Below are 212,442 nucleotides of genomic sequence, written 5' to 3'. Positions count from 1 at the left end.
CCCCCTTGTCCTGTCACCAGGCACGTGGGAGAACAGGCCAACCCCCAGTTTCAGGAAATGTTTCAGGAAACAGAGCAGGTAACAGACAAATCCTCACACAGCTCAACTAAATCAATCCTAAATCAAGCCCAATGTGAAATACTTATTACCTCCATTACATAACAGAAGTCACATACGTTTTGAGATCCCCAAAGTGAATTTAAGCCCCACCTCTTGTTCAACTTCAGCACGCTCTGGTTATTGCACACGCACAAAACTCCCCCCAATAAGATTTTTGTTTTTATCCATCAGAATCCAGGTGAGACCACACACAGGTCAGCATACCTATACTAGTTTGATCATCACCAGCCCTCACCACAACCTAAAGTTTATTTCTCTTTACGTTTCCTGTTGTATTCAAAATTCTGATTTTTTAATTGGGTAGTGTCCTTTTTACTATCATTTCCAAACAAAAAGCCCTGATCTCACATTGACAGTATGCACCTTTATCATGATTTAAAAAAAAGAGATACATACTTTTTCATTCAAACAGTTTATCAAGTTTTCTACATATGTCTTCATGGCCCTGTAGAATTTGTAATTCAAAGCAGCTTCTGAAGACTTCTCTAATTCCTCAACAGTCATCTTTGAACTTTCAATGTCCTGCATATATTTTTCATACTCCCTCTGGTGGGCACAGTGCACATCCTGCAATGATGTTATCCTAAAAAAGAAACACACAGACAATTGAAAATATTGCTAAGTTAACAGTTAATGCATTCCAAAACATTTTTCCACTAAAATGAAGTGTAAAACATTTGCCTGTGCTAAGAATAGCACTTGTATTTGAGCTAAGAAGCATTGAAAGTTATACACGTGACAGCATTTGCAAGAGTACGGGGTGTGGGCATGCATCAGGCTTTGGAGAATCAATGGTCACTTATGTGATGCTAGTTTTGAAAGCACCACTGACGTTTTACCTAGATTCCTCAACACACCGTGCTTCTCAAAAACATGCAAAGGTGAGTGGTATCACATTAAATTGATGCTAGTCAACATAAATTTAGTAAAACTATAGCACAAGTCAGCACATCCGCAACTGCTTCTGGCTGAGCTGCCTCCGAAGGATGATGGGATGGCTTACCGTGGGATGCCTGACCCCAGCTGTCCTGCCCAGACACCCTTTTGGAGGTTCCCACCTCCACCCAGAGACATTTCAGCTCCCCACACAGCAGCTGCTGAACAGCTAAACAGAAGTCACAGCTTGCAAACTAAGTGGAAAATATCATAACATAGCTTGAAAGGGACCTGTAAAGATCATCTAGTCCCATCAAGACAGGTCCTAAACGGGCTGCATTGAATGTACTGCTGCTTTAGGAAATACTAAGCTATTTTCGCAGCTGGTGTATGAATCATTGTAAGAGGGATAGGATAGCCAGCTGCATCTGCCCTGGTTGAAGTTTTCCATGCTTGGCAAAGTTAATGGTGTACCTATACTCCTGTAAGAACTACTAGCAAGCATGAAGATCCACTGCTTTATTCTAGGCAATAAAATGCTACTGAAAAGCTGCTCTAACAAAGCACTGCTAAGTTAAAAGTTTGTAATACTGTGCTAGACATAACTGGCATGTTAATCCAAAAATCCTCCAATATTCAGGAGAAAGAATAAGAAGCTGTCATCTCTCATTCTGCAACAAAATGAGCACAGACATCTAAGAAGTTAATTTTAAAATCAGTTTTTACCTTTCAGTCAGTCGCTTTTTTACAATTTCCAAGCTCACAGGTGGTAAGGAAACAGAGGTATCAAACTTGGGTTTAGCTGGTTGAGATTTACACAGGGAAGCATCATTGTAAATTTCCTACAAGAATTGTAACTGTTAATTTTTAAGCCACAAATTTAATGGGTTTAATACGCAATTTATAAAAGTTTTGCCTCTGCAGCTTTAGAGATGAACAAGACAATTTGAATATACAAGGCATATGATAAAAACATACATATTTCAAAGATCAAATTAGGTAATTTTTGTAAAACAAAAGCAAGGGAAACTGAATATAAAAACTGTACATATGTTGCATGTGTACACATACATAAACAGCACAAAATTTCTGATTTGGGGTGCATTAAAGTTGCTCTCTTCTTGGTCTGAATATATTAATCACTCTAGTGATACATAATGACAGCTGAGACCTCACTAGTACTACAATCTTAAATATAAAACGTAGAAATCATGAACTACAGTCAAGCAGTGATAAGGACAGGATTTTCATTCTGATAACTTGACTGTAATTATAACTAAAAAAGGATTCCATCCATTTTAGCTTACAATTTACAGGACATACTACATTCTAAAACAGTAGAAGCTTGTAAATTAAAACATAACCAAAACACAATTAACTGAAGCAATCAAGTCCATGACTAACAAGGCTTGTAACAGTTTTTGCCATTTCCTGAACAGCAGAAATTAAGAGTTTTGCAGAAACAAGTGGGGCATGAGGACCAATCATACTGGATCTGAAACTCGAAAGATCGATGCAACTTTCCCCCAATCCTTTAACTACTCCCACTTAACAAGCAGCATTTTCTACAATTGTCCCTTTTGAAATAAAGACCTGGTTATTCAGATTTTCCTAGTCTGATCCAGAGTTGACTATTTAAGCCAGAATCAAGACTACCTCCTCAGAAAACACATTTTTGCCAGTTACTTAACAGAAAAAAATAAGACCATTCTGCATATCTGAAAAAAAAAAAAAACCTGCCACCCGACAGAAATTTAGCATTGATGAAATAAGCCAAATTGGCTTTGCATCTTTTTATACTGCAGTGTTTGAGAAATCTTGCTGTCAAGATCCCTGGGCTCATCTCTGCTTCTCCCAGGGTGTTCTTTCACAAATTGGTAACTCCTTGAGGCATTGCAATACCCTTCTTCGGAACAGCAATGCAGAGATCACAAGTTGTCATTATCACCTTTTCCTGGAATAATCACCACCTAACTTCCTAAAAAATCTCTTATGACTTGGTAGAAAGAAGATACAACTCCAGAACAAGCTCTCTTGCCTATGAGCAAAAAGCAACTTTTAGCGGTTAAGAAAGCACGTATCACCTGAGAGAGTTTGACAGCTTTCTTTATTTGCTGTTCTTCCCACTTCATTTGTGCTTCATCTTCACTTGACTCATCACTAACAGACACTGGAAGTTAAAACAATTATTAGTAATAACATCTTTACCTACCTCCCTCCTCCCTGCCCAATACTTCTCCTCCCTCAAAAACAACATCACATCACTTCCCACAGCCGTTACTGGGAAGTGATGTACACAAAAAAGAGCAGATGAGAAGTCTTCAAGTAAAGGACTTGGAAACTGGAAGATTTGGAAATGGCAATTGGAATTTGTAGAATTGATATCAATATTCATTTTCTCAACATGCTGTTTCTCAGATAACTACTACGGCAGTACCAGGAACAAAACACGCCTCTCTTACATTTCAAAGAAAAATTATATAAAACATAAGTATAGTTAGACTGTAACACGGGGACATTATACAGAGCAAATCCCTGAGTGATCCAAAACATATGCTCTACTACAGGTACAAAAGTATCTCATTAGCATTGACTGGAATTACAGAATTAGCTCACAGCTATGCAATCCTTATAACCATTATTCAAATAAGAAAAAGATTTGTCCGCAAGTCTGGGAAACCAATGCTTCATAAATGAAACCACAAACAGCTAGACAAGTTTAAAAAACAATGGAAAAGCCACATATGCTTTGTTTGCAATAGGTTTACTTCTGAAGGGCTGTGTTTTTTTTTCCCCTTTCCCTTTTCAAGAAGAGCCATAACATCACTGTGGGGAGACCACTGGGAGAAATGGAACCTAAGTAGGAGATAAGACTTAGAAAACTTACGTAGGACAATTTTTCTTACACCAGTTTTATACACTTTAAATGTTATGTAATGTTATGTCTAAAATAAGGCTTTTTTCCCCTCCAGTCAACAAGGTCAAGAATCATTGTAAAAGTTTTTCTCAAGGCATCCTGCACCCTTACAGTAGTGAAACCTAAAGCAGGTAAACATCTCATATAAAACTCAAGCATCAACTTTACAGCCTTTTACCAAGACCCCCCAGGAGCAAATTCTCTCGTTCTTCCAGACATCAGCAAAACAAGGACACAGCCAATGGGAAAAACAGCCCAAACTCACCCATCTGTTCAGTCATTCTCTGCCTAAGAGTTCTCATTTTCGGAGCAAAATTGAGATTCTTCATATCAGACTCATCTTCACTCTCTTCACTGCTTTCTCTTCTCTGAGAAACCTGACGACCATTTGAAACATCCAGTGGAAGATAATCAGCCTGTGTCCTGGCTAAGTGACGTTTCCTCCGAGCAGACTCGATACAAGCTGCACTGGGGATATTAACTGCATTGAAAAGAAAAAAAAAAAACCCTAACAGTGCTCTGTATTGCTCTTAATGTCAATAAACCACCACAATTCAAGTTCACTGTACAATTCTGAATACAGGACAAGATATTTTTCTTGGAACCTCACCATATAGTAAGTGAATATAAGCAGGTGGAAAGACAGCCTTAAAAAGCAGCTCCATGCAAAAAAACAAAACTCAGACTTTTACTTTCAAATAAACACTAGCCTGTTGTCCTTTTTTCCATCTCCTCAAAGGATCAAGGTTACTGAACTAACGCAGTTTACAAAGAAATCCAAACTTTACAAATAAGACAGCACAGATGAGGTTAAATTCTAATCTCAAAGTGAATTATGCATCATTAAACAGCAGTTTTTTCACTGCCTTTCTTCCAAAAGGAATGGTTACAATTTCTGATCCATTTCCTGAAATTAACACAGAACCACAAACATTTGCAGTCAAAAACATTGGGGAACTATCACTGTGCTTTCAGAAGGGTCAGCCTCAACTCAGCACAAACAAGATGCTTACATCTTACACGATTTCAGCTTAGTGGGATTCATCTCACCTGTCTTTTCATGTACTTTCAAATAAAAAAAAGTTGTAGTATTACTTCTAAAAAAAAAACATACATCTACCACTGACCTGGTGATAAATCCTTCCTCCTCCTTGGGGGAGTGGATTCATTTTCAGAGTCTGCGCTGTTGTTGTCCTCACTTTGTGGAGGATAATTTTCCTCCTCCTCCTCCTCTTCATGCGTGTCTTCATTGTTAGCAGTTCCAGGCACCGAATCACAGATTTCTGCTTTAAGTGAAAGAAGACAGACATGATTTCAGTTTTGGCTGCTGAAATGTGATGTGCCATTAACTGTTTTATTAAATTACTATTTAGTTGCTAGTAACTGTTTGGACCGTATGACCGAAGACTGGTCACACGTCTATTTCCACCCCTCCTTATCAAAACAGGCCAAACCTTCACACATTCCAATACAGCTATTTACAGCCCAAAACTCACCTGGAACTGAAGCATCTGTGGCAGCCCTGAACTAACACATTCTTCTGAGAGACAGAGCACGTTTGTACACACAAGAGCAACGCATGAGCTCCCAGCTGACATCTGATTTATGTCTTCATAGGTCACAGCTTCATTTCATAAACAGGGGGCAGTTTGATTGTTTTTAGCACTAACAGTGAGGGAGCCCATACTCGAGTTGTAAAGATTCATGCATGTCTTCTCTCTGATTTTATTAGAATTCTTTTAAAAACACTAATTTCTCTCCATCTGCCACTACATCTTCAGTAAGTCATCAGACTACTGAACAACAGAACGTGCTACCAGTTATAAGAGTAAGGCATACTTTTATAAGTTACTGAAGATTTATTTGAACCACAAAGGAAATTATATCTCAACCTAGTTTATTTTTATCCAGCAGCAGCATTAGAAGCATATCTGTGAAGTGCCACAAGTGTCAAAAAGATAAATAGAAGGGAAAAGAACATCTTAGACACACTTGTCAAAGAGACAAACCCCAAATCCCACTAAGAAACTTTACTATTATTGAATAAGACTTGGAATATTAACACAACAATCAAGGCTAGTGATGGTATCCAATTAAGAGATCCACATTTTAATAGCAAACAGTTTAATAACACAAAGTTTAAGGTTTACCTTAAGTTCCATCAAACAAAATTTTACTAAGCTCACATTTGATCTGAGTATTTGCACTAAGAGAAAATGCAAACTGACAGCAACCAGCAGTGAATAGTTGCCACAGTTTGAAAGATATGATGCTGATGTATGTGTTTGTCACATTTATAAGCAACTGATATTCTTCAGAGGTTTTGCATACTCAGCTCTTCTCAAGAGCAACCCCCAAAATGTAACCCTCTTTTAGCAAGGTCAGTAAGGAAAAAAAAATATCAGTGGAAACAGATTAAAATTATAAGCTTTTAAAGTAACATTGCAAATATTACCCAGATTCAAATAACAAACAGAAGACATCTAACAGTATTGACACAATACTCTTAATTTACTGATTTCATGTTTTCATAGAACTATTTTAGAAAATCTTTTAACAGTAAAGTACTTACTTTTGCTTTCCTTTACTTCTCTCTGTGCAGGCAGCAAGCTTTCCTTCTTTTGAATTCTAAAGGTTACTTCATTGAAGGACGGCTTTTTGATTTTGAAAAGTTCTTCATCACCTGTACAGATAAAACACGACGACTCAGAGACATATTGACAAAGTACTATATATATGTATATATATAAAGCACATATATACAAAGCAAATAACCGTTACACATGCACTCAACATATACTTTGAAGCTCTGACTGCATTAAGTCTCACTAATTCTATCACTTTATTGCTCAGGATCCATGACTTCTGAATCTACATCTGTGGAGCTTAGCCTCCTTGACACAGCAACACCTCCCCTAGCACAACCTGAGGCCATTTCCTCCTGCCCTGTCACTTGTCATCTGAGAAAAGAAACCAACACCCTGTTCACTGCAGCCTCTTCTCAGGTGTTGTACAGAGCAGTGAGATCTCCCCTCAGCCTCCTCTTCTCCATACGGCACAACCCCAGTTCCCTCAGCCGTCCCTCCTGTTTTCAAGTCCCTTCACCAGCTTCATTGCTCTTCTCTGAGCTCCAGCAACTCAATATCATTCTTGCAGCAAGCTACCTTTCTGTTTTCTCTAGCTTTCCACAGCTCTACAAAATTTCCAGTGCATACCACAAGCACATGAAGAAGAGTCAAAATGCTGTTACAAGCACGTGTCTCCTAAATCCCACATTTATAACGCAGGATCCCTACTCGTGTTCAGAGGAAGTTGCACAGAGGGGACCTGCAGCCCACCAAGCAACCAACACCTTCACTGTACTGGGTTTATGTGGCAAGGGTTTGGTAGCTGGGGGCTGCAGGGGTGACCTCTGTGAGAAGAGCCCAGCAGCTGCCCCATGTCAGTAAGAGCCAGCTCCAGCCGGCTCCAAAGGGCCCACCACTGAGCAGTTGAGCACTGCAGACTGGGGAGAGGCCCCTGGTGGAGCAGGCTGTCCCCCTGCAGCCTATGGGTCCCACATGGAGCAGATCTCCACGCTGCAGCCCGTGGAGGAGCCCCTGGTGGAGCAGGTGGATGTGGCCTGGAGGAGGCTGCAGCCCATGGAGAGCCCCATAGGAGCAGGCCCCGGGCTGGAGCTGCAGCCCGTGGAGAGGAGCCCACGCAGGAGCAGGGGGGCTGGGGGGAGCTGTCGCCCATGAGGGACCCGTGCTGGAGCAGTTTGCTCCTGGGGGATGGACCCCGTGGTACGGAGCCATGTGGGAGCAGTTCTTGAAGAGCTGCTGCTTGTGCAGCAGGATCAGTTCAGGAAGGACGGCATCCCGTGGGAGGGACCCCGCGTGGAGCAGGAGCAGAGAGGGGCCCTCAGGGAGCAGCAGAGACCAAGTACTATGGTCTGAATGCAACCTCCTATCATAGAATTACTGAGCTTGGAAAAGCCCTCCAAGATCATCTGGTCCAACCACCCCCCTACCACAAACGTCACCCACTGAACCATGTCCCCAAGCACCACGTCCAACCTTTCCTTTAACACCCCCAGGGATGGTGACTCCACCACCTCCCTGGGCAACCTGTCCCAATGCCTGACTGCTCTTTCTGAGAAGAAATGTCTCCTCATTTCCAACCTGAGCCTCCCCTGGCACAACTTGAGGCCATTCCCTCTAATCCTATCACTAGTTATCTGAGAAGAGGCCGACCCCCAGCTCCCCACAGCTTCCTTTCAGGTAGTTGTAGAGAGCAATAAGGTCTGCCCTGAGCCTCCTCTCTTTATATATTGTATCTGTTCCCCTGCACCACTCGAGGGGAGGCGGTGGAGGAGGGTGGACAGGGGGAAGGTGCTTTTAGTTTGATTTAGTTTCTCACTGTTTTAGCCTATTACTAATAGGCAATAAAATGTATTGATCTCCCTGTGCTGAGCCTGTTTTGCCCATGATAACCGATGAGCGATCTCCCTGCCCTTATCTCAACCCCGAGCCCTTTTTATCCCATTTTCTCCCCTTCCAGAAGGGGCAGCGACCGAGCAGTTCCGGCATACCCCAGCAGGACAAACTCCCCCACCACGAAGCCACCGCGGCGGTACCCAAAGAAACCGAGGACCCCCCGCTCCCCAGCCCCTCACCTTCCCGCTCCTCCTCGCTCCCGAAGCTCAGCACCCCAGCCCCGCTCCGCACCCCCGCCCCGCTCCGCACCGGCCGCTCTGCGGGCAGCGGCCCCTCCGTAGCGGCGGTGCCAGGGTCCTGCGGCGGGGCAGGGGCAGGAGCAGGAGCACGGCCAGGGTCAGGCTCAGCCCCCGGTTCCTCCTCGCTGCTGCTGCCGCTGGAGGCCGGGCGGCGCCGGGCGCGGAAGGTGCGCGGGGCCCTGCGGAACATGGCGCGGGGCGGGCCCGGCACCGGCTGCGTGCGGAGGGTGCGCGGCGGCCGCAGGCTCTGCCCCCTGCGAGGTGAGCCCCGCCTCCGGTCCCCGGAAGGGGAGGGGAAGGGTTGGGCTTTGCAGAGCTTGAGGGGAGCATGGACGTTGTCACCTATGTTCCAGCTGCAAGTTTTTCTTGGGGTGGTTAATCGCTCAGTCGCATGAAAATAAATTTATTTGAAGGGTTGTGTGTGTTCGTGGTGGAGGCGGCCTCACTGGGTCCTTCTCCTGCCCCGCAGCTTGGTGCCATGTAGTTGTCAAAAAACAATCACTTTTTTAAATTTGTTTCTCTGGATTTAGCTGGCTGAAGGAGGCAGGGAAAGTCCGGCCTTGTGAGGGGATGGGAACAGAAGGACGGTGGGGTTGTGGCAAAGCAAGGACTTAAATTTGGTTTGAGTGGTGAGGGGCTGTACAGTGGCATGTACCGTCCCTCCTCTCCCTGCTGAGTGAGTTCTGTGGAAAGAAAGCTTCAGGTCCAGCCCCTATGGTTACACCAGGAACAGGCCAAGTCCTTCAAGTAAGGCCTTTCTATCCCAAGAGAAGTATCCAAAAATAGTGGATATTTGTGAGGGGGAAAAAAAAAAAAAAAAAAGTGGACATTTGAAATGTTCTTGCTTAAATCACTCCACTTCTCTCTCCTTCATCTGTAGGATGAAGATACCAATATTAATTTGCCTCAGGAATCATATGCAGAAGAGAAGCTGTGTTTGTGAAGCACAACATGGTACAATATGATCAATATAAAAACCCAAGAGAAAATTAAAATATATTCCTATTTAGCGCAGGTTCTGAATGGTTCATATTAAATGAAACCCAAGGCTGTACAATGAATAATAAGGATTATAAAAACTTTACCAATTCAATAAGCACAATTCATCTTGCAAATATCATTCATCCTCTGCACTGAAAAAGTGTGTCTTGATAAAAAAGTGAAGTTGTGCAAGCAACAGAACTAAACCTTTTTATGGATTTGTGCCTTAAAAATGACTTACTATGAGCTCTGATGCAAAGCTGCATTATAGCTTTGCAATTTATATATGCTTCCCCTGTGTGTTTTCTCTTACTGAGGGGTAAAGGCAAGGATAGTCTGAGGATGCACAGGTACACCGAATTTATCCGCTGTATTCTGGACAGTGCAGAGTTTGCTGGCATAGATCAACCTCGAATAATGCCAATGAAGATACTTGCTTCTTATTTAATATTCCAGCACTGATGCTTCATGATGCTAAACAGATCTCAAGGGTTTTCCTATGGGCCTGTGTTTCCTCTGACATTTTTTTTAATAGTTGGAAAGCTCCTTTCCTTTTCTGTGACTCTGTGTTAAGTCTTGAGAGATTCTCTATCTGATTTTAAATTCTTTAATAGTGAAACAATTAGTAGAATAATAAAACTCTTCTAGTGCCTAGTCCAGGCATTCAGCATGGCAGAAACATGGAACAGATCTGTGGCACGGTTGGTATTAATAGCAGGGAGAAACTGCTGTGTTTGCAGTTGTCACTCCAGTTAATATGCTCACTAAGTGCCAATATATTAGTCTAAGTAGTAGCATCTAAACAAGATGATCCCAGTGCAGAAGAGGAAAAGCAAATTCAACTGCAGCAAAGCAGTATAGCATCTCTTTGGAAGGACTTCAGTGCAAATACCAATGGATTTATTTTGTTGGGCACTAAGAGCTCATTTGCCAGGGAAGTGGATTTTGCAAAGGGCTCTGTGGAGATCAGTGAAGCAGATCAGCAGATTTCTATTGGTTTCTCTTACCAAAGCAAGAAATAGCATGAAAGCAAGATGAGTCTTGCACAAAATTTCCAGTGAAGCATTAGTGACTGATAGTATCGTCTCTTTTCACACTCCATAGACTTCAGTTCTGGCTTGAACTCCATTAAACTTTAAATTCAAAGTTACAAAGTGACTTGCTCTGTAGGACTCACCTCTCATCAAAAACAAGTTTCAAGTGCAGAAGAACCCAACATCAAAGGCCAAATCAATTTTGCTTCAAGACTGTAAAACTAGATCCAACCTTCTGAATGCAACAACTTCTTTACCTCCCGTGGCTGGAGTTACTGCACAATGGTGTTTGCAGCAACTGAGGTGTTCGAGCACTTGGCACTTGCTTCTGTTCATGTCAGGAAAAGTCTGGCAGAATATGAGGCAAACAAAACAGAGGAGGGCAGTATCACCTCAGACTGTCAGTATTACGTGGGACAAGTAGGAGCCACAGTCATCAGCAATGTCTATGTGTCGTTAACACAGAGCTTTAGTGTAGACTTCCATAAACTGGCTTAAAACCAGTGATCTGTTTACTCTGTCAAATTATGTGTGATTGTGTTATGTTATTAATCATATGTTTACTTTGCTCTCTTACACTGTTTTGTCTATCTTTATCACAGTATTTTATTTTCTCTGTAGAATGCCTGCATCTTTCCAGAAATCTCTGAAAGAGGAAAACTTTCCTTTCCACAGCAACTCACAATACATACTAAAAGATCAAAGAACATTTATTTCAAAGTTGATTCTTATATCATTCATCCTTTAGAAGCAACTTATAACTATTGGATTTTATAAAATTCTGGTAAGAGGCATAGCATAACTTCCTAAGAGTGGATCTGGGTCCTGGTTTCTAGTCTCCCCATTTGCTGGCACCTGAACATTGGAGCCCCTGAAACAACAGCCCCTTTCCAGTTGCTGGTACAGACCATCTCGCTCACAGCTGCACGCAGAGGAGTTTGTAATTTGGGTCCTCACCTGCCGTTGTGCCGCTGTGTACCTTTGGGTTTCTGGAGGTGGGCCTTTGATGGGCTGATGGCTCCTGCAAGGGGCCTGGGAGCAGCCAGGCAGGGTGTTATTTGGACAGCCCCTACCCCCTCACACCACTTGTATCACATAACCTAGCAATATGAACCCAATGACATCTTTCTAGGACCTAAAACTGAAGGCTTGGGGAAAAAAATAATAAATAAATAAATCATAGCAAACAGATAAAGATACCAGCCTATTGGAATTAAATTGCATTCTTGGCTTGTTTTAAAACATATGAGAGTGGAGAAACAAATGCAACTGAAAAGAACTTGTAGCTCTGACTTACCAAAGTATTATTTACTAATTATAGCATAAGGATTACAAATTGCAACAAATAACCTTGCTTAATGCTATTAATGTGTTATTGCCAGCAGCTGAAACCTGAAATTCGTATCTACTTGCATGTTTCTCAATGCCTGTGCTGTAGCTAGGTTTTGCAAGTAAAACTCTGTGTCTGCTCAGCTGTTGACAACACTTTATTTGCCAAAATTCAGCCTGCATGAGTCAGTGCTGCCTTCACAACACATTCTGGCCTGCCTGGAAATCTGCTTTCTCTATGGTTACATAGATTTTCTTTAAATCTCAAACCAATTTCAGTATGATTAGCCGAAGGAGCCTTTGCTACTCTGAACAAATACAGTCCAGCTCTCCATCCCCTACAAAATAATATTTGTGCTCAGCAGGGAGCAAAGATGAGCCATTAGTGTTTTATTTTATATAACTATTAACTAGCAGAAAATCCTGCAAATTAATTCAGTAGGTTGAACCATTTGTTGTTTTAAGAACTGTGTGGGTTTCTGGTTCAGACTTCAAAACAGCATCATTGATGCAGCATGTGTTTTGTGCTTGTATAGCTTTTTGATAAATTATTACTCATAATCAACATCCAAAATGCACCGCCCCTGTAGTATTATGTGTGGAAAGTAAATATGAACTTGTCTCATTGTTTTTTGTGCCTCCAGGCTTAAATAAAGACCTAGGCTAAAGACAATATCTACCACTTGCTCAAAAGGCAGAAAGCAGTTGAATGCTGATGTAAAAATGAAACCTTGTAGGAGTATTAAAAGAGGGCTCATTGCTTTTGTGTTGCTGAGGGGAAAAGGAAAAGGCACAAAAGAAAATTCACCATGAATAATTGAGCTGAATTTAATACAAGGGTCAGAGGTGTCATTCATCACGTAGGTGTGGCTGTTTCAAAGTTTTGTGTAGCTGGGACACACCAAGCTGGACTTCCAGATGAGGAAATACCTCTAATTAGCAAGCAAAATGAAGTAGGATACCACAAGAGGAACCTGTGCAAATCACTGTGCTGCTATCATTGCTTTTTGACTATTCAGAAATAGTTGATCTGCTTGGCTTTCCCTGATGCCTGATCAGTAAGAGTTCATAAAATATGGCTTGGCAGTAGCTGATTTCTGGTGTTCATGTATATTCTTTGCTTAGTTTTAAATGTTTTAAACATATGCTTGCATAGACATGTCCATCAGCAAGCTTAGATGCTGCCTGGTCAGAGGGCTTGGACAGAGAGAACAAAGTATTCACTTCTGGGTTGCTTTCCTGCAGCAGAGCAGAGAAAATAAGCAATATTATGGAGAACACAGAGAGCAGGGAAGAAGATGTATTACTTAGTGCCACTCTGTTCATACTAAGCAACTTTACTCATGATTTCTTTTGCTACCAATGGAGCAATTGCCTTATTAAAGACAAATCATTAAATTAAAGGGAATTGAGGATAAGGTACAGATAATGATAAAAAAAGTAAAATATTAATGTGAAAATGTGAAAATTGAGTTGCTTTTCATATTTCTAGTTTATCCATCCTCATAATATCTTGGTAGCTTTTTTTTCTGTTTTTTTGTTTGGTTGGTTGGTTGTTTTTTTGTTTGTTTATTTTTATTTTTATTTTGTTTTGTTTTGAACCAGGTATGACAGGGACTTGCAGTATAGTAAATGATAACATAGTAATACTACAGGATGAGACATTGCTGATGGTGAATTCCACTTCTTTTTCTGCTTCTCCCACACATTTAATTTTAATTGGTCTCTTCTGCGTAGCTGTTATGCTGAAATCCTGGCCCAATGTCTGGAACAGGTCTCTATGCTATCGGATGTTTGGTTTCTTCTCCTTTCAGCTGTCTTTCCTATTAATCATCAGTAATTTGCTTAACCTCAGTGGCTTTCTGGAACAAACAAATTTAGTCCTGCGGTTTTAAGTTGCTTTCCCACTGTCTACTCCTTGCCTGCATAGTACTAACTACCACAAGAAGGGTCTTTTATTTCACCTAGTACTTGACATCAGTCCGCAAAACTTCATGTTGAAGCCTGAAAAAAGCATACTCTCCCTAAACACTGAGATGCCCAAAGGCAGCATCCGCAACAGACCTTTTAGAAACTCCACCTTCATTTCAGAAGAATGTCTTTCTTCTGAACCTACTTTAAGCAGTAGTCAAACTCTGAATTAAAACAAATTTAATTCTAGTAAGTCAGAGGACAAAATTATTCATTTTAAAGAAATGGTAATGCAGTTACTAAATCGGCACCAAATATATATATATTAACACAAAGCATATACAATACTAGTTCTTGCCTCGACTGTCACTAAAAAAAAAGAAAAAAAAAAAAGTTCTTTAAGAGTCTTCTAGGGTTAGGTAAGTAGGTTCAGCTTCATTTCAAGGATGCAGTTCTTATAGCTCACACTAAACTTTGGATGTCTACATGCTCCAATTACAAGGAAAATAATTGAGGTGCTGGTGTGTTCTAATGTGTCCTCACAGCAGCCTGTGAGTCCTGCTCCTCTTCCTGCTAACTAACTAATCTTACAAATATGTTTTGTTTTAATACCTCTGATTAGCTCTGGTTGATGGTGATAATGCAGACGAAACAGCATTCAGCTTGTCTAGAATAAGAATACATAAAGCTTTGATATGCTAATTCCTTACCCAAGGAATTTTACCCCAGGTTTTCTCTCTAGGGAGTCAGCTGAATTTTGCATTCTTTCTGACTCGATCCCATGCAACAAAGCTCACATTATTGCAGGTTTTTCTGTCTTAAATTTTGTGTCATAGGAGGCAACATCTGAAGTTATCTCGGAGTGAGCTACATTGCTGCTTTTCTATGGGGATCTCACATAGCATTAATAACAAAGACACGTCCTTCCCCATCTGTCATATTTACAGAATCCAGTATCCCAAAGTCCTTTATACACTTCCTGCTTTGTGCACTCTGTCATCGCAAAGGAAATTGTTGGGCACAGTGTTTGGTGGTCCTTTTTTATTGGGTTTAATAACTTATCTCCAGATGGTAGTATGTCTTCAGACAGAAGTAGAAAAACAACTGGGGATTTTTTGCAATATAGTACAAAGAGTCTCAATACCGGGCACTGAATGATACCAGGTACTCTCTTTCATATAGGTGGATTACCAAATTTAGATATATTAAAAACCAAAAAACAACAACGAACATTTGACTTTATTTAGCATATGAGTTATCTAGTATGGGGAGAGAGGAATGTTTAACAATAACACAAAACATGTAATTAAGAGTTGCATGCATTGTTAGGGTATAAAATTCACAGATGATGTTCGTAGGTGGTAGCCAAAGCCAAGATGTTACAGCTTTGTATCTCCCTTGGGTTCCACTGAAGTTTTTAGCAGGGATAATAATGGCACCAAAGCAGATACTGTGTCACTAAATTCATGTTCTAGCCTATCCATAGGTGTGTTTTCAGGACTCTGTATAAAATTAAAATCAACTAATATACATCAAAAATCGCCCTGCTGTGTGACTCATCTTCCCTTTGATCATGTGCACCAGAAGCATGCCCTACCACATACCATGGGTGCAGCTTCCCAGCCCTCCTCCCCCAGGTCTGTGCATGACCTTTGGTCAGCGGAACAAATGTCACACAGTACATGACCCCGGTCCCTCTGCGTCGGTGGACCCAGTCAGTAGCATTAATTACACAAGAAAAGAGCCATAAAGCTCCTCGAGGAAGACATCTAGTTCAATGTCCAAAGCAGGGTCACCTGTACTTGCATAACTCCTCACAGATCTCTGTCTAACCTGCTCTTAGAGGCTATTTTTGATAGATTTTCCACAGCCTTCCTCAGTACTTAACTACTATAATCACTAGCTTGATCTTTTTCTTCCTATGAGAAGAAACATGTTTATCTGGTTTATTGTTATTTTAATCTTCCCTACAATAGCCTTTATGAATCCGAACACTGTTACGTCCATTATAAGCATTTTTCTTAAATACAAAGCAGGACTTACGTGTTGCAAATGCAACAGTGATGTTTAGAACTAGACGATATCACTATAAAATGTTCTAAAGGGGTTAAAGGCTGCTTTTTAAAAGATATTAGTAAGTAATTTAAATGAAAAATTGCCACGAGAGGCTTTTAAACTTGTCTGCAGAGGAATCTCCCAGTGTTGCTCCTTTATCTCAGTCGATTATTTGGAATTAAATGAAGTACTGCTCATGAAATTTGTAGATTGCTTCAAAACAGCTGAAGGCCTAGATAATAGCATGGGCTGGTGACCACAGAGTGACATAAACCACAAAATAAGCAAGTGCCACTTGAACAACATGTGTTTTAATCCACCTACATGGCAAATATCTATGAATCAAAGACAAGGTTGCTGGCTGTGTACAGGCACAAAAATACAAAGTATACTTTGGGGCTAGGAGTAAAGAAGGAAAATACTATATTTTTGAATACATTAATTCAGAACATGGCTGAGGAGATCATGAGGGTAAGTATTTTAATGCAAGCTGCTGATGCAATGTGGCAGCTGTAACAGCAAATGCAAACATTAGATATCTAAGCTAAAATACCAAAGAATAACGTGCTAGTGTGTGACTATGACCATTATAGGGTACGATAACATGACTGTTCTGGGATCATGATGAATTATAGAAGGTGTAACAAACTTGAAAGTCTCAAGAACCTGAAAGAATGAGTCAGGAAAAATCTGTACTCAAAGGTGATATGTAATTATCTACACAGCAAAAATATAGTAGAAAGACACTGTAATCATTCACAGACAGCAAGGTCCACTTGCTGAAGAAGCTATAAAAGTCCTTGTAATATGAGTAATTCATAAAGATCTCTGCTAAATATTTGCTTAAATAGCTTTTTAGTGGAAAACTGGCTTCAGTGTTTAATGTTTAAAAATCAAGGCATTTTCCACCTCTCCTTTTTATAGAATTGACTAGTTTTTGAGAAAATAAATCCTTGAAACCTTCTGTATTTTGTCGTGCTGAGCAGTGCCTGACACTGGCTGAATGTCGTTCCACACGCGGGCAGGACTGCTGTCCCCACAGAACATGCTTCCCACCGATGAGCAGCACCAGGCACCCCAAAAGCACCCCAAAGGCGCTGCCCTGCTTCTCTACGAGGGAAATTGCCATACGGCTAGGGCATTTTTATTGCTATGCAGAGCAATGAAACCAGAGGCATTTGCTATTCAGCTTCCACAAGGAACTAATAACAGAGATAAGGCTGAGATTATTTATTATTGTTTTGTAAATAGCTAGAAAACTTAGGGAAGAAGTCACTTATGAGGCAGATGAGGAGTGTTTTGGGGAGCAGTTGGAACCAATGGTGAGGAAAAATCGGGAAGGATTAGGTAAGTTTTGTGTGAGTTAAGGTCTTTACATGTAACCTTTGCTTTTGCACAAGTTCTGCAAACGCTGATCCTGCTTGCGGCAGGGATCCCTGCAGCTGAACTACAAAGGTTGAGAGTGCGATGTCAGGAGCTCTGCCTTTCATATCGCTGTACCCCTGAGGTATTTCAGGCCGAGGAGGCAGCCCCCCAGGACAAGGTGACCCTCCAGGCTGCGGCCATCTCCTCCGGGGCCCACAGCCAAGCCCTCCGGCTGTGACAACCGAACCATACACCTGGAGCTGCCTCTAACCCACGACCTAACCCCCGAAGGAATTACCCTCACCCAGCCATCGAGGCCACCCCACAAAGCAACCCCCCAACCCTCAAGGCCAGCACCGAGCGGGCACCACCACAGCGGCGCCCTCAGCCCGCGCCCGCCGCCCTCCTCCCCGGGCGGCCCCCGCCTCCGCCGCCATGTTGTGGGGCTGACTCCGCCGCCACGGGAGGCGGTGGCGAAGGAGGAGGAGGAGGAGGAGAAGGAGGAGGAAGGCTGGCGGGCAGCACGGAGCGAGGAGCTCACGGACAAGGCAACAGGTACCAGCGGCGGGACTGAAACCTCCCCTCGAGGCGGCCTCGTCCCACCGGGAGCGGGGCTGAGGTGCGGGGAGCGCCTGCTGCAGGCAGCCCTTGGGGCCGGCTGCTTGGTAGGGGACGGGCGTGGGAAGGAGTGCTCGGGGTTTCTGTTAGGCCAAGCTTTATCTATTTATTTACTTTAAGGGCCTTGTTTTGGTTTGGTTTGTTTTCGTTTTGTTTCGCTCTCCGGCCAGCGGCTGGCAGGGCCGAGGGGCTGCCCCCCTGGGGCCGGCTCCAGCTTCGGGTGGTGAAGTTTGGCCGGGGTGTGTGTGTGTGTTTGCGTATGTTTTTGAAGGCAGGAATGGAAAACAGCGACCGTAGGTCCTGCTGCTGCTCGCCTGTGTTTTATTAATGCCCTCCCCGGGAAGAAATAGCAGTGTCGGTGCCCCACCGGTTGGTGTCTGCACTGGGGAGCCCGCTGGCAGAGCTGGGTGATGGGGCATGCTGAGAGTCCCTGGCGTCTTGTGGTGCTGATGGGTTTGTTTGGCGTTGTTTTTTGGAAAATTGGGAAAACCTAGAGCTTTTGAGGGTTAAATGTTGGTGATAAAGTCGTGCTCTTTGTAAATAGATTACTTTTCCTTGATCTGAACTGTATGCAACAGGAGGTAACAATCCGGAAAATAAAAGGAGGCTGAGAGGCTTGATGCGGTTCCCTGGGCGTTGAGGTAACAAGTTAGGCTTTCAGTGCCCCGAAATGGTTTGCACGGCACTTGACGCTTTGACATCTGTCACATTAGAAAACTTGAAAGTAGATTGTGCTTTAGATAGCTCCCGTCATGGTACGCATGCTCGTAGCAGGTCTCTCAAAGGCGAGTTGAAAATTTCCCATTTACAGCGCTGGAGTGAGAAGTTACAAGGTGTTGCACTTGCGTTTGGGCTGCTGTATCGCATGTGTTTCTTTTGGGAGCCCAGGGTTCTTTAAACGTGTTTTGTTCGTGCTTGCCTATGGTGGCAGCAGCTCCCACGTTCGTATATACACAGGAAAACACACAAGGCATGTTAAGAAGCGTTCACATATGGCTTTCCTGTGGCATTTTTATAAAATTTAGTGGTACATAAAATGCATTTTGCTTTGAAATTTAAAGACTTCAGCTGTGACAAACATCTAAATCCAGTGGTGCGACAGTGATGTTTAGAAATAACAAGCAGTAGGAACTAATTGGATAAATAGGTAGCTGGGCTTCATTCTTTTACTAAACTTCATTTTTGTTTTCATGCTTCCACTTTACTTCGCCATTTGGTTTGTCCTGTATTATTATTTCTAAGCTGGGGGATTGACACCACTTCATCTCTGGATCTTTAGAGAAATATTTACTCAGACTGTAGGCTCTGTATGACATTAGGAGAATTATATGCGTACCTACAAACATGGATTTGGACTGCTCCATGCTCTCTGCTACACAGAAAGTTTGCTCAGGTTAGTCTCCTAAATAAGTGCCTAAATTAGATCAAGTGAGTATGATTGATTCTCCTTTTAATTACTGTCCTGAGGGAGTTGCATTTATTATTTTCTCCTCCTTCTATGCAAGATCTAGGGTATGAGATATGTCCCAGACTGAGTTGTTAGTTGCTATTCTAATATAAAGAGAATGGTGCTGTAGCCCTGTCAATAACAAAAATGCTGTCTCTGGCTCATTTTTGCTTATGGGGTTGTCCATCACAAGTGATATTATGCTTCCAGTGCTTTATGGGCTGCTTATTCTTTTCCACAACTCTAATATTTACAAATATTTCTGTTTGTGATCTTTGATAATGAGAAGTGAATTAATTTTGTTCAGTAGCAAAGTAGCAGCTAACAAAAATGAAGTTACAATCTGTAGGTGATAGTAATTTTTCATTCAGCTACTGCTAGGGGAAGTGGCACTGGGTTTGAAAAGTGAAAGGTAGCTATGTGCTTGACTGGAGGCATTGTGAAGAAGCTTCAACCCCCTTGAAAACAGGTGTCTGTTAAGAAAACAGACCTTGTGATAAGGTCCTGAAGAGGAACACGTTCCTATTGCAAATTGACACGGATGTCTCTGGCCTGAGAGAGAACCTGCTAATTAAGTTTGCAAGTCTCCACAATAACCTCATGAAATGTGGTTTGATCAGTACATAAAATTGAGGAAGACAGCATTTCATGACATTTTATATGAAAGTCCTGAGTTGTTCTTTCTGCATTAAAAAAAAAAAAAAAAAAACTGGCTCAGAAGTTGGACGTGTTCATTTCTGGCCTATTTTCACTTGAAAGGAAATACCTCAAATATCTCAGTTTTTAAAATACCTCCTAACTGCTTCCCTTTGCTTTTATTTACCTAAAACGTAGGCACAGGATGATTTAGTTTGGAAGGGGCTTCTGGACCTTACGTGGTCCAACCCTCGCTAAAAGCAGAGCTGACTTAGGTTGCTCAGAGCCACGTCTGCTTGCGTTGGGAATGCCTCCAGGGGTGGTGATCCACAGCTTCTCCAGGCAGCCTGCTTCTGTCTGGCATCCTCTGCACTTTGCCGAGTGAGTGCTATCCCGTCGCCCACATTGTCAGCCAAGACATTAAGCAGTGTGAGCCCTGATGAGCATCGCTGGTGGCAGCCAGCTGGGTTTCATACTGCCCATCACAACGCTTTGAGTCCAGTTTCCACCCAGTTTACAGTCAGCCCGTTCAAACTGCGTTTCTCCAGTTTGGCTTCCAAGGTAAGGATGCTGTGGGAGACCTCTTGAAAGCTGCTGTGAAGTCCAAATAAGCAGTACCTGCTGCTCTCCCTTCATCTCAAAACAGAAAGCAGAAAGGAAAACATCGTTTTTTTTTTTCCAGTAACCATCTTGTTCTTTGAGCGTATGTACAAGCCTCCCAACAGGATTTGCTCCACAGTCTTTCAAAAGACTGAAGTGGGAATGAAAACTTTCATATTGCTAAATTGTCCCTCTTGCCATTCTGGAGGATGGGTGTGATATTTGCCTTCTTCCAGTCCCCAGGACCTTTCAGAAACCATCGAGAGCAGTCTCGCAATGACCTCAGCCAGTGTTCCTGGCAGCACTGGTCCCAGCTTTGTTCCGTGTTTAGCAACTGCTGTAATTTATTGTTTTCAAATGATTTTGAATTCCGAAAGCCACTTTCAGTTCATTGTGATGCCACATCTCTTGGCGAGGTGATTAGATGATGGATCATGCCGTATTTTTAGTTTTGAGGGGGAAGCTTGGCATAAACACAGTCCTTTTCTGAAAGCAGAGAGCAGTAACTTGCTGAATTTGTGAATTTCTCCTGTTGCCTTTAGATCAGAGCATTCATTTCACGTGGCTGAATGATGTGAGAAAGTCAGCGACCTTTCTTTATCTTTCTCCTTGTCTTAGGTGACCACTGGTGATTATAAAGATAACAAAGATAATGTAGAGTTAATTAGGGAATTCTCTTTTATGGCCTTGACTTATTTCAAGCACTATCACTTGTCAGTAAAAGACTTAACCCAAAGTGTACTGTGAGGTTCAGAGGTTGACCCTAGGCATGGGATAAGACTATGGCTCCTGTATCCTTTTTAGCTTTAGAAACTCATTGCCATCCTTTACCCTTTAAAATTGCATTTTCCTTTTGTACCCTGGTTGCTGATAGCTGGTGCAACAGGTGATATGGGAGAGAAGCACTCCTGTTAGAGTACAGTCAGATTTTCCCAAGTGCTAAGCAGCTGTTTTAAGTGATCTCACCATTTTCAAATGCTTATTTGCAAACATTTAACCATGAATACCACTGGAAACCTGTTTCTGAATCCTCATCACCTGTGGGGCTTATCTCTGATCATAAGTTCATTTTCCTTGGATTGACAGACTGATGTAAGCTGAAATCTTAAACCAGCTGTGTGTGAGCAGCACCACTGGCAAAGCGTTGTTTCCTGCGGCTTTGGCTGTTTGAATCTAATGAGATGCAAGCTTTAGGAGAAGTTTTCTCATGGTTTGTATGTTCCTAACAGCTTTCAGCCAGATGGATTCTCTGGTGTCTAATATTGGTACTCAGCATACACCCATAGCTGTCTTTTTCATAAACGGGGACGCTAAATTTGGCAGCATCTTCTCTGCCTGGCTGCCTATTTTCACAAATCTTGTAGGCAGGTAATATCTTTGCACCCTTCTGTCAGGTTTGGTTCGTGTTGATTGTGGGTTTCATCAAAGTACCTGTTAACCACTCAGCTCATACCCTTAAAAAGCCAGGCTAAAAACGTAAGCATGCTGCTTACTAGCACGTTGTTCCTTCTCTCACTGATTAGCCTTATTGGGACTTTTTTATTCTCAGATTCTTTAAAGGTAAGTCTTTCTGTAGAAAACAGGTTAGTTGGTTTTATTTCATCTTTGATTCTTTCTGTGTTCACACAGACTTTGCCATATTTTAAGATTACACGGGGGCTGTAGCAACTTGTTTTTCTGGTGCTGTTGTGCCATTAGCACCAAATGTTCAAAAGGTGCGGATTAACTCACAAACAGAAATGAATCATTAAATATACGTGGAACTGATGAAGCTTCATTTTTATTCATCTTCAGAAGGTTTAAGGCTCTTGCAGTGTAGGAATACAGTCAGGCAAAGTTGCTTTCTTGTGTCCTAGAGCCGAAGCAGAAGGTTGAGTGTTCATGTAGACAAGCCCGGTGTTGTGTAACCCTTATTCTCAGAAGCACATGAAATTCAAATGACGTAACCTGATGACAGCAGCAGCACACCACATTGGAATTACTTAATAGGGAACAATTACCTGAGAACTATTTATATATACACATATATTTTGCAGTTACAGCTAGTTGAAAAAAACATTGTTGGTTCAGGTAAGTCGCTGCTGCTTTGCAGTACCACGAGCAGCAGATTTGACTTGGAACGTGCTGATGTGGGATTTGGAAGTAGCAGATGATAACTCTGTGTTGGCTCTTTGTGGGAAAATTTTCGGTGCTGATGCAGGTGGAGCTTCTGAAGTGCTGCGGCATCAGTCATGGGCGATATCTGTAAGTGATTCAACAGCGAGCGTGAAGTAATGCTTGGGAAGAACAGGAAATGGGAGTTATTCTTTGTTTCTAAAAATAAGACAGCTGCAATGCAAACAAATCGCATTATGGCCATATTAATACATGCAGTAAGAATCAGAGGTGTTTTCCAATGAAATTACTTTTCATCTTCTCTTTCAAAGGTCAAGAATTTTACCAATACTCCCTTTTTTTCCACCACACTCTTAGTGGCCTCGTATTATTACGAGCTTATTAAGCTAGAACGACTGTCTTTCTAACTATGCTATACTTGAGCTCCTAGGGACTTCACACGACACTGAGATCTATGTCTAACTCCAGTGATAATGACTCCCTAAGTTCATGAAATTTAGTTGTAATGCCAAAATGTCACTGGTGTGCTGTAGAGCTCAGTATTAAAGATTAAGTGACCAAGTTTCAGTTGAATGTCCCTTCTTTTTTGTCCTTCGTGACTTTAAAAAAAAGTTTTTCTTTAGCTCGCAAAGCCAGACTTCCTCAAATAGCACTGGGGATCCTGAAAGCTGATTGTTACTTTTAAACTAATAGTCCTATAACCATAATACTGTAGGTTAGGTATTTTGTGCTTCCAAATGTGTCAGCCATGCCTTTTTTAAGGAGGAATGTGCTTTTACCCTTCTGTTGCCCATTTGAAATAATGCCGTGGAGTTGTTTTTTCTTACTTTGAGTGCATAAATGCTGATGTTTTGCTTTTTTCACCCATGTGGCTTACCCATTTCATCAAAGATAAACTACATTTCTCCACTTTACAGACCTCTTTTGGTCTGTCTCCTCTCTGCCTTCCATCTCAGTCGGTTTGGAGGAGTGAAGCCCGTGATGGGCTTGTGCACCTGTCCAGCGTGAAAGCAGATTCTGAAAATGTAAATCCAAGTGTGGCTGACTTTTTTTTGCCTTCTTTACTTTTACAAGTAGTGAAAGATTGTTCTCTGCTGGCTGTGATTGCCCTTGTTCTATACCTTTTACTTTACGCTTACCTTTAGCAGCCCATGAATGTTTTGTGTATATTTTGAACTGTTACCAGGGTCTGAATCCCAAGCAAAACGTTAAGTAGCAGCTCTTGTATCTAAAGCTGAAGATAATGTAAGAATTCTCCTCTTTCTACTTTTGTTTTGTTAGGAGGCAGATTTTACTTGTGCTTCTGATGGAAGGGTAGGAGGGGACTCAAAATTTACTTTGAGAAAGAGTGTATGACAAGATTTCAAAGAGATGAGCTCTTAAATAACCTGCCCTGAATGTTGCTCAACATGGTAGAAATGAGAAATAACAAAGAGAAAACTCACCAAAGATCTGTGTTTTGCCTAAGTCCATGCTGACACAAGTAAGAGTTGCAATGTGGAAGCTGAGAACTGCATTTTTTGAGGTGCGTGCGCCCCACAGAATGGCATCGTAGGGCTCTTGTGCAATGCTTGCGAAGTATTAGAGGAGAAAATTGTGTGTCTCAAAGCAGGATCTAGAAAAAGCAGCACATAGAGTGCAGAGTCATGCAAATTAGGAAGTAGGAAGCAAAGAAGGCAAGAGAGTATTTTAAGTTACCACCCATTCAGGAGCAGTTGTGTCTCACTCAGCTCCCCAGGAAGGTTACGATCTGCAGCCTGGAATTTGTTCTCAAAGGTAGAAACTCTTTTTGTTTCATCTTGGAAATAATCTACCCCCTGCCTTTTTGTTATTGTTTTTGCTTTTGCTTTTTATTTTATTTTTTTCCTCTTTTTAAACACAGCAAGTAGTGATGTTGATGTCTTTCCCTGTCTGGAATGAGGTTAGTGAATGCATTTTTTCGGGGTGTGGCAGAGCTGGGTTGAATTCCCATCTTTTCCTGAGGAAGTTCACGCACACATCTCCTAGGAGAGAGCCCTGGGATTTCAATAGTGAACTTCCCAAGGTGGGATTCCCATTCCCTCCTTCAAAATTTCTTCTTTGCGAGGAAGAATCAAAGCTGTGGTGGCAGGGACAGACAGGGACCTGCGTCTTTCCAGCTTGATGATGGAGATTTTCACATAGCAGGGTGAAGTCCTGAGTTTACATTGCCATTCCAAACACTGTGCGCGGGTTTCCTTAAATGGCTGTGCAATAAAATGTGGGAGTGCCTCCTCCTGAGAGGAGGGAAAGATGGAATTAGGTCTCCAGAGACAGAGAATTGAAACGGGTCTTGATGTTTTCAATGGGTACTGTCAAATTGAGCAGCTGTCTGTAAAGAACAAATAGTAAAGAAGTAAACCCATCAATATTGTCTACACAATTATGTTTGTTTGCTTGTTTGTTCGTTTTAACAGAAGCAGTGATTCTTTTATTTTGCAGGGCATCCAGTTGGCGTGGTCAGTATATTCAGAAAGTGAGTCGGGCAAGGTGGGCCGGAGGATTTATCTGTGAATTCCAGTGCGATTTAAACCCTTTTCGAGCTAGCAAAGGGAGTAATCCAAGTGTTAGGAAACTTTGAAAGTTGGAAACTAAATTACGTGGCAACAGAGGTTTTAGGCTCATAGGCTGGCATATACCAGCCAAACGCAAACCAAGTTCCTTAAAATGAATAGTCAAATGAATCTTACTGGTCTATGTGCTGTTCTTTTATTGGGAGAGGTGGTTTTTTTTTTGACTTCTTTTGTGTTTTGACTAACATCTGAGTCAGATTGACTTCAGTGGAATAAAGACTAAAACCTGGTTCATCTGTGACAAGTATGACATAGTGTCTCCTTCAAGCAGAAATTCCCAAATCGGTGCCTGGACCACTTTAAAGGTGTTATTGAGATGGTTCTGGATTAATTTTGTACCAGTTCTAAACTGAACTATGGGATAAAGTCCCAAAGAGGACAGTTGCTCTGATATTTTTTCTTGTTGACTTAGCAATCACCTGCATGGAGGTAGTCTTGTTTGGAAGAAAGCTTCTACCCCTCGGTGGTTGGCAATGATCATCTGATCAGGTTGGCTTGCTTTTACTGCATAATATCAGCAACTTGCCTGTACTGTCACAGCCTGTACTGTATCAGCAACTTGCCTGTACTGTAGGCAGCACGCTGCAAAGGTAAGAAGAAGGAACTGGGGTCTGGTTGGCAAGGGGCAGGGAGGGGCAGGTTGCAGCATGAATTTTGGGTCCCCTTAGGAGAGGAACGTGGTTAGGAGAGCGGAGAATAAAGGAGTACACTTTTATTTTTACACTAAAAGTGTAAAAATACACTTTTACTCCTGAACGTTGTCAGTCTGGTGTAGAGTGTCGTGGTACCCAGAGCAGTTGCTGCTGGCAGTTTCCCTAACTGCTACTGCTGGTAGTGCCAAACAGGGAAGCGTGGGAATTTCTTCCATTAAAACTAATTTAATTTATGTCTGGTCAATAGCTAGCAGCACTTCTGGATCTTGTTGTTCTTAATGCCCTTAAAGATCCGATTAGATCACTGCAGTTACCTAAAATCAAATTCAGTTGTGAGTCTTTGCAACCTCACATAAAGGCAGAATAGGAAGGATAACATAGCTTGGATGGCACTTCCTAGGGGGACAGAATTAACTAGCAGTGTCTCTGACTCAAGTCTGTAGGATTGCTACTTCTAAAACCTTCCTTTTAAAGCATCTTATGATTTCCAAATATGCTTAATTCATGAAAGGCCTCACCTGAATAACAAATGTGCTCTACTTTGAGCCTCCTGCTGCAGGGAGTGCATAAACCAGAAAGTACAAAACAGCAGGGAGGGAAAATGATACATAATTAGTTCAGTAGCAAATAACTGTAATTATGCTTTTTACAGCAAATAGTCATTGGAAGCAGTATTTTTTCTGTTCTGTCTTAATCACTGTTTGGAGGCAAGTCGCTGTATGACAGTGAGCAAAGAAGGGACCTAATTGCTTAGGGTTAAGTAAAGTATTTAATACTTCTATGTATATTTTTTTTCTTCTTGAAATGTCCAACTGTTAACTGAGGCTTGCAGTGCACTTATTCACAGTAGCAGAGGGGAGCAGGAAGAGCTAGTGATCTGCTAGCTTCCAAGATCCACTTACTCACTGTGTTCCTGGTGTGGATGGGTGTTGTGAAGCTGACTGCAGTCCGTGTTGAAGGGGCCAGGTCAGTGTGTCCAACTCCAAGAAGGAAATAAACTCAACTCTCTTGGCCTGCCAAGATGTTGTGTTATTCTTTTATATATTTAAAATCGGTAGACTTCTACATAAATGACTTGAACAAAGAGAAATACTGGGCTATGCTGGTTTATAATGCCTTACCAACACTTAACAAGGCAGAGAGCTACGTGAGCATCCCATTGACACAGTTTGCTTTGCCAATACCAGCAGTTTTTGTATCACCCAGTTCTACAGGTGCTGCAAAGGGAGAATCAGTCAGCTGCCACTGCAATGCCCATCCTTGCTAGTGGGCTCTTAGAGCAGAAATCCTCAACGTGACGCCTTGCAGTCTGTGAGGGAGGCAGAAGAGTAGGAGTGAGTCCAGCTGTGCTGCTTCTACAGCGCTTGCTCGCTTCCAGTCACAAGCGGTGTGCCAGAACCTGATGCACTGGACCTTCATTCCTACTGAAACTATGTGGCTGTGGTTTCTCTGAGAAATATTTTGGAAAAAAAAAAAGTTTAGGTATAAATATTAACAAAGGTTGTGGTGAGGCTGGTTTTCATAAAATGGCAAACAAAAAATAAGCCTACAGTGGAAAAAAAGTTATGTTTTCTTTTTATTATTTTTTTTTTCCTTTTTCCTGTGTTCTGTCCAGCTCTAATGCTTTCTTTAATACTTCAGCATGGTCTCAAGTTCCCCCCTCCTTCTTGTGGTCTCTTTATAGTTGAGTCAAGCTGAGAAATAATCAATACTGAGGGAGGGAGCAGAAGCTGCAGTTCGGCACATCTGACACAATTAGTGCTTTAAGCATTAGGAGCAGTCAGATCACTTGTTTACAAGAGCTTGTGGTCCTGCTATTTATACACAACATCCCAGTTTTCCTGTTTTCGCCCTAAATGGCAGCAGGACTCACTGTAGCCTACCCTGTTCAGTGGGACACTTGATACGGTTCTGTTACAGGGTGGATTTTGTGCTGTTCCTGACATTGCTTCTTACGGCTGAAGCTGCTAAGTGAGCTCACCAAGAGCTCACATGTTGCAGAAACAAATCTTTTCTGAGATGTTCTGGTTGTAATGGCCATTTTGTCACCTTTACAGTCGGGGATACTGTTCAGGATCTTTGTTGTGTAGAGATTTCTTCCTTAAACATTTTTATATGTCGTTAGATTTCCCTGTAGTGTAATAAGGTTATTTGGAAATTCAGAGCTTTCGCTGTCATTAATGATTAAAAGTTATCAGAGCTGTTTTAAAATTAGTAAGTTTTGCCTAAAGCCATGACATTTTCCTGAGATTTCGCCCTGTAAATAAACGGTGCACACCTGTGTCCTAAAGGTGCAAGATACTTTACAGGTGGTGAGAGCAATTTGATTCGGAATGTGTGGAAAGTAAACTCCTTTTAACTTTGATGTATGCATAATATCTAAGCCTTTGGGGCACGCTGTGGAAACTCAGAAGGCAGAATGCTTGTTGAAGGCAAGCAAATCCTTTGAAAAGGATTGTTTCTGCAGACCTGTGAAAAAATGTGTGAACTTGGAGTTTACTGGGCTGTTTCCTCCTTCCCTCCTCCCCTAAAAACAATTGATGTTGCACAGATGCTTTTATTTCCCTTTTTTAGCTTCAGTACGACTTCTGACTCAGTCCCCAGTGAAGCATGTGTGTTTGGTATAACCCTGGTGTCAGAAGGGAACAGACTTAGACAAAAATAAGGTTTCGTTTTGTTATTGTAAGTTATATATAGTATTTTAAATATGTATCTTGAGATTGAGGAGGTTTAAGAGTGAATCAGTGTGTATCAGACATTGTGCATTGTACCTTGCAATTACTAATTTAAAAACTCAAGAAGTGACCTGCAAAAAAGGAAAATAAAGTATGTTGGAGGAATGATCAGCCGTAATGACTGAAGGCCACACATCTATAAATCTGCAGCAAGGCACGGAGGGGTGGAGGTTTCTGTCGGCGTGGAGCTCTGCTGCCCTTTGCTCTGGGGGTGCTGGGGATGTTCTTCAGCATCCCGCTTCTCTCTCCTGGTTTCGCCTTCTCTTTTAGCACTCACTCCTCGACAGAACAGCTTTTGCAGAGAAACATGCTGTAGAAATGTTTAATAACATTGAAAGCATTTGTCGGGAAAGCTATTTATAGACTTCAAGTGTCTCTTGCTAGGTTGCTGGTAGGGCCTAAGAAGGGATGCTGGAAGCAACCTAAAAATACCCAAATTCATTTTAGAATTCCTCTCTTGGAATAGATCCATGCCTCCTTTCTGCATCGTTCTGCAGCTGATGTCAAATGACACCCCGGGAGATTATTTGGGCTCGTCAGTTGTTTCCATTTATATGTGAGTGTGTATTCTGTATATGCAGAATACATACACGTATATGTATAATATCTATATATGAATGCATAATGCATGTGTCTGGGTAAACATCAACAGTACCTGGGAATATCAGGTGTCTTTAATGATATTGCTCAGTAATGTGTTAGTTTAAAAAATATATACATAGATATAAATATACTTTTTTTTCTGTATTGGACAGTTATGTATAGCACCACAGAGCAAGGTAACTTCAGATAAAATACTGTTCTGCACTCATTCTGGGGGGGGAACCAAGTGCATGTGTCTGTGATGTTTACAGGTGATCCAGTGAGAATGAATGGCTGATGTCCTATTACAGTTTCCTGGTGTTAGATATTATTTATAGGATGAATAAATTTGTAAATATTTATTAAAATGAAATTATAAATAGTGCATAAACATATATAGAGAGGATTGCTGACAACTGACCCCAGCTTTTTTATTTATTTATTCATTATTTTTATTTCAAAAATGCACAACAGATGCAAAAAATGCTCTCCTGCCGTCAAGTAAAACTGGAGTGCTTTCCAGTTGTGTGTTTTTTGTGACACGATGCGCAGTAGTTTCTTTGGGGGTGGATGAACATGGGGTCATGATCTTTCTGTACTTAAAATCCATGGCTGTATTGAGAGGTACAGGATTTTTTTGGCATGTGAGAGAACAGATTGGTGTGTGAAGAGGGGTGACAGAGAGGTCTGCGATGTGGTGCACTTGCTGGAGTGGGATAACACCAATCAACTGCAGAACTTCATTTCTCTAGCTTCATCCTGAACAATAGTTTCTCCATGTAGCGTGCAGGATAATGATGTGTAAGCTTCAGTGTTTAACTAAAATTCTCTCACTCAAAGCAAGAGCTCTCTGTACTGTCTTAATTTGACATTTGTAAAGCAATGCTTGTGTGTATCCCTCAGATAAGTTTTAAGTATTAGTAGTTTGCAATGCCAGAAAGCTTAATAACCCCTACGGGTATTCTTGCAATTATATGTACTGGATAAACAAGACAAGTCTTAGTGCTCTGACATTTCTTGTTAGCAAAGCTAAAGTCTCATTATAATGAGACCCCCCTTAAATGCTGCTTTTGAGTCTTCCTGCAGTACCCCAAGAAAAGGACTAACTTCATGGTGTTGGTTATGGAAGACTGACTGCAAGTTTTTATTAGAACAAGTCCCTTTTTTTTCTCCTCCCAGAATACATCATATAGGAACATTTTTTTTTGTAAATTGCGTTGGAGTAGCTGAGTATGTGAATTTGCATAGTGATTGTTCTTCCAATTTTCTCAACAGAAGCATTCTCTTACAGAGCTGTACGCCGAACTTTTTAACAATATACATAAATATTTACCAGGGAGCGCTGGAAAAGATCTGTGAGGACACGGAGTCTGTCTCCTCACCAGGGGAGGATTGTTCCCCACGCCATATGTCCTGACATGTTGTCAACTGTTTGTGTACGTTATGCAGGAGCTGCTAAACAGTTGGTACTGTTTTCCTTTAAGAATGAGCCACTAGGTTCAAGACTGCACTGCACAGCCTATAAAAAATAAAAAAATAAAATAAAAAAAGTCCCCCGCCCCCCTCCCACATGTAAATTCAGCTTGTTCAGCAGCAGCCTGAAGCCCTGCATTGTTTGCTATCGGAAGTGGGAGCTAAAGGGGACAGACATTCCCCCTGCTCAGCGGGAGCGCGCAGCGACGTTTTGCCCTTGTTGCATTATTAATGGCACGGTGATTTTATGTTGCAGATGGCTAAGAGCTAGCGAGGCAGATTCAAGACCATGATGGCTCAGGTTCCCACAGCCATGAATGGTGAGTAGCTCGGTTCGGTTTTAGGGGTGGGGACGTTTGCCTTTATTTTTTGTTTAAATGCTGATATTAAAAATTGCTGATTTTAGTACCTGCAGCAGTATTACGGTCAGTCTGCTGCAGTTTGCTTCCTGTAGTCTAACTCGGACTGTAAGACATGGAGAAATTCAGTACGAGCCTTATTGTGGCATAATTTAGATACAGATATGCCTGGAACATCTAGAAATCTCAGATTATTTACAGGGTTGAGGAATGCGTGACTTGTATTACGAATACTAGTTCACCTCAAGTGGGGAATATGCAAAGTAATAGTTGATTAAACTTGCATACCTTTTGTGTTACGTAAATCAGCACAGAATGTGTTTCATTGCAATATGTTATGCTATTTACTTTAAGCCAAATATATGTGAACTTATTAAGCGATTTACTACTATTTACTAAAATAATCAGACTTTCTTCAAAAAAAGTTAAGATTTTTCCTCTTGATTCGGCACCCCAGGTACTACAGAAACTTTTGGATTTGTTTCTTGGTAATTTTATTGCAAAGATGTATGAGAGATGAAACTTTGAAATTGTGTGTGTTCATGTGTATATGTATATAGTGGAGCTTGTTATTTCTAAAGCAAGCTTATTTGTGAAGTCACAAGTTGCAAATATCTGCTAAGAAATTTAATGGTTATGTGCTGCTGTCTATAGAGCTGACCAAAATGAAAAGACAAATATAGCAATAATGCTTTGCACTTCAGGTATTCCAGATACTGAGTTGAATTTTCTTTAAAAAAAAAAAAAAAAGTATTTCTTATCTCATTTACTGTGAAGGTTACTGCAGGACTGAGAGGTCTTTATTTAACAAATCTAGTCATCACTGCTGAGTTAGGTAAATAAGGTAAAGTGCTTTTTAGCAAAAGAAGTGTGTTCAGATCTCAAATTTAAACTCTTACACATTCACATGTGCATAAAACATCTTGTGAAACAATTCGTGTGATCAACACCTTTTTTATGCAGTCAGCTGCAGTTTGATCTGGACTTTGTTTCACAGACTTAATAAAAAGAGAAGTAAAAGAGGTTGATATATCACATACAATAGTGAAAGTATCAAATTTCCTTGCACTTGGTCATAATGAAAAAACCTTTTTTAATTGTCACATACTCTTTGGTCCCCAATTTAAAACAAGCAAGCAAACAGAAACCACTGTTCAGGGAGGATACAGCTTTATGTTCTTGGCTGCCTTTGTGGTTGATCTATGCATAAAGTGTCTTTTTGGCTTGTCTCTTTACTCCTCGATGCTGCTGGAGGACAGCAGTGAGCAGGTACATGACTCCAACTCAGAAATCTGTTACAGTTTGGGAGAGCAGCCCTTGATCTGGAATCCCTCACACAGTACTCTTCATCAGCCTAAAAGGGAACTATGCCAAAAGACGCAGTTTTATTCTGTCAATAACAGAATTTTACTATGTTTAGTGAGAGAATATAATTAAGAGCAATACCAGGCAACAGTTAAACTATTCCCCTTCACAGAAATTTGAATGATTGTATGTAGCTTTGCAGTCATTTGTCAACCAGAATTTGATTAAATTTGAAGCAAGTCAGGTGGGTTAAAAAGAAGTTTTAATGTGATTTCTGAATAAATACTGAGCACTCTGCTACTGAAATCTTTCTTCCCTAATCTGTATTCCTCTTCTCTGCTACTTCCTACTACTGTTTTCATTCAAAGTAGATCACCTACGTTTACCACTCACTGCTCAGTGGAAACCTCTAATTATGGTATTAGACCTAGGTAGCGAGTGACTTCAAGCACTGGATGAAGAACAAGGTTATGCATGTGGCGAGTAAACCATTAGGCAGTGCTGCAGCCCAAGTGGAGGGCACTGGCTGCCTGCCACACCTTGGTAATGGCAGAGCATTGACCCTTTTGTTTTGTACTCTGCCAGGGAGAAATGGTGGTTTTCTTCTGGGAAGGAACCCCTGTCCTCAGCAAGGTACCTTGCTTTTAGATTGTCAGTTACGTAAGATGTGAAGTAGTTTCTGTTTCAGGGTTATTTTTGGCATTCACTATAAAAATTAAGTGGATATCGTGGAGCAGGTGTGTGCATGAGCGAGTGATTACAAGGTACAGGATTACACCGAGTTGGAGAACTGCAGGGTTCAAATGACTAAGCAAGATGCTCAGATCACCTCAAACAGCTACAAGCAGAAGATGCTACACCACCTTGTTTGCTAGTCTGAGCAGAGAAAGGGAAGTCTGTGCAGGATCTCAAGAAGAGTAGCTTAGTTGTGTGCTGGAGTTCCCGTCCAGAGACTCACCTTGAGCTGTTATTCAGAACCCACCTCTACCACAACAGTTTCTCAAGACTCTCCAGTCTCAGCATGTGGCTGATGGCCAAACTGCGCGTTAGGCTGAGAACTGGCATATTCTTTTTTAATTATGTGGCCACATGTAAACTTCAGCTTATTGAGGCATTGTGTGCTCCCAGGATACATGCTCTTGTTAAACCACTTAACTTACCTCTCTAAAGACATGAAAGTATGCAGTAAACATCGACAAACAAGTTGCCTTTGACCTTCCAGTTTTGTCCAAGGTGACCTTTTTGGATGTCTTCCTAGCAGGCTGGAATTTCAGAGGAGAAGCAGGACTTGAAGAGTGTATCTTGATTTTATACGGAACTCAGGGCGGACCCAGCATTTCTTAGAAATTTATCTCATGCAGAATGTAAAGGTTGTGATGACATTTCATGTGAACAGGCAAGGCTGAGTAATGCCTTTCTTCTTGTGTGGAAAGGCTCCCGATTACAAAGCATATATATAACACCAGATGGATCACAGACATTTGAGTATATCTCTGTGAAGTCCAAGCCTATCACATAGCTACTCCAGACATACCTGTCTCCCAGGTCTGCAAACCAGTATTCCCTGCTCAGCATTTTGTTTTATCCTGTAACTGTCTGAGTATTGATCATTTTGATCATCCCTGGGGAAAATGATAAATCCAGCTTCCCGTGGTTTATTCTCCTTACATGCAGTTAGTTTTCCCTCTAGACAAAGCTCTCCTAACATTTCATCCCAAGTCTTGTAAAAGTGGCATTTAGTTAAAGTAAATCATGAGCACATTCAAAATTATATTTTAAAGGAGTTAATACATTAATAGCAAGCAACAGTTAAAAGGATAGAGGCTGTAATAGATTAAAATGCATTTCCACTTAATTTAACTCTGTGATTGCTGTATTAATCACAAAGCAAGAAAAGGTGGTCTTCAGTGCCATGGGACGCCTTCTGCTACAGCCTGAGAGCAGTTGCAAGATGTTACTGTTCTCCTAACTCCCCTTACTCTTTAGGCTAGAATTTATCAGGGTTTAATATCCACGCCGATGCTGAATTTTGGTTTGGGGAAATTTAATCTTCACAGTCCAGCTGGAACAAGGAAGGCAGTATTTGCCGATCAGTATCTTTCACAATTTCCTTAAGTACCATTGGAATTTTTGAGCTGTGCTTTTTTTGTTTATGTTTTTATTTGTCCTTCCTCTTCCCTCCTACCACCTGTTTCCTTTGATATAATTTTTTGTAGTCCTGCAGGAAAATTCCTCTGATAAGCTGAGGTGCAAAAAGGAATGCTCAGAGCTCTCATTTCACCTTTTTTGCAAACTTTGTAAGGCAAGCTGGATTTTATGCTGCTGTGAATACAGTTCAGAGCAGATTGAATGGGGTCCCAGTTCCACTGATGCATTCTATAGGGAAATTCTATAGGGAATTCTATTTCCCTGGTCATCACAGCTCAATTTAAACCTTCATGAATGCAACGTGACTTTTAACCCAAGTCTACAGAAACTGTAGACTTGGATATCAGCAAGCGTAGGTAAAGGTACTAAACTGAATTAGAGCTTGCAAAGAAAATGTCAGAACTTGTTCTCCTACATCAAAGAAGGAGAAGGAAAGAAATTCAAAGACAAGGACAAAAATTTTCCATGGCCTCACTTATAAACTAATCCTTCCTCTCAGTTCTCAGTGAGGACACTGGTGTCAGCTGATACAGAGCAAAATTTGCATGCTCAGATCAGAAGGACATATATCTTCCACCACATCAGAATCTACAAAAAATTACATTTCCAATTGTATCAAGTTTTTCTTTAGTCCTAATATGTCAGAAATAGTGCTACATGATTGCAGAGTAGCAATTGTCCTGTTCATGTTTAATTATGAGGATAGTATGATTCACATGGAAGATGTAAGAGGAAATTTTGGAAGGACGAAATAATAAGGCATGGACGTAAATGTTAAATGCAATAAATGGGATTAGGTTTTAATGAAGGCTGCAGTTTACGCTTTCTTCAATAATTGAATTTTGTAGATGGAGTGTAACAAATCTCATATTTGGACTTTATTAGAGAAAGATCTGGCTAAAAGGGGGAGTATTAGACTAGGAGGTCCTAACCGTGAAATTCTCCATGGATTTTTATCTTGGGACCAGACTTTATTGTTTATTATTTATGGAAGCATCCATTAGTAAAAAGCAAGCGTAGGCTGGTTAAATTTGTTGATGATACAAACTTAGGAGTCATTTTCCAGACAGAATTATACAGGATCCACTGCATATCATTGGTTCAATTTCATCATATTTCTATTATGCTGTCCTCAAATAGCTTTTTAGTCATCCCATGATAGGCTGGAAGAATTTCTGCTGGATGCTCGCTGCTCAGGATTTGGCTATGACTAAGGAGAAAGGCAACAGGATGTATTAGATGATCGCGTAATAATTATGTGATTTGAGGGAAAGGAAATGCATCCTAAAATGTGATTGGTGAAATGAGAAATACTGTGTGCTGTTGCATAAGGCTGGGGAGAGACACGTTCTGGGCTACCAGGCAGAGCTTGGACTAGATGCTTAAGGAAAGACAAAAAAATAAATTAATTAATAGGTGCAGTTAGGCCTCAGTGTAATGCAAGTGAAATGAATTTAGTATTGAGAAAGACTAAAAAGTTTGCCTTTGTTAACCTACCAAAATAAAAGCTTACTGCTTTTTTTTTTTTAATTGTATTTACTTTACAGTAAGTAAATTCGATCTTTATTTTACTTACTAGGAAGGTAAATATTAAGGAGGGAAAATATTTTTCTTTCAGTATAGTGATAGCACAAGGTTAAATCGAGATGAATCGGCTGCTAGTGTGTTGGTGTGGAAATCACAGAATCACTTAGGTTGGAAAAGACCTCCAAGACCATCAAGCCCAGCCATTAACCTATAACCTAGCACTGCCAAGCCCCTAAGTGAACCCTGCCCCTAAGCACCACATCCACACAGCCTTCTAATACACCCAGGGATGGTGACTCAACTGCTTCCCTGGGCAGCCTGTTCTGATGCCTCACAACCATTTCTGTGAAGAAATGCTTCCTAATATCCAACCTGAACCTCCCCTGGCACAACTTGAGGCCATTCCCTCCAGTCCTATCACTAGGTACCTGTGAGAAGAGGCCAATCCCCAGCTCCCCACACCTTCCTTTCAGGTAGTTGCAGAGAGCAATGAGGTCTGCCCTGAGCCTCCTTTTCTCCAGGCTAAGTAACCCTGGTTCCCTCATAAGACTTGTTCTCTAGACCAAGAAAGAATCTCTCTCTTCCTCAATTTCCTCCTCTGGAATTATCTGGTGGCTGAGCTGTCACCCGCCCAAAACAATACACTGGGCTGGGGTCTTGCACACCTTAAGCGTGCCAAAGCTCCGCCAGCCTCAGCCACACTCAGACCATGATGGCAGCAGGGGACAAAGGGACCTCGTGGCTCTCAGCGCCAGCCCCTGAGTCCAGCATGGCTGCCCAAAACCTATCTGCCATGACTGACATCAGTCAAATCAGGACATTTCTGCCAGTAAGGACGTTCTGGAGCATGGTCAAGGAGAAAGTCTGGTCGCTGTAAGGTGGAGCTTGCATTGCATGAAGGAATTAATGCATATGGTTTCTTGGAGTAACAGCAGTCTGGATGTGATGACCTTGGAAGTCCCTTCCAATGTTACGCTCCTTCAATGTAAAATCAAACAACCCCCCCAAACAAATAAAATAAACCTAAATGTTAAATAATAACCTAGCAAAGATTTTAGATCTCCTGAGTTAATTTAGGCTTATAACTGCCCTGTCTTGCTAAGATTTTTCTTTTAGTATTGTGTTAGGTTTTATAAGGTATGATTGCATTAAGTGGGGAACTGAAGGTATTCTTTAACCTGTAATAATGCTGTATTGCAAGTTGCTGTATTAATTTGGGGTATCAGTGAGACTTCCATATTATTCTTCAAAGCACGTGAAAAACAAATAGGAAAACATAGGAAGATCTACAAATACTTCCCCAAAAGGAAGCCAGAGCCTGAAGGCTTCACTGGGGGGACTCAGAAACATAAATCTACCACATGGCAAAGCTGTTAAAAATTTAGTTTTCCTGAAAACTACATCTGCTTCATATAGTTGGTGCAATTTAGTTGGTTGGTTGGTTGGTTGTGGTTTTTTTTGTTTGTTTGTTTTTTTGGCATTGGGTAAAATGCTTCTTTTTAGCAGCTACTAACGACCATGTCTTCTGTGGTCATCATGGCCTATCCATGTGGAACAGGCCATAGATAAGACTAATTGGTATTGGCAGAATGAGTTCAGGTTTACCCTGCTAATTATAATGTCAAGAATAAACCATTTTTAGGCATTGTCCATTTTCTATCAAATGTATTTATACAACGCTGTGTCACTTTAATTAGGAATCTTGTAGGTTCAGGCTATGCTGGATCAGTTCTGGAGGACACCTGCTGCTTTTCTTATAATTGGACAATGACCTTAAATCATAACTGAGATAGATTTCCAGTGTTTCACCCCTTACAGTTTAAAAATAAAAAAAGAAAAGAAGAAAAAAGGTTCAATTGACTAATTTCTTATCAGTACACAATTAAAGTATTGAGTTTGAAGGAGGCAGAAAATGTGTGTTGTTGGTTTTTATTGTTCTATTTTTATTGTTTTTTTTTTTTTCTATCTAATGACCAACATAGTTTGGAACTCATTGTGTGAAGGTGCATTGGAACCCAAAGCTCCAAGTACACAGAACCAAAGCTTGTAGAGGAAAATCTATGCCTTGGTTATTAAATGCAGTTCTTCTGATGCCTCTTTTGGCTCAAGAAATCTTCCAGATTGCTGATTTCTGAAAGTTAAGGGAGTATAATACCCAGGGAAGGACTCTATTTCTAATTCTGTTTTCTTAGTGAGTACAAGCTACTGTGGAAGAAGGTTTAGAGACTATGGTATGACCCAATACTGAAAGTCTTACATTCTTAAATGAGTCTTACCGTCATTTATTATATTTAAGATCAACTCTTTTAGGGTGCTGGGAAAGTAATATTGTGTGTATACAACACCACTACACAACTAATACAACTGTAGTCAGTAGTGCATGTATAATGACTATAGTTGGAGATTCTGCTAATTAGTAATGTAACATTATAGCAGGTAGTCTTTAAGGAAACTCTTATTCCTGCTTTTGTTACCTATTTGTTTTTTCCAACTCTCTCTACATGTTTTCTGTTTATCAGGACTAGAAATTATAAAGAGAGGGCCAACAAGAATGATCAGAGCTACAGAACAGCTTCCATATGAGGAGTAACTACATTGACTGGGACCTTTCGGCTTGGAAAAGAAACAGTGGGAATGCTGGGTACAGTAAATGCCTATAAAGTCACCTTGAGAAGGTGACAAGGGAGTGGTAATTGATCTCTCATAATACAAGAACTAACCAGTATCAAGTGAAAATACTATTGGCAGGTGTCAAACAGAGCACTTCGCACAGTGTCAAGTAAACAGTGAAAGCCGTAGGAAGCTGGATGCCAACTGGTTACTTGGATTCTGTAGGTGATTAGATATAGATGGATTTTGCTCCCATTAATGAGGTATCACGTCTGGAGCAGGAGCTACACTGGAGGCTGAGAAAATACGATGAGGAAATAAACGCTACTTGCTTACTTCATTCTCTACTTCTGTGCCAGGTGTTCAGCTTGGGAGCCAGGTACTTAGCTGGATGAATATTCGTGTACTTAGCTAGGTGAATGTTCAGTCTGAACTGGCAGGGTCTTTACAGTGGTTTGTTTCCTAAATTATCTCCAAATTTATTTTATTCCACAGATTACTCAGGAAATGCCTCTTCATTTTCCTTCTGTCTCACCCTTCCTGTCTGACTTTTTATTTGGTGGTTCTTTTCTTTTCCTCTTGGTCCCAGACTTCCTCTTCAAGTCTGAGAACCTGGGAATGTCGTTTTTACTCTAATAGCCTGAGAATGAAGATAACTACAAAAGTTACTATAAAGGATATAACATTCTTTGAACAGAAATCTGCTCTGATTTTGTCAGCTTATGTTTTTGTAGGTGGATCATTTCCTTTACTCAACCTAATTTCAAGGTTCATTTTGCATCCTCTTCCTTGGTGTTTTTAATGCCAGCATTTCTCCCAGCGCTAAAAGATTTATTACTTGCTGCAGATGGCAACTGACCTGAATCTTATTAGTTTTGCTGCATTCCACAGAGATTTGCTAGACAATAATTAAACAAGTTATCCTTTTGTAACTTTTTAATTAATTAGGAGGGGTTTTGTGAATGCTGGTGATCAGCAGCATGAAAGAAATCAGTCTTCAGAAATAGAAGATTTTAGTCTAAACACTGAAAGTTTTATCCTCAACAATGATGAGTAAAACCTTTTAATTTTCCTTATTGAAGGCTTCGATACAGGTTGACAGGAATTCACCCAGAAGAGCTGCTGACGTGCCCTAAACTGAAGGATAAGCATGTCTTCCAACTTCTGTCTCCTGTTGACAAGGAAGGCTGCAGTCTGCCAGCTGGAAGCGTGCTTATGCTAACAACAGATGGAGGCAGGTCTTGCAGCTTGGTGTGCAAGAACGTGGCAAAGTACCCCCCATTTTATTTATTTATTAGCATGACAGTACTGCTTCCTTCAAACTTTACATAGCTGCCATTGAAAAGTTTCTTGGTGGTGTGATTTTATTGCTTTTTTTTCCCCTTTTCCATCTCTAAAATCCATCAGGAAGTATTAATATTGGGCAAATACACAGCAATATCGGTAGATGGAAAAATGGGCTCATTTCATGTGCATCTGCTGGTAGCTCAGCAATTTCAAGTAATTTCTTGGTTTGGCATTAGTGTTCCAGAACGGGACAGAAAATATATTTATTGGAAGTATTGAATCTAGGTATGGGGAAGGCTTAGGTTAAGACAAGTCTGTGTGCCAATTTCTCCTGTAAGAAAATAGAAAATTAACTTAGGTTTTGGGAATAAAGTACAAGTTTCCAAACTTTGTAGGTTACAGTGATTGCACGTTTTGATGATAAAGGGAAATCTTGTTACTTCATAAAATTAATTATTTTTAACTGGCTTACTGGCCATTTATTAATATTTAAAAAACACATAAAACACTATTGAATAGATTGTCACAACTACTATAAGAAACAAGTGTAAAAGCATGATAATGTGCAGTAGAGAATACTGTCACGTCAGGGTACATATTTCCTAAGTTTTCTATTAGAGCTCTTAAAGATCTCTAAAAAAGGATTTTTATTTACACATTTTAAAATGAAATTTCTGTAATTTGCTACCTCTGTGTTTTTTCTTTTTTTTATATTTACTTAGTACATTGCATTATGTTTCAGTGGAACTTGGTGATAACAATTAAAAAGGAGCTTCTAAAAATGGATGGCCATAATGAGCTAGATGATATTGTGATTTTTCTGAAGTATAGCAATGTATCCCATTGTTATAACCTGAGAGTTTAAGTGCTTTGGAATCATCAGGTTGCACTGTGAAATGGAGAAAATGAGTGGCTCTTTACCTTCAGCATGGGCAGACTATTCTGTATCTTACACCAGGCTATTATGCATCTTTACATTGCTTTAGGGATTATATTCATTCTAAAAGGATTATGTTTCCACATTGAGATCATTGCATGGCAAAGCAAGTCAAATGGTCTTACTTTACAGATAGATTTTGTGTATTGAAGTGGAGCTTCCGTTACAATTACCGTATCATCTGAGAAAATACTGCATCGTATGCAGTTCTGCTCCTGTTTCACAGGGCGCATGGTTAGTTCAAACAATCCCAGTGTTTGATTTTAGTGAACTACTGAACATGAGGAGGGAAGTGGTGGCGTCACCGTCCCTGGGGTGTTTAAGGAGAAGTTGGACGCGGTGCTTAGGTTTAGTGGGTGACTTTGGTGGTAGGGGGTGGTTGGACCAGATGGTCTTGAAGGGCTTTACCAGCCCTAATGGTTCTGTGATTCTATGAAAATACCTATTGTCCTATACATAATGGAGGGAATATGAACTGTACCCTAAAATACAGTGTTTTCTGCTTCTTTGTTCACATTTCTGTCAGCAAGCTCTTGAATTAAGCAGGCATTTCATGGCCAGATCTGTGTAGCCCTGCACTTGTCAGACAGACACTGTTTAACAGCCTCCCTGTGTAGAACAGCTATTTTTGGAAAGCACATCAGAGAAATTAAAAAATCTTTAAAAATACTCTTGGCTTTCGAGGGCACGATTCTTCTAATTTTAGTGAAAATACAAAACTGAAGGAGAAACACAGGAGCCTTTCCCCACTGTTGAGTGAGCTTTAGCTCTTGTTGTTTCCTCTCAACATTGTATACATTAAAGAAACTGCAGAAGTTTTCCTTAAGCATAGACGTACCCTTATCCCCTGGCAGTTGTTGCAGTGTTGCCTAACGTGCTGCGAGCCTCTGCGATGGATTTCTGGCAGGACCAGAAGTAGTGGGATTAATGCACACATTGCAGGTTGTGTGGCTCCTGCTGTGGTCTGAGAGTAGGGGAGCTGGGACTCAGAGGGGCATTTGCCAAGGATGGGCAGGTGGGGGCTTGGGATGAACAAAGAACAAAAATAAATGTAAAAAATCAACATAAATGGAGGAAAACAGTTATTGCAAATAGTAGAAACGCTGATAAGAAATATGGAAATTCATAATAATGGAGAAATACTCCGTGTACTTTAGTTTCCTAGTGTGTTTACCCAATACTAAGGAAAAATCAAAAGTACAATTCCACACTTCAGTTACCTCATTTGGGCTCATTAAATCTTATCTATAACAAATAATCCTGTGGTAAAATTAATTCCTGTCTGTATTTGTAGATATTAGATTTATCCCAATATTTCTTACACCGAACAATTCTCTCGAGTCTACTGATGGGAGACAGTAAAGCACTTGGTGGTTGAATTATGGAAAGCCCCTTGTTGTGCAGCTACAAACAAGCTGCTGCATGACATTTCCCCCTCCCTAAAGACAGGGATAAATATTTACTTAGGGTCATTATGGAATTTAATACTATTTTTGGGATATCTAAGAAGGTGGTGTTTAATCACTCGTCCTCGTGACTTACGTGTACAGGGAGTTCTGTTTCAATTTGGTTTTATTACCTCCATGGAGTTAATTAACTTTGTAGCTCGTAGGAGCATAGTTTCCAAAGAATAACAAGCAAGCAACACCAATCAGTGAAAACCAAACACAATTCTCTGAAGAATGTGAGAAATGTCTCATGATGTTCCACAAGTGAGAAGTTGTCTGTATCCCTTTCACTGATACCACCGGTCTGCACACCTCCCTTTTGCCTACAGGTAATATTAACATGTGGCAGAAGTTTCACAGCAGCATTTTCAAGGCTTTTTGCTACTCTCCTATGACTGCGCTTTCTTTTCTCCCCTCATTTTCATTTGCAGTTTACCTTTTTAAGGAAAGAAACGTGTTTGTTTTTGTTTCATGTTGGCAGCCCATCAAAGCAAGTCCTTTATTTTCTTTAGAAGATTATCAGTCAGATGCAGAGTTGTGATGGCATTTCTAGAGCTGTTCCTACCAAGATCTATGATCCTGTCATAAACAGACCCTAATGTACTCTCTTACAAAGATGTCTTATGTGTAGAATGAACTTAAAGGCACAGAAAATGTTGTTTAATCCCAGCAGAGTTGCTTATTTCCAACACTACAAACCTCGGAGTGCCACCACACTGAATTACATAGCAATACCCATTACATGAAGGTGAGGTCAGATACGTTTTGTCTTCTTTAGAGAAGTCTTGAAGGCACGTTAAATTAGCAGTGTGTAGTACTGGGTTTGTTTGTGTGTGTCTTTGTAGTTCTGAGGATCCCTTAAATGTAGGCAGAATCCACACATGACTTGGAATTCTTGAATGTATCACTGAGCTGTGGAGTAGGAGGAAAGAAACCAACTCTGTTGGTTTCTCCCAGGCTTTCTGGTCTGGTGTAAGGAAGCAGCTGAGATGTTTCTGGACCTTGAGTCTGGATTTCCTGTGTTTAATCTTGAGACCACTTGTCAGTCTTGATGTTTATCTAGTCTTCTCTGAAGTACTAGCCACTGCGAGAAGAGATTGGAGATCTGTCTTCTAAAAATGAAACTCTATGGAATTGTGGTGGTTTGCTGTTCTTTTTTTTTTTTTTTTTTTTTCACAGACAGAAAAAGAAAGTGAAGGCAATAATTACTTTATTTAGGGAGAATCTTTGTGAGGTAAGTCTCTAAGTTCAGCCTTTCTTGAGTTTTGATTCCTAAAAGAGCAGAGCAGTCAAATATAGTGTTAGCTTCGTTCAGGCAGATATGTGTCAAGTATGAGGTCATGAGATTGCAAGGGAACCTCTTTGGAAGAAAAAAGAAGTGGTTTTAGGATATACCTTGTTGCCAGAGAGACTGCATTTTTTCCATCCCAAACTATACCATGTATAGCTGGGAAAAATATTTCTCTCATTAAAATTTCCAAGAAATTTAAGTTAGAGAAGTAGTAACTTACTATTAATTGGCCCCAGCAAAGCCTGTCATGAGAGCCTACAGTGGCAATGGTATTTTGATCTCTGGTGCTGAATTTGTTTTAAATATTGTAGTTCTCTACTACTTGATGCCAGCTCAAAATTTCTGGAGTGCCAAAAGTTCACCACGGCTCCATCAAGGAGATAAGTGCCTCTTCCCCCATCCTGTGATCGGAGAGGTGTCTCACCCAGCAAGGTCTGAGCTGAGGAGATGGCTGCAGTTCGGTTTTGTGATTCATCATGACTTGTCGTGAGTAAGGCTTAGGGCTGTGAGGAAGGAAGAGCAGGGGAGGCTTTGGGCAGAATTGGTTGTTCCCTTTGGTCAGATCAGGCTTACTGGCAAGAGGTTTCTCAGCCCTGGGGTTGAAATGTTCATGCAAAGACCATTGAGCTGGGCCAGATCTGTTTAGGCAATGTGGCTTGGATGGCAGGTTTCTGTTTGATTCTTCCCGCAGCCTTGTCCTTCTAAGAAAAGGAGTGTTCTTCCTATTGTTGCACGCTTTGACGTGCCCATGACACTTAAGACTTGCTGGAGTTGTACTCTTCTTTTCCACTTACCTGTCCCAGCTGTGAGTCCCAAGACGCAGTGGCCAAGAAAACTTGGTAGTTTGTGTATCAGGCAGTGTTACTGTTCTCGAGAGTAGTACCGACTGGTCAGTTTTGCCACAGGTGGTTAGTTTGGGAGATAACCACAGCATTCACAAGGTTTATAGCGTGTTTTGATGGTGACTGCACAGGAGAACAGAGTTTCAAACTAATTTTATCATCTGTGGTAAGTCTTTATTGTGATGGGCTCAGTCGTACTGTAAGTAAACACAGTAAGCACTTTGAAGAATGGTGTCATGAGGCACTTCGTGGAATTGCCAAGAGCTTGTGATCCCTGTTGTTCGGCATGTTGATTGCACATAGATTGATGTGGTATTTTTGCTTGGTACTTTGTGGAATGTTAATTTTAATGACACTTTCAGTACAGACAATTTTTTTCTTATTCTTGTCTCCAAATAGTAACATCAAAAGAGTGATGAGCACCTGGTTAAGCTGAAAATAAGCCCTCACAACACTTTCACCTTCCCTCAGTGCTATGCTCTTTTTTTTTTTTTTTTTTTTTTTTTCTTAGCGTCTGAAGAATCACAGCTCTGGAAGGATTTTGGGTACTGTCTTGCACCCAAATCTCATTTCTGTTTGAAATTTAGTACGTTTTCATTCAACCTTCTAAATTAAAAGGTGCTTTAATAATCTCCCTTTAAACGTCTTACCTTTCAAGGTATTGAATGTTGACAGATCGTGTGAGATGTTACTAAAACGGTCTGAACTGAACATGTTTTCTTTGAATTTCTGTTTACAAAGTATGCATATTTTATACACTTACTTAAAAGGAGAATATTCCAATTACGTGGGAGGAGTTCTGCTTTGAGTTTTAAGGTCTGTTACATTATTTTCTTCTATGTCTACAAACCCCTCAGGAGATGAGAGCATATGGAGTTATATAACTCTTTATGGAGTTATAAAAAGATTTTCTGTCTGTCATCAAGGACAAGGAAAATCTGAAATTCTTTTGACCTTTGAAAATAAATTATTAGGAAGTTGGTCTTTTCTGGATACGTAATCAGTTTCCTGAAACATTCACACGGTGCACTTCTCATAACACATGGCTCTGTGGTTAGCGCTTGGACATGCCAGTACCTGCTTGCAGTGTCTCACTAGGATTATGCCATAAACACTTCGTGCTGTAATAGTTGCAGCCAGAGCTTTTATGAATGATATTTATGCTTGGAAGAAACCTGACATGGAGATGGGTGCTGAAGAAATGCTTCTGGATGCTTAATTTGGGAACTAAGGGGGAAAAAAGATGGGGGGTTGGGAAAGAAAAGTTATTTTATGCAGAGGTGTTTTGCTGAAGTATATCAGAAGTGTTTCAAGGTTGATTGCCATCTTCATGCATACTTTGTGATACACTTATATGAAACTGTGAATTTCAGCACGTTTAAACAGACATATGTAATATATAATATAAATGATATTAGATAAACTACAGTGGTGCCAGTAACAGCAGTCAATGAATTCTTACAGTGTTTTTAGCACTTTGCAGCTGTTGACCACATGAATATATTGTGGCAGTCTTAATCCTTCTGACTGATTATCTAAAGGTGAGGAGTGCTGTAGCTACCTGCTTCAAAGGATGATTAAAATTTGCTCTTGTATGTAACAAAATTGCATTGTTGTTATGATTTTATTTTCCATATATTAAAAAAAATGGTCAGGTTTTCCGAGGTTGCAGTTGAGCAGTGGTTCCTCTTGTTCAGATCAATTCCTTAAAGATTAACCACAGTATGCACTTTCCATCTGTATCTCAGAACTAACATTTGAAAAGATTTAAGTGCCATTTTTGCCAAAGATTTTTTTGCCATAGGCTGGAAGTTGTCCTCATTTGTGTGTTATGGCAATACAGTGCCCATCAATAGACATCTGATAGATTTATTTAGATTTATTGTCAGAATCTAATCTAGATTTATTTAGATGCCTTTAATCAGAAGAGACAAGAAGGCTCCTGTCATCTAACCATCATTCAAGGTGGGGTTCTTGAAGTGCAGTTCTGCATGTAGCCTGCAAAAAGACTCTTTCTAAGCCTTTCCCTTACTTGGAAAGACTCTGGAAAGTCCTTTGAGGTATGTTTTCTCTGGGAGCGAAGCATCTTTAATTTCAGCAGTGGTAAGACTCTGGACAGATGGGCCAGCATCTAAGTGTGGAGAGCCAGAAGGAGGTCTGCGAGCGTTGAGCTGACAGTGCTCTTTTTCGCATCCCATCTTCATTCTCCTCACTCTGAAGCGAGATGTCTCGTACATTAAACAGCTGTTTCACTGTAGACCTTGGGTAACTGCTGCTGGTGTGGAAACAAAACTCCAAAGTCAGGTGTTTAAAGGTTATATCCAAATGTCCTCCCATCTATTTTGCAATTCATATCTCCAGTGAGTTTTTGTTTTTCGTTTGTTTGGTTTTTAACCATGTGTCTTTCCCTGCGAATCAGCAGCGTAAAGAATCTGAAAATATGGGTAATCTTTACAGGATCTTGTAAAGCAGAGGCAGTAGTATTTTTGGAAAACGTGTTTGCATATACGAATAAACAGAGAAGCGATTTAACGTTGCCAATATGTGTGTGTTGGCATGTATGTTAGCTTGCCATCTGCTAGCTTTGTTACTGCTTTGGGGAAAGCAGTGAAAAAAGCTCTTGAAATTTCATCGGTTCAAAGCCTTGAAGTGAGATGTATGTCAGAAAACAGGAAGCATTTCGTAGTAACTTTCTTTCGAAGTGCTGTGCATTTTAAAACAGCTCGTTAATATCTTCTTTAAAGAATTATTTATTTCCATGGCCATTTTTTCACCGAACAATATGAATCTTTGAAGAACCCCGTAACAGTTCTTTGAAAGTGTTAATGTTCAATAGAATTGGTTAGAGATTTTTTTTAGATAACCTTTTAATGTTATTTTGGGGGCTTGCATTCAGAATTTTGGCTAATTCTTGCACTCATTGATTTAAAAATGAGATTTTGTCAAAAGCTTCCCAATTAAAACTTCCTACTTGAAACCCAAACCAGTTGTTACTGCAAACTGCATTTCCTGCAAGGGTGAACACGCTGACCTTTATACAGCACCTTTGAGCATTTCTGAAAGTCACTCCTGGTTCTGTCTGGTGTATCAGCACAGCTTTGTAAACAAGATTGTTCCCTGCAATTTCTCCTGGTTACCTTGAGGCTGTAATATTTTATTCTTTTCCCTTTCAAGCACTGAAAAATGCTAAGTTGAAATCATACACTGTTTAAAAACAAATCTCAGCTGTTACTCCTTTGTCATACAAAACCAGCATGTTTTTATTAGCAGTCCCAATCTTGGTTTTAGAACATCAGCAAGATGAAGCATGAGTCTTTTTGGTAGCTGTAGGAACAGCTTCAGTATGAGAACCTGTAAGTGACATTGAATCCTATTTGTTTACCGGTGAAACAGGGCAGTATTTGGTTCACACAAAGTACTGTGAGCAACATGCTTCCTGCCCTGACTGCAAACAATCAGCAGCAACAGGAAACTACTTTGCACCAGCCTTGAAAGCCAAGACAGCTTGTTTGAAAGCAGAGCATAAAGCAATCTGGCTGAGGAGTTGTCTCAGCTAACTCTTGCACATCTGGGAAGCAGGTTTTTGTGTTTCATAATGTCCTTGCCAAACTGGTAGGAGCTGGGTGTGTCTAGATCTAATTTTGTCTCAAGAAACCAAGCTTTGATTTTACAAATGATGTGCTTTATTTGTAAAAATCTTCAAAATCTTCAGTCTTTTTTTGTTGGCTTTTTTTTTTTTTTAGGAGGTCCAAACATATGGGCCATCACCTTGGAAGAGCGGACCAAGCATGACAAGCAGTTTGATAGCCTTAAACCCACAGGAGGCTACATTACAGGTTGGTCTGGGATTCTGCATTACACATTAACTGCTGTGTACACAAAGTATCTTTGTGAAACTGTTTGAAAACTACATCCTATTCCAGCCCTTTGTTGTGTGACTAATAACCATACTCTTCAGGCAAACAGCCACAGGTTATTACTAAACTTCTATGAGCTTTGGACTAAAGTCTGGCACAGAAACACTTATTAACCCCATCACTTCTGCAGCCAGCAATTGTGTGCTGTCATTCTGTCTAGTTTCAAAAACCAGAGTATCAGGCTAAATCTGTGCTCAGATGGGAAGCTGCCAAGAAACACTTCTAGTAGCTATTGTGACAAGTGATACCAGAAACACAAGTGGCTCTCTTCTGTCTGAATAGTGCTAGAGAACACTGTGCTGTTAGATATCTTTGTTATGGGGGGGAGGCAGGGAGAGTTACTGACAACTCTTCCTTGTTAAGGACTGCTTGAAATATTTTAACCCTTGGGCCTTCAGCAAATTCTGGACAGGCTCATGGCATTTTACAGTTGCCTGCTGTCAGTTACAGTTGAATTGAACTTTTTCTTCTCTGGAACAATTGTGTCATGTTGCTGTGCCCTTCAGAATCTGCACTTTGTAACATCAAGAAAAGCCTTGAGTTCAGTGGTACAGATGACTTAAATTAGGAATGCATTGTTCTTTGTGTGTGCAGGGGTACTGAAGATGAGCCCTGATCACCTCCGCCTGCCTAACTATCTGCTGACTAACGCTAGTGCCCCTGTTTTTCCTCTGTTTGGTCTGAAAAAGACAGAGGAAAGAGAGAGAAGTTGTCTGTTGGGAACATGCCCATCTTCTGGCTAAGATAATCCCCTGCTCTGACCAAACAGCACTGGGAGATTGGTGTTCATTTTACCACCAGCTGGAAAAGTATGCAGTCCTGGGGACTACCTTTAGGCCACACCATGTCTGCAGGCTTTATTATTTGTTTGGCGAGTGTTTGAAATGAAAGACTATATGTGAATAGAAGGGATGAAAGTTCTGAAAGAATACCCTGAAGTCTTGGCTTTAAGAGTCTATCATTCACTCATAGATAAGCATAAACACCACTGTCTGTGGTTTATCATATCTGTACCAATTAATGTGAAATTCAGTATGGATGTGCACAACAGTTCCTGTTCCTTTCCTGAAATACTGAATTACTGGATGCTTCTGTGATGGAACAGAATTTACTTAGAACATGATATTTTCCAATTTTTTTTCTAGAGTGGCAGTACTGGCTCAGGTTAGATTGGATAAAGGAGAACGAAAGAAATAGCGTGCTCATCCTTTCCTGTAAAAGTAATTGGGTCAGGATTAAATTTTTGGTCATTTATACTGTATGATATTTCTTTACATCTTGCATTTGTTAAACTGTTGGCAGCTGTTTTTTTTTTTTTTTTTTTGACCTGTTAAAGTTTTTTGTAGCTATTTGAATCCGCTTCGCAGAGCAAAGATTCAAGATTACAGAAGGACGTTTGATAATTGCTGTCACCAAGGAAGGAGTTGGGTGGTAGGAACCTGGAAAGTTTAGCATCTGCTGTGGTGGTTTGTTCGGAAGATCTGGTCCCACATGGGGGTGCTGAGGTCATATGAAAGTTCTGATATTCATAAGGTCCACTCCACATCTCTAGTGTAAAAGTCCCTTTCTTTCTTGTTTGTCATAGGTGATCAAGCACGTACCTTTTTTTTGCAATCGGGTCTACCAGCTTCAGTCCTTGCTGACATATGGTAAAGTATTCTTTACTTTTTATAAGAGCTAATAGCTTCCAATAGTTGGGAAGTTAATAGCTTCCAAATGCCATCTCTGGCATGTTGTATTTTCTAAAATGTGCTTTCAACAGTCAAAGAAGGAGTGTTGTCTTAATCATTGTTTTAATTTCATTAAATTTAGAGGAAGGATTGAACTCGTGTACCAACACTTAATTAAAAAGCAGTATCTTTCTAAATCTTTCTTACAATGTTAATTCAAATCCGCCCATCTTGAACACCGCCTTTTTAAACTGTAGAAGCGCTTGAAGCTAAAGGTGCTGCAAAATTGCAAGGCACTAACAGGGGAAAGCACCTGTTGGACTGCCGCAAAAGTCAAACCATGTTTTAATGTTATAAATAATAATATGGAATAAAGAGTTTAACAAATTTCTGGAGATGACGAAAAGAATGGTGTCTAAACCACCAGTAAACACTAAAAAATGTCAATAAGATTAACTGTGGGAAAAATTAGACGCTACTCAGCTAGGAGTGGAAACTATACTGAAACTAGAAAACAGATAAAAATCTGAAGCTACAGAATAGGTCAGTTATAATACACTGTAAGATATCAACCCAGTACTACAACATGGGAACTGGAAAAAGTGCTGCTCTTAGCAGCATGTAGTTACAAGACTTAAAACAGAAATTTTCTTTGTAACTTCTCATTCTTCACCAGAATGCTGCGTTTGCTTCAGAGTACTTCATTGTTAGCAGTACACACACATGCTAAAAGTCACAGAGTGGAGGACCATAATAATTAAGAGGAATTCACCTATGGAAAATGTTAAAGAAAACATGTATTTTGAAATAATGCTAAGTTAGTTTCTTTGTCAGAAACTTAATGTGCATGAAAAAAGTGACAAGGAAGTTTTTGCATTGATCTTGCTAGTAGCATAGAAAGGAGCATAGCTGAGGTGTATCTGTAGCAACAAGTGAACAGAGGACTCCAGGCAGAAGACTGCTGCTTTTCCAAATATCTTTCTGCTTTCTCAGGTGCTAAGTATTTAATACACAGTAACTTTAAAACTGAACTTGGTAGAAGTCATTTAATATAGTAAGACAAACATTATGCTTTGAAATTATGCGGACTTTTGAGGGTTTCAGTGTAAACAAAAGCAGAAAATACAGAAAAGGTTGCAGCATGTTTGTTGTTTTCTTGGATATAAACAGTAAATAAAATGGATGGAAAAGCTTCTCATCAAGTGAAGAACTTTAATTTACATTTCTCCCTTGTGGGCTTTTTTTTTTCCAAAGGGCACTGTCAGATCTGAACAAGGATGGAAAAATGGATCAACAGGAGTTCTCCATAGCCATGAAACTCATCAAGCTGAAATTACAAGGACAGCACTTGCCTATGGTTCTCCCTCCTGTCATGAAACAATCTCCAGTACTTTCACCGCTAATGTCAGCTCGCTTTGGTACTTATTAATATGTTATTACTTAGGGTTCAGAGAGAAAAAACACAGTTGATCTGCAGTCAAGTATAAGTATCATTAATCTGACCAGTTGTTGAAGCAATCGGTTAAAACAAACCAAAAAACAACAACAAACCAACCACCATGACTATGCTGATGTAGGAAATTCACAAAGCCTTTCTTGAGACAGAGCAAATTGTATATATTTTTGATAATTTCAAAGATATTTAATAAAAGCTTTTAGTGAATTTTGACATGAGGTTTAAGAAGGCCATTCACATCTCCCATCTGACTTGTGGAGTGTCCTCTTATACTGAAGGCCTTTTTTTGTCTCCCTCCTACTCATTCACCAAATTATATTTATTATTTTTTTTTCCCTTTTTAAGTTAAATTTAGCAGAAGTCAAAGTTTTGGTACAACAGTTATTTTAAATATTTTTTTCAAAAGGAATCTGATTGTTCACTAACTATATGATCAGTTCAATATAATTACTTTTAACTTTTTTTTTCCTCTTCTGTGTTTTGGGTTTCAATGTGTGTGTCAGTTGAGGTATTGTTGTTTTGTATAAATAAATACACACCGTGACTTCAGCTAGGTTACAAAATGCAGCATATGCTTCTGTATATACACACTGAAATTAAATGTTTGTATATGTTAATTACACAGGTGATGTAAAATGGCTGACCAACTCTAAATCTTGTGTGTTTGCGTACAAGTGCCTGCATTTATATATAGCTGTGGTTGGCATACGATTACTTAATATTAACCTTTCATCATTTCATCTGCATTCAGTCCTCTTCAACAAGAGTTAGCCAGTAATTCAGGTGTCTTAATGAGCTTCAGACAACTGATTTAAGAAATCCTTTGTTGGGCATGTGACCCTCAGAATGTACTTCTCACCCATACAGATACTCCTAGGGCTGAGATTTGGGAGAAACTTAGTTCAGCATGAGCTGATCTTTGTAGAGGATTCCCCCAGCTTTTTAGTTCTATTTCTGTCTCAGGGACCAGGTGCAGATGTGCTTGCTGAAGAACAGTAATTCTGTAAATACCTGTAATTACAGAACATTGGATCTTAAACCTTTTGTCAAATACTAGCTACCTTGAGAATGTTTTTTTAAAAATAATAATAATAATGTTCTTCAATATATTTTCCGTTATTTTCCTCTGTGTTGCCTAACTTTAGAGAAAAAGTAAATATTCTTTGTGAGCATCTATTTTAGCTTATTGTGTCTCTGGATGCAGGTTGCTTTGTGTAGTTTCTGCCTAGTGTAGTGGAGTCAGTTTTTTGCTGGAGTCTCTGCAGTATTAAATCATTAATTGTTTGATTTTACTCTAGGAATGGGTAGCATGCCAAATCTGTCCATGCCAACGTCTATGTCTGCAGTCACACCATTAGCTCCCATGTCTCTGACCTCAATGAGTTCCATTCCTCCTTTGGTAATTTCTGCTCCCCTGGTGCCTTCTGTCAGTACCTCATCATTGCCAAATGGAACATCCAGCCTTCTGCAGCCTTTGTCCATACCTTTCTCTTCAAGTAAGTATAGTATAGTCCACTACTCAGTTTGACTGAAATAATAATAATAAAAAATATTTTTCCCAAAGTTCGCATTCATCATATCAGTTCTAACTAATTAACCTTTAAAACAAGACACTGATTAACTTTTCTTGTTTGTCTCAAAGCCTTAAAGAAACATATACCTGTTTGCCTTACAGCTTTGGTTTTGTTTGTTTGTTTCAGCGCTTCCTCATACTGGTTCTTTAGGTCCCCTGGCAGGAGGGTTTGGTGGTACTAATATGCAGAAGGCACAATCACTAATCGATTTAGGATCTAGCAGGTATGAAAGTTAAGTTTAAAATGGTTATGTATTAAACTTGAGTGTGCCTTCTAAAAATTATGGAACACTTGTATATTCAAAGTCTCATTCATTAATAATGGTCTACCAAGTCTGAAAGCAGATTGTTTTCGTATATGCAATAAATAGTATTTTCAGTAAGTGTAACCAAACTCTCTGAAGTAGGTGAGGAGCTCAAATGAGAGAAAGTGGTGACTAAAAGAAGGGAATGTACAACGTTAGTAAGTAGAATAAAGCTTGCAAGTGGTTGTAAAAGAAATGTTTATGGATTGATGTGCTCATTCATTATAGATGGCACCAAATAATTAGCAGACATGTAAGAATTGTATTTGTTATAAATATTTATCTGTGAATTTATTTTATGAATAATAGAAGGTTATAAATCTTCGTCATCAGCTGCTCTATTTCACTGATTTTAGAGCTTTGTCAGAGACTAAGTGAGGGTCCAGATTTATCTCTGCAATTGGACTTTGAAAGAGCAGTCTTCCAAAAGACTACACAGAGAGCATTTCAGCCCCAGCTCTATTCCATAAAGTGACTCAGAAGTGCTTGCACCTTTTTGCTGCTAATACACAGCATGTACGATGAATAAGAGGATTACCTTAAGTAAACCAGACTGGTTTTGTCTGGTCTTCAAAGATGGCACAGTGCAAAAATGCTGGGATTTAAAGGTAGAAGCATTACAGACATAACGAAACACTTTTTGCTATTCTGCAAAAACTGCATGAACCAGAAAATCTCCATTCAGCCTGTTATTGTCACTAATGGCAAAACAGGGGGAGAGGTGGAATATAGTGGCTTTAGCAGCTTTATCAGATAGATTTTTTTGGTGTTTCAGGTTATCCATTTGCATACATCTTCAAAGTACTGTAGACATCTACCAAATGCTTCAGAGTTCTTTTAAACATTCTTATGAAGGTTGAGATGTTTCCCTGTGATTTTCTGTAGTAGTATTATCACAATGATCCTCTGGTGAAACATGGCATAATAAAATATTAAAAATATAAATAATAATAATTAATAATAATAATATGTGATACCAAGGGAATGGGATCTTGAGCTCAAGAGTTTCCCTTTAGGTATGGGTTTCACAGTAGGATTTCATGTTACCCATGAAAATATTTATAGCAAGTTAGCAGAGACAGTTTTGTAGAAGTTATTTCTTGTTACCAGAAGATGCTATATACCTTTTGTACCAATGCCTGCTTTTTAAGCCAAGTAACTTAGAGGTCTTCTCTCTTTCTTTTTTGAAACATTATTACAGTTCAAATTCTTCCTCTAGTGCTTCACTAGTTGGGAATTCACCAAAGATTACATCCTCAGACTGGGCAGTTCCTCAGGCCTCCAGGTTAAAATACAGACAGAAATTTAACAGCCTGGATAAAAGTATGAGTGGATATTTATCAGGTGAGTGTGGTATTTGATACAGATGGGGAAAAGGCAGTGGAGCAGTGTTTTTTGTTTTCTGCCTCTGGAACGTTGCAGGCTTAGGGATGAAATCCTGGCTTGCTGAAATCATGGAAACCATTTGACTTCTAAATGAAATGAAAGCTGAAATTGTTAATATTCAGGCCTGTGCAGGAGAGAATGAGGTTTGGCTTCTGCTTCTGGTCAGCCAGGAAATAGAAATGGGCGTCAGCTTATTGGCTCAGGGTCTGTGTTAGACCTGGAGAGGACTGAGGAGGCATCAGTCTTCCCCTGTGCACTAGGGAAGCAACAGTAGGAGTCAATGGGAAGAAGAGAAGAGTGCCAGCAGTGAGAACTAGAAGAGCCTGAGAGCTGTGAGGCAGGGGAAGTTAACTCCTTAAAATCAGCAGTTGTTTTTTCAAGTGTCAGTCTTTGAGCAGATCCTGTTTCTTATGACTTTGTGAAATGAGAGACATCGACACAGTCGTTTTTTTGTGTCATGTGCTCCTATGCTATGTGTATGTATAACTGCTTAGATATTTGAGCTTTGTCATCTTTTCAAAGAAAGCAGTTCAAGGAAGACACTGCAGTACTACAGACATGATTGTAAAGTCTCAGAAGTCATTTAAGAGAGTAATTCCTTGCTGAGTTTCAGTGACGTGTGCTGTGCCACTACATTATGGTGATTTTGAAAGATTTCACACAGTTAGTACAGGAGTAGAGTTTCCTGAAAGTACTTGTAAAACTGGATTACTAGCTGTACTCCAGTGAGTAGAGTGCTGGGCAAGCAGTTAGTAGGTGTAAAGTCAGTATGTATGCTTATAGCTGACCAGACTTCTCATTCAGAATGAGTACTTACCAAGGCTCTGCTTCAGTTTTCTACTCCACAAAAAAGGAGGCCAATTCCACATTTTTGAAGTGGACTTAATGCTTTTTATCTTGCTCAGTTGATTTTTGAGCTGAAGGTTTCATTGACCCACCTAGAAGGGTGTATGGTCCTTTGTTAACTAAGGAAAACTGGCAGTTTTCCAGTTGACTAGCCCCAACTTTCAGTAGACAATCAGCTGTGCTCTTGTAACAGCTGTGGGGATTACCCTAAGCATCCATTTTTCATGTCAGTTTTTTTCTGGTTTGAATTTTGAGTGGAAAAAGGTACCCAAAAATAGTTAAATCTTTGTTGTGTTCAGATTGTAATACCTCTTGTTAAGCCTGGGAGTCATGCCAACTGTCAGCCATTAATGAAAAGGGATTAGATTAATATTAAAAATAAACCTGCCCCAGTTCATGACCCATTTTTGCTACATGTGAATCTTTGTAGGAAGTATTTATTTTTATTAATATCTTTCACACTTTCTCTAAGGATTTCAAGCAAGAAATGCCCTTCTGCAATCAAACCTTTCACAGACTCAGCTGGCTACTATTTGGTAAGCTTAGTTACTGATTATGCATTCAATGCATTTGTGTTGTTAAAGAGAGGAATTGTACTTTATTTAATAGTAAATGACGAAGGGATGCCAGAGATCTAATATAGTAAATGAAAAGTAAGCTACTTAATAAACTGGCTTGGTGATGAGTACATTTTTCAAAAGATACCTCAACTTAATATAATAAGCTTTCTACTCTTTGCGTTTCTTTGTTAGACTTCCTGTGATAGTGTAGATATTAATTTCAATTTCCATTTCAGTGATGTGCTACTTAAGCTGAGCTTTATTAATATCAAATGTAGAATTGTGAAACAAAAGACTGCCCTTGTTAGTTTTAATATATGGAGAGAGATTAAAAAAGAAGTAGACCATCAGATTTTTAGAGACTCACTGTAGTTCCCATAGAGATAACTGCTTATTACACTTTTTTTTTTTTTAATATTTGTCTTTACTGTGGTGATGGAAATAGTTACAGTTGTCTGAAGGTTTGAATAATCTGCCTTTAACCTGCTGGATATGGTAGCGTGGGTTTTGCTTTCAGACATGCCTTCGATGTTGTGCATTAAGTCTCATTGTCACAGAGGAATTCACAATGGTTTTGTGCTTTACAGCTCCTTCTGAGGCAGGCTGCTTTCTTCTTCCTCTTTATCTCAGGAGTCATTTGTTTGTCTTTACCAGCAGCAAGCTGAAGCATTCCTCTTATTAGTTCAGCTGATTTGGTTGCGCACTGTGAGGGTAAAAATGGAGTTTCAGGTTATATTCATCCACACAGGAGTATGGGGAAATAAAGCAGGTACTGTTTTTCTCCTGGGTGCCCAGCCTAAAGCTATCGGCAGCCAGTGCAGGGATGTCTCCACACATGTAGAGGATTAACATCCAAGCCCACGTTACAGTTTTGCCCAAAGTAAGGAATTATAAAATATTTCTACCAGAGTATGATCTAACTACTATGGTAACTACTGTAATAATAGTACTGTTATGTGTGAACGGTGCTGGTCGGTCAACGTAAAAAAAAAAAATCTCATTTAATCACCTCCTTTCATTTTTCACTATGGATGTGTGGTGGATTTTGTTGTCTGTTTCCTTTTTGATTTTTTCTAAACTGCTCAATATTTTTTATCCAAGGCAGTGTGTGTAAAAAAATAGCACAAACATTTTATTTTATGAAGCATTTCACCTAAGTCCAGTCGAAGGACACATTCCTGCAACTACATCTATATAGACAGTTCCCTGAGAAAGATTCCTGTTTTTTTTTTTTTGTCTGTATCTCTGGAAACATTTCATTGTTGTTGTTTTTTTTCCTGAATGTGTGGGAAGCATTTTGAGTACAAGTAGGCTGATGGTATGATTGTGTGATTTGCCTTTTTTCTTACCCATTTTAAGGAGCTCTGGGGCAGTTAATATCTTCCCTTCAATACCAAGGAAACACAAGGGAAAAAAAAGAATTCTATGCCAAGGTTCCCATTGCAGCATTTGGTTCATTTTATATAACATTTTATTTTGTATTAAAGTAAGAAGTGGCTTTTATCTTGTTGAACTGCTTAAGAACAGGCATGAAATCTCTTCCCAGCTCTTCTCTTGAGGTTTAAGAAGTCTCTTAAGCTTTCCTATCCTTTTTTTGTATTTTAAAATGACATCTGTGATCTGTATAGCAGCACGTTATAAACAAAAGAATACTTTATTTCGTCCACTATTCATGTTTTTGACAGATAATTTCAAAGAAATTCTGTATTTTCAAAATTATTTCACTGTTTCAGTTGTGAAAATTTTCAGCTATCACAAGTGATTGTGATATTCAGTTCTAATTATTATTGCTATTAAAACTCTGCAGGTCACTAGCTGATATTGATGGAGATGGACAACTGAAAGCTGACGAGTTTGTGTTAGCCATGCACCTAACTGATATGGCCAAAGCTGGACAACCTCTGCCACTAACTCTGCCTCTTGAACTGGTACCACCTTCTTTCAGGTAAATTGCTAAGAGCAATGAAACATATTTTTAGTGGAAAATATTTCTTTATATTTCTTTATGCAAAGAAATTATCTGTGTTATTTGTCTAATGTTGTTTTTTTTTTTTTTTGTATCTTTTTTTTCCCTCCAGGAGTGGAAAATATACTGAAAATATAAATGGAACTCTGCCATCTTACCAGCCAGTGCAAGAGGAGGAGCCACAGAAAAAACAGCCAGGTAAAACGGGCTTCATGTTCTCATTCTTAATATATAGGGCTGTCTTTGAAGGACACCAAAACATTTAGGAAGTGGAAGACGTAACAAGTCCCTATGGGGATTCTTTTCAGAAGCTAGATCCATTTTAACTTGATGGTAGGAAGGTTGTTAAGGGGATGTAGTCAGCCTATTACATCTAATAAAATTGAGAAGGCAGAGAAAGGGACTATTATTAGCTGTAGGAATGGGAAAGTGTGCTGATTAATAATGTATTTTGGAAAAGAAATATTTCATGGCCAAATACTGCAATGCTATTGCAATTTTTTTTGAGGTTGAATGTTACTGGCATTACTTTGTTCTGGGTATTTTGGAAACAAGAGATCCCAATGTTGCTTATTTTTCTGAAAACAAGGTGCAGTGTGCACACAAAGTAAATCATGCTGTTGGCTCCATGATCCTTCCAGCAAAGGTCTGTTATGTGGGGAGTGTGAGACACAACTTGTCTGTCTTATTTGGAAAGATGGTTGCTGAGAGCCAAAACCATTCCTTTTTCTTTTTGTCCTGTACTGCAGTAACTGAGCTCAATCCTATTTTGTTGTCTGCTGATTTTAACTCCAAGAGATCTTACAGGGAATACCCCTTAAGACTAAGCTCTTTCTTTCTGTGTTTAATTTTTCTTGCACAGTGGAAAACCTTTTTAACAGAAGATTGTCTTCTGTTAGCTTTTAAAAACTGTTCCGTTATATTTCCACTAAAAGCAAAGCCATTTTCTTGGTCAGGTTTAAATTGCAACGTTTTCTCAGTTGGAATAGACATAGGAAAATTTAGAGGTATTTTTGAAAAGCAAAATAATACTAGAAAAATGCAAGATGCTTACATTATCCATGACCTAACTAACTGAACTTGCCAAAAAGAAAACATCTAACTTTAGTGGCGCAACTGAGGTACTTGTTTAAGAGCAATGTTTTGCACAGGGCAGAAATAACTGCTTTTGCTTTTTCTAGTTACATTTGAGGACAAAAGGAAAGCAAACTATGAGAGGGGAAATATGGAGCTGGAAAAACGCCGCCAGGTCCTGTTAGAGCAGCAGCAAAGAGAGGCAGAACGTAAGGCTCAGAAAGAACGAGAAGAACAAGAACGAAGAGAGAGGGAACGTCAGGAACAGGAACGGAAGAAACAACTTGAAATGGAAAGGCAGCTGGAGAGACAACGAGAATTGGAAAGACAAAGGGAAGAAGAAAGGAGGAAAGAAATAGAAAGGCGGGAGGTTGTTTTCTTGAAATTATTTTTTAATGCTGTAAGGAATATAAACATGCACACAGTATTCACTTAATAGAACATTCAGGATATGAACACTGACTTTGACTCGTTCTCCTTGCATGGGAAAGCTCTCTTATAGAGAGAATGTCATTTCTGTCTGAGAACATTGTGTCTGCTACAAGTGAATGCAATACTGGTGTAAGTCAAAGACGTTCAGCTACTTCAAAGGACAAAAGAGATTTCTGGAATAGATTTCTTAGATTTATACAAAAATTTCTATTCCAAACAAGATTTTACTGAATTTATATTGATAATGTTTTGCTGTTTGAACTTAAGACAAATCTCCTTCTAGGTGGTATCACACCGCATGCATAAGACTTCCATATTTTATGTAGTTCTGTGAAATAATCAGAGAAGTTATGTGTAATATTTCTCAACGAGCTCATTTATGGTCTCTATTCTAAGCTAAATGAATTTTCTCTCTGAATTATGCAACTTTTTTCAAACAGCTTTTTTCCTTTGGAGTTAGGAGTGTGGCATGAAGAATCTTAAAGAGTCACTTCCTCCATTCTTCAGTGCTGAAGTATACAAGATCACTTTGAAAAAGACAATACATTATGTTCCTATTACACTATTTACAAGTAGAGCACATTATATTAAAGTATGGTCTCTGGGTTCTGTATCTACATTGTAATTTAAAGTAATGTAACTTCTACTTAGGCAGCAAAGCAAGAACTTGAGCGCCAGAGACGATTGGAATGGGAGAGAATTCGTCGCCAAGAACTTCTTAATCAACGTAACAGGGAACAAGAAGAAATTGTCAGGTTGACCTCTAAAAAGAAGAGCCTTAATCTTGAATTAGAAGCCCTGGTAAGACATAAATTTTACTGCCCATCTTGAAAGGAAATGCAGTATTTTAAAGTATGCAAATCTTAGAAAACACATTGATAGCCTGCTAGGAGTCCCACTCTGCTTTGGATGAGCAGTCTAAAGCAGATATTTCTGGGTTCTTTTAAAGTAATGATTGTGAACTAATCTGCCTAAAGGCATCGTGAAGAAATGATTTTTTTTTTTTTTTTTTGATGCAGGTGATATAATTTGTCCCTCATTTTTTTTCTAGACGGACAAACATCAGCAAATCTCAGGCAGACTGCAAGATATTCGAAACAAGAAGCAGATTCGGAAAACTGAGCTGGAGGCTTTAGATAAGAAATGTGATCAAGGAATTATGGAAGTCAAGCAATTACAACAACAGCTGCAGGTACATAACTTTCTGTTATGTTTGTAGTTCTCCTTTACTTCCTATTCGGTGTTTCAGTAATGTTGATAATCAGCTCTGATAGGGAGGAATAGTGAATCAGTTTGATTATAGTGCAGAGAGGAGATTGGTGATGCCATCAACATGGCAGAGGTTTTTAGTTTTTTTTTTTTGTGGTGTTAAAGAAATGATTACATGTACTACAACAAGCTGATAGTTGAATGAGGACACTAGCCAAAATTTAAGCTTTATTTTTGTGAACTGATAGTAGTGATTTCTTTTTAATTGTGAGGTTTTTTTAAAGCTACAAAGTCAGATTTTTATGAAGGAATGCTTTTCTGTAGGCAGACCAAGTTGGTCTTCGGGCTGAGTTACCTTGTAGGTCTTTTTTTCTTTTTTTGTCTTTTTTTCTGTATTTGAATAGCAAGACAAATTATTTCAGAAGAGCTGACTACAATAAATCATCCTCTACCTTATATTTTATGTAATGGAAAGGGAAACTTCTCAGGGAAACTTCAGGGAAGCTTATTTTCATCTTCCTGTGTGTCACAGAAAGTTACTGTTTTATATTAGATTTGAGGTAGTCAAATGTTCTCATGATAACTGTATAAATAGTAACTTTTTTTTTTGACTGTGTTAATGCTTTTTTGGTTAAAAAGTATTTAGTTATAATAGTGTTTATGTTGGGAGTGCAGAAGTCATTTTTCCTCTACTCTATAACGATAACTTGCATCCTACGTTTCATTAATGTGAGTTGAGGTTATGTTTGGAAATTCACCCACTTTTACTTATGTATAAACAATATTAAAAAATTGATATGTTTTCTTTAATATCTACAGGAGTATCAGAATAAACTAATCTATTTAGTTCCTGAAAAGCAATTGTTAAGTGAAAGAATTAAAAATGTTCAACTTGACAACACTCAGAGTAAGTACTTGCAAATGAATTCTCTTCTGTTTGCATCGCTTGCTTTTCATCACTTGTAGTGTAAAAACAAAAAAATAGAAAAAAGCAACACCAAAAAAGCTGTAGGATACAGGGGTGTTAATCACACCTTCACTTTATCTTTTCAGTGAGTGCCACCTTAGAATCTCTGCATCTGCATTCCATTATTTGTGTTCTAAAAAGGGGCAAACAAACACATTTGTGACAAAACAAGTTTTGTTTGAAACTTTACTTAGGCAGATTATACGGACCATAGATAATACGATCCTTATTACACCATGTCTTATTTTTGTAGTGTAGACTCAAGGAAGTTAGTTAATGTAAAATTTACACTGGCTCTTACATCACACTAGAAGTTCCTCTCAAATCACACTAGATTTTCCTGCTTTCAGAAGCTTGCTATGAATTGGTCTAATATGATATTAAAAACAGTTTTCAATGTATTCTATATGTATTACATGTGATGTCTCTCTGTCTCAGGTAAGTAGGTGTTGGCCTATTTCTTTGTGCTGAATGCAAATAGGAAGATAAATCAAGGGATATTTGTGAGGAAAGACATTGGGAATGCATTTATATTAGAAAAAAAAAAAAAAAAAAGAAAACAAAAGTCCTTGTAAAATTGCTTGTCTTTTTTTATCCTGGCTTGCATCAGGAACAGTGTAGCCAGCAGGACCGGGCAAGTGATTGTCCCCCTTCACTCAGCCCTGATGAGGCCGCACCTTGAGTACTGTGTTAGATTTTGGGCCCCTCATTACAAGAAGGACATCAAGGCCCTGCAACATGTCCAGAGCAGGGCTACAAAGCTGGTGAAGGGCCTGGAACGCAAGTTCTGTGAGGAGTGGCCGAAGGCACAGGGTTTGTTTAGTCTGGAGAAGAGGAGGCTCAGAGGAGGTCTTATTGCTCTCCACAACTACCTGAAAGGAAGCTGTGGGGAGCTGGGGGTTAGCCTCTTCTCACAGGTAACCAGCAGCAAAAGTAGAGGAAATGGCCTCAAGTTGCACCAGGGGAGGTTTAGGTTAGAAATGAGGAGACATTTCTTCTCAGAAAGAGCAGTCAGGCACTGGGATGGGTTGCCCAGGGCGGTAGTGGAGTCTCCATCCCTGGGGGTGTTCAAGGAGAAGTTGGACATGGTGCTTAGGGACATGGTTCAGTGGGTGACTGGTGGTAGGGGAACGGTTGGACCAGGTGATCTTGGAGGTCTTTTCCAACCGTAGTGATTCTATGATTCTGTGCAGGTGCAGGAATTAGTTCAGTGCACAAGAAGTCCTTAGAAAAGGAAGAATTATGCCAAAGACTTAAGGAACAACTAGATGCCCTTGAGAAAGAAACTGCTTCTAAACTTGCTGAAATGGATGCATTTAACAGTCAGCTTAAGGTAAGTGTATTTTCCAAAATACATAGTTTTACACTGGTAAGCAGTGTCTTTATTTCTCCATCCAATCATAAAGATTGGTGGCACTTCCACCAGACTTCCAAAAAGCTCTTCCCAACTTCTAGTGTTGCATAAGAATTTCCAGAACTCTTGGAGTACAATAAAAATGTGTTTAAAACTATCGCTAATGTACTAAAATATCAACATCCCACTCATCATTGCTTTGCATGAATCACTGGTTGCTCACTGTAAACTTTTGCCTTCTAGAATTAATTTGGTTTGAGAAACAAACTTTAATTCATTTCTTAGGCTCTTGTAGATTCTGCTCTTATGGGGTTGTATTGGCTACAATTCTTGAATTGTGGACAACGCTTTAATCAAGAGGAAAAGAGGGTTTCATAGTATATTGCACAAGATCTGGTAACAGGCTTAGGTATTGTTCTGTAAATAAGCACAGGGCACTTAACTGGAGAGTAAGTTAATAAATGTTGACTGTTGGACCTAAAAGCATTTTTGTTTTAGAGGCGAATCTTGACTTACCTTAAAATGCATGCAGCTCTCAGGCAGGTTAGCAAGTATCCACTTACCAGCTTACTCCTAGTGGCGCTGATGAGAACTTTATTCCTAAATAACTCATTTACACTGGGCCAATGTGAGGGCTCTGTTAAAAAGGACACAAAAATTAAAATTTGGAAACATTTTAAGAGTTTCTTTTATTGTGAAAAAAAATGGCTACATGTAACATTGGTTACATGCCTTTTTAGTTACTTGTTCACTTGCATGGCTTGCTGTGTTCAGTGGCTGCATCCACAGTTTAGTCTTCCCTAAAATATGTTTTTCAAAATACAGTGCAAAGATTAATTAGCCTTTTATCTGCCTTATCTTACAGTGTGAGAATATGGATGATTCTGTTCTTCAGTGCCTTTTGTCTCTGCTAAGCTGTCTCAACAACCTCTTCCTCTTACTTAAGGTTAATTTCTAATCTTTGGCTCTTTTGCTTTTTAATTATTTCGCAATTTTCCTCTGCTTACCCTTTCTGTTTGGATATATGACTTCTATTAAATATATTTTCCTAAAGGAAAATCAGTAGGCTCTTTTTCTTTCTGCTAACTTCTAAATCCTTGTAAAAATTTGCAATTTTGTTATGTGCTTAAGAAAGCCAAACTGCAAAAAATGCTGATAGCCATTTTACTTCTTAATAAACTGTGTTCACCCAGATATTTTTCTTTTAATTAAGGTAACATCAACAAAAAGAATACTGTCTTAAATGGAAACAGTGTCTTTTCCCACTTTTCCATCTGTTGCTCTCTAATTGTCTCACCATTCCTATATCCATACATCTTTAGCTGTGAGTCAAGTATGCAAATTCTCTGAGTTTGAGACTAGAAATAGCATCAATGCCCAGAATATGACACATGGCCCAGCAAATGCAATGCTTCTAAACCTCCATATTAACCCCGTACTAAAGATTGCTTACTGTTTTTCCTCAATGCTGCTTTTGTCCTCTGCTGTCAGAAACCTGGCTTTTTTTTTCCCCTCATAAATTATTCTCAGAACTACTTCACTGACCTTCCAATTTTGCATGAGTTGTTCTCTCTTCAAATCGAAGATTTCTGTGTAGAATTAGAAGTATTTTCAGCTGAATATGTTTGGGGAAAAATAGTAGTAAATTGATCAGTTTAATTAGTTGTTGCAGAGACTTTCACTGACAGAGAAATCTTGTTACCTTGCCCTTTCTGTATAAAATGCACAGTTATTTTTAGGCAATGTGATTATTGGTAGTGGTGCATATTGTAGTGGGAATAGAGCATTCTTAATTGCTTTATTTGCATTTATGATACCAGATTTAAAATGTCAGGGTATACCTGTTGCTCAATGTGTATATCAGTAGGATTCCTAATAAAAAATAAGGTTGTATGTTACAAATCTTTTGTAATGTGATGAAAACATGCTGAGGTGTTTGTGTTATTGGGCTTTTCTGCTTTTTTTTTTTCTTTTTTTCTTTTTTTTATTCTGTAAACTTAATTATCCCAAAGATTCAGGCTGATGTTTTATGAAACTGTTCTAAATCAGAGGGAGATGGAGTAGGAATTGAAGGATATGTTCAAAAGAAAAGTTCACGAATACAGCAAAACTCTAGTCTGAGTCAGTGACCTTAGGCTATAGCTTCCTGCAGTGGTAAGCCTGCTCTGTCAGAGTTATTTCAATCTTCCATTTGGTGGTACCAAATTGTAGTTGTAATTTAGAATGATGAATGAAGCAGAAAAAAAGAAAGCACGGTGAAGGTGAACACCCTTTTTAAGGGATATATTCTCAGCTTTATGGCATTGTGTTGGCTTTCAGTTGAAGTCTGCCTCCTCAAGAAATGCATTTTGTGATTATTTATAATATGCTTCATTGTCTTCTTTGTTCTTAAATAATGTTGCACTTGGACATTAAGTTTTATATTTTCCTGTTTCCTCTGTCACATTTGCCATTTCCAGCAGGTGTGTGACTGAAGGGCTCATTGAAAACCTAAGTTACATAAAAGGCTTTGCAAACCTGGCAGCTATTTTTATACTTTGTTTGACTTTCTTTACAGTGACCTTCAAGGGCTGTTACAACTTAATATTACTTTGTTCATTTGTGTGGACAAAGTAATACTTTAATTCACAAAACGTTAAAACGCCTTGCTGCTTTTCTCAAAAGATTGGTCTTATTTCTTTTGATGGACTTTATTGTGTTTATTTACTAGGACCTGAGAGAAAGTTACAGCACACAGCAATTAGCCTTGGAGCAGCTCCACAAGATCAAGCAGGACAAAATAAGAGAGGTAGAAAAAAGAAGAGCTGAACTTGCACAGAAAAAGCGACTGGAAGATGAAGCTGCAAGGTACCATGTCTGAAATCTGTCAGCATTGCAGTTTTTAAAGCAAAAGAATGCCATGGTGACTTTAAGACAGTGATTGTAATAAACAGGAAGTGTAATTGGTAAAAATACATCCTGGTTAGTCGCCTTAGAGAAAACTTTTTATATGGAGTGCCACTGAAACAAGGTGTTTTGAATTTCCTCTTTCCAATCTGTTTTTATCTTCATTTGCATAGAATTTGTAAACTCAGGTTTGGTAGGTAAATAAACCGAGTAATTACTCTTGCTGTTAAGATTTTAGCTCCTTTAATAAATAATACTCGCGCATCTAAAATTCCTCATATTTTCTACCATGTTTTGTTGGCCTTGCAAAGGCCTCACTTATCTCCCTACAAGCACTCCTGACTAATTCCTAGTTTTTTTTGTCATGTTATTCAGACAACTGTGAGATTGATAATTAAGATAATAGGAAGTGCATTGACTTCCTAAATCCTATTTAATCTCGAAAGGTGGATGAGTAAGGAAATCTTAAATTTTGTTTCTTTTTCGGAGGACAAGAAAATTCAAATATGTTTTTACAATAGTCTACTTCTTATTGCCCAAAGAAAAAAGTCATCAATATCATAGACACAGTTTTACTTACAAGTGCAGTTGATTATTCTTGAACACAATTATTTTAATTTTTATGAAAAACAAAAATTCATTCTTGCCCTCTCATTCCCCATTTTTTAAGGAAAGCAAAACGTGAGAAGGAGAACCGATGGCAGGAAAATATCCGAAGGGAAGAGGAAGAGAAAAAGAAGCGATTAGAGGAAGAAAGAATGCAAGAAAAAGTTCAAGAAAAGCTGAAAGCTGAAGAAGCAGTTGCGCTGATGAGAGACAGGGAAAACAAACAACAGCTTCGTGAAGAGGAGGACAAAAATAGGCAAGCTGCAATCTTGAGAGAAACGGAACAAAGGCAGAGGCAACTGGAAGAAGATAAAAGAAAGCAAGAGCAAATTGCAAAAGAAGCTGAGGAGAGGCGTAAGAAGAACGAAGAAATAAAGAAGATAAAAGAAGTGACAAACTCTCAAGAGACAGAGAAACGCACTTCTAAATTAAACATACACGAAAAGTTTGCAGATCTGTTGAAACCAACAGAGGGTAAAAGTCTTAAGCCACCCTGGAAAAATGAAGGTAATCTTAGTCTGTTAGATTATTGCTTTAATGATTCCTATTTTCCTGAGTATCATTTCATTCTTTAGATGTATTAGTGTTAATGTGACACTGGCAGACTTATTGTCTAAAATATCGTAATAATTAAAAAAGCAAACACGCAGCGTTCTATGTCTTTAGTTAGGTATAAATCTTCCTATTAATTTAGGTTGTCTTTTACCAGTTGTCACCACCTGTGGCTCCAGATGACAAATCTTCCAGTGATCATGGCTAACAAATTGTGGATGTTGGAAACAGTAATATTTTAGCTTTTTCATAAGGCCTGAACTTTCTGTGATTAAAGCAGAATGCTAACGTGGGTGAGTTTTGTCAGGTGATGAGTGGATGGACTCAGTGACTTATTCATATTGAAATCCACTTTATTTCTGCCTTAATCAATGCCTATTATTAACAAAAAAACTAAAGTCAACCTAACTTTAATTGTAGGACTTGGAAAAATACTGGTTTAACAATGTTTTCACTAAAAGTAGTTTTGCTTAATCCATCATTCATTAGTTCTGGTAAGTTTTCATTAGCTGTTTTTATCAGTGAATTAAAAAGGAACCAAGTTAGGACAGCACTGAAAGATATTTGCACAATTTATCTAGCCTTTATAAAACATTCATTGTTAGCAGCATCACTCACAGACTTTGAGAATGCAGAAGCAAAGAAAACAGAAATTATGGTATTTTGCTTTGTAAGATTTTTAAGTAAAATCTTCACAATGCTGCTGAACACATGTTGTTGGAGCAGTGGACTCCCAAGGATCAACGACTTTTTGACTTGGAAAATTATATTTGTGTTAGACAAGACTGTTTTAAAGCACTGGCCTAGTCAGAGCTGTTTGATGAGAAGATAAAGATGTCATTTTTTCACTTGAGAGTAAAATGCATTTTATTTTCTGCATTACACTTAGTGATTAGCGTATTAAACTCTTGCATTGTATGCATCCCGTCAGCATGTTACCTGGTGATCTTCTCCGATACTTGCTTAGTGTCTTCAAGGCAAGAACTGTTCTCTGCTTATATTCCTACATGTTGCTTAGAATGGTAGAGCTCCAAGTGCTTTCAGCTGTATCAAAACAGTAACCAGTTTTCTTATCCTTTCAGGCAATGCAATTAGTACCTCAGAGTCTAGGAATTCGGTTGCCTTCGTAAATTACAGAGCTTTATATCCATTTGAAGCTAGGAATCACGATGAGATGAGCTTTAATACTGGGGATATAATTCAGGTAAGATTTGCCATTAAATTTAACTTGTGAAAAAACAACCCCTTCCTCTGATCCTAAGATACATAAAGTCCAAGGTGGCAGAAGCATTATGTTGATACATTTTACACTTACTTACAATTTAAACTTTATTTTTTTTAACAGGTGAAATTAGGATTATATCAGATAAAATCTTTATTTGGATTTTAGAAGTGTCAAGAGTTTGTTTGGAATAACAGTAGTGAACTCTAAACGTAAACTTCCTAAAATTGCATTAGGAATGATGCTGTTGCAGCAGTTTTTTGTACATTTAGATGATGGCCTCGAAGTGTCTGCTTGAAATATGAGTGTAGTAAATAGAGGCATGAATGGCTACATAAGAAGACAAGATTATAAATGGCATATGAAACAGGCCAGATATTTAACAAGTTGATGTGAAAGGTTCTTCTGAATCTACGTACCATTTTCTAATGGATGATTAACATAATCCGTGTCTTGTTGGCATTTTCTTTATAAGTGCGCTCTCAGGCAGACGTCCGTAGCAGAGTATGCTGTGTCCATTCTGTGTAGTATTTTTCTGGATTCATTGAATATGCTAGCTATAATGCTTCAGAGGGATCGTAAGACTAGATATGTTTTCTGGCTTCTCAGTTGAAATCTGTGTTATTTCATTTGATTATATTATTTGTTAGCATAAACAATTTTGAAAACCTGGGCGGTCAGGTGGACTTGGGAAAACTGATTTCCAACGGTGGTGATGTTGTTAATATGTATGTGTCTACTGTGTAAGTACATATGGATCTCCTTCACTCAGATGATAAGTGATACGGATAGTTGATAGGGAGAATTCAGAAAGCAGTGAATTACAGAATATCAAAACCTTTAGGTATTAACCTTCAGTTTGATAGAGTTAAATAATTTATTTGCATTTTCACGCCAATCAAGTACAGACAAGGAAATAAAAGTTGTTGTTTTGGCTTCCTTTTCAGATAAAATTAACTGTCTCATCTAACTGCTGATATCCTGTTTTAGAAATATGCCAGCAGCCACCTCCTCCTCTCCTACCCTCAAGCTCAACTAAGCTCACTAGCTGTTAGTGTTTGATTCGCTGCTAATTTTAGCTTGCTTTTTCTTTCTATAGCTTTGACTATATGCAGCGTAATGGAGGCTTCAGTACTGATAGGAATGTGTAAAACAAATGTTCTACTCTTACTCATTACAGTAAATAACGTAATTTTTGGGTGTGTTTTGTCTGCAATTAACTGCAGGTCCAGCACGTCCTTCCTCCAGTCTTTTACACAAAACCACTGAAAAATGTGTTTGCACTTCCCCGTACTTCCCCTGTACCAGGTTTTTGTGCTGCTGGGCCAGCCAGCCACTGCTTCTTGGTCTTGTGTTCAATGAAATGCAACACAGTGCATCACAGATGCACAGATGCAAGCCAGAATTGCTCCAGGTATCATATGTTGTCCCCAGTGTCATGTTGTCTGGGGCCTGTTTGAAGGAATATGACATCTTTGAGGCCTCTCTCCACGTGTCTCTGCAACTGGCTGGCAGGTTTAGTATGTTACCTTGGAAGGAGCTGCTGGAGACACAGTGCCATTGCATCACCCTCTTTTTTGAACGGGGCAAAATCAGCTCAATTCTGAAAAGGGAAGAGAGTGAAAATGCTGACATGTGAGATATCCTCTTGTTTCAGAGAGCTAATAGTATTTTCTTTGTATTTATCCACCTGTCCATAGGTTGATGAAAAAAATGTTGGAGAACCTGGTTGGCTTTACGGAAGTTTTCAAGGACGTATTGGTTGGTTTCCATGCAACTATGTAGAAAAAATACCAGAAGGAGAAAAACCTTTATCTCCTAAGAAGGCCTTACTTCCTCCTACAGTATCTTTATCTACTACCTCAGCTGCTTCAGAGTGAGTTTTTGTTACATTTGTGTTCAAATTGCTTTTTCAAAGTTAAGGTAACATGTAATTTGCAATACAGTACCATTTGGCAATATAGAAAATGTAAATGCAGAAAACTTACTGGTGAATCTACCTGAAAGTGTTAGCTTGCATATTTTAAATATTTGATAGTCTGCTTCGCATTGCGTAGAATGATCTGTTTTATATTAATTAAAAACAAACAAACACTGATTCCGCTGAGGTATTTTAAAATAAAAATTGTCACATGTTAAATATGTCTGTGTTCAATTTGCAGACCACTTTCACCAAGTAAATCTGCGGAAGAATCTGATTACCAAAACTTACATTTTTCTAGCCTGAACGTTAATACAGCATGGCAACAGAAATCAGCTTTCACTCGCACTGTGTCCCCTGGATCTGTTTCACCCATTCACGGACAGGTATATTGTGTGAGAGTGGAGAACTTGCTGTTCACGTAATGACACTTTTTAAAGAAAAAAAAAAAACACAAACACACTTTTCTAATTTTTGTAGTACTGTGTGCACTGAACAGGCTGGGGATAAATAAACTAGACTGAATTCTCCACTGCTGTCTATAGACATAATTCCATACATTTCAGTGACTGGTGACCAAGAATGTTCAGGCAATGTTTCATAATTCTGTGATTGTTTACACCTGTAATTAGACAGACAAGATATTTGTAACAAGTAAGAAACAGAATGGAGAGAGTGTTCCTGAGTCAATCACTTATATACGAGAATGTAAAGCATTGTCCAGGCAAAAAAAAATATTCAGCCAACACTTAGGAATGAACTTGCTTAGACTTCATCAGCATATGTTTATTTTTAACACTTGCACCAGTTAGGGGTAGTATGGTCAACCAACATCTCCACTTCTGTCTTAACAGGGGCAACCTGTCGAGAACTTAAAAGCACAAGCACTTTGCTCTTGGACTGCAAAAAAAGATAACCACTTGAATTTTTCGAAAAATGATATCATCACTGTCCTGGAGCAGCAGGAAAACTGGTGGTTTGGGGAGGTACATGGAGGAAGGGGTTGGTTTCCAAAATCTTATGTCAAGCTCTTACCTGGAAGCGAAATCAAGAAAGAGGAGTAAGTGTGCCTTCTTGTTTTGTTCTAAAGTTTACAAAAAGAGGTGTTTTAGAGTGCAAAATCCTTGCAGTGCTTTAAAATGCAGATTCTAAATAATGTTTATAATAGACACTATGCCGTTTTTGGCCTTCATTATTTCATTCTTGCAAGCCAAGTAATGCTGGGCTCACTACTGAGTAAACAGACAGTCTTCCAAGCTGAGTGCTGTGAAAAGTCCATGGTGTTTGGTCATTCATGAAGTGCCAGCTTTCTTTTGGTTCATTACCAAGTCAGATCTCCTGCAGTGGATTTGCTTTGTGCCTCTGAAGGGTGCCAACTTCTAAGTGACCTACAAGGAATTCCTTAACGCTCAGCATTAAAAGCTTGAAAGGCACATCTTACAGAAACAGTGCTGTTTTTCTTTCTTGGAAAGATCATTATGTCTATTCTAATGCCATCGGTAACTGCTCAGGTAGTAATTCAAAGCCTGGTTACTGCTGTAGCAGCTGCACCATTGTGTGTGAATTGTTTTTGTCATGTGTTACGATGAAATTTCTTAGAAATACTCCAGTATGAGAATTTAGACAAATTTGTTTTGTACTTCTTTCAGATAGCGTCATTTGTGGAGATACCTTCTTGTTCTATAATGCCTTTTTTTTTTTTTTTTTTGAAGTGTGCTGTGCTCTTGGATGCTACCCCCATCTTAAATACCCGTAATATCTGTCACTGTTTGACAGTCAAGGAAGCCTTTGCTAATAATTTAGAGGAAATACCAGCTATAAGACAGCTAAAGTGAGCTTAGTCTCATCCTAATAAAGAGATTTTTTTCTTGGTCAGACTTTTTAGTTACTCAAACTTTTTTTTTCTTTCTGCAGGCCAGAAGCTATTTATGCAGCTGTAAAGAAAAAACCTAATACACAGTCTTACACAGTAGGAGAGGGTAAGACTGCATGAAATGTATTACTTAATGATACACCATTTCTGCTTAACTGCATGTGTCTAAGCTTAAATATACGAAAAATTTCTGAGCAAGTCCTTTAATGTTTGTCCAAAAGATCCACTGCAAATATTGAGCTATTATTATGAGAATCCTAAAATAAGAACTTGAGTAAAATTTGTAACTAATTAAGGTTGAGCATAGGCATACTGTTCTTGTTTGTTGGGTTGTGTGTGATTGCTTGTTTGTGTAGGGCTTATGCTCCAGTAGTTTATTTCTGAAAATTAAAATGTCTCGTACCCATAAGCTGCCCTCTCTTCCTGCTGTTCTTTACTGTACTATTCTGTGCTGTAGAGATATGAGAAGGAACTTTAGTCTCCAGAATGTGGATTATTCTCTTTTAATCAGTAGGGTGTAGAGAAAGTAAGTATTACTGCAGCAGAATTTGTCAGAAACACTTTCTAAGCCTTTTAATACAGTATATTTCCGTTTCCCCAGTTATTTTTTTGTTCCAATTGTGTTTTTCACTTCTGCTGTATTAGATAAGAATGGATTTAATCAGATGTAGGTGTGGCATATACACGCCTGCTACGAAACATGGAGGTAGGGTGGAGTACTTCTTACAAGAGATGTAAGTTCTCTAGCTGTGGCCTACAGGCTTATCCACAGTCTGTTCAAAGGGTAGTAACTCTCACTCTGCCAAATAATTTGTCTGTAAAATGTTGTGTACGCTTGATTCAGAGTTGTAAGCATGAGGCCAGCTGTGATTACAATCAGGCAGGTAGGCTGATGTGCAGGCTTGCTAAGACGTGATCCACGCTATGAACAAACTGATGAACTTTGATATCAAAGGTACTTTTGCTTGTGTCTGATGTACTTTTATCCTCTTACCTATTCTCTCCTCCTGTATATGTACTGTTTGCACAGAGTATGTTGCGCTGTATTCGTATTCAAGCTCCGAACCTGGTGACTTGACTTTTATGGAAGGAGAGGAAATTCTCGTGACCCAGAAAGAAGGGGAATGGTGGACAGGGAGCATTGATGACAGAACTGGAATCTTCCCCTCCAATTACGTCAGACCAAAGGATCAAGAAGTGAGTTCTTATTTTGAGTCTTACTTAATGCATGATGCTTTCTCTCAATTCTAGTATATTTCTGTTATCAATACCTACCTATTAAATGCTGATTTTAATCAGAGATTAACGTCCTTCACAGAAAAGAAGACCGTAAAGCTTGAGTCCTGAATCAGAGCTCTAGCCACAGTGTCACATTGACTGTCTCAGCACAGGAGCATGGTATTTTGTTAAATGTGGCCTCAGAGTTAAAACCTCTATTTTGTTTTCACATGCTTAAAGATGGTGCAAACTCTGCAAGTTTTATTGCATATTAAAAGAAGCTTGTTTTGTCTTTCTTGTAGGGTTCTAGTAATGCTGGCAAAACTGGAACAATAAATAAGAAACCTGGTAAGTGTGTTATAATTTCAACGTTTTGGACTGTTTTTAAAGTGATGATGAGTGGTTAGGTTCGTAGCAGTGTTTTAATGGCAGCTAGTGTGCTTACCTACAAGATATGTACCAGTGTATTTCTGTGGAAATAACTCTCATTGTAACAAAAAAGATAACAAATGCAATTAATATACTATCTTTTCAGAAATTGCTCAGGTTACCACTGCCTATGCTGCCTCAGGAACTGAACAGCTTAGTCTCGCTCCAGGACAGCTAATACTTATTCTGAAGAAAAATGCTAGTGGATGGTGGCAAGGAGAGCTGCAGGTAATTAATTGGAGGAGACATAATTCTGATTCAATGAACAGCAATGAGGCGATCTTTGGTTTCATTTGAAAAAACAAGTATAGTGTTCTGAAAGCTGGTTAGAAAGTTGTGGTATCTCATTAGAGACTCTTCATTTGATACATAAGTGCAATTTTCATAGAGGCCTACTTTGGAATTGTGCACTGAAATCTTAACTGCACTCGAAAACCTTGAATGTACACATGTGCCAGAGCATATCACAATGCAGTTTTATTTGAATTCGGCTGGTTTATCCTCTAGCTAGAATTTACCTTTTGAGATGTTTAGTGTTTAACTGGTGTTGGAAGACCAACTTTCTCTATTCAGTAGGCAATGTTGTGTGATGTATTTGTTGCATTTTTCCAGTCTGTAGACTGTTGGGTTTCTTGTGTAATAACCATTTAAATGTTTACAGGCAAGAGGAAAAAAGAGACAGAAAGGATGGTTCCCTGCCAGCCATGTGAAATTACTGGGTCCAAGCAGTGAACGAACCACATCTGCTGCTCCCACAGGTGACAAAAAAATAAAAAGATTTTATTTATATTTCATTTAAAGTATTTCATGTAACTGCTTTGGTTGTTCAAATACTAATCTGAATTACATCACTAGCTTCCTGTGCAGCACTGCAGAAGGCAAAGTCCTAGTCAGAATCTGGGTCTTTTGACAGACATGTCCATTCAGATACTATCTCTGACCAAGAAAGGCAAAATCTGATGGCTTCTTAATCAAAACAGTTCTTTATGAGGTCCCTGCCTTGGCTGGTACTTAGCTACCTACCCTACAACAGAAAATCTCAGTCATACAATGATGTTTATATCCAGAAATCTATGAGGATCAGCACTCCATCTTTTAGAGAAAAGCTTTTTAATTTTTCTGAACACCCTGAAGAGCGACACTCTCCTTGTTTGGAAACTCCTTTTTGCCAAATGCCAGCAACAATCTTACAGAAAATCAGCAATCATTAGCAAACACCTTAGGATTATACGTACCCTTCTTCCTAAAAAGGGAGACTGAGCTGCAATTTCCACTAGTTTTTTTCATTTGGATGGCTGGCTACAAATGAGATTATTTCACAGAAAAGTATTTTTTATGGCTCTGCATGCTTAAATTGTGCTGTTCTCTGCAGCTATGACTTGCTTATACAACAGCTTCCTGGGTATTACTGGACAAAACTTCCCTTTGACTGCATTTGTAATTCATGATCTGCTAATGTGTGTTTCCTCTTCCTTTGCTGCATTTTGCTACAAGTATCAGCTGTAAGATAATCAAAATCACCTTCCCTGCCGAGCCGGTGGAGGAGAGAGAAGTATACCTGATTATATTTTAAATGTTTAGAAGGTTGGTAGATCCTAGTGCTAATGGGAATAATTTGCTACGTAAGTGCATAGATGGATATATAAAATGAACATAAATATCTCTGCCTGGCCCAGTTCAAAATCTGAGTAAAAGAAAAGGGAGAAGAGTTCCGCATCAAGATAAGATCATCTCTGGTATTTTTCTTATGTAACAGTTCATGTGACATTGTTGTTTCTTTCCTGTGACCATGTAAAATACTGAAAAAGTAATACTTGTGTAACAGCATTCTGCTTTGTTTTTTCTTAATAGTGTGTCAAGTGATAGCAATGTATGACTACATGGCAAACAATGAAGACGAGCTCAGTTTCTCCAAAGGGCAGCTAATTAACGTGCTGAGCAAAGACGATGCTGACTGGTGGCAAGGAGAAATCAGTGGTGTGACAGGTCTCTTCCCTTCAAACTACGTGAAGATGACCACAGATTCTGATCCAAGTCAGCAGTGTAAGCAACATTTTTCTTAAAAAAAGCGTTTTGTTACTTGATTTCAAAAGTGCATTACTATTCTTTTGCTTTGTGTTTGAAATTTAGAGTTCCATGCATCAACTGAATTTGTTGGTATTTTAGTCTTTCTTTAAATACCTTACTATAGTACTAAGTGCTTTAAATACTTTTCTATTTAACCTACGAACAACCATCACGCTACCAACCAGCCAGTGTGTAATAGTAAGGGTGCAAGGGTGAGCTAAAATATTTGATTTGATAGGTGATCTCCTTCCATTACAGATGCTGATGTTTGATAACTTACACTGACTGGGGGTCAGTGCAGGTATATTACACTTGGTTGTAGAACTTCATCGAGTTTTATAAAATATGAAAAAAGTGTCTCTTGTAGTCAACTTTACCTTACATTTAAACTATTTATTGAATCAGTAGAAATAACCACAGAATGGATTAAAAAAAAAACAAACACAAACACAGTCAATTTTGCACACAAACATAGTAAATGTTTCTGGTCTCCCACCCACCCCTCTGTTGTTTTTTGTTGTTGTTGTTTTGTCCCCTCTCCACGGAGAAAATTACTGCTGTTCTTGCTCAGCCAGCTTTCCATCCTGGGGCACTGTGATTAAATCAACTTTTAATCAGCCTATAACATTAGGTGTTTGGTCTGAAAGTTGATCCTTTCACATACCAAGCCTCCTCCCTTCACTTGCTGTTTTTCCCTAAGCATCATTTGTATTTTTCACGGTATAAAGACGTGCATCTGGAAGTCTGCTTGAGTCTGGTTAAAAGCTAGTCTGTAGGACCAGTTTACACTTAAGATTTTATTAACTTAGCTGTATCGTTAGAGAAGAATTCACAAACTTTGATTGGGAAGATGAAACATTTTCCCTCTGTAGCTTGCTATGGTACCAGGTCAAAATAAAACATGCACCATTCTTGAGGTTTTTGGTTAAATTACATCTGTGCTAACATTTTTGGTAACACATTGATGTGTTGTTTTTTTATTATTATTATTTTAAATGCTTCTGACTGGCGTGGCTGTGATGTCAAAAACTTCTGCATTTAGATTGAACCTAAAGTACATTTGATTAGACATATCTAAATGACTGAAATATTCCTCTAATTTTTTTCTCTTTACATAGAGACAAAATCTCAATTTGGAAGAAATAGTATAGACTAAATCTAGACAGGCCATGAAATTAAGGTTAATGGGAACATTTGATGTCGTAATCTTTCTCATTATTTAAGTCATTAGATTCTTTCTGAGACTTCAGTGTTGAGGATTAAAAATATTTCCAGCCACATACATTGTGGCTGTGTGAAGAGAGTTGTCCTTTGAAAGCATATGGACAAGGCCAGCCAGTGGCAGTCAGCAAAAAGCAGATCTCATCTGTACTTGGCTGTTACAGTTCTGTTTCTCTGAGAAGTTGTTGTCTTCTTGTCTATGAAGCAGATCTGCTGATGCTTAGTTAAGAAAACTTGCCTATTGATGAATTAAGAATGTGTTGAAAATCTAAACAAAAAATTCTCTGAGTATTTCAAATAAGCCAACTCGTGTATCAGTTTTGTGCTAGAATTTGTCAGTCTTGTGTAGTGTTAAAACAAGTGCATCTGGAAATGTCAGGAAAAAACAGCAGTATTCTATCTAAACCCCTCTCAAAACCAGCATGGCTTAAGTGCAGCATCACGCAAACACCATTACACAGATTTCTGTGATGGCTCACGTCAGCTGGGCTGCTTCCACACAGGGTGAAGTCTGAGCTAGTAAGTTGTGGTAGCAGTAAGCTAGCGCTACCGTTCTATAACCATAGAAATAACTAAATATGTACTGACCGAACTTCCACTTCCTTGGATATTTTAAAAAATATTTTTTGCTTATACTGAATTGTAGTGCAGAAGCTATTACTGGTATTCTTGACAAATTGGTAAGGAATTATCCCACAGAAGTGTTTCTGTGGTCTTCTAGGGACCAGTTTAGACATATGATAAAAATCAGTATAAATTTTAAAATGTATTCTCATATTTTGAAGAATTCTTAACCTAAGTATTGTAATGCTTTTGTTGACAAATACCCATTTCTCTTACTGTCTCTTCTAGCCAGTCAAATGTAATCATATTTGAATGGGAACAGGCAGATAGGATTTACTCAGATAGGTTTGTAGCTTATGAAAATTCTACTTTTCCCTCTCAACTCTGTTATATGGGCCACCTTTGTACCCAGAGTCTTACCTGGATTTTTTTACTTAAAACTGTAATGGCAAACTTCCCTAGCAAAGCAGTAACTTAGCTCAGTTCTTCTCTTCATTTGCTTAAATAGCTCTCTGAGCAGAATAAGCTATGCTGACAGGATGACCTGTCTTGGAGGTGTAGCTGTACACTCTGGCATGGGGTCTCTGCAAGAAGAAGAAGAAAAAAAAAAAAAGGGTATCACAATTCTGTAAGCAGGTCTCTTTGAAGCCCAGGTCTTGGTAATTGCAGAACAGGGAGCACTGAGAGTCCTGCTCTCAGTGACCTTGGTGATGGTTAGAGCTACTCAGGTTTTAATGACATTTTAATAGCTCTTATTCTAATGTTTGCCCCCCAAATCATCCTGATGCAGATAAAGACATGCAGGAAGTTTAAAACATAAATAGCTATAGGTTTACTTACAGGAATGTAAGTAATTTCTTTTCTTTGAGTGCTCACCCATCCATTGAGGGTCAGGTCTTACGTGTATTGCCAGTGTCTGTGTGGTGCATCTCTACCAGGCTTTCCTCCTGCTCTTCCCAGGGGATGCAGGTGGGTCAGTGGGGTGCACTGACCACTTGACAGGTCTTTCTGATGGCCTGGCCTGATCTGGAGATAATTCTGTCATTTCAGACAAACTTCATCTGCTTTAAACAGTTTAAACAGTTGGTCTTAGGAACTTGTTCCCTCCCTTATATGTTGGCTTTTTCAGTTTGTTGTCTTGTCCATGGGACCAGCCTGAGCCTTTTCCTTGTATTTTCTTTAGCTGCGACTTTCTCCCCTCATCCACCTCAGGCAGGACAAGTGGTCCAGCTACATTGGCATACTTGGCTGCTGGATGTCTTTTATATCAGAGATCTGCTTGTTTCCTCAGACATATTCTTGCTGAGAGCTGGCCAGCTCAGCCAGGTAGCCCTGCCTGTGCTCAGCGTGCAGGGCATACACAGAGCTCCTCTTACCTGAGGTGTCTGAGATTTGTCTTTCATCAAACTGAAATACACGAGTTCTTTCTGCTTTAATGTATGCATAGTTCTTGTTTCTGTCTGTTCTTTTTCCTTTTCATAAACAGAAGTTCCTCAGGCATCTAAATTATTCCTTCTGGTGCTTAGACGTGAGCTCCAGGTAGTCCCCCGCTGCTTGATGAGCACCACCTTCCCTCCCCAAAATCTCACTGCTGTACCTTCTGTCAGTGCAGTGGCTTTGGGTGAAGATGGTTAGACTGGAAGCACTGCAACAACAGATCCTTTCTCCCTAGACTGCTCTTGACACGTATATGACAACAGTGTGAATTTCCTTAGCAACACACTTCGTGGTTTTAGTAATACCAGTGGATCTAATTTTTTCCCTCCCCAAGCCTTACTTGTATGTGAGACACATTAGAGAGTTAGAGACACGAGGCAAGTCTTGTCCTTTCAACAACTTCTTTCCAGAAGCTTATTTCTATGCATGAAAGATCATAATTCCTGTTCACCATTGTCTAATTAGTGAAGCTGACTCATTTTCACGGGTGTTCACACTGAAAAACCAACTTGTGCACCGACATACTTGGGACAGGTGTGTTTCTGTGCCTGCATGTGGACAATGCTCTGGAAGGACTCAGTGTTCCTCTTACTGGCTATAAAGTAAGGGGTCGTGATATCACTGGCTTTGAAGTGTTGCATGTCGCAGGTCTACATTCACTTTTTAACACATGAAGGCTAAGAAGATATTCTAAGATTTTGTTCAACAGCTCCAGAACATTTCTTACCAGGGACCAAATATGAAATCAGCCTCTTCATTTATAGTCATGTTGTCGTTTTGTGTTTCAGAAAAGAATTGGTAAATCAGTCAGGTTTGTTAAAGCTTCCAGGTTGAACGCCTGAGGTCTGCACCACTCCTCCCACAGGATGTGCCCTACGTCTGCCTTTACCCTGATGTAGCAGTGCCTCTTGTAGAGCCCTTGGTTTCTGACGGGAATGTTAAGTGGTGGGGGACCTCCTGGGCAAATACTTGCTAGAGACAAGGTTTTAGGTCATTTCAGGATTTGAGCAGAGCTGAACAGGTTCATTCTTATGTACCGATATGAATAACACTTAAGCTTTTCTTTACAAATTGACTTTCAATCTGCTTTTCTAATGCCTTATTACAAGTTTTTCAGGAGAAATCCTGGCTTTGTTGAAATCTCAGGGAATTTTGCCATTGCCTCTTAAAAACAGCCCAGGGGTTGACCTTGTGTGTTAAGTCTATGTAACAGAAGTCTTCCTTGAGAAGAAAAGTGAGTCAACTGCAGTGGTTTTGAGTCAGTGATGGCTGGTCGCAAGTACTTAATGCTGGGTGTGTTTATAAATACCAAACTGCAAGAGTAGAAGCCGTTACGTCTGTTTCAGAAAGCTGAGTGTTAGCCATTCCTTTCTGACCTTTGTGGTGTTGTTCTGTCTGTCCATAGAACTCATATGTTTCACTCTTCAAATTTATGTTCATTTTATCCTTCATTTTTTTTTGTTTTTTTTAGGACCCAATGTTGTCTTCCAGTGTGAAAGCACCTCAGAGACCCACTATCCAACTTTGACTGTAGCGTGGAGGCAGGGTGGCCAGCCCTGCTCAAAAATCCCTGAAACAATCCTTTTGCTTCGTTTGAATGTTAGATCCAGTCAAGAAATTAGGTTTCTGTGGGTTTTCTTATAACATTTACCGTTGATTTGTAAAAGGAGAAAGGATAGTGGGTCTTTGTGTGGCTTTCACTGCTGTTCATTCTTGTTTCCTTTAGCATTTTTCTTTGGCATTGATAATCCTAGATCATTAGCATGCATATCAAGTTATCGTTTGCATGGTGGGATTGCAGACACACAAAGACCCACTATTTGCACAGTTTATCTGAGCTGTTTTGAATGGGCAGTTGTGTTCTTTTAATGTTGTAATGTACATACTTTGCAGAATTAAAATGTTCACTGATTACTGTTCTAATGGATTTGATTTAATCTTCTACATATTGAGCTTTTAAAATGACAGCCCGTAAGGCTCATCCAGAAACTAAACCCTACCTGTCTGTACTGCTGGTGGTCACTGTGATTACAAACATGCTACACGATCTAAGATTTAGATCTGCCGCAGTCCAGCCTTTAAATACCCTTTTGACTGGGGAAAGAAATACTAAGCATAAAGTGGAAGATACTTTTTATTTTCTTCCTTCACTGTAGTCCTATAGCAGGAATTCAGGTTGTTTTGGCTTGATAAGGTGTAGCCCCAAACAACCTCCTTCCTTGATTCAGTTTTAGCAGATAGTGAATGTGTGCTAGCTAGTGCAGTAAGTACTCGTACTGCCTCTGTGCTACTAGACCGTTGCCCTGCTCCTTTTTTTCACTAAATAGTCACGGTACTGAGTGGTGGTTTTATCTCGCTACAGTCTTCAGTGACTTAAAGTACCAGCTGAAAGCTGCTGCTCTTCTATTTGGTAAATAAATAGCAGCCTAATACATAGGCAGCCTTGGTAAAGAGATGTCAGAAGAGAAACACTAAGAGACACCTGGAGCTGAAGGCAGAGAATTTTGGTTTAAAAATGGACCTATATTCCTCATCTACAAAGGGGTCCTTGAAGGTACAGTTACGGCACGCTAGCGATACAATGCAGTAAAGGTGCCCATATTTTTTAGGATGGGGAGAGAGAGGGAAAGGGACTTCAGGACTATAACCCTGATATTCCTTTAAATAAAAGGATTAATCAGTAGCAGACTACTCATCTGACGAAATAGTTCTTTGATACTGTAACAACAGGATCTAGTCACACACAGTATTTAATTTAGTTGGTTTCCTGAACTTGGTAACAAATCAGAAAAGGTCACTTATGCAATCAGAAATGTTTACAAACCACTGTATGTTTACTATATTTATATATATATGAATGTCGTGAAGGTACTATCAGGAAAAGGTTAGTCAAATTGCAGAGATTTAAAAGCCTTTCTCCGAAATTTCTATAGAAAAAGTGGAATGTTACATATTTAATATACTTTATCAAATGATGTATATGTGCCCTTTAGGTCAGAGGTATATCTTTTGTGCAATACAGACTACAGCAATGTGCCTACAGAAAACTACAAATGGATTTTTATTCTGGTTGTATTTTGTCTAAACCAGTATTTTGTCATAGAATGAAATGTTACTGTAGGCGAATAATGTGCTAGATAATTTCTCCAGTATTCTAGCTGACTTGTTTTCCTTTTGAAACTACATTTTTAAACATTTCTGCTAAAATATGCTAATCACTCTGAATTGCCTTCTCTTAATTTCTGGTTTTGAAGGTCTGTTAAATGCAGACTGAACTTTGTTGTGCTACACCAGTGGCATCAAGCAGTCAGATTCTCACGTTAGTTTGAGAATTAGGTGATCTTACGAATTATCCCACTTCCAAGAGGCACTGTGAACCTGTGGGATTTAAGCTAAACTGACTTCCCAATGTTCAGGGTCAGTTTTCCTGGAATGCCAAATTGCTACTCACTGATTCTGGAAGAAGAAAAACAACTTCACAACCTATCTGGGATGATCTGGAAAATAGTATCATGGCATTTTCCACAAATGACTGTTGTTCTACCCATTTTTAATGATACAGTAGGAGATTAGGGTAGTATCAAGTACAGTTTCACACAAGTAGCCCTGTCGTTGGGTACGTAGATATGAGCATTATTAATTATTGGAACAGCTGCCCCTCAGTTTGAATTGATGAGTATTGCGATATAACTTCTGATGTTTCAGTGTTACTTGACTATGCTCTAAATTCTCTAATAACAGTAATAATAATAGTAATAGACTTGATTATAATGCTGATTGAAAGAGACAATGTCCCTGCCATTGGTATTTCTCTTTTCAGAAGTCTGCCTAATACAGGTCAAGCACAATCACCTGAGAGCTCTGCTCTCCTGTCACGTGCTGGTGCAGAAGGAATCGCGCAGCTATATCAGGCTGTCAGTAGGAAAGGCTATGCTGAGGATGTGCGTACTGCGGGATTTTAAAGTAATATTCTCTATCAGCAAAGAGGTGCAGCTAATAGAAGCTGTATTTAAATCAGATTTTCTGATTTTAAGATGTCAAATCTTTGCTGATTGTGTGTAACCCACTATCTCCTTGATAAATGACTCTCGAGTGTGGTTCAAGGATTGTCCCAGCCAGCCAAGTAAAACTGGTGTTGAAGTGCTCATCCTGGATTTGGGTGAAGACAGTTCAGCTAAGGACAGGGTGAAAGCTAGGGATAGTTCTTGAATTGACAGATGTCTCTGAAGGCCTGAGAGTCTAAGTGTTGCTCAGAGCCACAAGATGTTAAAACTGAAGCAAAATAGGACATTGCCTGCAGCATAGCACTGGCTTAATGCTGTTTCCTACGGGCCAGCAGAGAATGGGGGCCGTTGTTTAACTGGGTGTGAGAATGCATATGATGCTCTAAGTGCACAAGAACAAGGACTGAAGCGCTTCCTAATTTCGTAATTGTCTGGTTTGCATCAAAACCTACAAAAGCTTAGTTTTGCAAAAGCTTGATTTCCAAAGCTGAGTTCCTGCTCAGCGATTAGATCTGTGCAGGAAAGTCTTGTGCGGCCACCAAGACCCGGTGTGGGTCTGGGTGTGCGAGTAGTCAGTGTGAAAGCAGAGCGCTGCGCTTACGTCGTCCTTACTAGTGTTGTAGTTAGGAGCACAGGAGGCATAGAGCTCCACCACAAAGTTACATGCTAACACTCAAAACACCTCCTACCAGCCGATGACCACGTATCCCACCTCAGTGCTTTGTCAGATCGTATCCCCGTGCAATGCTTTGGGGTCGGGGTAAAACACCTGTACATAAGTCTGCTCGTAGGAACGCTGGCGAACCTTGGCCTGTAGTCGTGTTGGGAGCTGCTGCAGGGTAACGCTACTTTGATGTAATGAACTAATAAACTGCTACTTAATGGTGTGTGCTGCCTTAAAATTACCTTTTGTTGTTCTCTTCAAGCTAGAGTATTAACGTGTGGGGATGGTTGTTCAGACATGCAAACGCAGGCTGTGCTTAGCATGAGGCAATTGTTCATCTTTGTTTTCAAACAGAGTTGTAAGATAACTATGCAAATGTACTTTATTAAAGGGACGCATAAAAGGATCTAGTTTGTCTGTTGTGGTTTTTTTGTTCATCGGAGGAGGTTTTTTTTCCTGTCTCAGTAGTTGGCATTATGTTACCTGGGTCTGTGACACAGCAGCTTAGTTTTGCTTTTTACCTCTTGCAAATTGAATCATTAACTTATTCGTTTGTAGTGGAGAGAGTAAATGCACATAGTGATTAGGGGAAGTTGGATACAACTAAGATTATGTTTCCTGGGGCCTGATGGAAACCGACCTTTTCAAATTCGCTGGATTAGTTTCTTTCACAGGTTCCAGGAGGCACAGAGGCTACTGAGAGCTACAGGCAGTGACAGGAGTACGCTGCAAGTCGAGTAGCCTCTCGGTGTGCCAGCAGAGCTGGGAGAGCAAGAGATGTTCCCCGACACCATCGGTCTGTTGGCTGTAGTGAAGGGGCTCCTTCAGTGCTGCTCCATGCTGAGATGTGCTCTTGCTACGGTAGCCTGGGAAAACAGAGGCAGGTTAATACAAAAAACAAAAGCCTTATCTGCTTTTTCCAACCATATCAACTGGTTTGAGCTAAAAACAACCCCCCAAAATCAAAAAATCCACAAATCTTAATCCAAGCTATCTCCTTACAAAGGGAGTTTACTAAAGTAGGCCACATCTGCCCCTAAATAGTCCTCACTAAATGACCTGGCTGTGATGCCTCTCAGCTTGCTTAGATACAGACAGATCCTTCAGGGAAGGTGCTTGAGCTCATGTCTGAGGCTCAAGATGTCTTTCCAAAGCTGTCATTTTTTTAAATGTGTTTTTTCATTGTTCATTGAGTGGGCAGGTTTGTCAGGGAAGCAGGCAAAGCCCGTGGTGCCTAAGCAAATCTGGGCATCTTTGAGAGCTTTGTGACCGTCTGGTTTTTACCTCAATTCTTTGGAACTGGCTTTAAGTAAAGAATTTAAATTCACTTCCCCTTTTTGAACAAAGGAAAAAATGATACATTTTTTTGAAATGGTGATAGATTTTGTTCATCTGTCTTTTACAGAAGGGTTTCTTCAGAAAGTGTCATTCTTCCCCTAGAACTTACCTCAAGTCCAGAATATGTCGGTAATTTGAAAGGTCCCCTCTGCCCCTGGTTTTCAAGTGTTTGAATCTTACTCAGCATAGAACATCTCTTGACTACGAAACTTTAGCTTTCCAAGCAGGGTTAACTAAGTTAGTAGCAAGAAAGTATTTCTTGTTCAGGTAGATTTGGAGAGGGAAGTGTAGTTTTAAGCATAAGTTTAGAGACTGGGATTTCCTGTTTATAAACTCTCCAGCTCATTCTCCCCCACCGCTGCGAGACAGCTGCTTCCTCATCTTGGAGAGCAGAATTTAACACAAAAGGTACCACAGCCGTGGTAGGCATTGCTCTGGGTACGCCCCAAGTTCCAAAGGTACCAGAATGGCACCACTGGCTTCACTAGACGTCGTTCTCAGGAGGGAGCTAGGCTTCTTTGGACAGCCTGGGGCTGCTCTCGGTGGACGAGGCAGGCTGGATCGCCCTCCAAAGGTAACGTAAACTTCTTATCCAGTCAGCAGAGCGAGGTCAGCCCGCAGCGTGGGCAGCTGTGTTCCCCTCCGCAGGCTCTCTGAAAATCCTGCTGCTTTTACGAGCTGTATGGGGAGCTTGGGACGAAGCTTCACAAGGCAGAAGCCAAGGCAACAGCTTTCTGCTGCCAAAAGAAGGGCGGTCCTCTTGCTTCCACGCACATTCCTGGCTACTAGACTAGCAGAAAACTACTGTTTTCCTTTTCTCCCTCGGGATTCCTTTTCTGCCAGGGTGTGAGCTGGGCGGCAGCTAAGTGCCAGCAGCGATGCAGGGAAAGGAGGAACAGGAACGTGGGAGTAGAGCGGGTAGAGCTGCAGGCCCACCTGTGCTGCACCAGCGAGCCAACGGGTTGCTGTGGCCACTTTGGAGAAAGGTTGGTGAGCGTGTCAGGCACATCGCTGTATTCCTTCATTCACCTGTCTTCCCTTCAGATCCAAAGGCCTAAATTTGCCTTCTAAAATCAGATGTATGGATACCAAGCTATGTTTTTATGCCACTACCAACAGAGCCATCAAAACCCAGAGCTTTTTGGCTGATCTAAATGTAAAAGAACATTCATTCCCTCATCCCGAAAGCTGACAGTCGAAATGCAAGGTTAGGACAGGGGCCAATTAAGTGAACTGTGATTTTGTACCTGACAACGAGCTTTATAGATCAGATTATTTTAGGTGCGTATAAAAGGTGCGTTTGCCTCCCAGAGTTTGCTTCAACTTGACTTAGCAGGAGACAGACACAAATCCAAGAGTGTGGGTGGTTCAGACAGTTGTGGTACAAGCAAACAGCACCGGGAGCTTCAGTCCTTTGCTGCCCTGGTTGTGGGACTGTACCTCGCAGTAGAAGAAAGAACCACGTGGTCTTGCTGGGATCTAAGGTCTAAGTCTGGGCAAATAAAGTCTGGCTACCGTGCAAGGACGTGACAGGCCTAAAATTAGGACTTGTCAGTCATAGGAACATTCAGGACCGCTTAGCTGGGCTTAAATTCGGTTCTGTACATGCTAAAGAATGACACTGGAATCCAGAAGTAGCTCGTGTTGACCAAAGTAAAAACTGATGGATGATGAGATCATAGGAATCAGTTTGATCTATAACTGTACTCCCTTTTCTCTTCTAATTTTGGCTTGATTTTAACTTTGGAAAAAATTAAGTCTAGAAGCAGTGTTCTCCACAGTTAGAAGAGCTGCAGTCCCAGATCCCTTCATAAAAGGTACTATTTTTAGTCTTGTTTGAAAGCTTAAGATTCGTGATCCTTCTGGAGGGTACAGAGGAGAAGTGAAAATCCCTCATTTTAAATCTAGCCGTTGTCTTTACTGTTGTACTCCTTTGTGTTGCCCCAAGGGTTTCCCCATTAAAATACTTTGAGTGGTTTCCTAAAACTTCATCTGACAAGTGTTTCTCCAGTGTAGCTGCCTCTTTTGCTCAAGGATGCTGCTGCTTCCAAGCAGCTTGGTGCCAACCCAACAGGAAGGACACAAATCTGGGAAGTTCACATTCAGCCCCTGTCACATCAAGTTTAGCAAAATGTTCCCTGTTATTTGGCTTTTTTTTTTTTTCCTTTTTCTTTTTTACAAATGTATTACTTATTCATTTTCATGTCATTGTTTAGAGGGCTCTTCCCACAGACAAGTCTATAAATCAGCAGCAAACGGAACGAAGCCTCATTCTAATGCCCTGGGGGCGTTAGGGGAGGTGCGACCCTTGGGGCTGTAGGTCGTGCTGCCTTTCTCTACACCTGTAAACTGTCAAAGAGTCGTCATTCCTCTAGAAACACTTGGTCTCAAAGAGTTGCTGCAACGTTCTTTCTGTTATCCTACATAATCCGGTTTAGATTTGATCCAAATCTGATGCAGCCACATCAAATGAGAGATGTACGTCCTTAAATACTCTGTAAATGGTTCTTTTTTTCGCCCGTTATTTTGCAGTACTCTGCTGGCATACGATGGCCAACTGATGGATCAGAGTTTGACTTCCCGTACTCTCCTTTACCTGTCTAAATACATTCACTACTTTGACTTTGTTTTTACCAGTTTTCATTTCAGTCACTAAATTTCAAGCACTGCGGTCGTGTTGACTAACGTGTAATGAAGAGAGAAATAGTGAAGCTGTGGGCTCTGCATGTTAGCATAGAAAACTTGGGGTTTGTGTCACTGGATGTCTGTGTGTTCCTCTGCATGATTTGGATTATTTATTATTTATTAGTGCATAAAAATAATTCAGCGTATCCCTGGCTCATTTGGTTTCTAAACTAGAAAAAAGTTGTGCAACTCTGAGGTTTGCGCAACTATGAATTTTGCGTTATGCATTTACAAACTCATGCTGGTGGTTTGTGGAGTCAATTAATAATCAAGGCAGAGTGTTTTAGAAATGGGGTGGAGATTAAAGGTGCAATGTCACGAATCAATACCAGACACGTTCTGGATGACTTCGTCTCACAACAGGCATTGTGTAAGGTAAGAGAAAATCACAGTTTTGAAAACAGCATTGCAGAAAAGGAGAGGGGGAAAACAAACATAAGATCGATGGAGTTACATGAAGTCAGGAATTCTTATTTGCATCACAGTACGACATAAAGGGATGCTCAAAGAAATAAAAAGGTGACAGACTGAAAACTGGGACAAAGGGGGGAGGGGGCCAATCACTACACCGTGGTTTCCTAGCTATTGAAACCCAAAAAGGAAGAGCTGTGTGTACAGTCTGAGTCATGGGCTGGTGTATGTTGATGCAACTTTGTTGGTTCATCAGATCCGATGGCAGCAGTGGGATCTAAACTCCTGGCTTGCTTCTTGTAGGGTGTGCTGATCTCCAAAGCCTTGATACTATGCAACCCATGGAGAGGAAAAGACAGGGCTACATTCACGAACTCATCCAGACGGAAGAAAGGTATATGGACGACCTCCAGCTTGTCTTAGAGGTGAGATGTCTTGCACGTGAAAACGCGTTTGGAAAAACACCGCCTGACTTTATTTCTAGAAGCAGGACTGCCCTGCTAGGTGGGACAGTAACTGGCCGGCATTAGAAGGTCTTAGGAGTCTAACTTGGTCTCTACATAAAGTAACTGGTGAAGTGTTAAACCTTAAAACAGAGCGAGTTGTTCTGGTACCTGGAGATGTTGCACAGAGAGTCCCTGGCGGAAGGGGTAGCTCTACGTGCTAGTTGACTGTGACCGCTCAGGGCACGGGACAGGTGCGATGTGTGAGTGCAGTTTGTGACTCTGGAATCGCAGGAATGCTCTTCGGCTGTATGCTCAGCCCACGGGTCCCAGCGCTTGTCCCTGCCTCACAAGTGGTGATGCCACTGTCAGAACGAGGTCACACGTAGGAAAAACAGGCACGGCTGTCACAAGAGCGGGAGAGGAATTGCTTTTAACGTCCATGAAGATGTTGGACCCTGAGCATTCATAAAAAAGCAAAATCGCTGCTAATCTAAATGAGAGGAGACTGGGTGGTTTTGTCTCTGCAGAATTGCTCACCTTTATGATTTTGTTTTTGACCACAGGTTTTCCAGAAACCAATGGCTGATTCAGGCTGTCTCACAGAAGGGGAAATGGGGCTTATCTTTGTTAACTGGAAGGAACTCATCATGTCAAATACAAAGTTACTGAAGTGAGTACTTACATTTTTGTCTTGTAAAGTAAGAGTTCACTTAACCTTTTATGTTTTCTTCTTCCCCTTTATCCTCTTGTTCCTTGCCTCAAGATGTTTCTGGTTTTACAGTAAATATTTCTGTCCTTGCTGATAATTTGCTGGGTCTTATGTGCATTCAGAACAGCTAAAGGCATTCAGAGCATCTCAGAAAGAAGGAACTGTTACAAGAGAGAGGCAGGAATAAACAGCAAGAACCGATGCACATTTACTGTAGTATCTTGGAAACAGAACCCTGCAGAAAACAACGAGCAGGCGAGGTATTCTTCCCAGCTCTCTGCAAAGCCACCTTCTGTTCTCTAAAAATAAACTTTAGCCCAAGTGGCTAACAGTGTATTGTAGTGGGATGGTGCTTGAACACAGCGACTGATAGCAGTTGTCCCAGAAGCCTCAAAGGAGCGTCTCGATCACACAGACCCTGGCGGGCATCTTTCAGGCCATGCTGAACTTCCTGCAGCCTGAACTTCTGAGGCTCGCATCCTTTCGTGGCTGCGTGTTGTAAGAATTTTGATTTAGGTCTTGCAGCAATGCTGGATGGTGATTTCTTTTCTCTTCAGAGCCTTGCGAGTGCGTAAGAAAACAGGAGGAGAAAAAATGCCCGTGCAGATGATTGGGGACATCCTGGCAGCAGAACTGTCCCACATGCAGGCCTACATTCGGTTCTGCAGCTGCCAGCTTAACGGGGCTTCGTTGCTGCAGCAGAAAACTGATGAAGATGCTGATTTCAAAGACTACTTAAAGGTATCTTGTTCAGCAGCTTTCGTACCTTCTTCTTTCCTCAACGACAGGAGCCTGTCTAACCAGCAGTGACCAGATTGAAATAACCCAGAGAAGCAAAATCGTGCAAAAATAGGCAAGAACCTTCCATGGATAACACTGTGTGTGCTTTTTATATGTCTTTAATGAGTGCATTACTCCGTTTCCCTTTCTGCCACTCATTCCTTCAGTGTACTGGTTAACCTTATGAAGTGCCAGTGCCTGTACCTTCCCAAAATATATGTGGTCGAAGGAGTCTGTAGAGTTAAAACAAGAAAGCTGCTGTCCCAAACACGTCATGCAACCTGCAAACCAGTGGGGTGTGCGCAGGGTGCCTGAATGGTGGGGCTGCAGCATAAAAAATCAATGCAGAAATAAATTGCTGCCATGTTGCAGCTGATGCCAGGGCTTTGAAGAGAGAAAAAGGAGGTTTTAAAGGAGAAATGCCAGAACCTTTGACATCAGGCTTTTGGTTCTTTCATTGCTTTGTGGTTTGTTTTTTCAACCTGAGCAAGGCATGTTATGTCAAAATAAAAGCTAGAATGGTTTTGAATGTCAGGACTCCACGTGAACAATGATGCTACAGCTTATTCTGGCAAAGCACCTGAGCACAATGACAGTGCTGGCTTTCCTGTTTGTTCTAGATGCAAGTGAACTGTGTTGTTTGCTGACCTAAAAGCCTAAGATTTCTTGGAATGCCTGAAAAAAGTAAATCTGATCAGACTCTTTTCAGTGCAGTGAAGCAACTGTTCCTTGATGAGTAATGCAATGTAATTAATTCTCTGGATTGCACCATAGAAACTCGCCCTGGACCCTCGCTGCAAAGGAATGCCCCTCTCCAGTTTCCTCCTGAAGCCGATGCAAAGAATAACGCGCTATCCTCTGCTTATAAAGAGTGTGAGTACCCGAAGTGAAGGCTTGGAGGAGAATGCTTTTGATTTTGGTCTGTAAAGCAAAAGTAAAAAAGCATTAGCCCTTTACAGGGACTTCTCTGAGAGCGTGGAGAAATAGTTCCTTCGCTTTATCTCTTTTTGTCTTGGTTTCTCCCATTTTTTCTGCTCCAGATTCTAGAGAATACTCCAGAAAATCACCCAGACCACAGTAACCTCAAGCTTGCCTTGGAGCGTGCAGAGGAGCTGTGTTCTCAGGTTAACGAAGGGGTGCGTGAGAAGGAGAACTCGGACAGGCTGGAATGGATCCAGTCCCACGTCCAGTGTGAAGGTCTTGCTGAGGTAGCTGCACCGCTGCGCTGTACGGGAGGGGCTTCTGCTGTTCATTTTGGAAAGGCCACAGGGGGGAAATGGGATTGCTTGCTCACATCGTTATTGGAACATGATCCACTGCTGATCCCTTGGCAGAGAAGCTTTGATTCTGCCCACAGCCATAATACGACGAGCGCCTGTTGTTTGTGCCTGATTTTGGCAGTGGAGGAACCTCCGTTTACCAGTGTAAAACTAATGCTGTTTGGACAGCTAAATGAACAGAACAACTCGTGACTCTGTGGGCTCTTCTTAAGTCTACCTCAATTAAGCAAAAGAAGAGGAGTTTGAGCAGTTTGAGCAGTCTTCACTGTGAGGAGGAGCAGGGACTGATGCCTGTGTTAATTTGCTGCTGCTAACAGGTTTTTGTCTCTCGTAGCAACCGGTTTTCAATTCCCTCACGAACTGCTTGGGACCACGGAAGCTCCTGCACAGTGGCAAGCTCTACAAGGCGAAGAGCAGCAAGGAGCTGTACGGCTTCCTTTTCAACGACTTCCTGCTGCTTACCTACATGGTGAAACAATTTGTCTCTTCCGGCTCCGATAAACTGTTCAGCCCCAAATCCAACTCCCAGTTCAAGATGTACAAAATGGTGAGTGAGATAAGATGCCCCGTGGTCATGTTGGTACGGTGGGACCTGGCTGCTCCTGAGGAATGCTGTTTTGTCTGCTGGGATTCGCTGTCTGGCGCTGTCTGTCTGCTCTTTTGCTGTCATACAGGCATGTACTGGCAGACAGAACATGAAAATGTCATTTGGTTTAGTCCCCTGAAAAGGATGGGCTTCTTTGTCTCGGTTGAATGAACGCTTCCTTCCACTTTGTGCTGAAGGAGCAGAAATAGCATCACGTCTACACAGCTGCTGCTGAGAAGCTGAGCGCCATGTTCAGAAACAGGAGCCTTAACTTAAGTTTGGGAAAGTTCTTGCACCCACAAGAAAATACTTCACCTTCTGAAAAAAGTAGGAGGTGCAGCATGCTCATGCCTTTTTAAAGTGTGCCTGATTGTTTAGGTCTCCAGTGGCTTGAGCTGTTTTTAAAGTATGCACGTTTGTTTAGGACTTCAAACAGTGGCATGAGCCACGATTTTTAGAACTTCAGTCTCTGTGTCCACACAGCACACGCTCACTGGTCAGTGTGCTCAGTATTTTGGAGCTGGGGAGATAAAGTTCAGCAATGGGGCTGTTTTCAGACGGAGAACCTGGAAAATTGCTCCACACAGGCAGGATTTCCAGCTCCACGCTACAGCTCTGCTTACAGTCTTGCCCCTTTCACAGAGCTCTAAAGCTAGGAGGACAACATGGGGCTTATTGACAGAGTAGATTTTTCTCAGTCCGTTGTTGCAACCTTTTATGGTGATTGCAATCTGGTTGTTCTTCCTGTGTCAACTTCAGCTTTCCCTACAGAAAAACCTTGTATTTAAATATCCTTGTCAAGTTTCTGGTGACACTGCTACAGTGACGTTTGCTTTCCTTTCAGCCTGTCTTCCTTAATGAAGTCCTCGTGAAATTGCCCACAGACCCTTCAAGCGATGAGCCGGTTTTCCACATATCGCACATCGACAGAGTTTACACACTTAAAACCGACAACATTAACGAGCGGTGAGTAGTGCAAATGCAGGTGTGAGATGAACCTTTTTTGAACGTGGCTGAGGCTGTTTCCAGTGAGCAGGCAGGAGGCTCCGAGCTTACGGAACAGGGTTCAGCCTCCCAGTCAGGACATGAAATTCCTGACTCTCGTTTGAATTAAAGTTTTCTTTCACTTTGTTCCGCTTGTGTGGCAGCTCTTGCAGTGGAATCCAGGTTCACACCTACTGCTCCTGGCTGTAGACAATAGCTTATGACTGCGAAGTCCTGCATCCCCTAAAATTCTTCCCCAGTCCTGGTTAGTCTTTGATGTGACCCAGCAAACTTTAACAAAGCAGCAGTTCCAATTTCATTTATTTAGGCTGATACGGAAATGTGGCGTAAGATTGAATCCAAAACCTCTGTAGCTTTAGTCCTTGAATTAACTTGACCTGTGATGCCTCTGAAATCCAGTGTTGAAAAAATGGCAAAAGAGGTTGGGGTAAAGTCACCAATAATGAGGAGTTCCCTGCCTGTGGTACAACCCTCACCGTAGGGATTGCTCTTTGCAGTACTGCCTGGGTCCAGAAAATCAAAGCAGCATCAGAGCAGTACATCGAGACCGAGAAGAAGAAACGCGAAAAGGCTTATCAAGGTACTGAGTTCCTATCCCCCTCTCACCTCCCCTCAGCACAAAGCCTGTTCTGGAGGATGCCCCAGTGCCTGTGTGGGATCTCGCAGATCCCCAGATCAATTGCCAGTTTTTCTGGTTACAACCAATCCGTTTATTTCTGACTTGTCGTTCCCAGCTCGCTCACAGAAGACCTCAGGAATAGGACGCTTGATGGTGCACGTGATTGAAGCAACGGAGTTAAAGGCCTGTAAGCCCAACGGTGAGTGTAGGCAGTAACCTCAGAGTCCTGCAATGCCTGGCAAGGCTCGCTGAGAGCAACCTGGTGGTTTGAGAAGCATTGTGCAGGTTTCAGCTGCAGCTTCAGAACAAACTAGTCATTATTTAGCTTCAGAGAACCGAATGAAGAAAGAGCTCTGTGCTGCTCTCCGATTTAGGGATTGGGTAACCCCACATCTTCTGGACAGTGACATAGATGTGTGTCAAAGCTGCCTCCAGACCAGGAGGGAGGTTTCTGCACTGCTATTTCATTGCTGCCTCTGTATTTAGGGAAGAGCAACCCCTACTGTGAAATCAGCATGGGCTCTCAGAGCTACACGACGAGGACCATGCAGGACACCTTGAACCCCAAGTGGAACTTCAACTGCCAGTTCTTCATTAAGGACCTGTATCAGGATGTCCTGTGCATCACCATGTTTGACAGGGATCAATTCTCACCCGATGGTAAGTGTGTGAACGTTTGTTTTAGTAAAAGTGTGCGTTTTTGTGACTTGTGCTGCACAGTTCCTCACCCGTGGTTCCAAGAGCCTGTAGGTACACTTGCTTTCTGAGAAATGTTGTGTAAAGATTAATTACTGAAGAGGTTGAATAGCCCCAACAGTCAAGATTTGATCCCACTCTGGCTTTTGTTTCAGAAACAGAAGTATTTTTTGTCAAGCTGGAGAGACACAGAAACTGAAAGCAGAAATTTTTCTCTGTCATTGTAGGCAGTGCCTAAAAATAACGTGTTAGGTTATATTTGCACTGCAATAGCTTGATAAGCTTGCTTTTGTTTTCTTGGAAACTAAACACATTTTTGGCAGTCCATAGCCTCTCGTCTTCTATAAAACGTTAAGTGCTTCTTCAAAGCTCGGACACAGGGTTAATTACTGCTGGTAATTAACTGGTACTAGGTACTGCCTTGAGCCAAGCTGACGTATAGCTTCGTCTTTTCTCCTTCGAGGTAATGTGTTTGCCCTCTGCAAACACACTTTCTGTGGCTCAGCTGACGTGTGGCTGCTGGTAGGCTTCTTCTCCCAGCTGGGGAGCTGATTTCCTGTTAAACACACCTTGCAACAACACTCTCTCATGCTTATATATGAAATGGCCATGAAAGAGCGCGTATCATTTCTGAATCGGACCCTATACCCCCTAGCGGCATTATTTGTTCAAGGTTGTTGTTCTTGTAAAAAGAATGACATACAAGCCTAATTACCAGTTGGCTGAACCCAAATATTTCATTTTTTATGGTCCGTGTAGCACTGCAGCTGACTTGTAAATCGGTTCCATCACTTAATTCTGACATGGAAAACATTGGAAGTTGCGTTACTGACAGGGATCTGTATTTTTAAAGCCCTTGGATCAAACTGTAACATAAAGGCATATTTTCCATTCTAATACCATAGCACTTTTGTCTTCTACAAAACCCTTTTTTGTCACTGCTGGCTGATATACAAAGAGCTGGGGGCCACTCAGACAGGAAGCCTGGGAGCAGTGCTCTAGAACTGAATTCCTTTGCCTATGAGCTTGCTCTCTCTGTCGAGATTGTCACTTGTCATAAATTTTAATTGTTGCAGAAAGGAAAGTTCAAGTGTGATAGTACAGAGACCTTAATGATAGTAGTACAAGATGACTGACCAAAGCTACAGGGTGAAATCAAAGCCTGAGCTGTAAGGAATGTGCACGTGACATGGAGAAACAGTCCATCAGATCACACTGTCACGTTGTGCTGGTCTCCATACTACGTAACCCTGCTGATTAACCTCATGCTTTCAGATTTTCTAAGCTTTGTGCCTTTGCTTAATGACATCTTTACTTGTTTGCCCAACAGATTTTTTGGGTCGCACTGAAGTTCCAGTAGCAAAAATCCGAACGGAACAAGAGAGCAAAGGCCCCACGACTAAACACTTACTGCTGCATGAAGTCCCAACTGGCGAAGTCTGGGTCCGTTTTGACCTGCAGCTTTTTGAGCAGAAAACACTCCTCTAAGAACACTTTTTTAATTTATGAAGGACAAGTGAAGCTGACAGATTGAACTTTTTCTTTGCAGAAGATTCTTTGCCCTAAGCTGGTTATTAAGCAAGAATTCCTGCTGCTTCCATGTTCCCTCTCAGTTACTGTTTCCCTTGCTGCGTTCAAAGTTGTTGTTGATCTATGCAAACACAGATGTTACTGTATGTACAGTACTATAGCTCAGTGCCTTTTTATTATGTTGGAATATGTTGTTTTTGGATGCCAATGTTTCCTTTTTCAGGGCCATAAGAAGTATTAAGTAGAAATTTGGCATCAAAATGTGTGTATATTTTACCACTTGGTCTAACATATAGACTGAGGAATGGTTTAGTTTAGCACTAGAATCATTCCGTTTAAAACCTGAAAAGTGATATCCACTGGAATCTTCCTGCCTCAGGACGATAGTTGTAAGGACTAAATGCTGAAGAAGCCTTAGCACTGGAGAGGTCTCCAATATATTGTATATTCTGTAAGAATCAAGTGTAGTTCTTTACTTGACTTAGTTCTGCACTGAAATCAGTAACTGCAACTTGATTTTTCTTTCTGCTTCTGTTTGGTTAATCATTCTCTGCTGAGACAATGTGGTTGTAGAGAGTAACTAGAAAAAAAGTATTTTAAATACTGTGACCCACAATGATGTGGAAAAATATGCCTCCGGCTTTTGGTTTTCCTAAATGTAAGTTATTTGTGTACATTTCCTTGGTTTTGCAGACCTCCATGTGAATTTTGAAGCTTTGACATTGCCAACATGTATATAGAGAGTAAAATATAAGTTTAATGTAATTTGTCTACAGATGTTTATTGATGCATAGTGATTTTTAAGAAGTATATTTTATTGTACAAGGGAATGTGAAATAATGAGAAAAAGTTCTAGGATTAAATTCAATAAAAGTTTATTAAAAGTTTAAAAGGTTTGGTTAGGGGAACTGTTAGCCCAACGTGAGTCTGTAAAATGAGACAGCCTGAAAGCAAAAACTTTCTCTGGGCATCAAAACCTGAGCTGATTGGAAAAAAAGGTTTGTAAAGGATTTGATACTTTGTAACCATTTTACTGCCTCCTTTAACTGCTTTGTTGAAAAAGCACAGCATGCAGTTCTGGATAGCGCATGCCCTTGTTTTCCATGGGTGCTGCAGTACCTCCCGCTGTCAACAGATACACACTTGACTGCCATCTGTGTACCCTCCTGTTACAGGGCTGAGTAAACCTCTGTTACTTTTAACAGTTTTCTGTGGTTCAGTATTTCTAATCCTAAATAAAACTAAATCTTGGCAACTTGATGGAGTGTGTCTATACAGTCAGTGGGAGACTGGAGCTGCTTCTGTGCTCAGGCTTTGATATCAGAGCTCCTGTGCATCCACAGCAGCAGGGAGACAAACACCACAGTGGACCCCAAACTACGCTGTAGGGCCCGTAGCAGCGTAGTGTCTTTTGGGCACTCCAGCACCCTGTTGCTCAGTGCTGGCTGCCATTTTGTTCAAGGACACGTACCGTCTCCTCTAATTATTTCCTGCCGTCTCTGAACAATGTGTGTATATGTTAGTCTGACTTCAAGCTTGTGTGCTACAGTAGTACCCTAGCACTATGTCACAAACAACATTTTGCAGTGCATTCACTGTGGGCATTAAGATTTGCACAAACAAACCTTTATTTCTGCATCGGTGCTTTCTAAGCAGCTCTGTTGCACACTTGTGCAAACCATGCACATTGGCAGGAGCACCTCCTTCTCATTCACGTGGGGATAACAGCAAGGGCTGGAACTGGAAATGATGGGAGCAGCGTCTCCTACCTTTCTTTGGCTGCTGGTAACAGTATTTCAGAAGCAGATGTTCAAACAATGAGTTTATTGCAGGTTTTTGGGAGACGTGTCCTATTACCACTTGCTTTGGCAGCTCCAACAAACATTTTGCACAAGGTACCTTCTGATGGCCCTGCTTGCTGCGGCAGTCAGCTGGAGGACCGGTGCCATCAGCTCTTGTCTTTGTGGTGCTCCGTGACTCGCTGCCTGTGAACACAAACACAAACCATTGGCAGCCCGCTCAGGGCCAAGGCTGCAGAGTGCGGCACAGCTTCCCGCACTAGATCTTTCCCACACTGAGTCACTCCAGGAAATGTTTGTCTTTGTGATCGGTTTTCCTTTCTGGAACTTGCCATTAGCCCATAATTGCTCCAAGCATTACACCGGAGAAGGCCTTGGGCATAAAACTCCGGGGCGGGGCAGAGAGGAGAGAGTGGGCCTGGCTCTGGGAGGGCATCCAGTCCCCAGTGAGCTCGGCTCTTCTTGTCACCAGGGAGCAAACTTCCATGAAGTGTTGCACTGCAATAGCAGAGCCAGAGGGATTCAAAAAGGAGTGAATCAGAGCACTGGGACATGGGGAAAAAAAGCCAGCAACTAAAATTAGAAAAAAAAATCACTCTTCCCTGATCCCAAATGTTTTTCTCTCTCTCATTGCTTCTTCAGCTCAGAGCTTCAAAAGCTGAGACCTGCTGCAACCCCATTTTCTAAACAGCCATCAGCTGTATCTAGAATACCCCACGGAAGCCAGGTGACAAATGAGTGCTCTAGCACAGGTGCATACCCGGGGACTGTTTGGCAATTCATTTTCTGTCTTGTATCACATCCCCAAAGCATAAGAGCGTTCAGAGGTCCCTTCCAACCTCAGCCGCTCTGTGACAGAAGTATGACCCAGCTCTGCTCCCAAAATCTAGAAGGTAATAGTTAAACAAAATCCACCCAAGAACATTAAATCCTTTCAGATCTTCCAGTGAAGCATCCAGAAGGTGTTCCATGGCTTGAACTCTAGGGCTGGCTCCAGGCTGCACACAGACACACAAGAAATCCTCCCCAAAAGCCACTTTATTTCAAGGCTCAGCTTGACCAGCAGTGCTCTGTGTTAATATACCCTGCTGTCCATTCCACACCTGAGGGCTTTCCCTCCACCAATGCTCCTTTCTCATGAGAAATACAGAATAAAGCAGAATTCACCATAAAATTTCAGTTTTAGCCAAACAGGAGAGCTCTTATCCATTGTAACTGTCGTGCTGCCTCTCAAAACACACATTAGCTCTCACCTCCTGGTCCGGTGGGCCTCGCTTGCAATGTAGAGTGGTGGGATCTTCAGCCACTCCACAGCATCCATGCGCTGCCGGCTCAAAGGAAGCAGCGGCAGCTCTGCCTTACTGAGCTCGTTCACCTCTCTGGCCGAGCACAGCCTTCCTGAAGGATAGAAATGCTTTGTGTGAGCACCTGCTGCCACGAGGAAGGCACCACGAAGCGCTTCTGAGGGACACTGATCATTTAAAGTACCTGTCTCGCACTGCTTGACAATGCCTGTCTCAACGAACTTTCGCTGAACGGCTTTTAACAGAGGGTCCTGTAAGGCTGGTACTGAAACCTGCGAGGGAGGCAAGGATTAAGCACTAACACAAGCATTTTATTGGGGAGTCTCGAAGTCAGACAAATGTGAGCTTCAAGGCCAGCAGGGAGGAGCGTCAACCTCATTTTTGATGGGTAAGTAGTGTGGATTCATAGGTAAGCAGTGTGGATTCACACCATGTTCCCAATGAAAATCGTTTTCAAGCACTCTTGGATTTAAATACAGTAGGAGCCAGTACCATAAAATTCAAGTTCTAGCAAATACTTTACTAGGTAGCCAAATACGAGAGACCTTATGCACTGTAACTGTTGTGCTGCCTCTCAAGTTACACATTTGTTAACCAGCCTCAGAGCAGCAAGTTAAAAACATGCTGCCTCCTCTGTAACATTAACTTCCTGCGGTCACAGGGTGCAGCTAAACCCAGGGCGTAACCAAGCATGGCACCTTCCAGCACTCTGTACTCCTCTGCAGGAGGAAGGGGTCGTACTCCAACGGGTCGTAAGTTTCCAAAGCCACATAGCCCTGCAGGAGAAGCAGGTAGAGGGTCAGGTCTCAGAAGCTTTTGGGGATAACACAGAGCATAGCATGAACGCAGCACACTGGAGGCAGTAAAAAGAAATAAAATGGGTTTCCTAATTGTCACATACTGCACCTCAGAAGGAAGGTGACTGAAGCGTAGCAGGAAAATACCTACATCAAATTTAATTTATCACAGGCATAAATACATTAGAAGTGCTTTCACGAAGTATACAGAAATAATTACAGTCTAAAATGAAAGTTGCTACTAGGGCAGGCTAGGTAATGGAAATTCTGTTCCAGGAGAAAGGTTTTGATAAGAGAACAGATCTTAAAAAGAAGAAGAAAAAAAAAAGTGACCAAGCCCCCACCAGCATAATTTTTCCTTCAGATGAACATTTCCATCTTTCCTGTGGACACAGTTCTCCAGGGGTCTGAGCAAGAAGGGAGCACCCAGCCCATGGCCCTCAAGGTAGTGGCCTGATACAGTTTTCTGGAGGCTGGTGGATGTGATTTCAAGCTCAGAGTTGGAAACCACACGCTCAGAACAGTTTGGGAGTGCTGCAGCACACATCCAGAACCCAAAAATGTGAGGTACAGTGAGTTGAGGAGATGCGTGAATTAGGACCCAAAGGCCTGTGATGCTCCCAGACCCTCAGCAAGCACCTGGGCAGCGCCACAGGGCTTGAGCTCCCTGGAGCCTGGCAGTTCCCCTGGAGCACACAGCTGCCACTCTCACCTTTTTGTTTCTGCTCCTGTAAAACTTGGAGCAGTTTCAAGCAGCCAGTCACTGCTTCTGAAGTAGGGAGGCATTAGAGATGGCACCCACTGGCAGCCTGGCACAGCGGAGCAGACTGCCATCAGCTAACAGCAACCCTGAAGAAAAGCTTCGACCAACCAGACATGGCCATGGGGTACGGAGGAGGTGAGACTGGAGTCAAAAGGCGGCAAGCTTAAAGCCACAAAAGAATCTGAGCAAGTCATTGGAACAAAGGAGAGGCAAGGAGAGGAAGAAAGACGAGAGGCATGAAAAAGGAGGCAGAAAAGTGAGCAGAGAGAGGCTGAGATGGAGGAACTTGGAAGGACAGCAGAGGGAAAGAGTGTTATAGGGCAGGAGGAGAATGGAGGAAAGGGTGGGAAAGCAGCTTTGGAAAACAAGGGACAGCGGAGAGCTTGGAAGAATCATCAGAAGGAACAAGGAGAGAGAGACACTGCTCTGGGGAGTCTGACCTAAGCAAGGCAAAACAGTGGGAGACTTGGGGGAGGGAGCAAAAGGAGAAAGAGGGAAGAGAGAAAAAAGAGACTAGAGGTTTATCACTGGTGCTGTACTTGTTTGGGGAGAAGAGCACGTCCCAGTGCACCAGCAACGGCTTTGGAGGGCACCCTGACCGGGCACAGGAGCATTGGGATGGGCTGACGTAGACCAAGATAAGGACAGTGCACACCCAACGTGTCCTAAACGCCAGGACCTCGGGAGCAGGACTGATCCTGCCCTTGGTCATTAAGTGCAGTTTAAATGCATGGGGCTTTCACATCAGGCTTTTGAAGAATATACCATCTGCTGTCATTAAAATACCACAGCTCCCCTAGGGTTTTCGTTTCTGGACTGTAAAAGCTTGTTTACAGCCACATAAATCCACTGTGCAGCGGTTTCCATTGACAACAAAAGCATGCCCTATATATAAACCTGTTCTATCCCTGGGAGATGATCTAACTGCTCGTATTGCTCTGGGCATGCAATCCCGAGATGCAGACAGTTGAGCCATGGAATCTGGTAAACAGGGATAAGAGCGAAACCAACAAGTATTTCATACAGCGGCTGCCATGTTTGTGAGCACTGAACACAGTGCGACAGCACCCACGCCTTGGGTCTGTTCACCTGCATGCACGTGGAAGGAAATTGCTGGTGTCTGCTCCCAGCTTTCTTTCTTTTGACCAGTAGCACCCAAAGGCATAAACATGTTTCACAGCCCTCTACAACCAACTGCCTCCATGACAGAAATTTAATGCTCAATACCTTCTTTTTACAGTAGTTTAAGTAGAGGGAGAGCTGTTCTTCCTTCCGTTTCTCTATTTCGTCACTCGACTGGCTGTCCATCTTGTCCTCAATTTTCTGCAGCAGCGGCTCTGAAACATCCTCAAGCCATTTCTTGTAGAGGATCTCCTTCTTTCTCAGATTTAAGAAATCGTTGTGCGTCAAATACCTGTCCACCTCCTAAGTGAAAGATGGGAAATAAAACCCACACAGCATGTTGGCCAACACGTTAATGAGTCCATGGGTGCAGCTGCACAGTGCGGCTAACCCGATCTCACTGGGCACTGCTGCCCTGCTCTCCGTTCTGCTCCTCCCTCTCTCCTCATCCCACCAAGCTCTTTGCATCCTTTTTCTTTTTTTAAGCTGTAGTGCAACACTGAAAACTATTCACTTTTCCCATCACGTTAGTGAGCTGATATTTGTTCAGCGTGGAGGGCTGATAAGCACCAGACAGCGTTAAGAGAGGCAGCAGGAGAAGGAGCTTCTCCTCCAGCAGGGGCAATCTGCTAGATCAGATCAGCCCTCCTGGCCTTTACTCACAGGTCCACCCCTGAAACAAAAGCTAAGTCACTGAAGTGAAAGGATTCTCAAACTCATATTTCGGGTGGTACCACTTCAGCCCTATCCTGAGGAGGTCAGAAGCCCGTACGTCTAAATTTAACTTTCCAAGAATACAGACAATCGACATTTTATCGCAGTTCACTGATGGAGAGAAAAATTTGGACATGCAGGAAAGCACAAAGCTAATGAGAAAAGAGAGATCACTTCTTACCCTCACAAAATAATTTTCTCTGTCCAGGATAGCCTGCACAGAAGTGATGATGCCTTGACTTTCACCAGGGACTGCCTGATAAAACACCAACAAAACACATGAAATAAAAGCAGGCGTCAGAAATTCAAAATAACTACTTGTGCTGTGATGGAAGGCATATTATACCAAGGCAGGCAGCAGAAACACAGCCAGTGAGCCTTGCTCTGAGGAGCTGGATTCAGTGTGGCAGCAGCAATGTTTCGGAAGAGCAGGAATGCAGTGGGAGCAGACCACACGTTCCTTGGCTGCTCCTCAGCGTGACCGCCCCGCCACTGGCTCCTTGCCCCTGGCTCAGGTGTACACCATGAAGGCATCAAGGGACACCTCTCCCCATGGGGGAAAACAGGTGGAAGAGAAAAGGAAACAAGAAAAATGCTTCCAAAGCAGGAGAACGTCTTGTTTCTGTCTTGCTCGTGAATTTCTTTCTTCTGCTTCCCAATGACAGAGGTATCTCAGACTTACAGAACCTTACAAACAACCCTTTTCCATTCCTCCCATCATACATTCTATTCTTATTCCTCCACTCGTACCTTCACATGACTCAAGTTCTTCTGTGTCAGCCAATATTTGGTGGCATTTTTCTTCCCAAAGAGTCTGCTGCAGTCAGAAGTAGTTGCTGTGTTGCTCCTTGCTGGGGCTGAGGGGAACCTCTGGATAAAGGTAAAAGAAGGGAAAAAGGTCTGCATAAAAAGTCAACCCGCTTTATAGAGATCATGTTCTTATCCAGGTTCCACAATCAAGCTACAAATTGGAATATAACCAGAAGTTCACCTATGGTCTACAAACCATGCTGCCCTGCAAACAGCATTATTCCTCTGCAGGAACTACAGCAAAGCATCCTGCAGCCATTCGCAGGAAGCTTCAGGACAGGGGAAGAACATTACACACGTGAAACAAGCAATGGAGATTGGGATATCCTGATTTAGAACAATAATTTTAACGGTTTGGGCACTCTTTTTCAAATAAACATAGCTCTAGGTTCCATTCTGCAGTCAATTTAAGCAGTTCTTGTAATATCAGACTGCCACTTAGCAGCAGCCTAGTCACGCGTACCTAAGACAGGCTGCAGTAGCATTTCTGAATTTAGTGCTGCTGACTGACACGAAATTTGGGGATTTCTCTGGAAGGTTCACACTGGACTTGGATGCTAGATAGCCTTACCTTCCAACGAAGTGTCTGAAAGGACAGAGCACATGCATCTTCCTGTGAGACATGTTTCTGAGCATGCCTAGGAGGGTGAGACAAAAGCACAGGAATGTTCCTGCCAAGTGGAACTCTAACGGATTCAGGCAGATGCCAGTGCTAGCCCTGGCAAGCAGGACAGGCAAGGTGGCAGGCTAGAACTTCAGTGGGTATCGGGTGCTGTTTCCAAGACTCAGTTACACCCAAATGTCCTGAGTTCTCAATTACAGATCCTTGTTTCACGTGTCCTGAACTTTGGTTCTTCACAGCCAAATTTCCAGCTGAAGGAAGGCAGAAAAGTCACTCACCTGCCACAGCTTCTGCTGCTCATGTTCTGCTACAGGTCTGGGGCACTTCAGTCTTCGCTGCCAGGGAGTCTCTGGACTATTCACAGCACACGTTGTCGGATGAGTCTGGGAAAAGCATGAAAACATTCAGAAACTTATAAAACTACCACATAAACACAAAGCTGAATTAGAATTCCAGACAAACAATGTTATAAATCTCAAAAGGAATTCTAAGGGTTGCCAGCCCATTCCAAGAGTGTTTTTGTATCACAGTAAGTTAAATGGAGGGAGACAAAGTATCAAGTTTATGGTCAGATACTCCCTCTGATAGTAACTATCTCTTCTCATCTCCATGATAAATGGGCAGTAAATTTTGTTTCAAGAAACAAAGTGTTTCACAAATTACTCCAGAATGCTTGCCAGCTTTGAAAACATTTCAGTCATCAAATTCCACCTCCTTTTACTTCTTTCCTTTGTGCTTTTTTCAATTATGTAAAAGTGATTTTCAATAACCACGACATTCCACCAGAGATAGCTGTATTTTAGTGGTTTTTCAAGTTCTAACAGATGAACCTTATGCTGAAGTACTAACTGATACCAAGCCAGGAAATTCCATCTCCTCTATTATACGTGTACCAATACGTTTGGATTGATTTATATCAGGGAGACAGTAGAAACATGGAGATAAAATGGCCTTTACGGGAATTTCTATTTAAATGCTAGTTACTTCAGATTCACCGGAGAGACAGCGTTTCCAGGAAATGATGCCTTTGCAGAATTATTTAGGTAAAAAGTGGCCCAAAATAAAAGCTTGTTCTATTATGATCAGACCTGGGAATATCTCTGAGTAACTAAAATGATTGCTGCATACACCTGCATCGCAGCTTGCTGTCAGCAGGATTAAAAGCCATTTTTTTTAAAGGTCTCTCTTGCTTCGTGAGTTCTGTTCAGCAGCGCAGAATGTTCTCCCATCTGCTCAAATCCACACATAGGCTCTGCCTAAACACAAGTTTTTGCAGAAACTTTTGTAAGATAATCACTTCTGTGAGAAAAGGTAAGTGTCCTTACACACATGCCTCAGTCCTCTCAAAAGCCCTTGTTCTGACAAAAGCCCTTAAGAGAAGCTGCCCTGCAGGCTCAGTCATAGAACCACAGAATCTTCTAGGTTGGAAAGGACCTTCGAGATCAAGTCCAACCATACTTAACTTATTAAATAATACTACTTATTAAATAATACTTTAACTTATTAAATAATACTACTTCAACTTATTACCTAGTGTGTAATTACCATGTCTAACAGGAATAAAAAGCAAAGCAAGATTACTTTTGTTGTTTGTGTGTACAGATAAAATCCTTACAGGCAGAAGAATTAATAAAATTGCTAAGTAAAAATCCACCATGCTCGTGTAATTTTTTTCTCTCATACCAGAAATGCTATTTAAATTAAAGAAACTTATGTATCAGAACATAGTGGTGTGAGGACTCTGCTATATTTAATGCATAGAGAATTTTCCCAAAAGGGTTTCCTTCAAAATCTTCATAAGGCCTCCAGCAATCTTAATAAAGATTTATACCACTGGAATTTTTAGTTATTTCTAAAGTGATGTAACGAGCATGCTAGTACTTCTCGTTTTTTTAAGACCAAGTCATGCTGTTGAGCTGTAAAGTACAAAAAGAAAGGGAATGCTCGTCTCCCAGGGAAAGAGCTGTCCCACTTCCCAAATCTATATGCAAATAACGGGGGGGGGGGGGGGGGGTGGGAAGTACATAGTACTTGGAGCAAAACCAGCTCATTACGTGTCCAACATCCACAAAATGCTCAGCTCTTATTTCTTAAGAGATTTTTACACCTATCCTCGTCCTCATCTCCTTGTCACACAGGGGTGTCACCCTTTGTGAGCACAGCTGGGCACCTCTCCTGGTGGTTCTGTCCCCTCTTATTCCTTCAGACACCTGGAGGTGGGGAGCAGCAGGGGAACATCAGCCTCTGGGGCAAACAGGACACAAGCCTACAAACAGGACTTGGTAGACCATGAATGAGATTTACTGCATCTGGCATTTCAACATGATTTGAAACCTTGCCAGTTTCAGGCAGACAACCCGGACTGCTGGTTTGTGACAGAAGGAAAAACATTAAAAGAGACACTGTGCAGGCATCTGGAGGGCCCACAAGCACCTCCACCACCTGGTCCCTCCACTAGCTGGGGACATCAGTGACTGAGAACACCAGGATCTCCTCAGGGCCACAAGGGCAGAACTGGGTCCCAGCACACCGTTGCCCCACGGCCTCTAGGGCCCTGCGGCAAAACCCAAGGCCTGAGACGAAGTCAGGGCAGGACAGCCCCCCTCACTGGGACATCCCAGAGTGGGGGACCACTTACTGGCAATGGTGTTGGAATCCCCTCACTGGCCCCGGGGAGACTCTAGGCAGCCGCCATATGAGGCGAGGACGGCAGGCATGGCCACACCCGCCCCCGCGGCAAATGGCGGCTCCTTTCGCACCTCAGGGCAGCATCACACATACACCCCCTCCGAGTCCTTCCGCCTGAGAAAATAGTCCCTCCCCACTACCTCCAGCCTCTCGGAAGAGGTGGGACCCCCCGCACGGGCAGCGGCCCGGCTCGCCGGCCGCGGGGCAGGCACCCACCGGCGGCATCCCCGGCTGGAGCGAGGCGAGGTGGGGCCGAGGAGCAACCGGATCCCTCCGCGCCCACCGCCCTCACAGCCCTGGGCGACGCCAACCCGGGCCCCGCTGACACGGGGTGGCCGCTCTCAACCAATCAGAAAGGGAGCGCCCCGCCTGCTGAGCCAATCAGGAGCCGGGTAGGCTACAGTCGGGAAGCGGGGGGCCGTGGTTGCCATGGCAACACCTCAGCAGGGCCGGCGGGCGGGGGCCGCTGCCTCCTGTCAGCCAAGGCCCAAGGGGAAGCTTTTGGTGGGGTGCCCAGCCCCCCGAGCCACGTTCCCCTCATGTATTGTCGGTTTTAAGTCAAATGCGTCCTCAGTGCTCAGGAATTAATAATAACGATGTCCCTATGGCAGGCTGTTGGCTACGCTAACTGATAAGCCCGACAGTTGCTTAATTGTGATACTAATGTGATTTCCACCACCCTCACATTAAAAATTAAATAAATCTAGATTAAGTAACAATAAAGCTGTCAAGCTGAAACAGAGTCAATGTTTACAAATTTGTAGGATTTCATACATTATCACGAGAAGCTGAGAGAGCTGGGGCTGTTCAGCCTGGAGAGGGGGAAGTTCAGGGGCATCTCGTCGGTGTGTACAGGAGGTGCAAGGAACATGGAGCCAGGCTCTTTTCTGTGGTGCCCAGTGCCAGGACAGGAGGCAACGGGCACAAACTGGAGCACAGGAGGCTCCCCTGACCACCAGGCAGCACTTCTGTGCTGGGCAGGTGCTGGAGCCCTGGCACAGGCTGCCCTGATGGTTGTGGGGTCTCCTCGTTGGGGATCTTCACAAGGCATCTTCCCATTCTGTGATTCTGGCCTCGTGAAACTAAAGGGAAAAGCTGGAACTGAAATCTGATTTATGCCATGTCTGTACTCTAGTGCTATCAAAATGCTAGTTTTCTACTGATTCATTATGATTCGAGCACAATGCCAGGGATAAAATTTTATTATTATTTTCTGAAGCATCTTGTGCAGCCTGGAGAAGAGAAGGGTCCCGGGAGACCTTATTATATTAGCCTTCCAGTACCTAAAGGGGGCCTACAGCAAAACTGGGGAGGGACTCGTCAGGGAGTGTAGTGAAAGGACAAGGGGGAATGGCTTTAAGCTAAAAAATGGTAGGTTTAGACTAGATATAAGGAGGACGTTCTTTATTCTGAGGGTGGTGAGGCACTGGAACAGGCTGCCCAGAGAAGCTGTGGCTGCCCCATCCCTGGAGGTGTTCAAGGCCAGGCTGGATGGGGCTTTGAGCAAGCCTGGGCTGGTGGGAGGTGTCCCTGCCCATGGCAGGGGGGTGGAATTAGATGATCTTTAAGGTCCCTTCCAACCCAAACCATTCTGTGATTCAATGATTCTGAGATAGTTGCTGCTTATGCAGACAGCCAGAGATATACTATCATGATATAAATGTAGAGTTTACTTCCAAGAAGCATCCTCATGGAGCTGCACAGGTCTAAGAATAGCCATGCTAGTGCTGAAAAGTTTTATCTCATTCCTTAGTGTTCTGCTGTTCTCTGTTTTTTAGGATTTTTAAATTTTCTTATTTTTCTTATCTGAGGCTTAGCATTGCTTCTGCTTAAATTCCTAAATTCTCCATGGAGAAAGATCTGGTTTCCAATATAAGAGGAGAATATAGGAGGAGAATATGGGAGGAGATATAGGAGGAGAATGAACATTTATACATCTCTTTCTTTTCACAGAACAGATGGAAAATGAACCAACTTCAGGCTTTGTTGAATGACAGTCTTATCAGAACAAAGCATGTGGAAAATGCAGCTATTATCAACATAAATGAAAGAAAAGTCTGTGCATCAACCTCTGGCTTTTATGTAAGAGATGAAAGAGTGTCCTGGGAAGTGAGAGCAGCGGTAGAAACTCTGGGAATCTAGAGCACAAAGTAGTGATCATGTCAGGGAGTTCTGCACTATACTAAAGGGACCGGCAGCTTCTTTCAGACTAAGAGCTTGAGTTAAATGGGTACAGCCTAGCTGCTGCTCTGGGAGCTATCTTCTGAAATTGATTCCTAATTTCACATCTTTGATCTTTGGAAGAAGGATGCCATTTAACTGGCATTTTCAAGGAGTTGTTTTTAAGCACTTGCACTTGATGACCCCCCCCTGTGCTTGTAAAGTAGATGTCCTTAAGTCCATCTGCTGGCCCTGAGATGTGCTGCTGTGGCACGGCCCTGTCCATACTACGACCTCAAAACAGAGAGGCTCTACCAAGTTGCTTCTGGGGAGCAGTCCTGACCCATTCTCATTTTCCAGACTGTGCCTGAGAATTGTTTTGAAAAGTGCTTGCTGGCCCAAGCCAAATCTGTAGCTGGACTGTTACAAGAGTACCCAGAAGTTCTCCTTGACACTTTTAGTTTTCTGGTATAGATGTGGTTTATCTATTTTCACTGTCTATCAGCTGATAAACAGAGCAGAATAACAGCACTTCTGCTCGTATTGTATTACATGATGAGGCTGAGTCCTGCCCTGCATGGCCTTTTAACGGAGAACTCCAGTCACCACTGGGTGTATTAATTCTCTAGGGAAGTGTTGGTGAGTAGTGGGACTGCACAGATAGTACCCAGAGATTAAGCAGATGGTTTCAAATGGGATGTTGGAAATACAGTGGGCTCTATAGAAACTAGGCTCAGTTTTGATTTTTTTTTTTTCCACTCAAAAATATCTCAATTTTAAGTGAACTATCAAAGAAAGTGAGAGGGTGGAGAGCTGTTCATCATTGCAAAGACGTACCATTTCAGTCCATAACGCTGTGTTGTATGAACATAGGTGCCACCAGAGAATGCCATAAACCTGATCTACACTTTCTACAATAACTTAATGCAAGTTAGAAGGGAAGGACTCTACTTCAAGCAGAAGCACTATAAATGTGTCCGAGCAGATGAGTATTCCATCTATCTTAAAAATGTACGTTGACAAGAGCTATGGCTGTCCTGAAAATTTTGGAAATGTCATTTTCCTTTCACTGCCTAGTTACAAGAATACCTTAATACAAGCTGAAAGCTGTCACATGCTTCTTTCCTTCTGTCTCTTAATATCACCTTCCCAGCAGTGGAATTAAATGGCCAACACCATTCACTTCAAGCTAATCAAATTATTATTTATCATCAAAGAAGGTTTTACATCAAAGAAGGTTTTACCCATGCTTTTCCTGGCACAACTATGTGCCTTTAGAGCAAGCAAGGCATTAAGCTGTATCAGTATGAGCTCTCTTTTCTGCTGTGGGCAAATGGAGATGTAAAACTTAGGCAGGATGCTTTGAGGGTGCAAGTTTGGTGACACTGGTGGCCATATTTCAGTGGGAGGACTTTGTCCCTCAATACTTGCATTAAAATTAGAAATGTAGCCCTCATGTTTAGTCTATAAACTAGCTGCCTTTCACTTTCAGTTAAATGTTCCTCCTTTAAACTGTTCTGGTATTTCCTTGGCGCTAAATGGTGTTTGCATGCATGCATATATTGTGAACATATACATCCCTGCATGTCCACCACACATCCCTAACACCAGCTGCAGGGCCTGTTCGACAGAGCTGTTCGATCAGCTCACCTCGTGGGATGCCAGCCTCAGTGATTCACCTCTGCCATACAGAAACAGAAGCTGCATGCTCAGGATGGCAGTATTTTGTTATTACCGCTAAATCACACAACCTGAAGTAGATACAGGCAGTGAGTGTTACTGGGGTCTTCTTAACTCTTTCCCTCCCCAGAAAAGCCATCCTTGAAACGAGCTGAGTAATCTGCAGAAAAGGCTGAGCTGCTTTTAAGTTTGGACCCCGGTTCAGCAAACATGCAGTACTTCTCAATGTCTTTTTCCAGTCATTGTTACAAATCAGTGACGTGGAGTTGGGGAGGTAGGGTTCATAAACACTTACCTAATATCATATAAATACCTATTTTACTTGCAGGTATTACTGCTTTTGCATATGACTGAGCACTATGGTAAAACTTCTTCAAAATGCTGTGCAGTAATACCTCAATCATCGGGAGTGAGAATAGGCAATACAATAAAGCATGTGAGTGCCTGACTTTCTTTAATAGCCAACAATCTTCAAAATATGCATGGACGTGTGTTGTCTGCATCATGGCTTAGGCTTTGAGAGAGTATTTGAGCAAAGAAAAGCTCTGTAATTAGCTCAAATTGTAAGGCAATACATATGCATGTGTATTTTTTCAGAACCTTCTGCCATTTTTCTGTATTATCTAGCCAGATGGGGGCCTGATAGCTGTGAAGACCAATGCTTTCATCCTGATTGCTACTTACAAAGTGGGCATGTATCCTAGCGTGTGCGTGGAAGCTGTGGAGAAACTCGGTAAGAGAAATGAATGCATCTCTGTGCCTCCATGTCAGTGCTTCAGTGACTAGCTCTGCCCTTGCAAACAGCTTCAAAAATGAACCTGACCAACTACCAAATCCTGAAAACCTTGGGAACTGAATGCAGTCTTGGGTTATTCCTGCTTGGCTAAACCCTCTCCAGTCATCACATCCCACATGTTCCAAAGCCTGCATCGGTGTGAACAGGTTGCAGAATGCTCTCTTGCCTTGGCCTTTGTGGTACAAGTTTTCTGTTAGTTTCACTTGAAGACAGTGGGACCTGACAGTCACATCTCATTGAGCTCATACAACTAATCCTGACCCAGTGTCTTCTGCACACATCCTCTGGGCATTATCTTTGATATTCTGATTCACAGCCCACTTCTTCCAAGACAGATTTGCTCTCTAAGGGTTTCAAACTTTCTTTCTCTGCCTAGTCACCTTTCCTACACATGAATCTTAAGACATCATGAAGTTTTGTTTCCTCTCTCATGCTTTGTGCCACATTTGCAAAGTACCTCTTCTCTAACAAAAGCACCCATTTCCTTCCCTCTTCTGCCATAGTTTCCTTTGTGTGCCCTCTCAAGTTTCTCTCTCTTGGGTTGTTTTAAAGACTGAGTGTTAACATCTTTGTGTTCTCCATTTGAGAATATTGCAAAACTTTGCAGACAGGCTGCAGATTCCTGATAGCATCTCAAATGTAGTTTTCTCTTTGGGTGGAGGCAAGCATTAAACCAGGGAGATAAATAGCAGTTACACATCTTATTGCTGTAGTATATGGTTGTCTATATCAAGTATGCAATCATTGTGTCACATCATCCAGATGGATAAAATGCATGAGAGCAGATAGTCCTGCTGATATAGCCTCAGCCTCAGTAGCCCTGGTATTTCTAAGGAATATTTTTTAGACAAACAAGCTCCATCTTAACCTTTGGATATGCCCCTCTCATTTCACTGAATAGGAATGAAATTCCAGACCCATTTTTCTCCTAGCATTTGTTCCTCACTTAGGTTTCTACAATTAAGTGGAAATAATTTGTGTTTTGACTAAGCTTTTTTAGTCTGGAATGAGCTATAAGACTGTCAGTAATAATTTCTTCATCTAATCTTTTTTTTTTTTTTTTTTTTTTTTTTTAATATAATTTGTAAGCTATGATCAAGAGCAGTTATCCTGAGTAAAGTCTAAACTCTACTCAACATGTTTCCAGTGCCAGATTTCCAATGGTTTTGACAATGCATATTTTTTGGAGTTCTTGCTGTTCTGAATTTCTCTGCAAAGAGAAAACAAAATGGCATTAGCTTTTCTTTGCACCTTAAAATAGATTTCTGCAAATGATTTGGGTTTAAAGTGGTCAGTATTTGGTCAGAACAGGTAATACCTCATGAACATATCTACCAGTATTTTTAATGTGCAGCTATAAATGCTGATAGTTGTTTTTCTCCTTACAGGCTGAGGTGGACCTGAGCTTGAAAAAAATATCTCAATTATAGCAAGTCTGTGTATGATTTTAATCATTTTTTATTTTATTATTTTATTATTATGATTTTATTTCCCTGTGTTCTTATAGCAGACTACTTCAGAGACAAGGGTAGTTAAATCAGCAGAAACCTTGAACTTCATCAAGCTCAGAAGGACTGTTCACCAGGAAAACAGACGTTCGATGCGTTATCCAACCCCAGCAAGCACCTGCTGTTTTACCACACTCCAACAGAAGAGCAAAGGCTGTTCCCCCCCCCTTTTTTTTTTTCCAAAAACTCTTGAAGGTTCAGTGCTCCCAAGAGGACTACCTTATGCATGTATCACCCAAGTTTTAAAATAGAATTGAGCGATGTCCTCAAGATTTGATTTAAGATGCTTTCCTTAATCTTTTGAATGTTGTCTTTTAGCCTGTTTCTAGATAAGAAAATTATTCATCTCCCTGAGCAAAGTAACTTCACTCAGAGCATTTCTCTCAGCTGTGTAGCATCCCAGAGCCACAGGACTAAGGAAATTGTTACATTAACAGATTTTCAGTTTGCCCTGCATGCCCTTGAATATTACAAATAAAATACATTTTTCACATCATTTTTCTCTGTCACTGACTGTTAGAGAAAGTTATTTTAATCTGCAGTGGACTGCAAAGTTCTGTGAGGACTGGGGAGGAGGGACAACATTCCTACCAGGCTATAATCAGACGGTGTATGCTGTAAGACATCAACTAATTCACATTTGTGTGAACCCCTTACTGTTCAGACAACAACTGAACTATTTCACCAGATTCAAGACCAGGTTCAAGAAGACCAGGCCCCATGATCTTCTCATTTGCAGAAACAAATTAGCTACTAGCTCTTTGGGGCCGTGTGAGAACAAAATATATATATATTTTTTTTTGCTGTATTTGTTTCTAAATTAATTTAGTTTCAAATAAAAGTTTAAATGTCTGAATCCCAAAATATCCAAATCAATAAGAAAATAAATCCCCAGAAGAATCCCACACATGGACAGCCAAATGAAAAATGATACCATTTTTAAATGCTTTGAAATGCCAGTTTTATTCCCTGACAACTCCCAAGTACTCAAGAGCTGGCAGCTAGGATATGGAGAAAGGCATAACCCGATGGGAAGTGGCAAAACTCAGCACAGAGGTGAGATCGGGCAGCCGAAATAGCAGGTAGAAATGCTGCAGGCTGACAGACATGAGCCAGCAAACTTGAATGCTGCGGTCTCAGAGGAATGAGAGCATACTAAAAGCCTCCTCAGATGGAGTAATGCAAACTAGGTAAATCCAGCCTGAGCTATCCAGAGCCCAGAAATCCAAGCAGAGGTTCAATGCTTTGCCCGGGAAGCTACAAACACGCACCCTGCAGATCCGTGCTCTGCCAGCAGTAGGGTAAAAGCACCAGACCAAACGTCCCCGCGTGCTGGGGGGGTGTGGGCGATCTCCACCTCGATGCCAAAGGGAAAAGCTGATTTCTGCCCCGACCTGTGGAATCAGCCAGGTCCGTGGGGAGAAATTCTGGTGAAATGTTTCAGCATTTCTGACTTTGCTCACGTCTTTCCCTCCAAGGAAAACACAACCTCTTCCCATTCCACCCCGTGACTTGCTGGGGAATAGCAGATGGCAGAGCCTGGAGAGGAGGAAGCGGGGCCAGACTCTGCTCCCAAGGACAGCCAGGGCTGCTGCCAGTGCAGAAGAGCTCTTCCCTTCTTTAGAGGAAAAAGGTGGGTCACAAACCGTGGTCAGGAACCACGGATCTCCTTAAAACTGTTCTTTCGGACCTCTGCTGGCAGATCTGACAGCTTGAAGGAGTCGTGCTTGGAAACCTGGTTCTCAACCTGTGCATTTCTCCGTGCATTTGAAGGCAACGTCGGTGTTCGTATCTTCACTACACATTATTATTTTTTTGGTCTTTTGGCGGGCCTGCTTCTGACAACAAATCATTCAGACAAATGCAGTTTAGTGGAAGAGGGACAAAAATGTCTTTAGTGTGGGCTTTTTAATTGACTACATTTGAACATATTAAGAGGGGGGAAGACCTGTTACAGGGCGGTATCCAGCGGATTTCCCATTAAATTTTTGTCCTAATACAGACAAATGTTTTGGGACTGGATTGAGCTGTTTAGTTGAAAACAACAAATCGCCAACCAGCCGAAGAATAAAACTCCTTAGAGTTGTATTTTATGCAGGCAGTTGGAAGCAGTTGTTTATTCACCATACAACAGCCACAGAGCTCCACCCTGTGGGGATTTACATTCTTGGGGTTTCGAGGAGTTTATCATTCCACAAGCCCAGCCTTACAACAATGATTAAGTAAGCACTAAAGTCATCATGCAAGTGATTTTACAGGTCAGTCACACATTCCACTTCCTCGAAGAGGGCCTGGTTTGCATGCACACATCTTTGGGCAGCAGACCTATATGGTGTTCATGTACTGCCAAGTATAGGAACAGACTTTCCCATCCTGATTCTCTCTTCTTCTTTTATGCTTCTACCCAGGGAAGATTGCTCCAGGTTTGATTTTGCCAGGTGGAAAAGGGATTGACATCCCAGCCTTATCTCAGCAGCTGCTGGTGGCAAAACCAAGGAGGCCAGAAAGTCTGAGGAGAATTTCAGAGAAAATGTTGGCAGCCCATTTTGATTGCCCAGGGGGGGCAGAAAATCTCTATGTGAAAGAAGTGATGAAACCACATCCAGGAGAAGGAGAAGTGCTTGTGAAGGTCTCTGCGAGCGCTCTGAATAGGGCTGATTTACTCCAGGTATGTGTAAGTTAAGCAGCTTTATGTATCTGAAAATTACACCAACTTTTCAAGTCCCCATTTGAAGTCTTTACAAATCAGAAGAGGTACAAGAGATCGGGCCTGGTCAGCATCTGTGCCTGAGACTTCAAAGGAGATGTTCATAGGGTTAAAAGAAGAGATGTCTCTTGATTCAGTAGGTAAATGCTTTTATTTATTTTTTTAAGAATAAAACATACTTAGTAACGAAACAAGAAGCATTGCCAAAGGATAGAAGATTCTTAAGTTGCTGAAACATGTACATAGTCCAAAATCAGGATGAAATAAAAAGGCAATTAGGTAGGAGGCATGCAAATAAAATATTGCAGGTCATTACACTCATTGATGTGTGGCTTTTCCTTCCCTACCCTCTCTTTTGTTTTGTTTTAGAGGAGAGGGAAGTATCCTCCCCCCAAAGGAGCAAGTGATATTTTAGGCTTAGAAGCAGCTGGAAGTGTGGCTGGGCTTGGACCTGGCTGCAAGGGCCAGTGGAAGATTGGCGATGCAGTGATGGCTCTGCTCTCCGGAGGTGGCCAGGCAGAATACGTTACGGTACCCGAAGGCTACCTGATGCCAATTCCAAACGATATGACTTTTATTCAGGCTGCAGCCATTCCTGAAGCCTGGTTAACAGCCTTTCAGCTGCTGCATTTTGTAGGTGAGAGGTGCATTTGCAAATCTCCCCCATCAAAACAGCTCATCTTCATTTCTGTTATTAAATCCTCTTTGTTGCCCCCATCTGAATGCTGTTTGCCTTTGAAAACCCTTTTCTCTGTCATCCTATTCACATGGGCCTTTTACTTATCTGGCCAGACCCAAATTCTGATATCTTGACCACAACATCCTCTGCTGACTGCGTATTTACAAGGAAGGATGTGAAAAGATGGCCAGTTTTTTCTTGTCATCTATGTTTCTCAGCTTGAATCATGATTTCCAGTAAGCCTAAACTTTTAAATAACTTACATGTTCTGCAAACAACTGAATACAAATCCTACTTGTAAAGATTTGTCTTCACCACAAGCATGACCATATCATGAATTTTCCTCATTAATTGCCTGTGGAATTATAGTTGACAACATCTTCTGGTACCTTGCTTCACAGAGATGTGAACTGTAGGTAACATTCCCCCTGAGATGATTTAAAAAAAGGCATAAGCTTACACTCCTCGTTTTTAAAATGTACTACAGAGGCACTACTAATAGCACTTTCCAGGGCTTTCCTCAGTTGAGAGATACCCTTCTATCGTTTTCAGCAGTAGTACTTAAAAGCTATAATAAAGAACATGAGTTACAAAGAAGTGTCTTCCCTCACTACCACAAATTCAGACTTGATTCAAGCAGTGTTGCTTCCTGGAGGTCTGTACTCAATTAGGATAATGTCTCCAGGACTATTAGAGGTCCCATTTCAGTAGCAATCAGTAGGAAACAAACAAATGCATTAGGTCAAGGTGTAGATGGTAAGATGATAGGTAGAACTGGTCCTTAACGTTACCCAGCAATTCTGGCATTTCTCCACTGTTAAGTGCCTGGCACTAACTCAGCAAATACTAACATTCTACTGGCAGCAGCAGATGGTCCCAGTATAAAAAGGCTGGCTGCTCTCACCCTGGCAGCTTCGTCATGGATGCTCACTACTGCACAGGACCCAGCTAAAGTCATTCCACCAAAGTCAGTAAAATGGAGCCCTGTTTGTACACTGTGGGTTCTTTTCATTCTGGATTAGTTTACATTATTAAGTATATGAAGATATAAATAGCACCCACTTGACAAAGGCATCTCTTTCAGCTTTCAGTATCTTCATCTATTCAGTGTTTGCCACCTTGATCATGTTTTACTCCACTGATAAAGCCAACAGGGTAATCATCAACCTTATGTCCTTGTTCAGGTAAAATACAGACGGGGGAGAGAGTGTTGATCCATGCCGGAGCTAGCGGTGTTGGTATGGCAGCCATTCAGCTGGCAAAACTGGCAAAAGCTATTCCCATCGTGACAGCAGGAACTCAGGAGAAACTCAAAGCAACAGCACATGCTGGAGCAGCTGCAGGGTTCAACTACAAAAATGAAGATTTTAGTGAAAAGGTCTTGGCGTTCACCCAAGGTAAGAACCTCTGAGTGAAAGACAGAGTTGAGGAAGAGTGTGTACCTCGTAAAGCATATGCACATCACTCACTTTCAACTGGGACTTTCCATCATCTTTTCAAGGAGACCAATTCTGCAGAGAGGCATGAATCACTTCAAATTTTTCATGTTCCTTTTGGTGCTGAACAGGATGGGAATCCAGTGGTATCAGATCTGCTTTATTATGAATAGGGCCTAAAACAGATTTTGACAAGAGAGTGCAAAAAATCTTACCTCTTCCTTTTCCCCAAAATAAGCTCCTGGCCAATTTCCATACTGAGTTACTAAATCCTGCTCTATTTCAATTCTATGCAACGTTCTCCTTTTCCTATCCTAAACTCACTTTTCAGTACTGTAGACTACATTTTATCTTGGAAGTGATTTATTTCAGCTGGACTTGCAAAAATCACCTCCCAGGTTAGAATAGGAGTTCTCTGATCAGTGGTCAATTTAGCAAGGAGGAAAGATGTCACCTTCATGAAGGAATAGACGGTAAGGATCCTGTTATCCTGATCAGCCCAAGAATGTAACTTTCCTTAGTTTAACTGGGCTCTGTTTTTTGCATGGTCTCCCTTTGGCTTTATGGTTATTTGGGGCATAAAAATTGTGCCAATATTATTGTTGCCTCTACAAGGAAGTGTAGCACTTGTATTTGTGTCTGATTATGGCAAAAAACTCTTACAGTCCTCTTACAGCTAGAAAAAAAATATAAAAATAAAAGCTTTTCTAACCATTTGAGACAATTTGTGACAGGGTTTGTATCTGCTATCTATAATGATTCATTTTTTGTGCCTCATGCTAGGATTCTCTACAAGTCATTGTGCCAATTCCTAATTTCTGCAGAAGAATTTAAATAAGAATTGCAAAATTGAACCTATACCTACAGAGAATAAGGTTTTAGTTTCACCTGAAATTACCCTACACTTAGTGCAACTCAACTATAATTGCTGTTTTTTTTTTCTATTTCTACTTGAGGTTCTGGAGTAGACATTATTTTAGATTGTGTTGGTGGCTCTTACTGGGAGAAGAACCTCAACTGTTTGAGTACTGATGGGCGGTGGATTATTTATGGACTACTGAGTGGAGGTGATGTAAATGGAGATTTGCTTGCAAGGCTGCTTTCCAAAAGAGGGAGCATTCATACAAGTCTATTAAGATCACGAGACAAGGAGGCAAGTAATAATTATCAACAGTGTATATAGTTTGATCTTAAAATCTGTGGTAGTTTTGAGATCTTTCTTTTGATATTGCCACTAATACAGAACCTAATGCATTATTACTAAAAAAGCACCACCTTGAACTATCTCTACATACTTTAGAAAACATTGCAAAATTAAGTTATATTTTCCCTTTTTTACTTATCTGAGATGGTTTTGTAATTACTGCCACAGAGGTATGATACCCAAGACTTTTTAATATACTTCATAAGTACCATAATTTAAAGGTTTGTTCTAAGAAACAAAAAGTGATCAGATGATTTGATCAAGTCTAGGGGAGGGACAGAGAAAAACCTCTATTAGGTCATCTACAGACAAACTTTTCAAAGTCAAGACCAACTTTGATTCTGTGTTATGTGGAAATTTCTCAGTTATTATAGTAAAAAACACCAACACAGAGCTCTAGGATAGACTTTGTCCATAATCCAATACATAGTATTTTCAAGGACCTTACCAGTTTGAGTTTTAAATGGTTCTGCACTGAGCTTTGGCCACTTGTTCTGGAAGAGAAGCTCATTCCCTTAAAATATAGTTCATCTATAAGTTTTCTTTTCACCAGCAGTTTATACCTTTCAGATGTTTACATGTCTGTCTCGTTATGAAATGTCTGAGAATTGTGTACCTTTTGCATGCTGCGTTTAGATACTTCTGGGAATGAAATGACTAGAAATAATCCTCAAAATACTTTTATTTTTCCTTCAGTATAAGGAACAGCTGGTGAAAGCCTTCACAGAAAACGTGCTGCCGTATTTTGCCCGAGGAGCCTCCCCTCACCTCCAGCCATTTGTCGACAGCGTTTACCCTCTGCATGAGATTGCGGAGGCACACAGGGCAATGGAAGAAAACAAGAATATTGGCAAAATTGTCATTGAAATGCCTGTTTCAACTTAAAAAAAAAAATTAAAAAAGATGAAACTACTGTTGTAGTTACTCGATGGGTACGAGCACTATGGATGTTGTAAAAGCAGAGATTCTGTAATGTCTGTTTCCCAGTCTGGGATGACTTACTGTGGAAGCACTGTTAAAATGAGGCATAATGCAAAGCTTTACAGACACATTTAATAAAAAAGACTCATGTTTCTGCGGAAAGACTCAAATGCTTTATTGTGGAAGGACTCAAAAGAACGAGGCATAAAGCAAAGCCTTGCAGGACGCATTTAATAAGAAGAATCATATTGCAGCTCCAGCGTTATGCCTTGAACCCGTAAGAAAAAAGCGAAAAAAAAACAGCTTTGACCCTTTTTTGCTCCCCTGCTCCCCAAACCCCGCTCCTGCCGCACCAGGCGGGCTGCGCTAACATGGTCGCACCTCCCTCAGGCGGCGGGGGGCGGGGCCTCGCGCTCCGCAACGCGCGGCTCCTAGCGCCGATGGCGTAGCGGTACGCCCCTTGCGTTACGTCTCTCGCGTCGCATCGCTTGCGCTACGCCCCTTGCGTGACGTCCTTTGCGGTGCGCCGCTCGCGTTACGTCGTTTGCGGCACGCCCCTTACGTTACGCAGTTTGCGGTGCGCTGCGCGCTGTGTGCCGGGATAGCATCCGGGTATCGCGCTGAGGTAAACGGCGGGGCTGGAGGACCGCTGATCGTCGCCATTTCGTTCCCAGGCCCGAGGCCCCCCATCCACCCGGAGCCATGGCGATGCAAGCGGCCAAACGAGCTAACGTGAGTGCTCGCCCCTGCCCCTCGGCCCTCGGGAGGGGTGTGAGGCAAAGGGCGGTCCTGAGAGAAGGGGTCGGCCCTCCGGGCTGCTCTCTCGTTAGGCAAAACCACAGCCGCTGAGGGGAAAAAAGGGCGGCAGAGTCTCTCAGCTGTCGTCGGCACGAGATTTAGTACTTAAATTGTAACGTGAGGTTTGAAGTGAGCGTTCTGTGTGTTTTACCGCATGTGTTGTTTCCCCACCAGATCCGGCTGCCGCCAGAAGTCAATCGGATCCTGTATATCAGGAACTTGCCGTACAAAATCACCGCGGAGGAGATGTACGATATTTTTGGGAAATACGGGCCTATTCGGCAAATCCGAGTGTGAGTCTGCTTAGCTCTATTTTAGAATTTAAGGGTTTTGTGGGCTTTGGGATATATGTTCAGAGTCATTGGTGCTACTACAATATGTAACAACTGGGTTTTACTGCTAAAAAGTTGAATCTACTTTAGCGGCATCCCTGTGCCACAGGGGAGGGTGATGATGTTTATTTTCTGTGTGAATTCTGTAGGAAATAATGCTGGTAGATAGGCTGGAAAAGTTTAAACCTGGTGTGAACATAGATACAGGGGATAAATAAGGATTTTTATATAAATAAACCTTAAATACTCTAGCCTTTTATTATAAGTAAATGCAAAAACGGGAGAAGCAAGGGTGGGAAGCAACCACTTCTCCTGCTTAATGAGCATTAGGTACTGAACTAATGGAAAAATCAAGATGTTGCTATTGGTGCTGGAAACGTCTACCAAAAACTAGTACACCGCTGTCAGATACAGCTGTCCTCACGCTTTGATCAGAGAGGTCTGACTGAAACTTCGTTCTAAATGCACCAAGGTTATATTTCTCTACAGAACACTTAAGTTTCTTCCTTTTAGTTCCTTTGAATAGTGAAGACGTAGGCTCTGATGTTCCTTGTTATCCTGAGCACTAATTGCTGTGGATTTACTTATAATTTCTCCTGGTTAATATCATGTTCTGCTAAGTTACAGGCAAAAAGAGTCGGGTTGAGCCTGCAATTTAGGATTAGCTATTGAGAACTGCAGTAAGATTGGCTGCAATATTGCCACTCAGACATTTTTTTTTCCCTCTAACTATTTGGAAAGAGTGGGGAAGTGACAACACTTCGTGCTCATCTTTAGTACTTAAAAAGGAAACATTGTCAGTCATGCTGACAATGATGAACAAAGAGAAAGGAAACAATTTATGGTTGATTCGTACTGCTCTTGTTCAGATGTTGACAAAATAACTTGGGGCATCTCTGAGTTTTAAAGTAGGTTGTTAGTTGCATCAGAGCAGAACACGGCCTTGTTTATGTTGCTGTCTGTTTCCTATGCTCTGAGAGTGGGGAGGGTAATGACTCCACAGTGAGTTTCACTGGTTTGATTATGTGGGATGTAAAGATGGTAACAGCTGAACAGACCGAACTTTACCCCAGATCCAAGTGCTTATTTAAATCAGAGCCATAGTGATGAAAAATGGTTGTTCAGTAGAAGGAACTGCATTGGGCTTATGTGGCAAGAGTTTGGTTGCAGGGGGGGCTCTGTGAGCATAGCCCAGCAGCTGCCCCATGTCAGATCAGAGCCAGCTCCAGCCAGCTCCAAAAGGGACCCGCTGCTGGCCAGAGCAGAGCCAGTGAGCGATGTTTGCACCTGTGAGAGCAGATTTAAAAAGGGGGAAAAAATTTGCTGTGCTATAGCAGCTGGGAGAGAGGGTGAGAAATGGGTCCCACATGGAGCAGATCTCCACGCTGCAGCCCATGGAGGAGCCCCTGGTGGAGCAGGTGGATGTGGCCTGGAGGAGGCTGCGGCCCATGGAGAGCCCCATAGGAGCAGGCCCCGGGCTGGAGCTGCAGCCCGTGGAGAGGAGCCCACGCAGGAGCAGGGGGGCTGGGGGGAGCTGCCGCCCGTGAGGGACCCGTGCTGGAGCAGTTTGCTCCTGGGGGATGGACCCCATGGTACGGAGCCGTGTGGGAGCAGTTCTTGAAGAGCTGCTGCCTGTGGGCAGCCCCCACAGGCTCAGCTGGGGAAGGATGGCATCCCATGGGAGGGACCCCACGTGGAGCAGGGGCGGAGAGGGACCGTGAGGGGGTGGCGGAGATGAAGTGTCAGGGACTGACTGCAGCCCCTCGTTCAGTTCCCCTGCACCACTTGGGGGGAGGAGGTGGAAGAGGGTGGATGGGGGGAAGGTGGTTTTGTTTTGTTTTAGTTTCTTGCTGCTCTAGCTTGTTAGTAATAAGTAATAAATTGCATTACCTTTCCTATGCTGAATTTATTTTGCCCATGACAATAACTTTTGATTGATCTCCCTGTCCTTATTTCAACCCCTGAGCCCTTCCCATCACATTTTCTTCCCCTTTCCCTTTGAGTTGTTTTGGAGCTCAGCTGTCCAGCTGTGTAAAACCAGCACAGGAACAGAGTGATGTTATGCCTAGAATTGCCTTCAGTAATCAGACAGGAATAGAGGGGAATATGGAGGTGTCCTCACAAATGCTGGGTTGGAACGTGTTGCTGGTGTGATCCTTCTGATACAGAGTTGAGCAACAAAATTACTGGGGAAGTGGTTAAAGGAGCAAGGGATTGTGTAAATTTGTTACTTGGCTAAATAGGTGGAATTGGTTGCTAATGGTCATTAGTTGGTAAAGGAGAGCTAAGGTTTCTTCTGTAAAGGGTTGGTAGAGTAGTGTGATAGTGGCACATGAATTCAGGTGTGTCAGGAGATGTGCTGAAGTGTTTCTGACAGGAGCTGCTAGCAGTGTGCCTGCTGATTGTTCAGCACTGCTGGTTCGTGTTGTGTTCTGCAGAAATCCTGACATTGTTGTGAGACAGGAAGCACCATGGAGCTCCCTTTGTAACGACTTAGCCCTTTTGTGCAGTTTTTAACCTGTTCACCTCTTCATTTGTGTACATGTCCTGGAGCAGACATGCGTGATGACGTCTAGTGGAGTTCTCTGACAAGTCAGTGCCTTAGGAAGGGTTCTGCTGATAAAGGTCACTCTAGCTGTTTTCCAGCCAGGATCCTTGGGATCTGTGAGCTCTGTCTTCTCTCTGAGCTAGTTAGCATCATGGACCCAGACGGCTCTCCTGTCCTTCAGGCAAAGGAAATTGGATCAGTGGCCTGATAGGTGGTGGCTGTGTGTCTAAAGTGGTCTTGGAGCAGCACAGCTGGTTTGTGATGTGCTAAGGATAGCATCCCATACTAGCGGGACATCGCGTCTGAGCAGCTGCTAGCTGACAGCCCAGTCTCGTAACCTTCAATAGAACAAGTAATTGCTGTTCAAAACCTTTGCAGAAACGTGAGAGCCCCTCACAGCACCAGCTCCTGATACTTGGTGTGCATTGCCCGCAGAGCACGGCACCACGTCTCTGTTACGTTGTCATGTCACTTCTGACTCTGAACTCTTAAGTGGAGATGAGCGTAGGAAGCAGGGATATATTTCAGTGCCTAGCAAAACCAATGATCGTTCTGTGGTGAAGCTGCATGAGCTAATCCAATCTCAGTCACTGCTAAATGCAAGTAGAATAATTTCCTGTTCAGGTAGTTTAACATTCACCCTGATCTTGCTGTGCAGTGGGAACACTCCTGAAACGAGAGGAACAGCCTACGTAGTCTACGAAGACATCTTTGACGCTAAAAACGCTTGTGATCATCTGTCAGGGTTCAACGTGTGCAACAGATACCTCGTTGTTTTGTACTACAATGCAAACAGGGTGAGTGCTTGGGGCTCTTTAAGTTACCTGAGACCGATGTCACCCGTGGTGGTAACTGGTGGCCATTTCTGGCAACTAACACGTCCTAAGGCTCAATTTATCTTCTTACGCTTTTTATTTTTATTTTCCTAACCACAGGCATTCCAGAAGATGGACACAAAGAAGAAAGAGGAACAGCTTAAGCTTCTCAAGGAAAAATACGGAATTAATACAGACCCACCAAAATAAACTGATTTTTTTTTTGGAAAACTGTTTTCAAGACCTACCATTGTGTTTTTGAACTACGTAAGGATTCTCCCTGATGTATATATTCTTAAAATTTAATAAGCTGTAATTTCAATCCTTAGATCTTCGTATTAGGATTAAATGTAAAACATCAGAAGATCTGCTTTAAGACTAAACGCCCTAAATAGACACAGCTTCGTCATGTTGCAAGGCTGAGCTGTAAGCGCTGTGTAACCACCGTCCTCTCTCTGGCAGGCCCTTGTAGGACAGGTCCGAGTACAGGCCTGCTGAAATCCCGCCTAGGCTGCAGGGCTGATTTTAAAGGGGGCAGCCCGTTAGTACAAAGAGCTCAAGGGGCTTTGTATCAGCTGTCTGCGTGGTGAATTTCAACTGCCACTTCTAAAAACAGAATAATGCAAGTAAGCAAGAGTGTCCCTGCCAGAGGGATTCTCGTGCTATTTGTTTTTTAATTAAAAAAACAAGTATGGTTTGCTTCTTGTTCACACCTGTGTGTTTTACACAATTCACTGCACCTTTCTCCTCAGAATGTTTGTTACTAGGAACTAACAGAGCCTGACTCCATGTTTATAATGAAGTTTCTTCTATGAACTAGGAATTGAGTGGCCTGTTAAAATAATCCAACTGCTTTGGTGACTTCGGTCAAAATGCCTTGTTTGCAGCAATGAGGACAGACCAGGTGAGCTGCTGTGAGATGATCTTGCCCTAATGACAAATCGCTGTATGTCTGAGAGAGATTTTTAAGTGTACCAGGTTAAAACTGAACTTAGTAGGAGCAGCAGGAATAAACTTAGTGCTTTTAATGTTATTAGGGAACACCGGAGCAAAGCAAGGCCACAGATAACGTGGTGATTTGAGATACCTGTGCTGCAATTGTTTCCTGTTTGTACGTTTGAACTTTTATACCTGTATGTGTAATATCTGGTGGAGGAAAAAGGAAACCCAATTTAAATTTTGGGACTCTTCATGTCTAAAAGTATATGCACTCAGGTCTCGTGGATTAAAATCAGTTTGTTGGTTTGCATGACCAGTCTATTTGATAAATGGATTGGATTGAGCTCTGCCTCTGTTCTTACCAGCTGCAAGTTGTGATTGCAGGTAGTCATCCTGCCTCCGAGGAGGATTTATGCGCTTGGATTTCTAGCCAGTGCAGAACATGGGCAGATGTAAACATATTTTGCCTGAGGATTTTTAATTCAGGTTAAAAATTGTTGTTTATTATGTTGTCATAAAGGACTGTTTTCTTTTTTTTTTTTTTTTTTTTACTGAAATCTGACTCTTAAAACATGTAGTTCTGTCCATTTAGTAAAAAAAAAAAAAAAAGTATAAATAAATGTGTACATAATTTTGTACATAGGCTTGCTTTATTCTGTGCTTGTAATCTTTTTAAAAAGGAATCAGTCATTACAGGAACATGTGATACAGGTAATACTTGTCGAGTACCCCTCACTGTAACTGGTGTGTGCATAAATGTCCCTGTGCGTTCAGCAGGTGGGTGAGGGGGGGAGGTTGCGTGGTGCTGGGTGCCAAGCCCAGCTCTCGAACAGAGGCTGTCCCCTGTATTTGCCATGTGCGGTGCCTGTTGTTTCTCAGCTGGGAGCACACACACAGGGTGCTGGTGCTGCCTTGAGCCGTAGGGAGGGGGCTGCAGAAAGGCTCTCCTGCCATTTCAGGGGGTTCCAGCCCAACTCTACAGGCAGCTTTCTCCTTTCTCTTTGCAGACAGGCCTTCGTGGTGCTGCGTGTGAGAGCTACGACTAGCATATTGAGTGCAAAGCCTTCTCCTTACTCCGCAGCTCTTCTATAAGCATGGTGTTCCCTTAAAACTGAAACCTCTTTTTGCAGAAAGAAGTCTTGCGGGGGCAGTAAGCCATCTCTGAGGTCAGGGACAGCAAAAGCAGCCTGGACTGCATCCACGGGAGACAGGCAGGTGCCTGGGAGGTGGGCGGCGTTGAGCCAGGCAGCTGCAGCACTCACCATCCCTTCTCTGAGCTGCCTTTAAATCCCTGCTGCCTCATGGCCAGCTTTCTGACCCGCTCAGCCCGCTGCTTCTTCCCCTGTTGGGTACAGCTGTGCTGTGCAAACATCAAGTGTGGAGTAACTGATCTGCCTGGTCTGCTGTCATCTGCACATGGTTGTTAACTTGTCCTGCGCCACGTTGGTTGCAAGGCCTCGCCTACCAGATTAACACAAATCTTAAGTTTTTCAGGCAAAACCAGCTTGCCTCAGGAACGGTTCAATGAGTGAAATTTCCCTGAGGCCTGACTGCTGCGTGAACAGCCGTAGCTGTAGAGCAGTGACAGAACACATACACACCACTTACACGAGTTGGTGGGCCCCTGGCTGTAACAGAAAACGGAGGTGCTTGTTACCGCACCGGATTTATGCTTCTAATAAATAAATGCTGCTAATAAAACACTGATGCACCAGAAATGGAGCCACGTTCTGTCAGCCTTGTCCAAAATCATGTACAAATAGTGCGTTCCGTCTGTCAATAGCACAGAGTGCATTGTGTGCACCGTAGTGTCTGTTTGGGTGAGGATTTGATGCTGTTTGAAATATATATATATAAAGCAATTCTTTAGGGTAATAAGATTAATAAAAATTCCTTCAATGAATCCTCAAGATCAGCAGCTTTTGATTTCTCGGAGAGCTCAGCTGCTGCCTTTCATTAAATATTCCATTTCATACTTTTTCTTCTAGTGCCTGTTCAGGGCTTTCAGTGTCCCTGTACATGTAAAATGAAATAATAATTTGTACCTGCAAGACAGAGGGAATGGAAATCGAATGCCCGGAGGATTGTTTTGATGAGGTCTGCTCAAGATTTTGTTTGAAATGTAATATCAGAGGACGGGGAAATGAGTTCAGTTATATGAATGGCAGGGAGGGCAACAAATAAGGCAGATGTTACCAGCCTTGCAGTCTACATCTGTGCTGGTTTTTGTGTGTGCTAGCTTTCCATTTAATTTTTCAGGAAGTAGGGCATGAAATTAAGCCTGGAAGGTCATTTTTTTCCATCTCTACTGTTTAGAAATTAGTAACAAGAGCATATCTGATTACCCAGGCAGCGACAGTAAATTTTTTCCAATCCATTATATAGTGGTAATAATTATATGTACTGTGTTGATCGATGATACAATTAAATAAATTAACACATTTGCAGTCAAATAAAGAGCTGCAGATTACATTTCCTTGAAGACTTAATTTCCCTAAGTTTCACAAAGCACAATTAGTTTTCCTTTCAGATTTTTTTTTTTGTAATGAAATTGGCATGAAAAATGTAATAATCTCCGCTTCCAACAAAGGTCTCTGAAGAGAGAGGGGCGATGAGGGAGAGAGCGTCATCAAGCAGCTGTAACGAGGATTTACAGGCTGGTTAATTGCGGGGTTGTACGGCTGAGGGCACTGGAAAGGTGCCTAGTTGTTGGTTTTTTTGTTTGTTTGTTTTTTGTTTGTTTTTTTGTTTGTTTTTTGTTTTTATCTTTCTCCCTGGTAAGAAACCCTGTGAAGAGGAAAAGGAGAGCGATGTCCCAGCTCTTGTGTACACAGCAGCAGGGTGGAGAGGTGATGGAGGCGTACCGGGAGCATGCAGTTTTTCCAGGTGCACTGAATCGATTCTTCCCAGCACTGTTTGCTTTTGAGGCATTTGGGAAAGGTCCTCACTGAGAACTCCTGGTGAGATGTGTGCATCCTAGCTGCTGCAGCCATCCTACGTTTCCACCAAAAAAGGGTCCCAAAAGTTTTAAGGAAGACAAGTGTTTACTCTGCCAACCTCCACTGAACTACAGGCTGCAGGAGAAGGGGTTTGTTTGCTTATGAATCAACAAGCTAAAATGCAGCTTTGTGGCTAAAATGAACATCAAGAGGAAGATGAGAGAGATCTGTGGTCACTGGCGATCAGATTGGTAGTCCTGGTGTTCTGTGCCCCTTTCCTCTCTTGCCTCCGGGCGGTACGGCCTCACTACGTGGCTTTGCAGCCTGGCTCCTTGCACTGGTTGTGTTTTCCTTGCAGAGACTCGCACGGGAACTAGCACAGCAACGGTTCCAAAAACCCAGTAGTTGAAAAATTACACAAATAGCTTAAAGTCAGGCTAAATAAAGCTAACATCACGCCCCAGTGATGTACATTTTTCCACCGCAGAGGGGGAAAGCAAACCAAAATGTGAGAAACCAAGTTTAGGCAAAGCAAAATATCAGTACAGAGGCAGCTCTCCTTATCTGCTAAAAGTAGGTAAGTGAGGAGGAATCACTGCTTTGTGCATTCATATAACTGTAGAAAGAAATATTGCTGCCTCGAGTGCCATGAGCACGGTGCGGGAAGTACGACTGCAGGTAACGTGACCAGCACCTCAAAGTGCAGCCCAAAAATAAGATAGGTTCAGTGGCCACATCATTCCATGATTCAGGTTGGTTTTGTGAGATGTGCGCATGTAATTTTGCTCATTTTCAGCCTATTTCAGTTCCAGCAGGAATTGTTACACCAGTTTTACCGTTGTAAAGGCAGAGAATTGAGCCTGTGCTGTAGGAACATCCCCTTTCCTCTCTTCAGCAGCCAAATTTTGGCCATAGCTGAGGGGTCACCAGCAGTGCAGGGGAGATGGAGAGCCAGAAAACCTCCCTGTCCCAGCAGCCCCTACTTGGACGCTCCTTGGTACTGCTGGTCCCACAGAGACCTTCAGCTGTGCAGTCTGTAACAGAAGCACATGGAATTACATGTCCTCATGTATGGAGGGAAATAATTAACAAGGAAATCAGTGGATGAGTGTGTGAAGGACATCTTATGCACCAAAAATAATTCCAGTGGCCAGCGGAAAGAAAAAAAAAAAGGAAAACAGAAATTGTAAAGTATCAATATTTTATTGTTTTATATATATATATTTAATTCTTAAATGAGACAGTACTTTTTAAAACAGCAGCAAGCAGAACGTACAAGTTGAGAAAAGTGGCAGCGCAGGTAACTCTGTTTGGCTAATGCCCGTTCATGTACAAGGCGTACATTGGATTTTTTTTGAGCACCTTTAGTGTTTTTATTTTTTTTCTTGGTTTAAGTGTACAGTAAGGCAGTGGTTTTTCTATAAGGAATATATATATATATTTATATTTATATATATTTGCAATCGTCGCCGGTACTGTTTATTACATGCAAGTTAAATAAAATGTACAACTTGAAAATGTTACAGTGGTAGACATTTTTCGCAAAGCTTCCGATAAAAGGCAACTACGGACACCACAAAGTTAAAAAACCAGAGAGAAGGAAGGCTTCAGAAACCTAACAGCAGGCGCTACTGACATGACAGCTTGAGCAGGGAAGGTGAGGATTCCAGTGAAGATTTCTCCCCCTGCGGGTAAGGGGAGAAGGAACGGATGGTTATCGACAGGTGCCTCCCTCGGGAAGACTCACTCCAACCTGAGCAGCTCCACGTCGAAGAGGAGGGTGGCGTTGGGAGGGATGACCCCGGGGTGCCCCGTGGCCCCGTAGGCCATCTCAGGTGTGCAGGTCAGCTTTGCTCTTTGTCCTAAGCTCATCTGGTTTTTGGGTGTGGGAGAGGAAAAAAAAGATAAAACACAATATTAGGAGGAAAAGAACAATCGCTACATGGCAGAGTTACAGAATCGAGGCCAGTTAGGACCATGGGATTCATTTTTCAGCTCCTGTAGAAAGCTCAAGCTGCCACAGCTCAGAGGCCTAATTCATCCGGCTTCTCACTGCTGTTATTTAAATCGCCAGAGCCAGACTGAGAGTAACAGGAAGGCTTTTCAAGGCACACTTTGCTCCACACAGCTTACCCCGGAGGCAGCTGCATGAGGTGTGAGTTCTGCTGAGGGGTGCGGGATCCCTGTAACACCGGCAGCAGGCATTATGGAAAAGGCTCCCAGTGACAGGTACAGTCAGAGCTTTGTAGTCATGAGAAATCAGTGCAGGAACACAGGTGGGAAGCAACAATCATTGCTTCATTTGGAAGCAGTGAAGAAGCAACATTTTTCCTTCTTCAGCCACCAGCAAGGATGACTTTACCGAAAGGGTTGTTAGTCACTGGAATGGGCTGCCCAGGGAAGTGGCTGAGTCACCATCCCTGGAGGTCTTTAAAAGACGTTTAGATGTAGAACTTAGGGATATGGCTTAGTGGAGGACTTGTTAGTGTTAGGTCAGAGGTTGGACTCGGTGACCTTGGAGGTCTCTTCCAACTGAGATGATTCTGTGACTTACACTGCAGCCCAAACGCTAATGCTGTAAACGTCCAACTTCCTACTGCTGGGCAGATGCAGTGGGTAGACTGATGCAATCCTACTCAAAAGAGGTTTCCCTAGGCTCAAATCCAAGGTAGACACCTCATCTCAGGTGCTGCTTATTCCACGAGAGTCCTTGTCCCTGGGACAGAGAGAAATGCCCATTTCTCTCACCCCAGATTAGTTCTAGAGGTAAAAGTACTCACCAGTATTTGGGGTATGAAGAGTCAAAACCCTCTTCTTCCAACAAACTATTCGAGGGTAGAGGGCTCTTGAAGTAGGACTCGTGCACCCTACACTGGTGACTGAATATTCAGTGACCAAGAAATGATCCCTGATTCGATGCAGTGATTTTAAATCAGCCTTCTCTCCTGAGACTGGACCGGACTATGGGTTATGCAATTTCTCCCGTTGAATTTCTTTTCAGTTTCTCTAAAATACGCCAAAGCTGGAGGTTTGATCACTCTGGTTAGAAGAAAAATGTGAATGTGACTCCCTCACATCCAGGGAGCACTCATAGCACAGGACTGGCTGTAAGAGCAGATCCCTAAATCCAAATCTAAATGCTAGACATGGTGAGCGGCCTTTCCCAAGTGCCTTGTGTCAGTCACACCCCCAAACCCTTCAGAAGACAGCCACGGGCTTAACCTCGGTCAGGGATCCGCTAGGAGGAGCAGGAGGGCGGTGTGTGGCGATCCCAACTGCTGGCCTGGATTCAGGCCACCCTAATGAAGGGCCACAAGGCGGTGAGAGTGTTAAGGGAGGGATAAAACCGATTCACCCAGACCTTTTTGCCAGAGCTTTATCTGCGCGGCTTCTGACTGGGATAAAACTAACCCCTCTGAACCTAAGTTTCTCATTTTGCATTCTTTCCTTCTCTTTAGTTAAGCATAAAAAATAATTCCTGTTAATAATACCTGAGCAATTTCCTCCTATTTTGAGCTCCAGGACCCAGAAATAGGGAATAACAAGGAATTTTGCACCCTGATCTCATTCACTCTTGCACTTGAGAGCCCTGATTGCACTCCTCACAGTGGGACCTCACAGCACTGCAGACAAAACGCCGCAGAGATGGCAACGAACTGCCCTGTGTGGCTCCTGCCAGGTTTTACCATGTCGGCACTCAAGCTGTAATTAACGGAGGGCAGTTTTCTTTTTCCTGGCTGAGGGCTGCTCACTGAATGTGAAGTTCTGTAGCTGGGAGCCTGAGGTCATAAAAGCTTAACGGGGTTTGGTACCCTGTTCAGTAAGGGTCAAAGTGGTGGTGGTGGAGGTCATCAAAATGGCAGCTTGGGCCATTTCTAGAGCCCTGAAGAGAAACCACTCCATAAAATGCTGCCACCTGGAACATTTTAGAGCCTGTTGGGGTTTATCTGTGCTAGCTAGCCCTGGGGAAGAAGCAAGGGTTACATGGCACGTTGACACATGGCAAGCGGATTTAATCTCTTCCCTCCCAAACACCACAAGGGAAGCCTCATGAGTCGGGGGTATCCCTGGCCAGCCAGGGGAGGACTATAGGAAATATTGTGCTTGAATGGACCATACCTCCATGGAACAGAATCATCTAGGTTGGAAAGGACCTTCAACATCACCAAGTCCAACCATCAGCCTGACCTCCTGAGTCCCATCATCACACCACATCCCTCAGTGCCACGTTACAACGATAACGGTGTGCGGCCTCACCTCGAGTGCTGTGTGCAGTTCTGGGCACCACAGTACAAAAAGGACATTCAACTGTTGGAGAGTGTCCAGAGGAGGGCGACAAAGATGGTGAAGGGTCTAGAGGGGAAGACATATGAGGAGCGGCTGAGGTCACTGGGCCTGTTCAGAAGAGGAGGCTGAGGGGGGGACCTCATTGCAGTCTACAGCTTCCTCGCAAGGGGGAGTGGAGAGGCGGGTGACCTTTTCTCCATAAATACCAGTGATAGGACCTGCGGGAACGGGGTGAAGCTGAGGCAGGGGAAGTTTAGACTAGACATCGGGAGGAGGTTCTTCACCGAGAGGGTGGTTGCACACTGGAAGAGGCTCCCCAGTGAAGTAGTCACTGCACCAAGCCTGTATGAATTTAAGAAGAGACTGAACTGTGCACTTAGTCACGATCTAAATTTTTGGGTAGACCTGTGCGGTGCCAGGAGTTGGACTCAATGATCCTTATGGGTCCCTTCCGACCCAGGATATTCTATGATTCTATGATATCCAGGGATGGGGACCCCACCACTTCCCTGCACAGCCTGTTCCAACACTCAGCCACCCTTTCTATGACTAAATTCACCCCAGTATCCAATCTAAACCTCCCTGGCACAACTTAAAACCACTAAGAAAACCATGTAGGATTCTACATTGTGATTTCCACTTGGTCTTTTCAACATTGCACTGAACACTACTGTCCTTACACACCCTTCACATGGTTTGAAATTCAGGTAGAATAATTTCTATGTACCTGTGTAACACCTTCTTCAAATCCCTTAATGACTTCTTGCCTGCCGATCTTGAACCTGAAGGGCTTGTTTCTGTCTCTGGAGGAATCAAACTTCTTCCCATTCTGCAGCATTCCTGCCAAAACAAGACAAACAGTTTCAATCTGAGCTACACCTAAACTGAAGTGCTGAGAGGTGGAGAGGAAAGAAGTTAAAAATGAGTGTCTTGGACACATCAGCTGTTCATTTCAATTTTTACTTTGAAACTTCATCAGAAATGGGTATGGCAGGTCCAAACAGTCCTTGTGGAGAACATGGGTGACCCCAGCCTATTGCCAAGTGTGGTCCAAAGCTCATGGCAGTCAACGGGAGCTTTCCTCTGACTTTGAAGGCTGGGGATGTAGATTCAGGTTTGGAAACTCCGAGCCAATTTGCTGCCAGTTAAACATACACATGCCTAGAGCAGTTCCTTTGCCTCATTCCTGCAAATTTACACCAGAATTCCTAAAAGCAGTGTTTGGTACCATGGCTGTTAAACTTCTCTACTGGATTTACTCAACAGTGCTAGAATAAAGTACGTTACACAAATGTGGCCATTTCACATGGTGCAAGTGAAACTTCTTCACCCCATTACAGCTGTGTGTGTTTCCTCCTTGCACATTAAGAACTGAAAAAGATTCTGCATTCAAAAAAGGGAGAGGGAAGGGAAGGGAAGGGAAGGGAAGGGAAGGGAAGGGAAGGGAAGGGAAGGGAAGGGAAGGGAAGGGAAGGGAATAGGTAGGACATTTATATGAATACTCCCTTAGCTCATTCCTTATATTGCCATACAGCCCCAAGACAGTCACAGTAACACCTTACTTATTTGGACGGACACAACACTGTTTCAACCTGTATATTAGGAACATACACAAGGATTCTACAGCAAATGGACAAGCTTTAGAGGGCTCTACATCATTAGGTCTCCTCATTCTTTTTGAAACTGGTATTTATGATAGCTTTAAACTTACGAGTAGTCAAGAATTGCTCTTTCCAAATGTCACACTCTGAATATTGCAAGGTTGTGCTGATATTGATGTATTAGAGTAAGTACTTTCTTTGTAATGCTGCAATGCCAGGGTGCTCTGGGCATATACAATGACCCTACAGTACAGGTGCTGTAAAAAGAAACACCCATGAATAAGCAAGTATTTGGGAAAGTTTCTGATTGAAAACAATTTTATCAAGCACAGCTTTGACAGGAAATGCTGAGAAATACTATATATGTGATTCAATATGAGAAAGACAGTCCTTCTGGTTTCCTTTCATTAAGGCAGTTATATTAATAGGCCGGTTCGATGCATGATTTTTTTTTTCCTAGTGAAAAAATCATTAGTTATTGTTCAGACAACAAAAACCGGCACATTTGGCTTACTTAAAAAGTGCATCTTATGAATCAATAATAAATGTAAAGAGATATGCCAGAATGAAAAGCAAGGACTAAAAAGGTCGGATTCACCTTATCTATATTTATGTTTCCTGGTATTTTTGAGCTAATTACTCTGTTTCCCACTACAAACAAGTCAGAAAAAAAAAACAAAACACTTTCACGGGGCAATTCATCTGACCAAATCTAGAGATGTGCATTAGGACATAAAGAGTTGCATCTCAGCAGTGCCTATTTCTTTGCAGTGAATTGAAAGGAAGTCCAGACAGCCAGCTCACACGCAGGTGCCTCCAGACTCATTAGCAGTTATATCAGTAGTGATGGCGTTCTAGACTTGCAGTAATGAGTACAAAATATCGATTGTTCAAGTGGCGTTCTGTGTCCAGCTGTTTCACAGCAGTACGAAAACCAAGTGACGTACTAAGGCAGTTTAGCTGTTGACCAAGTCCAAGACTTGTCTAAGCTGATGTTTCAGAGAAAAGGGTGTGTGTAGACGACCTTAGGAGGGCAGTTATGGAGTAACCTGCCCATAATTATGTTTCACAGCCTTCACCAGTAGTGTTTATCATATTCCTGATTATTTTTGTTTTTACAGTAGAATAGTGAGGCATTTTCTGTATGCTCTGCTGTTGGTACATACACATTATGCAATGTATCTGCTCGGTGATCTCCTGAAGCGCCCTCCATGCAGGCTGGGATGCCAGGACAGCTGTCTGCTCAAGGCCTTCTGGATACAAACAAACACGGATTCGTCTGGGTGGTAGAAAGCATGCATATGCAGGAGGGCAGGCGGGGAGAAGCAGCTCAGGGGGAACTCTCAGGCATATCATATAATCCTTTTTAAAGTATTTGATCTGAAATTTAAATAGCAGAACTTTCTTACACAAATTTTGTTTTTAAACAAATCATAAAACCTTTTGTTTCTATGAAATGGAAGGAGACTATTAGAGAATCCCAATATTTAGTGGTTTTAATATTAAGTCTTTGTTCTGCCATTAGATTCTGCATGTTCTAAGTAGTGTGCAAACATTAATTGTTCTGCACAGCAGCCCAAGGAGGTAGAAAGAGATGTTTATTGTTAAATAGCCTCACTCTGGAAGTTCAGGTTCCGAGGCAAAGTTCCACGACACTTTAGCATGTTTTCACTTTGTTTTGTAACTACAGCCCGTTAAAATACTTAGCTTAAAGGTCTGATGGTTTTACCAGATACCACAGAACAAACTGGTGACAGAACCAGAACTAAATCTTTGGAGAGCTTGCTAGTCAAATATATTTCATATCAAAACTGATCTCATTTCACCATCAAAAGTCTACAGAAGACAGGCTTGTGGAAGAAAACAGGCTTCTGTTTTCTCCTGTGTTTACAGGAACATCCTATTTTCAGCTAGGGATGAAAAGTCACCACGTGATGAATTCGGAAATGTCATCTCCTCTGCCACTGCCCCACCTCATTGCTTTCAGAGGACAAATTGTGATGCAAAGAGTCAGATGCTGTGTATCTGCTGAAGCTCTGGCAAGAGGGTCAGTTTTTATATGACTGCCCTTTAAATGGACTTTGAGTATAGAAGTGAGTCAGAGTCCCCATGCGCCTTGGAGAAGATCCGATCCGGATTTAGACCTGAACTTTGAAGCCCATCTTTTTTATCTCTCTATTTCTGAAAGTCAGAGTCAACTCCTCAGCTTCCTGGGAGCTAAAAGAGCATAATGTTTTATTTTCTCTCTTGCTAATGCATCAATTGATTTTCTTTTTGTGAAAAAATTGATTTGGTTAATATTGTTCAACAAGGATGGATGCCCATCTTCAGCCTGCAAGCACCTTTATTTATCTGGCTAACAACAGGGAGAAAAAAAACCCACACAATTGGGAACTGATCAATGACATTGTTTTGCAAAGTCAAAACTCCCCTGGCAATCAATAGGAGGTTTGACTGAGCAAGGACAACTAGATGCCTACATGCTCACTTCTTGTAATAACCTCACATTTGATTCTGAAAGGTAGCAAACATTGCATCAAAATTATTAAGTGTACAAACTCATTCACCAGAATATCACGTGGATTGGAAAACAATCTGATATATGAGGTGTCCTCATCAACGACTGGGTGTTAAAAAAGTCAGGTGGATGTAGAAAAGCTTATTGGAGCTGAGAAAGTTTAAAGAATAGACAAAAACTTTTGTTAAGGAACACAGCCAGGGACAGGCGTGCCTGCATTACCCTTTTAACATGAATCACCTGAGATCAGCCTCAGCTAAGACCACACCCTTTAAGTTTATTCCCAGGGGAAAGGGCTAATGACACTGTCTGTGCTTAATTCGTAAATTTGGAATCTTTCAGCCAGTTTCAACAAAGTCTGGCAGAGGAGTAGGGTTCATAATGACATAAAGATCCTATGCATGTAACGAAAATAAATCTGAGCAGGAAACAGATCCTCTAAGAGCTTCTACCATGAGAAAGGCTCAATTATTTGCTTTCAGACAACCTATGCTATGGAGGAGATGCTAGGAACAGTAGGAATGTCGTAGCCAGCCCACAGTCTGTTTCTTTTTACTGGGGGTTCCTTAAGCTGAGAATAATTCACCTGGGAATTCAACCAGCCACATAACACAAATCCATAGAGCCAGCCCAGCTATTGTGGCACCTAATTTATACCTTAGGTTCCAACAAAACCATGCCCAAAACCATGCTCAGACCATTAGCTGTGCATTACATGGATGGGGAGAGGTAACACTGAAGGCCCTCCATAAATATCCAGTCAAATTTAGGTGCCTGAATCCAGTTAATGCATGTGGAAACGAGGTGAGATGAATTCTGCTACTAACGTTAGCCATCGTTAGGTAGAAACTGAGTCTCCATCTGTCATCTGGGCTACGTCTACAGTCAGTGGTGAAAGAACAGTATCTCCAAGAATGATTCGCGCCATCCAGATATATATCTTAGGACGACAATAGCCTCCTGGAACTGTTGTATATTCTCAGACAACTAACTTAGAAAAGTTAAAAAGTTAACACCATTAATTTAAAAAGCCAGGCAGCTAGCTCCTCAGAGGGCCCAAGTGAGGAGACACTAACTCATCCATCCATCTACCTGAAGTAGACCGAATTGCATCCCGGGCTTCACTGGCTCCAACGTTTACTGAATTAATTTATTTTTGCAGTGTTGACACATTCTGGGAATCAGAAGACATAGGGTCTAATCCAGGACAAATCCCTTGATTTCGCTAGTTGCTCTTTCATCCTCGACACTGGGATTCGCTTACTTGACAAGAGCATTAAGGGGATGAACTGAACAGGTGATGTTCAAAAAACAGTTGCAGGATGTTCCCTTATTTTTCAAACTGTAGTTACCTACAGAAAGTAAACATAATTCATGTACTTGAAGACAGTTATTTTCTGTACATTTGTTGGCAGGAGAAAGAGGGGCAGATATTCAGAAGATGTTTCTAGGACGCTATCCTGTTTTGTTTTATGGAGGCCAGGGGTTCTTCGGGACAGGGCCTATATTTTGATGGCCTTTAATGCAATCACCTTTCCAATTATGCCTTGTAATAAATCTGAGCTGTTATAAACTTGTCATTTGATTTGGTTACCATGACTTAAGTGGCTTGGACTCTCAGAGGCAACATTTCCTGTAGTCAGCATTGCTGTGAGCTAAGAATTTTTGATCTCGAGTGCTTCTTTTTCCCTAAAATACATTGTTTCTAATGTCAAAATATGTCAATATTCTGTCAGAAGAATTTCACACAGGCTGGAAATTCTCAATTTTCCCATTTATAGTCTATAACTATCACTAATATATACTTTTAGTCTGAAAAATCCATTATTTATTGGGAAGTTTCTAGAAGCTGCACAAAAACCTTTATCTCAACATCGATGCCTTCATAGTGTATAGAGGAAGACAGAGTTCAGAGATGAAGAGTTCAGCACAATCCTATAGGAGCAGTGGGAAAAACACACCCATAAAGTCACAAATCTTATCCCAGGTTGGACTACACCAGCAGAACTCCACTGATTTTACTGGTTACTCACAGCTGACATGGAAGTGGACCAAGTTTCTTTAGGATTCAGTTCTGACATACTGTGGTAAAGCAGGACAACTCTCCCATACATTCGGTGGCTTGCCCCCTAGCCTGTGGTTGGATCTCATGTCTGATATCCCAGCAAATCTTGCTGTTTCCCATCAGGAACAAGAACAGTTTTACGTCTGTGCTAGTGTTAAAGATCTGGGCAGTGATTTTCTAGGTCAATGAGGCCGGTGCCCTGGGCTTTTCGTTCCCAGGGAAATGCCTGGAGGACCTGACATGCCTCTCGCTCCTCAGGGCATTCCAGCAGAATTCAGATCTGCGCAAGGCGGATATCTCGCACCTCTTACATCTTCATTTGTCATATCGTCATTACCTCAAAACACAGCACACTGGCTTACAACTTTTCATCATAATAACAGCTTCCAGTGACCTGTAGCTTCTCCTGGCCACCTGCCTCCTTCCAAACAGCCACCAGTAAGTAGCCGATTCCTCTTTCATTTCCGTTATTTGACTCCCAAAGTCAGCTCCTTTCTGGGAAAAATTGGCTGTCCTGTCAACTTTAATGATGAAAATTGTTTTCATCAGCAATTCTTGAAATGGAACTAGAGAAAACGTGTTGAATGTGAGCTGGAGGAAGCTTTTGTTCCCTACACTCTGTTTTTACATAGCGGTACTGTGTCCTGTACAGGGACATGGATTAGGAAGGGAAGCATGGCTTTGCAAGGGAAAGGAAGGTTCAACAACAGAGGTTTAGTACCACTGTAAATACACATTTTTCCCTGTTAACTTTTCCTCTATGTAATAAAAACATAGCCTTAAGAGGAAAAAGGATTTGCTTAGACTGTATTTTTTTCTGACAGTTTGTAGCCACTCAAGAAAAAATGATTCGCCTTTCTAAGGGATATTTCTGTCTAGAGGGATAATAATTGGCGAGACTTGGGGGTGCATCTCTGCGGCATATCAGATCTTTATCACATTTTTTTTTTATGTTTAAAAAGCAACAGCAACGGTTTGTACATGCCATTTGTTGCCATGACAAGCAATCACTGCCTCGAAGTACAGAAGTGGGAAATAGTGGCGGTGGTCACTTGGTAGTTCCTGTTACCGCAGAGCACTTCAGAACGGTTGATCTTTCCCAGACGGGCTGCCTTGCTGCTGCTCTTTCGTCGTGTATTATATACTCATATATCTTTAATGCGGAGTAAGAGCAACGCAATCAATTATTTATTACACAGCTGACACCATGTGATGAAGACACAAAAGACAACTACTCAATAATGCATTACTGCGTGCTATATATCAGCGCTGCGTACAACTACAAGACAATATGACTGAGCCTTGCACTTAGCCTGACTTCACAGCCAAGCAAAATTACATGCAATTGCCTAGCTCGCTCTCCTGAAAGGCATCACTCTGTCCTAACGGCTTTATAGATTTGCATACTTCTAAAAGAGAAGAGAAAGTAGGCTTACCCTCAAGGCAGTTGTAAGGTTCAATAAGCATCTTCTACATGAACTGTAAGGAGACCAAAACAATTCCTCTGGTATCCTGTTGCCTTAACACAGTTATTTCATTTTAGGCTCTGATTCTGTTACCATTACAAAGTTGAGCTGTAAAATATACAAGCTCTGCAGCATAAGGCAAATTTCGTTTGAATAAGCATGGCAGATTCAGGTCAGTCTGGCTATGCTGGGACAATAGATGTCTAAAGCAACATTTTAGAGAGAACATGTTACTAAAGAAATATTTCACATCTCTTGTGTTTCTACCAGCTTCCCTACCAATCAATTCCGCCTCTGTGCTGGGAAAGGGGATGCAGATTGATCTGCCAGAAGAACACCATCACCCATTCCCAACGCAACAACAAAACCCCATCAGCAGTTAGGTGGGCTTTAATGACCACCTATTCCCAGACTGGCCATCCTTTGATTTTCAACTATCTAGACTTCCAGCACGTACCCCCATTTCCTTCTGAATAAAATCTGTGCTGAAATCTTAACTTATCAGTGCAACACCTCAGATCCCCTTGGCTAGAACTAGCAACAGCCTAGTGACAAATCTACCCATCGCTGGTAGGGCACCGTGTTAAGAAGCTGTGCATAACCTGAAATAATAAATTTGAACACACACAAAAAAGTCTATTCCTAATGGGTTACCACTTGGTGTTACCACCAAGATGCTGGCCTTTGGGGCCTTTGGAGCTGAAAAATAACATTTCTCGTCACATCCCTCATGAATGAATGGTCTTTCTCTCCTGCAGGGCTCTGTTTACCAGTCCTTTTGTGACGTCCAACTTTCTTCACACATAGCATGGTTTTATCTCATTCACAGAGGAGTTTTCTAATGAAACTTACCTTGAAAAACAGAGTAATCATCTAACATCTTGCAAAGGACTCAGCCACTAGTGTGCTCTTAAATAAGAAGGAAAAAGGAAAAGCATTCTTGGAAAAAGAGACATACAAGATGCAAACAGAGAAGAAAACACAGCTTATAAAAATGGGTATTGACTAAGGCATGCAAGAAGGGACAGTCAATACACCAGGATGACATATAAGCTAAATAAGTCAGAGGCAGACAGTGTTGATCCATCCCCAGCTCATGTGTACACAAAACATACATAACACGGAAAGTCAAATGCTTTTTATCCAGGGCATGCAACTTTTTGATCCCGACTTGTCAGGCATTTCTGCAACGTGCCTTGTTTTAGAGATGTGGGATGCTATTCCTAGCTGGCATTATGTAATAGCCACAAGTGTTCGGAGAGCTCCTGAGGAATCGTCTCCTCCTGGGTGCGATTCCACGTGGGCAAGTGAGACATGACTTCAGCCACATCGGTCTGATAACAGCAGACAGGGCTCTGTGGGGCCTCACTTCTGTACAGCACAGACATTTTCCAGGGCAGTCAGGAGAACTCAGCACTGTTTCTCTTGGGGAACAAATACCCTGCTCTAGAGTGGACAAGGAGAGGTTTCTAGATGCTGCTCTCCCTCCACTGACATGGCCAAACCCTAAGGGTAGTTGACATGAATTCCACCCAAAATGACGTGATCAACACAGGCAGAAAACACTGCTTGAACCCAAATTGGTTTGATTTGCATACCACACTCCTTTCCAAGGATTGTGCTGCCCACAGTCTTTAAGACTGGTGACTGCAGATTTACTTACAAGTCACTTTCTGTATAGTAATGCATACAGTAAACAAGCTGTGCAACAATTAGAAGATAAAAGTCACTTCTGGCCTTCGAGTGAGCACTGAAAAGGGTTTATTAGCAAGTTATGCAGTGAATAGCCCTCATTACGTTGTCAAAGTCCAGCCTACAATTAAGACCAGATAAAAACAGCATCTTGCCAAGCAGCCTTTATCATGTGCTGCAACACTTCAATGAGAGCGTCTTATTCAGATAGCAGTATTTTTCTAGGCTGTCTGCTCAAAAGGTATGGGAGATACGCTCATCAAAGGAACAAATCTTTCTGTAGATGTGTAGCTTGCTCTTCCCACCTCCTAGGAATGCACCTGCTTTCACAAAACGTTTTTGCATATTGTTTTCAGTGTAAACAGTTTTACATGCTCCAAGGCAGACCCTAGCAGCATCATAAATATCTCTCTGCCTGTGAACTCTGAGGTTATGTTCTGCAGTAATATTAGGGCTTCTTTTTCCACATTTGTTTCCTGGGTTTGTTCATCCTTCCTGATGTTGCCAATCCTCGTTGGTGTAAATTGGCACGGTTGCCCAGCTATTAATGGAAGTACAAAAAAATACATAGCAGGTTAAGACCCAAATCACGGTAATTTAAAACGAAGTTGAATGATGCACTTGGAATCGCTCCCCGGAGCAGAATCCTGCATGAATACAGAACAGCACAGATTTGTGATCCGAGCAAAAGGCTGTATGTCAGAAAGAATGGGTTCTGCTACCAGACAGCTAGGTATAACTTACCTTCTTTTTATTCCCTGCAAAACAGTGACTGTGGTTTCCTAGAGGTCAGAAAGAGAGTCGCTAGCCTAACCAGGAATTATATTATTAATTAATGTACTTAGCCTTAGGAATCTTGAAAGGCTTCATTCAGTAAGCCTTTAAAGTATCTTCAGAGCCACAGTGGAAAGGAGCTATTAACAGCGCAGGTTGTTATTATAAATAGGTGTTTTCCATCTCTCAGTTTTGATCTCTGTGATCTTATAAAGGAACTATGGAAAAAGTGGCAGCTGTTATCTTGACAGATGGGTCTCAGGCACTGCTCTGCTGGACATTAGGCAGTCATCTCTGCGGAGAACAATAGGAATTTCCAAGTGCCTGTATCTATTTTCATCTACTTAACAAGCCACTCATGTCTTGGACTAGTGAAGGGAAGAAGCAAGGAGAATGCAAAATAAATGTTTTAGGGGAAACACCTCAGAGGACCCACGTCCTTCACCTTTTCCAATGGTATTCTCATCACTGGACAACCAAACACTCAACAGGAGCACTCCCTGTGCCTCCACTTCAACCTGTATGGTAGCTGGGCGTGGAGAATGATGAAGTTAGGAGAAGACTAAGGATGTAGTAAGTAGGGGGGTCAGCAGGATAGGAAAAGACCTGCATCCTTGCTCCTTGGTCTTCTTAGATCAACCGTGTCTGACGTTGTGTAGGGTTCGTCCCTGCAATTTTTAGACAAAGTTCCCCTTGATTTCAGCAGAAGCCTGAGAATGGACTGCACAGGCTATGATGTTTTTCCAGAAGCAAAAACGTTTTCACACTCAGGGCTACAGCAAACAACAGACATTGTAAATTAAGTCAGCATAGACACCACAAACAGAAATAGCAGTCAGTGCACAGACAAACAACAAGGATAAACATTGCTAAAAATACCTCAACAGGACAACAGAGTGGAAAACAAAACAAACAAACTGAGAGAGGGCCTAACTGTGAAGCATTACGTACACAGAAGTATTATTACACCAGCAATGAAAACTCGGAAGATTTCGGACTCTATAGTGAAAGGTGTAATGTAATAATCTGTAAAAGCAAAGGCAGAGATGGTAAATGCCTTGCACAACTCACGGGAATTGTTATAGACCAGACACCTTTCTATCACAGGGCACACTATCTTTCATCATCTCAGTAAATGTAACTGGAAAAAGAGCATAGAAAAAAATCTGTTCCTAGCAATTAAGTAGCCAAAACCACACAAATCATGAGCACAGAAACAAAAGGTGTTTTTCTACAGAAAAATAAGGGATTTTCCTGCTCAATTTTAGCAAAAACTCTGAAGAAAATACAATTCATGCTTGAATGGAATGAAAATGAGATGCTTTCCTTTCAAAAATGAAAAAAAAAATCCCTTCTGTTCATCTGAAATGTTTCATTCCACTGAGAATACGTTGCTTTGTTTTCAGATTACTAATATGAACTCATTAATTTCAGCTTCTGTGAGGTCTAGGGAGTTCTTGAACTACACCACCTCTCCAATTATTTAACACCAGATATTGTTTAGCTACATCCAATCTACGAGATAACAGAGCTGTTAAGCAGAAAACATTAAAGAGAAAAGTTAAAACTGATGAAGAGTGCGCTGAAAGGGAAGCATATCAGATAAAATTCAGGTATAATCCATACTATGTAACGCTATGGAACGTAGCAAAGCTCCATTAATTCAGGCTGCTGTTCCATTTTCCTGCTTTGCGGAGACAAGAACAAGGTTTGTGGGAGTTTATCTGTCTCAGCTTTGTGTATCATTTTAAAGCTTAAAGACGTAGCTCCAGATTTACTGGCTGCCTGCACAGGGAGTTCAAGTCATCCAGCTCCCAGGGGCAGCAATCACCCAGGCTGCTGAGTCTTTGGAAATCATTCATCAGAACCCTAAGTATTTTTGGTTGCTCATGTTATCAAATAGTTGCCAGGAAAGAAAGGAAATAAAATGGAAAATTACATAAAACCAGTGAACTTAAGTCATCTAATTATAAAAAAAATTAAAAGCACTCCTGATTTGACCCCAACCTGACATGGTTACAAACCCCTCTCCTGGAAAAAAAATAAACAGTTTATTTGTGGCTTTTTCAAGAAAAAAAAAGGTGCAGAAGGTGCAGAGAATTTAAATTTCTCAGTATATGTAATCCGTGTTCTCTAACACAGCCAAATACCTACGGGCTTCTGCCTGCTCACGTGCCCAAGGATCGCTCAGGACAGAGCCAGGCACGCTGAAGCCATAACTCTCTTCTAACAGGAACAAACCACACGAAAGCATGCTCTGCATCTCATTTTGCATCTCACGTGCTCTGCAGTCTGTGGGCTCAGGCAGTATCCTAGAGACACGGCGCACCATATATCACATTCGGCTATTATAAGCATCCACCTAGCAGAATAAATATCACTGTGTAGTAAAACGACCATTTTCACCAAACCCACCGCTGTTTTTGGCATCGTTTTCATGCTTACAAATTAACAATCTGCCCAGAAGACAAGGCACTTTGATTCAGGTGAACCAGCTTGCCATCAGCACTCGGTCTTTACCGGCCCATAATTCTGATGAGGACATCTGTACGCCCATGACTTTTGCTAATGCTCCAAATAAACCTGTGCTTTATAGCCTATGATGTGCTTCCCAATTATTGCTATCATTTTTTTTGAAGCCTTTCTTTGATACAGGAGTTCCTGCCCAGACCACCAGCTGTATTTTCTTGTTGGTAAACTGAAAGGTTTACCTGAATTTGGGGTTTGCTCTGTTTTGCACCGCTGGTTCCTCTGTCTTGTATGCATCGCAGCACGACGAGGGCGCTCAGGCAGTTCCTGTGGCTTCTCCTGCCTGCTGGCTTTGCAGCAATGCCATGCAAGCTCTCCCTCTGCTGCTTATGCTGCTGTTGCACTCCTCCATCAGCCCGTATGTTGGGGAAAGCTCAATTTCTGCTAAGAACAAATTCTTCAGTTCTGAAAATGCTCCACTGAGAGCTTTGTGTCGTGCAGGCTGTGGCATGTGAGCACGGCTTCTGTTTCTGAACAACTTCTGCACCACCATACAGGCTTCATGGACGGAGTGCCAGACAGCTATTCTCCACCAGCCTGCAACGTTAACCTCTCCTCTGCCTTCAGAAAAAATATGATGTGCTGGATCAAGAGGTCTCCAGCAGCCAGAATAACAATTCTGGTAGCTGAATTCTTGATCTACGCGTATTTTGATAATTTTTGTGTGCTCTGCCTTTTTAAGTCAACACATCACTGTGTACCCCAGTGTTTACCTTCTAGCAGAGGGGTTACATACTGCCTTCTGTCCATATGGAACTCTTACTTTTTCACTCGTTATTCATGGCCTTTTTAGAGATGGTCACATGCTTCGAAGACCAATCTGGTTGGTATTTAGTTGCCAATTCTCCAGGCAAAAACCACACAGAAATTTTTGCACAGCCTGCAAATGAATCAGCAAGCCCTCCTGTGAGCTGTACTTAGCACCGAGGTGGCTTCCTTAACATAAAGAGCCTTTTCTGCAAAAACCTGAACACCTGACTCTGGAGGTTACCACACCAGACTCCTAGATAGCAAACCTGAAATTAGCATTTGGATGAACAATTTCAGAAATATCTCCTTCACCGGGGCTTTACGAGAAAGTAGTGTCAAGTGATTTACAGACCAGCTTTATTTGGATTTGCAACATTGCACTAGGCAGAGAAGTCGTTTTTCGAGCAAGTATCACAGCCTGCTTCTGTCTCATTGTAATATTTTTTCCTACTTCTGTTACACCGAATTATGAGCATAATGCAGGCACAGCGCGTCCTGCAAGAAGGCAGAGCACGACCAGTGCTTAGTTGCATCTGTTTGAATTAAACTGCTTTACGGGACCACGAAACCGAAATATTGGTGCATTGCAGATTGCCATTTTTAGCTGCTGCAATACCAAGCCTTGTTTTGGTGCCTGCTGCCAGATGATGTCATCTTGTAGCAACTTTTTCAGCCGAGCAGCCGGAGCTGCTTCTCCCAAGGTATTGTTGATTAGAAATCCAACGACCCCGGTGTTAAGTCTTGCTGCTGCAAGTAAGACTGGAAGAACGGGAAGGAAGGGAAAATCATCGAATTGTATCAGCAAGGAAGCTCAGACGTGGCCCTGGGCCCAGCCATGCGGACACTGCTGCAGTGCAGCCTAACGGTGAATCCTATCTCCAGTAAGCACGTAAGCGATATCAGTTCTTCTGAGCTGGTGCGCGCACAGATACACACAATTGTATTTTCTTGCATTAGCTTGAGCTCAGTGCCAGGTTCCTTATCTAATCACCTGATAATGGCTGCAGATGAAGCCCTAGAAGTGAAAAAAACCAACAGAAAGCCCCTGTTTGTGGTGCTGCAAGGCTGATTTCTGTTCCAAATGCTACGCGACAAACGCTTCACAGGCTAAGAGCATGACATCAGGCCGTCATGTCACACAGACTGCAGGTCCAGGCTGCCTGCCTGAATATATCTGTCTGGCTTCCACGTCGAGCTTGAATTTCAGAGCTGCACTGTGCATGTTCAAATACCAAACTTCCTCTGGGTGAGCTCCAAGACCTGTGCTGACTCTTGCTATTGCCTAACAAAGAGGGGACGCCAACTCAAACTACAGATTTCTGACATATTTTTCAGATGACCTAATGCTTTGCTCAGCACACGGATTTTCACACATGGCAAGAAGTTCACAGAAAGCCTTTCCAGCTATGGCATAATGCATGTTTTTACTCTGAAGCAGACAGGCTTTGTCCCAGCGCCCAGCAGAACATGATATCTGTTCCCTAATTCGTTTAGCAGCCTTTTAGGCTGGTGATCTGATATGATCTTTATTTCTGTCTTTGTGCTAACGGTGCTACCCAACTAAGGGCATCGGGCCACGGCTCGGTTTGGTTGCTTAGCAGGAATCAGCGTCACCTGCATTTTTAGTGTGACAAGAATTTCCTTGTTCTGACCTCATTCAGAGCACCTTCAACATCCCGTTCGCTCTGCTGAAGTGTTAAAGAATGCAAAGCAGGATTGTTACCTTTTTATCTGCTTCAGAAGCCTCCAGGGAGATTAGGAAGTGTTGCTCTGATCTCTTCCAGTTCTACGCCACCTTGCTATCTGGACACAGAAGGTCAGATTTGAAGCTGGGGTAAATCAGTTGGACCTCAAGAAGGTCAAAGGAGCACTGCTGGCACGCCCTGGCTGAGGAGAAATTCCCACTGGGCCATTCCAGAGATACAAGTTTTTGGATACGGGTATTTTCCCACCACACACATTCCTACAACCATTTTATACTCTCCCAAATACAGATTCCTCAGCTTTCCAGTTCGTTTGATTGTTTGTTTTTCTATTTTTTTCCCTCACTTGCTGTATTTAAAGATAATTTGCCTCCCTGGGAGCAAGACAATTGACACGCTCCAACCCTGGTACCAGTCACTTTTTCTAACATGGAGCCTCGCATAATTCTGCTGGACTCAGGCCTTAAACCTTGGAAGCCTCACAAAAGACACGGTGTGTACCCACAGCTTCTTATTATTAACTGTACTAAACAGCACACCTGGATCCAAACTCTTTCTTCGCTTGTCCTTGCATCAAGAGCCCTCCGAGAGGAAAGAGAAATGATTTAACCTCGCTCAGTATCCTCGCATAAACACTTTTAAGGGAACAGAGTTCAATAGAGATTTCATTTGTGTGAACAACGACAACAAAACAGACCTGTGTGTGAGGCACTACAATAGTCAGGTTTCAACACCTGTCACTGCAAATCAGTGCAGCTGATGGTCACATCAGTCAGGGGCTGCAAGGAGAAAAGAGGACTTTGTACAAAATTCCCCGCCACAGACAGAAAGGTTAGTGTGTGGGCTGAGCACAGAATAAAATAAATGAATCTTTCATTATCCTGAGATAATTGCTGGCATTTTTGGTTTTTCTTTCTTGGTTCACCCAAATTCAAAGCTAACTGCAGCTATGTAATTTGGCTGGGATTGCTGCATCGGTGTGACTTTGCTAAAAATAGGCAAATCACACCAGAGCTCCCTTCTCACGTTTGACCCTATATTAATAGAAATGTATACGGCCCTGAGACACCCCCACATTAGACAGTCTGAGTCAGAGCAGTCTCCCTGACTCATCCAAATTTATTTTCTCATTTTTGGGTAACTTGCAAATAGCGGTGGCAGAGATGTTGCAGCAGGGGCAGTAAGGGATGCTTTTATTAACCTTCATTTTTGGAAATGTGGTCTGCCTGCTACAGACAGCTAGAGGAAGGAAGGAAAAAGAAAATCCAACCGTGGCTTGTAGAGAGAGACAGCCATCCTTCCCTGGGAGTGGTGAAAGTGCCAAGGAACAAATTGGATGGTGTGTACAAAGGGAAGAAAAAACTTCTATCCTGCTGTTTACTTGCACTGGCACATGCTATTAAATGAGTATGCCTTGGGGGAGTGCCAGCCTACCCTCAGGAAATGCCAGCCTATCTCGAAGAGAGCCATCATTTACTCCTGAAAAAAAAATAAATAGCAGGGGCAGCAAGAGGCTAAGATGCTTGGATTTAACTCATGCTGGCCTGGAGCCAAATATGCAAGCAAAGGCTTAGGAGAACTTTCTTCTGATGCCTCTGTGCCAACAATAGATGTGGACAGCACAAATATTTACAGACCTAAAGTGGAGGGAGACTAAATGAGGGGGGAGCCAGACTGTGCCTTAAGTGCTTCTAATAATGATTAGCCCGTGGCGGCTTTACAGCGCTGAAGTGACTGCTCCCTGGGACGGGATGACTCAAGGGCGATGCCGCCAGCAGCGTAGGATGTCTTTGCATGCACAGAGTAGCATGCAGCCCTCCCTTTCCCCAGGAAAAAAAATATATCCTGTATTAATAGCCATGTGTTCATACTGTACACGCAGCAGCACAACCATCTCTCTCTGAAGGTAGAATAGGAAGGGCTGCCAGGGGGTTTAAACGCTTCCAAAATAAACAAAATGATCTCGGAGACCTGCGGAGGTGTTGACTCCTGGGATGCATACCCCGAATGCTCTCTTTCTCTCTGAGCATCTCCCTGAGGCCACCTCTCTCTGAGCATCTCTCAGCACCCAAGCGTGTCCTAACATTAAAGAGAAATGCGTTAGTGACGGGATGACTTGGCTGAGGGTTGCCTCTTACTTTATTTACCTTTGAAATAGAAAGTAAATATAATAGCAAGATATATATAACAGTAAGATACATATATAATAGCAAGATATGTCTCTGACTGCATGCTTTCTTTCTCTGTTCCTTGTTGTCAACCTCCCTGAGCTGTCTGGGGATAACAGTTTCTCTTCATCTGTTTGTGCAGAGTTAAGCACACGGAGCTCTTGAATGATGCTAGGATACAAATATAATCACATTCTCTTTTCTCTGTTCCTGAAACAATGACAACACTATGAAAAAAAGAAGAAAAAAAAAAAGGTGGGTACATCTATAGGGTGGGGGGTGTTTGGGAGCAGAACTTTGCCTTAGAAGCACCTGCAGTGACAGCAAACAAAGGATCTTTAAAGCTGTTGTTTAGTTGTGATGACAACCAGAAACAGCGAGCTCGTTCCTTACTTTTTGAGCACTGATCTTGTCACTCCACCCATAAAACTGCAGTGGATAAAGTCAGCCTGAAGATCTCCCCAGCTGTGCCTTCCTTAACGTCAATGTCTAAAGCCCAAGAGCTGCTACCATCAGAGGAGAAGGACACGTCTCCTGAAAAAAGGACCCTGAAAGGAATGGCCACGTCCCGTAGCATTTAAGTACAGGGGGTTAATTGCATTATTTTTAACTATTTAAAGAGCAGTTTTGCTCCTTCTTCCTACACGCTCATGCTTACAGAACTGGAACTTGAATTAGACATGTATAGAAGAGGACAGAAATTTCCAGATAAAGCAGTTACATAAAAAAAAAAATAAAAGAGGTTTCATCACTGGGAGGTTAAATAATGAAGTATCTTCTGTGTCTCAGTCACCTTTAGCTTTAATAACGAGTCCTGAAGCCCAAATTATGGCAGGGTGTGCAAGTGAATAATTTGCTATTAACCTTTTCTCCTAAAAAAACAATTCAATTCAATAGCAAAACGCCATGAACCTCAAACTGCAGCAACATTCAGCCTTCAAGAGGGACATAAATACTCTTCCTTTGTAGCTCTAAAGAGACCCATAAAGCAAACGCAACCCCGTGTCCCCACAGATAAAAGAACACTTGCCTTGCGTGGCTCTCACATTTATGCTGCAGGGCACCAGGAGGGTGCTCCTTGCAACTGCTCTGCAGCGCCCATCAGATTCCTTGCTTTCATTCCCTTTGGCACCTCCATGCAAGGAATGAGCCTGGCACGTCCTGACCATCTGCAGAAGCTAAATCATGCACTGGATCTTCTTGTCAGCAGGCTCTCACTCTGCCCAACAGACGAGTACTCTGGCTGGTGAGGCTGGTAGCAAGACCTGTGGTCGGCTCTAGAGCCACCCATAAATTTGTAAATTGAGCAAACACTTTGATAACACAGCCTGGATTCTGCTGCATGAACAACGTGGTGTGGTCAGGAAGCTGTTCCCAAACTCGGCTTGTGTTTGTGGCCAAGCCACACAAAACCTTTCTCAGACTAACTCTAAAGCTTTTCATTCGTTTCCTTGTGTTCAGAGCTGTTTCTGCTCCCCCGTCAGAAGTCTCAAAGCAGGAGCTGACCTGTCTGATCCCAGCTGGGGGCTGAGCCAACATGGATTATCACCAGTGGAGAGCCACAAAATCATAGTTGGGGCACGTAGAGGTCATGGATGTTTCCTCAGCTGAAATCTCTCTCTCTCTCTCTCTCTCTCATTCGTAGCAGTGTATCTGCGACCTAACTTTCCAGCTCAGAGAGCCGTCTGTGCTCTGAGACTTACGGGTATTTCCACATCGCATTCCGGGGTCACCCAAAGGCTGCCCTCTGGATCAGACTTACTCTATATTCAGACGGTGAAGCCACAAGTGCAGCCCCAGGCGCGGCCCAGGGGACTCTCTGTCTAAGTCTGTCTGGCCGTTTAATATTCCGCCAGGCACCTTAGCGCACCCGAACGGGCAGGCTGCAGACTGCCTGCAGGGCAAGGCTGTGATCAGGAGCTGTGGCTCATATGGCTCCTGCTCCCAGCCCCTCTTACTGTGCTGAAATGTAGACGTGGCCTGGGGTGCTGTTCAAGAGCTACAACGTGCTTGTCTCCAGCGTGGGATCCTCTTGAGCTGGAGGCTGAACGTGCCGTATCTGCTAAGCCTGTGAATCACATGCATATACATAATAAAGGCCAGTCAAAAATCTTTATTAAATAAACTATTAAGTACTTAAAGTTGCAAGCCAAATGGGACCAACGTTCATTTAATCTAGCCAGAAATGTTTAATACTCCCCTGTCTCCATGACTCATAGCACTGAACGCCCAGTAAAAGCTCAGAAACGCTCTGTGCCTGCTACAGAGCAGCACACAATCTTCTAAACACCAACATATACAAGATGCAGTATGCATTAACCAGATTAAAAATGTAACATCTACCAGGATAGAAGAACGCAGTATCTAGTCTCACACACACTTCCTACCATACAGAAATGTCGGTTGAAGATACAAGTTTCTCTCAGTGCTTCCACATCAGCATGCTCATGACAGAAAACACTACACTAGCTACAAAAAGCATAGTTTTTGCATGTGAACACAACATAAAATGCATGTGTTTGAAGATATTTGGGTGTCTAAAGATGCAGTAGTCCTTCTGTGGGAATTTCAGATGTATCTGGGCATCTGATTTCTTTGATCTCAACTAAATTATTTTTAAAACCTGTCATCTCTTAAGTATTTTCTTAAACTTTCCCCAGATAGCACAACTACAACTATGTTACAGTAATTACCATCACTCCCAAATCCACACAGGTCATTTAAGAAGTTCGACATCCTAAACTGCAACAGTGTGTGAAAACCTGCCTGACATTTATCACTTAAAACCCAGCTGACAAAACGACGAAATGGACAGGCAAGAACATTGCAAACCTTACCACGTCCTCGTTGTACAAAACACGTATTTTTATTATCCTGGATGAAGAACACACTGAATGACAAGAGGCAGCCATAATTCTGCTCCAGTGACATTTCCAGGATTGTTCTTTTCAACTCCAGGGTGTAGATATTTTAAGAAATACCAGTAAGTGGAAAATATCGGTTAATATGTGTATTAGTAAGACATCTATCATTCTTTATGCTTACATTTTGATAGAGCATTCATAAATACTAATTCTGAGTCAGCTTTGACCTAGCAATGCCCACTGAACAGATGGAGGTCCTCCTCAGCTGAACTTGCTCACAAGGCCCATCGGTCATCCTAAACTTAAATTTATTTCTGCCCTTGTCAACCAGCTATCTCATTATCTCACTAGTCACTGACAAAGGAAATGATGGATCATGAGCACTGGGGTACAGGGAACCAAAGACCCTAAATACAACGAAGCTCATTATGTCAGCTGCGCGTGGCGTGACGAACCCTCCAGTGGGACCTCTAGGGGTTACTGTAACACAAGCAAAGGATGGTTGCCTTGTGTTCAAATAATGATCCACATATACCTCATGAATAAAATTCAAAATGGGACCGGTGCACCGTAAAAGCAAGGCTACAGGTGGATTTGCATTAGGGAGTTAGCACTGTGTGACGTGACAGGTAAGAGAACTTTAATCTCTCACAGAGGTTTTGTTGCACATTTGGTTTGATCACTAGACAATTCCTTCTAGAATACACACAAAGTAGGTCTCATTTTCTACTTAAAACTAAAATATTACAGAATCAACTGAAAAATCCGAGACCCAAACCATTTATGGGATGAGGCTCTATTTTACGACTGGACTTAAGGATATTTATGCTCAACCCAAACTAAAACTTAGTATTTTAATGGTTGTAAACTAAAAAAGGGTAGGTTTAGACCAGATATAAGATAGAAATTCCACACTGTGTGGGTGGTGAGGCACTGGAACAGGCTGCCCAGAGAAGCTGTGGATGCCCCACTCCTGGAAGTGCTCAAGGCCAGGTTGGATGAGGCTTTGAGCAGCCTGGTCTGAGCACAGCAGGGAGGTGGACTAGGTGGCCTTTCAGGTCCCTTCCAACCCAAACCATTCTGTGATTCTATGATTTGTGGCACTGAAACCACAAGCATCAGCTGTGAGGCTACCTGTTGGGTCCTCTGGAGGCCCAGATGAGCCTCCAGTGTCCACAGGACTTGAAAATCAAGGTGAACTTCTGTGTTGGGTACCATCGTATTTTTAGGTGTGATCATTTTATTTTATAGTCACTCTGAGGAGAATTTTTCCATGTTCTTTCCAGCGGGGCTATTTTTATTTTTCCCATACACAGATGTCCTTGAGGTATGTTTAACAGCATAAACTGTGAAAGCCGTGTGCCAAGGCAGGGTTTTCTTGTAAGGCGATACAGCCCCGATGTGCCTGCGACACACCGAGGCATACAGCCGCGCGCCTGTCCCGTGGGTGGGAGCGCGGTGGCAGGGCTGAAGGCAGGACAATGCTTCCCGGGGTTAAAATTAGCTCCCGAAAATAACAGCAACGTGAGAGCTTGCCTTGCTCCTGCAGAATTGGTAACGCAGGGTTTTCCAGAAAACTCAGCCAAATGAAGTTTTTGAGGAAAAAAAAAAAAAACCAAAAAAAGACGCAAGCTGGTGGGATGTCAATTAAATGAGACACGATCGCTGCAAGGGGATTTATACAAACAGCTTTCGTTACCCTGAACAGCACACGCTGGCTTGTCAATCTTCCCGAGCTGCAAATATTTCTGCACTTCACAGATTGTGACAGAAAGCTCCCGTCTCGTGGATGCCGCTGTCTTCTGCCGGGGATTTCTAACTCTCACCTATTTTTACAGAGAGAACTATCTGGTCAGATTCAGAGCACAGATCAAAGGTTTCTTCCGAGTAATTCCCGCACTGCAGAAATATCCTGAAGCTGAATAATCTGTTTTAATGCAGCTTTTTTTTTTTTTTTTTTTTCCATGCACATTACGAACTATCTAAAAAGAAAAATCATATCAACCAAAGCGGTGTAAAAGCTTAATTAAACCCTCTGGGTATGTATGGGGAATGACTTTGAGGGAGACGGAATATTACCTTCTAGAATTGATTAGTCATTTTGTGAATCACTTTTTAATATGCTCCAAGTACTTTTTAGGGAAGTGACCGATTCTAAGGATGCCCAGTGCAAGCTGGCAACCAGACTACACATGAATTACAAATGGTTTTAGAGCTCTGCACCAGCTCATTTGTCATGATACGGAGCATCTCCTGCAAAGTGCTGACTGTCCTCTGGTGCCAGTAAATTTCACATGGGGAACAGCCTTTATATGACCATTACAAAGCCAGGGAGAAGTGGAAATAACAGATAATATTTTTTATCAACTCAATTTTTTGATTTTCATCCATAGCTATACAGAAAAGCACAATGAAACCCTGAAGAAGCAAAAAGTGAAATGCACACACAAAAAAAGGAAAAATAATTGACATGATTAAGCCTAGGGAAGCAAATGAGTTCAAGCTCAAATACTGGTATTACTGGGAGAGTTAGACTAATTGTCAGCCCAGCCCTAATATCTATGACCCTAGGAATGGTCTGAAGCCTCTAGGACTGACCTACCTGAGGAAGATCATTAAAACAAAATGCAAACAATGCTTCCAAAATACATGACAGAACTATCAATTAATGCATTCTTATGTTAGAAGTGATTCTTGCAATCTCTTCATCTGACTTCCTCCTTTAATGTAGGCTGCAGGATTTTCACTAAATAATTCCTGTTTGAACTAGTGCTGATTTAAAGATGTCTCAGGGCGACGAATTGACTGCAATTATTGACCGGTGTTCAATAATAAATCAGTATTTCCAGCTCAAATGAATGCCTTATTTTAAGGTGAACTTGTAAAATTTCACTTTCCAGACATGATACCTTAATGTATCTTCACGAACTAATGGAACAATTTAGTTGTCCTGTCAATTTCTTGTTCCCCATGCTCCCAAAACCACCCCTTAACATTTTCTGAACAAAACGAGCTTTTTGAGTTCAGGCAGGTTTCCCAACCACTACCATCCTCGCGTCTCTTTCCTGAATTGTGGACTACAAAGCTGAGAGAGCAGCTTTGAAACAGTTTTTGAAACACTATTTTTGAAACAGTCATATGAGTGGGAGGCCTCTGAAGCTCCCCCTTTTCCTCAGTGCTCCTGTTTGTATATTTATGGATTGTAGCCTGCTTTTTGGCAAAAGAACTGCTCTGGAGCTTGCATTCAGTCAATAATCAGCCACCACGCCCCAGGATTTTTTTTCCCGTGTTGCTGCTTCTTTGTCAAAAGTCCTCTTATCTGTAAGCACAGACTTCATTCTTTATAATGTCCTGCATGGAAGAACAAAGGGTTTTATAGAAATCTAAATGTAGTATTTGCTTGTGACCATTTTATGTAGTGATCCCTTCTACGCTGCATCAATGACCTACTGGATGAGACCCCTTATTTAAGAACTATTTCTTTTTATCATCTGCAGTCTTTTTTTTACATCATTTCCCACTGGTAACAACATCACTTACAGCAGTGCTAACACCAGTCCACCTTAACACCAACATAAAGCAAAAGCCCCCTGTTCAAAAAGCCAATGTTGTATCCCCTGGCATGTTTATTTTGATTCTTTTCAGTTTCTTACTCAAGGCATCATGAGTTCCTTGCAGACCTTACCAGAAAACCCTACCATCCTCTGCAAATATTGTTCATCCATACAGCTATTCATGGAAAGGCCAAGTGCTGGGTGCTGCACGTGGGGCACAACAACCCTGTGCAATGCTGCAAGCTGGGGGAAGAGTGGCTGGAAGCTGCTCCTGTGGGTGCTGGTCGACAGCCGGCTGAATAGGAGCCAGCAGTGTGCTTAGGTGGTCAAGAAGACCTACAGCATCCTGGCTTGTATCAGGAACAGCGTGGCCAGCAGGGCTAGGGAAGTGATTGTCGTTCTGTACTTGGCTCTGATGAGGCCGCACCTCGAGCACTGTGTCAGCTTTGGGCCTCTCAGTGAAAGGACATCGAGGCCCTGGAACGTGTCTAGAAAAGGGCAATGAAGCTGGTGAAGGGTCTAGAAAACAAGGCTTACGAGAAGCACCTGAGGGAGCCGGGGTTGTTTAGCTTGGAGAAAAGAAGGCTCAGGGGAAGCTTTATTGTACTTTACAATCACCTTAAAGGAGGTTGCAGCAAGGTGGAAATCAGGCTCTTCTCCCAAGCACCAAGTGATAAGACAAGGGGAAACAACCTCAAGCTGCACCAGGGGAGGTTTAGGTTGGATATTAGGAGGAAATTCTTTAATGAAAAAGTTGTGTGGCATTGGAACAGGCTGCCCAGGGGGGTGATTGAGTCCCCATCCCTGGAGGTCTTCAAGAAATGCGTAGGTGTAGAGCTTAGTAGCATGGTTCAGTGGTAGGCTTCAGTACTAGGTTAGAGGTTGGACTGGATGATCTTAGAGGCCTTTTCCATCCTGAATGACTCTGATTCTGTAATAACATAACACATTTCAGAACCCCCATACTGAATAAAAACAAGGAATAAGGATTCATTTTAAAAAATTTTGAATACTAAGAAAAAAAAGTTGCAATTTGACCTGAGGTTTTTAACATTGTGATCTAAGATCTTCACACTCAAGAACATACACACACGTACACCTCTACTGCAGATGGCTTACTTGTGTAAATCCAAGAGCAAGAGAACAAATTACCAAAACTCAGCACTAGTTGACCTTGAATATTTTAAATGCTGATCCCATATTTTAGTCAGTACAACATTCTGTTGTCTATGACATACCACAATTTCCAAAACCTTTGGTATGTTAATTTCATTTTGTTCTAAGTTGCCTCCCCAGCAAGCAGAAGATCACACAGGAGCTGTGACCTCTCAGACTAAAAGGGTCCTAAGTACTCTCCTCATATGCAGAGGCAGCTACGGAGTCCATCCTTAGCTCAGCCAGAAGAAGCATTTCTAAATTAGAAAACACTGCTTTGTAAGGAGCAGTAAAAGAATGGTTCAGCAAAACAGCGTTTCTTGACTTTTAAATCCAAAAGCCATGAATCTTCTCTGGGGAGGGGGAAAAAAAAAAAAACAAACATGGATCATCCAGTGCAGCATTGCCACAAAGTTTTAATTTTGTAACCCAAATACAAGTTAGAAGATTTTTGAAACGTTGCGTTTTTCTTTGCATCTTTATTTGCATCACCCTGCCCCAGACCCACATCCTGCTTTCGATGGCTTTCACTTCTGGGACTGCTCCACCACAGGTCACTTTTGGGAAGGAGAACGGGAGAACCAGCGGGGTTTATTTTGCAAATATTTCTCAGCAAACCTGCTGACAACTGACCTCGCTAACAGCTCCCAGGCTGTAAGATCATCGTTTCAGGGTAAGGTGGTAGTCTTTAAATACTTCACCTTGGTAGGACTTGTCATCTCTAAGTTATTACCGTTCCTTGATCGGGAACAAATGCAGCTCGGATGAATCCTGCTCAGCGACAGGTTTATGCAAGTCATGCTCAGAAGTTACCTCGGCTAGTGACATTGATTTATGTTCTGATAAGAAGTTAATTATAAAGGCTTGAAATTTGCAATCACTCAGCAGAAGGACAGTGATGTGTCCTCTAACCAAAGTAATGCACACTGTATTAATAAACATATTAGCAACAATAATTCTGTCCCAGAGTACAGACTGCTTGTCTGCCTGTTCAAGGTAAAATTCTCTCATTGTGAATCATAATCCTGGCCCAGAAACTATGGTGCACCTAACCACAAAACAACCAAAAATTTTCTTTAGTCCAGAGATTTGAATAGATTTTTTGTCTTCTTTCGGGTGTTGGGGGGGAAATGTCAAGACAATTACTCCGAGATCAGCGATATGAACAAATAAGAACACCACCAGCTAGTGCCCGCCACAGCAACATTAAATATACAAACCATGCTAAAAAGAGAAAATCGTCCCAGTGCATTATCACAACAGAGAGACTGAGAACGCCCTATGGGAAGGTCCCTAAACTGCACACTGCAAGTTTTACAGGTCAGAAATGCAAAAAGGAACCACAAATTGATATCCCAGACTCCAGTGACAACAGAAGAACAGACTTCTCCCTGGTTTGACATTTACCCTGATATTACCTAAAATTAGGTCTCAGATTCTGTTGGAAGAGCTAAAGACAAGTGAATTAAGGAAGAAACATGGTACCACATACCGTCAGACTCCCCTGCTTTGGTTTGCTGTGAATTCAAGCAGGTCAGTTCCACACCAAAGTCAAAACAGCCTGACATGACCAAGGTGCATGAGTTCAGGAATGCAGAGGGTAGAAAGTGGGCTGTTTATAAATCACTAGATCAGTGATTCTTCTTCTAAGCTTTGCTCTTACTGAGCTACCTAATTCAACATTACAGCTTCATGATGGTTTTTTTTTTGTTGTTGCCCCAAGCCTTGCAAAGTTTACGTGGTTTTTAATTTCTTAACACAAAATATACGTGAAACTGGTAGCCCTTCCTTTAATCCATAACGAATGCAACCTCTTCCTCCTGTGTTAAGCTCCTGTTTACCCCAAAATGAGAAGACAAACTCTTTGCATTTGCTGTAATAATCAAAAATACATTAATACACATATGTAAATAAAAGCACATATACATACTTCATGTCCTTACTTTAAAAGAAAAGGATAAAAGTGGGCATTTCTCTTAGGTTTTTGTTTCTCCTTCCTGATTGTTCTTTTTCATATAATCCTTTATAATACTTAAATGCTTTCCACCCTGACACTAGAAAGCACTACAAATATTAAGCTTATTTTGCAAACACCCACTTCTGTGAGGTCTCCGGGTGTTCTTATAACCATTTTATGAATGAGGAAATACAGCCAGGTGATTTACTTGAGGGGAAACAGCAATGAGGTCAGGGACAGAAGCCAAGAGTCCACTCAGTCCCAGAACCCTGCTTGAGACACCCTCTTGTTTTTCCCAGTCTGTTTCCCCCCACTTTACTTCATTTTTGGCTAGTTACAAATAAGCTACAGAACTGAGACGTAGATAAGAACTTCTTGGAAATACAGGGCTGTTAAGGTTTTAAGAATGAGGTTTGGTCTGCTGTAAGGAGCCCAGTCTGGAATTCAGGTTAACAGTTTGGATGGTATAAAACACTTCACAGCACAGGCTTCTCACTCTGAGGACACATCTAGAAAACAAGCAGCAGCACTATTGTTTAAGGTACTGCTATGATGGGTTTAGAAGCTACAGGATGAAGAATCCTCAAAACTGTATTAAAACCTGCATAACTGAACAAACCACGAGGGGCCACAAGGATCATCAGAGGGCTGGAGCACCTCTACTGTGAAGAGGAGCTGAGAAAGTTGGGGTTGTTCAGCCTGAAGAAGAGAAGGCTCCAGGGAGACCTTACAGCGGCCTTCCAGTACCTAAAGGGGCCTACAGAAGAGCTGGGGAGGGACTCTTTGTAAGGGGGTGGAGTGATAGGACAAGGGGGAATGGCTTTAAACTAAAAAAGGGGAGATTTAGACTAGATATATGGAAGAAATTCTTTACCGTGAGGGTGGTGAGGCACTAGAACGGGTTGCCTGGAGAAGCTGTGGATGCCCCACTCCTAGAAGTGCTCAAGGCCAGCTCTGATGGACTTGGAACAACCTGATCTAGTGGAGGTTTCCCTACCCATGGCAGGGGGGTGGAACTGGATGGTCTTTAAGGTCCCTTCCTAACCCAAACCATTCTGTGATTCTATGAGGTGCAAAATTCCGTGGAAGGGCACACTGGGGATATCAATTCATTCACTCACTCACTCATTCATTCCTTGTGCTTCCAGACTCCGTCCGGTTCCTCACAGCCAGCAGGCTCCTGGACATCAAATCCAGAGAACACCTCACATCTGCCTGGCTTTCATCAGCCAACACCCTCTTGGGCTGTACTGTACATCATTTTCTCAGGGGAAAAAGAAGAGCTAAGATAACTATTGCCCTTGTACCTCCACTTTTTTCAACACAGCTACTTGTCCACAAAACGTGCAGAGGTGTCCGAAACCTAAAATAAATGTGGGAAGCACTGAAGACTGGTAGCTATTCTTATCTCCCTGCTCTCTATCAACACAGGGGACTAACCATGTCCGTTACTCCCTAATACAACTGTCATCATTTAAACGCTTTGTAGTCTACAAATGGGCCAGTCGCAGTGACTGACTGAATCACAGAAAGATTACAGGTCGTATGACTCCATTACCATACGGAGGAATTTTGCAGCCAAAGTTTCTTCCCACACTACTGCAGGGAAAAATCCCAGTCCAACATTTCATTGTATTCTTTTCTGCAACACAAGCCATCTCTCAGCTCTCTGGCACCCGTGTTTCCAGCCACAAGCTCCCTAAGGTCCAGCCTGCTTTGTCTGATACTGTTTTCCCAATCACTTCAGGAACTTTTGCACCTGAAGAGGAGCTCTGAATGTGCTACAACAGCGAGTCTTATGAAAGCACTTCAGAAATGGCTCTGCAGTTTTAGCGAATCGATGTACAGCAAGCTTTAGTTCCTTTATTGAAAAAAAAAGAATCGTTACCATCAAGTCCCCTGTTATTCTTTACAGCAAGGAAGGACTGAGCTCTTTATCTGTTTACAGTGCTTACACAACCAGTGAAATCAGGATTGGTTAGAGAAAGACAGAAAACCTAATAAAAACCCAAGTACTTTTTGATTTTCTACCTTTTATGTCAATTCAAATAGTTTGTTCTCAAAAGTTAAAATCTTTTTAAGTCCGGGGAGAAAGAAACAGCTCTTCCAGAGTTGGTACAGCCTGGTGGAAAATATAATAGATAAGAAATTTAAATAAATGTACTTCCCCAGCTTTATCAGAGGTTTGCTGTGTTCTCCGGACAAATCATTTCCCTTCTGTTTACTCTTCTGTCAAAGACAGGGAAATTCAATCCTTTTCCATTTCCAAGGGGATTTATGAATGAAGGGTGTAGCGTTTTGATCAGATTCAACTTTAGAAGTGTCCACAGGGGATTAAGAACAGCAGTTATTTATTATGGTATCAAGCGTGAATTTGCATGACTCACAGGAGTTTAAAACTCCTGCACTCCCAGCCAGGAATCTGAATCAATGTTGAAAACGAGGTAAGCTATATAAATGGCCTCACACAGAACAAGTTTTAATGGCACAGGTAAAGATATTTTTTTTAATGAGGCTTTTCCATTCCGATCCAATGCCCTTTCAACACCTCTTCTTATAGTTACAGCCTCTGAAGTCCCCAGAGTTCACATATAATGTCACGACTCCTGAGTTCCAGCCAGGAAAACGTAGGATGTTACAAAATGGGCTCAGCCCAAGTTAGATGATAGCTCTCAGCTGTGCTGTGCAGAAGCACTGCTGACTGACTTGAGGAACAGAGCAGGAGCTGTGAACCTGCCCCTGCTATTTATTTTACTGAAGACAAGGTGCAAATGACAGCAGAAGAAAATTGAAAGCAAAGCATAAAAAGAAAGCTATTGATGGGGCCTCTGGGCACTCCAGAATTTCTCCTGGCAGGGTGGGACAGATGCAGCCATCGCTTTTCCAGCGTTGTTGCTAGCTGGCCACTGTGGGACATGAAGGGGCTGGGAAAGCAATCACACAGGCAGTGTGACAGAGGAGCATCTCCTGCCCTTGTCAGTGGAGAGACACTTCCAGGGGGGGATCTCAAGCCCAAGCCAAGGCCAGGTTGTGAAGTACTGCAGAGAAGGATTTTCCTCTCCACCAACAACAGGCATCCTGCAGGAAGAATTCTTTCCTGTGGTTAAAGTCATTCTTTGTGATCACCATTCTACCTTCTTTCAGAAAAAGGGAGAACAGTTTCAGAATGAAAGAAGATCACGTATAATTCTGCTTTTCCTCTGTGATTAAAGCATGTGTGGATAGTGGTCAGTTACTCTACCTGCAGAAAGTATGTCTTGATGCTCCTAACATAGCTGTGTATGCATGGCAGGGTGACCATCGTGTAGTACAACTTTCAAGCAAGAAAGACAGGAAGGGTTTACAGCAGGGTCAGACAGAATAATCCCCTAATAAGAAAAAAATAATTTTGCCTTACAGTGAATATAGGCAGAATCCATTCAGACCAATTCAGATCACAACTGAAGATAAGCCTGAGCTGTAAAATTCAGATTCATAGCTATAAATATTGCAACATACTTCTGTTAATATCACAGAATAGTCTAGATTGGAAGAGACCTCCAAGATCACCGAGTTCAACCTCCGACCTAACACTAACAAGTCCTCCACTAAACCATATCCCTAAGTTCTACATCTGAACGTCTTTTAAAGACCTCCAGGGATGGTGACTCAACCACTTCCCTGGGCAGCCTATTCCAGTGACTAACAACCCGTTCATAAAGAAGTTCTTCCTAATATCCAACCTAAAACTCCCCTGGCGCAACTTTAGCCCATTCCCCCTCGTCCTGTCACCAGGCACATGGGAGAATAGACCAACCGCCACCTCGCTACAGCCTCCCTTCAGGTACCTGTAGAGTGCAATAAGGTCACCCCTGAGCCTCCTCTTCTCCAGGCTAAACAGTCCCAGCTCCCTCAGCCGCTCCTCATAAGACTTGTTCTCCAGACCCTTCACCAGCTTCGTAGCCCTTCTCTGGACTCGCTCGAGCACCTCCATGTCCTTCTTGTAGTGAGGGGCCCAAAACTGAACACAGTACTCGAGGTGCGGCCTCACCAGAGCCGAGTACAGGGGGACAATCACCTCCCTGGACCTGCTGGCCACGCTGTTTCTTATACAAGCCAGGATGCTGCTGGCCTTCTTGGCCACCTGAGCACACTGCTGGCTCATATTCAGCCGACTGTCAACCACTACTCCCAGGTCCTTCTCTGCCAGGCAGCTTTCTAACCACACATCTCCCAGCCTGTAGCACTGCTTGGGGTTGTTGTGCCCCAGGTACAGGACCCGGCACTTGGCCTTGTTGAACTTCATACCGTTGGCCTCGGCCCATCGGTCCAGCCCATCCAGATCCTCCTGCAGAGCCTTCCTACCCTTGAGCAGATTGACACAGGCACCTAACTTGGTGTCATCTCCAAACTTACTGAGGGTGCACTCAATCCCCTCATCCAGATCATAGATAAAGATGTTAAAGAGGACTGGCCTCAGTCCTCTTTATATACAACGCTTTAGCTCAGACCAACATAGACTTGGCAGTTAGCCTATGAATTTCAGTCTCAGATCCTCAACCTTCAAAATAAAACATGCAGGAGAAGCTTTTCAACAAAAATTACAGCTTTCACAACAACAAAAAAAATGACTTCAGTTTCTTTAGGGTGGAAATTGTGCATTCCAGTCTGAAAACAGCAACGCTTCATGGTGATGCCTCAGGAACTTGTCCACTGTGTGACTCATCTTCTATTTTATGTGCCCTAGATATCACTAGATTTCACCTCCTAAAGTACCAAATCCTCCTCTTCTACTGGAAATCCCAGTAGGAGCACAACAGAAACTTATCCATGGAGAAGAACCAAAAACCTAAATTACTGTAACTATAATCGCTTATAGTATTATAGCCTGATTTCCATCATGTTGTTGTTTTTGTTTTGTGTACCTTTCCCTCCCCTTTTGTGTACCTGACGCTCCCCTGTCCCAGCTCCACGCCATTCCTTCGGGTCCTGTCGCTGTCCCCAGAGAGCAGAGCTCAGCGCCTGCCCCTCCGCTCCCCTCGTGAGGGAGCTGCAGGCCGCCATGAGGCCTCCCCTCAGCCTGCTGTGCTCTGGGCTGAACAAACCAAGGGACCTCAGCCACTCCTCATACATCTTGCCCTCTACACCCTTCACCATATTCACAGCCCTCCTTTGGACACTGTAACAGTTTTATGTCCTGATATTGTGGCACCCAAACCTGTACGCAATACTCAAGGAGAGGCCGCAGCAGCACAGAACAGAGGACAATCCCTTCCCTCGACCAGCTGGCAATGACATGCTTGATGCACCCCCAAAGTGTTAGGTCTTTTCCTCTGCCCAGCCAGAAACCACCCTTACCAAACCAAAACTCTTCAATTTCTCACTGAGAACAAAACAAAAGATGTCAATCCTGCTAAACCAAGGTAGTTGCATCAGTAAATGTGCAAAGGAAAGAGATTTAGAGCAGCGAGAGACCAAAGAGAAGCAGTAACTATGCCAGATTAATTCAAAAGGTCTGGGAGAGGAAACCATACTTGAAAATACGATGAACAGAGACAGAGGGAGAATTACGAATCAAACGGGCCTTACAACCACTGCCGTAACACTGAGTTTTGGGAGACCTGAGATGCTGGATGGGAACTAAAGGACTATGTTGATTGCATGGACTAGCTGCTGCCTCACAATGATCCGCCACGGCCACATCATATACAATCCTTCATGCTGAGCGATGTGCAAGGGAGTACGGACTTCTGCAGCCAGCAGCCTCTCAAAAAAAAATTAAGATTTACAATGCCCTGAAGTAACCAAAGTGAAGTAATACATCTCAATTGCGAGATGTCGCTTTGAATACAGAGCCCCTTCAGAAGGCCCCTGGCACTGGTTCAGCGAGGCTCAGCACAGCTCATGCCAATGCTGCATCATTGCTTCCCACAGCAGGGTGGGTTTCCTCCAAGGCCAGTCAGTTGCTTACCAGTGCCAAAAGACGGGGACCATATGAGCTCCTCATCAATGGTCTTCCCTGGGAGCTCCAACCTGAGGAGGTCAGGAGAGCACCGGCCTGCAGAGATCCCTGGCCACACAGCAGCTGCTCGGGTGATACACCTGAAATGTGGGTGCCGTACATCCTCCACAAAGAGATGACGCTGCACGCTGTCTAATTAAAAAATATCACCCCTTCCACAAGCTCTGCCTGGCTGAGCTACTTGGCTTAGGAACCTGATTAAGCTCTTTATCTGATCAATAGAGAGAGAGGCACGTCCACATGCTAACTATTTAGGTAGCCTAAGGTAACTAAGCTCTCAGTTTAGACTTCTTAATTAGGTAAATATGGTGATGTCAGTTCTATTTTGTCAATAAAAGGAGACAAGCCTATCACTGTTGCCTGCTGATAGAGTTTCTCATTTAGATGATGTTGTAACCACTCACACATTGCACTAACAAACACTATTTACTGCACCAGGCAGCCCCAATTCCAATAGCTGTTTGTTTTCTAATAAATTATGAAAAAAAAAAAAATCAAAGTATTGCTCAATCTTGTGAGGACCTGGAGTTCTAATTATTAAGAACTGATGCAACCCTACCAGATCCTGGTTATTAAATATATACATGAGCTGTAAGTATGCAAAGTAGAACGTTAGGATCATTGAAAATAAGTCTGATGGGGATACAGCAAAAATATTTTGTTTGAAAATAGCAATTTAATTTTCTAAAAGAACCATTTGGATCAGTTCCTTGCTTTTAAAATAAATGATGCACAGGGGTTACTGGTTCCTTGTTACATTACATAATCTAATTACAACTTCTTTAACACTTAAACAACTTTTTTAAACCTGAAATCAATGTCTTTCAGGTTTTTGTAAGGTAGGCGTATGAGGTTTAATTATTTGCTAGTAATTTCATTTCTATGCACAATAGGAACAGAGCATGATGCTACAGCACCTACATGAAAGAAAGTCCTATAGAGTTTAGTACGTGCTCCACAACAGAAGCTAGCAGTCACCAAATTATTCAGCATGTCTCATACTGGCAGGGAAGTGTCTGTCTGGGGGGAAAAAAAAGTGCTTGTGTATGTTCTCTTGAAGAAATCTATAATCTCCTTAACTCTACAAGAAAAAAAATCTCATCCTGTCTTTTTCCTAAATGAACATAACACAGTGTTTGCAGGCAATCCTAAAGCCTTCCCTTTCTTTGCACAAAAAGCATTAGCAGCTGTCCAAATAACACCTCAGTGGCAAAGGGATCACCTTTGAGGGTAGAGATGCCCAATACTTAGTCAAATCATACCTTTGCAGCAGAAGTTGCCTGTAAAAATGCTGTTGGATAATTTCAATCTCCTTTTCCATTTCACTAACCCACATTAAATAGCATCTAATACCTGAATTAATTTCACTGAAACCAATGGGTATAGCACACGGTAACAGAGCGTTCAGTGCAGAGGAGGAACTGGGAAACTTGAGGCTATGGTTTATTACCCTGATCCCTTCCCATCAGGCAACAATCTGATATGTTCAATTTAAAACTCACTAATTTAGCTGCTGAAGCTACTACATTTCTCCTTACAAATGGCTGCACCCTTTTTATTCATCAAATCATTTTTTCACGTCAATAGTCTCTTCTTATCGGAGTCTCATGGAACATGCAAGCATTAATTTCAAGACAATTCTGTGAGGCACAGTCCTCTTCCTTGTCAGATTTCAAAACTGAAGGCACAAGTAATATGCCTGAAATCAGTCACTAAGCTGGCAGCAAAATGCCTAAAAGAAATCTCTCCTCCTCAAACTTTTGCTTCAGGACTCCACCATCACTAGGCTGAATATGCCACTGAAATATTTCTAAAGGTAACCATTCTGCATCAAACAAGCAAAGATGAAAATTTTACTGCTTTTATCGAGAGTTTTAAGATTCACAAATTGCGTCTGCAGGGCATCAAAGGAACATGTTCTTCACTGAAGAGTCAAAACTACTTTTTGCAGTTATGACTCACTGACAAAAAAGGATGTTTGTAAGTGCTTTGCTGCCTCAAATATCTTTTCAGAGTGAAGTAAAAGGCTTTCATCTTTTAAGCCAGGACAATCTGAAGAGATTATTTCAAGTAAAAGAAGTATGGGAATTGGCAGGTTCCAAAAGACAGACATCACACTCTCCTGGTATATCTTGTGAACATGCTCGATAAAACAATTAAGTTCTTTCTAGGTAAGCAAAATTCATCTGGCTCTTTTTCAAGGCTCAATTATAATGTCTGTTACAATACAATTCTTATTAACGTTAGCTCTAATTGCATTGTTCACTATTCTCTTCCAAAACCATCTAGACAGCTTCCTGGAGACAAATAACTTTGATTAAATTCCCTCCTTAGTTTCCTCGCAGACACACATGCACAGCTCTCACTGAAGTTGTGCAGATGTTTCAGAAAATGAGACCAGAGAAATAGCATGCTCCTGTAGTCACCTGGTACAAAATACTTTCATACTAAGCTGGTGCATATCCAGTTATGCAGATACTCAGGTTCGTATATGAGTATATGATACTCTGCAAAGTTATTCTGGACTTACCTTGGTCTTTTAAGATTGTGCCTATTTAGAGAAATCTCTGGTTATCACTGTATACGCTTTAAACTGGGTTGATATTGATCTGAGAAAAATAGGCAGATCTCTTTTCTTCTTGTGCAAGTGTTATTTCAAGGGAACTTGTATTGTGTTAAATGGAAAATGCTTTTTAAAATCACAGTGAATCAGCCACATTCCATAAATTGTTAATGTGCATCTATGCAGTCTGCTTTTTTATTAAAAAGGTTTTGTTTTTTTTAAAAAAAAGACTTTCAACTACAGAGGTACAAGCATAACTCTAACATTACACCACTTCCAAAGGTAAAGAAACAAAAAACAATATAGTGCAATTTTGGTAACATATGGAAAAAGAAGATGATCCGAGTTTGTCCCCAGGTTGTTATGAAAAGAACGATTAAACTTTTGTTCTGCTTTAAGTATAGACCTGATTCCTAAAACAGAATGAATACATACAGAATATCCGAAATAAATGGAGTAGTATTCATCTACTCCAACAGGGAATTTCACTTTAAGCATTTACAGAAAATAAAAAATTATCAGTATTTGGTGCAATTTTGTGGCCATTGTCTAAGCCAAACATGTCCATGGAAGATGATCTCTGTAAGAAGCTCACTTTAGTAAGTAATTAATGCTTTAATATGCCTTCATGGTCTTACTCCTAGAAGTCTGTTCCAGCACACTACAACTACTGAACATCTAGTTTCTTCTTAAAAAGCGTAATTGTATTATTATCACAGCTTTACAGGTGGGCAAGGAGAAAGACAAGGAGGTTAAGAATTAATTCACCTTTGCTACAGGCTACATAGGATGGCACAAGAGAATGTCAGCTCTGAATAACTTGAAAAAACAAACAAACAAACAAACAAACACCCTGCCCTCCTACTGTTAAAAGCTGATTGGGGACCTATGTACGAAAACCTTATCTGCAGGCACACCGTCAACTAGCACGAGGGCCAGAAACAGGAATCAGCATCCCAGAATGCTGGTTTTACCGTATAGCCAAGCATTCACAAACTCAGCAAAGGTTTTGTTGTGTTGAGGAGCATTTCTCGCTGAAAGTCATGTTTTTCCATCATCTTCATAAATCTTTGAATATTCTGCGCTGCTAATTCCTGCTGCCAGAGTAAACAAATTTAAATCGCGGGAAAGAAAACTGCAGAAAATGCCTCAGTTCTGTTGGTACACTCCAGGACTAATGATAGTGTAATTTGTTTACCGGTACTACTATCAGGGCTGCAACGTAACCTGAAGACCCGATCACGATTAGGACGCTATTACATTAGGCATGAAGAAGGAGGCAGTTCATATCCCAAATTGCTTGCGATCTATCAATGTACGAGGCACACAAAGTACAACTATCATTTTGCAGACAGAAAACAGAAGGAGGGAGCAGATTGCCAAAAGCTTTCAGAAGCTTGCTTAAAGAAATCTATGACACAAACTTGACATAAACCACTGCTGCTGGAAATGCGTTTCGATGCCAGCTCACTACCATATCTACTAATCCCATTACTTTGCTGGGTCAGGTAGCTTTTGAGACACAGCATAGATGCCGGATGATAAGAAGAAATTATATTTCACAGAATCATCTAGGTTGGAAGAGACCTCTAAGATTATCTAGTCCAACCTCTCACCTAACACTAACAAGTCCTCCAAATCACTAAGCTCTACAATTTGTTGAGAAAGATAAAACATAGGGGAATTTGATCCCTTTTTTAGTCATATATTAAGGCTCAGCTTCATAATCTATCACAGTCTTCCTACGTAATCACCAAAAAAAGAGAGAGAGAAAAAAAAAAAAAAAAGAAATTTGATTAAATGAGAGGTTCCTTCTAAACCGTTCCCTAGTGAGGTTGCACCTTAAGTCCTGATGCCACTGGAACTTAGGTTTATCCACTAAGGCATCAAAATGCATTTGCGAGTCAGACCACAAAGTCTGCTCCTGAGGTTATGCATCTAATTGAATGAGGAGAGAAAAGAGGCAGAGCTGCCACATTTAACAGTGTAATAGCTGCAGCGCTGACGGAAGTGTAAAGCTCAGTCACAGTTCTCCCTTAACTTGAGGAGATTCCAGTTCTCACTTCCCACTTCTCAGGAACACATAGGGTTGTCAGACTAGAAACCACCCTGGTGAATCCCTACCTTGAAGATGCATGAATCGGAAGGTGCACAGGATGACCAGACAGGACTCAGAAGTTCTGCCAAATACCTCGGGTAGCAGCCTGTGGTCCTCTCTGGGTATTTTCTGCGTTAGGCTGGGATGCTCAACCTCTAACCTGTTGCAGATGGACTGTCAGGACAACTCATAACAGACAGCTTGCTCCTAAAAAACTTTCCCAAATATGCTTCAGAAGCGAGCTGCAGGCCTTTTTCTCCTGTAGTGGTAGCAGCCGGCTCCCGCCTGTGCTCTCTCTGCCATCACTCCTCATCCTATGGCAAAAACACCTCTATGAGGCTGTTGGCAAGGGAAGGGAAGATGGGAAAGGAAGGCAAAATAGAGCCCTTGAAAAATAAAAAATAAAAAAAAAAGAGCCCTTGAAAATTCGTAACTTGCTCTGGCAGAAGCAAGCCCCTTCTGGTCTCTTCCTCCTTACCGGAAACTCTCAAGACATAAATACCTTGTGAAAAAGGGTTTTCCCTAAACCTGTTCCAAAAACCTAGCCCTCCAGGGAAGCAAGCAACCAACTGTGCTAAGGACATTACCACCACACAGTGTGTGCACTGGTATGAGAGCGGGTGGGCCACTGCAAGAAATTACACTGCCAAGCAAGTTGTCAAGATGATGACAGTGGGAAAAATCACTGGATAAAAAAAAAGTACGGAACTAATCCTGAAGACAGGAACTGCAGTACAACTCTTCCAGCACTCTCACATGAGTGCCTGAACCAATTACTCTCTTGCTTGCTCCTTTTCTTGCCCATGGCTCTTGTACCTTTTCACGTCAGCTTTCGTCTCCCAGGAATGTGATGGCTGCAAGTTAAGGTTGTGGCAAATACAGCTATGACTCCTGTCCGTTGGAAAAGGGAACTGAACACAGGTTTGCCTGGTCTGAAGCAACTGTTCAGCCAGTCTACAAAAAGCTGGCTCCTCAAGGTAGTGTTTTTGACTGAAAACAGCTGTTACTGCTGTGCTTCATGCTCACAGCACTCCGATGAGGTTGGGTTCCTCTGGGGAACCAAATGCCTTTTCCCAGGGCCTTGGTGGCACCTGATCAGTGCACGGTTCCCTCACTTCTCATGCTGCAAAACCTCCCAACAGGCATTTGTGCTAGCTTCAGAGTACCATATAAGCTCAACACCAAGACAACTTGTGGGCTTTACGTGCTTCCAAGTATTAAGCAGCTCAGGAAAGCAGAATTTCTGGATCACGTCCTTGCACCTAGGTGTCTCCATTCTTCCTAACTTCCAGTTTGGGTGAAAAAACAGCTGTTCTGGATATCTCTCCAGATATGTCTGTAACTTTGGTACCCACCTGCTAAAAAAACAGGGCTCCTGCAAGTGTGGGGAGAATAAACATTAAGTAATGTGTGGCCTAGTAAGGTCATATAAATAGGACAGATCATTTCAAGATGAATCCCAGACATATCTGGAACAACATCAGTATAGAAAGAATTTACACTGTATTCAGATAAAATAATCTCAGTCAAAAATTTGACATTTACATTTCAACTTTCCCCATGGGAATAAAACACCTGATCCACTAACCATGGGCTCCCTTTTAAAAATATTACCACCAAAGACTGCTTAAACATTGCAGCAGCATTGAAAGTGAGATCATGAGCTTTTTTGATATCTGTTCTAATCTGGGAGTTAGAGAGGTTGTGCAGCACCACTAGCAAGGTATACAGAGAAAGCAGTTTAGGCTGGAGATTGATTTCATGAGTTTTCATGAAGTCTTTTATATGAAAAGCCAGCTTGTGATAGCCTCATCTAAGGTGTTATCCATTATCAATAAGAGTATGCAACATCTTGTTATCTTTCCGTATTCATCATCTGTGGTGGTTTTACCGTGCTAGGCAGTTGAACACCACAACCACTCTCTCACTCCCCCTCCTCAGATGAGGAGGGGAAGAAGTAAAGGAAAGAACAACTCACGGGTTGAGATAAGGATGATTTAATTAAAAAGGGGAAATATATATATATATATATATAATTAAGGAAATATTATTATTAATTAAACAATTCAACTAAAGGGAAAAAAGGGAAAGGGGAAAAGGGAGGGGGAAAGGGAATAACTAAACAAAACAAGTAAAGGCTATGTGGAAGTGCAGAGGAAAGAAATTACTCTCTACTTCCCACCAATGAGCGATGCTTGACCACGTCCTTGAAGCAGGGCCTCAACGCACGTAGCCGGTGTTCGGGAGGAGGACAGACGTTTTCGCAACGAGAGCCCACCCCTCCCCTCTTCTTCCTTTTTCCACCTTTTATTGCTGAGTGTGACATCATATGGTATGGAATATCCCTTTGGTTGGTTTAGGTCAGCTGCCCTGCTGATGTTTCTTTCTCACTTTTTGCCCACCCCCTAGGAGGGTCAGAGAGAGTCCTGATGCTGTGCCAGCACTTCTCAGCAGCAGACACAACACTGGTGTGATACCACTGCTGTTCTAGCTCCACGTGCAGAGCGCAGCACTGTATGGGCTGCTGCAGGGAAAGTTAACATCCCAGCCAGACCCAGTACATCATCCACACCCTCTTCAAAGTTACCCAGCAGAACTGTACTTGGTGGCAGCCACAAGACCACAGCTACATTGTCACCTCTAAGTTTCTTGCCTACCTCAGTTCTGACATTTAAATTTATCTAGAACTAACGGGAGGTGGGAGGTGACAATTTTGTTTCGTGAAAACTTCTGAAGTTTGGGCTGGAACAGAAACATATCTTTCAGCATCTTCACAAAAATAGTTTCAAAACATCTATTTTCAGATCCAAGTTACAGAGGAATGTCTGTAAGAGCTGAGACTGGCACGGAGACCCGTGTGTTTAACTTGCCCACTATTCCAATTCAAACTAGAAATCCTTGTATCACAATACTCTGAATATATAAAAGTAAAGGAGCTTAAACCCTGATACCCTATATCCCAAGCCGGTGTGCTAACTCCCACATAACCTTCTGGGGAGAGATATTATTGAAAGTATGGCAAAAAGATTCCTGAAAATATAAATAGGCTTACTTCATTAGTAATGATGAGTAATTAGTTATAAGCTGCAGAACCGAGTACAAAACTGAAGGAAAGCAGCAGTTAGCAATGATTATATTCCTATAATATGGAAACCTAGAGGAAAACATGACCTCATGGATCCATGCCCAGAACAATAGCTGTCAATCCCCACATCACTTTTATCTTACATAATTAAGGAAAAGACTGCTTAAAATGGCAGTTCTTGATGTGAACTTCACAGCTCCGGACTCAGGCTGCAGAAGTCCGTACTCTTTTAACAATTTATCTAACTACAAACAAAGCACAGCGCTATAAACTGATTTAAAGGACATTTTCCCTCTGTGTAAAGGTGTGGTATAAACAGCTCCATTAGCCAACTCACCACTTAAGATTCATGCAAGTCCATAAAGCAAATGTTAAATAGACCTTGTATTGATCTCTTCAAACTGGAATGAATTTTACTGCCAATACATAGACACATGCTCTTAAGACATAAACAATCATTAATTGTCTGTATCAAGATCAGAGGCTGGAAAAATACGAACCTAGCATTTTCACTGCTTCATGCTCAATTTCATTTGCTAGTGTAATGACTTAGAGAATCAGGTCCATGGTTTCATCTGTCAACTGCTCACCATTAAACACCACACATGGCAAATCTACAAGCAGGCACATCTAGATCCTGTAGCCTGAACTGCTCAGCTAGAAGTCAAATATTCAGGAAACCCATCACGACACAAGCAAATTGATTATGAATGGCAGACCAAACAAAAAGCACAACCACATTAGAACTGACAAAACACTTTTAAGCATAAGGCAGCTGGTACTGAGAGAACATTCAGAAGACACCTTACCTGTGTAGTGCACCACACACGTCTGACCCTTCTTTGGAAATGTCCGTCCTGTTAAAATTGTAAAAGGTTATTCTTTTATCTTCTCTGATTGGGCTAGGCAGGTTTAGCTTGTAGGAGGAAAATGCTAGACTGAGATTTGTATTGACTACGCCTTATCAAATCAGTTATATGCAGGGCAGGAATGGGTAGAGCTTAGGGTAGAAGATTCCAGCTTGGCTCCTATTTAGCTGTTAGACCAAATAGTATTTTCATCCCAGTAATGTAATTTTCCCTGTATGTGTGTACATTACGTTTACACTTACATTCTGTAAGTGCAACAGGACTGTCAAAACTTCATGAAATACAACCTTAAAATTCTCAGTATGTTTTTGGTATGATTTTTCCAAGTAATGTCTTAGTTTGACATTTAAAAAAAAAACAAATCCATTTATATTCACATTTCTAACGCCTTTCACTTGAGACAGTTCTAGCAAGGGCATCTCTAATTAGCAGGGAAGGGTTTTACAAAAAAAAATCATATACAAAGGCAGTTTAGTTCTGTAATATCAAGCAACAGTAAAGCAATGATACACTGAGCACTTGTAAAAACCTGGTACCTACCCCTCAGATGTTCATACTGAAAGGAAAAGAACGCTTAAATTTTAGTCTTACCACTGAAAAATGGAATTACTATTTCCATGTTACCTCCTATAGGTACTGCCAAAGGCATCAAAGGACAGGAGAAGACCTTCCAGGCTCACATAGGTGCTAGTTGCATAACGAAGCAGCTAACCTTGATTTCTAAAGCAATGTTGGCCAGGGCTGAGCCCAGGCTCAGAAGCATGAATGAGACTGATCATTAATGATCATTTCTTGTCAGAAAGTTAGAAAATGGGGATGCAGATAGAAGCAAAGGCTCATATCTAATTTGGTTCTCTGGCCTCCTTGGTCTGAATTAACATGGTAGCAATTTATTCGTGACAGGGTATAAAACACCTAATAAGACATCAGCTATGTACTTAGGACTTAGATGCCAGAAACACCATGAGCAGGAGAGCAAGGCTATGATGAACCCTGATCTGTAACACGAAATGGAGAAGATGATGCTTCCAAGTGAAGATCCTCTATTGACAACGGAGAAATCACAGTGCCTTAAGAGAAACCCAGCCTACCCTGGGAGAGACGAGATGACTACAGAAGGAAAAACAAAACAAAAAAAAAACACCCCCACAAAAAAATAATAATAATAATAATAAAATTGGAAGACTGCTTTAGACTAGACACCTAACCTGAGGAAAGTTATGCAAGACAAACCCTATACTTCGTAAAATAGGTGTTATTCAAAGGATGCACTGTTAAATATAGAACAGAAAGGGGGAGTATCAGACCTCACTGCCACATATCGCACCGTGTGAGCAAAGTCAACGAAGCTACATAAATTCACATCAAAGCTGAATTAGAAGCAGAGATTCCCAAGAGCAGTGATGAGCTGTGGTTTTTACGACAGCATTTTAAAGTCAGCTGATCTTGATTAAGACTTGCAACCAAGAGAAATAACCCATAGACCTTTCTGTGGAAGAGCATATTGCTGACAAAGACAGCCTTGATGCATTTCACAGCTACCAAGTACTGTTACGAGGTTGACTTCCACCCTTTATGCTCCCTGCACCACCGCTCATCCCCTTGCAAGGGCTCCGATTTTACAACCAGGAGCCGGATCTGATCCCTAGAGCCAAAGATCATGGAGGGAGAAGCCAAAACAAAATCCCAAGCCGAAAAAGATAAGAGAGGGGGCCACGAAAGTTAAGCTGCAGGTGGACTTGGGCAAATTATTTATCAGCCTAGGGTGAACCTGGGCTATTGGTGGGATGCTCACAGCTGTATGCTAGAAATCACGTTCTCCTCTGATAAATAAAGGAATAAAATTAATAAATTTTAAAAGAACAGCGGCAAAACAGACCTTTGGGTGTATTCCAGCCCGGTGGCACAGCACGGGGACCCGACCTGGCTCCGCCAAGGGGACCCCAGCGCCCAGCCGGGGGCAAGGAACCGGGCAAAGTTTTGGGGCAGGACTGCCCCCAGCTCCCCCTTTCCTTCAGCTCCAGCGGCTGAATGTTGAAAAAAACATAAATCCACCCCCCTTTTCTCCGCTTGCAGCCGGGAGCCTGGCGGCTGCTGCTGCTCCCCACCCCCGGCCTCGGAGCTCCTCCGGCAGCCGCAGGGCTGCCCCCCGCTCCCCGGCAGGTCCCGTACCGTCTCCGGGAGAGATGGTCTCGATCTCCACCCCCATCTCAGCGCTCAGGAGCGGCTCCGGCGGCCCCTTTTTGGCTCGGCACCGCTCAGCGCGGCTCGGCACGGACCCCCGGTGCAGGCATGCCCCTCCGCGGCCGGCTGCCAGCGGCCTCCCCGGCTGCCCGTCAGCCGCCCGCAGCCAATGCAGGGCAGGGGCGGGGAGGCAGGGGAGGGAGGGAGCCCGGAGCCCCAAACCCCAGCGAGGAGTCGCTGAGGTGTCGCCGCCGGTTCCCTTGGGGTTGTGGCTGAGGGGGAGGTGAGGACATGTGTGGGGGCTGTGGGGGAGGCAGCGGGGCCATGCCCGGCTCCCTGACAGGGCCCGGCCGCGGGACGGGCAGCGCCATCCGAAAACCTCCCGGCGCGGGTGGCTCCGGGGCTCGGCGTTTGTCCAGTCACACATAGCCAAGGAGGGAGTCATTCACACTAATTTTTTGCATTTTGAAGTAAATTTATACCCTTTTTTTCTTCTCCACAGCACCACTGTGGGTAATGGATGGTGGCAGTGGGGGCAGCCACCCTGCAGGCCGCTCTGAGGGCACCCCGAGTTTCACCAACCCTTCCTGCCCAAATCTATGTTTTAAATAAGAAAAAAAGACATCTATGTACCTACTACATACATGCTCCCATGATGTGAGGCTACACATTTAAAGCCTGTGCACTTTCAGTTGGAGAACTGGTGATTTTGATATTTTTTTCTGTATTTTGACGCAGAACACACAGGTCTGTAAACAGAACTATTGCTTTGTGCTTGTGTCCAGAACTATTGTACACAACAGTTTATGAGGAAAAATTTGGGTAAATGCTTCTATGATTCCAAGTGAGATTACAAATTCAAAAGCCTGTGCAAGAGCTACAGCTGCTTCTAGCGAGTGTACCTGAAATAGATGGAAAATACTTTTTCCTCACAAACTATTGGGTACACAAGTCTTGCCGTTCCCAATGACTCTGAGGAAATAGTTCTGTTTACAGTTCTGTGTGTTCTGAGTCAAAATGTGAAAAACAAATTCAAAATCACCAGTTCTCCAACTGAAAGAACTGTATCCATCTAATTCCAGCCCACACTTCTCTGACACTGCTCTTTCAGGATTTTTACGTGTTGTAAACTGGACTTCGTTCAGGGAAAAGGATCTTCATCTGCACAGGGCAGTTGTCAGGATGATTTAACTGGGAAATTATTGTATTGTTTTGTAACAGCAATAACGTGGTACTTGCATGTGTGCTCTGAACTGCACTGACCACCTCCACACTGTTTTTCACACTATTATCCAATTGTTCACCCACATGCTTTATGTATGGTTTATTTTGTCTCAGACACTCTGAAATTACTGGGGCTGGATGAAGCTCCCTGAAAAGTGAGTGAGGAAAAGGCATGAGTGTACATGAGTTCAGAAGTAACGTGGACTGGATTCCCTTTGCCTGCCTCCCATCCCAGTTAATTCAGCATCTGTATATGGTAGATATAGATTCAACAATCAGTTATTTCATTTGATTGTAACAGGTCTGTAATGGTGCAAATTCTGAAAAGGGATTTTTTTTTTTTCAGTTCAAATCTCAGAATGTCATTTTATTTCTAATCAGTAAAAATGCAAAATGTATTTGAGAAATACGAAAATGCCAGGCAGGAGGTAAATGGCACAGAAGTGTTAAGAAGATGTGAACATTCCTAATTCCAGATGTGCCTCAGAGTCATTACAGAGCAATGCTGATGGCTCAGAAAATGCTGAGCCTATAAGCACAAAGTGAAATTCTAGATACACTGTGTCCTACCAGGGCCCTTGACTTTACAGGAAAGGGCTGCTTTCATCCAGGCTCCAGGTGGATGTCTATGCCTTCTTAGACAATCAGAACATCAGAAGACATAACACTGATGAGTAAAAGCAATTTATACTTGCTGGGCTCGTTTTAGACTTTATAAGTACATGGTTCCTTTGGTCAAGGATACGTATCTTTCCATGATGGTGGAAGAATAGCTAGCTGTTCCTGAGTCACTTCTTGTGACGGGAAGAGACTGGACTCAATCACATAAATGGCAGAGTTCAAAAGGGACCACTGTATCGACTCCAAATGTCATCACAGACAATAGGCCTTAAACAGAGATCCCAACATCCTCAGACAGACCTACAACCATCATAAAAAAGCAGAGCCCACCTACCGTAAAAGGCACAAGCCATAGGAAGGGATTAGGAGAGACCAAGGCTGTGACCTAGGTCTAAACCTACTGCATTTGTAAGTATCTTAACCCCTGGTCTCTTGTCCTTGCTGGGTCCTTAAGTGCAGACAGAGCTTATTCTGGAATGAGCTAGTTAGATCCCCTACACTGTTATTCCCAAGCTGATGGGAGGAAACGTGAGATTCAATTCCAAGCTGGAAAAAAGGATCTGTAGAGGGTGTCTCAAAATTGTTGAGTAAATACATATTTCTAAATATTTGTTGCCATAGGCATCAAGCAACAGATAGCATAGTTATGTCATCTTATTGTACTCACCAGTGGTACTGAGATCCTCAGAGACACTGATGTTAGCAACTGTACAGCATATGAAGATCTTGGAAAAGAAGATTAAACACATATCTTCAGAAAAGCCTTTGAAATACAGAAAAAAGTGGTTTAGGATTGGCAGAGAATTGTAGGAGGGTCAAAACGAACAAAAGGGCCAAGAGGGAAAGTAATCTCATGACCAAGGGAATCACTGGAACCAAGTTATAGAAATAGGAAACCAATGTTTTAAAGAATGTTCTTTTAAAGCTGTTGCATGATGTCCACCTCCTCCCACGCTGGGATCTAGTGTATCTTTATCAAGGAGAAAGTTAATTAGTCTCAGCTTTCAAGGCTCTGCAGAGCTCACCTTCCTGGGCAGTGGCTCACCACAAGACCTTCCCACAACACGTCTTTCCATCCTTTTCCAGCCTGGAAAAGCGGGGGAACTCTTCTTCCCGAACATTACGTTGGAACCGCATGACTCTGACTTTTAAAATTCCTCAGTGCTCATAAAAACAGACAAATTGGTCACAGTCATTATGAGGTCTTGCAGAAATCCCAGACCTCAAAGTTTAGCAGCTGAATATCTCATTTTCTTTAGCTAAAACCAATACAGCCTGCACTGCTTACAAACTGTGCACTGCCATTTTTAGGAAGACAGTTTTCAAATTTTCAGGGTGTTTTAGTTTAGTTGATGGTTCCTATACTGTGAAATCCCATTCTTCACTGCTTTTAAAATCTACAAAGGCTCTACAAATCATGTGTAATAAATTCCATATGTGTGCAGAGAACTCCCCTTGAAGGCCAAAACACTAAATTGCTCATGAACGGAAAGCACGAATTCTGCAAACATGTAAATTAATGGATGCCATAGACAACAACAACAAACAGAAAACACACATTTCCCACACCAGCATCTTTGGAGAAGGATTCAGTTTTACTTTGAAACCCAACCACTTTTCTATGAACAAATAATGAGAGCAAACTAAGGATATTTTACAAATGCTGACCTTTCCCCTCACTGAACCAACAAGCACTGACAAGTAATTTTAATCCAGAAGTGTGCAGAACATGCAAAACCAACAGCACACTGGAAAAAAACAACGAAAATAAACAGCAGCCTGCACAGCTCAGCACGTCATGTCACAGCAAATGCTCCTGTGCATCGCTGGCCATGACAAGCAAAGTAGAGGGGAGGTGTACATGGGGAAGAGCTCCAGCTCATCAGGATACACACCATGAACTGCTAGAGAATTAGATGGAAGGGTGAGGAAAGTGGTAGCTTATGCTCAGAAATGGAGGCAAAAAGTCCACAACACCAGGACCTAAGGGGGGATGATTTCTAGAACACGATTTACCACCTCCAAAAAATGTTGATTTTCAATTAATATCTTAATATCTATGGATTAATATCTTCCCTCACAGGTTTCTGTCTCCCCAGTGCAAAAGACATTGATGTGCTAAAGCAAGTTCAATGAAGGGCCAGCATGGTTGGGGCTGAGGATGAGAGATCTGGGATCGTTCAGCCTGTAGAAGATGAAGCTAAGGAAGGATCTCAATCGCTGTCTACAGCTGCCTAATGAGGGTGGAGATGCCCAGCAAAAGGACAAGAAGCAGTGGACACAAATCACAAGGGAAGTTCTGACTAAATTTAGGGGAAAAGTCTTCACAAGATGATTTTTCATATGAAGCCTTGGGGAATCTGACTGAACTTTGAAGCTGGCTGGTTCAAGCAAGCAGTTGGACCGTATGGCCTCTAAAGATCCCTTCCCCTAAACTGCTCTATCAGTAACATTTTTCCTACCAAACTCAGAAGAGAAGGAAATAAAGCAGTGGCAGTGAGGTTGACCACACAGTGCTAGTCGTAGATTCAGGACATGCAATGCGTAATACCCCAAGCTGGCTAATGCTGGGCACTGCACAATGATGTGTGTAAGAACTAGTTAGCATCTCAGATGCCATATAAACATGAAACTGCAGCATCCATCCTGGCTAATTAGCACGCATGTAGATTGCTGCACTGGTAATGCTTCACTGCCTACCATTTCGAAGCCAGCTTCTGAAGTTAGACTGAATCGCTCTGTGCCTCCATATTCCACCTTTGTAATGAGGATGATAATTCTGCCTTGTCTATTTAGATTGCAAACAGTTCAAGAGCAGAGGTCCTCTTTTATTATAAATAAATGTAACAGCTTGGGGCCCAAAGCCTAAACTCGGGGTCATGCGGGGTGGTCTCACCACTAACATTTCTCATAATAACAGTATCACAAGCAGACAGCCCAAGAGGATTAAAATTTCTCTTTCATCCAATCTTTCATAAGAACATCAACAACAACAACAAAAAAAAGGATAAAAAAATAGTATGCAAGTCTGTCTTTCAAACTGAACAAAACAGAACCAGCATCCTACCTATAAACAGTAAACTAATTATTCCAGCTCTGCCGTTTCCTTGCCGTGGAAGTGACAGAGGGATCACTCTGAGAAACTTTGTATTTACAGTGCAATACATTTGCTGCTCTCTCCAGCAAAACTCTTTATAGTTTTGGTATTTATTCTGTGTTGTGAAGAAATGTCACTGGCTAGACATATTGGAAGCAGTTCAAACAACAGGAGAAAACCAAACAAACCGCAAATATTAGCTACAAGCTTCTGATTACTCTTTCGATGATTTTGGAAAATGTAACTATGGAAAAGAAATTAACTGGCGTTCTCAATCCTCCAGATAAATGAATCAAGGGAGCTGGGTAATGGATTCAGAAAATTAAGGCTATATTTGTTTTCCTTCAGTCTGCATGTGGAATGATAATGCTGTGTAATGAGTTCCTAGAAGCTCTAGACCAAAATGATTTGAAGCTACAAATAAAAGATCTGCAAGCAGAGAGGTAGGTTGTAGACCTCGCAGGACAGCTATGAGCAGGACAGTACAAACAGATGGTCAAACTTTTGTTTTGTTTTAATTTGATTTTGTGTGATACTCCAGGGACGGCTTTAGCTCTAGGTAAGCGCCAACAGATCTACGATAGCCACTAAAAATCTCAGGCTTTTCAGTTTCATCTCTAAGACAAACACAAACACTAATCCTTCTGGTATTCAGCTCCCCATCAGGGCTGACCCAGCATTTGGCCTTTGGCGCTCTTACAGTAAGGGAAGGCTGAGTCAGCCTTTCTGGGTCTTGCACCTGTGGAGTCAAGGTGGCTGAATCCTGGGAAACAGACATTTAATCTTAAACCGACCCTCAAGTATAAAAATTTCTAACCCTTCCTACTGGTGAAGTAGGAGAGTGTTTTATTCTTTTGCTTCTAAATTAAGGCTGTATATGAGCCAAAACAGAACCTCTGCAGCCTTTCTGTAAAAATTTGGACACCACAGGATGTTCAATACTACCTTCAATGCTTCAATTCTACCTAGCACTTCAGCTAGCTCAAGGATTATGGACTACAATCGTCATCCAAGGTAGTTCTGTTTCAGTTTGCACACAAAGTTTAAAAGTGAACTATTTAAAAAATAGGTGGATAGCAGCAGGATATTAGCACTACTTTTAATTATTAGGTTTGTATTAGAAAACATTCACCAAGGTATTTGTCTATGTTGGGGGGAAGAAATAAGGAGATCCTGTTAAGCCTAACCAGCAGGAACATTTCAAGGGAAGACCAAGCCAAAGCTGATCTGCTGCAAGAGTTTCGAAAGAGAACTGGGAGGCATCTCTGTTCAGATACTTCTGAAGTCGCCCCTACATCATCCCTGAAGCAGAATAGCTCTACCAGTGAAAGCAACAGTGAAAATATTTGTGTAACCTGGCCATCAGATGTGTTCTCATCATACACCCCCCATACTTGAAGCAAAATTAGCTGCAGAGAGACCTGACAGTCCTTCTCAATCAATATTCTCAACCATGGTTTAACTGCCTGAATAGATACTAGAATCCACTTGACTCAGAAGCAACCAATTTTGATATACTTTATGAAATTTGCTTTCTAGTGCTCTTTCCAAAACAGATGCTGCTAAGGGTTTGACTCTTTGTAATGTCAACCAACCAGTTTCGATACAGGGTTATATCAGGGTCATACCGACCCGAATCCCATTACAATAATAAGTTATTTTCCCAGTGTAGACAGAGTCTAAGTGACCTTTACAAATTATCAAGCTGGGATAAATACGTATCTGCAAAAATATTCTTATCCTTTGGTCTTGTTCAAGTTACAACGGGCTTTCAAATGAGTGGTCTAACTGAACGTGCGCACTACAGTGAAGAGCATGTAGCCGTGCAAGAATTTCCCAAGTTATTTGATGCTTTTGGTGTAGATGATAAAAATATTGCTCCAAATGTATAAATCTACTTCATCATGTGAAACAGAAGATGCTATAAGAGATTTCTTTAAAAGCAAACAAATGTAATGCCTGTGGAAGAAAGAGACTGGCACTTTGGAAGCTGAATGCTGACTTACAGATGGAAAGACCTATTAGATCATTCGTTTCCTCTCTTTGCCAAGAAAGGAACGGTTCCTAAAGAACATTTCCTACTCTTCTGCCTAGTCTAATTTTAATAACGTAAGTACTGGAGTTTCTATCACTTTTCTTAAGATTCTCTTCCACACAAACACAGCTTAAGCTCAGCAAATACTTCTTTTTAAGAACAGTGTGGAAAACTTGTTTGATTGCTTTGTAAAGCAAGCACAAGAGACTGGCATATACAGATGGGGTATTAAGCCACAAAACTGGATTGAGACAGGGCGTTCAGTGCTGGGAGGGATGTGGGTAGCTCAAGAAAGAGCTGCCCGTGGGCTGATCATTGATCAACGTGCGAGCTCTACCAGGCACGCGTGTGATGCCTACGCAACCACTCCTTGGCATTCATCTGCCCATAACCACAGCCTATCTGGGTACATCAGCTAGACTCATAAAGCAAGATTCATTGTTCTATTTTAGGTGCCTTGGGATGGGATGAATCATGCCTTGAAAGTGTCTGTTCCTCACTGACAACTTTGGAGCGAATCAGTGGGCAGGGTCGGATGTAGACAACCGCGGTGTGTATGCCTAGGGGTGTGTTACAGACCTGAGGCTCAACTCGGCTGTCCCCTGTGAGCTTGGGTGCTGCTTTCATGTAGGCAGCCAACTGTGTGTACCTCAACCGAGGCGTGTTTATTTGGGAGATGAATGCCACCCCTACAATTAAAAGTCGGATGAATCTCATTCTCTGCGTTCATGTTTGCATAACCACCCTCTGCGTGCTTGCCTTCCTTATTCCTCTCCTGTCTTGCTTTAGCATTGTGAAAGCCAGAAAAGGTTGAGCCCAATGGACTTGCTGGGAGCAAGAGTAAAAGTGACCTTACACAAAAGTCTGGTTCTGTTCCTCCGCCGCAGTGAACCACAAGTCTCATTCTAAACCACGAAAGGGAAAGATTAACAAATCCTTCACCAGCTCTGCTCTCCCTGACTTGCTGGACTGCTGTGTTAGAACTGAATGAGATTTGACTTTATACTACACAAGAGAAGGAGTTGCAAGAACCACGAAGACCAAAAGAGCCGTCAACAACACTCCTGTGAGCTCTGTGGATAGCATCTCTGCCCAGCTTGGAACAGCACGATGGAAAAGAGCATCCCTGGTGGTTGCCCTGAGATGCAGGGGGATTTGCAGGCCGTGTGTCAGAGGAGTGGCTGCCGTCACACACTTACTGCCTTTGGAGAGCTGTTTTCTAGCAGCACAGCACCAAGTGTGGAATCGAACTCACCGAGAGTTTGTGAACTTCTACAGGAAGCTGCAAAACGTCTGTCTGTTCTGCAGCAATCTCCTCCACCCCATACTGGATGCTTGTGTTTATCCGGTGCTAGATCAAGCCAGCCAGCCACATTTGGCCCTGGCAGGCACTCCAGAAAGGTAAGACTGTGACACTTAAATGTAGAAGAAATAGTCACAGAAAGAAGCTGTGAACTTGCCTGCCTGAAGTCTTCTCAGTTAGAATACAGCCTGCCTAGAAAGCCTTGGGGCTTTCCTTTACATAATAAATAACGTAATTTACTTTTTTTTTTTTTTTAAAAAAAAAAAAAGCTTCTAAACAGTTTACTTGAACATATTTATTTAAACAATACATTTATTTTGATCTTTACCTGACACATACCTACAAAAGCTTGCCAGCAGAAGAGCGGGTTAAATCCCCTTCAGAGAGCAGCAACAGCACGCAGACACATCGCTGTCAAAAGGCTGCTGATTTACATAGCGTGATCCGTAGATCTGCTCTGACAGATTATGTATTTTGTATCTTTATTAACTGTGCATCATTTTCACATTCTGTTCCAGCAGATAACTATTTTTTAACATCAGATCTCAAGGAAAAGAAACGTCAATGTGGAGAAATAAATACGTTACTCAAGCTTCTTGAAAGTATTGAGCTAAACGATACGTCAACTTAAATTGGTGAAATCATGGTGGGGAGCTTTAAATAGAAATGTTTTTGAAGTAGAAATATCACAAAGCATTAGACATTTTATAAATCTGAGTTAAATTAGTATTAGAAAAATTATTACTGTTATGTTTTCATTACATATGGAGCTGAATCTGTCTTCCTTTGAAGTCACCAGGAATATTAACATCAATTTAATTAACTTGAAGCGAGATTTAGCCCAGAAGGAGATATTTTACCATGGATAAAGGAGAAAATGAAGTCTGAATCTCAGCTTTTCCAGCAAGGCACTCAACTCAGATCCACAGAGATACTGCGATACCTATCTCCCACTAGACAGGAAGTAGGCAAGTAAATATATTTAAGAGTCTGGATCTCATTATCCTTGATTCATATTGAGCACAAAAATATGCACCATTTCCCAAGACAGGTGAATAGTAGGTATACCAATGGGAGAAAACAGCAATATAAAAAGAGTATTATAAAAAGGGGTAGCTCAACCTCTGCTAAGTCTGAGGGTTGGATTTGGTTTTTCAAGGTTCATTGAGAACTGTGGGAACTTACTGCCACTATTTAATGGCTATGTTCTATCAGCATAACTACGTGCTAGCTATTAACATACCGTCACAGGATGGTTTGTGGTTCTGGACTTTGCTTGGTGCTTCCAACAACCACCTCCTCTGAAGCAACACAGACTGACTGGTTGGGATCACTCTGCAAGACAAGGCCAGCAAAGGTGCCACCAGCCGAAACACCCGATTTAAACCGTGGGTGACATTCTGATCTTAGTTATGCCAAAGTTAATCAGAGGCACAGTGGTGCTAATAGGATCAGAATCTAGCTCAGTATCCCTGTAAAGACTGCGGTCACTCACTGAACTGTCTCAGATTACTAGCAGATTACTCTGGGTCTCAAAGAAAAACTATAGCATTGCCAGGACAGCTTTCAATTGCCAGACTTTATTTTGGGCATTACATAGATCTATACCTGCCAAGGTGACACAGAAACATTTCTGAAATGTTTTACCAAATTCCAGAAAATGACACTAAGTGAATGAAAGGAATACCCCTGGCCCCAAACTGGATCCTCTTTTTCAAAAATGAGACTGTGCCAAAGAAAAGCTCATTGCCTTTCATTCACACTTTGTCTGTACGTGGAACTTGATTTGATCCAGATATTATTTAAATTCTGTAATCACAGCATAGCTCTAGTTTTTTTCATTAGTATATTTCACAAGTCTTCCGTTATTCAGAAAGTTTTGGATAGCATTTCATCCTCAAGTGTTGCCTCAATGGAGCCTGAGGTTCAAACTCAATTGCTACAGAACAAGCTTTGTAGTGTGTCCAAGCCCTGCAGATTTCAACGAACCCTGACTCTTAGAGATTCAAAACAAGGCCACAGCAAACTCTTCAGAGGTTTGGGGTCTCTTCATGACTCTGTCTCCTTGGTGGGCATCATCTTGAATTCACCGAAGCTGTATTACAAAGGTTCTTTGTAGTCAGGGATCTCAGATTCTCATTTGCTTTAAATGAACCCTGTAACTCCATAGTTACTAAGGCTTTTTACTGATTTGCTTCAAACTTTCTAGAAAAATTCCACCACAGGACGTAGAGATTTTATGTGATAAGAAACAGGAGAAGCATTATCTTGGTGTACTAAAGTTGCTACAATTTGGGGAAAAAGAAGACCTTAACACTGGACAAAGCAGAAACACTTCTTGATGAAATCAGCTGTGAGTACATCATGCTTCACTACATCACTACCATATGTCAATGAACCTGTGGCTGTTGCCATTTTTATATTTGAGTATCTTGGAGAATCAACTAGAAATAGCCATAAGTCTATCAGACAAAGTCCTCTGTCCTTTCAGAGCTAGCTCAAAATGTCACCATGGCTCTGCTGCAAATATTTTTCAAGACCTCAGTGTTTGTGGGATATCACACAATGACAGAAAGGTGGAGCTTGGAAGTCCACAATATATATAAATGTCATGTGGTCCAGCCCCTGCTCCAGCAGGGACACCCAGGGCAGGGTGCCCTGGACCATGTCCCGGTGGCTTTTGAAGATCTCCAAGGAGGGGACCCCACAATCTCTTGGGGCAGCCTGTGCCAGGGCTCCAGAACCCACCCAGCACAGAAGTGTCGCCTGGTGGTCAGGGGGAGCCACCTGTACTCCAGTTTGTGCCCGTTGCCTCCTGGCCTGGCCCGGGCAGCACAGAAAAGAGCCTGGCTCCATGTTCCTGCAGGTATTGATAGACACTGATAAGACCCCCCTGAGCCTTTTCTTCTCCAGGCTGACCAGTGTCAGGTCTCTCAGCCTTTTCTCATAAGACAGGTGCTCCAGTCCCGTAACCATCTTGGTGGCCCTGTGTTCAACTGGACAGCATCTCCAGGTCTCTCTTGTACTGGGGAGCCCAGAGCTGGACCCACTCCTCCAGGTATGGCCTCACCAGTGCTGGGTGGAGGGGAAGGATCACCTCTCTCGACCTGCTGGCGATACTTGGCCTCATGCAGCCAAGAACTACGTTTGTGTTCTTTGCAGCAAGGGCACACTGCTGGCTCACGTCCAGGTTGGTGTCCAGCAGGAACCCCAGTTCCTTTTTTGCCACGCTGCTTTCCAGCTGGGTGCCCCCAGCATGTCCTGGGAGTGGGAGAGTCTGCTGGAGAGCAGACACATGCTGTAAGAGATGATGAAATTAAACAAACAAACAAAACCAAACAAACAAAACAACAACAACAACAACAGAAAAGAAAATACAATATTCCATGTGAGTAGTCCATGATCTCAAGATGTCTGCTTAGCTGGCAGAACACACTTCCTCCTTAGTGAAACATTTTCTGAGCATTTCAGTCATACCGAAGCATAAGTGTCTATCAAATCCACATTTTAGGTTACTAGAATCCAGCTGCAACACAGTATTGTTGTGTTTTGTTGTTGTTGGTTGTTTTTTAATGATACTGTAAGCACCATTCGGAATGTAGATGAGGTGGCTGTGCTAAAAAAAAAAAAATAATAGCTTTATCTGTAAAATAGTTCCAGAAGACAGCAAAGCAGCTAAGTGGCCTTATTTTAAAGCAAAACAAAAATATCTTATACAGACTCTGCAATTTTGTGGAGCTGCTGGGATTGTTTTTTAATGTAATCTGTTTCTTACAACTACTATGGGTAAAAAGCCACCACTATATGAGAAAGAATAATCCTGCAGCCACTTTAAGGAAGTGCCTGGTCAGAGTTCCTAGTGAGACGGGCAGCGTGGCTTCTTAAGGACAGCCTGGGCATTGGTGTCAGCAATCAGTAAGGTAAAAGCATTTAAAAACATGTTTTCACTGCAAGCATAGACAAAGACCAAAAACGCAGGAGTCTTCCATAAAAAAGGATCTTCTAACCTCTGTATTTAGCTTTTTTGCCTTTTTTTTTTTTTAATTTTGATTTTTACCTATTTGAGTCATCACTGCTGGTTTGTCCTTGATGAAGATAAAATATTTCAATTCTGAATGCAGTCGTCATGAAATAAGCTACAAAAAGCAAGTGGCTGTGAATGAGACTACAGCATGATTACTTTACAAAATCTGGGAGTTCTTTAGTGGTACTCACCATCCCCACTGAACACACCCGGGAAAAGGACATTAAGAAAATTCTTGCAGCAGTGATCCAACAAGAGGTCACCTTTTGCCAGGTGGAATATCAAAATAGATAAATTGTAAATCAGCCAAAGGTGCAGAATGTGTATGGTTACCTTCAACCTTTAACTGTAGTTATGACATCAATCACTTGAAAACCTTCTTTGCCTAGGTGTCATTTATTCACATCATTTGGTCATGAAAATCACAAAAGACAAGCGTTGCATCAAAGCAGAAAGGAGTTGGCAGCAAACCCAGAACCACATAAAGACGCTGAGGGTGGGATCCATTGCCTGTAAGCCTCTAACACCATTTCTGATGGTCTCGGGACTACCTAGGGATAGCCAATTTGCTGCCTACTGCTGCTTGGGGTGGCACTACTCTTCTGTAAGCCCTGTGCCCTACCTGCCAGTCCCCCTTGGCTGTCCCAGGCATCACAGGGCATTTGTAACAGCAATGGTTGCTTATCTCCAAGTATGGGATCTCACCCTGAACATTTTATTTTCAGCAGTACATTTTGGCTGCATGTTGAGGGAAGAGTCCTCACATATGGGTGGCTGGGAGGACCAAGAAAGAAATCAAGACATGATTGCAGCTAGGAAATCCAACCCAGAAAAATGAACACTAACCAGCTGTCCTTGCTTCTAGAATACATATATATATATTTAATTTCACCTTCCTTCATCTTCCTGTAATTACTAACAGAAGAGAACAGGATTTCTTTTTTCTCCTTTCCTTTCACAGCCACTTAGGGCCTTGTATCCCTGAAAGGTGCTGTCCATCAGAGATTGCAATCCGCCTTGTGCAGTTCTCAGATATATTTAAATCTTCTTTTACCCTTCAAAGGCTAGTTGGAAGAAGTGTTAGGTCATTATTTCAGGCTGTAGCTTAATGCTTAGGTTTAATGGCATATGATCTCTCTCCCGCGTTCACCAAGGACCTTCATTCACTGAAGGTCAAGGTATTAAATGCTATTTTTAAACACACACCCAGCAGTGAAGAGTTAAAAATAGACTTCTACGAAAACGTCCAGTAATTGGTTAAACCTTGTTAGCCATCACATGAAGATGATAACTCCTCCCAGGAAAAGCCATAGCAAAAGCAGCTTTGACATGGATTTATACTTAGAAGAGCAGCTGCAGGCTTACTGGGAAGGCGTTCACAATATAGGCTCATGGACAACTAGCAGAAAAAAACACAACCACCTTGATTCTGCAAAGGAAGGGAAGGAAAAAAAATATTATTTATTTATTTATTTATTTATTTATTTCTCATGATGGTCTGCAAATGAATTCCATGGATTTCCTACTTTGGAACAATCACCAGTAGACAGAAAACCTAAAAGGATGGAGCTGGGAAAGGCAAAGCTGCTGAGGACTGGTCTCAATGCTTTATATCAAGCCATCCACCCCGTGCATGGAATCGCCTGGACAGATGGGAAGCAAGTGGTACTGACTGCTTTGTACTACCAGAACGGAGAGCTGAAGTTTGGAGACTCAAGTGTTGTTGGTCAATTTGAACATGTGCATGGGCTTTACTGGGGCCCGTGTTGCTCTACAGAGACCCCAGCTCTTCTTGCTGTTCAGCACAAAAAGCACGTCAGCGTTTGGCAGCTGGGCTGCAGCACTGCCGAGAAGAACAAACCCTTGGTTTCTCAGACCTGTGAAATAGGTGAGCCGTTTCCACTGCTTTCCCAGGGCTGCGTGTGGCATCCAAAACAGGAGGTCTTGGCTGTGCTTACGAAGAGAGATGCTTCAGTCTTGCACGCTGTTCGTACGGACAGTAGCAGAGTCAAGGCAGACATCAAAAGCAGTGGGCTTATTCACTGCGCTTGCTGGACTAAGGATGGCAATCGTTTGGTAGTTGCTATAGGCAGTGCCCTGCATTCCTATATTTGGGATGATGCTCAGAAAGCTCTAAATGTCTGCTCCTTTTGCCCAGTCTTCGACGTGGGAGGTTATATCTGCGCTATGGAAGCCACATTGGATTTCCAAATTGCTGTAGCTACTGAGCTTCCTTTAGATAACATCTGCGGTTTGAACGCGGGCATTACGTTTGATACGCCATCTGGCACCAAAACTGGTTCTTTAATCTCACAGTCTATGGTGTTTGGTGATGAGGAATACTCCATGGACCTGCGACGAAGGTCCACAGATTCAGACAGGTCAGGCACTGTCGATTCAATAGCTTCTTCTTCATCGGGTCCTGGGGATTTAACCCGCATCCTTGCAAACCACCGGCGGTCTGATCCTGGTCCTCTCATTACTCTGAAACGCAAAGACTCTGCAACAATTAATGGTCAAGATTCTTCTTACCTGATCTTGGTGACTTTTGAGAGGAAGGTAACCACCACCAGAAAAGTCAACATCCCAGGTATTCTGGTTCCTGACATAATGGCTTTTGACCTTCGAGCTCAGATTGTGGCAGTAGCTTCTAATACATCTAACATTGTTTTGGTGTATTCAGTGACCTCTTCCTGCATGCCCCATATTCAACAAATCCAGCTGGAAAAAAATGAAAGACCAAAGGGCCTGTGCTTTTTGACCGATAAGCTCCTGTTGATTCTCATCGGGAAGCAAAAGTTCCCTGAGCCTAACTTCATTCCCTCTTCAAGTTCAGACAGGTACGTAATGCGTCTGATGACCAAAGAACTGATGCTGGAAGAAGATTCTTCAGCTCTGCCAGACACTAAGCAGCATATGCTTTATAGCTTTGTATCCTCGGTGAACATACCTGGAAAAAGAAAGTTCTTTGAAAATCTTGCCACGGAAGACCAAGCTCCAAGCAGGGAGCTGTTAATACCAAGAAACACAGTTATTCAGTCTCCTAGCGGCAGGAGAAGACTCATTGAAGAAGTGAAGAGTGCTAGTTATGAGCAGAGCTCTTCCTCAAGTATTAGTGACCTGGATGAGAAAAAGCTCCCAGGTGACGCCTCTGTTGCCTTGGAAAATTTGGATGCTGAACCTATCAATCGTTCAATGGCTCTGCTTGGTTTTGGAACACCTGCCAGGCCTTCCAGTAGACCAGCTTCCCCTAAAGTGCAGCTCAATGTGATCCAAGAAACATCAAGCTCTAAAAATAACAATTTGCCAAGTGAAAGAGGAATGAGTCACATATCTAGAAATTTAGAGAGACTTTGTGGCAGCTTCAACGAGTTACAACTGAGTATTTCTGAAATAACAGACCTTGCTAAAAATGGGAGAAGGGTATCTTTAGCCTATCCGTGTTCACAGGAACCGCCGGTTGTTCATATCACGTATCAGGTAATTTTTTTCATCAACTTACAAATACTGTGATAAGCCACTGAACTTTAAAACAATATTTTATTTACACAGCTTTAGATCAAGAGGCTGCAGTTTAATTCTTACCAGTCCATAAGAAATGTAACCTGAGGTTGGCATCAAGCTTAATTTAAAATGGTATTTTGTCAGTGAAGCAATAACTAAGGATAAGGTGCATTTAGAGGATACTTCACATGGGAGATCTGTGTACATTCTTTGCAAAACTTCTAAGCAAAAGTGTTTTGGATAGCAGCTGAATTTGTGTGCATCTATCAAATAAGGACAAAGCCATGTGGTTAAATGTACAAAAAGGTTTGTGTGTTAGTTTAGTGTAGAGGTGAGCCTATGAGTAGCCATCAGTAAGCATCCCCACCTTATTCAAACCTGAGAAAATTCAGGTGGGATTGATACAAAGCTGACTTATTTCTACTTTAATGTCTCACTCTTAATCTTTATACAACCGGACATAATCCATTTGCAAAAAGTATTATCACTACAAATTTTCAGGAAAAAAAAATATCTGTCAGTATGTAATTATCATTTCGTTAAATAAATAGATGAATGTCAAATACCCATGTTCTTATCCCACCCTTATTTTAGCAAAATTCCTGCTGGCTTCAATGAGAATTTCAACTGAGGAACAAAGGCTGTGCAATTATTTCTTGTGTTTATTCTTAGTGTCATTACCAGTAATACCGATATTATTCTGATAATACTTTTGTCATCCTGATTCTATTGGCGTCGCTGCTAGAACTGGGGTTCCTTTCAGGATGTTGATGCCAGTTGCAAATGCATTATCTGTTGCGAGATAAGCAGAATCGAGTCAAGTAATACAGTAATTTTATAATGCTGCTGCTGCAGTATGTATTGCTTAGACAAGTCTGACTCGTGGCTGTACAATAACAACCTCCTTTTATTTGAAAGGGATCCATACAGACATCTAAGCACCCCTCCTTAAACACTCACTAAGGGAATAGTGACTTGATTTAAACATTTTCATTAATTGGTAGCAATTGTTTACTTGGCATTTTAGCAGATTATGGAATGCTAGGTACGCTGGATAAAAGCAAAGCTTTTGAGCTGAATTAGTCAATAATTTAACTTGAATATATTATACAAATTCTGGTTAAAAAATGTATATTTTAAATATTTTAGGATTTTATTTACCAAGACGAAAGATCTTCTGTTCCCCAGCATGTTTGAATTAATTCTCGTTTCTTAATATAAATCAACTTCTGTATTTAACAAGTAGTCCCATCTCTTGGATTCAATTGGATTAACCTTTCCGAAGAGAAGTTCTGATTGTGACACCTAACATTAATCTAAGATCTGAAGCCACCGTGCACATGTTGGCTTACTCAAGCAGTAAGAATTAATTTTCCTGACTTCCTCTTTGTGAATAAATAAATAATAGTAACAATAATTAAGTAATAAAACTAGTGTGTCTAAAATATTGCCAAAGTAACTAGATTTAAAAAGGAAGTCTCCTATTTACCTAAACAGGTTAATTTCACACTGAGTCAGCAGAAAGCCCCTCTAGTACTACACTATAATGACTCAGAAAATGCCACTTGATGTCTTCCCAACACATAGATCTTCTGGGCAAGTCTCACATGTAATGTCTCGAGTAGTTCAGCCCCTCTTGTGAAATCTAGCAGCATCACATAATGATGCCAAAAAATAATGAAAAATAGACTGATGGCAAAAAGGCCTCCAGACAGACAGGGATACATTTGCTTTGCAGGCAGCTATTAATTTTCTCAGAAAATAGTCCTTTTGATTAGTTTGGATTCAGACATCTGAACCTTGCTCCTTCTGCAGGAGCTGAGGAGCGCCCCGCGAGCTCGGGGACCAGCTGGGCTATGGGTTCCTGCCAGGCTCTGTGTTCACCGTGCAGAAAGTCAGGAAATAGCTTTATTGCCGTATGAAATAAATATCAGCCTGTGGAAAACACTCTAAACTTACAGGGCTGCAGTCCAGTCGATAACATGGCCATTATCTGGCAACTTTTTGGGTCAGGTGTTTGTGCAACCCCCAGCACAGCAGGGGCTCGATCTTGATTGAGACATTTTACTGGAAAGTAGAATGGGCAGAATGAGTTCTACATAGCCATACACATTAAAAACATAAAATGAAAGTTTAAACCATTATAGATGAAAATAAAGCAATAATTAACAGGCAATGACGAACACTGCTCTGCAGCAGCATTATTGACGTACATAAAGACTCCAGTTGTGCTTAGAAAGCCATAATATAAACCAGAATGTATATTGCTTAATAATTCAGAATATCTGCTTACTAAATAGTCTTCAAAACCTTTATTCTGGTAGTGCTGGCCTGCCCACAATGTCTCTGAAGTCATGTCCATGCAGCACTACCAGAATTTATATTCTGTGTAGCCCACAGCCATAAAAGAAAAACATGATCACTCACACTTCGGAAATGTCACTGCACTATCTCTTGTGTAATAGCATCCAGCCACCAGAGGTGATTTGATCATTCAACCCTGCAAAGCAAATATTATTGCTTATCACACACAGCCTTGTGATTCAGGCTAGTGTGGGAGGGCAGACAGACAGACACAGTAAGAAGGTATTATTTAACAAGGGGGGGGGGGAAAGAGAGAGAGATGAAGACCTGCCACAGATTTGTTTCTGTTTCATCTTGCAAAAAGATGCTTTTATCATCCATTTCCCCCAGAAAAGAAACAGCTGCAGAATATTTAAACTAGCCTCATTCAAAAGCTAATTAGAGTGGAAATAAAGGCAATCTGGATTTGGAAATAATAGCATTTAGGGGAACCTCTCCAGGAGGAATAAGATTCATCTTAATCTGAAGAATATCTTAAAAACTCCTACGTTTTGCTCACAAGCAGTATTATGTCAAAAGCCTACATCCCTGAAAGCATGTATTGCCTGATTAAACAGGAAATAAATATCTTTTCAGCAATTAGTCAACAGGATTTCCTTATTTCCTTTCCTTAACATTCAGCAATAATTAGATACAAGACAATTTGTACTTTTATAGTATCTTCCTGCAGTTCACTATGGGAAACTTTATTGCCCAGGTCAGCTACAAAATAAAGAACTTTTCCAGAGAGCTGAGAAGTGAACTGAAGGGATCCAAACATGTGGCAATAAATTTGCTGATCCAAATAGATGCAGTAGAGATAAAGAAGGGCGGTGACGGTAAAATGAGCAGAGAGATAAGGAGAAAGGCTGCACTGATCAGCTGTGATAAGACCACGGACCTTCTGGAAATCCAAAGGGTAATTTTGACTCAAGTCGAGCAATAGAAAGAAAGCCATGAAAATGATGGAAGGGGAAGGCGTTATGACTGCTCCCTGGAGTAAGAAACTAGTCAGCCAGCCTGAAGTTTAGAAGGAAGAGATTTAGGATGACCATAAAAGACCTGCAGTAGTCAAGGCAAGGGGTGATTAATGCGCGGATAACATTTTGAGCAAAGGTTGAGGAATCTGTTAAGAACAGATTCTGACGACAGCGCTGTGAAGGTGATCAGCAGTGGGCAAGCAGGGTTTGTAGTGGAGATGTGGTAATGTAGTGGACCTTTCATTAGACCAGATCATTTGGGTGTCAGCTACATAGAGACAAATGTGATGCCAAAAAGGAAGCCAAGCTTTTGCACTGTGCAAAGTAAAGGCTTGAGGAAGCAAACCAACAAACAAAAATCCCAAACAAAGAGCATGGAAGATGACAAAGGGCATGCCATAGACAACCAGACACCTGCAACATTAGTTGCAGAACTATTAACAGGGAGCCAAGAGCAGAGAAATGCTAGCATCACATCACACATGTCCTTCTGCGTGCTATAAATGCAAACTGAGCTGGGATTTAAGCACCCCTGAGCACCTCAAATCTCTTCTAATTCAAACATTTTACAGGCTTACTCTTCTCTGACAGGTTAATTAGGGTTGCAGCTGGAACATCCCACATAAGGGCATGTGAAGATGCTGAGCTGTTGAGAGCTCCACCAAAATAAAATCAGGATCCAGCAGAAATCAAACCGGGATCCCAGCAGCAGAAGTCAGGGGAGGAGAGGGAAGCAGCAGTCTGCCAAACCTTACTGGCAGTACCTGTGGCGATGCTGCACAAGGCTGTGCCTCAGAGTGCTCTGAGTGTCGGAAATCATAGTTCTCCTTCCTCTTCAGTGCTCCTCCTTAGCCACCAAGCTCTATTTTCATTGTCTTCTTGGTCAGATCCCCCACGTCTATATAATTCACCAGTTTTCTGGCATCCCACACAATGAATGTGGGGGGAAGGCAAAAGCGAGCTGACTGATTGGTACCGGGGTTTCGGAACTGAAATTATCACTGAAGAACAACTCAAAGAGCTGAAATTGAGGGTTTAAGAAAAGAAAGCACAGATCTAGGCAACTGGAGCCGTTATTCGTCTTGCAGTGCACAGATGTGACTGACTAACCCGATACCTTTCCTTTATAACGAAGAGATTATTAACACAAAGGATAGGAAGAGTATAATACCTGTAGGAAGAGTTAAAATACCTGTAGTTCAGTACAGCACTCAAAATCGTGCCGCTGGGGAAATTACTTGTTCAACAGCAAGATTAATATTGGGATTGGGATTAATAGAAGACATATAAAATGGTTAAAAAATCAGCTGGAAGGAGGATAGCAAACAGTTGTTAATATATATATATATATTTTTTAAAAAAGATATTTTCTAGCGGATTTCACAATTGGTCTTCAGGCCAATCTTAAAGTTTCATTAATAACCTGATGAGATATGCCAATAAAATCTGCTTATGGCATAAAGTCCATAGTATTTTCAACTGGTGATCAGGATATCACACCTGTAATTTAATGACCATGCCATCTAGAATAAGAAAAACGGATTGAAATGAACTCATATGAAGTGCATAGTGGAAATTGCAGGATAAAAACCAGGATTTTCTGCTATGAACAATATTCATTAGCTGGAAACAACTGAGGAAGACAAAGGCTTGCGTTGTGTTAAGTGACTGCAAGATGACAACGAATTAGGAATACGACACATTTATGGAAAGACCAAAGCTATGGATGCATCGGTGAGGTGCATGCAGTAAGAAACGCAGTCGGGGGCAACACAGTTGTGAGGCCTCATCTGGGACAGTTTCCATTCCTAGACATCCACGTGCAGGAAAGACACATTCAAACTGCAATCAGTTACTAACCCAGGGGTAGTAAAAGTGTTGCTGACTGGAGTATATCCTGATTTACGTCACTGTTTCATCAGTCGTTGAATTGAAGCTCACGAGGACGATCTCAGCATCCAGGTAGCTGTAGGCAGCGTATTCGGAAATAAAAGACAGGAAGTGAAAAGGATCGGGGGGCAGAACTGTCTGACTGCTCAGTGGGAATCAAAAAAATTAGAAAGGACATGCTTGTTTATTGTCTGGTTTTACGGTGTGTAGCACCTAATCCAGGAGCCTTTTTTGCCTCAGTCAATGATTTTCTTTGTGCTCCAAACCACAAGTTTTGAAAGACAAATTGGCAACAGGGTGACTGGCTGGCTGCAGGCCAGGAGATCCTTTGTAGGCTATTAAATGGTCAAGGGGCAGGCTGACACAGCTGAAGGGAAGCAATTCTTGAATCGATGGTTTGTTTCTGTTGGATTTTTGTTGAGGGAGGGCTGGACCTGACAGACTACAGGAGTTTGGCTACAGAAACTTTGTCTGAAAATATCCACTCAAGTATGTGAAAATCCAGTTGTTTATTCTGCGATTAATGAGTTCTTAGTCCACCAATAAACTTCGGTTTAAAATAAAACAACCCGCAGAAAGAGTTTTTTTAATATGAAAATTAATATGAAGTCTCTAGCTTCAGCTGGAGATAAACAGCAACACAGCAAAACCAGAGGTACATATTTTAGGAAGTGGTGGATTAAATTAAAATTTGACTAGAAAATGGTCTTTTGTTCAACACATGAAAATGGCAAGTACTAAGCTGAGTGAACCTCTCAAGGTCAATCTCTGTGTAATGGTTTGATCTATAAAAAGGGAATAAGAAGAGTTACCTACCTCTCAAAAAAGCATGAAGTTAATTCAGTTAATATATGTGATGTGAGTGAACATATTCCACAAAGAGGAACATTACCATTACTTAAACCCACCATTAAACAGTAAGAGGCTAAATAATCAGAAGATTGAAACTGAACGATGCTGGACCTGACTGAAGTTGTCAGCAGAAAAAAAATAAAATGTGTATGTAAAGTAAATGTGATCAAGTTTATTATTATAAACAGAAGCATACAACAAAGAGAGAATAGCTAATGCGAATGCTCACAGGTGATGAAAGACAACCAGCTCCGAAACTTAAACTTTGAGGTCTGTACTTGAAAAACTGTAAAACCATGGGTTTTACAAAAGAGATGCCATGAAGTTTTTTATACACAAAAATGCTTTCAACTTCTAATACCCATTAAAATTGTCACTTTATGGGCTAAGTAGAAAACACACTAGAAGAAAGTCATCCTTAATATACATTTCCATTCAATGGATTTCAAGTCACCAGAGACATTGCTAGATTGTTTTCTGATTATTCTTGAGTTGAAGCATAACTATGTGAAAAAAGGAACTGCTTGGGTCAAGGCAATGTATCTGTCTCAGTTGACACCCACCTTTTTTACTAATCCATTAACTGAGTTACAGGTTTGAATAAACTCTGGCATTTCAGCCTGAGATCAAGGAAATGAAGTGGTTTTCAGATGCACTAATCCACAACACGCAGCAGGAAAATAGCATCTTGGGAATGTAAATGCCAAGCGCACGGTCATTGCTGACAGTTCAGCCCACTGAGTTTTAAGTTTAGGTTCAACAGAATGTGGCTCTATCTAATTTGAAGTGACATAAAAATGACAGAGATCTGTTATATATTTATAGCTGTAATAAGAAGCTACTATAGGTTTATGACTAAGAAAATGATATTTCTTTGACTAAGGATTCTTTCGGTATTTCCCCATTAATTGCACAACAACAAATTTCTGGCTGTTTTGAACAGGGAAAGAGATGAGAAAACCTGTGAAAGCTGGGTGGAGTTTTTAATGGGAAGATATTTTTACAAGTCTTACGTCTTCTATCAATTATAATACATAAATAAAAAACAATCTGATAAAACAAACAAACAGCAACAAACACAATACTTTACCTACATGGCCAAATTAAGATCGAGTCTGGTAGACAATCTGACTTGCAGAGTTCCGTGTTGTTGCACGAGAGCATACGTACCATGTATAGAAAAACTGAAGTGATTGGTTGGTTTAGAAAAGTTGTTGCGTAGCAAAAAAAGCACGTGCTCACTGGGAGAGTCAAAAGACAGCACAATTAGAAATGCAAAGGCAATCATTAAAAGAGATTTATTTAGGCAAATGTCAGATTACCAAGTACAGAAATAGAAGATGCGGTCGGGAATTTATTCAAACATGATTTTGTATCAGAAAGGAAGATGCAAGGGTATGAAGTTAGATGCAGACAGGGTAGGACGAGAAAAGGAGTTAGCACGGATGACTTCTTTTCAAGATGTTCTAAAACATTAACTTGGATCCTCCTAAATGTACAGCATAGAAGGGTCTAGAAAAAGGGATAAATTGACTGTGAATTCAAATAACAAACCTGTTGTATCTTCTGCAAGTGTAAGTGATGCCAAAGGGGAAAAAGAAATATAAGGAAACTACACAGGTGGGAAGTATGGAGAGGAAAGAGCAAAAGTAAATTTACGGAAAAACAGTAGAGCAAGATTATTCATGAACAAATGGCATTGGTCACTGTGAGAGTTTTATGGTCACTGTGAGAGTTTTCATGTTAAGATCGACTTTCAAAAGATATCAGATGGGAAACTGCAAGTGCAAATATATATTCATTCCACAACAAATAGAATGTATTAACTCCACTGGTAACAATATTGTTTTGTGGTCCTTGCACTTTGTAGTAACCTGAATAGCAGAACACAACGGTGCCAATTCTCAAGACCAGCTAAACTTCACAAGTACCACCTTGAGTATGCCATGTTTATATTCAAAAGCATATTTTTTAGCAAATGTTAGAGCAATAAATCCATATATTCCCTCTCTATCAAGAAAAGCCTTATGATTCCCAAGCTACCTTTGTACAACAGCTTTTCAGGGAGACCGTCTCTATGCACAGCCTCTCTGCAATTCTCTGTGCCAGAAATGGGGGATTGTACTGGGGCAGAAGAGCTGAACAATGAGTATCGAAACACCCACACGTACAACCCAAACTGAGCAGAGTACTCAGTTGCTTTGGTAGCACTTAAGCAACTTCCTTGGAGGCATGAGATATTCCCTTCCATTGAAAAGCCAGGAAGACCCAATGGCCACAGGAATGTGTGGCCTAATGTATTTTATATGAAGGGCTGATGCAGATCGTGCTGCATAAGCACAAACAGAAAAAAAAGAGAAAAAAAAAAAAAGAAGAAAAAAAAAAAGAGGCATGTGCCTCTTTCCATGGGACTCTGTGCTTCAAACTGCACTGCATGATTGTGCCATCTCTAAACTGTAATAATGACAGAGAAAGGAAGTGCAAAATAATGAAAGAATTGAAAAGACTGAGAGCAGGGGAATGGTTAAAAGGATTCAGATAAAACAGCTAAGCCTTTAACAAGATCTTTTCTTTTACATACATGCATTTGAAGAAATGTTTTGCAAATGGAGCAGTTACTGAAGAAACAAAAGATGTTCTCCTCTGTGATGGCAAGATCCATTTGAATTTAGTCCAGCAGCTGTTTGATCTGCCCATTATTGAAATGAAACATGGTATGTTCTTTTTATTTCTGGTATCTGGTTTCAACTGAGATTTTTAGTGTAAATGAGGCATTTGTGGTAATTACCCCACGCTGTAGCAAATGGAGATAGTTAAATTCACTTAAATGCTAAGTAATCGCAGAACTACCTATTACCAGAGTAATATGTTGGATGCCTTTGCAGAGGAAGGCTGAGAAAATAATCAGTCCACCGTGTTATCTGGAAATAGAAATGCTTCCTTCCGAGCCCCTTTGGCATTCTGCCTTGTCCATCTTCACAAGTGTGCCCCACACCTGACAATAAAGAGTAGGTTGGAGGAAGAGTCGTTCTCAGAACGATATAGATGTATGTGCAGCATTTGGCATTATTTTAATCTAAGATAAACAGCAACGCTCAATGTTCTGATTTGCCAGTCCCACATTTCAACCACTGATTAATTTGTAAAGACAGAAGTGGCCAGGGAAAACCTAGCCCCCGACTGGTCTCTGAATTACCTTGTCCCTGTCCATGTCCGCTAGCTTCTCGGCGATGTACAGACTCCTTACTCTTATCCGTTTCTCTACGATGCTTCTGATGGCTTTCCACATCGCAGCCTTATTATATAATCATCTTAAGGTACACAGTAGTTGGCTGTAATTCTGATCTCCTTGCATTGTTTCTGCACTGAGAGATCCACAAATAACTCTGCCTTCATCCTTGTGTTAGCCCCTGACAGGCTGGGACACACTGGCTTAATTGGAAGACTCTGTTTTATGAGAAATTAATTCAACTTTTGGTGAAACCAAAATGAAAAGGACAGTAGTAATGTTATAGTGTTCTAAATAATGACAGTTACACACTGGACTGGTATATAACAAGCTAACCGATGAAGCATGCCACATTATGTGCCACAGCCCAGGGAAGCTGCCTATATCCCAGACACGTTGGGACACTTCAGTTTCTCCCTGGCTTACAGTAGTTTCTAAGAGCTGTTCCAGCAGGTAAGGATATGCAGGTTTTGTATTTTTGTCAGCAATTCCTCTTGTCTGTTCAGTGCAGTGGAGGCACACAGAAAGCCCTCCACATGCTGCAGAGGCCGGAGCTCTTTCCCAGCAGGCTTCTGAGACAGCACACTGTAGCTTTCCAGGGCGAGGAGGACATCATTATTGGCTTGCACTTCCAGATCTTGATTTTGGAAACAAATACCTATAACAAATTCAGTATGAAAACAATAAGCAATGGGCCAGAGAAAACATATTTTCTGCTCTATGGGATGGTTGAATATTTAGTTTGCAGAATTCTGCTCTTCAATTGCATGCATTAGACTTGGGAGATATCAAAAAAACATCTCAGAATCATGCTAACATGGCCCCTGCCTGTACAGTGCACTGCTTGGTGTTTCAGAAACTGAGTCTGTTTGTTGACTGCAAGAAGAAAGACTGAATCAAGAATCCTTCTAAAACTCACCAAAATCCTGCAAAATTATCAGGTTCCAGGCAGAGGTAGTTATCTGGCTCTTTTTGCAGTTATGACCAGGTGAGGTTTATATTCCTAAATCTTTCCTTTGCCACAAGGCATGAATATTAAATTTGATGTTTAAAAATCTCACTCCCATCGTGTAATGCTGTATAATTAAAGGGGATATAATGAAAAGTGTGCTTGTACTGCAGTGATAGCCCAGCATTTTTAGCTATGAACCTACAATTGAATGTACTGAAAAACAAAGCTTAGACCTGCAGACCACATTCATGCCCACAGCAAGGCTATTGGGATCACAAGAGTTATATGAGCGATGAACTTGGCCTCATCGTGTGTGCATTAAGCCCGGGACTGTAATACCATTACCTGGACTAAATAAAGCCTGCCACATAGCGCCATGGTATTAGCACACACAAGTCTCTCTTTTCTGCAGGTCATCGTACCAACAATTGTGCATAGCAGAAGGGAATTAAATTCAGCACAAGGTTTTTCTGCCTTCAATGTATTTGGGGGCGTATAATTCAAAGCAATATTACCAATTGCACAGAGAATTTCAAATATTTCAATGGGTGGAAATAAAAACTCTTAGGAGTATGACGAAAGTGTATGCTTTATCAATTTGACCAATAATATCAACTCGGACAGCAGAGTTTCCACTTCTAGGCCCACCGTTTACAGAATCTGAAGACTGTCCAGAATTAGAAAGAAAGTATTAAGAGTAGAAGATTAAAGATTCATGGTTTGGAATGACAATCTCCTTATGATGTAACACGTGACATGACAACTTGGAACTGTCACAGCCCAGGGAGGTGCTCTGCTAATAGTACAAGGGAGATTTGCTTTGTCCAGTAACATGGTTTGTTACTACTGACAAAAATTGGTGTTCCATTCCTTTTTTCCATTTTCCTTTTCAATATGCCTTTTCAAAACACAATCTTAACTCCCCAAATTAAAAATGTGAACAATAAAATATAACAGGGCTTTCTTTAGCTCTGATCCCAGCCAATGCCACTGCTCAGTCATGACAGGATCCTACGCTCTAAGAAAATGTGTGACACAAGGGCTCCCACAATGCTTACCAGCTGCTACAGTGTGTTTTTTTTGTTTTCTTTCCACAAAATGTCAAATCGAACAAAAGACAAACAGAAAACCCACTATTTTCTGTAACAGCTGTAACAGCCAGTCCAACAGGAAACAGATGAATCACTAGAAAAAAAAAGAAAAAAGTATATATAGCTTCATTTGCAAGCTGACTTTCAAAGGAAGGTAAAAAACAAAGTGTAGGAGGCTACATTTATTTTCTGCTTCTGTGCAATACAGAAAGTGAACCTGAATGGTTTTGGTGTCTTTGTCGTTTAATCTTGCCTCTTTTTTTTTTTCTTTCTGAAAACTAAACTTTTAGCATGTCATTCAGATTCTGTTCATTCTCTTCTTTACGAAAAGATTTGATTAATAATTGAAGGACAATAAATTTTGTTATATCAGCTTTTGTAAATCAGCTTTTTAAAACCCCGGTATCTTCTGGGTGTAACTTGTCCATTTGCTATATGAGATTGTAAACATACTGAGCAAGCTTGGCTGAATGAAGGAGATGGAAATCGCAAATTCCCTGTAGAACCAACACAGCACAATAATTTTCTGTACGACATTTTCAAGTTTTCATGATCTCTTCATCATTTGGGAACAGCAGGTGAACAAAAGGGACAAGCAGAAGTAGATGTCACTGGAACAAAAGTTGGCATGGAAAGGCTGGCTGAGTTTTCATCAAATGGAGGTACTTAATGGTTTATTGGAGCTAGCAAAGAGATGCTCGGTTTTTCAACTTAAATAAGGGATAAAATGCCTCAAAACTCTCAAGACCTTTTATTTAGTCTCCCTTTGCATTTACACAAAAGCGTGTTTAGCAGGGACTGCCACATCTTCATGTCATTAACACAGTAAGGTTTTAGTGTACAAAAGGGAAGCCTGCTCCACTCACATGCGGGATGACTTCTTAAAATGTTTGTGCAGTTTATGTAACCGGAGCTGCACGCTCATTTTCTTTTTTTGCTTCATTTTTGTAGGCTCTTCTTGGATTGTGCTCACTGCAGACAAGGACGGCTTTGTGCCATTAATATTCAAAGCAGCACAAGAGATAATCATAAGGGATGGAACTGACAGTTCGGAAGTCTGTGGAGGGCACTCCTACAGAAGGGGCAGTCTAATGCAACCACCCAGCAGAGTGACATAATTTCTCAACAAAACCCACTAACGATCCTTTTTCTTTTCTGAAGCAATACAGAGATGTTCTGCAGTGTCAGAAACTGAACGACTAGAAAGCTGTCCTCACTACTTGCAATATATTTTAACTGTACAATCTGTGATATGGTTACACAATAGCTAAGTCCTAGGGTTGGCTGGACCCTGATGATTTCTTCTGAAGGATCAGACCTAGCCTGAAGTTTATCAGCGCTGTTATTCATGGCTGCCAGGGGACTGAAGCAGAGACTGGTTTCTAATTGTGGTAAGAATGTTCAGGGAGAAAAACATTATGCTAAAAATCATGCAGTAAAAACAAGCCTGGCTAATACAGGAGTACAGACACCACAAAAGCAACAAAATGCTTTTTGTTGCATGAGAAAATGCAATTAAAGAGCATTTATGTTGAGGAAAACTGGGAAGGGAAATAAGAAAGGAAAGCGCTTTTAGGCTCGCTTTGCTGTTCCAGTGGGTCCCATGGAAACCTGCAATGTTTTCAAAAATGCATAATTCTAACACGAAAACATTCAGCTGCTAAAATGGCTGCACCGCTGTCTCAGTCCTACACAGCACGTAGCTTTATACAGGCACACGGGAGAAAGAAAAAAGCCCTGCCAGGTAAATTAAGGATCAAAGACACTGAATGTAAATTTCATTCGGCTACATGTAGATGTCTACACTGAACTTGCCACCTAGACTCCTGTAGGATCAGTCACAAAACCAACTCCTACAGCAGATCACTCGTGTCGGCTGTAGATTTCTAGAAGGGATGATGGCGAACCATCCCTATTCAGTCAGTAACTAAGTGCCTACTCCATTCCCCTGCCTGCGAAGCGAGCTGGTGTGACTGGTCTGAGTGCAGACATTTACACGTAGGCAGATGGATCTCACCCTCAGAGACAAGGGTAATACCAAAACATCTGAGGAGCAGACAGATTCATGGAAATTCAGTGTTCATGACTACGGTGACAGGTAACGGAGGAACTGAGTGAACTCCCGAAGGAACTCCCTGTCTTCTCATCCTCCAAATGCCATGAGATGAGTAAAGAGTTGTGAGCAGCCACGTGGGTGAGGTTTAGCCTCTCCTACTGCTGCACAACCCCCCCAAAAAACACGTCAAGGTTCATCCTGTACAATCAGGGAAACATAAAAGGGGTGAGACTTATTTAATCTATTACTATTTTTCATTCTACACATTTTGGGTCTTGCTAGTGCCCCTGGAGAGTCTTTCTTCCCTACCTGGGAACCATGTCAAACCTCACAGTGCACAGACACGCTAAAATCCAGGTGTAATACCTCACCCCTACCAGTCCTGGATCAGTAAGGCAGATCTATGATCTGAAAGCACTTAATGGGATTGTGAAGTTTGGCACGAGTGTCACCCCAGTGATGCAGCCAGAAATCATGGGAGGAACAAATTAATTCAATTCACTGTTATAAATGTCTTTCTCACACAAGTATCTTCCCAGAGACAAAGAAATCATTATTCTACCAAGGCGACAAGCTACACGATGTAGCCAGGTATATTTTCCTAACATTTCCTTATATTTCTAAATGATGTAATGCATTTTGAAGGAGCAAAAGACACTTCACCAACATCCTCGTGTATCACGATTTTCTGGTATTTGAAACACGTAGGTCTGTGGCCAAGTGAAATAAAAAATAATTATAATTAACTATAAATGCCAGAAGGTATATTTTATAGGAATGTTTTGGATATACTAAAGGAAGGATTGAAGGAAATTTTCCTGACAAATATTGTCTTCTAAGGGAAATGGTGGTAGTCCCACAGTTTGGTCCGCTTGATGTGAGACCACTGAAATACAAAGAAATACGTTGCACAGTACAGACCTGCACTGCAAACATACGAAATTGAAGAAATAGAGAACTGAGCCTATCGGGTTGCTGACACACCAAGATACTTCCATCTGTACTGAATGGCTGCTTTGAGTTCCTGCTATACGCTATTCCAAAGGACTTGTTGCCAGAAGAATCATGCTCCATGAGCTCCTGCTCCACCTTTTGTCATCTTCATGCCTTAGTGCCGTTGCACTAAAGGGGGGATTCCCAAATAATCATGAATAATTCCCAAAGGGGGAATTCTGGAAGGGGAAAATCTTACCTAATAAGATCAGCGAGTACGTGCATTAAAGAAGCCTCAGAACTTGTAATTATCATGAGACATTTCCCTGTCAGTCTGTCACGCTCCCGTTTTAATTTTTCATGTGCTACTTTTCTATGAAACGATCTGCCTGTTGAGAAGATCAGGAGTGAAAGGAGCTTCCACGCCTGAATGACTGCCAAGTTTCGGAGCTAAAAGGAGGCAAATAAACTTTCAGATGACAAAACAATTAGTTTCAGGGAATAGCTCTAAAAGCTGGCTGTAAAATTCAGAAACTTGGTTCTGTGATGCTTAACGAACTTTTGGATTTGTTATACTTTGGTGGCATTTTTTCCCTTGCTGTGTGATTCAATGGTTACTGAACCTGTGTGGGACCTTATCTGTCTGAAGGCGCTACCATTATCCAGCACAATCAGTCTTGTAACAAATGAGGACCCAGTTCATCTTTTTGCAGACTTAGAAATTTATAGGAAGGCTCAGGAAAAATGTTCGATATTATCAATTAGTACTGTTAAAAAACAGCACTACCCTCCATGCTTATGAACACACATCACGCACATGTAACTCTGGTGGAAAATAAGTGTTCAACTCATATGCATTCAATTAAAAACGAACAACTCCTAAATGAAGGAAGATTTGTTTCCAGTTAATGATATAGGGGTCCGGTGCAGGACTATTTTAAATAGCGTCTATCACAGGGCTATAAAGATAAAATTGAAAGTAATAAAAGCACTGGAATAAGTGCTGAAGAGATTTATGCAAAGCAGAGGATACATTTTCAGCTTTGGTTTGGATCGAGAACAGATGGGGAATCAGCGAAGTAAAGAGATATAAGGCTGTTCTATTAAGCACAAGCTGTACAGAAGATTTTTGCACAAACAATGAAAAAAGCATGCGGAAAGATAAAGAGAGCTTGTACTATGTGAGTTGAGCAGACAGTAGGCTGTGAAAGGGAGAAAAGCACGAACTGGGAAGCATTCACCTTCCTCCAGCAGGGCTGTTTCATAAACAGTGGCCCAAATCAATCGGTTTAGAAAAAGTGGAGTTGTTCAGGTCACCTGAATTTCATAAAGGTGCTGAGTCCCTCTTTTAGGCTCCTTCTTTCATCAGCAGAGAGGACAGGCTCCTCCAGAAGAATAATGAGTGTGCCTGTGCAAGGTTCCTGTCTAGAGTCACCCTGGAGGGAAGTCTGCCTTTCATAATTAAAACAGAGGAAAGTGAGGGAGACGAGGAGCTTAAATGAGAAGTCAAAGCATAACGCTTACACTCAGTATGCCATACCAGTGGCACTCAGAACACTTAATGGCATACCAGCTCCTCCAAAACATTACCCCTGTGGGGAATAAACAACATACCAGGAAGTCTAAATTTCCATTTTAATTGCTCTGCATTTTTATCCAGCACATTTAAATGCATCCTAGTGCATTTTAGGACTTATTATATCTTTACTTAAAAGTACAATCTGCTTCAAATTAAAGCTGGAACGTACCTTACGTTTCCCATAACTTTGCTGTTAAGCACGCGGCGTCTATTTTAGTCTTCCTGGCTTCTTGTATGGCCTCCCTGCTTGGGGAAACCACAAAGAACAGAAGAGTTATATCCCAGGTAAGTTCTCCTCTTCTTGGGTTTTGAAAACAGCACTGCAAAAACGACAATAAAACAATATACAAATTGAATGTAACAAAATCAAAGTAAGCTGAACGCTTGTTAGCCAGTCCATGATGCTGAGTGCACAATGAAATATTGCTTTGAAATTCTTGATAGTAACTAAAAACTTCATCAGCATAAGGTGAACTCTACATGACCCTCAACTTGTTCCTTCATTTTTTTCCTTTACTATTACTGAAGATCTATGTACCTGGAAGAAAGCTCCAGAATCTCGTCTATACGCAGGCTAAAAAACTCAGGTATAAATTTCCTGTAATACACTTTCAATCATTTGGACAGCATAAATCACGCCTAAAATCCTTTTCCTTATTTCTGATTTTTATCTGTATTTTCTCAGCTTGGACAATGAACGTATTTTTAGCCTGTCTTAGGAGAAAACTGGACCAAGAATTGGACCAGTATCCCTTTCTAAGGTGTAGAGCAAGAGTCCTCTCTAATCCAAAACAGTGCTTATTTTTCCTAGATAACTCTTGACAGGCCATCAGGCCATTTATCTAAATTGTTCTTTTTTTTTAAAAAAAAAAAAAAAAAAAAAAAAAAAAATTAGTACCAGATTGCAATTACAAAACAGGCCAGTCCTTCAGTCCTGGACTCCTGTGACCTAACTTTAAAGCCAAACAAGGTAAGTCCCAGGGGTTATGCAACACAGAATCCTAGAATCATTAGGGTTGGAAAAGCCCTCCAGGATCTCCTGGTCCAACCACCCCCCTACCACCACTGTCACCCACTGAACCATGTCCCCAAGCACCACGTCCAACCTCTCCTTGAACACCCCCAGGGACGGGGACTCCACCACCTCCCCGGGCAACCCGTCCCAGTGCCCGACTGCTCGTTCTGAGAAGAAATGGCTCCTCATTTCCAACCTGAGCCTCCCCTGGCGTCCCACACAATGTAATTTAACTTATGTATCAGCATAATATATGCTAATATTCACAATATATGTTAATATATCTGTTAATTAGTTACTATTATGGCTTCAGCTTTCTGCCAGACTGAGGCAATTTTACAATCTGTGTTAAATGGAAATTCACTTTGCTGAGCTTCAGTACGTCCCCGCTGGTGCTGGTATCTAAGGGACGAGTAGAGGACTGCCAGTATCCCTCTGCTAACGCCATTTGGGTACCTCTCCTCTGGGTTTCCAAAGCTCTCACTGCAATTCAGCCCCTGTTTGCAGGGAGCCAGCGCTGTCCTTGACCTTCACCTTTCCTTTCCCCCGCTATTATTTGCCCCGTACATGCCACCAGGCAGGTGTGATCAGACGTTTGTGCCAAAGCCTGGTACTGGCACAGAAAGACGCCCTGCACGGGAGGTACGTTCACTGCGCTGCACAGACCTGCCGCTTAAAACCATCACGAGTCGACAAGCTCTGTCCTTTGGCAAGGATTCAGCAGCAGCGGGCACTGCGATATCCTAACGGAGAAGGGAGCACGCAGCCAGGAAAGCAGGACATCTACAGAGCACAGAGTGATACTACAAAGGAATGAAAAAGAAGCCAAACTCCAGAAAAAAAATAACCCAAATTCTAGAAAGGTACAAACTTAGCTGACCTGAGAGCCAACAGCCATCTCCTTCAAATCAAACATATTTCATACACTTAAAAAATATCAAAGGCAGTACTGTTAGGTAATGAGACAGTCCGTGAACATTATTTTTAAAAATTAGTACAAAATACATAAAAATGCACTAATTACAGCAGTGAAAAAAAAAAAAAGCCACATAGGAAAAGTTTGAGCATCCTAGCTGAAATTTAGTTGCGGGATACTACCGGCAAGCTTTCTGAAGTGATGCTGGTGAAAGGCTTTTCCAGCCACCACAGCACCCCGATCACTTCTGCTCCCATCCTGCAGCAACTGGCTGGACGAGTAGGGAGCCAAAGCTGTAAATGGCTAAAAAAAACCTACCAAAACACTTCTAAAATGGATCATTTCCCTGGTCAGCTCACAGCTCAGCTGCACGGCTGTGCCAACAGCGTGGAGAAGACATCGCAATTCTTACGCCACGCAAATGAGTTAGCAGTGTGCCCACTGCTACCGTACCTTTTATCCAGCAGTGAAGCCCAAGTCTCTGTAACTATCAGTAGATTTATTTTTATCACTTCAGTGCGTTTTACAAAAAGGCTGCGTTCCTTGGCATTTTACTAACAGAGATCGCATAACCAGCAATTAACCCAGACAGAAACGAACCGGTTACAACTTGATTTCTAAATGTGATACAAATTGTTTTCCATGTTATTCTTTCCTCAGAAAACTATTTCACCAAAAAAAAAAAAAAAAAATAAGGCAAAATAAGTGTAATCAAAATACTAGCTCTGTTACTGTCAACATTTCTTTCAGTTGAATGCAAACAATTCACGATTTCACACTCTCAATATTCCTACACTCCTGTAGCCTGCATACAGCTGTCATGTCTGTTTCCACCTCTACCTTTCCTAACATTTTATTTAGAAATCAGCGACAGAAATCAACACGAAATGCAGCCAGGCTGATCCTCCTTGATACAGTTGCTTCAAAACACTTGTACCTGTTAATAGCACTAAAGAGAACTGTGTGATGGGAGCGTGCCTGGAAAGCAGGATTCATCTAAGAAGAAGCGAGATGAAAGCAGTGCTTTCGCAGAGTAGTTACTTAAAAGCAGAATGGAAAATGCAACAGTAGAAGGTAGAAGTGCCTAGGACTGAACTGGTTACTGCCACAAGAAAGGGTTCTCACCCCAAGACTGGCAAAGGAGAAAAGGCCTCCAGGTCCGGTAACACAAGTGAAAGGGAGCTCCAGGTGTCCACTAGAAAGATTAAAACTTAAAACAATCTCTTCTGCACGATGTTGTTAAATACCTCTAAGGGTATGATTTGTATCTTACTGTGGTTCTGGACTAACCACGGGTCCAAAGATGTGTAATTTACAACATATTATTTGTTCTGATCAACTACTCCTGAAAACATCATTGGAAAGATTATTCTAAAAGAACATTGTCATATTAAAGATCCTTATTAAAAATAGTGTTTCAACCAAATCAGTTTTAAAACCGAAAGGCTCTCATCAAAAGGCCTTTTTTGATACACGCTGTTTTGCTTTTGCATGTTATTTATGGCCCACAACAGCAGCAGCTGCTTCAGCAGATGTGGCATGGTGGCTCCTGGTAATTCCCACTCCCTTTGTCGCTGTCTTAATCCCCAAATTGTCACTGATCTTTGTCATACCTCAAAGGCCGGAGACACAAGGAACGGCCTTCAGGTCCTTCCCCTGTAGAGGAGAAACATTCGACATTGCCTGCATTATGGAAATACCGTGAGCCCTCCTGGCTTGACTCAGCCAAGCGGAACGGACGAGTTACTCGCGTGTCTTACACTCAGTGATCCTGCATCCCGCAGTGATGTCTGCTTTCCTGTAACAGTACGATATTGATTCAGGCTTAGGTCATTTTCCACAAAATTGCTCATCTTTTACTATCTTTGTTACTAATCATCTCCCAAAAGTAAGAAGAAACACCAAAACACTTTTACCGTAATGGCAAAAAGCAGATAAAACCCATGCACGTTCAAGTAGTGATCCTTGGCTGTACCACATCCCGTTTTAGGGGCCTGAATCACATGACAGTGCCTCACTAAACCTTCCCATTGAGAAATGCTATGATGACATCTTTCTGCTAGTTCAGTAGTGTCCTGGATTAAACACAGTTTTTAAAATATTGTTAATTTTAAAAATATTGTTTATGAAGTTAACAGCAAGTATCTTCAAATTATTCTTTGCCCTTATTATGTTCTTTGAATATGAAAATATTCAATAAAAGCAAAGAAAAACTCTACAGAGCATCTAAATAAGGACGCTACCGCATGTCTCCCCATCACACCTATTTCATCTTCCGCCACTCTTTACCAGGTGTGCATAACTCTTCTTTCTGACTGCCCTGTGTTTTTACTGACATTGTGTTTCAAACTAACCTGAAAAGCAGATGCCAAAATGATGCGGCAAATTAAATTATGAGAACACCAAGCTGTTCTCACTGCGGGGCCTGCAGGTCTGTGAAGCTGTTTGGTGCAAGGAGAAGCCTGACTTAATGCAAGTGTATATTTTTAAAAGACAAAATGTGTGCTTTGAATAAGCATGACCATAGGAAATTATTGCTATCATTTCATCTTTTTAAACACTTTTCCCTGTGTAATTTCATTGCCCCACTTTTACCTTACATACATCTACGAAGGGTTTTTGCATCCCTGCAGTAACAGAGGTGCTATATATATAAAAATAAATAGCTTGGAAAGGAAGGAAGGAAGAACGAGAGAAAGAACGAGAGAAAGAACGAGAGAACGAGAGAACGAGAGAGAGAGAGAGAGAGAGAGAGAGAAAGAAAGAAAGGAAGAAAGAAAGAAAGAAAGGAAGAAAGAAAGGAAGAAAGAAAGGAAGAAAGAAAGGAAGAAAGAAAGGAAGAAAGAAAGGAAGAAAGAAAG

General features: G+C 41.7%; 8 protein-coding genes and 3 long non-coding RNA genes across 23 annotated transcripts in view; 5 read left to right on the top strand and 6 right to left on the bottom strand.

Moving 5' to 3' along the window:
* GCFC2 (GC-rich sequence DNA-binding factor 2) overlaps positions 1-8,905 on the bottom strand; it is a 19,573-nt gene extending 10,668 nt beyond the window's left edge. Inside the window, exons 1-8 of the mRNA XM_035322031.1 lie at positions 8,660-8,905; positions 8,571-8,623; positions 6,486-6,596; positions 5,041-5,199; positions 4,179-4,394; positions 3,081-3,166; positions 1,723-1,838; positions 508-703 (exon numbers count right to left, since the gene is read on the bottom strand). Coding sequence (XP_035177922.1) covers positions 508-703; positions 1,723-1,838; positions 3,081-3,166; positions 4,179-4,394; positions 5,041-5,199; positions 6,486-6,596; positions 8,571-8,623; positions 8,660-8,820 — 1,098 coding nt within the window. The 5' untranslated portion in view covers positions 8,821-8,905. The remainder of the gene's footprint in view (positions 1-507; positions 704-1,722; positions 1,839-3,080; positions 3,167-4,178; positions 4,395-5,040; positions 5,200-6,485; positions 6,597-8,570; positions 8,624-8,659) is intronic.
* Positions 8,906-17,516: 8,611 nt separating this feature from the next.
* On the top strand, positions 17,517-97,229 carry ITSN2 (intersectin 2). 6 transcript variants are annotated; one of them, XM_035322166.1, is made up of 40 exons: positions 17,517-17,860; positions 31,012-31,075; positions 48,253-48,345; positions 50,012-50,075; positions 51,351-51,514; positions 52,851-53,048; positions 53,253-53,349; positions 54,632-54,774; positions 56,135-56,198; positions 58,030-58,167; positions 58,301-58,386; positions 59,370-59,632; positions 60,346-60,495; positions 60,746-60,886; positions 61,723-61,810; positions 63,064-63,203; positions 64,090-64,170; positions 65,935-66,071; positions 66,781-67,223; positions 68,351-68,472; positions 70,191-70,366; positions 70,653-70,797; positions 71,266-71,471; positions 72,326-72,390; positions 73,315-73,481; positions 73,805-73,850; positions 74,038-74,159; positions 74,593-74,689; positions 75,780-75,974; positions 88,626-88,747; positions 89,332-89,438; positions 90,035-90,218; positions 91,032-91,130; positions 91,298-91,465; positions 91,872-92,084; positions 92,968-93,089; positions 93,626-93,708; positions 93,863-93,946; positions 94,234-94,407; positions 95,774-97,229. In XM_035322166.1, exons 2-40 carry the CDS (start codon positions 31,045-31,047, stop codon positions 95,929-95,931), a joined length of 5,376 nt encoding a protein of 1,791 aa, XP_035178057.1. In that variant the 5' UTR covers positions 17,517-17,860; positions 31,012-31,044; the 3' UTR covers positions 95,932-97,229. The 6 variants fall into 6 exon arrangements, with proteins under 6 accessions (XP_035178057.1, XP_035178060.1, XP_035178061.1 ...); XM_035322169.1 differs by having other exon boundaries at positions 17,519-17,860; positions 75,783-75,974; XM_035322168.1 differs by lacking the exon at positions 17,517-17,860 and adding an exon at positions 17,906-17,924.
* LOC118164569 lies at positions 63,534-64,765 on the bottom strand. The gene is made up of 3 exons (XR_004749546.1): positions 64,678-64,765; positions 63,741-64,024; positions 63,534-63,666 (listed from the first exon to the last, which is right to left on the bottom strand). It is a non-coding gene; the product is annotated as an uncharacterized LOC118164569 (long non-coding RNA).
* A 553-nt stretch (positions 97,230-97,782) lies between the features above and the next one.
* Positions 97,783-106,935, bottom strand: FAM228B (family with sequence similarity 228 member B). Of its 3 annotated transcripts, none has more exons than XM_035322176.1 (9): positions 106,809-106,935; positions 104,183-104,287; positions 103,223-103,342; positions 102,654-102,728; positions 101,864-102,061; positions 99,763-99,852; positions 99,261-99,348; positions 99,026-99,170; positions 97,783-97,958 (listed from the first exon to the last, which is right to left on the bottom strand). In XM_035322176.1, the coding sequence occupies exons 1-9, from the start codon at positions 106,815-106,817 to the stop codon at positions 97,922-97,924; spliced, it is 867 nt and encodes a 288-aa protein (XP_035178067.1). In that variant the 5' UTR covers positions 106,818-106,935; the 3' UTR covers positions 97,783-97,921. The 3 variants fall into 3 exon arrangements, with proteins under 3 accessions (XP_035178067.1, XP_035178068.1, XP_035178069.1); XM_035322177.1 differs by having other exon boundaries at positions 99,775-99,852; XM_035322178.1 differs by lacking the exon at positions 102,654-102,728.
* On the bottom strand, positions 97,783-112,411 carry LOC118164568. The gene is made up of 3 exons (XR_004749545.1): positions 112,400-112,411; positions 111,925-111,928; positions 97,783-97,845 (listed from the first exon to the last, which is right to left on the bottom strand). It is a non-coding gene; the product is annotated as an uncharacterized LOC118164568 (long non-coding RNA).
* Positions 106,854-112,920, top strand: PFN4 (profilin family member 4). Of its 3 annotated transcripts, none has more exons than XM_035322183.1 (5): positions 106,854-106,984; positions 108,551-108,674; positions 109,626-109,763; positions 111,060-111,165; positions 112,736-112,920. In XM_035322183.1, the coding sequence occupies exons 2-5, from the start codon at positions 108,558-108,560 to the stop codon at positions 112,762-112,764; spliced, it is 390 nt and encodes a 129-aa protein (XP_035178074.1). In that variant the 5' UTR covers positions 106,854-106,984; positions 108,551-108,557; the 3' UTR covers positions 112,765-112,920. The 3 variants fall into 3 exon arrangements, with proteins under 3 accessions (XP_035178074.1, XP_035178075.1, XP_035178073.1); XM_035322184.1 differs by having other exon boundaries at positions 108,546-108,674; positions 112,739-112,920; XM_035322182.1 differs by having other exon boundaries at positions 108,546-108,674.
* A 1,138-nt stretch (positions 112,921-114,058) lies between these two features.
* Positions 114,059-119,845, top strand: TP53I3 (tumor protein p53 inducible protein 3). Of its 3 annotated transcripts, none has more exons than XM_035322175.1 (7): positions 114,059-114,369; positions 115,145-115,168; positions 115,214-115,404; positions 115,813-116,080; positions 117,307-117,519; positions 118,515-118,711; positions 119,459-119,845. In XM_035322175.1, the coding sequence occupies exons 3-7, from the start codon at positions 115,267-115,269 to the stop codon at positions 119,645-119,647; spliced, it is 1,005 nt and encodes a 334-aa protein (XP_035178066.1). In that variant the 5' UTR covers positions 114,059-114,369; positions 115,145-115,168; positions 115,214-115,266; the 3' UTR covers positions 119,648-119,845. The 3 variants fall into 3 exon arrangements, with proteins under 3 accessions (XP_035178066.1, XP_035178065.1, XP_035178064.1); XM_035322174.1 differs by having other exon boundaries at positions 114,059-114,514; XM_035322173.1 differs by having other exon boundaries at positions 114,059-114,514; positions 115,145-115,171; positions 115,217-115,404.
* A 413-nt stretch (positions 119,846-120,258) lies between these two features.
* Positions 120,259-124,862, top strand: SF3B6 (splicing factor 3b subunit 6). Its single transcript, XM_035322185.1, has 4 exons — positions 120,259-120,415; positions 120,656-120,774; positions 124,020-124,158; positions 124,297-124,862. The coding sequence occupies exons 1-4, from the start codon at positions 120,386-120,388 to the stop codon at positions 124,384-124,386; spliced, it is 378 nt and encodes a 125-aa protein (XP_035178076.1). The 5' UTR covers positions 120,259-120,385; the 3' UTR covers positions 124,387-124,862.
* A 4,376-nt stretch (positions 124,863-129,238) lies between these two features.
* FKBP1B (FKBP prolyl isomerase 1B) lies at positions 129,239-176,105 on the bottom strand. Of its 2 annotated transcripts, none has more exons than XM_035322179.1 (4): positions 175,926-176,105; positions 173,694-173,741; positions 133,069-133,181; positions 129,239-129,926 (listed from the first exon to the last, which is right to left on the bottom strand). In XM_035322179.1, exons 1-4 carry the CDS (start codon positions 175,960-175,962, stop codon positions 129,798-129,800), a joined length of 327 nt encoding a protein of 108 aa, XP_035178070.1. In that variant the 5' UTR covers positions 175,963-176,105; the 3' UTR covers positions 129,239-129,797. The 2 variants fall into 2 exon arrangements, with proteins under 2 accessions (XP_035178070.1, XP_035178071.1); XM_035322180.1 differs by lacking the exon at positions 175,926-176,105 and adding an exon at positions 174,378-174,401.
* LOC118164570 lies at positions 153,779-171,042 on the bottom strand. Its single transcript, XR_004749547.1, has 2 exons — positions 170,577-171,042; positions 153,779-155,822 (listed from the first exon to the last, which is right to left on the bottom strand). It is a non-coding gene; the product is annotated as an uncharacterized LOC118164570 (long non-coding RNA).
* Positions 176,106-189,222: 13,117 nt separating the features above from the next.
* Positions 189,223-207,691, top strand: LOC118165005 (WD repeat and coiled-coil-containing protein-like). Its single transcript, XM_035322874.1, has 3 exons — positions 189,223-191,721; positions 200,404-200,524; positions 204,034-207,691. Exons 1-3 carry the CDS (start codon positions 189,805-189,807, stop codon positions 204,198-204,200), a joined length of 2,205 nt encoding a protein of 734 aa, XP_035178765.1. The 5' UTR covers positions 189,223-189,804; the 3' UTR covers positions 204,201-207,691.
* Positions 207,692-212,442: the final 4,751 nt, after the last annotated feature.

This window comes from Oxyura jamaicensis, chromosome 3 (genome assembly GCF_011077185.1).
Source record: "Oxyura jamaicensis isolate SHBP4307 breed ruddy duck chromosome 3, BPBGC_Ojam_1.0, whole genome shotgun sequence".
NCBI lineage: Eukaryota > Metazoa > Chordata > Aves > Anseriformes > Anatidae > Oxyura > Oxyura jamaicensis.
Note: the sequence above shows the minus strand (reverse complement) of the source record. Positions and strands in the feature narration are given on the sequence as shown.

What these genes read in the sequence shown, in the direction of transcription:
- LOC118165005 (XM_035322874.1), top strand. Translation starts at nt 189,805, where the DNA reads ATGGAGCTGGGAAAGGCAAAGCTGCTGAGGACTGGTCTCAATGCTTTA. An exon ending in TTGTTCATATCACGTATCAG is followed by an intron (nt 191,722 to 200,403) that starts GTAATTTTTTTC and finishes ATGCATTTGAAG; the next exon opens with AAATGTTTTGCAAATGGAGC. An exon ending in CATTATTGAAATGAAACATG is followed by an intron (nt 200,525 to 204,033) that starts GTATGTTCTTTT and finishes TCATTTTTGTAG; the next exon opens with GCTCTTCTTGGATTGTGCTC.
- ITSN2 (XM_035322166.1), top strand. Translation starts at nt 31,045, where the DNA reads ATGATGGCTCAGGTTCCCACAGCCATGAATG. An exon ending in TTTCACCCATTCACGGACAG is followed by an intron (nt 70,798 to 71,265) that starts GTATATTGTGTG and finishes CTGTCTTAACAG; the next exon opens with GGGCAACCTGTCGAGAACTT. An exon ending in TCAGACCAAAGGATCAAGAA is followed by an intron (nt 73,482 to 73,804) that starts GTGAGTTCTTAT and finishes TCTTTCTTGTAG; the next exon opens with GGTTCTAGTAATGCTGGCAA.
- SF3B6 (XM_035322185.1), top strand. Translation starts at nt 120,386, where the DNA reads ATGGCGATGCAAGCGGCCAAACGAGCTAAC. An exon ending in AAGCGGCCAAACGAGCTAAC is followed by an intron (nt 120,416 to 120,655) that starts GTGAGTGCTCGC and finishes TTTCCCCACCAG; the next exon opens with ATCCGGCTGCCGCCAGAAGT. An exon ending in TGTACTACAATGCAAACAGG is followed by an intron (nt 124,159 to 124,296) that starts GTGAGTGCTTGG and finishes TCCTAACCACAG; the next exon opens with GCATTCCAGAAGATGGACAC.
- PFN4 (XM_035322183.1), top strand. Translation starts at nt 108,558, where the DNA reads ATGAACCAACTTCAGGCTTTGTTGAATGACAGTCTTATCAGAACAAAG. An exon ending in ATTCCATCTATCTTAAAAAT is followed by an intron (nt 109,764 to 111,059) that starts GTACGTTGACAA and finishes TGTATTATCTAG; the next exon opens with CCAGATGGGGGCCTGATAGC. An exon ending in GGAAGCTGTGGAGAAACTCG is followed by an intron (nt 111,166 to 112,735) that starts GTAAGAGAAATG and finishes GTGTTCTTATAG; the next exon opens with CAGACTACTTCAGAGACAAG.
- FAM228B (XM_035322176.1), bottom strand. An exon ending in TAAACTACTGTAAAAAGAAG is followed by an intron (nt 99,853 to 101,863) that starts GTATTGAGCATT and finishes CTTCTCCTGCAG; the next exon opens with GGCTATGTGGCTTTGGAAAC. An exon ending in GAGGCCCACCGGACCAGGAG is followed by an intron (nt 97,959 to 99,025) that starts GTGAGAGCTAAT and finishes TTGTGTTCACAG; the next exon opens with GCAGCGAGTCACGGAGCACC.
- FKBP1B (XM_035322179.1), bottom strand. Translation starts at nt 175,962, where the DNA reads ATGGGGGTGGAGATCGAGACCATCTCTCCCGGAGACG. An exon ending in GACCATCTCTCCCGGAGACG is followed by an intron (nt 173,742 to 175,925) that starts GTACGGGACCTG and finishes CAATTTTAACAG; the next exon opens with GACGGACATTTCCAAAGAAG. An exon ending in TTGAAGAAGGTGTTACACAG is followed by an intron (nt 129,927 to 133,068) that starts GTACATAGAAAT and finishes CCCAAAAACCAG; the next exon opens with ATGAGCTTAGGACAAAGAGC.
- TP53I3 (XM_035322175.1), top strand. Translation starts at nt 115,267, where the DNA reads ATGTTGGCAGCCCATTTTGATTGCCCAGGGGGGGCAGAAAATCTCTAT. An exon ending in GGTCTTGGCGTTCACCCAAG is followed by an intron (nt 117,520 to 118,514) that starts GTAAGAACCTCT and finishes TTTCTACTTGAG; the next exon opens with GTTCTGGAGTAGACATTATT. An exon ending in TAAGATCACGAGACAAGGAG is followed by an intron (nt 118,712 to 119,458) that starts GCAAGTAATAAT and finishes TTTTTCCTTCAG; the next exon opens with TATAAGGAACAGCTGGTGAA.